At 33.6% G+C, this 288,358-nt stretch overlaps 2 long non-coding RNA genes across 2 annotated transcripts in view; one reads left to right on the top strand and one right to left on the bottom strand.

The window, feature by feature from the left end:
• Positions 1-60,968: 60,968 nt before the first annotated feature.
• On the bottom strand, positions 60,969-161,009 carry LOC139362167 (uncharacterized). Its single transcript, XR_011620523.1, has 3 exons — positions 160,989-161,009; positions 79,276-79,339; positions 60,969-61,027 (listed from the first exon to the last, which is right to left on the bottom strand). It is a non-coding gene; the product is annotated as an uncharacterized lncRNA (long non-coding RNA).
• Positions 161,010-283,848: 122,839 nt separating this feature from the next.
• LOC139362166 (uncharacterized) overlaps positions 283,849-288,358 on the top strand; it is a 15,886-nt gene continuing 11,376 nt past the window's right edge. Inside the window, exon 1 of the long non-coding RNA XR_011620522.1 lies at positions 283,849-283,978. This is a non-coding gene — a long non-coding RNA (uncharacterized lncRNA). The remainder of the gene's footprint in view (positions 283,979-288,358) is intronic.

Below are 288,358 nucleotides of genomic sequence, written 5' to 3'. Positions count from 1 at the left end.
ATCTTTGTAGATCATTGATGCCCTCATTTCCAGAGGAAAAGTGGTCGCTGTATTGGAAAATTATTACTTAAAGTATTACATGTGGATACTTATAACGAAATTATCATTGAAAATGAGGCTTGGGTTAAAAAATAGTCACTCTTAGAATATTTTTGCTAAAATAATGAATATAATACAACCGGTTGCATCTATGTTCACTGGAGAATGTGGGGAAATAAAGTAATAAGCTCAGTGCTTTAATTTTTAAGTTAAAGTATTTGAGTAAGGAACAACAAAAGTCTATGATTGTGCTTAACAGTCATTATTGGCTGTGGCTGCAGGACTGATATTGCTCAAATCCGTAGTTAGAGTGTAATCCTGTGGATGGCTGAGTTACAATACAAATTGAATTTACAACCTTGCTAAGTCTATTATTATAAAATTAGGATATTGGGAAGGAATGGAACCCTGAAAATTGGAATGAGAGTATGTGGCAGATTCTTATCAAATTGGAGATATTAAACTCACAAATTCCTTCTGATTTTCTTGGTCAATAAAACCAGACTTTTTTCCTTTCCTTGAGAGATTTAGTCTGCCATTGTCTAAATAATCATTAAATTCCTTCCATGAGGAAGCTGCCTACTGGAAGGCTTCTAATCATCTTCAGGACCCATCCATATAGGCTTTTACTGCCTCTAATACCTTTCACCAGATTCAAGTGCCAGCATGTCCCAAAGGGAAAAGTAAAACGTGTAACCCATCAGGAGTATTATGTTACCTCAATAAAAATGCGGAGAAATGTTCAGAAACAAATCCTAAGGGTATTGTGTTAGAGTAAAATCAGTTCAGTGTTTAATCAGGTTGAATTCATTGATAGGGATATGCTGATAAGGTATTCTAGGTTTATCATGTTAGCTAGAGTGAATGGGAGTGACTCTCACAGTTTAATATGCTGGAAAAAACCTAGACCCAAAGGTTATCTATATTAAATAAAAGTAAAAATGCTAAATATTTCTTAGCATGTGGTAAAGAAAGTCGCCAGAAGACTGGGGATACTAGAATGTTAGAGTAGATTTATCATGCAATAACCACAAACGATGTCCTTTGGAAAAGTTCAGAGAATACTGCTTTCTAAAGGCTTTGAGATATATATATATATATATATATATATATACACACATATATATATATGTATGTGTGTATATATACATATATGTTTTGAGATATATATAGGTTTGGAGATATTATATATAGGTTTTGAGATACACACACACACACACACACACACACATATATATATATGATTTTTGTTTTTGAGATGGAGTCTGGCTCTGTTGTCCAGGCTTGAGTGCAATGCCATGATCTTAGCCCACTGTAACTTCCACCTCCAAGATTCAAGCAACTCTCCTACCTCAGCCTCCCAAGTAGCTGAGAATACAGATGCCACCACCACATCTGGCTAAATTTTGTATTTTCAATAGAGACAGGGGTTCCTCCATATTGCTCAGGCTGTTCTAGAACTCCCAACCTGAAGTGATCTGCCCACCTAGGCCTCCCAAAGTTCTGGGATTTACAGGCATAAACCACTACTCTTGGTGATGATAAATATATTTCTAAGAAGAATCCAAACATTCTCAAACTCCAAATTATCTCTTCTCTGTAGTCCAAAATTTATTATCTCTTCTCTTTAGTCCAAAAGTTATGGTGCAAAAATTTGCATTTGAACTACCTAACTCCTTAAATTTAATTCAGATGATGGCCCCCTGAGTGGCCAGGGCCAAGAGGTAGCGTGTAATTGTCAAAGATAAAGTAGTTGTAGTTACTTTAATGGATATCACATATACACTATAACCATAATGATTTGCCCTACAGAAATATTTGACATTGACTAACTAATCATGGTGAGCCTAGAATTGAAATAAATGGTCGCCTTACATCTTTCTTGAGTTACATAAATAGAAAAGCTCTTGATCTGGTGAACACAAGTATGAGCAAATTACTACAATAAAGAGTCACAAACCCTCAAAATATTTTCAGATTTAAGGCAATTCACAGCACAGAGATTATTATTATTTTTTAAGCCAGTCTTGCTCTTGTTGCCCTGGTTGGAGGGCAATGCTGTGATCTTTGCTCACTGCAACCTCCGCCTCTCAGATTCAAGAGACTCTCCTATTTCAGCCTCTCAAGTAGCTAGCTGGGATTACAGGCACCCACCACCATGCCCAGCTTTTTTTTTTTTTTTTTTTTTCTATTTTTAGTAGTGATGGGTTTCATTGTGTTGGCCAGGCTGTTCTCAAATTCCTGACCTAGGTGTTCCACTCACTTCTGCCTCCTAAAGTGCTGGGATTACAGGCATGAGCCACCGTACCCGACCAGCACAGAGGTGATCGAATGCAGAGGAGGCTTCCTTCTCTTGAGGAAGTATCATCCGACACTGAAAGAAATTTATAATGTAAGTCCTCCTTCAGCCTTCCCCTAAAATAACCTCACGTTATTCACCAAAATGGCTGTACACTGAAGAAAGAAAATAATCAGAATATTAGAGGTCACCTAATACTGGTTTTAAATTGAGGCCCCAACTATCTCTATAGTGTACTAGTCAGAACAGAAGTTAATGGAAGTCAGTCATTCAAAAGAGTTTTGCTGAGACCAACTCGATCGTGGAGACCCTAACCCAGCTGCACTAGAGAAATTAAAGACACACATACAGAAATATAGAGTGCAGAATGGAAATGGGGGGTTGACAGCCCTCAGAGCTGAAAGCCATGAACAGAGTTTTACCCACGTATTTATCGACAGCAAGCCAGTGATAAGCATTGTTTCTATAGATTATAGACTAACTAAAACAGGAAGCAAAGGGATGAGCTCTGGTTAGTTATCTTCAACAGGAACATGTCCTTAAGGCACAGATCGCTCATGTTATTGTTTGTGGTTCAGGAATGCCTTAAGCGGTTTTCCACCCTGGGTGGGCCAGGTGTTCCTTGCCCTCATTCTGGTAAATGAACAACCTTCAGTGTGGGTGTCATAGCCGTCACGAGCATGTCACAGTGCTGCGAGATTTTGTTTATGGCCACTTTGGGGGTCTGTCTATGGCCAGATTTGGGGGTCTGTTCCCAACATTCCCCCCCCCTTTTTTTTTTACAAGATGTTAAAAGCAAAGGTAGCTTTATCACTGTGAGCTACTTCTTGCAGGAGTTGGGATCCACATCTACAGACTATACAGAGACAAACAACACAGACTAAAAGCAAATTATCATTGCAATCACAGAGTCTCCAAGTGTTTTTATCCGTTTTAATGGGTTACTAGCTGCTAATTTGTCTGCAGCTCCTTTAAGCACTCCAGTTCCTGGCATTAAGGTCAGGTGTGCTTGGGATGTTTTAAAAATTTGTTCTTTTAATTTTGCATTATCCAAAGACAAGTTTGTATAGTGTCTTTCTAGATGTTTTTTTATTCTTTCCCAAATTTTGATCTTGTTAACAGCCATTAATAGTTTCCACAAATCCTTGTTTAGCTCCTAGAATGGGCCATATCATTTGATGTTGATGTGCCACTATATCATCATGTTTCCAGGTAATAGGAACTCTTGTCATGTTTCTTACCACTTCTACCATCTGACCATTTTGTTCAGACCAACTGAATACAGTGTGGTCATGGCACATAACTGAGAGGTTCAATTCAAGCTAAACATTCCCTCAGGAGATCAGCTAATAATGATTCCATTGGAATCGTTGCACGCCACCTCTGCCTGTTCTGCAATGCAATCTTCCCAAACAAGTACATTCATTTTTTTCTGACCAGGTCCAATCCTGTTTACAAATAGGTTTTTGAGGCCAGTATGCCCCAATTATAGGAGAAGATTTATTATGGTAAATACTGAGACTAGAAAGTATTTGTAACTGCATCATAGAATGATTATATCCAGACATTATTGCCAGTTAAGATTGATAGCGAGGGGGTAGGCAACTAGTGACCTTTCCCAAACAGATAGGCAGATGTTCAAATCCTAAAGAAATATCATTAACAGTTCCTTCCTCATGTGGGTGAGATGGGCCTCTATCATCTGTAGGACTGAGCATCCAAGAACTATCATTAGTGTATACCTCCACTGGGGGGTCTAGCCAAGTTACAGGCCATAGAAATAGTGGAAAAGGTAAATATGTCCAATAAGTATAATTGTTCTCTGTGTTAGCCCTTGCTAAAGGAATACTCATGGCAATGGTGATCACCACTATCATAGCTATCATTAAATTACTCACTGTGACTGGTTGTCCCACTTTCATCAGGTTTTCTTCTGCCACCTGTGACAGCTTCATGATCTGTCCCCAGGTAGGTGGTTGTGTTCAATGTGTGTGGCTCATGACAGTTCGGGTCTTCCTCAGCTTTAGTCTCGACATGGCTGCAACTAGGAGATCTTTGGGATCCTCCCAAAACCTCTTCCTGTGTATCCGGCTCACGATAAGTTTTCAGGTGTCTTGATGGTATCCAAATTGGCTGCTGGTTCTGGCCTGGAGAAACACAAGCATAACCTCTTCCCCAAGTTATTATTTTACCTATTTCTCAACTTTTGGTTATCTGATCTTTCCACCAAACCAGTTGTTCTGCTTCTGTTTTCGCAGATGGTTTCTGTAGATGTTGTTCAGCCGTTGATAGTATCTGGCCTTTAGTCAGGCTCAAAAAATGTAAAGTCAGTAATGCATATGTGGTTTCCCATAGTCCCTGTTTCCCCCTTTTTGCTTTTGCAACTGCTGTTTCAGGGAGAGATTCATTTTTTCCACTAAAGTTTGTCCTTGAGAATTATATGGGATACCAGTTATGTGTTTAATATTCCATATAGAGAAAAAAGTAGCTAGAGCTTGGCTAGCATAGCCTGGGACATTGTCCATTTTAATAGAAGCTGGAATGCCCATCACTGCAAAACACTGCAAAACACAGGCAGAAGACTCTCCTGATTGGCATGTATCCCAGACAAATTGAGAAAATGTGTCCACACATACATGTACATAAGCTAGTCCCTCAAACGAGGGAATATGGGTGACATCCATTTGCCACAGGGAATTAGGTTCCAATGCACCATTTGGCAAGCTGGGCATCGCTGGATAATAGCTTTAGTTTCTTGCCAGGTAATGCTGTATCTGTGTTTGAGACCAAAGGCATTAATATGGGTAAAATTGTGCAAGTGTCTAGCTTTAGCTATTGCAGTAGCAACTAGGTGATCAGTCATTTGACTCCTTGCAGTCAAAGGTCCTGGCAGAGGCATATGTGCCCTAATGTGAGTGATGTAAAAAGGATGCATTCTACTCCTAACTGTTGTTTGCAATTGGGTAAATAATGTCATCAGTTGTTCATCTGTATGAAATCACAATTGAGCATTTTCAATTAATTGTGTGGAATGAACCACGTATGAAGAACCAGAAATCACATTAATAGGCATATTAAAAGCAGTCAATACCTCAATTACAGCTACAAACTCCACTTTTTGAGCTGAAGTATAGGGCCTCTAAAAACCTTTACCTTTCAAGCCAGAAGAAGAAGCTCTACCATTACTACACTCATCTGTGAAGACATTTTCAGCACCTTCACTTGTTCTAAATTTAGTTATTTTAAGGATAATCCAATGCGTTAATTTCAAAAATTGAAACAGTTTTGTTTTAGGAAAATGGTTATTGAGAATACCCACAAAGTCAGCTAAATGGGTTTTCCAAGTAAGACTATTTATAAAGGCTTGCTGTATTTATGCCTTCATGAGACGGACAATACTTTTTCCAGGATCATCTCCATGTAATTTAATAATCCAAGTTCTCCCATTTCCTATCATAGTAGTTATTTGATCCAAATAAGGAATTAGAGCCTGTGAATTAGTATGTGGAAGGAAAGTCACTCTAGAAGATCTTGCTCTTGAACAATAACACCAGTAGGTGAATGCTGAGTTGGAAAAAAAAGGCAAATCTAGAGTCTTCTCTAGTTCTATTTACTTGAGCCTTATGCACTTGCTTCTCAATTAGCTGTAACTCTGCTTCAGCCTCCTTTGTTAATTGCTGAGGGCTGTTGACACTAGGATCTCCTCTAAGGATAGAAAATAGATTACTCATGGCATAGGTAGGAATGCCTAGAGCAGGTCATATCCAATTAATGTCCCCTAGTAATTTTTGAAAGTCATTTAATGTTTTCAATTGAACCCTATGTATGGTTACTTTCTGTGGCACTACTGTAGTGTCATATATTAAGGTCCCCAACTAGGAGTACAAAGTAGTAGTCTGAATTTTGTCAGGAGCTATAATTAAACCAGCATGAGAAATCTAATTTTGCAAGTGATAACATTGGAGTAATATTTCTTGAGTGGGGACAGAACAAAGTATATCATCCATATAATGAATAATGCAACATCATGAAAAATTTTTAAGAGTAGATTCAATTACTTGCCCTACATATGTCTGGCAAATTGTTGGACTGTTTAACATGCCTTGTGGCAACACTATCCAGTGAAAATGCTTGGCAGGTTGCAGGTTGTTTACTGCAGGAATTGTAAATGCAAACTGTTCATAGTCCTGCTCAGCTAAGGAGATAGTAAAGAAACAGTCTTTTAAATCTATGACTATTAAAGGCCAATTTTTTGGAATCATAGAAGGAGAAGGCAATCCTGGCTATAATGCCCCCATAGGTTGTATAACTGCATTAATGGCTCTAAGATCTATCAACATTCTCCAATTACCTGATTTTTTCCTTAATAACAAAGACTGGAGAATTCCAAGGGGAAAATGTTGGAGCTATGTGCCCTTTTTCTAATTGTTCGGTAACTAAGTCCTCTAAAGCCTCGAGTTTCTCTTTACTTAGCAGCCATTGTTCTATCCAAATTGGCTTATACTTTAACCATTTTAAAGGTACAGATTCTGGAGTCTTAACAATGGCCACCATCAAAAATGATATCCTAAACCTTGGTGGGAACTTTGTCTTTCCGCTTGAAGTGGTTCCTTCAAACCTTGCAAATTTTTTCCTAGTACCATACTAGGGACATATCCCATTTCACGCATCATATGTGGACTTTGAGAGCTGCATAATTGCTCTGGAATTAGAACTTGTGCTCTTCATTGTTGCAATAAATCTCTTCCCCATATATTTATAGGTACAGAAGTTACAATTGGTTGAATAGTCCAAGGTTGTCTATTGGGTCCTTCACAATGCAAAATGTAACTACTTTGATATACTTCAGGGGCTTTACCAACTCCAGCTATGTTAAATTGAGTGAGTTGAATTGGTCACGTGTATGGCCAGTGCTGTAGAGAAATGACTGGAATGTCTACTCCTGTATCTACCAAACCTTTAAATTACTTCCCCTGAATAGTCATTTCACAGGCAAGATATTTATCAGTAATTTGATTCACTCAGTAATCTGCTTTGTCTTGTTTATTTGTGCTTCCAAATTCTCCTGTTCGTTTAGTTTCACTTTTCGCCATTTCCACATATGGAACAATCAGGAGCTGTGCTATATGCTCTCCTGGCTGTACTTTCCAGGGAACAGAAGTAGATATAACAATTTGAATTTCCCCGTTATAATCTGAACCAATGATTGTTGTATGTACTTGCACTCCTTTTAAATTTAAACTACATCTACCTAGAAGGAATAATACTGTCCCCACTGGCATCATCTGACTGGAGACAGCAACATTCTTTTTTTTTTTTTTTTTTTTTTTTTGAGACGAAGTCTCTCTCTGTCGCCTGGGCTGGAGTGCAGTGGCCGGATCTCAGCTCACTGCAAGCTCCGCCTCCCGGGTTTACGCCATTCTCCTGCCTCAGCCTCCTGAGTAGCTGGGACTACAGGCGCCTGCCACGTCGCCTGACTAGTTTTTTGTATTTTTTAGTAGAGATGGGGTTTCACTATGTTAGCCAGGATGGTCTCGATCTCCTGACCTCGTGATCCACCCACCTTGGCCTCCCAAAGTGCTGGGATTACAGGCTTGACACAGCAACATTCTTTAACAGACCCATTACAAAAGGAGAACCTGGTCCATATTGGTTAATAGCTTGTTTAAATTCTTTGAGTAATTTAAAAGGAAAAGCTCAAATGTAGCTATAATATTTCCCTGTTGATCTGGGGGGGTGTATCCTAACAGGGAACTGCTAAGCCTCCATATCAGCCTCTTTTCTAGCTTGCTGAATTGCTGCTTGAATAGAACTGAGACCGGTTGCTTGCGGAGCTGTCCAAACCGTCACTGGGGCAACTGCTTCTGCCCAGCGTCCTCTGGAAAAGAAAGATCTGGAGGGTCAGCCACTCTTTTTCTTCAAAATAATGAGGGGGTGCCGAAAGGTAGGGATAAACCTCTCCCTACTTTGACGCTTTAGTTTTAGCTGGCAAACAAATCTGCTCTGTCACCTCTTTTATTACTTTGTTATATGGTCCTTCCTCCTCCTCATCAGTATGAAAAGATTCCAAGGTGGAACAAACCAGAGCCCACACTTGTCCCATTGTTACCCTGATGCTTCTGAGCTCCCCTTCTTTCTCACCACAGGGATTGATTAAGAGTACTCTGGTATCCTCCAGCATAGTTCCACATTTTCCAAGCATTGTTCTGGTGATCCTTCGACCAGGGTTGTTCAAGCCCCACTTATGGGCACCACTTGCCAAGACCAGCTCAGTCATGGAGACACTAACCCAGTGGCACCAGAGAAATTAAAGACACACACACACACAGACACACACACAGAGAAATATAGAGTGCAGAGTGGGAATCAGGGGGCTGACAGCCTTCAGAGCTGAAAGTCACAAATAGAGTTTTACCCACATATTTACTGACAGCAAGCCAGTAATAAGCATTGTTTCTATAGATTATAGATTAACTAAAACGGAAAACAAAGGGATGGGCTCTGGCAAGTTATCTTCAGCAGGAACACGTCCTCAAGGCACAAATCACTCATGCTATTGTTTGTGGTTCTGGAATGCCTTAAGTGGTTTTCCATCCTGGGTGGACCAGGTGTCCCTTTCCCTCATTCTGGTAAACCAACAACCTTCAGCATGGGCACCATAGCCATCGTGAACGGGTCACAGTGCTGCAGATATTTTGTTTATGGCCAGTTTTGGGGCCTGTCTATGGCCAGATTTGGGGGCCTGTTCCCAAAAAGTTTGGTTTGGGTCTACCTTCCTGTGAAACCACTAGGAACCTGAAGGAAATCTCTGATTATTTCCTCAGTTTTGTAATTAAAAATATTCATAACTAGTGACTCACATTTCTACAGTGATACCCTGATCCATAGAGTTAAGACTCTATGGATCATAATATGACATACCATATTATGGCAATATGGGTGAATTGGAAGCCATTATAACTACCTCTAACAGCCAAAATAGTCAATCAAATGTAAGACCATGTTACTTAAAAAATTTCAGAGATTGATGCTACCATCACAATGTAGTGGAGGTGAATTCCTTCATATGTTCACTCAACTCACCTTTTTCACCTGTGCAGAAGACAGACGAAATTTAGAAAATGAGAGTGGATTACAGAAAACTTAATTGGTTATACTTATTGCAGCTTATGTTCTAAATGTAGTTGCAGTACTGGACCAAATTAGCACATCTGGCACCTGATGTGTAGGTATTAATCTGACAAATGCTTTTTTCCCCAAAACCTGTTTGTAAAGATCATGAGAAGCAGTTTTCCTTCTTCTAGCTTGTCAGAAATAAATCTTTACTGTACTACTCAGTGGTATGTTAATTATCATATCCTGTGTTAAAGGACCCTTGATTGCTTCTCCATTGCACATGATGTGATACTGAGTCATGAAATTGATGATATGCTGATTTAATGGATCCATTACCATGCCTGGTGGCAATGATTAGTAGACAAAACTGCAATCCTATATTGGTAGAACCACGGAAACCCTCAGCCACTCAAGAATAAAGGATTGTATCACTCTAACAAGAAGATAATTATTTCTAGCTAGAATACAGAATCTGAGGGAAGATGAAATGTTTATTGAAAGTTAAGGATTTGTAACTGTTTGTAAAAATAAAGATTATATAGCTTCTCTTTGTATTTATATCCTTGGATTGCAATGTATAAATCTGTATCTATTTAACAAATATCCCCACCACTTATCCCTACCACTAGCAACAAATGTATGATGGTTAAATATACCATAAATTACTCACTTTTTAAAATATTGAAAATTGCAATGAGATTAATGAGGGTTTTTATTCTGAGAAGCTAAACTTAAAGTAGGATACTAAAATAACTAATACAACTTTGGATATTCTATAATACTTGAAGGAGACATATAGTTTTGTTCCCGGAATATTTTTCTTATGTTAATCTTGAGATTTCAAGAATTATATTAGGCAATAAAGAAGTAAGCTAGGCAATGCAATGACTTTATTATAACAGACTTGTTATTTTTGCCTTGGCCAACCTCCATTTCTTGATTGTCTTATTGAAATTACTTCATTGTTATCCAGTGGAATTTGGTTGTATACATTAAGTTACTCTTTCTCGGCTACAAAATGCAAACATTTTGCTCAACGTTGGTCAATTAGAAGATTTCTCCCCACAATATAAATCTTCAACAAAATGATAAAAGAGACTGAAAATTCAGAAAGTGGCTTTATACTTTATCAGACAGGATCCTATAGTTTCCTGCTTTTGGCCCTTGTGATGCTTTTTTGGTTTTGGCAAAATTTCAAGGTGGGTTTTCGTATTTCCATAGATGTAAACTCTCTGTACTATTTTGCTAAAGATAAGTAAAGTTGAAATCTGTTCCTTGCAACCAAAAGAAGCCTAATTTAAAGAGCATTCTAATAGTTACTTTCCTTTCCTCTTTTTTTTTTAACTATCCTATGTCAGCAAGTGACAGAATCAATTGTAACACCTTTGCCTAATGATGTGAGTTTCTTGTCTATTCTTTGTATTGAATTGTATTGCCTCTGAGATTTAATCTTTACTTTTGGGATATATGTGCATTTTTATACAGACAGAAACATACAAATGAAAGGAAGATTTTGTTTGTGAGTTCTCTTGAGAAGACACTAGAATATGGAAGAAAGGATGAGGGAGCATTTCATTACCTCAAACTGATGGAGAATTCTCTAAGGAGACAACAAGTAATATGTCAAATGTTGGTATGGACTGTTGCAATTCAACTCCTATAATCCCCATGGTGATATTCTTATTTGTGTATTTTAGCGTGGCTAAAGACATTTAGTTCATAGTTGCTAAGAGTTAAATAAAGGAAAATAGGCTAAAAATCAGTCTCTCCTCAGAGAGAAGGGAAGAAATAAAGAAAGAGCAAGGAACATCTTGGCAAAATGTAAAATGTGGAGGTGGGTGCCCAGGGAAAAACTCAGCTTCCCCAAATGAGACAGCAAGAAAACCTGCCAGAAACACACAAGGGAAATATGCCAAGATAACATATTTTCTCCAAGGGAAATAGAGTCTGAGACGAAAAACAAATTGAAATTGGGGAAATAACTGAAAACAAAATCTGAAGCAGTAAGCAGACAAAAGGTAATCAGCATAAGACAGAGGAGATAAAAGATGAGGTTCCATTCATTTGCAGATATTTGTTTTTATCTGAATACATATGATAATTATTTTTCTTCCAAAATAATATTGTTAACAAGAAAAATTTAACTATTCATGCATACAGCTTTATTATCTTATTATATAATGAATTATTGATGGTGAATGTAACAAAGTGTTTACTATTAATCACAAATCTGCATTAGAGTTAAGATTCAGTTAGTAGCAACATAAATTCCCAATAGTGACTAGAATGCTACAATATATTTCTTGTGTAAAGAATATGGTTGCAATATTATGAGTATTATGAGATCAGTTTTTCTGGTTTTTTTTTTTTGTTTTTTGTTTTTGTTTTTGTTTTTTAAGCAAGCCATTCTACTACTTTAAAGGCAAACTATAGAAATAAAAGTATACTTAGAAAAAATGAAACATCTCAAAATTATAATAGCATGGGAAAATTATAATGAGGTCACTTTAATATCTAGCACTTAAAAAATGTAAATTTGTATATAGAATTGCACTACCAAAATAATGACACTAAATTTTGACAAAATATTAAAGCTTAAAAATAATCCCAGAATAATCATCTATGAGTGAAGAGACTACAATGTAAGCAAAACAATAATTGTTCTTATTGATACTTTATAACTGAATAGATAATTTCACCAAAATGTCTTTTATTAAGACAAGGCAGTAATTTCTCATTGTCTTTTTGTGAGATTTGAAGTCATATAAAAGTCATTAAAGTGTTTTGAGAAATAGTTTTTGATAAAGATAATTTTACTATGATTTTCTAAAGAATCTGATGAGTAATCAAACGTTTAAAATGATAACCCAATAACATTCAGAAAGCTATATAGAGGCATTTACTATCTTTTAAGGTACAAGCTAATCAATACTGTAATAAAATCTAGCAATTATATATTTAATTAAAATTAAATTATATTTATTTAAAATATTAAATGGCAACCTCCTATTTTCATATTAACTAGAAAATGAGCAAATGTTTTTCAGCTGCAATTCAAAAATGTTTCTATTATTTTACATTTATGAATAATCATAACTGTTCAAGGAACATGAAGCATTCAAGTATGAACCCATTTTAATAATGTTCAGCCTATTGATTAGATAAACACAGGATTCCTGTTGAAATATATCAAAAGGCAGCCAACCTTTAAAAATTATATTTCTTTTCCAATATATTATCTGAAATGACAAATGTGCTTTTGAAATACTAACATCCTTATGCATTATGATCTAGGTTAGGTCAAGCTGTGTAACAGACAACAAATGTATCTTTGCAACGCCACATTGAAAAATGTGTAAAAAGAAACAAGATAAAAGTTATTCCGGAACTTCTTTTTTTTCCAGTTTCTGGGTCATTTGTTTTCTGTTTGAAAATGTCAGGGGCAAGACAAATATTCATCATTTCTTTTATTTGTTTAGAAAAAATATAATGTTGAAATGCTTTCTTTTTTTTAACAGTTTAATTTATATCACAAGTAGTGGTGGAACATTCCAAAGCTCTTATCATTTTCTACAGCCTTTACATTTCTGGCACTGAACTGAATGTAATTGATGATATACCAGCATTTTCAGGTTAAAAGTTTTAGAAAACAGGTCAGTGCTACAAGCTTTTTTATTCCTATACTATCCTACTTTTTTTCCATACTTACATACCTTCTGTGTTTTTTTTTTAACATAAAGAATATAAAATAAGGTTAACTTAGATTTAAAATAACCTGGATAAAATTAGCTAACTTCTTGTAACATTTATTTTTACTGTACAAGGTATCTTTTTTTGTCATACAAATTGTAACTAACAACTTTACCCATTTTTTTCAACTGAATTGCTTTCCCCAAATTTATGTGTTGAAACCCTAACACCCAAAATCTAATAATGTAACTGTAAGAAGACCAGATTAGGACAGAGAGAGAGAGAGAGACACTAGAAAAGACTACTTGAGAACATAGCTAGAAATCGTCTATCTATTTGCAAGCCAAAGTGAGAGGTCTCAGGAGACCCCAAACCTGCCCAAAACCTTGGTCTAAACATTTAGCCTCCAGAACTGTGAAAAAACAAATGTCTGTTGTTTAAGCCACCCAGATTGTGGTATTTTATCAGCAGCTCTAGCAAACTCATGCACTAATAGAAACTTTTTTTTTTTAATTTTTCCCTTTTAATTTGCTTTCCTCTGCCATGAGAAGAAAGTTATTTCTGTAATGAATCAGGTATTCTCAAGTTTTTTAATTAGATAACATATTGGTTATGTTGGGTATTATTTTTATATAAATCGGAACTATAGGCTATCATATTGAAATAAACCAGAAATGTAATAATAGTACTAGATTTTAACATGGGCAACACAGATTATTTTAAGGTTTAAAGAATCGCTGTCTAACCCAACCAATTTTAGAGAATGATAGGTGTAACAGAGATACGTAGTTTCTTGTTAAATTATCTTCAATTTTATACTTTTAACTTTTTATGATACAGTGATATAGCAAGGTCCCAGAATGGCATAGGGGCAAAAATAATACAACTGAAATACATAAAATAAAATTTTATTTATAGATATCCACTATTATGTTTTATTGTAATTTTATATGAGTACTTTATTTTACAAATTCAATTTATTTATGCTGAATTAGCAATGGCTATGGTGCCATTTAATTGTAGAAAATGAAATTAGAACAATGCATCACTTAATGTCACAAAGGAGGATTGTTGGTAAAAGATTATTCGTTAAAGAGACAGGAGCTCTGAGTCAAAGACTAGGTTCTAATAAGCTGTGTGACCTTGATGAACTCACTTAATCTTATTGGCTTTACTTCTATACAAATGAGGCATTTAGAAAGAATAATTCTAAAATCCATACAGTTTTAATGTTCTGCAGTGGTCAGACATAGAATATTAAGGTTGGATGAAGTATCTTTTATACATAAGTATGTAATTCTATACATTTTAATAAAAGTTGAAGTTTTAAAGCTAGGTGTTTGTGTTGTTTGTATTGTTCAATATTTAAATACATACACTGATGTCATTACTGGATTATCTAATTCATAGACCACAATTTACAGATTAAACATGCAAAGATTTGACCATCACTGTCTTCCAGTACTAGAAGATATAACTGAGGGATTAGCAGCAATGATTGATGGCCATGCCCACACAAGGTTAGAAAGTGGCTAGAGGATGATGGTAATGATAATTAACTTTCTAGGGAAGTATGCTGAACAAAATCATTCTCTATGACAATGCTGGTATACCTGTCACAAGTTAAATGGGATAACATATTTTTCCTAATATGTTAAGGACTATGTGCCATGCTTTGGATTAGATGTTTCATATACAGAAATACGATTCTCTATTTTCAATATGAGGAGACTTTATTTAGTACAGTACATACCTATGTATGTATGCATGAGGGTGTGTACATTTATATATATATATATATATATATATATATAAATAAAACTTATTTTGTAGAAAAGTTTTAGATTCACAGTCAAATTGAGAGAGAAGTACTAAGAGTTCTCATATACTTATTTTCCCCCAACATGCACAGTCTCCGCCACTATCAATCTCCCACCCCAGATTGGTTCATTTGTTAAAATGGATGATCTTCCATTGTCACATCATTATCACTCAAAGTCAATAGTTTATATTGGGATTCACTGTTGGTGCTCAACATTGTATGGGTTTTGTCAAATGTGTAATGGCATGTATTCACCATTATAGTATCAAACTGAATAGTTTCACTGCCCTAAAAATCCTCTGTGCTGCCTATTTATCCCTCTCCTTCTTCTAATCTCTGGCAACCACCGATGTTTTATTGACTTTATAGTTTCGTCTTTTTCAGCAGTTCATATCAGCGGAAATATACAGTGTGTACCCTTTTCATATTGGTCTCTTTCTCTTAATAATGTGCATTAAAGTTTCTTACATGTTTCTTAAGGCTTTATAACTAATTTCTTTCTGACACTAAATGATATTCTATTGTCTGCTGTATTACAGTTTACATATTCATTCACCTACTGAAGGATATCTTGGTTGCTTCCAAGTTTTGGTAATTATGAAGAAAACTGCTATAAACATCTGAGTGTAAATAGCAAAGAGCATGATTGCTGAACCATGTAGTATGTTCAGTTTTGTAAGAAATTGCCAAATTGCTTTTCCAAGTGGCTTTACCATTTTGCACACTCACCAGTAATGAAGGAGAGTTTCTGTTGTCCCACATCTTTGCTGGCATTTGGTGTTGTCAGTGTTTCAGATTTTCACCATTCTAATCGGTGTGTAGTGACATCTCATACATTGAATATGCAATTCTCTAATGCCATATGATGTTGAACATTTTTAATACAATTATGTGCCATTTTTATATCTTCTTTAGTTTTATATCTTCTTCTTCTATTTTCAGGTCTTTTGACCATTTTTAACTTATGCATTGTGAATCAAAGTCTTTTACCACATAGGTTTTTGTAAATATTTTCTCCCAGTTTATGGTTTGTATTCTCATTCTCCTCACACTGTCTTTTTCACAGCAGTAGTTTTTAATGTTAATGAAGTCCAGCTTATCAATTATTTATTTCAGGCATCTTGTCTTTGGTGTTGTGACTAAAAGATCATTTTCATACCCAAGATTATCTATATTTTCTTCTATATTATGTTCAAGCAATTTTATAATTCTATATTTTATATTTACATTTAGAACTATGATCCATTTTGAGTGAATTTTTGTAAAAGATATGAGGTATATGCTTATATTCTTTTTTGTTTGTTTTTTTTTTTTTGCATGCAAATGTTCAGTCGTTTCAGCTTCATATATTGAAACAACTATCTTTTCTCCATTGGATTGGCTTTGCTCCAATGTCAAACAACAATTAACTAAATATTCAGGTGAATCCTCTTCTGAGCTCTTAATTTTGTTCCACTGATTTATTTGTCTGTTCTTTCACTAAAACCACATTGACTTGATTACTGCAGTTTTATAGTGAGTCTTGATGTTATATAATATCAGTCTCCCAATTTTGTTATTTGCCTTCATTATTATGTTAGCCCTTTTTACTCTTTTGCCTCTCTATATAAGCTTTAAAAATCAGCTCATTTATATTCACAAAATAACTTGCTTGGATTTTTATTGTAATCAATATCAGTTTGGGAAGAAGTAACATCTTGACAATATTGAGTGCTTCTACTCATGAACATAATATATTCATCACATTATATTTATTTAGTTATTCTAAATTTCTTTTATCAGTTTTATAGTTTTCTTTCATATATATTTTCTTATACATATTCTATTAGATTTATACCTATTTCATTTTGAGAGGTGCTAATGTAAATGGTATTGTGTTTTTAATTCCAAATTTCTCTTGTTCTTTGGTGATATATGGGAAATGATTTACCTTTTTATATTAACCTTGAATCATGCAAATTTACTATAATTGCTTATTAGTTCTAGGAGATTTTGGTTAATGTTTAAAGATTTTTATGCAAATAATCATATAATCTGCAAACAAAGACAATATATATTTCTTCCTTTCCAATCTGTATATGTTTTATTTCCTTTTCTTGTCTTATTGCATTAGCTAGAACTTCTACTACAGTGTTGGAAAGGAGTGTTGAGAAGACATATTTTTGTCTCATTCCTTATTTTCTAGATTTTTATTTTTTTTAATCTTAGGAATGCTATAAACATACTCCGGGAAACTTTCTGTACCCATATAGATCCAAAATTTTACCTAGAAGCTCAGAGTGCATATGAACATAATAGAACACATCTATATATCTGCAAACAACATATGCTCCACATTAAGAATCCCTGCTCTGGTAGACTATCACTAAATGATATTAAAATGTCTTATTGAGGCTGGATGCAGTAACTCATGCCTATAATTCCAGTACTTGTGAGAGGCCAAGGGGGGCAAATTGTTTGAGCTCAGGAGTTTGAGACCAGTCTGGGCTACATGCTAAAGCCTCATCTCTACAAACAACACAAAAATTAGTCAGGTGCTGTGGCACACATCTGTAATCCCAGCTACATTGGAGGGAGGGAGGATCCCTTGAGCCCGGGAGACTGAAGTTGCAGTCAACAATGATGGTGCCACTGCACTCCAGCCTGGGTGACAGAGTGAGATGCTGTCTCAAAAAAATGAAATGAAATAATTAGTATTTTTAATTAAATATACTTTAATAAAAATTAGAATTAGATTAATATAAGATGTATGTATTTAGTTATTTCAATGATCAAATGTAATACTTAAAGACAAATACAATACAGTACATAGTACTTGGCAGATTACCTGACCCCAAAAATTCCTAACTTTCTAATACTAGAATTGAAAAATAATTAAATAAACTATAGTGTAAAAAGAAAAGATTTTTTAAAAATGATAGTGAAACACCAAAAGCTAAATAGGAAACTGGGCTAAAAACAATTTTTTTTAATAGAGAAGGAAATCAATACAAAACAAGACAAACTTAAATAATGCTTTTCACCTATTAAATTAGCAAAATATTAGTTAAGTTCAGTCTTAGAGAAACTGGAAAGCAGTTACTTTCATAACTTTTGGTAGAAGGGCAAGTAGTTTCAATCAATTTGAAGGGAAATTTGATTTCATTCATGAAAACGAAAACTTCTGCTGAGAGGTTTTAAAAAAGGGCATCCAGTTACTGCTTTTAGGGTATCTAGCATTCACATCGTGATGACCTACAGCAATCTGCAGTAAAATAAACCAAGATTCTTTGGAGAAGTAGCCGTTCTAATGCTGGGTACAAAATATAAGATAAACCTGTAGGATTTTGTAATATCAGAAGACAGATGCTAAAAAATAAATAAATAAAAATGCTTAAGAAATTGTAAGAGTACATCAAAGGATATAGGAGAAAAGCTGAAAGAGTTCTTAAGGACTAAAACTGGAACAATTTGTGGAATTAAATAAATAATGTAATATCAAACAATAACCAGAAGAAAAAAATACTATTTATTGCTTATTCAATTATTTATATTAGTAAAAACTCCATACTCCATGTCCACACAAATATAAATCAACGACTAGATAAATAAATAAGGCCCATACTATTATAAATAATTGAATAAATAAATAAATAAGGTCCATATTAATATAAACAATTGAACAAATAAATGAGTGGTTGGGGGGATACAATTCTTTCTTATAGGAAAATTCCAAATAATTTATGCAGATACTTCTTTCATCAAGAGGTGGAACTTATTCTTGAATACAGGCAAAAAGAAAAATAATTTAGGAAGGAGGAACTTGGCAAAAAGTTGGCCATGTGATAAGCTTAACTTAACCAGTGGTAAACCATGTTGACAGCTTGGCTCCCGATAAGACGTGATGAGAAGATTCTTTCTTTCTGTGATTTTTCTCTCAATAACCCATCATATCCAGTGTGTAAGTGATAAAACCCAGATAGGACCCTCAGGGAGTCATACTCCAGAGCCAGGGGTCTTAAACATGGAACCCCTTCCTTACAGCTAGACTGTAAGAGTTTAATTTAGCTGTGTCCCTATGCCACAAAATATATTCACATCAAGTTATCAAAATTATGTTTTTCACTTATAAAATATTTGTCTTCAGTAGGGTACCCTGAGGCAAGAATTCCCAACAAGTGTGTTCTGTGGGGTATTGTTGAGTGATAAACTCTATAGTGATAAAATCTCAAACCTATAATTTACAGCCATAAATACATTTAATATGCTTAGAATTTAATTTTAACTCCATTGTTTTTACTTCCTGAATGCAAACTTTACATTGTAATGTAAGCCTTAGGAATACCATTCTCACTAGTGGGCATGCTTAAATTAACTATGTATCATGATCTTTCACTCCCAAATCATGGAATTAAATTATTACAGTTTATGTAATTAATATGTAATATTGATTTGTTTACCCCTAGAAAATTGTTTGTAAAGTCATCATAGAGCATAAAATATAGAAGGGCCTCATGATGCTTTTGTTATTAGCATTATTATTGTTATTACCAGCAGTAGTAGCATCTGATACTTAGTTTCTATGAAGAGAAATAGTCGATATTTTTTCTCAAGTGCTACATATATTCATAAATTTATTTATTGACATTTTATTATAACAAGTAGCTAAAATCTACATGTGTTTATTATTTACTTTCATTTAACAAAGAAAAAATGTTTTAAAACAAGTAAATCATTCTATAAATTTTAAACCAGTTATTTTACTAAATATTTTCTGTAGCCTTAGAGATCAAGAAAATTAACCTAGTATTGTATTGCATACATATGTAATATTAATACTTTGTGCGGGTTTTAGAATTTTCATTGTGACTCTCAGAAATATGAATACTTTTAAAATTTTTATGCTACCTGTAAATATCTGTTTTTGGAATATTTAACCACAATATTTTTATTTATTTTATTTTATTTTTTGAGATGGAGTCTCACTCTGTCACACAGACTGGAATGCAGTGGCATGATCTTGGCTCAGTGCAACCCTCATTACCTGGGTTCAAGTGATTCTCCTGCCTCAGCCTCCCGAGTAGCTGGGATTACAGGCACCTGCCACTGCACCTGGCTAATTTTTGTATTTTTAGTAGAGATGGGGTTTCACCATCTTGACCACACTGGTCTTGAACTCCTGACCTAGTGATCCAACCACCTCGCCCTCCCAAAGTGCTGGGATTACAGGCCTGAACCACCGTGCCCAGCCTACAGTAAACATTTCTAAGGACCCAATCATAAAGTGTTTAAAACACTGAAAAACTTATTTTCTGAAGATTTAAATATTTTATATGCAAATATTTTAATTTTTACAGATAATAATAAATATTTCTACTGTTATGAACCACTTTCTAGTAATTTCAAAAAGTTTTCAGTTTCACCAAACAAAAGTGAAAAAATGAATCATAATTAGGCAGTAAAATGTCAATTATCCAAATTTAGATTTGTGAGTCTTAGTAGTTATTGTCCTCATACTAAATGTTTTATGTAAGGAGTGAAAATATCCGGTTGGCCTTGGAAGCTCATTTTTCTTCCCCTTTTACATAGCTTAGTCAGAAACTGATTCAGGTAGAGTAAGTCAGTCTGTGGAGATATATGGACTTTGGCTTATGTCAGCATTACAGGCAAGTAATGTTCTCATAGGGACCTCAGTGTGTAGATATTGATCCTTGACATGTACACTTTCAGGTCATGGACACTGTTCCTGAGTTAGGAGAGTCTTTAATACACTTTTGTTATTGTTATTGCTACTTAGGGAGCTAGGTGATACTTCATTCCACCTAGGCCAACCTGTATATATATAACATTTTGGGGGGGCATGGTTATTTATTATCGATCTGCTAATGTGGTAATCACACACATCTCTAGCTTTCTTGTCTAGGGGAACACCTCTGTTTTGGAACTTTGGCCCTAGAACATGCTCAGAGTATCTATTCCTGCCCTATGCTATGGAATCATGTTTGTAAATATTATGGGGAACAGTATGCACTTTACTACTTCTTTTTGTGACAGTTTATCCCTAATATGCCTATGCTGCATATGCCCCATCTAGCACTACTGGTGTGTTCCTGGGATCTTTTTTTGCAAGTCAGTTGGTGATCAACCTGCAGCAAACATTACAAATCCTGGTGGTACATGTTCTGGGAAACTACAGGGTTTAACTGGAGCACATGTGTGTTAGGAGTTTTTTATAACAGCTGATGCTGAGTGTACAGTAACCCATGAATGGGTAAGCCTACCAAGGAATCCTCTCAGAATCTTCCAAGGGTAAAAAGATGCCTGCCCCACCGCAGTCCCCCAAAGGAGTAAATAACAATAAAAAGCGTTGGTTATTTGAAAGAAAGGTGTATTTTCTTCAACAGAAAAATGCTTTAAAGTCCCTGCATTTTTACTGGATGGAGATAGGATTTCAAGAATTTCAGAGTTAGAGGTGGAAGTGGTTGTGGTAGAAGAACCTGCAAAAATGCATATGTTTTATAAGTCCCAAGAGAATTATACAATTCAAAGAGACAGACAGAACTCCTGAGATGGAGTTGTATTGGCTGCTCAAATGCAAACATGCAAATAGAAAATTCTGGATAATACTGAAATCTGAAGTGACATTCAAAAAACTATGGCAATGTAATGTACAGTAGCAAGGACTAGATTTGGAACATGATACCCCTCTTTCTTAGGAGAGACCCGGAATATTGTGAAATTCATTAGTTTAGATCACTCTTAGATTACTTATGCTGGCTTCTGTGTCTTCTGCCATCTTTTATGTATAATGTGGATGTTTTGGACATTCCAATAATCGGTTAAAGTCATTGCATCCCCAGTTTTTGACTTTTTCAAAACCAGGAAATTGCATTGCCAAGAATGGTTATATCCAGGTACAATTGATCTACTGCCTCTGGCTAGAAGAAGAAAAGTATTTGGTTTACTCACAGAAAAATTAGCAGAGTCAGAGTTACTATGCAATGAATCCTTCAAGGTTAATGGCTCTGACTAGACGCTGGAAATGACTATTCCTAGAGCCTTACTGTGAACGATATAGTCTTAAAGAAAAGGGATCTACTGTTGTTCCCACACGATCTGACATCACAAGAGTAACTATGATGTATCTTTACTGTCATTATTTGCTCTTGGCATGCAGCCTTAGGCATTGCTGATTTTTTTTTTTTTTGTATCATTATGGGAAGAAAACCAAAATCAGTTTGCCTTTCCTGCCTGGCAAAGCATGCCAATGACAGTTCAGATCATTGCTGGATTGGACAAACTCTAGTATAATATGGATTTCTGATGAATGTACAAATATTCTGTTACAACGAGTTTTTGATAAGGACCTCATCATAGTTTGTTTAATATCACAATAAAAGAATACCTGGTGCTGATAATTTATATAAAGTTAAAAGTTTGTTTGGCTTACGCTCCTGCAGGCGGTACAATAAGCATGGCATCAGCATCTGCTTTTGGTGAGCACCTCAGGTTGCTTCCACTTACTGTGAATGACAAAGTGATGTTGGCATGTGCAGAGACGACATGGTGAGAAGGGAAGCAAGAGAGGGGACACAAGAGAAGTGGTGGAGATGCCAGGTTCTTTTTAGCAACCACTTTTTGTAGGAACTAGTAGAGTGAGAACCCATTCACCACCTTCCTGGAACCCTGGGAGGGAACTAATCTATTCTTGAGAGATCCTTGCCCATAACCCAAACATTTCCCATATGGTCCCATTTCCAACACTGGGACCTTATTTCAACATGAGGTTTGGGTGACAAACATTCAAATCATAGCAATCCTCTATGAAAAAATTGCTGCGCCTCAAATGGAAACAAAGTCCAAGGCTACACTATCTAGTGATTACATTGGGAATTAAATGGACTATAATCCCAAGAAATTAAAAAAGATCTACTATTTCTGCATCCATCAAATATATATATATATAAAAGGAGGCCTACCTACTTATTGGGCTATTTGGATATTGAAGGCAGCACATCTTTCACTTGAGGTATTTTACTTCAACTTCCAAAGTCAGTCACACTTGAGTGGGAATGCCTGTCTAAGATGCCTTAAAAGACAGTTTAAACAAAAGTAACACACATTGTCATGTATCCCATCTCTCCTACAGATCCCATTGCATCTATGTTTTTGTACATCTTCTACCATTCTCATACATGACTGGAGCCTTTGGCAAAAATATGCCACCAGCATTCCTTGGTATTAAGAAGTTATGGTTAGTCTGGCTCCTAACAGAGAAAGAATGTCTCACTAAAAAAAGTCTTAAATCTTATACCTAATATTCTCATACTAAAATGGACCCTCCAATTAATGGATACTACCAGCCCCTGAGCTCTTAGTCCTCTCACCCACAAGCAGCTGCTCATTCATTAGATATACATTCTTACTTAGGACATGACACAAACTTCTCACAAGGCTTGGTCCTTATAGTGTGGCTTGCTGGGTGAAACAGCCAGCATTCAAGGTGGCCATGTCCTATAAAATACAGGAATGATCCACCACAGTGATGATGAATTCCTAATGCCTGTGTGTTTGGATGTTCTACACAATAAGCCAAAACTCAAATGTTATTGCTGGACATAGAGCATATCAGTAGAGTACTTATAGAAATCTACCTGTACAGATTGATGAGCCAAAAATAATGGTATCATTCTATGGTCACAGTTTTAGTACTATATTACTAAAGACACATACATATAGAGTGAGAGATTTTAATAAGTATATCATATTTCCTAACTGAATCTTTTATCAGTTGCACATGCCAAAATAAAGCAACCAAATCTTAGGAGAAATAACTGGACTTTCAAAGCCAATTAAATATGTTCGGATATCACCTTTCCTATGGCCCAAATAAACTGTGCTCAAAAACTGCCATAATACTGAAACTTTTCCAAAGAAATAGGGTGCACACGAATAATATTTTTTGATATGATAGGGACCACTGTTACCTCCAAAGTGTTCACTCTATGCCAACCATACCAAATTCTCCAGCTAAACCCCTATGAGATTAGCCGATCCTGTCATTAACCACTTACAAGTTACATGTGCCACATCCTCTCTCCCTCAGCTGTGTGTCTAGGCATCGGAGTCAGATAGTAGGAAACAGGAATTTGAGAAGGTGCTGTATACTTCCCTACATTTTCAAAACAATATACTTTTCTTCAAGACTAGCGTCTTCTCAAGATGGATTGACAGGTCATGAAGTGTCTGCTTTTGACATCAGAAGCTTGGAGGGGAGATCACCACCGCTCAGACCAAGGACATCTGGCCAGACATTTACTTGAACACTGAGCTTGCCTTGGGTCATTCTATACTTCTGTCCTCAAAGATAAATTATAATGTAACTATGGTGCTTCCTGGGTCTTTATCAAATACATCATCCCAGAAAAAAAGGACAAACATTCAAGTTCTTCCAAAAGTGGATGACGTAGTTTCGTTGGTTGGTTATGAACATGCTCTATGCTGGGAAGTGAGTGATTATTTCATTTTCTATTAAACATATGGGTAAATAACCCCAAATAGTGTTTCACAGCTACTTTTAGCAATGTCTCATAGTGTGAATTTCTAGCAAATGTTAATATTTAACTTTCATCTGACCCAGTGGTATGAGATCTCATTGATACCACACTACAAGTTGATATTGGTCATAGCCTATGGAGTCACTTATATGTTATAAGCCCTCAAAGACCATGGAAAGTCTGATAAAATCCAAATATGGACACCCTCGGGTCATTTGTTTTCCCCTTTGAGTAACCAAGTCTAGTAGACAGTGAGCTCACGTGAACTGAAGCCACCCTGCAAGGCTGTTCCCAGTGTCCTTCAGATGCAGAACCTGTTTCCCTATATGCACTCTCCCTAGTATTTCTCAGAAAGCCTAAAAAGCCCTGATTCTGTAATTATTATTTAGAGAAAATAGGTTTTATTTAACACCTATTACTGTAACCCTATGCATACATGGCATGGTGTGTGAGCAGAAGTCATTCTCTCTGAAAATACTCATCTTGAAAAAACTAAAATTTATGTTCAAGCAATAAGCAGTTTTATCCACAGAGAAACTCTCACACGTAATTAAATTATGTTACCTCCAAGGTAAATTAAATTATGTTATGAGTGTTAAATATAATAACATTTAAATTTATACAACGTGTACAGTTTTCAAGTTTACAAGAAGAAACGGCGTATTACTCTCCGCTATTTTATGCTAAAGTTAGTTGGTATCTGGAAGAAGGACTCTATCAAGAGTTTGTAGGCAAAATATTTGAAAATATGTTGGCAATGACCCTAATTTGCAGGTTTCCGGAACAATACTTTTGCCTCCAAAAATAATTTATAAATTAGGGATTTTGAGTACTTTAACAAGTGCAGTTGAAAATTACAGCTACTGTGTTAAATATGCTCTGAGAAATTTTATATATTTAGAGCAAAAGTCAACTTTGAGTTCCAAAGTGCTTTTTATTAACTGAATGCTGTTATAATTTAATTTCTACAGCAGAATTATTTAAACTAGCAGAACTATATCCATGTAGACTTAAGAAAAGTCCTCATTAGAGTGAGGCTTAAGCAATTTTCAGTACAGAAAATGACTTGTGTTCATATTTATTTTGCATTATCATAGTTAATTTCATCATTATATTGTTCAATTAAAGAAAAGACTGATAGAACTATGGAAAAACTTTATCCTTTAAACACAATTTTCAATAATTGACATGGAAAAATTCTAGTTAATGGAAATAAAATGTTTCTGTCAATTAGAGAAAAACAACTTAATATTGTTCCATCATTTGCTACCACCCATGTGTACAAAGCTTCTCATCAATTGAGACTCTCAGAACGTGAAGAGACCATCTTTTAAAGCCTTAATCAGCAGTTGGGTGAGAGTATCGTTAAGCATTATATATTGATATAAAATTATGTTTGTAGTAGTAATATCAACCATCTCATCAACTGATTTAAAAATATTTTATCTTGATGTATATATACAAAATTTAATATTTAATAGATTCCCTAAAATACATATTTATATAATCAGAACAGAACTGTATTACAAAAATGTACAAGACATTTTCACTTTGCATGATATTGTTGCCTGAATTTCTTTATAGTTTAACTAAAGCTGCTACAAAATTACTATTCTTTTCTCTCTGTGTGGATTTTATAAAAATGATCGGAAATCACCAGAAAAATGAAGTTCACTGACACTATGTATTATCATTAATATAATAATCATCATCTTCATCACTGTAACTTTTTCAACTATTCCATTTTCATAAACACATATATAATCAACAATGAGTTACCTCTTAAAACATATTTTGCATGTAATCCTTGACAGTTATTAATAAGCACATATCGAGAAATCCAGGCATAAATACCCTTTACATGTTATTTTGTGACTTTTTAAATATAATATATGTTGATATTTTATGCCCACAATTGTCCTTCTATAAGTAATGTAATGTTAAACCAACAAAAGGTACATTATGTCATATAAATTTATTTAAATTCATATACAATAATTTGTTGTTGAATATTCTGTTTCTAAATATTTCATGTCCAGGATCAGAGGGCATGCTGGTTTTTATGACTCTCAATACAGATTTTAGAGTTACCTTCTGGGCTTTGTATATTTAAATTTACTAGAATAGTCAGGCTCAACATATGGCTTCATGTTCACAGATGTACAATAAATGGCATTTGAAAATTCTATTCTACCTGAAAAATCTTAAAGCATATGCTACTTGCCATTCTAAAGTTAGTATTTCTATGCATTTTCATGTAGCAATGGTTTTTGATAAATAAAACATTTTCCTCTTCCCACAAAAAACTTTTTGTAAGAGAAATTACAAATTGAAGCAGTATCTACATATAACACACATGCTCAAGATTGTGAATGCAAACTGTATTTTAAAACATTCATCTCAGGTTTAAGGTTGTAATCAGAAGTTTCGAAAGCCAGATGCTCTTTCTGTTCAGTAAGAATATAATTGACAGTTAGCCTGGAATCTTGCACTTATGCTAGAATGTTTTTCAAAATCGACATTGATAATGAGGACAAGTGCAACAATACCAATTACCTGGTATTTGTAATATCACTAACAGAAAAATGTAGCAAGACTTTGAAAACATAAAAAAAAATGGATTTACTGGCGAAAATCTTCACTAAGTGGTCTTCACTTAAAAAGATCAATAAGAATCGTAAGTGAGAGTGCATGAAGAAAAGATCCTTGAACCATATCTTTAGGTCAGAATTAACATTATCTCTCTGTGCTGACAAAGATAATTGGAAAGAATATTTTAACCAATAGATCCCTGAAGTCATGTCATTTTCATTTTCTTTAGAAAACACTTAAAAGACAGGTGCATCCACTGAAGACATCTACATGTACTAGAAAGGACCAAATGAGAGCTGTCTGTCATAATGACAGAACATTATTATTGGGAAGACTTCAGTTAAACTTCTAAGAGCTTTTAAAAATTTTTATTCCAATGGAGAAGTAAAGGAATTAATTTCCCAAGGACATTTTCAAAGGATGTTTATAGCAATTATCTTGACCCAAATTTTCTTTTCAATTATTGTAATGAGTTATAATTCATTTACACATCTATATGGTAATTATTTTAAAAATATCATTTTACACTTTTCCAAACGAAAAATAGAACAATGCAAATTAGTTTTATCAAAACTGTTCAAACCATTAGGAGGCTGTTATTCTTAATATCAAAGATTAGTTAAAAATAATCAGTAAATTTGAATCTCTAAAATAATCTAGAATTGCAAATTCCACCAAATTAGTATTACAGATTAAACACATGTAATTTTTAGACAAATCTTTAAGAAATAGAAAATGCCATAGTATTTTATTACTGGTCACATCACCGTACTTAATAGATAAATCCTGTACATAAAGCATGTCAATTATTTTTCCCTGCATCATATTCTTAGCTATCTGTTTAATCTGAAAAATATTTCTATACACTAGTTTAACCATAGGATGTGAATTATTGTTAACTTAATATTGGCTTCTAGGATTTTAACCACTTCATAGCTAGTATTCTCTTAACAAGGTTATCCAAGTTTATCAATTACATATGAAACTTGCTCTAATTGCATAGGTCTTGCCCAAGCCCAACTAACTCAAAAGCTCTAAAAGCACACCATTAGACACTTCATGGATAGCTTTGGCTCTTCATAGATTTATGTGATTTGCATATGTGTTCAGGATAAAAGTGTAGAGGGTGTTGAGGATCTATATAATATTCACACTAAAACTTCAGATTGACAATGTTAATTATTACTAACATGATTCAAATTATTAAAATTATTACTGACATCATCATCAATAAAATATAGTATTTTAAATATAAAGCTTCGTTTCTTTTCCTAAGGGTGCCTTTTTACACAAATACACACATAAACTCTATAAAACAAAGCAAAGAAAAGCAATGCAAAATATGCAGCATTAGTGTAACAAAGATATTCATCTAAACATGATAACTATAAGCCATAATAGCTTCCATAAATAAAAAAAGGCATGCTTATGTCTGATAATGTTTTAGATCTTAATAGCATCTGGGCATAAGTGTTTTAATTTTTTGAAATCATTTTTGATGAGACTATTAAAACTATGCTTAATTTCTAAGTCATAGGGACAATTTAGAGTGCAAGAACAAAATATTAATTTACAAAAAAGGATTTTTGTATAATAAAGATAATTGTGTTGTACAAAAAAAAAGCTTTCTATCATAGGCTTTGCTTTTACAAAAAATGTGAAAATAAGTTTTACAATTTTTATTTGCATTAAAGTTGTAATACATCAGTATTTTATTCTATTACTTCTAGATGCTAATATAAACAAATTCATTAAAAATAACTAGCTCACTTCACCAGCAATATAAAGCATATTTTGAACATAAAGAGTGGCAACTCCATTAGAACAGTTCACTCATGGATGCATACATCGGGGAAAGTCCCAGTTACATTGCCCATCCTGAGGTCTCTGGTTATCCAAGAACTTTATCTACTTCCAAGTAAACTGGAAAATACTTATTAGTGGCAGAATTTTTTAAAAAGTAGAGTTTTCTGAGAAATAACTGGAGAAAACAGAACAGGAGTTTGTATCTGCAACTGACAGGTTTAATTTCATCAAATACATGCTTATCACAAAGCATTGGTAGCACTAACACACTGGTGAAGCTCCATTCTCATGATTTTATATCACTGCCTCAATGAATAGAGAAACCTCCACAATCCATTTATTCAGTAGTAACCATTTTGTTTTATAATATAAAAAGATGGCCGGGCGCGGTGGCTCAAGCCTGTAATCCCAGCACTTTGGGAGGCCGAGGCGGGCGGATCACGAGGTCAGGAGATCGAGACCATCCTGGCTGACACGGTGAAACCCCGTCTCTACTAAAAAAAATACAAAAAACTAGCCGGGCGAGGTGGCGGGCGCCTGTAGTCCCAGCTACTGGGGAGGCTGAGGCAGGAGAATTGCGTGAACCCGGGAGGCGGAGCCTAAAGATTGCACTTCTAAGATGTGAAGATACATTTATATGAGTCCTGTTGATTTATTTAAACTTAAATAAATAATAACTTGAATTTTAGAAATCTTTAGGTGACCAAAATAAATGTCAATTTAAAATATGAATTAGTCATTATAAAAATTATGATGGTAAAAAATATCAAACTTGTTAAGCTTAGTGCGGTACCATGTCTTGCATCTGAATATCAAACATTTGAAAAAAATGTATCATTTTATGAGATAGTAAAAACATTAAGACAACTATCAGCTGCTAAATAATTGATGTACTCACTTTTCTATGTCCATACTTTGTGGCATTTTTCATTTATGCACCGGGGCTTCTGGTTGTTTCACTTGTATATTTTCCTGTTTTTCCACAAGTAACTTTCTCTGCCTAAAATGTATTTTCCATCCTTTAATCTCATACAGAATGCTCCTATTTTTGAAACACGAGCTTGTCTCACCAACTCCATGAAACCTTACCCAACCACTTCAATTCACTTTTTTCCCAAAGGGTTTGGTTTGTTTGTTGTTGTTTTTGAGACAGAGTCTTACTCTGTACCCAGGCTGGAGTGCAGTGGAGTGATCTCAGCTCACTACAGCCTTAACCTCCTGGGCTCAAGCAATCCTCCAACCTCAACCTCTCAAGTAGCTGGAACTACAGGCATGCAACACCATGCCAGCTATTTTTTGAATTTTTTCGTAGATGGGGTTTGGCCATATTGCCCAGGTTGGTCTCCAACCCTTGGTCTCAATCATTCCGCCCGCCTCAGCCTCCCAAAGTGCTGGGATTACAGGCATCAGCCACCGTGCCCTACCTAGTTCCAAACTTTATAATGTGTAATCAATAAGTAATATTTATATCTATTAACAGTGCTGTATTTTCATTCTGCATCATGTATCGTGTGTGTGTATCCTAATATTGATATATTTTTTAATGAATGTTAATTTAGGAAAGTTTAAAGTATGTGTATAAATTGTACTAGGTTGGCTTCTACAGAAGCAATCATCAGCCAGTGTTTTGGGAACACAGTATTTCTTAGGAATCAACATTATGCTAGAGTTGAGCAGCAGGTCATTCCTTAGATAGAGGTTGCCTCTACAAGTATAGCACAAAAAAGTACACAAATGATTACTGTACTAGGCTGAATAGCCTCGATAAAAGACATAATTTCCTGATTTTTTTTTTTTTTTTTTTTTTTTACTTTTTTAGTTGGTTTTGGAATAAGTATCAGTAAGCTTCAAGAAGTGTCAATATGATGACCTCAGTTATACATATATGTTAGGCATGAGATAACTGAACATATTATAGCTCCCACAATTCCTAGTGAAAATCTCCATTTTTGAGTGGGCTGCCAGGCTTAGGGTTATGCAATCAGTGCTGAAGAATGAAAGGTGTTCTCAGCTACCTAGAAAGTTAATCAAATGAGCTAAGCAATACAAATACAGTCATATATGTCCCATCTTATGCTTTCATCTCATATCTGCCAATTAAATCAAAGCGTCAGGACCAATTAAAACAAAGTCAACTCAGAAATGCTGAGGGCAATTACCTGGTTGATACATCCTTAAAATGCTGAAACAGCTCAACAAGAGTGCTAAATAATTCTCAAAGCGGCTAACTAATGTTTTCTTACATATGTTAGGCAACATTAGTAGTGAACATGTAAGACTGAGAATAATACAGAGCAGCCTAAGATTAAATCATTAAAAGGATTAATGAAAAAAATGATTCCTAGTCTTAAATCATATTTTACTATGCAAAAAAAATCAGTAACTATATATATGTACACATATATATACATAGGTATATATAAACATGTGTGTATACATGTACATATATAGTAAGAATTAGTTTTTCTTTTGCTACTCTATTACACCTACAGAGAATATTACTAATCATAAACATACAACTTGATGAATTTTTTTATAAATTAAATATAATTCTTTAACCAAGATGGAGATCAAGAAATGAAAAAACACCAGCACCCCCAAAGTATTGCTCATAGCCTTTTGAGTCACAATCTAAGGATAACTATTTTGAGATTTACCACCATATATGAAATTTATTTTATTATAAAATAATTTGTTTTGAAGTAATTTCAAAGTTTTAGAATAGCCTCAATTACAATGAAAAGGACTGTCATATATTCCTCACTAAGGTTTCCCATTTTGCCATCTTTGCTGTTGCTCCTCATCTTTCCGCTCCCCACAACACCTCTCTCTCATTCTCTCTCTTTCTGTTTGTCTCAAACCTTTGTGACAAGCCACACGTATGCATTTATCATTTTCAGTACCATGTTTCCTGGTCCCAGTATGTACTTCCCCAAAACAAGGATATTCTCCAGTGCAACAACTCTATATTTCCCCAAGATCGTAAGTCAACATTGATATTGCCCAGCTTTTCTTTCCCATAGTTCATTCAAGTATCCAATAAAGTTTCTTTTGATATTTCTGGTCCAAGGTCCCCTTTACAAGCTATTTAATTGTCATTATGGGGTTTGTAGTTTTAAGTTTGTCTCATATGTCTACTTGTTTTTATCTGGAACTCTGATGAATCTTAGTTGACGGAATTTTCTTTCTTTTTCTTTTTTCTTTTTTTGAGACTGAGTCTCGCTCTGTCACCCAGGCTGAAATGCGGTGGATGATCTCAGCTCACTGCAACCACAGCCTCCGCCTCCCGGATTCAAGCGATTCTCCTACCTCAGCCTCCAGAGTATCTCGACAGGCATGCACCACCACGCTTCGCTATTTTTTTTTTTTTTTTTTTTTTTTAATTTTTAGTAGAGATGGGGTTTCGCCATGTTTGCCAGGCTGGTCTCGAACTCCTGACCTCAGGTGATCCGCCAGCTTCAGCCTCCCAAAATGCTGGGATTACAGAGGTAAGCCACGCCACCCAGCTGGGAATTTTCTTTAGAGGATGTATACGTGCTTTAGCTGTTTATTCTGGAACACTACCATTTCAAACGTCTTTTATATTAATTAATCTGTTTGTCAATTCCTGGATGATAAAATAATGAAATTCCTATCACAATCCTCTGTGAGCATAGAACAATGAATTTAAATTTTCATGGATGTTTTCCCCACCCAGAGGTGGAATTCAGGCAGAAGAGTTTCATTCTGATTTCCCTTGTTAGGTAACTGGATCTTTTTTCTAATTGAGGCTTCTCCCTAAGATGTATCATTTTTACAGCCCTGACTTCATGCAAGGATCTCATTTCTAATTCTCTATCTTGAACAGGCCAAGGTCTTATTTGTCTTCCTCCAGCTGTACAAAGCAAAAATTAAATCCTATGCAACACTCTGATTTCTGTTTTCTCTTTAGAGCTGCTTCCTGTGGTTTTCCTCAACAGTATTTTTAGCTCAAACATATAGTAATTATGATGTGCATTGCATCTTAAAAAAAAAAAAAAGAGAGATGGGGCCTTACTATGTTGGCCAGGCTGGTCTCCAACCCCTGTCCTCAAGTGATCCTCTCAAGTAACTTGGATTACATGGCTGATATATGATGCATCTTACCTAGCATTTTACCTATTTCGCAGAAGGGCATTTTTCATACTATAAACACTGTTTTGCTCTCATGTACTGCTTGTTAAATGCAGACTTCCTTTCTTCCACGAAACAGATTAAGAAGGAGGAGGAGGAGGAGGAAGAGGAGGAGGAGGAGGAATCTGCCTATTATATTAATGTTTCCTCTAAAACATTTGTTCTCAAAGTCACTAGCTGCTGTGCATTTAACATGTTCATATTCCTTTTTTTAAAGTTTAAGGTAACAACACAAGACTTAAGTTGTGCTTCAACAAGTCCTCTTATTACGAGCGTTTCACAAGCAGGTCAAACCTTTTTAATACATTTGAAACGTCACATATTAGAACTTAAAAAATGAACAAAAGTCTTTTAAAAGAAATATTTGCCACAGAGAATAAAGTCATTTAGAGCACAAAAGTAAAAAGAACTTTCATAGATAATTTATATTTCATTAAACAACTTGCTCAGAAAGGTATTGAAGGAATAATATATGGATATAAATTCTTCTCTCTGTTCACTAGAAAGTTGCCTGCAGGATATTCTCAATTAATTTCCATTTCTGATGTCCTATAAATGTAAGATGAATTGCTATAAAAATGCAAGACATGCGGGTGAGCCTTTATATACATATATCAGTGATGGATTAAACAAATCTAATATGAAAATAAGACAACCCCTCCAGGCTTAGAATATGCTGAATTGGATTATCCAAGCAATGCTAGAAATATACATGAAAAATAAGAAGTATATCTCAAAGGAAAGAGATTGGAAAGTGTTTTGAAATTTTCTGAACATTGCAAATAAATTCATTTTATACAATTTGTGATGAAGAATTATATCACAATGAAAAATTTTATCAATATACTTAACTTTCAAGAATGACCTTCAAAGAGAAATTATCACTGTTGAGAGAAAGATAAACACTACCCGTACTTTCTTCATTTTTCTACCATAATTCAAAATGCCAAAAATATATTCCCCCACTAGTCATATGTATATGTATAATTTATAAATATGTATATGCCACTTATATTTCCATTGGCTAACAAATTCACAAATATCTCATAAGTATAGTACTCTTCTTTAAGGGCATACATGCATGTGTACCACTATTAAAGTATTTCTATTTCAATTCTAAAAATCAAACATATTTGATTAAAATGGTAATGTAATATCTCCTTGAGTAGTTAGATTGATGGCTGTAAAAGCTGCTTTAAATGGAGAATTTTGGTTTTAAAAGACCAAAGCAGATAAAAAGTAGAACTGAAATATAAAAAAAATGCAGAAATAATTCTCTCTGTTAAAAAATTTATCTTCTGAAATTTATGTGCCCTTTCTTGTCTATCTTCTGTCTCCGATCATTTAAACATTTTCATTGCTCTTTATAACATTTTTCTTCCAATTATGTATACAAAGTACTATTTTAAAATGTTTGCTGAAATTAGGCTTGTATTCATCCCTCTTTATTCTTCTTGTACTCTTTTCTAAGGTCTGGGTGGCTTAAACATAAGGTGGCATCAGCAGATGACTGTCACTTCTTCCTAGCCTCTGGTCGTGTGTTGAACTAGTTATCTTAGTCCACTTTGTGCTAAAATAATAGAATAACAATGACTGGATACGTTTTACTGAACCATGATTTTTTTCTTACAATTCTGGAGGCTGCAGAGTCCAACATCTAACAGCCTGCTTTTAGTGAGGGCTTTCTTGCAACATCATTCCATGGATGAAGACAGAAAAGCAAGAGCACAAGTGCTTGAGAAACAGGAGAAGGCAGCTGGACTAATCCTTCTACAAAATACCAAAATACCCACTTCTGCCACCTTCTAGCCACTCTGGTGATAACAGCATTAGTCTATTTATGAGGCTGGAGCCCTCACGACCTAATCACCTTTTAAAGGTCCTACCTCTCAACACTGTTATATTGGGGATTAAGTTTCCAACCCATAAACTTTAGGAAACACATCCAAATCATGGTGCTTGTCCTGCCTGGTTTTAAGGAGCCATATAAACCCGTGCCTGGCAGCGGCCCATAGGCACTGCTTTAACCTCTAGTTGTGACATACACATGCTGCTATCTTTTCATTCCAATGGCAGACCTTTCTCTATTCAACAACACTCAGTATTTCTTAAAAATGGAGCATGTTGGGGATTGTGAATTCTAGACTGCTTATCTCATGCCATGCTGAGTTTTATAACACTGCCCTTGGATTCATCAAATTGGTTTCTCTCTTATCTTTTGTTAGTGTACTACCTGCATATTACGTTAGTTATTCTTCTGCTCTACTATTACAGAGTTTTTTAAATATACTGAAAATTTCCCTTGCTATGCCCTGTTTACAGAGGCTTAACTCTCTGTTGAGTCTTCTACCAAACTGATGTTGTTCTTCTCATAAAACTTTTCACCTTCTAAAACACTATACAATTGAATAATTTATTGTGATTATTAGGTATTATGTGACTTTCAACAGTTTCATGTGAATTTCAGAAGAGCAGAGATTTTATTTGTGCTGTTCCTAGGCTTCTAAAAAAGTACCTATCACTTAGTAGGCTGTCAATAAATAGATATTGGATTTAAAGATGAGTAAGACATACATACCAAAGGAAAATCCTTTTCCCTTTTCCTGAAGAATTATCCACCCTTACCTTAAAGAATCCTAAGTGGTAAGGATATGTCTTTATCTCATATTCTGCTTCCATTTTAATTTATTTTTATACTGTAATCACTATGTTCTGACTCCCCCAGAATCTTATTATTATGTAAATAAAAACAGAAATGTTCTGTTAAAAAATAGATAGCTTTAGCGAATAACAGTTATGTGGATTTGAGTATCTGGAGCCAAACATATGCTAAGAAATCCACCCACTCAGCCTATTATTTGGCATCCAGGACACACCTGCCCTCCTTTAAAGAACAGCAGGAATCTGGATCCAGCGAGGGGAAATATCTGCACACTTACAATACTAATGTTGTGAAAGGAAATATGGTGGGCTTAAAGCGGCTTAAGTGGTTAAATATTATGCAATGCCATTCCTTACTCTAGTAAATTTTAGTTTTGTCATCTCAAATAGGATATTTACACTCATTCTAATTTTCCAGCATCTTTTTTTTTTGAGAAGTTAAGATCTTGTATATAATTGTAATAAAATGTTGAAATTTAATGTAATGTAAGGATCTTTTTTCAGAATATCCTTCCAGATATACCAAAGTAGCCTAGGAGTCAGAATTTTTTTCTTTCTTTCTTTCTTTTTTTTTTTTTTTTTGAGACGGAGTCTCGCTCTGTCACCCAGGCTGGAGTGCAGTGGCGCGATCTCATCTCACTGCAAGCTCCGCCTCCCGGGTTTACGCCATTCTCCTACCTCAGCCTCCCGAGTAGCTGGGACTACAGGCGCCCGCCACCACGCCCCGCTAGGTTTTTTTTTTTTTTTTTTTTTTTTTTTTGTATTTTTAGTAGAGACGGAGTTTCAACATGTTAGCCCAGATAGTCTCCATCTCCTGACCTCGTGATCCGCCCGCCTCGGCTTCCCAAAGTACTGGGATTACAGGCGTGAGCCACCGCACCCGGCCAGGAATCAGACTCATTTTCATTTTCCTCAAATAGGATTCAAAAATATTTTCCCTCACTTCTACTGTCCACAATACTGAGTAAACTGGCACCATCTGGGGGTGGGATAGATGTACACCTGTGTTTGTTGGAGACTTCCTTTCTTCTACTGCTTCATGCTGTGGCATAAGAATAATTTCCTAGAGAAAAAAGGAATAAAATTCTCTTAGGTCCTTCTTTAATCCAGACTACCAAGTCTCAAAATTTAGTCTACATGAGAATTGCCAGGAGGACTTGGTTAAAACAGAGCCAAAATAATATAAATTATTCTAACATAAAGAAATATGCATTAACATAAAGAAATATGCATGTGTATCTTCATCGCAGCACTATTCATGGAATCAAGCCATGTGCCCATGAACAGTAGACTGGATAAAGAAAATGTGGTACATATATACCATGGAATACTACACAGCCATAAAAAAGAATGAGATCATGTCCTTTGCAGCAACAGAGGTAGAGTTAGAGGCCATAATCCCAAACAAACGGACACAGAAACAGAAAACCAAATGCCACATATGCTTACTTACAAGGCGGAGTTAAACATTGAGAACACATGGACACAAAGAGGAGAACAACAGACACTGGGGCCTACTTGAGGGTGGAGGGTGGGAGATGGGAGAGGACTGAAAAAAACCAAATTGGGTACTATGCTTATTACCCAGGTGACAAAATAATCTGTACACCAAATCACCAAGACACACGTAAATTACCTATAAAACAAACCTGCCCATGTAACCCAAGCTAAAGTTAAAAAATAAAAAAAACAAATAAAAAATAAACAAATAAACAGCTCTTATGCTGTAAAAAATAAATAATTAAATAAAAATTATATAAGAATGTTTTCAAAGAGCTAACAAACAAAAACGGATTGCTGGAACCCATTTAGAGCTTCTGATTCAGTAGTCTGTGAAAGACCCTGATTTTCAATTATTAACAAGTTCCTAGGTCAGGTGGTACATATGCTGCTGGTCCAGATGCCACACTTTGGAAACGATGGTAGGTAATTCAACAGCATATCTTTTTAACTTCTTCTATCAGTTATATGATAAGGCCAAAGGAACCACTACTATGTAGTGCTAAGTAGCACTTACATGAGGCAAAATCTGATTTGTCTCAGACAGACATTTCAGGTTGTCTTACTGCTTAAATTTTTATTACTTTAAAAACTTTCATTATGGTACCTTACTTACTCAAAGACAATCACCTAGTAGAATATCACTTAGTATAATGCCCAACAGTAAACGACTTAATTGTATATTCTTAATGCAATATTTTTATTACAAGAAAGTAGACAAATTTTAATAATGCTGGTTAAATTAATAGTAAATATATTTTAGGTATAATCTAAGTAAAATGTGAGCAATATTATAATTAATAGCATCTATATTGTTTCTATTTTAGATATTAAGAGGTCTTTCTACTCTATTTCAAAAATAATATTGCTGTAAAAGCAATCTTTTGAGTTAGATATTATTTGAGCACTTATTATATACCCACTGCTATTTCTTTACATTTATAAGCACTTGTGTAAATGATGTACTATAATATATTAAAGTTACACTATTTTAAATAAATACCATATTTAGGAATATAAAAATCATAATTGCATATAGTTATTTATCATATTTATATTAAATTATAATTATAGATAAATAAAAAAGCATAAAAACATATATGCTAACTTATAATACTAAACATCAATAAATGTTTTTGTTTCACAACTCTATGTTAAAAAATGATAATTGTAGTCTAATTGTAATAAAATATTAGATATTCATGTAATGTTTTATGGAAGATATCAATCATGAAACTATAATATTTTGGCATAACTTCTTGTTATGGAACTTCATCTGAGATGCATTCACTCTTTTTGCCATAAAGCAAATTTTGCCTTAAGAAATTTTACACTTTCAAATTGCTTGGGAGCTATTAAGAAAGTTGGCCCATAAATTTATCAAAGGTAAACGAATTTAGATTTCAAATTTTACTTCTTAATTAGTTAAGATGTTTCTATTTAGTTACCCTAGAGAAATTTACTAAATGTTTATAGAAAAGGAAGAATAACATAAATGTATATGAAAATTTAGATAAATCCATGTTTATTTTTAAGTTTTGTGGGTACATAGCAGGTGTATATATTTATGGGGTATATTAAATATTTTGATATAGGCATACAATCTGTAATAATCACATCAGGGTAAATTGGGTATCCATAACTTCAAGCATTTATACTTTGTGTTACAAATAATTCTTTCACACTATTTTGATTATTTAAAAATATGCAATTAAATTATATTTGATTGACTATAGTTATTCTGTTGTGGTATCACATACTCAATATTAATCATTCTTTTCATTTTTTTGTACAAATTAACCATCCCCACTTCCTTCTTACCCCCTACTACCCTTCCCAGACTCTGGAAACCATATTCTACTCTCTATCTTTGTGAATTCAATTATTTTAATTATTAGTTCTCACAAATATGTGAGAACATGTGACATTTGTCTTTCAGTGCCTGGCTTATTTCACTTAACATAATGACCTCCAGTTCCATTCATGTTGTTGCAAGTAACAGGATCTCATTCTTTCTTATGGCTGAATAGTAATTCATTGTGTATAAATACCATATTTTCTTTATCCCTTAATATGTTGATGGACACTTAGTTTGCTTCCAAATGCTGATGGACACTTAGGCTGCTTCCAAATCTTTGCTATTTTGAATAGTGCCGCAACTAACATGAGAATGCAGATATCTCTTCAATATCCTAATTTTCTTTCTTTTGAATATATAATTTAATCATCTCCAAGAGCAATGTCATGTGTATCAGATGAAACATCAGGTATTCTAAACATCAAAAAGTAGTTAGCATTGGAATTAAACCTAATTGAATATTCTCTCAATCTTTCTAAAGTAATAGTGAATTTGTAAATTTAAGTAAACCATTTATATTGATTAGTAGAATTATGTTTCACATATACCTTCATATATGTATATGTATATTTCTATATTTTTAATGCTTGTAGCAACGATTGGAAGGTACACAGTGTATATAGGTGGATGTGCAAATATTCCCAATTACCTATGAATATAAGGTTATAAAGAAGAGAGCCTGCAGAGTACAAAACTGTTCTTCTTTTCTTTTGGATGCTCAATCCCCCAAATAACTTTATTTTATCCAAATTATTTGGAGTATTATTTTTCAGTACTCTATATATTGCTTTCCCTTTTTGTTCAGCAATATGATTCTCATATGTTCCATGTTCATGACTTTTTTACTCAACTTTATAATCCCTCATTGCATATCTCCTTCCAAGGCTTGGAAATACATCAACCACTTTTACTGGCATTACTCAGTAATTCAATGGTTCAAAATCTCATGCTTGGTATATATTTGATGCATATTCTTTCCCCTAGACAAAAGTATACATATATTATATATGGTATGTATACATATGTGTGTGTATATATGTTAGGTAGAGTCCAAACACATTTTTACTTTTCATTACATTATGTACCTATACTTTTTAATCATTGCTCAATGGACTCAATTTTTGCTTTTGAATAATTAAATGATATCTATTTAATTTTTACCTTTATTTCAAAATTCAATTTATTGTGAAAAATCATCCACTACAATAAACATTTTTCCATCATCAGTATTCTCTCCAGAATTTTTTTTTAAAGTATTGCTTGCCTAAAAAAGAGCAGTGTTTCTTTGCTGTGAAAAATCATCCACTACAATAAACATTTTTCCATCATCAACATTCTCTCGAGACATTAAAAAAAAAAAAAAGTATTACTTGCCTTAAAAAGAGCAGTGTTTATTTTCTGACAGTGTATTTCAAATTATACATGTTTTGTTTTTAATTTTCCATTTAAAGTAAATTGATAACATGTTCAAAGTACAGGCATTACTATGAAAAATTTAAACACTTTTTTCATGGTGATGTTTTCAAAATTCAATTACATAATTAATGAAAGACTTTTCATAATTAAGTAACTTTAAGTCACTTGAAGCAAAAAAACAATAATTTGTCAAATACATGTGTTTTCCTGTTTTGTGCAAACACATTTTAATACTTCCAGTACTTCATATATAAATGTATTGATACAGGAACTTGAAACGTTTCTTTGCTAATATGAAGAAAATATTTACACAAGAGAATACTTTTTTGTTTGTCATTAAATTTGCAACTAAATTCATCTACTAAAAAGTTTTTATTTCAGGAAACCCACAATATTTGACAAGGCATCAAATATTCTTCACCTCTGCTTTTGAAACTGTGAAGTGTATCGATCCAATCCAATAAGTTCAATGAGAATGTCAGGACTTGTAATACAATTTCTATACCAGTTAGAGTTTGGCCAGAACAATGGAAACACTTCAGGAATCACAAGAAGGAAGGAATTTTATTTTAAGTATTGGTGGTTTACAACTCCATTGGGGGAACTGGGGAAGCAGGAGCCAGAGAGGTGGCTATGAGTGTTTAATAAATCAGTAAGTAGGAATCACAAAAACTAGTGATGATACCAACGACCTTCTGCAGCACCTCAAAGGTTGTCTCTCAGAAGGAAAGTAAAAGGATACTAGGACAATGTGTCACTAACCACCTGTGAAAACCACCAGGACTGAAATAAATAAAAATGGCCCCATGTTGTCTTCCTCCATTCCCATCTCACAAAATGTGTCCCATTAGTAGAAGTGAAAATGAGAACCGAACCTGTAACATGTAATTTCCAGGCTTAGCCTCTGTTACACAGGAAAGACACACAGGGTGAAAAGAGGCCAAGTTGCTAAGACAGAGGCTAGCACTGTCCAAACTTTTGCCTACTCTGCATCAGTATAGCCCTTCTACATTTATAAACTTTTCAGAAATAGTAGTCAAATAGATGCTTCTACCTAACATAACAAGAATATCTCCTGTAAAAATACTGAGGTACTCACCCTTTCTATCTGCAAATAAAAATCCAAAATTTCTTTATTTATTTCTAAAATATATTGTTGTTTTTCAGTTTGGTACTGATATACCTGTGATATCCTATGCAATAAAGAATAAATGATGAGATTAACCACCCAAACCTTACATCATAAAATATAATAGTATAGAAAAATGAAGAAGAAAAGCAGAAATTGGTTAATTATAACAAATTGAGAAAAATATGCACAGCTGCTATGGTCCTCATTTCTTCCACTTTTCATAAGACCATTTATAAATTCTTAAACTACATTTTTCATCCCATTATGCCTGCAATCAACACTTTAAGAAGTTATAGTTTTTCCTTACTTCTTGTATGTTTTACTTATTTCTTTTCCTGTTTTATTTTCAAATGAGGTTACCGGAACATTTTTCTTTTAGGCAATCTTAATATCTACCATAATCCTTTCTTTTCCCCTTTCTTTCTTTCTCTTTCTTTCTTTCTCTTTCTTTCTTTCTTTCTTTCTTTCTTTCTTTCTTTCTTTCTTCCTTCCTTCCTTCCTTCCTTCCTTCCTTCCTTTCTTTCTTTCTTTCTTTCTTTCTTTCTTTCTTTCTTTCTTTCTTTCTTTCTTTCTTTCTTTCTTTCTTTCTCTCTCTCTCTTTCTCTCCTTCCTTCCTTCTTTCTTTCTTTCTTTCTTTCTTTCTTTCTTTCTTTCTTTCTTTCTTTCTTTCTTTCTTTCCTTCTTTCTTTTCTTTCTCTCATTCTTTCTTTCCTTCTTTCTTTCTTATTTTAGGTATTTCAAACCTTTTTTGTTATTTTAGGTTTTGCAAAGATAATGTGCACGCAAACTTTTAACATCTTTTCTTTTCTTTTTTCTTTCTTTCTTTCTCTTACTTTCTTTCTTTTTTCCTTCCTTCCTTCCTTCCTTCCTTCGTTCCTTCCTTCCTTCCTTCCTTCCTTCCATCCTTCCATCCTTCCATCCTTCCTCCTTTCCATCCACTTTCTTTCTTTCTTCATTTTTCCATCCTGTATCTCTCTCTCATTCAAGAACATATGAATACTTTTATATAGAACCTATTTTCAAAAACTTGTGTTCAGTTTTTCTTAAGTATTTTAGCGTTTTGTTATATTAACTTTTAGAGTTTTCTTTTTAAATTAAAATTTAAAATAATTATGGATTCACTAACAGTTCTAGAAGATGGTGCTGTGATTACTGGCTAGCCATATGCAGAAAAATAAAAGTGGACCCCTAATGTATTAGTTCATTCTGACACTGCTATGAATTAGTTCATTCTGACACTGCTATGAATACCCAAGACTGGGTAATTTATAAAGGAAAGAGTTTTAATTGAATCACAGTTCAGCAGGGCTGAGGAGGCTACAGAAAAGGTACAATCATAGCGAATGGGGAAGCAAACATATCCTTCTTCACATGATGGCAGCAAGAAGAAGTGCATGACAACCAGGGGGAAAAGCCCCTTATAAAACCATCAGACCTCATGAGAACTCACTCACTACAAGAACCACATGAAGGGAACTGTCCTCGTTATTCAGTGACCTCCCGCTGAGTACCTCCCATAACATGTGGGGATTATGGGAGCTACAAGTCAAGATGAGATTTGGTGGAAACACAGTCAAATCATATCATTCCACCCCGGCTTCTCCCAAATCTCATGTCCTCACACTTCAAAACAAAATTATGCCTTCCCAACAGTCCCCCAAAGCCTTATTTCATTCCAGCCTTAACACAAAACTCTAAGTCCAAAGTCTCATCTGAGACAAGTCAAGTTTCTTCTGCCTATGACTCTGTAAAATCAAAGGTAAATTATCAAAAGGGGATATAGGTATTGGGTAAATAACACCCATTCCAAATGGGAGAAATTGGCCAACACAAACTGTCTACAGGCCTCATCCATGTCTGAAATTTAAAAGGTCAGTAATTAAACCTTAAGGTTCCAAAATGATCCCCTTTTACTCCGTGTCTCACATCCACGTCACACTGATGCAAGAGGTGGACTCCCACTGCCTTGGGCAGCTCTGCTCCTTTGCAGGGTACAGCCCCCCTCCAACTGCACTCATGGGCTGGTGTTGAGGGTCTGCAACTTTTCCAGGTGCAAGCTGTCATTGGATCTACCATTCTGGGGTCTGGAGGACAATGGCCTTCTTCTTTCTCACAGCTCCACTATGCAGTACTTCGGTGGGGACTCTTTGTAGGGGCTCCAACCCTACATTTCCCTTCTTCACTGCTTTAGCAGAGGTTTTTCAGGAGGTTTCTGCCCCTGAAGCAAACTTCTGTCTGCATATCCAGGCATTTCCATACATTCTCCGAAATCTAGAGGGAGGTTACCAAACCTCAATTCTTGACTTCTGCACACCTGCAGGCTCAATACTACCTGGAAACTGCCAAGGCTAGTTCTTGTACCCTTTGAAGCGATGACCTGAGCTATACCTTGACCCTTGTACACATGGCTAGAGCGACTGGTATGCAGGGCACCAAGTCCCTAGGCTGCATACAGCAGGGGGCCCCTGGGTCCGTCCCACGAAACCATTTTTTCTTCAGAGGCCTCTGGGCCTGTAATGGGAGGGGCTGCTGCAAAGGTCTCTGGAGACATTTTTCCCATTGTCTTGGTGATCAACATTCAGCTCTTTGTACTTATGCAAATTAAATTTATACCGTAGGTTTTTCATGTCATTGTGCCTATAATTAGCACTTTGAAAAGTTATAATTTTTCTTCACTTTCTTTACTAAGTTTTAGTCTTTTTTTGTTTCATATATCAAATGGGGTTAATAGAACATTTTTCTTTTAAGCAATCTTAATATGTCTCATAACCCTGTCTCTCCTTCTCTGTCTTTTTTTTTAATTTAAGTATTGCAAATCTGCTTTTCATATTTTGGGTTTTGCAAAGAAAATGTACATAACACATTTTTAATGTGTTCTTCTTTCTTTATCTTTCCTTTTCTTCTTTATCTCCTTCCTTTCTTCTTCCTTTATCCCTCCCTTTCTCCTTTCCTTCCTCCCATTTTTTTTCTGTCTTTTTTTTTCCCCTCCTCTCTCTCTCTCTCTCTCTCATTCAGGAACATATAAACACATTTTTTTTTTTTTTTTGAGATGGAGTCTTGCTCTGTCTCAAACTCCACTCACTGCAACCTCTGCCTCTCTGCTTCAAGCAATTCTCCTGCCTCAGTCTCCCAAGTGCCTGGGACTACAGGCGCATGCCACCTTGCCCAGTTAATTTTTTGTATTTTAGTAGAGACAGGGTTTCACCATGTTGACCAGTATGGTCTCGATCTCTTGACCTCGTGATCTGCCCACCTTGACCTCCCAAACTACTGAGATTACAGGCGTGAGTCACCACGCCCGATCCATATAAACACTTTTGAGTGGTATTTTTTTCAAAAACTTGTATTTGGGTTTTCTTTAGTATTTTAATCTTTGTTATATTAACTTTATTTGAGATATTTCTTTTTTAATCTACAGTTAAGATACTTGTAGATTCATACACAGATCTAAACAATGGTGCTGAGATAACTAGCTAGTCATATGCAGAAAAATAAAACTGGACCTCTAAGTTTTTCCATATAGAAACGTTAACTGAACATAGACAAAAGATTTTAATGTAAGTCCTAAAACTATGAAAATACTTGAGAAATACCTAGGAAATATGATTCTGGACATGAATTTGGCAAAATTTCATGAGAATTCCCCTAAAGCAATTGCAACAAAAACAAAAACTGGTGTGATCTAATTAAAGAGCTTCTGTAGAGCAAACAAAACTGCCAATGGAGTAGACAGAAAACCTAGAGGATGGGAGAAAATATTCACAAACTCTGCTTGCAACGAAGATTTAATATCCAGAATCTATAATGAACTTAATTCAATAAACAAAATTAAAATAAAATAAAATCATCCCATTACAAAATGGTAAAAGAACATGAACAGACACGTCCCAAAAGAAGACATACATGCAGCCAACAAATATAGGAAAAATGCTCAACATCAATAATCTTTAGAGAAATGCAAATCAAAGTCACTATGAGACACCACCTCATACATACCAGTCAGAAGGATTATTATTAAAAAATCAAAAAACAACAGATATTTGGGAGATTGCAGAGGAAAGGGGGCACTTATACACTTTTAGTGAGAAGGCAAATTAGTTCCGCCACTGTGAAAAACAGTTTGGAGATTTCTCAAAGAAATTAAAACAGAACTATCATTCGACCCAACAACCCCACTGCTAGGTATCTACCTGAAGGAAAATAAATTGTTCTTCCAAAAAGACACATGCACTAGTATGTTTATGGCAGCACTATTCACAAAAGCAAAGACATGGAATTAATCTAGTTGCCAATCAACAATGAGCTGGATATAGAAAACGTGGTACATATGCATCATTAAATGCTAGACAGCCATAAAAAAGAACAGAATCATGTTGTTTGCAGCCACATGAATGCACTTGGAGGCTATTATCCTAACTAAATTATGACAGGAACAGAAAATCGAATGCAGCATGTTATCACTTATAGGTGGGAGCTAAACATTGAATACACATGAACATAAGGATAGGAACAGTCAACAGTAATGACTACTGGAGGGGAGAGGGTAGGAGAGAGGTGAGAAGTGAAAACCTGCCTATCATGTACTATGTTCGCTACCCAGGTGACTGGATGATTTGTATTCCAGACCTCAGCATGACACAATATATCCTTGTAACAAACCTGAACATATACTTCATGAATCTAAAATAAAAGTTAGAGAAAAACATACAGAGAAATTATACGTATACTTTACCCAGTTTCTCCCAATGGAACAACTTTGAAAACTATAGTACAATACCAAACCAGACAATTGATATTGATGACATTCAACAATGTATTCAGATTTTCTAGTTTACTTATTTGTGTTTGTGTATTTATGTGCATGTTTCGCTCAGTGTAATTTTATCTCATGTGTAGATGCATGTACTTAAGACCAAAATCAAAATGCTGAACTATCCCTCCACCACAAAAATCCCTTGTGTTGCCCATTTATTAACATATCTGTCTGTCTCTCACCATACCCATTCTATCCCCATCTATTAATAGCAGCCATTAATCTGTTTTCCATTTCTAAAATTCACCATTTCAAAAATATTGCATAAAAAGAATGATAAAGTTTGTAACATTTGATGCTTAGATTTTGCCCCTTAGCAATATATGTATTGAAGTTGTTTCATCTATCTATAGCTTTTCTATTTATTGCTAAGTAAGAATCCATGGTGTGGATGTACCACCCTTTTGCCATCCACATGTTGAAGGATAGATACCTGGACTGGAAAACCAATTTGGGATTATTATATAGGAGCCTGCTGTGAGCATTCATATGCAGTTTTCAGCATAAACATATGTTTTATTTTTCTGGAATAAATGACCAAGGGTGTAATTACCGGTTTGTATGGGAGTTGAATGTTTAGTTTTATGAGTAGTTGTAGCAATTTAGTTTGCATTTTCTTAATTAAATTTTTTTTGAGAAATTGTAGACTCAAATTCTATGTACAAATATTAAACATTTTCTTTAATAATTATATTATATAATTTATATTTTCCCTAAATGTATGTTAAAGTCACATGTAAATATGTTTTCATCTAATATTATTTTTATTATTTTTAAGGTTTTTTGTATTGTTGCTTTTTTGTCTATTCTCTGCATATAAGTGTGTCTTATTTTGTTTTGCTTTATTCATATTAATCAGTAGTAATTTTGAAATAATATATTTTTGTTTCTACTTATGCCAAATTGTTAAACTTTCAGTGGTATGTATAAATCCTCAACAATATCATAACATGCATATTTGGAATTTGTTTTTCTTCCCTACTCACAGTAATGTTCTAGGATTTATGTTTATTATGTAGTTGTATTAATATAGGGGTGCCAGTTATATTTTAGTCAAAATTATCAGTCATGTAAACTAACTTTTACACTGAGTTTACTCCAGTGCGTATTAAAAAATGTTTTTTTTTCTAATATATTCACTGTTCTTGAATTATTCAGGTAAATGTTGCTTACGTGTGTTAAATTTCTGAATACATGTTTTAACATTTTCATAAATTTTATAGTTACTGAACCCATAGATATATGATAATATATTTTGGCTTCTATATTTGAAATATAACTTATTGGATCTACTTTCTTCAAAGTTTTGTGGTGGTTATCCCATTGTATTATTGTGGACTAATATATAGTTATGAAATAGCCTAAATACAATCCAGATCATTTTAGCTTCAGAATTACTCAATATTTTCATCTGATCCTGAATGCGGAAACAACTATTTCTTTATCCTTAAGTATACATGACATTCAGAGTATTTCTAAGTTTTCTGATTCCACAATAATATTATCTGTAAATCTTGATATTTTGACATTTCATAATTTGCCTTTGTGTCAGAATTAACTTTTACTGGCTCTTCACTTTTTTGTTATAGTTTTTTTTTTTTTTAATTTTTTTATGAGCCACTTATTTTACTTATAAATACAGGAATTCAGTTATCTACAAATGGAAACTCTGTTATCCATACTTGATTTCTGTCTTTTTCACTTTGTTTTCATCTTTTTTATAATTTTCTGTGAATTCTGACTGAAATTCTAAAACCTATTTTCTGAATATTAACCCTGAAATGTATGTGATGTTGGTTCTATTCTGTATCCCTTTTCAATTTTATAATGCATTGGTATTACTTATATGCTAATCTCTATTTGCATTTCACTGTAATATTTTCTGGTCCCCGTACGAACAGTTTGAGTTCTGACTTCTTAATAGAATACATCCTGACATGCTAATCCAGCTGGTATCAGTGAGGTTATTCTAAATTCAGCTGTTTCTTTGAAGGCAGGAGATTTAAAGTGAATGCTTCTCTGTATGAGCTTTCCCGTTTGTAGAGAGTTCTGGATTTCTAGCACAAGGTTGGTTTTTTTAACAAAAAGTTAGCCATACTACGTTTCCTCCTTCATTATTATTGTTGTTGTTGCTCTTGATGATTTGACTAAGATTTTAGGGTGTGAGACTTTTCAAGACTTCATTTATTCGATTATGTAGACATATCTGTTAAGGCATGTATTTACGGGATTTATTATATATTATACGTATATGAAATACAGATTATAATTTGTAGGCAAACATGTTTCCAACATGCAGAAAATGCATAATAAAGGTTAAAATGCTCATATATGTGTAAGTACATGTATTCATTACCTCTGCATACAATTTATAACTTCATAAATTTGTATGCAGAGATAAACTGACTGACTGAAAACGGACAGATTACAAGATCCTTTCGACAGAGTCAATTGATCTGTTTCTAAACATGTAAGCAAATGGTATAGCGTTCTGTTCTTCAAATGTTGAATCTAGAAAACTAAGGGTTATGAAGATGATGGGAGGTAATGCAGAAGAGGAAATAAACAGACCCTGTTGATTTTTAGTAACTCTATGTAATCATTGAAACAGGTGGGATTTTGACTTTTTATAAAGAACAGGTAGAAAGAAAAACACAAGTCCATGCTTCTGTATTCTTTTAAAGCCTGGAGAGATTTTTCTATTTGTATTTTATTATCTACTTGTATTATTGGGGAGAATGTTCCTTTAGTCTTTAAATGGAATGTTAAATGCAGTTTTCCTCAAGAGAGTTGCATCTCATGTTCTTTAGGAGTATCCCGAATAACTTATTTGATAAGGAAAAATATTTTTTCAATGTTTCTTTTATTTCTTCACAAACATGCACTTCAAATTTCAGTTCAGAATGCTCTCCAAAGAATTCAAGTTAGCCATAGTCAATATATGTAAATGTATTTGACAATGTCATCAGAAAAAAAAGCAACAAAATAGCTTTTTCAATTCAGTATTCCAAAGGCTTTCCTTTTTTGGCAGTGAAGTGTTTTAAATATTGCAATATTTTTATTTTTATAGAAGTATTTTTAGACTTGTAAAATCTTTATTCTTTATTCAAGTTTCTTTTTTTCCCCAATCAGGGCAAAGCAAGATGATAGAGTAGTACAATCCAGTGACCATTTCTTCGGAGAAACATCAATTTGAATAACTAGTCACTCACCAAAATACCTTCACAAGACCTAGGGAAACCAGGTGAGAGATCACAGTACCTGAGTGTTGCACAACAATAAGAAACGACACATTGGATAGGGTAGGAAGGACAGTTTTAAATTTTCCACGTCACCACTCCCCTAATGTCAGGATGTACAGCAGAGAGAGATACCATCTACTTGGGGGGAGGAGAGGGAAATGAGCACAAAACTTTGTTGTGAAGCCCAACACTGGGCCCGTGTGAACCCCCAACACCGGGCCCCCCACAGTCAAATCCAGCACCAGGACAACACCCGATGCCCCCACTACTGAGTACATATCCAAAGAAAATAAAATGAGTATATGAAAGGGATGTCTGCACCCCTGTGTTTATTGCAGTGCCATTCACAATAGCAAAGATTCGGAAGCAACCTCAGAGTCCATCAATAGAGATGGATGGAGAAAGAAACTGGCACCCATATGCACTTCATAACATCACAATATACACAGTAAATACATATAATTTTACCTGTCAGTAAAAACATTGATTAAAAATGAATTTCAAAAACAGATTATTTACATAGTCCAGGGCCACTGAAGTCGGTCCCATGGTGGCCTGGGCCTGAGATCCAGTCTGTCACACAAGCCTAAAGCTTGGAGCTGTGTGATCCCATTGGTGCCAGAGAAGATCTAGAGGCTCAGGTTGAGAAAACAGGCCTGAAATATATGCACAATGAAATGTTATTCAGGCATAAAACGATAGAACTTCTGTCATTTGTGACAACATAGATCAATCCAGAGGGCATTAGGTCAGTATTTAGTAAACCTAGCTAATTTTGCTTGCTTGCAGTGAAGATCACTAAGGGAAAGTAATAATCAAAATGTTTATATGGAAATAAAATAGAGTTTCAAATGGTATGATAAAAATGATAATAAATCATATCTTGCCACTCAGTAAGAAATTAAAATAATAGCACATTAATCTGCAAATCTTACTTTTCTATAAGATAGCCTAGTTTCATACTAACATGCATAGTTTTTATGGTAAAAAACTCATAAAGGTGGTAAAAAACTTTACTATAGTTTTTATGGTAAAAAACTCATAAACTTTAGCTCATAATGAGGTTAATGAAAAAGTTCGCTCCATGTAAAATGAAATGATCTGTGTTGACTAATATGTAAAGACTGGGTATTGACTATTATTTAATTTTTAGATTATATTTTCAACAATTCTATTAGGTACTAGTTTCTGCTGTCACTATTATAAATAAAACTTTTAATTTTATATTCTAGGAGTATGACCAGATAGATATTCAGAGAGCTGGTGAGAAAAGAAAAGCATCAAATTTCAGCAACATCAACAAAGCTTGAGTTTATTTGAGGGCATAAGTAAACCACAGCAAATGCCAAACTCTATCTGGTGGCTCAGAGACTTGTGTGTGTTTGTTTCTGTTTTTTTCATCATGTTTTATTTCGATATAATTTCAAAGTTACAGAATAATTGCAAGACCATGGTTAGGTATCATAAATGCTTTGGGTCCATGATGAACAAAACAAGAGACTAAATCAAGCACAAGATAAAGTGCTGCAGTCAAGAGATGTGCGGAACCCAAGATGTATGAGGCTGCTGCCAGCCATACCCTGGCAGAGTAAACACTTTTTGTATTAGTGGAAGGTGTACACTCTAAAATAACAACACAAAGTATTTCATAGTAAATAATAAACCAGTAACATAACTGTTAATTCTCATCATCATGTATGATACACTGTATACTTGTATATGACTCACAGCACCAAAGATTGTTTACCCCAGCTTCATCACAAACATGTGAGTAGTGCCATAAAATTATGTGACAATTTGTGACAGCTATAACATCACTAGGTAATAGGAACTTTTCAGCTCCATTCTCTTTCATGAGACCAGCCTCATATATGTGGTTAGTCATTGACTGAAACATCGTTGTGCACTACATGACTGTATTACAAAAAGTTCTCCTATACCCTTTATCCAGATTCACAGATTATTTACATTTTAACTCAGTTGCTTTATCATTCTATCTTATGTATTTATCAATATTTACATTTATCTGAACTATTAAAAAATTATTATTTATGAACATCGAGTAAGGTGAAGGTAATATGACTGTTTAATGTGAAATACTTCAAGGTGTATTTTCAGAGATATTCATAAATGTAATCACAGAACAATTAAAATCAGCAAATTAATATTTATACAACTCTATTAGCTAATCTACAGTTTATTAAATGAGGTGAAATTTAGGATTAAAAAAGCAACAAGGCTAATAAGTATTTTGTAAGCAGATATTAGATTGTGAATATCTATCAACCAAATATCCAAGTATCTATGATAAGAAAGCATAATTATCTGACAAAATACAAAAAGAAATAAATACACACATAATAATGGTAGAATATTTTAATTCACTTCTCTCAGATAATAAAAAGGTCACCAGAAAAAACAATGACAAAAAGAAAATAGAGAAGAGCTATAAAAATAATAACATAGAGCTTATTACTCCCATATGAATTTTGGATCCTGAAGTTAAAGGATAACTTTCTGTTTAGGATCTATGAAACAGAGTTAAAATTTGGCCAAAAAGAAATTTTAAAACACATGATAAAAATGATTCATATACTATTTTGTCATTATGATGCAAGAAAGAAAATATAATAAGGTCAGAAAATGAAATGCAGAAAAAAAAACTACAAGAAAATCTTTAATAAGCTGATTTTTCTAATTATATACAAATATATTTTTAAAATGCAATCAAACACATTATTTTCCATGAAAATATAATTGCCTAAAATCTATCCTGGAGTTGAGAAATAATATACATGTTGGTGTACACAGAAGAACCAGAAAAACACGATTGTGAATTATTCCCTACAAAATGCTAGTCAGTCTCAGACAGCTTGGTAAAAGTATTCTAACAGAATCATTAAGAACAGAAAATTCCAACACTACTTAAGCCATTTCAAAGCATACAGCAAAATGGAGAATTTTTCAAATATTACTTAATAACTCTATAAAACATTGATGCCAAAAGTGTGACAAAAATTGCACCAAAAATTTACAGACCAGTATCAATTATGAACAGACAAAATTTTAAATAAAATAATAGCAAATAGTATCCAAAAATAATTGCTATGAATGACATATCATTAACATCAGTTTTCTTACTGGAAAGTTAACAACTATAGAGCACATTTGTATAATTTATTATATTTATTCATCTAGAATTAAAATCATATAAATCTCTCTAGATGTGTTAAAACGCTATTTGATAGAATGTAAATCTCTAAGTTGCAATTTCGAGGATAGATTTTTCTCCCTGACATTCACCTCCCCCAAATTCACCATATGCGTTTTTTTGTTTTTTTTTTTTTTTGCCATCATATCTGGTATTGTCACAAAATAGGTCGTTGTAAAATAGTGCAATTTATATTTCACCAATTAAAATTAGAAACAAAATATCTATATTCAATTAACTGCTGAAGGTTTACAACTGATAACCTTGGTGTCTGTGTGTAAACATCAAACATGTTTGCTTATTTGTTCACTTTGATCAAATACAAGATCAGTCAATTTCACTCATGTAAAAATGAACCCATTTAATTGATTTATAATTGTATTTAGAAACTTATTTTTAGGTATTGCTTTGACAGTATTGTGAACTAATGAATGTTTTGGTCAAATTGGTTTAGTTGGTCACGTTTGCATTTGTTTTCAATAGCCAATACTGATTAATCTATTTCTGAGAATTGTTGTAAGTGTAAGTGAGAAATTTGTCTTCATTCCACCTTGATTTTTTAACTTTGTTTGATGCTTGAAGAATGAGGGGTGTTGTACCTGACCCAGTTTGACTATCTAGTAGTCATCCAGGTCAAAATATTTTTCATCTCTCCCTTGGTATCCCATTCTCTCTTAATCCACTCAGAACTTCAATATCCCTCTAATTAGTCCAAATCCATTCACAAACTACAATCATCTTTTAAACTTATCTATAAAAATTTTAAATTAGATCCAGTTTTTTAATAATATGTATCAAACCATTCTATTTGGGGAAGCTCTCATTCATCCTCTTTTTTCTACTGTAAGCCCTGCCTTTGACCATGAAATGAAATTTATCCTTCTTTTGTTCTGAGATTTAATAGACATTACTTTTTTCCTCTTTATTGTATTGGAGATGAAGATCCTATCACATTGTATTTGGATTTGTATTGGTTTATCACCACCTATACAGCCCATGTTTCTAATCTTCTAATTTACTTCCAGCTTTAAAAGAGTCCTTGAAAGGGGATGTGGCGGGGATGGGGGGAGGAAGAGCATTAGGAGAAATACCTAATTTAGATGACGGGTTGATGGGTGTAGCAAACCACAATGGCACATATATGCCTATGTAACAAAACTGCACGTTCTGCACATGTACCCCAGAACTTAAAGTATAATAATTTTTTTTTAAAAAAAGCACTTCACTATGAGGTTAAAATAAGAAGAAAGTATTTTGTATATTTTCTGATGAGACAATATTTCCATAATAAAGCTTTGTCAGTGTGTTTAGAAGTTTTGATATGATTTTTAATAATTTCTGTAACTTACTTGAGAAAATTAAGTACAGTGTTTCAAAAATGTTTTGTTATTTTTCTCCCTTAGAGAATAATAAATACAACTTTGAAAACCAACATCTGGCAGTAACTAGTGATGAAGAATGGTCATTTAGTATGGTAATAAATTCTTCATGAATGATTCTACAGTTAACAGACTTAACATTTGCCATAACAAATATTGTTTTTACTTGAAATGTACTCAATATTGACACTCCTGTCAATAGTATTAATATTATCATATTTCAACTACTCTCTTTTTTTTATTCTTGCTTAATTAAACAACATATATTGAGAGACATATAATTAGAAAACTGCAAAAAATAAGCAAGCACATCTAGTGAGGAATATATCAAAGAGTCTAAGCCAGTTAAATCTTTCTTGAAAGGAAGAATCAAAAGAGGAATTGCACTTTTTTAAGAAAATAGGAACATTCAGGGAGCATACATTTATTCTCACTACCCTTACAACTAGAATTTTTTGGAAGCCTTAGGGTTTTCTGAGGCATGGGACCAGCACAGTCCTTTGGTTTACTGGTTAAAAACTTGACACACAAAGGTTTCATATTTGGGTGCCATCTCATACCTAGCTACATTTTAAAACTAAGCTAGACTTTAAAATAAGATTTTAATACAGATTTCCAATAACTTTTTTGAAATAGTAGTTTTCAGTAACCCATTCATGTTCCCTCTGCATCACGTATGCTCTTGCTCCCCACATGCATCTACCCTGCCGAGTTATATAATCAACTAATTTACAAAATGTAGCCTGTGATCAATATATTTGCTGTACATATGTTTTGGTTAAGCCTTGTAAAACTTAACTAATCTGGGTCTTTATTCTTAAGCAATGAACAAATAAAATTTTATTTATAGTACCTTGCATGCAATGAATCTATATTACAAAGTTAAATTTATGTTCCCAGAAACAACAGAGTAAAATTGTCACTTAATACATTTTTAAATAATAGGTAAACATGGAAAACATGGTTTTTATCATCTTTTACATACAAAATATATGTTTTATAGGCAAAGCATTAAGCATGTGCTATTTCAAAAAGAGATTATAATTAGAGTATAAAAATGTATTTAAAAAATAAATTTAACATATAAAAGATAGGTGTAACCATATTTTTGTCCTTTGCCTGATTCTATGCCACCAAATTGATTACTGAGCTTTGAAAAGAGAAAAAATTTGAGTAGGGATGCTTTGTACATTTTGTTCCTAAGTATTATTTGTCAGTCAATATAATACATCTCAAAATGTAAGACTTAGTATTGGTTTTCTGGGGATCATCTCCACTTAATTCTCTTTTTTTCTAAAGCAATTAGAGGTGTTATAGCAATATTTTGATATCAAATTTGGTTCTAAAAATACTCCTTTTACTGAAATCACAATAAAGATACATAGTAACATATATTTTATTTCTGATTTTTTTCTTACTCTGTTTGCTATTATAGTTTTTCTATAGAAATGTTTTGCTTCTGAAAGCTGAAGCCATACTTCTGCTTCTCTAGATTCCCTGGTAAGTCGAATGGGTAGTCATTGAAATCAAGATTAATTTAGAATGTTTGAAAGGAGTTTCATTCAAATTAACTTAAAAAGAAAATCATGTTACCTTCTAAAATTAGGATTTTCTGTGTTTGAAAACTTAAAAAAATGTTTCCAATATTAGTATGTCATTAAAAATATATTTATCAGCTAGTTGCGGTGGCTCACGCCTGTAATCCCAGCACTTTGGGAGGTCAAGGCGGGCGCAGATCACGAGGTCAGAAAATCGAGACCATCCTGGCTAACACAGTGAAACCCCGTCTCTACTAAACACACAAAAAGTAGCCGGGTGTGGTGGCAGGCGCCTGTAGTCCCAGCTACTTGGGAGGCTGAGGCAAGAGAAAGGCATGAGATATATATATATATATATATATATATATATATATATATATATATATCTTTATCAAGTTGCCATAATATGTTATATATTAGAATGAAGTAACTTCTTATTTTTAAAAAATATCAAATATAGAATATTGCATTTTTCTGTATACTGTCAGATAGTTTGTAGCTTACTAATACTTCCACTTCAAGGTGAGGCTATCTAAATCTGTAATGTCTCAGTTTTCCCTTCTGTAATTGTCTGATGAGGGTGCATATATCAATAAATTATATCTATTCACAGATGTAAATTTCCTGTGCTTTTGATAGCTACCCAGCAACTGAGAGAACCAAAAAAGAACTTGACAGTTAACTCACTTGTATCTTCAACCAAATGGTCTGTCTGTAATCATTAAAGTATTCCTTATAGATTCATTCTATATTTATTTCACCAAAGATAATTAATCCCAGAATAACTCTATGTGCTTTATAGCTATAGCATAAACTGAGTTATTTTGTGTTGTTTGAATATGATGTATATGAAGATAAAATGAATTTAATTTTTATTGATAATATTCTACTTAGTTTATATGGCATAAAATTAAACATGTTAATCACCATTCACTCAAACTAATTTTAAAAATCAAGTAATTCCTGAAAACTTTATATTAGAGGATGTTATAAATTTGGAGTAATATCCTACCATTAACTTAGAAATTCCTCAAATTTGCATTTAAAAAAAAAAGATCACCTCCTTAGAGAAGAAAAAAATCTAGAGAAAACCCCACAAAAGCATAATAACTACTGTCTAGGTAGATTCAACAAAAAGATATTTCCTTTGTGTTACCTGCCAGATTTTTTCTAAACTTGTATTTTTATTCCAGGCTGAATTATCCTTTGAAAATTTTTGTTTATTTCCTTTTCTGAGTAAATTAGGAAGCAAGTCCCCTGGCTTAAAATCTGAAGCAACCTTATCAAACATAGACATTACATTTCTGACTGCCAAAGGGATATCTCAGTGCTTGCATACAAAAACTAAATTTTTGAGAATAAATGAGACAAGAACACAAATATCTCAGATAAATATTTTTCAAAAGCTAAATAACAAAAATCAAATAAATACTCATTTGTTTTTGGAATGTACATCAAAATAAGAGATTAGAGATATTTTGTGTTCCTAAATAGAATCTAATCAGGACCGTCCTGGAATTCATGGCAGTGGTAGCCTGCCTGGGGCAGCCACTGCCAAGACACCTACTGCAGCAAGGGAGGTGCGGCTGGTACGTGCTCCACAGAGCCAAATGGGACCCAGGAGCAGGCAGGAGCCCCCAACCCTCTCGGATGCAGTTTCAGCCCCCCAGGCCACGTCTGTAGACCTGTGCATCTCTGAACCATTGGGGGCCTGGGAAGGTCCCCCCTGCCCCCACAAGCTTGGAGGTGTCTACTCCCACTTCCTGACCTTTCCCTGGTTCCAGTGTGTGTTCCAATTTTGGAGCAAGGTTGAGGGCAAGCATGGGTACTGTCGCAGCCCAGCTTGGTGTGCACGTGCTCAGAGCAGCACTGACACGCCAGCCCCCTGCTGCCTCGACCCCGTCTGGACTCTGGGCATCAACAAGCACAGGAGGGAAGCAAATGGGATGCTGGGGGCAGCCCAGCACTGGCCTGAAGGTGCTCCTCAGCATAAACAGTCTAGGTGCCATAAACAGGAGGAGGACAGGCTTTGGGATGGAAAGTGGTGGATCTCCAGTGAAGCCCTTCTTTCAAGCTGGGAAAGTCCTGAGGCCTGGCACCCAGGCTGCCAGTCCCTCTGACCTGAGTGGGAACTTGGTGCTTTTTCCCAGCCTGCCCATAGCCACCCATGGACCAATCAGAACACACTTCCTCCCCTCTGAAGACCATAAAAACCCCCGAGTCTGCCAGACTCGAGGAGATGACAGGATGAAATGTTTGCAGAGAGGAGCTACCCACCCCAGGTTCTTCTCTCTGCTGAATGCTGAACACTTGTCAGGACACCCTGCTTGTGGAGAGGAGCTACTCAATATGGGTCTCCTCTGAGCTGTTCTGTCACTCAATAAAACTGCTCTTCACCTTGCTCACCATCCAATTGTCTGCATACCTCATTCTTCCTTGACACAGGACAAGAACTTGAGACCTGCTGAATGGTGGAGCTAAAAGAGTGATAGCACAGATGGGGCTGAAATATGCCCCTTGCTCGCCACATTGAAGGTGACAAGAAGGAGAGAAAAGAGGAGAAAAGAGCTGCAGCCCTTCAGGGATCCCAAACCTAGAAGCTCCCTGAGGTAGTACTGTAGTACTGTAGTACCCTCTTTTGGGCTCTGGTGTGTTTAAGTTTCTGGGCAAGCCCAAAACTAGAAGTTCCCCAAGCCAGGCTGTGACACCCTCTTTTGCGTTCCTGGTGTCTCCAAGTTTCCGGGCATCACCATGTTCTCCAGTACTGGCCGTGGAAGCTTCTTGTGGTATGCCTTGTCCAACCGCGGCCTCACAGGTAGCCAGCACCCATGCTGGCTGCCCACGACACCACAACCAGAGTGTCTGGCTGTGCACAGTGGCCAGATACCTTGCTTGCTTTTTCAAAAACCCCTTGCTGCTCTTCTCACCCATGGCAGGCATGAGATTCAGGCTGGTAGCATGTGCCAAATGTAGCCTGCCAGGCTGAGTGGACTCAATGAGCCCAAGGGCCCAAGTATAACTCAGGCAAAGGCACCACTGGCCACAGAGATTTCCAGTCAGAAAAGCATCATCCCAAGAATCCCAAGACAGAATGTTTCAAATAGTTAGCAACTGTCTGTTAAAAGTAAATGTCACAAGATACTTTATATGAAAAACAAATTAGCTACTGGAATGTTGGAAAGAATGGTAAGTTAATGGGATTTTTCCCACACAATACTGTATTTTCCTGAAATCTTAAATTTACCCTTACTACCCTTGGATCCCCAACTCATCAGTATCATTGCTGTAGTATATAAGGATCTCCTACATGTTGGTGATAAGAGAACACCACAAAGTTTCATGCAGTAAGTACTGCTCTTTTTTTTTTTTTTTTTTTTAAATGGCCAGTACACTAATCTTAGCATACCATGGCCTACTGAATTGCTTTCAAAACCCCGAAAATAATACCGGTTTAAATTTACTTTGAAAAACTCAACGATAATGATCAAGTAGTAAAATTAAGATTATATGTAATAACAAAGAAGCTAAAAATAAAATAACCTATCAAGAATTAGTTTCTATTAATTTTTGATAAACATATTTCTAAAATGTAATCATATTAATATTACTTAATGAATAACGAATGTTTTATTTATATATATTGTATATGTAATAGCTATTAGTTTTTTTTTTTTTTTAAATAATAGCTCCCGAAGATTCTATTCACAGAAAAGCAATTTTCTTTGTGGTCTCTATACCAAAAGAAACTTAACCATTTGATGAATGAATGGTATATTGAATTATTTTCCATAAGTGATGTAGAAAACAATTAATGATATGATTCTAAATATCTCACCTGGAATTATCTTGTAATAACTATGCATTGCATCTCAAGGAATTGAGAAATACATATTTTGTAAAATCATGCTTTAAAAATATGACATTAAAACAACACAAATTTGCTTTTCCATATAAACAATTTATACAGGAATAATTAAAAGAACTGGCAAATTTCTGGACCAAGCAAGGCTGTGCAAAAAAATTAGAAAAATCTGGGGTTCTTTTAAGCCAGATTAACATGAACATACTAATGACTGTGTCCTGATTTCTAGAGATGTTATTTTAATCTGAATCCTCAATTTGGATTCTCTTAAGCCAAGGGTGCTGAAATATTTTGTTTAATAGCACAAGCTCTCTAAGAAGACCTCCCAGGTTTATATTCCACATCTTTCACATATTAAGTGTGTGCTTATATACAAGTCACCTAGATTTTCTGTGCCTCATAAAATGGACCAATAAAGTAAGTCCTAATGCAATAATTTAAAATTCAGTCTGAAAACAAATCAACTACATTTATTTAAATGTTTTCTATCTAATATAAGTCAAAACAGTTTTTTGCTCAATGAAGAGGGTGATGCATCCTTGCCGATAAATTTAGCCAAATGAGACAACAGAAGGAAGGAGAACTAAACTTTTCTAGGAAAAATGAAACATACTTTAAATAATATATTTAATCTGCTCTTTCAAAATCTGTTAGATAATGGTAATTTTAATATTAAAATTGTGTATCTCAACTACTATGTACTGATTACTTACTGTGTTAGACTTCACTAAGTACTTTTGTATTATTATACAATATCCTTACAACAAACCAGTTAGATAATTTTTTTTTTTTTTTTTTTTTTTTTTTTTTTTTTTTTTTACATTTTAAGGGTAGAAAACATTGCTTCAAAGAGTTTTCATTCTTTTTGAGGCTAGTTCAATGGTAGGGCATGAATCAAAGATTCCAAACTCTTCATATTTGGATGCAAAGCACCCCACACTAAACACTGTGCTTTTGAAGAAAATCAGGTTAATTGTCTTTCTCAAGGCTGAACAGCTTGACAGTTACAGAGTTGGAGCTAATATACCTCAATCCACATATGGTGCTTAACCGTAGTTTCATAAAACCATAAAATCAATTGATTCTTTTATGTGACTACAAAATGAAATTAAGGAATAAAATATTAAAAGATAATATGTTAATATTATTTAAATATGAGAAAATATTTTTTGATTCATCACTTTCTATTTATATCTACAATTATTTTTACAAAATTAGCCATGTTCCAAGATATGCTTTTGAAATACAAATCCATGAACTATAAAGAATTTGTCATAAAATAATATATTTAAAACATCATTTTCCTTGTTTAAATAAAAACACTTAGTTGGTCTATAATTCCATCAGTCTTCATGTTCTGGTCCTGAGAAAGCAAGACAATTTATTGTTACAAAAGAGATCTGAAGATGGAAGAAAGACGGCAGCGAAGGGATATTATTTCATGCAGCACTTCTTTTATGAGAGAGAAAATACCTTTTCAATCAGCCTCTAGTCTTCCAGGATTGATAATAATGTATCCACCAGCTGTGATCTTTTCTCTGATGCTTTTCAATTCCCTCATTTTTTTAATAAGGCATCTGAACTGTTTTTGCTTTCTCCCTTACATACTATTCTTTTTTATTTAAAATGATTTTAAATTTTACATTTCAGTTATTTTTGATGTTGTTTTATATATGCTATGATGTATTTTTGATAATTTTAATCTATCATCTCTGATTTAGGATAGTGCAACAGACTGAATATCTGTGTTTCCCAAAATATTATGTGTTGAAACCTTAATTCCATGATATGTTGAGGTGGGGCTTTGGGGAGGAAATTAGGTCATGAGGGTAGAGCCCTCATAAATGGAATTAGTGAGTGCCCTTTGCTAAATCTTTGTGCTTAAAAGTGGGTAAAGTTCTTATTTTCTTCATGTGTAGGAGAAGCACTAGATTAAGAACAGCTGTCTGATCTATTGAGCTATTTCTCAATTCATTGTCAAGAATTCTCAACTTTGTGGGTGCTCAATGTTAGACATGTAAAGCTTTCCAAAGGGAAGGGGTAGTAAATCATTCAGCACTGTGATTCCAAGGCAGCCATTCACTCCAATGCTCCGACTCCAGTCTGTTAACCCTGAATCCACATTTTCAGACCAAGTAACCTGAATCTACATGTTCAGCACCAAGTAACTTGCAGAGTATTGTTTTAACTCATTGGTATTACCCTTGCAATAACTCTAATCACTAAAAATGTTTAACAAAATCTTCAATGAATGTATCCCAATATTAATATAAATGATTGGCTTTTCCCAGAAAAATGCAAAATCTTTTTGAAGCAAAACTTCTTTGGATTTGAGCAAGTCTAAAACCTGTTTGAAGGCTGTTCACCAGAAACATAGCCATAAATCAAGCAAATATGAAATTAACAGACATGAACTTGCTGGGGGAGAAAATCTGCAAAGGGCCTGCATGTCCCTGCACATCCTTGAGTGCTCCAGATTGCATGGCTTATATGTTTCCCTATATTGAGCAGTTTGTGTAGCTACACTGACAAATAAATAGGTCAAGGCAAATACAGTACATGACTGCCATGCTTACTTTATGAAGGTGGAAGTTGGTAAAAGTGACTGGGCTGGGTTGTTTGCTGTTTATGAGTGTGTTTCCTGCTTGCTCAAAAAGTCCTAGGCACTTAATCTTGAGTGCCAGGTAAGTAATGCACACCACAGCATTTGCAGGTGCATACTAATTTTAAGTTATGTCACCTGATCAGCTATAGAAATCTATTTATATGAAAGAGAACTGAGGTAGGCAGCCTCAACTAAGCTCTCAGACAATATGCAGATGCAGCCAACACTCTCTTGTTAGCCTGTGAATAAGCCACTTGGAGTGGCTTCTGCACAGTATTACTGATACCAGTTTGACTGTTCCAGCTAACAACACTTGGAGCATAGAAGAGCTGTCCCTTTTGAGCCCTACCAGCTTTCAAATTTCAAGCAAATAAATGATTTTTCTATTAAGACACTAAATATTGGAATTTCTTTTTGCTTTATTTAATTAAATTTTATATAGAGATAAGGACATATTCACATACAATTATAACAATACAGAGATCTCACGTATACTTAACTCAGTTTCCTCCCGTGGTAACAAACTGGTAAAACTGTAGCACTATTACAACCAGTATATCCACAATGATGCAGGCAAAATAGAGAACATTTCCATCATTACAAGAATCCTTTGTGTAGCCCTTTTAGAGCCACATACACCTCCCTCTTTTAACCTCGGTGCTGACTTTTAACAACCACCAACCTCTTCTCCATTTTTAAAATTTTGTCATTTCAAGAATGTTACATAATGAAATCATACAGAATCCAGTCTTTTATAATTGACTTTTTTCATGCAGCATAATTATACGAGCACTTAAACAAGTAGTTCTGTGTATAAATAGTTGGCACCATGTACTGCTGAGTAGTATTTCATGGTGTGGGTCTACCACAGTTTTGGAGGCTAGTCACATTATTTTCTATTTTAGTCTGTTATAAATAAAACTGCTATGAATATATCTGTATAGATTTTGTGGTAAATATAAATTTTCATTTCTCTGGCATGAAGATGCAGGAGTGCAATTCCTGGGTTATATGATAGTTGCATTTTAATTTTACAAGAAACTGGTAAAAAATTTTTAGTCACGTTACAGTCCTGTCACCAACATGAATAATCAGTTTCTCCATATCTTCATAAGATATAATTTGGTTATCATTAGTTATCATGGATAACCTCATTGGTTATCTGTGTTTTCTATTTTTAGGCTTTCTAATAGGTATGTTAAAAGGTGAAATCTCATTGTGTTTGTAATTTGTGTTTCTCTAATGTCTAATTACATTCAACATTTTTTCATGTGGTAAATTGCCATCTGTATGTACTCTTCAGCGAAATACCTTTTCATTTCATGTACTCATTATCTAATTACATGTTTGACTCTAAAGTTTGAGACTCCTTTATATATTCTAGATATAACTATGTATCAGATATGTGGTCTGAAAATATTTTCCATCACTCTGTAGGCTGTACTTCTTTCACCTTAACAGGGTTTTTATGAACCAAAATTATTTCAATGTTGATACATTGAAATGTATGGTTTTTTTCTTTTATAGGTTATGGTTTTGCTGTTAAGAACTTGTCAAATAGTCCTGTGTTCTGAGTATTTTTTTCCAATTCATTAATAAAGTTTGATATCTACGTTTTGTATTTTTTACAAATAATCCATTTTGAATTGGTTTTGTTATAGTTGATTTAAGTTGAGGGTTTTTCTGTTTATTTTTTTCTAGTTATTAGTTTTTCTTCTCTTTTTTTGGCGTTCTCTTGTCATTGTTATTTTGACTTAAGGATGTCCAATTTCTCTAACACCTTTTATTGGAAAGAATACCTTTCTTTCATTGAGTTGCGTTTGCAACTTTGTCAAAAATTTAGTTAAGCATATTCCTGTGCATCTACTTCTGGATTCTCCATTGTGTTACATTGATCTTTGTGTATATACCTCTGATAATACTACAGCATCTTGAGTAATGTAGATGTACTATGAATTTTAAAACTGGGTGAACTGATTTTTTCCACTTTTTTATTATTTTCCAAAATTGTTTTATGTGTTTTAGTTTCTTTGTATTTTTCATTTACACTGAAGAATAATCTTTGTATCTACAAAAAAATCTCGATGGGATTTTGATAGAAACTTTAGTAAAACCAAATTTCACAGTTTTTTTTTAAGTTTTCTTAATGTATGCGTTCTTAATAATCATATCTGTGACTCATTAGGCATATTCAACTGAACTACTTAAATTCTTCTCATCTGTTCTTTTTTCCAATTTTTGGAACACATAGGTCTCCTATCTTCCAAGTTTTATTTATTCCCAGCTATAATCTTGATTTTTTAAAGATATTGTACTATGATGTCTAACAAGTAATTCACATGTTTAGACAAAGTAACTTGAGATAGTGTACCGCGATTAACAAGTTACTTGAAGTATTGTACATAATAATACAATTGTACATCATAGTACAAATAATCAAAACAAAACCTGAAATAAATAAGAGAGTTTAGTGTATATTACACATGCTTTTCAGGTTTTGTATTTGATTATTTTTTCAGTTGAGATATGTAGGTGTTTTTCCTACAAAATTAGTTTTAGTTTTTAATTATAATACATCAAAGTACTTTCAATTAAATGTGCAAAGCTAACATATTAGAAAAGCGTGAAGAAGTTAAAAAAGTACAATTATGTGCTAAAATTTATTATTTCTCTTCAAATATTGGAGAGATCTTGAAGACAAAAGAAGAAAAAGATTTAGAGGTGGTAAATACTACATCCTAAAATTTATATATGCAAATGCATCTTTTTAAATGATCATGATATATAAACAAAATTTATTATATACTTAGAGTAAAAAAGAAACTTTAACACTACTTTTAAATAGAGATTTTTATATGGAAACTAATTTAGATTATTATTGTTTACAAATAAAATTACATAATTCTAAATTGACCCAAATTTTTAAACTCTTTCTAAAAGTAAGATATATTCCAAAACATATTCTGTATAGAAGTGAAAATTAAAAAGAAAATAATAAGCTTTCTAGAACCAATAATAAATAGAACAATACATACAAAAAACATGGTGTACAGAAAAATCCCATCATAAAAAATTTGTAACTTCATAAAATATGTATAATATTTTTATAACTTCTCTATTTAATAATAAATACATAAATAAAATAAATTAGTCCCAAAAAATTAAAAAAACCACAGGAAAATAACTGAATAATCTAGTAAGAGAGACAAATGTAACAGTAAGAGTAATAGAATATAAAATGAATAAAGTTAAAAATAACAAAAGGGTGCATAATAAAACAATAGCAGGAAAACAATTTAAATTTGTTTGCTCTTTGAAAATAATTTTTAAAAGATAAACTGTTCAAGCACTTACTTCAGATAAAGGAAACTGGAAGAGAAACCAAACATCTAAATTTTGTGAGAATAAAAGCTGTAAGAATTATTATTTAATACTTCTTTTCTTATTTTAATAAGAAACATTAAATATTATTTTTTATTTTAATAAGAAAATACAGAAACCTTCAAATCAGGAAGCCTAGCGAAGACTTCATTCTAAAAATTGACTCATACAGGAATAGTATGTTGAAAACACTAATTAGAAGAGAAGATATTGAATGGTGATGAAATATCTACTCTAAAAAATCAACTTGGATAAAATTAGTCAAGCTATTTTAAACCAGATTAATTAATAATTCGAATGTCACTTCACACCAAAGTAAGTGATGGAATTCTCACCAACATTTTATGGAGCTGAGATGAGTCTAAAACCTAACTCCAAGAAATAGTGCATGTAACATAATTAGTACAGACTAATCTCACTTAAGAACATACATGCAAAAAAAATTGTTAAATATATTAATGGCAAATTTTAGCTAAATCATATATATGTGTGTGTGTGTGTGTGTGTATGTATACACACACACCAAATGTGTTTACTATCAAATATCAAGAGGTAGAAATACTATCAATATAATATTTTATCTCAATAGATTCATAGACAGAATTCTTGATACCACCAATAGATAGATAGTAATGCATATTTTTATAAATATAGACTGTATTCTTACATAAACTCTAAGTAAAATGGAATAGATGGAACGTAATTGAATGATTCTGTACTAGTAAATAACTGCATGTAATATTCTGAATATTGAAACAATAAAACAATTTCCAGCAAATCAGAAACTAGGCAGGGCTGCCTACTACTACAATGTGTATTTGAAATTGTTTTGGAATTTCTAAAAACATAAATTGTTGCTTGGGGAAAACAGAAAAGCTATGCTGCAGATAGTATAATCGTATATTCAGGAAACCAAGAGGCTCAAATTAAAAAATATAACTTTTAGAACTAATAAGAAAATTGACTGTGTTTGATATGTAAAATTTAAATTTAAAAATAAATATTAATAGACGCTCTCAATTCTATCTGTAGGAACCTATAAAAGGAAGTGATATAAATTATTCTATTAATAACAGCAGCAGAAATATAATTATAATAACTTTAAGATGAAGTGAATTACTCCATACAAAGAAACTAATAAAATCTTCTTGAATCATGGGCAGAAATATCAGTCTCTATAACTAGAGGTACTGCAGATCATACATAAGAGAGAGGAGGAAGGGGAAAGTCATGAAGTCATGTAATTAAATGACTTAAGCAATTAAATTGCTCATATTTTATATACAAATCTTTAATCTGAAGGTTTAAGTGTGTTGGATGACTTGCTAAATTTCCTTATGGCCATTGCTGTTCACGCTTCTCCTAACAGCAATGAATAAAGATGACAATTTCTGTCACTTGAAGACTACCCACTATAGCTAATGTCATAAGTCAGACACACCACTAAGTTCAGGCACTACACCTCTATGAATCAGACTACTGATTTCATTTATTAATGCTTAATTCTTAGAGGTGATATTGACTGCAATATTAAATTTTGAAAGGATAGATTCAGATATCTCCCTGGACAAATAACAGGATGCTCACTGTTTGGGAGCAAGTTATCTACTACATGTCTTACAACCAAAGCTACGTGTCAATACCCATTCAACTTCTGATAAAGAAAAATCTCAAAGATCCTGGTCCAATGTTTTTCCTGTGTGGAGGTCCCTTCCTTGAGTATCTCCAGGAACATTTTTTTATCTTCAACTGTACATAAGACTTTTTGCAAACAGTAGTAACTATATCTCCAAATTTGTACAAGATATACTCTGTGCAGGCAAAAGCTAAGGCCAAGACTCTTTATGAGTATTAACTAAAAGGCATTCACAAAACCACTAATCCATCTATTCCCTAAAAGTAAGTCCTATATTAAGATGTATCTATTCCTATGGTTTTGTTCTCTAAGATGACACAATATTACTTGATTGATACATCTATGTTTAACATATTAAATACAACACAATAACAATTTTATGAGGATTATATTTTTACAGCAATTTCAGAAATACAGAAAAAATGTGCATATGGTACTATATTTCCATACGCATACTCTTCTACTCACACAGTTACCATTATTATTAACATTTTGTGTTAGTGTGATACATTAGTGTGATAATTTGTACCACTATTACTATATTAACATTAATTAAAGTCCATACCTTACATTAGGGTTTATTCTCTATGCTGTACAATTCTATGCGTTTTGACAAATGTATAACAACATGAAAAGACCATAACAGTATCATACTGACTAGTTTCACTGCCCTAAAAAAACCTGTGCTCCCCCTACATATTGCTCTCTCCTACCCCTTAAACCCTGGTAACCAGTGATATATATTGTACTTTCTCTATAGTGTTAGTTATCCTTTTTAAGGATGTCATATAGCTTTAATCATAGAGTATGGAGCCTTTTTATACTGGCTTCTTTCACTTAGCAACGTGTACTTAAGGTTCCTCCATTTCTTCTCATGGCCTGACAGTTTATTTCTGTTAAACTGTGAACAATACTCCATTTTGGAAATGTTTATCTACTCCCTATTGAAGAATATTTTGGTTACTTTCTGTTTTGGCAATTATGAATATGAACTGCTATAAACATTTACTTGCAGGTTTTTGTACAGATACTAATTTTCAACTTATTTCTGTAAATACCTAGAAATGTGAATGCTGTATTGAAAACTTGTGTTCAGCTTTGTAAGAAACTGTCGGCTGGGCGAGGTGGCTCATGCCTGTAATCCAGCACTTTGGGAGGCTGAGGCGGGCGGATCACGAGGTCAGGAGATCGAGACCATCCTAGCTAACACGGTGAAACCCCATCTCTACTAAAAGTATAAAAAAGTTAGCAGGGCATGGTGACAGGTGCCTGTAGTCTCGGCTACTCAGGAGGCTGAAACAGGAGAATGGCGTGAACCCAGGAGGGGGAGCTTGCAGTAAGCCGAGATCATGACATTCCATTCCAGCCTGGGCAGCAGTGCAAGACTCCGGGAAAAAAAAAAAAAGAAAAGAAAAAGAAAGAAAGAAAGGAGAGAGGGGGGGGGAGAGAGAGAGAGAGAGAGAGAGAGAGAGAGAGAGAGAGAGAGAGAAAGGAAACTGCCAGTCTTCCAAAGTTGTTCAACTTTGCATTCCCACTAACAATGAATGAAAGTCCACATTGCTTCTCACCCAGATTCAGAAAGAATCAACTTGGACAACCACAATAAATAGGAGAAATTCTAGAGCCAGGCCCATGTTTTAGGAAAAAATGAGGATGAAGGAAAGGATAAACAACAGGTACTTCATGATTAAGTCCTGAATTAGGGAAACATCTTTAATTAGACAGTAGAGCATTGCATTTTGGAAATATGATACCCGCTTTAGCAGTAATACTATGGACACAGACAAATAGAATAAAGTTTGCTACAGCAATGACCTGGCACAGAAATGTAAGATGATACTGTAATCATTCCTTGCAATTACTAAGAGTTAAGTATTTTGAGTTTAACAAATAATAATTCCTAGATTTCAGTTAACTTTTGCATTTGACTAGGAAGTTATTATCAATAGATTCAGTAAATAGCCTCTATGAATAGCCCCTGTGAATTATATTTCCCTGCATCATATTACAAGACCCAATAGCATATCTAGTAAAATTCATATACAATCTATTATATACTGCTAGAAATATTTTTAGTAAAATTGATCTTTGATGCCTATAATGAATATTATTAGTTACACAAAGAAAAGAGTATTGCTAAGGTGAGCAACTAATAGTTTATCATTAATCAATAACCTTGTGACTTGAAAAAATAGTTTACCTTCAAAAGAGTGTAAGTATAATCTTTGTTAATAAGAAAAATCAATTTTAAGAAAATATTCAAATTTGTTGCCTTTTTACTAGATTTTATCTACCTTGAATATCTTTTGAGCCAATGATCAATGATTTATTCTTGGATTTGTAATTTCAGTATAAAATCAAATAAACAAGTTTGTTTTATTTGTATTCATTAAGTCAATTTTAACACTATATCAATACTGCTGAATAGCAATTTAATACTACAAATAATAGACTACAATGTTGAAGTCACGGTAGAAAATTAAGGCAGAAGAGTTTAAATTCACAATTGAAAGGAAAATGAGCAAAAGTTTGCAAATCATTAAAGTTTTAATTTCCTTTTAAATTTATCTCAGCTTTAGTCTTATAGATTTCAGTGAGTTTCAATTTAATGTGGTATCTATTGAAGTAATGAGATTTATAGAAGAGCTGTATTATCATTTTTAATAGTTATACTGAAATTATATTCCCTTAAGTGACTGTACCTATCTAAGCATTTAAACGTGAACCAAATGAACTACTTGGTTCTCAGAAGAGATGACAGTTCATAGATCATTTATTACAATTTCAGAGTGGCAAACAGAAGTTAAAATACTTTCAAACCAAGCAATAAGTTGAAAGTCTTGGAAAAGGTTATTAGCTCTGTATATTGGAAAGAGAGCAGAAAAAGAAAGAATGGGGAATTTAACACCATTTTACAAGTAAAATTTTCATTAGTGAGTACAGTAAAGTTTTGTGAAAAAGAAGCATCCACTGATTTGTCTTTGTATTTTATTGAGTATAAATCATATTTAACACTACATCATGAATCTAAACTGAACTGACAAAAGTGTGAAAAATGCTACATTTTCTTAAATTTCAAAATGCATCTGTATTTCTCTGCTTGGTTTCGGACATGAAACTACTGATTTATATACTGGGCAGTACATTAATCATCTCATGGAAACCTCGCAAAATTTGGAGGTTTATTTTTACAATTTTATACATATATATATATATATATATATATATTTTTTTTTTTTTTTGTGATGGTGTCTCACTCTGTCACCCAGGCTAGAGTGCATTGGCGCAATCTCGGCTCACTGCAAGCTCCGCCTTGCAAGTTCATGCCATTCTCCTGCCTCAGCCTCCCAAATAGCTGGGACCACAGGCACCTGCCACCAAGCCCTGCTCATTTTTTTGTATTTTTAGTAGAGATGGTGTTTCCCTGTGTTAGCCAGGATGGTCTCGATCTCCTGACCTCATGATCTGCCCACCTCAGCCTCCCAAAGTGCTGGGATTATAAGCATGAGCCACCATGCCTGACCTTACAATTATATTTTTGGGAATATATTTCTTTTTTTTCTCATCCCCTGTACCTACCTTTCATAAGAGTCATTCTCTCATTTACATCCATCAGTTGTTGTCCAGAAATGCTACTTTTTAAAAAACAGTATTGAATAAATGAAGACAGAAATTTGTGTTGTAAGCTCTGCCTATCAATAGAGGATGATTAATGTGGAATAGAAAATATTAACTATAGAGCGTAAGTAAAGGGTTGTAGAAGTATGTAAGACTGATGATCTCTAACCATCCCTCTAACACCTCCCAGAGCCCCTTGGCCCCTAGCAAAACTTCCTTGTTGAGAAGCTACAACCCTAGTCAAAACCCTCATCACTTCAATGACTTGGACTATTCCTGCAGCATTCAGACTAAACTATTAGCAATATTTTCTTTTTAGTGGTTTTACAGACTGTAATATATGTTTTTAAAGCTGAATATTTTAAGTAATAAATATTCAGATTATCTGATAAAAATGAGATAGAGAGCAACACAATAATAGTGAGAGAGGGGGTTTCACACCAAGGATGCAGGGATGTTTTAATATACACAAGACAATAAATGTGATACATCACATAAACAGAATTAAAAACAAAAATCACATGATCATCTCAAATGATGCAAAAAAAAAAAAGCATTTGACAAAATCCAGCATCTCTTTGTAATAAAACCCTCAGCAAAACTGGCACAGAAGAGACATACCTCAAGGTATCTCTGACAAAACCACAGCCAAAATTATACTGGATGGGAAAAAGTTGAAAGCATTCCCCTGGAGAACTGAGACAAGACAAGGATTCCCGCTTTCACCACTCTATTCAACATAGTACTGGAAGTCTTATCCAGAGAAATCAGACAAGAGAAAAAAAAAAGGCATCCGAATTGATAAAGTGGAGGTCAACCTGTCACTGTTCACCAATGATTGTATATCGAGAAAACCCTAAAGACTCATCCAAAAAGCTTCTAGATCTAACAAATGAATTCATTAAAATCTTGGTACACAAAATTAATGTACACAAATCAGAAGCACTGATATAGTCCAATAACGAAAAAGCTGAGAATAAATTCAGAATTCAATCACTTTTACTACAGCTGCCAAAAATAAAATACTTAGGAATATACCCAACCAAGGAAGTGTGAGATCTCTACAAAGAAAACTACAAAACACTGATGAATTAAATCATAGGTAACACACACAAATGGAAACACATTCTAAGCTTATGGAGGGATAGAATCAATATTGTGAAAATGACCATACTGTCAAAAGCAATCTACAGATTCAATGTAATTTTCATCAAAATACCAACATCATTCTTCACAGAACTAGAAAAATAATCCCAAAATTCTTATGGAACCAAAAATGATCCCACATTGCCAAAGTACAAATAAGTAAAAATAATAAATCTGGAGGCATCTCATTTCCTGAAATACTTTGACTCTGTCCCCACCTAAATCCCATGTCAAATTTTACTTCCCAGTGTTGGAGGTGGGGCCTAGTGGGAAGTCATTGAATCATGGGGACAAACTTCCTCCTTGGTGTTCTTGTAATATAGTTCTTATGAGATCTGGTTCTTTGAAAGTGCGCAAACCTCCTGCTTCACTCTCTCTTCTGCTTCACCACGTTTCAATGGTGCTTTCTTCCCCTACAACTTTGGCTACAATTGCAAGTTTCATAACGCCTCCACAGCCATGCTTCCTGTATCACTTTCCGAACCATGAGACAATTAAACCTCTTTTCTTCATAAATTACTCAGTTTCATGTATGTCTTTATAGCAGTGTGAGAACAATCTAATACAGAAAATTGGTACCAGGAAGAGGGGCATTGATATAAAGACACCTGAAAATGTGGAAATTAATTTGGAACTGGGTAACACACAGAGGTTGGAACAGTTCTACCAGGGCTAAAAAGAAAAGAGAAAGATGAGAAAAAGTTTGGAATTTCCTAGAGACTTGTTGAATGGTTGTGACCAAAATGCTAATAGTGATATGGACACTGAATTCTAGGCTGAGGTAGTCTCAGATGAAGATGAAGAACTTATTAGAAGCTGGAGCAAAGGTCAGACTTGCTATGCTTTAGCAAAGAGACAGCGGCATGGTGCCCCTGCTCTAGAGATCTGTAACTTTGAACTTGAGGGAGATGATTTATGATATATAGCAAAAAAAAAAAAAAAAAAAAAAAAAAAAAAATCTAAGCAGCAAAGCATTCAAGAAGTAGCCTGTCTGCTTCTAAATAACCTATGCTCATTTTCATAAACAAAGACATGACCTGAAACTAGAACTTATATTTTAAAGGGAGGTAGAACATAACAGTTTGGAAAATTTGCAGCTTGACCATACGGAAGAGAAGAAAATCCCATTCTCTGAGAGGAATTCAAGGCTGTAGAAATTTGCATAAGTAAAGAAGAATGGAATGTTAATAGACAAGACAATGAGGAAAATGTCTCCTGATCATTAAAGAGACCTTTGCAGCAGCCCCTTCCATCACAGGCCTTGAGGTCTAGGAGGGAAAACTAGTCTGGGGGGTCAGGCCCAGGGCTTCGCTGCTCTGTGCAGCCTTGGGACATGGCATCCTGCATCTCAGGTACTCAAGCTCCAACTATGGCTTAAAGAGGCCAGGATATATCTTAGGCCACTGTTCCAGAGGGTGTAAGCCATCAGAAGCCTTAGTAGCTTCCACATGGCTTTGAGCCTGCAGGTGCACAGAATGTAAGAGTTGAGGTTTAGGAGAATCTGTCTAGATTTCAGAAGACGTATGTAAATGCTTGGTGGTCCAGACAGAAGTCTGCTACAGTTGTCCCTCCTGGACCATTCCTACTAGGTCAGTGGAGATGGGAAATGTGGAGTTGGAGCCCACACACAGAGTCCCTGTTGGGGTCCTGTCTAGTGAAGCTGTGGGAAGAGGGCCAACATCCTTCAGACCCAAGGATGGTAGATCCACAGACAGCTTTCACCATGTCCCAGGAAAAGCTGCAGGCACTCAATACCAGGCCATGTAGGTAGCTGTGGGGGCTGTACCCTGCAGAGCCACAGGGGTAGAGCAGCCCAAGGACTTGGGAGCTCATCCCTTACATCAGTGTGTCTTGGATGTGAGACATGTAGTCCAAGGTTTTTATTTTGGAGCTTTAAGATTTAATGGCTGCTCTGCTGGGTTTTGGACTTGCATGAGGCCTGTTGCTCCTTTGTTTTGGCTGGTTTCTCTCTTTTGGAATGGGTCTATTTACCCAATAGGGCCTCTACTCTCATTGTATCTAAGAAGTAACTAACTTGTTTTTGATTTTACAGGTTCATAGACAGTGGGTTTTACTTTTTCTCAGATGAGACTTTGGGCTTGGATTTTTGAATTAATGCTTGAATGAGTTAACACTTTGGGGGACTATTGGTAAGGCATGATTGTGCTTTGAAATGTGAGAAGATAGGAGATTCTGGAGAGTCCAGGTACAAAATAATATGGTTTGGTTCTGTGTTCCCACCCAAATCTCATGTTGAATTGTAATTCCCAGTGTTGGAGGAGGGATGTGGTGGGAGGTGATTGAATCACGTGAGCAGACTCTACTTGTTAGTGTTCTCATGAGATTTGGTTGTCTGAAAGTGTGTTGTTTGAAAGCACTTCTCCCTTAACTCTCTCTCTTCCCCTCCTCTGTCAGCTGATCATAGGGAACGCCACATAAATTAAACCTCTCTTCTTTATAAATTACCCAGGCTCAGATATGTCTTTATGGGAGTGTGAGAATGATCTAATACTTTTCTCGACTTCAAACTATACTACCAGGTTGTGTTTACCAAAACTGCATGGTACTATTATAAAAATAGGCATATAGACCAATGGAACAGAATAGAGAACTCAGACATAAAGCCAAATAATTACCACTAACTGATTTTTGACAAAACAAACAAAAGCATAAAATGGAGAAAGGCACAAACCACCATGCCCAGCTAATTTCTGTATTTTTAGTAGAAAAGGGGTTTCTCAGTGTTGGCCAGGCTGCTCTCAAACTCCTGGACTCAAGTGATCCGCCCACCTTGGCCCCCCAAAGTGCTGAAATTACAAGCATGAGCCACTGCGCCTATCCTAAATTTAATTTTGATTGAAATGAGGAGTTCTTCTGCTTTTGTATAGCAAATACTATAATTTCTCAAGCTTATTTTTTCTAATATCTGAAGAACCTGATTTATGAATATTTAGTCATCTTCTACTTTAGAACCAAATTACTATGGGAAATGTCTTTTGGTAGTTAGTTTCTATAGAACTCCAAAACCACTTTCACACTAATGCATATATGTATATTTAAATTTGATTTAATCTTTATACAAGATTTCAAAAATTTAATGTGTGGGATCTAATCATTGTATAAATTGTTTCACATAAATTGTCAACAATTATACAAAGAGAAGTTATAACCTTAATTTATTTGAAAGAAGATGATTTCCATATTTCTATTCCTATCAGCTGATTAACTCTGGAAGTTAACATCGACTATTCTCTCCACATTTCCAAGTCAGCTGCTATAGTTCTCAGTATTTATTTATGTGTGAATTGAAGACTCTGCACTGAATAACATTTGTTTGTCTCAACCTTACTTGTTTTCAAGTCCAATTAACTAATAATTTTTGCAGTATCATTAACTAATTTATTTCACCAAAACTATTTAGTACAATGTAAGTGTAAATAATATTTCTAATGCATTTCTTTCATTAAATCATTTTGAAGCAATTCAACTCATCCATGTTGACTTTTGTCAAAACTTTTCTACATAGGCTTTCTGTATGCTCTCTATAAGCACATCCCTCTATACCTGCTCATCCTTTTAAGTAAACTCATCTTAAACGTCAAGGTTCAAGTTAACATTCATGCTTTCCATTAATCAGGTCTTTTATGAGCATGACAGTCATTTGTTTCTATTAGAAGAACATATAATCATATTTGCATAGTGGTATTCTGTTCTTTCTTTAATTATATGCATTTTTATTTTGCCCTTCTGCATTTTTCCTGGTATAATTTTTGTCCACAAGTCCAGATCTTGCTAATCTTTCAAGGCATAGATTACATACTGCCTTTAATTTCTCACAAGGTAAGGTTAAGTTAGGTGACTTCTCCTTGTAATTGCAAATCATTCTCTGGATATTTCTCTTGTTGCTTTTATAATGTTTTATAATAGTACTATTTTTTGTTGTTTTTGTTGTGTTGAGCCTGCTAATCCATATGCATTAAACAAATGTGTGCCAAATATAGTAATCCGTGAAAATTTCTTGTGTCTCCATAGCAAAGTAAAAACAATATATTCTTGATGAACTAAGATAATATAAAGATACGAGCTCTGGAGTAAGTTAGCTTGTGGCAGAAGTCTGGCTCTGCTACTTACAAAGTGTGTTCACTTGGCAAAATATATAAAACTTTGTTATCTTTATTATCATCTTCAATATGAAAGTTATTATGTTTACCCCAGTTTTGATAAGACTAAGGAATAGTACAAGTAAAATGGCTATCCAGTGTAACAAACTTATAATAACTACAACCTGGGAGAAAATTCGAAATATTTACATCCAATCCAAACTGAATTAATACAGATAAGATAGGAATCTATATGGGAATTATGCAGTATTTTTCAATACAGGGGTGGGAAAAACATAAGAATTTTACAACATGTAACCCCTGAGTATAAAATAAAAGTTGAAATTAATAAATAAAATAAAATGATTTCAAAAATAGTTGTACTTATTCATCAATATGCATCAAATATGGATCATGTTAACAAGATCTGTGTTATATAATAGAAAATGGGGTGGGGGTAGGGGTGGGAAAGAATCATTGAACTCATTAAGGTAACAGTCTTTCCAAGATAGCCATTAAATAATTGTCCAGATTGTTATTTAAATATAGCTATGTTTAATGATACGATGAGAAGGGTACGACTTTAAAATAGATAAAAAATAGATGGTTGGGTCTAGTCAGAGGAGGCCTGGAAATCTTTCCTAGTGCAGCTTAACTTGAGATTTTAAGGCTGATGAGCACTGGCTAGGTGAAAGGAGAGAATGGCCTATGGGTAGTGAAAACAACACAAGGAGACAACACTAACATTTAGATTGCAATTCCACAAGCTTTAGGGGTCCTTTCTGAAAGTTATCTGAATTCTTAGGGATACCTGGGGAACTACAGGGTCTCTCCAGTGGTGGTAGATATGAGCCCCTCTGTGAACCTCTTTTCTTGGAATTCTCACTGACCACCTTGGCCGTGGGTCAACTAGATGTCATAAGGAGCTCTGTATCTTTCTCCTATGGGAGACTCAGTGGTATGTGGCTTCTCTAGGTTCCAGGATGACAGCAACCTTGTGAAGAAGTTATTCCTGTTGGCCTGTACAGAATTTCTTTCACAGGATGTGTGCCAATAAGCAAGAGAATGATGTTGATCAGCTGACATGAGGTACCTCAAATAATGTATATAGACAAAAGTATCATAAAAAAATATTTCTGGCTGGGAACGGTGGCTCACGCCTGTAATCCCTGCACTTTCAGAGGCCAGGGTGGGTGGATCACTTGAGGTCAGGAGTTCGAGACCAGCCTGGCCAACATGATAAAACCCTGTCTCTACTAAAAATACAAAAAATTAGCTGGGTGTGGTGGTGTGTGCCTGTAATCTCAGTTTTTCAGGAGGCTGAGGCAGGAGAATCACTTGAACCTAGGAAGTTGCAGTGAGTTGATATCACACCACTGAACTCCAGCCTGGGCAACAAGAGCAAAATTCTGTCTCACAAAAAAAGAAAAAAAAAAAGAAAGAAAAAAATTTCCCTGGCTTAGCATATCCTAGGGACAGCCCTATGTTTAGGAGGTAGGTAGCTGAACGAATTGGAGGAAGAAAAAACAAGTGGTGCTGTAACAGCAAATTAAAATGATTAATACTATATAAACATATTAGGTGTTGAAAAATATTTACATTCATTTGTCATTTTATTTTTTTCTGGTGGACTAAAGTAACCTTAAATTGATTCAAAGCTTACATTATTCTCACAATAAGTTAAATATAAAATTTTACATAACACTGTAAAAAAAATCTTTATAAGCTTGTAAATCTTTTTAAAAAATATACTGAGATAAGTTTAATTAAACAAAAAGATGTTGTAAAATAAACACTGAAGCTTATTTAAAATGACCAAGAAGGCCTTACTCCTATCCCCTCGGTGTGCGCAAACTTCAGACAAGTTTCTTCACACTAGGTGCCTGACCACCCTTTTCTTAGGGGATTTACTTTAGAAATCTTGTCATTGTAAATTCTTTCTGTCTTTCAGAAATATAAATATCCCAGCTTTTTGCCAGTTTCACAATCTAGGAATGTACTTTTCAAGGACACTTTGAACTTTAAACAACAAAAATAATAGAGCCTCTATCTCAGTTTCTGTAGGAGGGTAGAGGCCTAATATCAGTAGGCACCTGGATTCAAGCTGGAAAACTACCTCCTGTCATGCAGATAATGAGAAAGTTTACTTTTGTATTGGGTAAAGCCAATAAGCAAACAGAGATGGCCAATGATCTCCCTTTCACAGCAGCCTTTAAAATCTCTACTGCCTTTTGTTGATTCAGAGTTGAGTTCAGACTCACTTCTAGTCTCTTTTTTTTGTTGCAATAGCCTTAAGTAAAGTTTCCCTTGCCTATTTAACATTATTCAGTGCAATATTTGCTTTGAAAGAAAGATGGTATTTTTTGAACATTTTTTCAAGTGTTCAATATTGAAAGACCAACGGCAATTTCAATCACCAATGAATATGTGATCACATTTCATTCAGTTAATTTGGCATTTGCCTAGGAAATTTTCTTTTTTAATTTTGAATATTAGTTCAAATTTCAAAGAATTAACATAGTTTATTACTTGTTTATCCTGTTTTCTTATCTGTTTTCCAAAGAAGAGATAGATAAATGCATCCATAAATACACTGATAAACAGATAAGCAATCAATGCACTCTGCTGTTTGTATGAATGTCCATTGTCAGTGTCTGGGGAATAGTGTCTTTTATGGTATACAGTTTAAAATGGTATTTTCCAGAAGTACAAAAGGTGTTGATAATAAATACAAGGCCCCTACTGTCTTTTATTTTTACTTTTTGGTAGCATTTTCCTTTTCCAAAAACATTACCCCTTTATGAATTCATGGTATGTTATTTACTGCTTCTAATTTTACATTTTTTACAGACATTGTTGTGAGTTGAACATGAATATATTTGGAAATAATGTGTGAACACCAGTTGTCAGTTATAAGTTGACCTCAATTTAAGAGGCATATTATTTTTAACTTTAAAATTTCCATGGTGCGATGCTATTTTTAAAGCTTGGGACACTGAGCATTTTTGTGTTTTGATAGCATGTGGCTTAAGATATGAGGGTTTTGTGTTGTTTCCCCTGATTTTTCAGGTTTTTAACTCTTATAATCAAGCATAGAATGTTAATATCAAACAACCTATCCTTACCTCTTTTTTCTTATTCCATAAAATTATATGTCTTTTCTTCACTCCTATCTCCATTCTTCTGAACCTGGATTTCCAAGAAAAAAGGGGAAACTTTGGAGGATTTTTGGGTAGACAAATATTAAAGTTAGTTTCCTAACATACAGACAATTTTATTTGCACATTAAGTAGGATATAACAAGTAGTGGGACTATAATTACATGTTGAATCTCCCGAAGGCATTTATTTTTGTATTTTAAAACTAATTTCTCAAATAGTGGCTATTACAAACATAATTTGGCCAACATAAATTATTTTCACAGAAAGTAATTATTGGCAAATTTTTAAAATTTAAAGATTATATGAAGTATAATTTTTCAACAAAGATTAAAAAGATGAAATATATGTTATGTTTAATTGGGTATTTATTTTTTCTTTTGAAATATTAAAATTAATATAAAACATTAACATTTCTCTATTATCGAGTGTTGAGTTATATTTGCATACCATAAACTATTAGAACAATCTTTATATGCTCATGTGTACGCTGCCAGAGATTATGCCACTTTAGCCGGGAATTGACTGCTGGAGTTAGCTGTTCTCAAGACTTTAAAGATAAATTTATCCAAAGAACTCTGTTGCACATTTCTAAGAGAGCAGTAGAAAGCATTTCATTTGGCTCTAGAGTAAATGCTGTTGTCCAGAACAAAAGGAACACCAGATTACTGCAATGTCTGCTTTCAGGTAATAGAATCTCAACTGATTCTTCAGTGTCAACTGCTATTATTTTATGCCAGATTGCTCAAATTGCCATACCCCTGGCTTTTTCTTTTCATTTTAGACCCAGTTCCAACCTAAGGAGCCAAAGCGTAGGCAAATCAGTGTGAATAATCACTTTCAAAAGTAAAGGAAAACAATTAATACTTTTTAAATTTATTAAATGTGGAAACATAGGGAACTGCCTTAAAAACATAAAAATGTTGATTACTTGGCATGTTAAATAAGCTACATTTCTCAACCTAGGATCCGATCATACTTCATTCAACCTTTGAATGTGTTTTCATTTTAACTATAATTTTATGAACTAGTTTTCATCTTTGAAAAAAATTGACATACTTTCTTGATTATCTGTTTTTAATTTGATAACATATAAATTATTATATGAAAAATTACAGATACAGTCTATTCACGTTAGCATTAAATTGAAGGTGCCATTAATGGTACTAATCATGTAACATCATCAGTGGGAAGGGAAGACAATCAACCTTGTTGTTAAAATCTTCAATCTCAGAATTGTAAGAGATATAAGAGACATCTGAATGGAAAACTTGATAACTAGAGGAAGTTAGCAGTTTTGGTGGAAGTAACATTTTTTTTAAATGCCCAAGTTAAAATTTATTTTGATTTAGAACCAGATTAGAAATCTGATGTATGGAAGGTACTTTTACTTTTGTTAAACAATAGTCATGCATTTTTTTGAAAGGATGAAACATTAAAAGATCCCAGATAAAATATTTAGATGATATATAACTTTTGTTCTGACCTTCTGGAAGACCAACATATTTTCACCTACTCCATGATCTCACATATTCAGAATTAACTGCACAGTATTTTAGTTTTCTCTATATTTGTGATGCAAATTTTGTTGAAATTTCTAAAATTAAAGATTTATACATATTTTCAAGTCTAAAAAATGAGACAGACACATTTAAAAGAGAAAGTCACGTTTTCCATTATGTTAAGCATAACCCTTGCATTAACTGTATACATTTTTAGATAATCAGAGCTACACATATACATAAATCCAAGCAGGAAGATGAAACTTCACTGTTGGTAATCATTATAATGTCCTCTGTATAATTTTATAAAAGTTATATGAGCACTAATGCTGCATATGTTTTCCTTAATCAGCTCTCAACTAATGATCATATTTTCAGGCACTACATTTGGTATTACATGACATTCAATCTGAAAACATAGGCAAACACATAATAGCTTATTGGTATTATTTTATATGGAAAAGTAATATCATTTTTTCCATGTTTTACTGCCACCCTCATATTGTTTGGCTGTGTCCCCACCCAAATCTCATCTTGAATTATAACTCCCATAATTCCCATGTGTCATGGGAGGAAACTGGTGAGGAGTAATTGAATCATGGGGGCACGTTGTTCCTGTGCTGTGCTTGTGATAGGAAATAAGTCTCATGAGATCTGAGAGTTTTATAAAGTGGAGTTCCCCTACACAAGCTCTGTTGACTGCCACCATGCAAAATGTGCCTTTGCTTCTTGTTTCTCTTCCACCATGATTGTGAGGCCTCCTCAGTTATGCTGAACTGTGGGTCCATTAAACCTCTTTCCTTTATAAATTACCCAGTCTCAGGTATGTCTTTATTAGCAGTATGAGAATAGACTAAAACACACCCTATATATAAACTGAAATGCAATTAGAGGACCATGGCAAGTAGTCTTGAGTTTTATCTTATTGAAACATAAAAGGATACAATTCAATTGTTTGACATTCTTTAGTGCCAAATTTTTCTTTTCAGGTATGTAAAGAGAATTAAATATAACTAATATTCTTTGAAATTCCAGTTACTTTAAATAAAAATTAGCATTTATAATCTTTTATCAATTACTTTCAAAATTTCAATATTTGAGAGAAAATCTTGGTTTTCTTTGTTTTAAATGGTAACATTTTATCTGTGCTTGTAATAAAACCTTAAAATAAAAGTATGTAATATTCCAAATAATTTTAATTAAAAACAGTTACCTATGATATATTATTTTATTTTTGTCATATCTTTTGCTTTTTTAAGTAGAGATAGAACAGAATATTACTGTTTGACTTGACTCTGTATTTTGAAGCCATGTGAATCTACATGAGATTATCGAGCTCCATGACATCAGACATAGATTAGAAAGCAAAATCATTTTACTAATTGAATAAGACAGGTGAAGAAACCTATGAAATGTGGTATAATTAATGTGATCTTGTTTGTATTTCTCAAAAACATTAGAATTTGCTCTCAACAGCTTTCACATATTAGCCATGCATATTTTTACACACAGGTTAAAATTTTGATATTTAAAGACATTTAATGAAAGTGTATTAACAACCAGCCATGTCATGATACCTTAGAATATGAGTTGGTTTCTACCTCATCTTTTTTCATATATATTATATATAATACACACACACACACACACATACAGGTTAACATTTTGATATGTCAAAGGCATTTAAATGACAGTGTATTAATGACCAGCAATGTCTTGATTCCTTAGAATATGAGTTGCTTTCTACCTCATCTTTTTCCATGGTAACTAAGCTATTTTTTCCGAGTAATGCTAGTATATTATGGCTATAAACAATGTGACTTTAGGATTGGGAAGGAGATCTGAGGCCACCCTCAGTCAACCACATCCACTCTGTGTCCTGGAACACGACTCAGCTTGCCTCCTCAAGATCTCTTTGATTATTCAATACCCTGAAATGCCTTCCTCACTTATCGGAACTTTTGTAAATCCTTTCCTGATCTTCTTAAACAAATAACAAAGCCAATATATTTATTCTTTCTGAATTCTTAGAGCAGATGTTAACAATTACACATATTTGGAATTTATTTACAACTAGCAGTAATTGTGTGCACATATATTATTATATAACCTCAGCTGAAATGTAAAGTCCTAAGGATGAGAAGCATGGCTTCTATTTCAACACCTATGGAGTTATCCACTACTACGAATTATATAGTATTATCACAAGAAAAAGGCTGTCTGCCTGGCGCAGTGACTCACGCCTGTAATGCCAGCACTTTGGGAGGCCAAGGTAGGTGGATCACGAAGTCAGGAGATCAAGACCGTCCTGGCTAACGCAGTGAAACCCCGTCTCTACTAAAAATACAGAAAATTAGCAGGGCGCCTGTAGTCCCAGCTACTCCAGAGGCTGAGGCAGGACAATGGCTTGAACTCGGGAGGCAGAGCTTGCAGTGGGCGGAGATTGCCCTACTGCACTCCTGCCTGGGCAACAGAGGGAGACTCCGCCTCAAAAAAAAAAAAAAAAAAAAAAAAAAAGTTGTCAATCATTCAGTCTAAAATTTCATTTTGCAAATAATGAAATTAAGAACATAGCTATTAAGTGACTGACTCAAGACACATCACTAATGCAAAAATAATGAGCATTAGCATTATAACCAGAAATCTGGCTCTCACTACAGTGTTTTTTTAAGTGCAAACCGCTGATTGATAGTTTAATAGATATTATAGAATAAACCATTGGCTTGAATTAATTCAGAAGATCTCCTTATCTAATTTTTTGTTATATAATGTGAATATTTCTCAAGGAGGTTGTTCTCTTTAAATTTGGTTTCTATTTTTTCTATTTTATTTAAATTTCTCACTATATATATTTGCATTTAGACAGTTTTGGAACTTGCAGAGCCAAACTTAATAATACTATTTAGTAATATTCACTTTTACTAATTTTTAGAATTTTAGAATTCCCTTGCCTTTCTGAGAATATAAACTTATTCAAGTATATTATTCTCTTACTTTTCTCTTCTTATTTTTCATTTTAATTATTTTTTCTATAATAAAACTATTTTGATTTATGGAGTCAAATTAATGCATGTTTTCCAAATATTAAAATAATTTTTGTAATCATTGGCTCAGTATCTAGTTATTGGATGATTAACCACTTTCTCCCCTATTTTAAATGCTCTTAATTTTTTTTCAATAAATGAATATGCTTTTGATTTTCAGAGTTATTGTATTCTGTTCCAGTGACCTTTACACCTAATATATTTCTACAATTAAAATTGAAAAATAAGGATAACTTACATTTTACTATAAGTTTCAAATTGCACTGTACTAGCATTATGGTCACATATTTGAGTTTAAGAGATTCACAAATTTTATAAATAAGTTGTGATAAATCAGGAAATGTTGTGAAAATTCTCCAATATACAGCTTCTTTAATCTTTCCAAGTAGAAGGGTAGCTACAGAATTTAGAAATTCAACCTTAGAATTATAGACAAAACTTCAGGTAGACAATTTATGATTCTGAGAATTTTTTCTGATAATTATATACATAATCAAGTGAATCTTTAGATAACTGACCTTCCTTACTAACTACTTTCTCCCTCTTCATCTCACAGTCCAAGTGAACAGGGAGAGTCTCTTAGAAAAACTGGATCTAGTGAGGCAAGGCAACTATTCCAGTTTTTCCATTAACCATGTGTTTTAACATTCCGTCTAAGTGGTTAAGATCTCCACGGAAAAAGTTTTACCCATCTGTACTCATGTAAGTACTATCCTATGGTAATATTTCAGCTGTAGCTATTATTCAAAACCCTCACTTCAAATTTAATTCTTCTTACAATAAATCAAGTCCGTTTTTCCACATTTGCCTTTTTCTGGAAGTCAAAGTCAGTAGGTAACCATGTTTTTATCGTTAGCTGAAAGTTACACAAAAGACAATGCTTGCTCATTTACAAAATCATTTTCAAATACTATTTGTGGACATAACACTGTAGAAAATAATTTTTAAAATTCTATATTTATCAATGTTAACTTTGTCTTCCGCATATTATAATAAAAATCTTGAACTTTCTCTGCTTTTCAAAATTGTTAAACCTGTGTCTCTCTAAGTGTACATCCTTATAAAAAATTGCAAAAGCAATAAAAGAGATGCTACTTATTTAATTTCTTATGCTCCTTGTTTAATTTTATATTCAATAACTCACTATTCTTTACTTCATAAAGCAGTAACAATATTTATTTTTATTTCAAAGATGCTTTGAAACTCTGTAGTAAATTGAAAATAAATACAGATTGATTTATTTACAAGGAAGGTTATGTATTAGATATCTCACATATATTAATTAATGTAATAATCAAACTAAATTTATATGTCAATTTCTAGTTAGGAGCTTTTAAAGTCAAAATGGTTTTGGGACTTATCTAGACGCGATGACTATGATTTTAAAAAGTTAAGATCTGAACCAAAGTCGGTCTAGCTCAATCCACTTAACTTTACAATACACCATCGAGTTTTTAGCTTATGCCATTTTTGTCAGTTTAAAATTTTCTTAATTTTACCCATGGATTTTAGACATCAAATGGACTATCATTATCAGATAAATGATTAGAATTAAAATCAAAGGAAATCTGAATGAATAAGTATGGCAAACATTTTCTATTTTTCATAGATATTCTGCCTTGATTTTGAGGAATTTGATTATGCAAATTTTGATATCAATTTTGGCATGATGATAGGTTACTGTTTTTCATTAAAACCTTTTCATGTGGTATAAGTAATAAGATTTTCAGCCCATGGTAGCAGTTGTCCTTGAAACCACTTATATGTAACTTTTATATTTTATTTTTCTAATGGCCTATTCTTATTCATATAGAAAATATGAATTTTCTCTAACCTAAATTAGGATAAGCTTCTCTTTCAGTTAATCCTTAAAACAAAACTGTATTAGGATGTTGGCCTAGAATTTTCTTTATAAACTTAACAGAAATTTTGTTCAGATGTATACTGTTATAAGAGTGAATCTTTTATGTTATATAAATTTTCTGTATATGAAATACTTCATAAAGTAGGTAATTGATGCCTTCTTTGTACATATATTACGTTTGTATTTCAAAATTTAGAGTCCAAACAGGAAAGAAAGGATGAAACAAGAGAGAGATTTTGTGTAAGAACCTTAAAACACACCCTATACATACAACTGTGTTCAGTTGTTTTCCCTCCACACCTTTGTTATTACTTTTAAATCAGTTTAAATAATATGAAAAAATGCCTTGCCATATATTGTTTTGCTTTAAAAAGCTGATATTAAAAAAATAAGAAAATAAGAATTAAGAAAACAAATCTTCATACTTTGTATGGTGTTTACCATTTCAAGAATTTGTCACTTCTTATTTTAGATACAGGTTTCCATCTGGTGTTTTTCTTTTGTTTGCAAGAGTTTATTTATTTTTTATTTTTATTTTTCTATTTTTAACTTCTGCAGTTACATAGTAGGTGCATATATTTATGGGGTACATGAGATATTTTGATACAGGCATGTAATGTGAAATAAACACATCATAGAGAATAGGGTATCCATCCCCTCAAGTATTTGTCCTTTGAGTTACAAACAATTCAATTACACTTTTTAAAGTTGTTTAAAAATGTACAATTAAGTAATTATCAACTATATTTACCCTGTTCTGCTATCAAGTAGTAGGTCTTATTCATTATTTCTATTTTTTTTTTTACCAATTCTTTATTATTTTTTCAGTGGAGATCTACTAGCAATGAAGGATTTCAAATTTTGCATTTCTGAAAAAATATATTTTAACTTTATGTTTGAAAAATATTTTTCTGGGTTAGGTACTATTTTTTTCAGTGTTTTAATATGTTGCTCCATTGTGTTACAACTTGTGTTATTTCTGATGAGAAATCTGCTTTCTGAATGTATAATGTGTTATTTTCTCTTTCTAATTTTTAAATTTTCTGTTTTCATGGTTTGTTGAAAGCAATTTCATCATGATGTGACATAGTATCATTTTATCCAGTTTTTTTTTTTTTTTTTTGAATGGAGGATTCTGGGGTATTGGGGAGCTACTTGAAAATGTGAGTTTACACTTATCAAATTTGAGAAATGTTGGTTATTATATCTTCAATATTTCTTCTCTCCTTTACTCATTTTTTTTGAGAAAACAATGTGATATTGACTGGTTGCAATTATCCTGCCGTTCACTGATATTTTGTTATTTTTAATTGTTTTATCTCTTTTATTTGCATTGTTTCTATTTCTATGTCCTCAAGTTTACTTACCTATTTTTCTACAATGTCTACTCTTCCATAAATCCCACCAGGTGGATTTTTTCAGGCATTGTAATTTTATTCTTCATATTTTTATTTTATATCTTCTATGCTTCTACTTAATAAGTTCAATGATTCATCTAGTTTCTGAATATATATAATACAGTCATATATTTTAATGTCTAGGAATACTTTCATCTAAACAATTTCTTCAAATAGTTTTTATTGATTCACTTTTTATTATGAGGTGATTTTTTACTAGATGCTACTAACTGTAAATTTTACCTTGTTAGATGCAAGATAGCTTTATGTGTGAAAAAATACTACATGTAAAATGCTGTTAAGTTCTTTGGAAACAGTCAAATCTTATGTCTTTATTTTTATGTTTTATTAGGAGAGATTGAATCTGTGTTTAAACAGTATATTTCTTTACTATTTTTCTTCAGGTATTTTGAAAAAGATACATAGTCTTTAAAAAAAGAACATTTTAATACATAATCTCTGGTTACTATTATTACTACCTGTTCATTACTGATTTGGACTCACTGGCTTATCTAAGCATTAACATATTATTTTAAGACAAGGACCATTCAAATGTGGTTTTGAACACTGGTAAATGTTTTTTGTTGTTGTTGTTGTTGTTGTTTTTTAATTTCATTTTTTTAATTTAACTTTGAAGTCCAGGGTTACATATGCAGGCTTTTTTTTTTTACACACAAACTAGTGTCATGGAGGTTTGTTGTACAGATTATCTCATCACACAGGTTTGAAGCCTAGTACTCATTATTTTTCCATATCCTCTCCCTTCTCCCACCCTCCACCTTCCACCCTCCAATAAACCCCAATGTGTGTTGTTTCCCTCAGTATGCCCAGGTATTCTCATTATTTAGCTCCCTTATAAGTGAGAATATGTAGTATTTGGGTTTGTGTTCCTGTGCAAGTTTGCTAAGGATAATGACCTCTAGCTCCATCCATGTTCCTGTAAACAATATCATATCATACATTTTTATGGCTGCATAGTATTCCATGGTGTATATGTAGCACATTTTCTTTATCCAGTCTATCATTGATGGGCATTTGGGTTGGTTCTATGTCTTTTCTATTGTGAACAGTGCTGCAATGAATATATGCATCCATGTGTCTTTATAATACAATGATTTATATTCCCTTGGATATATACCCAGTAATGGGATTGCTGTGTCAAATGGTATTTTTGTTTCTAGGCCTTTGGAGAATTACCACATTGTCTTCCACAATGGTTGAATTAATTTACACTCCCACCAGCAGCGTAAAAGTGTTCCTTTTCTTCTACAACTTTGCCAGCATCTGTTATTTTTTGACTTTTTAATAATACCCATTCTGACTCGTGTGAGATAATTTCTTAGGTAATGCTTTAGACTGGAGCATTTAGTTTGAAGGGAAACCTGCCAATACACATTAAAATAAATAAATACATTGATATATTAATAAATGTTTTAGAATCTATTCTAGGTAAGTGTAATTGTATTAACACAGAAGTGTATATTCTAGGATGTTAATTTAAGATTATTTATAGTAACAAAAAGCTAGAGCCTCCCTAAATATCTGGAGAGTGGGAAATAACAATGATAATCACACTATAGACATACTATGGAGTAATATGTAAGAGATAAGATAATAAGCTAACTAGAGAAATTAACAAATAAGCGATTAGTGTAAAGAGAAGTCTTGCAGAATTATAGGTATGTTATATTGCAATTTATGTTAAATACTTTTTTCCAGGTATTTTTTGTAAAAATACACAGAACATCGATAATTACTTTTTAAAGAACGCTGGGATGTAAATAATACATTTTGAATGAGAGTTTGAATTATTTTGAATGAAAATATATTATGCATTTCTAGTATGGTTAAACATTTTTAAAAGAACTTACAGAATCATATTCTGTATTTTAAGAATTAAACAAAATAATACATTTTTTCTCTATAAACATATTCATAGGTTTAGCCACAAAATGAGAAAGGTGCTTAAGATTTGAATTTTTTCAAGCATGTAACAGATAATTTTATTATTTCTCTACCTAATCAGATCCACCTCATTTTTATTATTATTTAAAGATTCTGTTGATGGTTTATTCCAAATATAAATTCAGCTAGATATAATAATGAACTGGTTGTTCTAAATTTAACTGTTATATAATGTAAATAGTTTAATTTTCTCATTTATCTGGTAACTAAAACTCTACTAACAGTACTTATGTATTAGAGAAATTTGTATTTAGCAAATATTAATAGTACTTGAAATGAAATGATATATACAAAATCTTTAAACTATAAACATGCAGGTAAAAGAATACCTTACTTTTTTTTTGTTTAATTCTTAATTTGTTTATAAAACACATGGAATACATTAGGTGTATTACTTAATATGTCAAAGTCAGCGTTTGCATGTGTTCACATATCCTTTATTATTACTAAAGAACGGAAGTGTCCACCGTGCACCGTGGCTCACGCCCGTAATCCCAGCACTTTGGGAGACCGAGGCAGGCGGGTTACGAGATCAGGAGATCAAGACCATCCTGGTTAACACGGTGAAATCCCATCTCTACTAAAATTACAAAAAAATTAGCCGGGCGTGGTGGCGCGTGCCTGTGATCCCAGCTACCCGGCAGGCTGCGGCAGGAGAATCGCTTGAACACGGGAGGAGGAGGTTGCAATGAGTTGAGATCGCACCACTGTACTCCAGCCTGGGCGACAGAGCGAGACTCCGTCTCAAGAAAAAAAAAAAAAAAAAAGGAAGTGTCACCATGTCACCATGATACAACATCAGGTTCCATACTGAGAATGGGAAAGGGGGTAATAAAAATGCAGTAGGATTTTAAACCAAAGCAGCGTTTCACAATGATTTTGAGTATAAAATCAGATACTGAATTCACATTCAAATCCACCACTGAGTTTGTAGTTTATATTAACGAGTTGTATCTTTCATCTAACATGTTATGATTAAATATTATGGATATAATATCAAACTATTAAATTGTTGCTTACTCTAGGGAGGCAAATAATAATGTCACTTTAAAAAGAACACTTTGTTTGAAAAATTATGTTGAAATAAGTTTCATCAAATTAGCTAGAAAATTTGAGGGTATAAGGGTATACATATCCTTAGACTTGTTCGTAAGTGCAACATTACAGCACAAAATGTAGGGTACATTCAGGGGGTCAGAGCATCTGATGTTGGGCTAAGGAAGACAGAAATATAGAATTTTCACACGTATTATTTTAAAACCAAGATTTTAATTTAATTTTCTATTTCTAGGTAGAAGGTTGCTGTTCATAAACAATATTTCTTAATTTTTTAGGACATAATTTTTCACAGAGTCTCTCTTTTTCCAGAACTAGTGTAATTTAGCTATATATTGCTGAAAGTGTGAGAAAAGGATGTAGTATAAGCACAGAGCATAGGCTAATGTCAGCAATTGTAACATGTACACACACAAGTAAAAACTTTTATTGTTTATGTAATAAACATTTTTAATACCTGCGGCAGACTCATGACTTTCCCCCTGAAGATACTTGTAAGATTTTGAACCTGAATGGGGCTGAATGTTTAAGAGCTAAGGTGGAATATTTTGATGGCAAAATTGAATTTTCCCCTGTTTTTCAGATGCTTGCTTGAGAATCAGAAGCAAAGCAGAGATCACTTTAGTCTACTCAAATGCCAAAACATACCCAACCTAGCTCAATTGCAGACAGAAGTGAAGAAAATAGGCCCTTTATGGAGAAAAGAAACAATTGTCTAGAACTTCCATTATTTTTATGTACACAACTCTGAGGGCAAAATTTTTTAAAAAAAGAAATATTAGATATTTACCTAAGCAAGAACATGTATCTCATATCTAACATATTACAAATAAAATGCAGAAAAAAATCATAATATAAAGTGTTAGGAATGATCCAGATGGCTAGCAAATACAAGAAAAGTATGTGGAATTCATGTAAGTCTGATGAAAGTCTTTAAAAATAATTAAAAAATAGTTGGCACTATTGGGAGTTCACAAGAGAATATGAATATATTAAAAGACTCTTAAAACATACTAACTAATACTTAGAACTTAATGGATGAGTTCAATTAAATATTGAAAATTGGACATGGAATCAGACAGAGGAAGATAAGAAATTAGAAAATGCAGAACCTCAAGTACTGAGAGAAATAAATGAAAAAGAAACAAATTTGGAGCATGCTCAAATGTTCTCATGTTGGTATTAGTGGAATTGTAGGAAAAGAGAATAGACTGTGGGAAAGGAACAATACTCAAAGAAATAATCATCACAAACTTATGAGAAAAAGTCAAGCCACATATTCAGGATGATAAGCAAACCCTAAGAAGAGTAGGTTTAAATACAACCAAATCTAGCCTTATTATAGTAAAACAGATCAAAAGCAAAGATAAGAGTGAATATTAAAAATATCCACAGGGAAAGAAATGGCACATTGCCATTAAATGAACAACAGAACAACAGTAGCACTTGCAATGGGTTTTCAAAATAAGCATAGAAGCCAGACTTCAATGGGATGATCTTTTTAATGTCTTGAAGTAAGTTTATACCCAAGCAAAACTTAGCCTTTATAAATAACAGCAAATAATTTTGGACAACTGAAAACAGACAATGTATAGCCAGATTTGTTTAAAAATGAATACTAAATGGAGTAATTTGATTTCATAAACATAATCTCTGAGAAAAACAGGGATATGGAAAATGAAATGAGAAAATAACAAAGCGTATTTTCTCCAAGCATTTAAAAAGTAATTGTCATAAACACTTTCCAGAAAATAGAACAGTAGGGATAATTTTGCAACTTGTTTTGTAAAGCCAACATAACATTGCAGCCAAAACTTGACAGGAATATTATAAGGAAGAAAAAAAAAATTACAAGGCAATCCTTCAAAAAGCAAACATCTATAAAAAATGTTAGAATTGTGAATTAAAACAAAGATTAAACATCAGGACAAAATTTGGATTTATTCAAGAAACTCAAGGTTCTGTAAACTTTGGAAAGTCAATCAACCTAATTTACTATAACAAAAGATATGCAGAATGATTATTTGCTAAAATTTAAGAACCCGGTCAATGTCATTATTACTAGCATACTGGAAATAAATCATTCTCTTAACCTAATACATTGTCTACAAAAATTTTGGGGAGAACAGTATAATTTGTAGGATTTATTAATATGTTACTAATTCATTAATATGTTTACCACTAAGAACTAGATGTGAACTTGACAAGTGGTATTTCTACTTCTATTCAATAGTATACGGAGGTTCTAGATAGTACAATAAGGAAGGAAAAGAAGCAAAACACGTAAGATTTGACAGAAAGAACTTTTATAGATGACATACTTGTGTAAGTAAAATTCCAATTAATCTACAAATGACTTATTTGAATAGATAAGTACTTTTAGGAAGGTTGATGGATTCAAGGTTACCTATACAATTTATTGTGTTTTTCCATACCATTAACAAGTAAAAATAAACTACTATTTAATGTCAATACATTTTAATAACATCAAAGCATCAAATACCTAAAAATAAATTAAATAAAAATTTGTAAGACCTATACAAAATATTACAAATTATTAATGAAAATAACATAAAGATTAAAAATTAATGGAAGATAAAAAATTAATGAAAGTTAAAAAAAAATGGAAAAAGTAATGAATTATTATAACTATGGATTGCAAATAGTCAATATTATAAAAATGTCAGTGGTCCCTAAGGTGATCCATAAATCCAGGGCATTCGCACCAGATATGTGAAAAACTTTAAAAGTAAAAGAACCATTAATAGACGAAAAAGTGCTCATTGTCAATAGCTGCTTATAGATTGAAGATTTAAATGAGAATGTGATATTAATATATATCTTAAAGCACGAGTAACATGAAAAAATGTTTACTTGTCAACTTACGAAAAAGGTAAAATCTAAAACTCTTCACAGTTCTTATCTGATGGGTGGTACACTAGGGGTTCTCTGGGACTCTAGTATTTTTCTACCTTTTTATTTAGGTATTGGTTACAATCATACATTCACTTTGTAGAAATTTATTGAACTCTTTATTTTTGATTTGTGCAATTTTCTGTGTTGTTTTATACATCAAGAGCTTTTTCAAAAGAGTATTACTATGTGAGACCTAGAGAGAGTGCCACGAAGTAACAATTAAAATTTCAATTTACTAGGAATGTATAAAAAGTGTACCTATATCTACCCAGTAATTCAAGCTAAAATAAAAGTCTCTTAGAAAATAGGATAGAAAATACAATGTATTTTCATAAAGAGTAGTTTTAACATACTTCTTAGGAATCGACAGGTAATAAAACAAAGCAAAAACAATGATGTATTAAACTTTGAACAACATTAGTTAACACTATTGAGCTAATCAATTTGATAAAAGCAGATTATACATTTTTTGCTATTTTTGCAATTATTATCAAATTGTATATCAAATTGCATCTGGTTACACATAACAGCAGGTGATGCCAAGTCATCTTGGGGGATTTATTTTGAAAATCTGACCAAAAAATATTGAGGCCAGGCACGGTGGCTCGCCCTAGTAATCCCAGCATTTTGGGAGGCCTAGATGGGCAGATCATTTGAGGCCAGGTGTTCGAGACCAGCCTGGCCAACATGGTGAAGACCCATCTCTACTACAAATACAAAAAATTAGCCAAGTGTGGTGGTGGGCACCTGTTATCCCAGCTACCCAGGAGACTGAAGCAGGAGAATCTCTTGAACCTGAGAGGTGGAAGTTGCAGTGAGCTGAGATCACTCCAGCCTGAGCGACAGAGATAAATTTTGTCTCAAAAAAAAAAAAAAATTTCTGACCATAAAATATCAAAAAATTTCACAGAATTAGTATCTAGAGTGGCTTATCAAAATACAATTGTCTAAGCTTGAAATAAGAAAAAAATGATTTTTCAAACCACTTAAAAAAGACATCACAAAACTCCTAACAAAGAAGTCATAACAAAAATGAAATATGTATTACTTTAAATGGAAAAGGGTACATATAAAAATGAGTAAAATACCACTAAAATAGAAATTAGAGAGCCTGCAATTACCTGAAATGCTTATATTGAAAGAAGAATATTGAGAATTAACAAGACATACATTTATGTTAAGAAGTTCTGAAGAATAGAGAATGAAACAATGTATGTAAGCATAGAAATATGTACAACAAAGTTACAATGTAAAGTGTTATCAAACCAAAATATGTTTTTTTTGTAAAGACTAATGATAGTTCTAAAATTGACTTTAAAGGGTAAAGAAGGAGAGAGATGGAAGGTAACATTTCAAATGAAAATGTTCTAAATTATAATGAAGATAGACAGTATGGAAAGTGATAGAGGCTAACCAGAAACACCAAGTTTGGTTAAAACTACCTGCCAGATTTGAAAAGGAAAAACATATAGAACTTCAGGGCGGGAATAACTTAGTCTTCAAAACTAAAATTAGATTGATTAACTACCAAAGAAATAGTGACCTAGAAAATAGAGCTGAGGTCCTTAATCAAATTGCTGCAAAGTGAAAGAAATAAAATGTAGAAAAATATTAATAAAAATGTGGACTAGATTGTGAAGGTGTAATATATACTTACTATGATAGCAATAATTGAGATTTCATAGGCTATTAGGCTAAATACAGTAGATAGTATACGAGAAATTTCCAAAATTGCTGTATAAATGGAATGTTATAGATAAATCTTTACTCCTATGTTGAAGGATAAATAACTTTTGAGCAAAATAATAAAAACTAGCAAACAAACAAAAACAACAGAATCCACAGCTGGTTACATTGTACAGAACTTGAAAAGATAAAAAACAAACATGTAAATGTAACCAGTGTTCCAGTTAAATTGTCATTGTAGAATAAGCAGTTTATTCTCAGCAAAAAGAATTTAACATTACCAGATCCCTGCTGAAAAACTAAAGCAGGAGCTTCACAATACAGAAATCTAACTCCAGGAAAAATTGAGATACCAAAAAATTCTACAGAAGAGGAAGGCTAAAACTAAATGTTTAGATAAATATAAATAAAAATCAGTTAAAAGGTTGTTATCTTAAAAGAAATAATAACTAATATATTAGAAATAAATAACATGACAGACTGAAAGGGGATATGAGAATTATAAATCATAGTAGAATTTCAAAGTACTGGAGGAGCATAGACAGGTTGATTGACTTCATGATATTTTTAGTTAAACATACATGTTAAAAATATAAGAAAGAAGATTAAGTATTATATTAAAGTAGTTAACTTCCAGAGTTATAAAACACAGGAAATATTATCTGACAGTAAAAATTAAAAAGTTATCAAAGTAACAAGAAGCAGGAAAGAAGGAAATAAGAGACTATTCCACACCACACACAAAATGACATGATAAGTATTAAAAAAGCCAACAATAACAAATCTAAATGTTCAGTAATCACTATGAATAAATACAGATTTAACTAGTTGATTAAAAGAGGAATTTTCAGATGATAATTTTTAGAATTCCTACTTTTTAATGACACAAACGTGACAGTAAATTAAAAATATAATTAAAAATGATTAACCAATAAAGACAAAATATTAACAAAAAGGAAGCCAGTATAGCTTTAATAGTATGATAATAGACTAAAAATAAATAGATATTGGAGATAAATGGTGCTCTGAAATTACATTAAAAGGAATATTCCAACAGAAAGTTACAACATGAAGTAAAAATGAACAGAATTACAAAGAAAGGGGACAGATCTACAACTGCACTAGAAACTATTTTTGTCAGATACCTATATACAAAACAGGCAAACACACAAAAAAATTGAGTACATAGAATAAATTAGTCCCTTTGTTATTCACAAGAGATGCATTCCAAGACTTCTGGTGTATACTTAAAGCCATGGACAGTACCTAGTGCTATATATACTATGTTTTTGCCTGTATATACATAACTATGATAAAATTTCATTTATAAGTTAGGCATAGTATAAGATTAACAACAAAAACTAATAGCAAACTAGAACAATTTATAGCAATATATTGGCCAGGGCAGGCCTGTAATCTCAGCATTTTGGGAGGCCAAGGCAGGAGGATGTCTTGAGTCCAGGAGTTCAAAACCAGCCTGGGCAACATATAGAAATCCCAGACTCTAACAACAACAACAAAAAAAAGTTAATAAATTAACCAGGCACAGCTGTGCTTGCCTGTATTCTCAGATAGTAGGCAGGCTGAGGTGGCAGGATTGCTTGAGCTAGGAGATCCAGGCTGCAGTGAGTTTTGATCATATCACTACACTTCAGTCTGAGAAAGACCCTGTCTCAAAAAACAAATGAGCTGATATGTTTGGCTCTGTGTTCCCTCCCAAATCTCATCTTGAATTGTAATTCCCGTAATCCCTATGTGTCAACAGCTGTACCAGGGGGAGGCAATTGGATCATGGGGGCGGTTTCCCCCATGCTGTTCACATGATAATGAGTGAGTCTCATGAGGTCTGATGGTTTCATAATCATCTGACATTTCCCCTGCTTGCACTCACTCTGTCCTGCTGCCCTGTGAAGAAGGTGACTGCTGCTCCATTGCCTTCCACCATTATTGTAGGTTTGCTGTAGCCTACCTAGCAATGCAGAACTGTGAGGCAATTAAACCTCTTTTCTTTATAAATTATCCAGTCTTGGGCAATTCTTTACAGCAGGATGAGAATGGACTAATACACAAACAAACCAACCAACGAACAATATATATATTGCAATAAAAGTTATGTGAATGTGGTCTCTCTCCCTTTCTTTTTTGGTCTGCAATTGACTATGGGTAACTGAAACCTTGAAAGCAAACCATAAATAAATGAGAACAACTGTATATGAAGAACATAATAAACAAGTGTAGTCATAGACCTCTGAACCCCCAAATTTCAAGAATTGCACATTCTTGAAAATACGTGTCAAATTCGATTTTAAATGTAAGTTTTACTATATAATAAATTATCTTTTAATTCAGAAAAATCAATTATGATCTTAATCACAAAGAACACAGGATTCAATTTGACATTGAAATGGCTTAGAGAGATGAGAGAAAGTGTGTGATGTTATGGGGTAAAGGCTGATGAAGTGAATATAACTAGAATTTTTATCAGAGAAAGTAAATAAATAGCTATATGGTATAGGTGACATTGGGTGATAGTATGCTTATTAACATAAAAATATCTGAATAATTCTTACTGTATGTTAAGCACCCTCCTAACCAGCTTTCATTTACTAACTCACAGTCTTTACAGTTCTATCAGGTAGGTTTGCCCCATTTACCATGACAAAACTGAGGTACACAGAAAAAAATTAGCCACTCTTAGGTGACACAGCTGGTAAAAAAGGAGACTAGAACTGGAATCCTGGAATTTTGTATCATTACTTAGACCCGGAGTTAGAAGCTGATTTAATGACCAATTACGAAACGTTTTACAAAGGGTAATGTAGGGAAATGAAACTACTTTTTTTTTTTTTTTTTTTTGAGACGGAGTCCTACTCTGTCACCCAGGCTGGAGTGCAGTGGCGCGATCTCGGCTCACTGCAAGCTCCCCCCACCCCGGGTTCATGCCATTCTCCTGCCTAAGCCTCTCGAGTAGTAGCTGGGACTGCCAGGCGCCCGCCACCACGCCCGGGTAATTTTTTCTATTTTTTGGTAGAGACGGGGTTTCACCCTGTTAGCCAGGATGGTCTAGATTTCCTGACCTCGTGATCTGCCCGCCTCGGCCTCCCAAAGTGGTGAGATTACAGGCATGAGCCACCACGCCCTGTCAGAAACTACATTTTATTGTGAATAAATCAAGGTTACATGGTGATTGACTTTAGTGCCGTTTCTTCACTGCAGTTTGTTTGTATTTTTACCTGAAGAAGAAAACATCAAGAATAGGAACTGACCAGGTGTCATAAACAGGTTAGCTCTCAATCTCTGGAAATAATAGGAGTTTGTATTAAGTAGTGTTTTTCCTTTATGTTAGATTAAGTATCCCTACATTGGGAGAGGTAGTCTTCTAGAAGATACATAAAATGTAAAAGTGCTACAGATTTGAAGCATGTATTTTTGACCAAATCTGCTGATAGTTATAGTGCTTTTATGAATATTACAGTCCATAACTAAGCAGAATAGGTAATTTTTATACATGAGGAAGAAATTACAGGTGACAAAAAAAATGAGAATATGCTGGCATAAGCCTAGGAAGATGAGAACCAATGATATATTTGTCCCACAGATGGCTATAAAGTTAAAAATTTCATGGGAAAAGAAGAATCTAAAGCCAAGTCTGAAGTGGTCTATTAATAGAGAAAATAAGAATGCCAACTCTCTCACTATAGCTACTTGAAACACCAATGAATTTAGGTTTTTACAAAATCATTGGGAAACACAGAAAATTGATTATTTCAAAACTTTATTTTTTAAAGAATGCAAAAGCAGAGACAGGTGATGAAAGGGCCAGCATGTCTTAAGTTTTACCACAATAATTAACATTCAGACTTTGTCGTTGTTAAAATGTATATTTGTAAGGCCTACATCCAAACATTCTGATTTCATAGGATCTCAAGCAGCAACTAGAATTCTCTACTGTTCAGCATCAACAGCTGTTTGTATCCTCCAGCTAGTGACACACTTAGACATCGTTCTAGTGAATAAAAGTGCTCAAAGAGAATATACCAAATTGTCATTCATATATTCTTTCACTCAGCTAATATCTGAGTACTTATTTTGTGCCACACTCAATTCTGGGCCCTAAGTACAGAAAAGTGAACAAAAGAAGGGAAAAGATGCCCTTCACTGAGGGAATTCACATTCTAATATATGTGTTTTATCCATCATTTAAGCTGATTTGTTTTATAGTGTATCTGAATGTCTGAAATGCCCAACCTACTTCAATAACTTAGCAAGTGACTGACTCTATGGTTGTTTCAATTGTGCCAGTTACACCTTATTAAAAATAAATTAAAAACTCAATCTAATTAAAATAATAATTTAGCCATCATTATGATGATGATGATTTAGCTCTACAAAGTATAGTTTTATTGTTTGCTTCTGTTGTAATACAAGTGTGAGGACACTGAAATATATGATAGAATAATAATGAAGCCAGGATGATGCAAGGTAGGATACACAGAAGTAGGTGGGACAGAGAAAGCACAAAAATCTTCCACACATTGATTAAACTCTGCTCACTGCTTCAACACTTTTGCTGCAATGTCACGCCAACTTACACTCTAGCTCCGCCTATCAACTAAAAAATAACTCTGAACCATCAGTAATTATTTTCAGGAAACAAAAACAACTCTAGCTATTTGAAACACAAATGCATTTAAGATTGCACAAAATCATCAGAAGAGATGAAAATTTGGTGGATCTCAACAATTGTTCCCACAACTGCACTAACAAACTGTCTGTCCAGGGGAGTCATCTCCACAGGGGATGTGCAAGCCTGGAACTGCTGACTTGGAGAGCCTGTTACAGCAGCCGTGATCCCAAGATCTAGAAGCTGCTGTGTACTGAATTGGCTTTCAGAACCTCAAAACTAATAACAGCACACAAAAACACCACTGCAGAAAACCCCAAAAACTCTAGAACCTGGCTTGCCAGAAAGAAACAACCAAAGTCAAAGGAGGGTGCCAATGACTCACTTAAACCTTCAAAACATTTGCAGGTGTGTCTTATTGGCAAACTCGAATTTGTATCCAAAGCCTATGAGTCTTCAGTGACTATGGGATGTTCATTATACCATATTTGAAATGGATGTTGAGTACCAATTTATCCTGTCCTCAATTATTCCACTGTAGAAAGCAACTTGAAGAAGCTTTTCATTGATAAAACAATTGTTTAACACAAATGGAGAAAAGGAAATATTCCTGGGAATTATTTACTATGCCTCCTATGATGAACAGGCATCACTATTTAGAACTTTTGGCACCCAGCAGATAAGAATTTTTTTTTATTAATTAATTGCTTTCACATTATCATTTCAATGACTGATAGACCTAATCTCCCCTCTGACTGCATTCAGTCGTCTTAGAATATCTAATTAGCATAAATTAATTTCTGATTAGCAGAATGCTATGGGGAAGTTCATGTAACATACACAGTGTGTGTGTATGTTTATTTCCATCAGCCTTGTTTATCAGAATTAGAGAAAGAAATCTGGCAACTTACTTCAAATATATGCCAACTATTTTATAAATATCACAGAAGCTCCAAATCATGTTCTATGAATAGTAAATTTCCTGAATGAAGAAAATTTAAGTGATATTCCTAAAAACACAATTTATCACTATCTTATTATGTGCTTTTCCAAAGTTATCCTAATGACTATACATCAAAATTAATGCATAATTTCCTTAAACTATATAGTGTGAAGTGTATGTCCTGTAGGCAAAAATAATGATTAGATTTAATTATCAAAATAAAAGTTTAGTTATATCTTTTCTTGGTTCCAGCTCTGCAGGTTTTTATGTATATTAAAAATGTGCACATTGGTGTCCTCAGACTATGTTACCATTGTTTACCAATGAAAAAATTAGTTTCAGGTAATTTTTAAAAGATACTTTATAAAAAATAATTAAGTAAAAGAATTTTTGAATTAATGTTAATTATTAATGAGCTTACTAATCAGTGATTTTTCTTACTCAAAACATTTTAATTTGTATCTATGTTAAAAATACTATATTTAACACATGTAAAATGCTTATATCAGTATTTTTGTTATCTGCTTTTATGTTTTCTGCTAAATGTTGTATTCACTTATTGATTTTCTTGAAACTATATAGAAATGTTTCAAAGTTTAAACAAAAGGCTTAAAACCCAAAACTGAATAAAATACTTCCCACCTTTAAAATAATTGAGCCAAATTTGCAGTGAAACAATTTTGTTCGCATTTTCTCTGTTGAATAATATTTTACATCAGGCCTATTTAATTGTATTAAAAATATAATACAGCATTAGAGAACAAATAAATTCTTATGTTCAAACACCAACCCACTTTTCTCTAGTTTTTTTTTTTTTTACATTTTTAAAGGAGTACTCAACATACTGATTAAAATAAAAGGGTTTGAAAATAATGCACTATTATAACTGAAATGTAGTAAATATTTCATTCCATCGAAAACCTAAAGTATGCACAGGTTTTACAGTTGTTAAAACATTGTTTAGTTCAGCAATATTTGAATGTAACCAAACTTGGGAGAAATAATTCCTTAACAAGTTACATAGATAAAGGAGCTCAAAACTGATGTGAAATGAAATCTAATGCAAATTATAGAAAGACCCTGTTTTAAACAAGATAGAAAAACAGAAGCAAAGGGAAGGCAAAACAAAACGAACCCAAAATAGAGGAAAGTTAAGGTTCATACAAGTAGGCCAGGAAAAATGTGATGAGAAGCACAAATGGGGTAGAAAATGTAGACTTGGGAAGTATTGGTCTATGTGTATTATAATCAAATAAAACTTGCTAAAACAAGTATTGCTGTCATAAATATTTAAACAGAGTAAATCGAATAAAGTCTAGATACAGTAAGCATCCCTGTTTTATCCATTATTTTTGTGGCTAATGATTTAATTGCAAAGTAAATTTAGTTTGATAATATAAATTTCAGTTTTACTAATCTAGATTAGGAGCTGTTATAATGTAAATTCTTAATATTAATATTAATATATAGTATTCGATCAATGTTTGAGATTTAATGATGTGAATAATGCCAAAATGTCTGATATGGTTACTTACTCCTTGATTTGATATGAAGTAAATTTTAACAATATGCATTTTCTAGATAATTCATTTTATACTATCCTCCGAGCTATCCACCCTACTTCCACTCTAGCACTGAACTCTTCTCTACTCAAAGTCAAGGTTTTCTTACATAAGCCAGTCATCTGGGAACTGCCATCGACAACCAATCAGACCCAAAACCACAAAGATCACATCTCCTAAATATCTGATATCTTTTTAATGTGATGGTCTCCACTTATACTCCATGCCACATGTCCCCAAAGAATTTGATGTTACACGTCTATTTTTCCTAGACCATCTCGGGGAATTTGTGTTTTGCCAAACATACTTTGGGTGCTGTTGCTCTAAAAGTTTCACTATATTCAATTAGGAAGTAAGCTTTATTTTCCTACTGTCAGTCTTGCAGTGCTTTCTAACTCTATGTTTATAACAAAGATATTTTAAAATATATACATGTAATTACCTTAATAGCACAAACATATTGTGAAGTAGGTTCACCAGGCACAGGTATCCACCCCAGGGAAAGACTCTAAACATCTCTCCAATAACATGCATCACTATCAACTGACTTGCACAAATTCGTTTAAACAGAACACATGCGAATTAAAATAATAAATTTTATTACTCACAGATAGGAAACAAGGGGCAATAAAATTATAGAATTCATGATGATAAACAGTCTCTTGAGGCTGAGAAAAGCTGACAAGGGAGGATGGAGTCTCATCCGTAAGTACCCCACAACATACTGCAGCTGAGGGACTCCAAAAGCATTCCACTCGGGGTTTTATACTCGGGGGTCCGTTGGGCAAGCTGGGCTAAAGCACTGCAGGACATCCTGTTCTAAGAAGGATGAGGATTTTGAGATGTTCTTATCAGTTCCTCCTTATCTCAGGAGGTTTCATTCTCAGCATATTCTACCGTTATTCTGAAATTACAAGTGAGAAAGGGAGGAAGACATGGGTCATCAAGGCCACCTAGGGGCTTATCTTGAATTTATGAAAATCACATGTATGTATATGTGTGTGTGTGTGTGTGTGTGTATTTGGATTTATATATGCCATCTACATAAATACATAAATGGCTCATTTATATATACTATTAATTCATGACAGTTATATTTGCTGGTGTTTAAGCTTTAAAGACATGACAAGGTTTTTATATTGAAAAATAGTGTGTACACTAAGACTACATAAATTTTAAGCCATACATTTTGTAATTCATTGATTTAAAGGCCTAATCTAGGCCAGGAGTGGTGGTTCACGCCTGTAATCCCAGCACTTTGGAAGATTGAGGCGGTGGATCACTTGACAGGAGTTCGAGACCAGCCTGGCCAACATAGTGAAACCCCATCTCCACTAAAAACACACAAATTAGCTGAGTCTGGTGGCAGGTGCATTAATCCCAGCTACTTGGGAGGCTGAGGCAGGAGAATCACTTGAAACCGGGAAGCAGAAGTTGCAGTGAGTTGAGATTGCGCCACTAGACTCCAGCCTGGGTGATAGAGCAAGACTCAGTCTCAAAAAAATAAATGAAATAAAATAAAGGGCTAATATATTCCTATTTAAAAATACAAATTGCAAGTACTTGCTATTGATTGATATAATTCAATCAGAAATCATTAATATTGTATAATTTATAGCCTTAAATGTGTGTGTGGGGTGTGTGTGTATGTGTGTGTGTATGTGTATGCATCCATACTTTAGAAATATATCTTGTATAAATCTACCTGGAAAAGCTTTTTAGCTTTTGAAAAGTTTCATGTAACAAACTGAGCATACATAAATCCAAATGTGCTTATTGCTTTTGTTTTTCTAATAATTTGACTGATTGAACAAGTAAAAATTTTCTTCCAAAATAATTACTAATTATATACTTTTACAATGTTAATTTATTACATTTATTATTTAATTGCATTCTATTCCTTCCAATTATATTGTTGAAAATCACATCTTGGTTTGGGAAAAAGTAATAGACTATTTTGTAGCAGACTACAGGAGGCAATATTACACATTCTCATTTACTACTTAATGCAGTATACTTAATAATTATTAGATTGAAAAATTACAAACCCTGAAAAGGTAACATTAAAAGTATTTCTAAAAGAATAAATATTGGCAAAGAAAAATCTTGTTTTGAGTTAATAGGATGAACACATTTTTTAGCCTCAAAAAGGAAAAAAGTATACAAAATGTGTATTTCTAGTTTATCCTTGAATCTCATAATACAGAGTATTATTGATAGTTTAGTGATCTCTCTCTCGAGTCATCACATTAAGCAATCAAAATAGCATTTGTATTTCATTTTTAAACAAAACACTGTTTTAGATTTTCAGAAGATATTTCACTGACATAGGGGAAATAAAAAGGGTCCAAAGAAAGTGGTTTTTGTTTCTTGGAAGAACTAATTTTTTACCTCTGAGTGAACACAGAGTAGGAGAAAACATTTAATGTTTAAGTGTTGATGTAGACAGGAGATCAAGTGCAGAGACTATAAACTACTAACAATTTCACCTTTATATTTTAAAGTTTTTCAAATATTTCCTGAATAATTTTTTAGTTACTTGGAGTGATTAATTTTTTAATTAGCAAAAATATCTCTCCATAAGGCTAAGAGGAATCATGAGTCAGTAGAGCAATTAAGCATCTATGTATATATACTGTAGTTCTGACAAATGTAGTGAGTCATAAAATGTTCCTTTCCACACACTAAAGAGATAATCGCTCATGCAAAAATATGGCTATCTAATCAATATTTTACATAAACTATAATATGATCTTAAATATCAAGTAAAATAATAGTGTAGTTCTCCTTTTTTCCCCAAAATTTCCTATTATAAGTTTATTATAATTAAACTTTTAAATATTGAAAAATCTTTAAAGAAATTTTTTTTAAATATCTGGAAAGTATATTGCAGATAAAATTACATGCTAAACCTAAGCTTAGTTCTCTCTGAGTATACATTTTGAAAGCTACAAATTTTGTTATTTACCAAAAATATCTCACGTGTTATTTTTATTGTATATTTTAAAATCCTATTTTTCAATTTGAAAAAATAATAGTAATATGTCACTAGTACATGAGATTCTTACTCAGAAATTCACATATAGTATTAAAATAACATAATTCCAGCAATATATACAATTATAAATATTTTCATATGATTATTTAGGCTTTTAAAATGGAATATATTTACATTTTTAAATGTCTGAAATTATTTGTATTTCTTCAATTTGCTTGTTTCACTGTTTCATCTCTTATAGAAACTCTATATCATTAATTTTCTATGTCATTATTTTAAGTAGCTGATTATTATTTTATAGAAATACACTGTGGAAATCAACAAGTTGATTTTCATTCTGTGCGTAGATGCTTTTACTTTAGTAAAGCTGTGCTGAATATCCTTATTCATACATCCTTACTTACCCCTCTAGTTATTTTATTATAAATAGAATGAAGTAAAATTATGAGCACCTGAAGGCTGAATGATTTAGAAATTTTCTATCTATTTTATATCACAAAATTAGGACAGATATGTGTGTGCATATACTTCTATAATAAGTAATGATACTTGCAGAAAACCAATAATATATGCTCTTACTATTACATTGTATCAATTAATTGGGTTACTGCAAAATATTTCACATGAAAGAGATTGTGTCTCTCTTTCACATCATTGAATCCTCAGTGTATATCAATACCGGAATATAATAGGAGAGCAGGCTGGATATCATGGATCCCCTGAGCTCAGGAGTTGGAGACCAACCTGGGCAACACTGCAAAACTCCATCTCTACCAAAAATACAAAAAATTTGCCAGAGGTGGTGGCAAACCCCTGTTGTCCCAGCTACTCGGGAGGCTGAGGTGAGAGTATCATCTGAGCCCAGGAGGTTGAGGCTGCAGTGAGACAAGATTTTGCTACTGCACTCCAACCTTTGGTGACAAAGTGAAACCCCATGTCAAAAAAAAAAAAAAGTAAAAAGTAAATATTAAAAAATAAATAAATAAATAATAGGAAAGTATAGATCATTTGTGAGGCCTATAATGAGTTTAATCTCCTACAAGGTCAGGGATTACCTCATAATTTTTTTGTTTGCTTTATATGGTATATTATTAGACTATGAAGGTATATTGCAGATAAAATTACTTACTAAACTTAAGCTTAGCTCTACCTAAGTATATATTTTGAAAGCTACAAATTTTGTTCTTTATAAAAAAGATATTTTTACATGTTATTTTTATTTCATGTTTTAAAATAATATTTTTCACTTTGCAAAAATAGTATCTGTCTAGTACAAAGATTTTTTACATAGAAATTTACACATAGTATTAAAATAACCATTTGTAATCAATAAAATGAGCTTTTGGTAGTAATTGCTTTTCTATTTTTAACAGATACACTTTTTAGTTAATTATTGATCTACCAACATAAAGGAATATTTTGCTCAATTTTACATGAACTATTTTCTCAAACTTTAGGATATAATTTTGTATTGATTACACAGGTTGAATTTAAAAAAGAATACTTAGGACATCATAGTATGTACTCAAGTATAACTTCAGTAAATGTAATAGGTACAGTCAACGAGACAAAATACATTACAGAGATGTAAAAATTTCCAAGCATAGCCCCAGGGTTCTTGTACAGTGGCAAAGAAATTACTTTGTCTTTTGGACAATTAAGCACTAGAATATGTGCTATATGTCTTAGTTTCAGGGGAGTCCTGGCACAAGTTTACTGAGTGGTGTTATTATATCTCACTAGTCACATTGCTTAACGCCAGTCTGTATAACTTGTTACACTGTGCTTAAACCATCTATCTATACCTCTGTAAACAATATAGATAAGCTAGTAGGAGAAGCCTCAAGGGGAATTTTGAACATTACTAGTATAGTATAAATTCCTCGCTAGGGATTATACCTTTAATACATGAACCAACTGATTAGTTGACAACATTTTCAGATATGTTATAACTAAAATATTAGCATTATTTCTTATTAAGTCAGATTAGATAAGATAACTTAAGTTTATGAACACAACTAAACCTCCTAGCTCTTTCACCCATTCTTTATCTTGAAAGATCCAATGAGGAGAAGTTTGGTTCTGTGAAGGAGTCATATTAACCCTTACTTACTGCCACAGAGCAATTGAGCCTCATTGCTAAGTACAGAGGAAGATGGGAACACACACCTGCCTCAGCAGGTAATCTTGGCCCTTGGTCTGAGTATGGCACACAGTCAATCTCCAATTAAAGACATTTAAAATACAGAGGAAACAGATTTGGACCACATACTCTTTTTTTTTTTTTCTTTTTCAGTCGTACCCATCAGAGAATTCATTCTTCACTAAATATGGAGAAAAAAATCTAGAGTAAATCTTCAGAGTAAATCCTTTAAAGTCAATAAAATAACAGAGAATAGTTTCTCTAACAAAATTGTTTATTAACAAGACTACTTCAAAAATGCAAAAATAAACATCTCTCATTGATTTCTGCTGTGCTATCTTAAATCTAGAAAAAAAATCTATTTCACATACAGTAATGCTGTATGAATATTAGAATGCTAGGTAAAATTGTTCATACTCATTTTTCTTACCTAGTGTTAAATTTTACTCAAGTGTTAAGAGACGGTATTTATCTTGCTATTTATATAAGCTTTTTATATTATTTGTGCTCTAAGAACCATATGTTAGCAATTTGCAATATTTTCTAGTTTCATATAAACTATAATTTGTATCAAAATTAATTGTATGTTCAACTTAGAGTATATTGCAAAGGAAAATGATCTGTAACAAGATGTTGGGTAGTTTCAAGTGAACAGAAAATTAAACTGAATATGCCATGGAATATGATTGATCTTTTATATCTGTGTTTTTCTGATGTGATCTACATGACAAAATGATATTATTTGAGATGAGACCCAACTCTTGTATTTAAACCAATGTCTTAGCGAATTTGCGCTTGTATTACCATGATCTCTTCTACAGTCATTCTCTAGCTTCATTAGTAGTGTAAGAGCTTTATATACAAAATTTGTTTTTGTGCACAGTTCTTAATGGGTATATTTTAAAAATGTATACATAAAAAACAAAATGCCATTATTATTTAGTTCTAAAAGGGCCAGAGAGTTCCAGTCTACTACATCTTATATTTTTATCTACTTCATCATCTCAGGTTTAATTGTTTGAAATAATCAAATGGAGGCACTTTATATAGAGATAGGACAGATCACTGCTCATTTCAAAGTAATAAAACTGTTCCTCTCAACTTTCAATAATTAATGGAAATAATTCTTCTCCTCATAGTGTATGCTTGCTAATTCTAAAAGGAAACTGGTGAAAGCTATCATATTAAGACAGTATTACATTTACTTCCGCCATAACATCAAAACAGATATGCTTATTATCATATACTTGGTAGTAGAGCTAGGGTTTGAAACATGATCTTTTAGCTCCAAAGATATCATTAACCACTATGCTATATCATGTACCAGTGTCTGTAGTGTTAATAGGACAGACAGGTTATCACCTCATCCAACACGTTTAGATATGAAGCCAGTTTACAAACTCCAAAAAGTCATGTTGGCAGAAATCATGTTTCTAGAACACAAAACCTGTTTTTGTCAAATATACAGCAAAGATTTATGTTTTCTAAAAGAAAGTAGCCTGGCTGTAGCTTCCCTCACATACCAGTAGTTGAACTCACTAATTATATTAAGAAATTCTGGCTTTCAAAAGTTATAGTTCTATTATGAAAGCAGTTGCTCATATATGTCATTTTAGACACAAATAGCAAAAGAAATGAACCTAGTTGCATTATGTGTGGGAATTATTATTAATAAGTATATGCTTAACAACAGAGAGCCAGTCAGTCTGGTAAAATGGAATATACGCTCAATAGGAGAGGGGTATGTTTGAAATTAAAATTTGAATATAGATTTGAGAAGAATTTTAAATCACCATAAAATTGGTTTGAAATTTAGAGTAGAAAATCTTTCTGCAAATATATGTATAGCTTGAAACCATAAGTGAATTGTAATTATGTTTGAGAAACTCAGATGATAAGCACCTATCTTTTGACAACAAGGAATGAAATAAATAAAAAGTGTCAGAAAAATTTTTGACACTTTTTATATATAAAGAAAAAGAAAAAAATACAAGGTTTGAATGGATTTGAAATAAAATTGAAGAAAATAGTAGAATGAAATTAAAGTAAGGAATTAATAGAGGAATTAAAATTCAGTTTGGCAGCAGTTTCAGTACCATGGTCATAGATAATTGAGTCATAATTGTGGAAAGTGAACTTAATAGATAGCCACCCCCCCAAAAAAAAAAACTGACAAAGTAAAATATAAGATTAAATACAGCCCTAATCCAAAAAATTGAAATCCAAAGTGCTTCAAAATCTGAACGTTTCTGAGTGATACCATATGTGAAGAATTCCAATCCTGACTTTATATGACAGGTAGCAGTCAAAACGTTCTGTGAACAAAATTATTTAAAATGTTGTTTATAATTCCTTTCAGGAGATATAAAATATAAATAAATGTTGATTTTCAACTTGGGTCTCATTTCCCCAATTTTTTATTATGTATATGCAAATATTCCAAAATTTGAAATCCAAAACACTTTTGGGCCTAAACGTTTTGGATAAGAGATACTAAACCTGTTTATGAATTAAATACTGAAAGACAGAGTGAACAAATAAGAAAAGGTTAACATACAGGTATATAATGTTCCCTGAAGAGTTACAGAAAACATGAAAAGGCAATTATTCATAGATGGGAAGAGCTATCTTCTCTGACATAAATAAATACATGTTGACATAGATTCAGATGAATATAATTCCATTCTAAAGAAAAATTAAAGAATCCAAATTATTAGCATAACTTTTTAACAGCTATAGAAGTCATCAACATCCCAAGCAAGGAAAGACATAAACAAAAAAAGCTTTCTGAAAAAAAAAAAAAATGTCAGGCTGATGACCAAATTCTTCTATGCAATAAGATGTAGCAGTCAATAAAAACATGTTTTTACATGTTTATATAATTACGTGACTTATCAATTTAGTTGTGAGAATACCAAATCATCTCTAAGAGATAAATTATAAAAAAAGTTCATCACCTGTTCAGACAATGAGCACAACTTGTATAGCGGTCCACACTGACTTTTATATTTTTTGTTAAGACTATTTGCAAGTTTTCATATTTTAAATTTTTTGATATGAATGAAGTCTCATCATATCTTCTAAATTTTAATTCTACATTTACAACAAAATAGAGGAAAGTTAATCTATAAATTATATAAACACATTGCTGAATTGACGTTTTAATAAATTTCATTTGACTTGTACCTTAAAAAGTGTTACACAGAAACTAATAAGAAATTATCTTTTGCCCTATAACTTTGTATTTTATTTGTCCTTTCCTATTGTGTTGGCTAGATCTTTCCAAACATTTTTAAATTATACTGGTGATAATGTGAATCTCTAATCGTTTTTAATAAACAGGTATATGTTATTGAAAATAATTTTTTCTCTTATTTTTGTTTTAAACTATTTTTAACCATAAAATGCCATTATTTCTACTTTTCAGAATATTTGTCAAGGTTGTTTTATAAATTTTAAAATTTTAATATACTTGCTTCACTATGTTATTTCTCCCCAATCATCTTGATATTATAATCCATTGCAAAACAAAAATCTAATTATAAAATACAAAAGAGATTCATTTAGAAAAATAATTTTTCAACTTTTATTTTAGGTTCAACAGGTGTATGTGCAGGTTTGTTTGATGGGTAAAAGTTGTCACTGAGGTTTGGTGTACAAAGGATCCTGTCACCTAGGTAGTGAGCATAATACATAATAGGTAGTTTGTCAACCCTCACCCCTCTACCACCTCTCACCTCTAGTACTCCCCAGTGTCTATTGCTCTCATCTTTATGTCCACGTATACTCCATATTTTCCTCTCACTTGTAACTGAAAATATGTAGTCTTTGGTTTTCAGTTCTTACACTAATTTGTGTAGAACAATGGCCTCTACTATATTTATATTGCTGCAAAGGACATAATTTCATTCGTTTTATGGATTTCCTGTATTCCATGATATGCTGTACCATGGTACCACATTTTCTTTATTCAACCCACAATTGATGGACACCAGGGTTGATAGTCCACGTTGTTGCAACTGTGAATAATGCTGCAACAAACATGCAAGTACATGTGACTTTTGGGTAGAATAATTTATTTTCCTTTGGTATACACCTAGTAATGAGATTTCTGGGTTGAATGGTAGTTCTGTTTAATTTCATCGAGAAATCTCCAAACCATTTTTCATAGTTGCTGAAATAATTTACATTCCCATAAAGAGTGTATATGTGTTTCCTATTCTCAGCAACCTTGCCAACATCTGTTATTTTTTGGTCTTTTTAATAATAAATATTCCAACAGATGTTAGATGGTATCTCTGTGACTTTGATTCGCATTTCTCAAGTTATTAGTGATGTTGAGCATTTTTTCATATATTAATTGATCACACAAATGCTATTTTTTTTTTGAGAAGTGTTTATTCATAGTCTTTGCCCATCTTTTTAAATTGGGTTATTTCCTTTTTGTTTGTTGAATTGTTTAAGTTCCTTATAGATTCTGGATATGAGAGCTTTGTCAGATATGAAGCTTTTTAGTTTAATTAGTTCCCAATCGGCAATTTTTGTTATTGCTGCAATTGCTTTTGAGGGCTTAGCCATAAATTCTTTGCCAACACCAATGCTCAGAATGGTATTTCCTGTTTTCTTCTAGATTTTGTATAGTATTAAATGTTACATTTATGTCTTTTTAATCCATCTTGAATTTTTGTATATTGTGAAAGGTAGGGGCCAGATTCATTCTTCTGCACATTGCTCGTCATTTATCCCCAAACCATTTATTAAATAGGGTGTCCTTTCCTCATTGCTTGTTATTGTCAACTTTGTTGAAGATTGGACGGTTATAGGTGTGCGGCTTTATTCCTGGATTCTATATTCTGTTCCATTGATTTATGTGTCTGTTTTTGTAACAGTACTATGCTGTTTTGTTTACTGTAGCCTTGTAGTACAGTTGGAAGTCAGGTAGTGTGACAGTTCCGTCTTTGTACATTTTGCTTAAGATTGCTTCGAATAGTCAATCTCTTTTGTGCTTGCATATGTTTTAGAATATATTCTAATTCGGTGAAAAATGATGTTGGTAGTTTGAGAGAAATGGCTCGAATCTGTACACTGCTTTGGGCAGCATAGCAATTTTACTGATAGTGATTCTTCTGTTTCTTAAGAATGATATATTTTTCCTTTTTTGGGATCACCTATTATTTCTTTCAGCAAGTTATTGTAGTTGTTCTTGTAGAGATCTTTCTCTTCTTTGGTTAAATAAATTACAAGGTATTTTATTATTTTTATGGCTATTGTAAATGGGATTATGTTGTCAATTTTGTTTTCAGTTTGAATATTATTGGTGTATATAAATGCTACTGATTTTTTTCACATTCATTTTGAATCCTGAAACTTTACTGAAGTTGCTTATCAGCTCTATTACTAGTCTTTTGGTGTAGTCTTTGGGGTTTCCTAGGTATAGAATTCTATCATCAGAAAAGAAAGATAATTTGATTTCTTATTATACTATTTGGATGCCTTTTATTTTTCTCTCTTGCCTGATTACTCTGAATAGGACTTCTAGTACTATGCTGAATAGGAGTGGTGAGAGTAGACCTTTTGTCTTCTTCCAGTTATTTTATTTTATTTTATTTTATTTTATCTAGATGGAGTTTTGATCTTGTCACCCAGGCTGGAGTGCAGCAGGTGATCTTGGCTTACTGCAACCTCCGCCTTTTGCATTCAAGTGATTCTCCTGCCTCAGCCTCCCAAGTAGCTGGGATTCCAGGTGCTTGCCAACATGCTCGACTAATTTTTTTTTGTAATTTAGTAGAAACAGGATTTCGCCACATTGTTAAGGCTGGTCTCAAACTCCCGACCTCAGATGATCTACCCACCTCTGTCTCCCAAAGTGCTGGGATTACAGGCATGAGTCACCATGACCAGCCATCTTCCTCCAGGTCTTAAGAGAGATGCTTTTAGCTTTTGCCCATTCAGGATAATGTTGGCTGTGGGTTGTCATAGATGGCTCTTTCTATTTTGAGATATGTTTCTTTGATGCCTATTTTGTGGAGGGTTTTATTATTGGATTTTATCAAAGGCTTTTTTTTTTAATCTTTTGAGATGATCATGTGCGGATTTTCTTGTTTGTTTTCAATTCTGTTTCTGTGATGAATCACATTTATTGATATTCATATGTTGAAGCAGCCCTTCATCCCAGCTAACTGAATATAACAGCACATCAAAAAGATAATACATCATGATCAAGTGGGTTTCATCTAAGAAATGCAGGGATGGTTTAACATATGCAAGTCAATAAATGTAATACATCACATAAACAGAATTAAAGACCAAAACCACATCATCAAATGAAGTCAATGAGAAATTTGGGATTATGTAAAATAACCAAACCTATGAATTCTTGGTATTCCTTAGAGAGAGGAAAAAAAATTAACAACCTATAAAACACATTAAAGGCAATAATTCGTAAAAATTTACTTAACTTTTCTAGAGAGGTAGACATCTAGATACAAGAAATCCAAAGAACATCTGCCAGAAACTACACAAAATGAAACATTACTAAGGCATGCAGTTACCAGACTGTGTAAGGTCAACACTAAAAGAAAAATCTTAAAGGCAGCTAGAGGAAAATGTCAGATCACATGTAAAAGGAACCCCATCAAGCTAACAGAAGACTTCTCAGCAGGAACCCTACAAGCCAGAAGAGACTGGGGGCATGTTTTCAACATTCTCAAAGTAGAGAAACTTAACCAAGAATTTCATACTCTGCCAAATTAAGCTTCACAAGCACCAAAGGAGAGATAAAATAATTTCCAGACAAAGAATCACTAAGAAAATTATCACCAGACTGGCCTTACAAAAGATCCTTTAAGGAAGTTTTATACATGGAGATGAAAGAATAAAATCTGCTAACACAAAGCCACACTTACATACATAACACAGAGACCCTTTAAAGAAATTACATGATAGAAACTACAAAATCACCAACTAACAACTTCACGGTTGGATCAAAACCTCACTTTAATATTAACTTTGAGTGTGAGTGGTCTTAACACCCCACTTATAAAAGGCACAGAATGAATGGCAAATTGGATGAAAAAACAAGACCCATCCATCTGCGCTCTTTGAGAGACCAATCTCACATGTAGCAACACTCATAGACACAAGTCAAAGAGTTGAAGAAAGATCTATCACACAAATGGAAAACAAAAATGATCAGAGGTCAGTATTATTATATCAGATAAATAGACTTTAAATCAACAACAAAAAAAAAGGATAAAGAAGTGTACTACATGATGATAATGGATTCAATATAACAAGATGAGTTAACTATTCTAAATACATACACACCCAACATTGGAGTACCTGGATTCATAAAAAAAGCACTCTTAGACCTATGAAAAGGTTTAGCCACACAATAATTGGGTGAGACTTCAACACCTCTCTGACAGTGTTAGATTATCAGGGTAGAAAACTAACATAGAAATCCTTGACTTAAATTTGACACTTAAAACAATAAGACCTAATAAAAATCTATAGAACACTCTACTTATCAACCACAGAATATACATACTTCTCATCTGCATATGGAACACACTCTAGGAAAAGAAAATTACTTATATTACTAAAATCTAAATTTATTAATTTGTGTTTTGTTGAACTTCTATCATTAAATATTTAATTAGCTAGTATTGTATATAATATTGTTGTATCTAATTAAATTAGAATGTTTTATTTTTCAGAATTCAGAATTCAATTATTATCCTCACTCTCACACTTTATATTCACTCTCCTTATTGCATTATCTGACATTTTCTTCACAAATTTTCTGAAATTTTTCTCTTCACTATCAATAATGATCTCCTTGTTGTTAAATCAAGCAGGGTATGTACCTCTATCTTTACCCTTAGCACCATGTGATGCTACATTCTATTGTTTGTTTGTTTGTTTGTTTTAAGCTCTTACTTAGATTTATAAGATACTAAAGTTTCCTTTAATTCTCTGGCAACTTTTGTTAATATACTTTCCAGGCTTGTCTTCTTATACTAATATGTATCATCTATAAATAGATAACTTAACAATTCCTATTTTCATCACAGATTGTTCTCTTCATCTCCAGACCTATTGATCCTGGACATTTCTAATCTAGCTGAAGATAGATACAATAAATGTAATGTTTTCAAAAATTAAAATCATATAATTTCCCTTGTATTTCACATCTCAGCAAAAGACACCATCCATCAGCAAATACATTTGGCATTTTTCTATATTCCATCTTCTTCCTTACTCCTCTAATTCAATCACTTAAGGAGGTTCTCCTATGCATGGATCCAACAATTATAAATTTTACTTATCACATTCTAGCCAAATAATACCTGTCCCTTAAAAAGGCAGTTTAAATTTTAGTTATTACCTTGTATGAACTATGAAAATTAAATCAGTAACACATTTTGCTGGTATCTATTTAGTCCCCAAAACACTATGTAAATAATAGCTGCATTTCAATATCAATGACTGACATGCCATTTCTTTCTAAGTCTGTTGCTGATTGCTCACTGCCTATCTGTTACTCAGGCCAAATGCAGGCAACAAAGCATGCTGTGTTGCCTCCTTGATTCCCAGTGACAAACCTTCAGGAAAATTAAAACAAAGAATACTCTAAAGAGAGAATTGATCAACAAAGATGAACATTCAGCACAAGTTTTTAAAAATAATACCACTTAAAGTCAAATCAAACCCAATGTAAAGGAAGTTATGCAGTAGTTGTTCACAATGGAAATGTTGATGTTGCACCAGTCTCTGACTAAGAGTCACAGACTCTTAGTGAAGGTGGACTTATGGATAGATAAGAGAAAAATGTAGTAAAAGGGATGAAGATATGCCAGAAGAAATGATGTCCATTAAAAGTTTGCATTAAAGGAATTTTCAGAGATATTTTAAGACAGTGAATGCACAAAGTATAAATTTGGAAGTGGTTCCAAATTTAGAAAGGAATATTAAAATTCTCCAACAAATAAAAAGGTGGTTTGCTTGATATTGTGTAGAAGAGGAAGAAAGCAGGAACTGCCCAAACTACTCTTGATAAGTTTTTAAAAATAAATAATACACTTTAATTCTGAATGTTTCTATTATATAGTATACTATATAAATATTAGTTTTGCATTTTTCCATGTCCCTGTACATTTTTAACTGACAGTATTACTTTTATTGTTTTGACAAAAGTTTTAAAGGTCATGAAGTAATCACACTTCTTCCCATTGATTGTTAAATTGCTACATATGGTTTTAACTTTCATAGTCATTTTTATGATGCTATAAGACTACATAAATCAAGGATAGTGTATATAGTGGATTCTCCTTTCTCAATAGTTCTCTAATCTAGCCACTACAGTCTATCCCATTTCTACTGTAATTTTCAGGACATGATCACCTATGATCTGAAATAGTAAAACAATTTATTGTATTATTTTTTCCTAAATTTTACATTACGCTTTTGAGAAAGCGATTCTTTTTGCAACTTCTGGTATTTAAAATTTCTGTATATTTCTCCATTGCTACCAGGATAAACTTCAAATTACTTAACAGGCCATAAAAACTCTTAATTCCTGGTACCTGGCTTACTCCAATGACATCTATAACCTTTTCAAAATACGTGCTCTAGCCCTACTTAATACCCTCTATTTTCTAACTACATTGTAATCATTTTTTGCCTTAGAGGATTTTTTTATTCATGTATTCCAATAGCATTTGAATGTTATGCCTTAGCAAATTTATTCATCCATTTATTCCAGTATTCTTGCCTTAAAGCATTTATTCAATTATTTTATTCTTGTAGTATGTTCCAAGCATGTAAAAGATAACAAGTATAGAGGTTTTAGTATAATCTAGTGAATGAATCCTAATTCTTACACTGTGGTTTGGAAGTAATTAAACAAATGATCAATATACAATTTTAAACTTATCACAATAAACACACGGTGCTTTGAAAGAGAGTAATTAAGAAACTTTGGGTGGGGTCAGATAAAACTTCTGGGAAATATTGAATGGTATTGAATTTTCAGACTTGTTTTAAGTGCTCGTGAAGGAAGCTGGAAAGAAAGGTAGAAGTTAGCATTTCAAAAGGAGAAAAACATACATGTAAAGGGCTTATGTAGCATGTCGTGTGCAAGATCACATTGTACTTGGAAAATTAAAAGAGTAAAAGATTGGGGAATGGGGACAGAAAATGAAAAATGTAAAGTGATAAATAGCATAGATGTAAAGATGATCCTAGATGTGTGGCAAAACATGGATGCATGCATGGTAATGAAATTCATTCTACAGAAAACTTTGGTAGAGAACCAATATTGGATGGGGGTAGGAATATAAACAAAGGGATTGAGCAATACTCTAATGGATATATTAAGAATGCAGTTAGATTTATACAAATGAAACTCAGAGACCAAGTCTTGACTAGAGATAAAAAAATATGAATATTAGCAATTTGATATAGGTAAATACTGAAGTTCCAGCATATTTGATATTTTATTTAGGGAGCAAATGTGGAAGCTGAGAAAGGGTCTAGTCCCAACCATTAAATTATCCCAATATTTAATGGATAGGTAAGTGAGAGAAACAAAAGTAGATTAAGAAGGTAGATGAGATGCAGTAGAATATAGTAACACAAAATTCTAGAAGAGATAGTATTTAAAAAAAAAAACAGTGAACGTCAGTTTTAAATGCAATTTTGATTTAAAATAAATTTAGGAATGGGAATTACCTTGGCTTTAGTGATACTGAGATTATTGGCCAAAGAATAGAAAAAAAAAAATTGAGGTGGTATGTGTGTGATGCATATTCAAATTTGATTACAGAACAAAGATAGATGGTACAGAAGCAAATTTTGTATTTGTCTTAGCAGAGCAGCAATTCCTCTTTTTCAAAAGAAGGGAGCAAGGAAAAGATAGGTGTATATCACACAGCTTTCGTTGTCTGGTAGAGGAAAGCTGGAGAACATCCTGTATGATGGTTTCTATTCTCTCTCTTATACAGATAATATGCAACAAACTTACTGAGATAAGGAAATTTATAGAAAGATTTGACCAAGGGAAACAATGAATGATGTGGCGTGGAACAGAGGAATTCAACCAGAAGGCCAAACTTTTTGGATAAACCAAATTATACACACATTACAGACACTGGTGCCGAGTATGAGATGAACAATAAGACATTAGACCAATATTCAAAATATTTGATTCAATGCAGGACAATAACATATTACAACAAGAAGGAAAGGGAACATGATGGCATATCTCAATATCATGAATCATGAAAGAGAAAGCATTGATCATGATGATGAATGAAGTTTTAGAAGTGGCAGTGGTGTCTGGGAATGTAGTTAGGAGTATAGTAACCTAACTTTACAACATTCTTTAATGATGTTGGTCCTTGTTCTTCAAACTCCTGAATGCAAATATCAGAGCCTTCCAGTCTGTTAAACAGGGAGTCAGACATATAGTTACTATGAACAGTTTAAATATCCTGTTAGGGACGGACAGTAAATATTTTAATTTAAAAATATGCATGGAGAAATGATCAAATGATTTAGCTTTTCAATAAAATCATAATATGCTTAAGTTACCTATAGTTTCATTGAGGTACACAGTGGAACTAAAGAAATATAATATACATGAGAATTAGGTCTATACAGAAAGTATAAATAGAACCATCAGCACATGAGTTGGTCATAACAAAATTGATAAGAAATTGATGACCTTTTTGTGAGAATTACTTTGTCAAAATACCCACACACTGGAGAGTAAGAGACTATGAATATTTGAGACATAAAATTACCCTTGTGCCTACCTTTCTGTGGACAAGAAGTAAACTGAACAAACTGCTCAACCCTCAAGACAGTCATATTCCCTGACATCTTCATCAAAGTTGTCAGAGAAGATGAGGGCAATGAATCTCCAAGAAGAGCCATGAAGAATAAATAACAGGAGAGCCACATTTAGGGGACCAAATTGAACTGATTTTAAAAAACTCTGTTTCATTGGCAAGAATTTATCTAGTATATAAAGGATGGTCTGAGTTGTTCTTTACATGTTCTTTTCCTATAAATGAGAGAACAGATTAAAAGGAAATTAGAAGGAGGTATGTACATAGAAAGAATCAGGAACATAGGGGAGTCAAATGTAGAAGTGGGCGTTCAGCAACGTTGCCCTAACTCAGTCTTTCTGTGGCTAGAAGACAGCCTATATTCAGTGGAGTGTATGATCCTCTTTCTTAACTTCTAATTACTACCACGTTGTGGATCCCCTTTCTTCTCCTCCTACCTGCTACTTCTTTGAATTAGTTAGATCAGGTGCCTTTCCCTTAATAGCACAGAGTCAGAGCAATCATCCTGATGTGCCCATCTATAGTGATGGCACTGATAATTTAAACTGAAGCTGCACTTTGATTACAGTTGAGTCTAGATAAAATTAAATCAGAATTGCAAAGATATGTATATATAGACATACACATATGTGATTTTTTTAAGGTGATGTATCTAAAACACTCTATTGCTTTCACTATAGCTATGTTTAAAACATTGAATTTGCAGGACATATAGATTAGGATTGAAGAAGTTTTGTAGTGAATAAACTAGAAAATTAATTATTGTCTAGTTTATCACTTTTTTAGAATGCGATTTAGGTCTTTAATATACATAGACGATAAGGAACAGTCCTTAAGGAGCCTCAAGTTTAGATAAAATTTAGGCAGAGATACTGTACAATAGCGGTATGAAGACTTTAGGGCTAAAATAAGTGTTTACGAATCTTACTGTTAAAAAACTTCCTGAGGGTTTTCTGGAAGAAAGAATAACTGAAATGAATAATGAGGGATGGAAAATAATTGTACATATACATATAAATAGGAGTGGAAATAAGGTGGTGTGTGGTGAACATGGGAGGCAAGGTTAAGATTCTAAGACAGTGAATATTAGCTCAGTATAATGCAAAACAAAAATAAAGGTCATAGATGATGGTAGAGAGCTAATTAGAAGTAAGCAAGAAGGGAACTTGCATTATTTACTAGTGTGAGTTTTATTTTGAAGGATTTGGGGGATATTAAGAGATATTATATAGTATACATACTAACCATATTTGTAGTTAAGATATCCATCAGTTTGAGGCCACCCTGGGATGAGTCTTGGGTCCGGAAAGGTGTCTATTTACTTGAGGCAACAATTTCTTCCTGGTACATAGATATGGGTTACATGGTTGATAAGACATAATCTAAAAATCTGGCTAAAGAATAATGTAATTTATGAGAAGGGAAAATTCTGAGTTTAATGTGAAGCTTTGTGTTTTTCTTTAGACTTGATTCAGACTTTTCTTAAAGACTAATTACAACTCCAATTTTAAATACTCATGATAAGCTATTATAAAATGGGAAGTGTGCAGACAATAGCCTCTGGACTAAAAACAAAAAAAATGTACATTTTGCCTAATCTTAAAATATTACTATTGTCAAATTTTCATTTTGAAAGGGGTGATAAGTCTGTTTACTGATTATAGTTAAAAGGCAGAAAAGAACTTATTTTTTAGCTGAAATTATTACATATAAAAGATTCTTCTCAAGTAACATAGCAAGATAAATTTTATTGTTAACTTCTTATGTGCCAGGAAATTTTCTAAACACTTTATCATTATTTACTTCACTGGCTTATAATGTAAAGTTAGATTTTTTTTAACAGTTACATTTTGTTAATCACTAATACTGATTTCTTAAATATAAAAGTAATAAATGTAAATCTTGCTTCATTAAAACAGACTCGTTTGTTGTGAGAACTAGGCATCATACCTACAGTGAACCTAGTAGCCACCAACTGCTTAGGCAGTGATTGGAGACAGTGTTGGTGGGCTTGAGACCACAAAGGAGATTGAGCTCTTGGCAGACAAATAAATGCTTTGGACGTCAAACATGAGTAGTAACAGTAGTGGAGCCAGACCTGGGTATAAATCCCAACAATGAAAAGTAAGTCTGTGACTTGCTGAAGTTACATAGACTGAATCGCTCTGCCTCATTTTTAAACATTGGAAGCATAATACATTTTGGATAACTGGGATGACTAAATATAAGAAAGCATCTAGCATAATTCGTAGCACATTAGATGCTACTGAAAGTTCATTTCATTCCTTCAATTGAATATTTATCTTTAAAAGTATTTCTGTATCTTTTTGTGTTTCTGTGTGTGTGTGTGTGTGTGCATGTGTGTGTGTGCATATGTGTGTGTGTGTATCTGTGCCTTTGATTGTGGTGAGCAGTACTTTTCAGTGCATGTTCTAGATTGGGGGCTTTATATTTCTTTTCCTTTCTTTTTAAATGAACACAGTAAGCAGACACACACACACACACACCCCCCACACACATATATATAATTACATCATATATACACATAAAATATCATTATTCACAAAATAATCTTTCAAGAATTACTTGGGTGATGGCCTCTAATATTTAATTTTCTATCCTAGCCTAGTCTTTTTTACTTTAATTTAAAGATAGCTCTGGTTTCCATACTCTCCAAAATCTTCACTAAATGGATTATACAATCATTAATAATTCACAATGTGCACATTGAAAATACTGTCCTAGAAAGGTCTAGGCAACTTATTCATTCCTCTTTAGTGTACAATGAGAAAAATAAAAATACTCTGGGCAAATGAGGAGCAATGCACCTTTCAGAGGTAAAGAAAGGCTTTGACAGGCCTATCTGAATAGATAATCATAATTGTCTTAAATCCTGTGAAGATACCAGATGCCAGCTAATAGGCTGTTGTCTCTTCATAATTTGACTTCTCTCTGTAAAGTCTCTGAACATAACCAACACAAAGAGAGGTAATGAAACCTGAATTTTAATAAACAGCATTTTTGATGAGACTTGCCTATTGTGACAATTCAGTTTTAGAAAATATATATTTTTTTTTTTTTGTCTAAAAGCACTCATCAACTCTTAATTGAAAAGGAGTATTCAGGCAGCACTGCAAAAATGTAAATAGTTGCCTAATACATTTGCACTTCAAAAACCTTGGTCAAGATCTTGACCAACAAGAAGTAGTGAATTATAACAGATAAGTTTATATGAATTGCTGAAATACGACACGCATCTTTCCCCAAAAAAACTATTGTCTACTTTTATCATAAAATATTGACATATTTTATTCTCCATTAAGATAGTTCAATAAGGCACTTATTGAAAAAAAAAATATATATGTATATAAAATCTTGGGCATTCATGTAAAATAATCTAGAATTTATTTTTAACATTTGGCTTATAAAATTTAAAATGTGTGACAAAAAATTTTCAATCATCTGAAGAATTGTTATTATATATTTAACACTACATACATAATGTATAACCATGGCCCTGAAACAAGCAGAATGTGAAGTTTCCTGCTCGGTAAACTAATTGTGATCAGGGCATAACCTGAAAATTGGACACCAATTGTACCAGAAATATGATCTATTTCAACTTCTGTCTAAATCTTTTGTGATTTTTGGTATTGACTTGACTGAAAAGCATGTATTGAAAATTGTAATGTTTATCTGATGCTAGTTTTTATATTAAAGATTTAGTAAAATTTTAAATTAAAATATGTCTGTGAAACCACTGGAAATAGAATGTGTTTAAAGACAAAAGCCTCAGGGCAAATAATAATAATAATAATCTTTTGTCTGCTTGCCAAATCTTATTACTGTCAAAATTTGAATGGCGTAAGAAGCCCAATTACTCACTTATGATAGATTACAGGATGCAAAGCCAGAAAATTACTTAATTTTTTTACCTTAATTCATTGCATTTAATGATTCCTGTGTGAGAGGAATACAAGATAAAAAAGTATTGCCTACCTGTTATGTCAATCCATTTTCTAAACACTTTACAATTATTTGCTTCACTAGTCAATGGAGTTGAAGTTGATTTTTAAGTAATTATTTTCTTAGTTGCTAAAAATTTGTACTGTTCTACTTATACTTTAAATAATAGAATGTTTTATATTTTTAATAATTAAGCATATAATCTTAAATTTAATATGAGAAGGTATTCAGTAAGTTCTATTTAAATTTCAGGAAAATTACATGACAAGTTACAAAACCAAGCCACCAACTCTTTCTTCATCATGGAGTGTCCTTATTATAGGGTCTATCTTGAGCTGGAGGAAAGAAAATGATAATAATGAACCCCATCTTTTCAGGCTGCCTGAGACCCAGGAGATACATCTTATATTAGACTGTTCTCACGCAGCTAATATAGACATACATGAGACTAGGTAATTTATAAAGGAATGAGGCTTAATTGACTCGTAGTTCCATATGGATAGGGAGGCCTCACAGTCATGGTGGAAGACTAATTAAGAGCAAAGTTACATTGTACATGGCAGCAGGCAAAGAGAGCTGGTGTAGGGAAATACCTTTTATAAAACCATCAGATCTCCTGAGACTTATTCACTATCATGAGAACATCACGGGAAAGACCCATCCCCCATGATTCAATGACCTCTCACGAGGTTTCTCCCACAACATGTGGGAATTATGGGAATTATAATTCCAGATAAGATTTGGTTGCGGACACAGCCAAACCATATCACCTCCTCTTAGTAGAAAAGTTCCTTGAAATACTCTGAGATCATGCCTCTTTCTCTTACTCAACAAAAACCACAGGCGGAGTCATTACTACAAGTATTCAGGGCATACTGAGCTATTTATTTCTGTATTGTTTTCTAATTATGTAAAAAACTTTTTAACTATGAATGTGCTTTTTAAAGGGGACATTTGAATCTTACTCTGTAAATTAAAACATTTTACAAAAGGTAAATAATGCCAATAATTTCTGAATTTGTGAATTTTCATATAAATCATCTTTGGCTGCAGCATAAAATATTTGGTTTGTAAGACTTCCCCACCCTTCACCTCACCAATTCATTCATTTCATATTCTATTAATCTTTTGAGGTTTTCTTGAATCTAATATGGGTATTATGAAGAAGAATTGTTTTGCTTCATTTTGTAAACCTAAAGGTACTGAGACAGGCCTCAATCAATTCAAAAGTTCACTTTGTCAAGGTTAAACACATGCCCAGAAGGAAAAAATATATGAGATCACAAAAATAGTCTGTGATCTGTGCTCTTCTACAAATAAAATGTTTTTTTTTTTATTATTATATTTTATGTTCTAGGGTACATGTGCACAACGTGCAGGTTTGTTACATAAGTATACATGTGCCATGTTGGTGTCCTGCACCCATTAACTCATCATTTACATTAGGTATATCTCCTAATGCTATCCCTACCCCATCTCCCCACCCCACAACAGGCCCTGGTGTGTGATGTTCCCCTTCCTGTGTCCAAGTGTTCTCATTGTTCATTTCCCACCTATGAGTGAGAACATGCGGTGTTTGGTTTTCTGTTCTTGCGATAGTTTGTTGAGGATGATGGTTTACAGCTGCATTCATGTCCCTACATAGGAGCTGATTTTTTGAAAAGATCAACAAAATTGATAGACCACTAGCAAGAGAAATAAAGAAGAAAAGAGAGAAGAATCAAATAGATGCAATAAAAAATGATAAAGGGGATATCACCACCAATCCCACAGAAATACAAACTACCATCAGAGAATACTATAAACACCTCTATGCAAATAAAGTAGAAAATCTAGAAGAAATGGATAAATTCCTGGAAACATACACTCTCCCAAGGCTAAACCAGGAAGAAGTTGAATCTCTGAATAGACCAATAACAGGCTCTGAAATGGAAGCAATAATTAACAGCCTACCAACCAAAAAAAGTCCAGGACCAGATGGATTCACAGCCAAATTCTACCAGAGGTACAAGGAGGAGCTGGTATCATTCCTTCTGAAACTATTTCAATCAATAGAAAAAGAGGGAATCCTCCCCAACTCATTTTATGAGGCCAACATCATCCTGATACCAAAGCCTGGCAGAGACACAACAAAAAAAGAGAATTTTAGACCAATATCCCTGATGAACATCGATGCAAAAATCCTCAATAAAATACTGGCAAACCGAATCCAGCAGCATATCAAAAAGCTTATCCACCATGATCAAGTGGGCTTCATCCCTGGGATTCAAGGCTGGTTCCACATATGCAAATCAATAAATGTAATCCAGCATATAAACAGAACCAAAGACAAAAACCACATGATTATCTCAATAGATGCAGAAGAGGCCTTTGACAAAATTCAACAGTCCTTCATGCTAAAAACTCAATAAATTTGGTATTGATGGAATGTATCTCAAAATAATAAGAGCTATTTATGACAAACCCACAGCCAATATCATACTGAATGGGCAAAAACTGGAAGCATTCCCCTTAAAAACTGGCACAAGACAGGGATGCCCTCTCTCACCACTCCTATTCAACATAGTGTTGGAAGTTCTGGCCAGGGCAATCAGGCAAGAGAAAGAAATAAACGGTATTCAATCAGGAAAAGAAGAAGTCAAATTGTCCCTGTTTGCAGATGACATGATTGTCTATTTTGAAAACTCCACCGTCTCAACCCCAAATCTGCTTAAGCTGATAAGCAACTTTGGCAAAGTCTCAAGATACAAAATCAATGTGTAAAAATCACAAGCATTCTTATACACCAGTAACAGACAAACAAGAGAGCCAAATCATGAATGAACTCCCATTCACAATTGCTTCAAAGAGAATAAAATACCTAGGAATCCAACTTACAAGGGATGTGAAGGACCTCTTCAAGGAGAACTACAAAACACTGCTCAATGAAAAAAAAGAGAACACAAACAAATGGAAGAATATTCCATGCTCATAGATAGGAAGAATCAATATTGTGAAAATGGCCATACTGCCCAAGGTAATTTATAGATTCAATGCCATCCCCATTAAACTACCAATGACTTTCTTCAGAGAATTGGAAAAAAAACACTTTAAACTTCACATGGAACCAAAAAAGAGCCCACATTGCCAAGACAATCCTAAGTCAAAAGTTCAAAGAAAATTTTTAAGGTTTCACTACTTAAAGGGGAAAAGATCGGCTGGAAGGGAAACAGAGAAGATATGGTAATCCACATTTTGCAAAGGAAAAGTTGCTAGTAGGGATGTAGTTAATTCTGTATTCCTTGTCTGGAGCTCAGTAAACTGAAACTTTACATTAACATGAGGTGAGCATAGAGTAGCTACCTGCAGATATATTTACCCTTTTATCTGTAGCTGTCTGCTTAGGAACAAAAGGAAAGGGAGTTTCTTTCATGACTTGGCTTTCAGCTTAATTTGTTTTCCTTTTTGGCATAGAAAATTTGGGTCCCAAGTTTTTATTTTTCTTTTATAATTTATATTCATTCAAAAATATAGCTGTTGTCGTGCCAATGAGATCATTTTATTTTGCCCTTTAGAATTTCTTTAAGCGATTTTCTTATTTACATACCTACTGGCTTATCTTGCTTACTTTCCTTCTAACCATTTCCCTGTTTCATTTATGCTTGATTTTCTAGTACATTTTTGAGAACACCTAAACTGTAGGTTTATAAAATATAAGAAGCCTAATTATGAGAATAACGAAATGGTAGTTACTTTCTCTTTTAAGCTTATTATTTTGTATTTTTAAAATTTTTAATAGAAGGGTATATAACAATGACTCAAAGCCTACAAGTGAGCACAGCAGGATAAACAGCCTTAAAGTCATCACAGAAGTAGAAAAGGTATTGGAATTCTCAATTATTTACGGGGAAAAATATCAAGGATATATGGTGACCTGAGCTTTAAATATAATCAAATATGGGTAACACGTCATATGAAAGAGAGATTAGTTTCTTCCGTGGAAACACAAGAAATTCTTAGATCTTGTAGCAATGTAAACATAGATTCAGTTAACAAATGTATTATTCCATTCTTACACTGCTATAAAGGTACCACCTGAGACTGGGTAATTTATAAAGGAAAAAGGTTGAATTGACTCACAGTTCCACATGGCTTTAGAGGCTTAGGAAACTTACAATTGTGGCAGAAGGTGAAGGAGAAGCAGGCAGATTTTTCACAGGGCAGCAGGAGAGAGAAAGAGAGCAGGGAAATCTGCCACTTATAAAACCATCATATCTTGAGACAACTCACTTACTATCATGAGAATTGCATGGGTGAAACTGCCCCCATGATTCAATCACCTCCCACTAGGTCCCTCCCTCAACACGTGTGGGAATTACAGTTTGGATTACAATTCGAGATGAGATTTGGATGGGGACACAGTCAAACTATATCATATATAGAAATAGAATTATAGACATCTGAAATTTAAATCCACTGATACTAAAATTAATAACTCTCTCTAACATCAAGGTCAATCACTTTGGACAAATATATGACATATTTTCTTTAAAGGAAAGTTGAGATAGATAAAATAGAAGTCCCTCTGTAAATCTTAGATGTTAATCTAGAGAGTTAAAGATTCCTGGTGAAATTGTTTTACTTGACAGATACGAATAGAAAAAGAAAGAACCAAAATGCAGCATACAACTTGAGGTATGAGGGTATGAAAAGTGGAATTTGAATTTTGAGGATTTGTTTACATGCTTACTCAACTCAGGACTACTTTAAATATCAAATAGTGTGCTAGTTCTTTCTTTCTACCTAATATCTTCCAGATTTATTTGGAAATGATGAAACTAAGGAAAATTTTTGTGATGCATTATGTTGTAGGCGTGATCTTACTTACAATGACTTAGGGACCTTTTCTTATGTTCCACATGACAAGGCCCACAACACGGCCCAGATATGCAAGGATGCATAAAGTAATATAAGTCATCTCAGAATAAGCTGAAAATTCTCTAGTGGTCAACAATATGTTCAAACTTTCAATATTTTTATTTCACATATTAACAAATCAAATTTTAAAATAATCATTTAATAATATTAGTTCTATATTGATTCTTATACAAACAACTCTTGGCATACTTTATTTTACAGTATATGTAAGTATGACAGTAATATTTTCCTCACTTTCTCTTCTCTCCTCTGACTTTGAAACACTTTCCTACTAAATAACCTGAAGGAGTTAACCCTACACCCTGAGAGGCTTTCCATATCTGTAGCAAAAGGCTGTTGTTCCTTCAGTGCCACATCTGATTGGAGAACCCACAAGTGTACCGTAGAAGATAGCTTATCATTTCTGCAAGAGCTATTGAAACATGCAACTAAATCCCTGCTTGCAAAAATTGACCATGATGTGTCCCTGAATTCTAGCAGATTAAAAAGAGTGTCTTTTGTAAAATGTATTATAAGCTGGGTTTGAGGTCAGAAACTAGGAAATGGAAGAAAGCAGTAACTCACATTTCAAGAAGAAGCAAATGGTTTTACACTTACAAGTAATATTCCTTTGATTTATAAAAACTATAACGTATAGTAATAATGAAAAAAATTGAATGTGAAAGTAGCAAAAATTTAGTTATCTTAATGTACGACTGAACGCTGGTCTATTGCTTAATGAATATTTAGAAAAAAAGGTGAATTAGAGATAACACATCACAAATGTTTTTAAAATTCAGTTGATAAAAACCAAGTATTTAATGGCACATACAATATTTTAGCATGTTTTGGAAGTGCTAATTTTAACTGCTTCTTTTATTGATTTATTAAATAGAATTATGATTTCTGATCTGCTTGTCTATTTAATACATCAAGTATATTTGTGAGTCCCACAAAGTAGATTCAAAACCTGTCTGTACTTCCTAGCAGGGCACTTCTTCAAAGTCAAAGCAGACAATTGCAAATACAGCTAATTATCTCATAAATACAATATAGCATAGGTCAATCAACTAAAATCAGGTGATTATTCGTATATTAGTAGAGAAAAAATATTTTGCATGCAAGAGATAAATTTTCCAGGCAATTTGTGAAAGTTAATGAAACAAATTGTACCTCATATACATTAACACAACCTGTTCAGCTTTCTCTATAGGAAACAAAAAAGTATTGGTTCATTAATTCATGACTATTTCTTTTTATAAGCAATATAAATCCTACAATTTATCCTTTCAAATCTATGTTTTATTTCTTATTTCTAAAGCTTCTATTATTATAAACATTAGATTAAACTCTTCTATGTGCTGGGGGAAATATTCAATAAGTATATTACATTAGCATGGATAATTACCTCCCCTCACCTAATGTGTTTAGAAGAAAACTGCCATCTTGGAGGCAGAGATGAAGAAAGAAAACTCACTGAAATCAAGATTTAATGGGTGGATAGGAAAAGGAACCATTCTTCTTGCATTCTCACGCTTATGCTATGTAGTAAGTGTTGGTAGTGTAGGAACAACAACAAAAAGGGTATTCTAACATTTTATCCGTATTTAAGCCTAGATTTCATTCAGGTAGGAGAAAATTGTAGTTTGATGGAAGATATTTTTACAAGAAAAAAGCTTATATTTTCCTGAAATAAAATGTCTTCATGCTAATCTATGACACAAACAAACTAACTAACTAACAAAAATACAATGTAAGTGGAAAAGCAGACAGTAAATACTTGGTGGGATAGCCATGAGAGATTTCCAAAGTTCCTCCAACTTTGGAAGTTGGAGTTTGGATGTTTGGGCTAGTACCTCCAACTTTCCTCCAGCATCATAAATATTTTGTTGCTAGCTATGATGCAACCAAAAATGTCGAGCATTTGAAATATGAACATCAAACATTCTTGATAAATTATTTATTATTAGATAAAGGATTCTGGAAAGTTGGCAAATAAAAATGGTTTTTCATTTTTTTTCTCTGAAAATGGAAATCTCTATGCTTCTCCTGAATCAAGTCGTGGTTGGATTTTATGGGGGACAGAGTGTAAATGATGTATTGGGCTTTATTTAGTCATAAAAATAGATTTGATGTGGTTTTTGTACAATATGGACTGTGTAAATACCTGTATGAAGGAAAACAGAGATCAGACACGAGATATCTGGGTCCTCTTGGTAGAATGATTATGTGACCACTTGACTGTGTCTGTTCTTGGCCTTCACAAAGCTATGAAATAAAGGTGAAAAGGTGATTTCAATTTCTTCAATCTCTGAAGCTAAAGATTTGTGGAATGGCAGAAGAAATTATGATGAAAATGTACTATGAAATTCTATAGAGCTACTAAAATAAAAATCCTGACAGTTGAAGTTATTTTTTTTTTATTATACTTTAAGTTCTAGGGTACACATGCACAACATGCAAGTTTGTTACATATGTATACATGTGCCATGTTGGTGCGCTGCATCCATTAACTCATCATTTACATTAGGTATATCTCCTAATGCTATCCCTCCCCCCTCCCCCTACCTCACAACAGGCCCCGGTGTATGATGTTCCCCTTCTTGTGTCCAAGTGTTCTTATTGTTCAATTCCCACCTATGAGTGAGAACATGTGGTGTTCAGTTTTTTGTCCTTGTGATAGTTTGCTGAGAATGATGGTTTCCAGCTTCATCCATGTCCCTACAAAGCACATGAACTCATCCTTTTTAATGGTTGAATAGTATTCCATGGTGTATGTGTGCCACGTTTTCTTAATCCAGTCAAACATTGATGGACATTTAGGGTGGTTCGAGGTCTTTCCTATTGTGAATAGTGCCACAATAAACATACGTGTGCATGTGTCTTTATAGTAGCATGATTTATAATCCTTTGGGTATACACTCAATAATGGGATGGCTGGGTCAAATGGTATTTCTAGTTCTCATGAGGTATCACCACACTGTCTTCCACAATGGTTGAACTAGTTTACCATCCCACCAACAATATAAAAGTGTTCCTATTTCTCCACATCCTCTCCAGCACCTGTTGTTTCCTGACTTTTTAATGATCGTCATTAAAACTGGTGTGAGATTGTATCTCATAATGGTTTTGATTTGCATTTCTCTGATGGCCAGTGATGATGAGCATTTTTCCATGTGTCTGTTGGTTGCATAAATGTTTTCTTTTTCAGAAGTGTCTGTCCATATACTTTGCCCATTTTTTGATGGGGTTGTTTTTTTTTTCTTGTAAATTTGTTTAAGTTATTTGTAGATTCTGGATATTATCCCTCTGTCAGATGGGTAGATTGTAAAAATTTTCTCCCATTCTGTAGGTTGCCTGTTTGCTCTGATGGTAGTTTCTTTTGCTGTGCAGAAGCTCTTTAGTTTAATGAGATCCCATTTGTCAATTTTGGCTTTTGTTGCCATTGTTTTTGGTGTTTTAGTCAAGAAGTCCTTGCCCATGCCTATGTCCTGAATGATATTGCCTAGGTTTTCTTCTAGGGTTTTTATGGTTTTAGGTCTAACATTTGAGTCTTTAATCCACCTTGAATTAATTTTTGTATAAGGTGTAAGGAAGGGATCCAGTTTCAGCTTTCTACATATGGCTAGCCAGTTTTCCCAGCACCATCTATTAAATAGGGAATCCTTTCCCCATTTCTTATTTTTGTCAGGTTTGTCAAAGATCAGATGATTGTAGATGTGTGGTATTATTTCTGAGGGCTCTGTTCTGTTCTATTGGTCTAAATCTCTGTTTCAGTACCAGTACCATGCTGTTTTGGTTACTATAGCCTTGTAGTATAGTTTGAAGTCAGGTAGCGTGATGCCTCCACTTTATTCTTTTTGCTTAGGATTGTCTTGGCAATGTGGGCTCTTTTTTGGTTCCATGTGAACTGTAAAGTAGTTTTTGTTTCCAATTCTGTGAAGAAAATCATTAGTAGCTTGATGGGGATGGCACTGAATCTATAAATTACCTTGGGCAGTATGGCCATTTTCATGATACTAATTCTTCCTATCCATGAACATCGAATGTTTTTCCATTTGTTTGTGTTCTCTTTTATTTCATTGAGCAGTGGTTTGCAGTTTTCCTTGAAGAGGTCCTTCACATCCCTTGTAAGTTGGATTCCTATGTATTTTATTCTCTTTGAAACAATTGTGAATGGGAGTTCACTCATCATTTGGATCTCTGTTTGTCTGTTATTGGTGTAGAGGAATGCTTGTGATTTTTTGACTTAAAGTTATTTTCAGTAGGTATTGATGGCTAAGAAGATAAAATGCAGTGAAGTGTGCTTATTAAAATATTGGTTTGGGAAAACAATAACCTCAATTTTCTTACATATGTATATCTGTGTTTATTCATATTTGTGTACTTTTTTATACTGTACACTCATGAATAAAATGTTGAAAAATGTATTTCAGAATATATTTCAAATATTAACTTTTTTTTTTATGAAGGAGTATGTGAGTGAGTAAGAGCGTTTATAAGAAGAAGAAAGACAACACACGCGGTGGCTTATACCTGTAATCCCAGCACTTTGGGAGACCGAGGTAGGTGTATCACGAGATCAGGAGATCAAGACCATCCTGGCTCATTTGGTGAAACCCTGTCTCTACTAAAAATACAAAAAATTAGATCGGTGTGGTGGCACATGCCTGTAGTCCCACCTACTCTGGAAGCTGAGGCAGGAGAATCGTTTGAACCCGGGAGGCGGAAGTTGCAGTGAGCAGAGATCGCACCACTGCACTCCAGACTGGGGGACAGAGCGAGACGCCGTCTCCAAAAAAAAAAAAAAAAAAAGACAGCACATATCCAGTTAATACAGAAAATTAAAGGAAGGCAATGCAATACAAGTTACAGATTCCTGCACCTATGCAATCCAACTCTTTTGTATGGACGTGAGACGATATTTTTAACATATCCTTCTGGGATTCTTGTGCATAGCAAAGATGTATAAATTGTTCCATATTAAAAAGAGTAGGAAGGAAAAAATTATAATTGTGACTTTAAATCTGCTCCCATTTCTAGGGAACGTGTTCAATTATTTTAGAAAATAAATCAATTTCTTCTCACTGTAATGTTTCGAAACTGAAGACATAATTTGGTTTTCAAAGAAATAAATGAACATACATTTACAGTTTCTTCTGTTCAATTTTGAGATCCAGAAAAAAATGGCGCTTGAAAATATATTTGTACATCTCAACATAAACATATGTTATCTAGATTGTGACTGTAATTTTTCTAATGATTTTTTCTGCTGATAGAATGAAATCTAAGGGTAGATCTACTTATTGAAAATTAATTCATATCCTTGTTTCTACTTATCGTTAATATTTCTGTTGATTTTACAAGAGCATGTAGATGTTTAACTATAATACATACAAAAAACCCAAAAAAATAAAAGTATAATTTTACTTATTTAAATAAAAATATTCTAAGCCCAAATGCCGTCTGTTGTAAGAATTACTATTATCACCATTTGATTGTCTTCCACAAACCCTTTGAGAACACAGGGACATAGGAGTAATGTGAATACTCATTAACAGTTCATTGTATTCAGTACATCAAAAATCCACCTCCATGAGCCTTATAACCTTTTGTTTTCAGCTCTTGAAGCAACCACATTCTTTACTGTCTTAGGAATTCCACAGTTCAAAATTGTCTTTTTTTTTTTTCCTGAAATTTCAGAGGAGCAAATTAATTTTACTATTTCAATGGCAAGCTTATTATTATTATTTTTTCAATGCAAGAGAGCTGGAATGAAGAGAAATTCACTCAATAGTGAGGATAGAAATTCACAAAGTTTCTCTGCAACTAATACTCTAACTTCATAGTGCCCACTGGTCATCCACAATCACCATCTGCAGTAAATTATTCTTTAAAACAATTTTCCTGTCTTGTGAGTTCACTAAATTGATTACAAAAAGAACAAACATTATCATTTCTGTTATAATCCTTTCTTTAATATACATTAAATCTTAGTGTCTAACACCCTCTAGAAAATAACAGCATTGTCTTTCTTACTTATAACCTGTACATTTAGAAACACAGTTTTGGACCACGGGAGATAAGTGCTGCCTAGCATATTTATGCAACCATTTTAGTTTAACCTCTTTCTTATTATACAGAACTTGATGATATAATTCTTAAAATAAGATTAGTACTTTGGCAAAAAAAAAAAAATTCCCAAAATTATACAATTGATTTTTGATTCTACATGCTATTTTTGTGACATAACAATAACTTACAGGGTTCTATTTTTTTCTACACACTTAACCAATATGACTATTTAAATTGAGGAAATGTCTATGCCATAGTGATAATTGTCTAAGTTTCTAAAGATAAATTTAAATGATGCACTGACTTGGTAAGGTATTGTTTCATACACAAAATAATCAACATTTTTTGAAAGAAAATTGGAAATCTCCAGCTACTTACTATGATGATCACTCACCTTTCTTCCTAAGCACTTTCTCTTGAACACAACTGGTAAAAAAGAAAAAAAAAAAAAAACCCTCAGTGAATAGATTAGCTCTTACCTACACATGTAGCCTATAGCATATTTTTAAATTATCCAAAACTGTTAAAAATCTAAAAGAAAAAAAAAAAACTGAAGTGAAGAAATGTTAATTATTAAATAACAATAAGGTGATTTGCCACTAGGGCAATCTCTTTCACTGCACAACAAAACTCTTAAAGTATGTTTAATAAATTTTAAAAATTCATTAGCTTTTTGAAGATACTGGATACTTAGCAAATAATTCTACTTGTCTAAAGAATAACTATAATCTGAAAGAGATATAATCACTTTAAAAGGTCTTTAATTATTGTAGAAATGAGTTCACAAACTGCTGGAAGCCACATAAGAAAGCCATTCAATGTCTTAAGCTGTGCGTATGCTGTCATCAAACAAATGATTATAATATATAATTTTCATTAGGTCCCAGAGGCAACAAAAGATGTGTTGAACATGACATTAAAAACTGATTTTTATCTAAAATATTTTGCAAAATGAATATTTAAGCTACCTAGTTGGGGAAACTAAAATATAATAATAGACTATTAAAACTAAATCTTTATAAATCTCTTCTGAGTTATTCATACATTTGAAATTTATTTCCTATGTTATCTAGGACATTATAATTGAGAACTTACTTAGCCGCATTGCAATTATTTGGTTAGGTGTCAATCTTCTCTAATAAAATACAAGCTATGTTGGAGTAAGACATATGTCCTAATTATTTTTTATATGCAAATAAATTCCTACAAATAGAGGAAAAGGCTGGGGAAAAAAAAGACTAATATTTGCTGAATATAATCTGTTTCTCCAGTGTACTGAACACACAAGATAGTAACTCACTTTATTTTTACAGTACTACTATGCTACAATGTTGTTATCACCATAATATAGAGACATTATGTAATTTGTCCAGTATTATGAAAGGATATACGTTGCACAGAACTTTTTTATTTTTACTTTTTTATAGTTCTGGGTGCCACATTTAAAGTACAAAATTTACAAATTAAGACAGCATCCAGAGAACAATAAAGAGGATGTTTAGTGGTTTGAGAGTGAGAATACATGGCATATGTTTATCCAGAGAATAGGAGGATTGGTGCAATTTGCTATGTTAGAAAGTTAAATCACTTGAAGGACTAGCATGTAGAGGCTGTGTATTTGTTCTCTGATATCTGTGCAGATTGGACTATAATGAGTAAAGATTTAAAAATCAGATATATTTCAAAACCTAAAAGTTGTATTAAAACTAGTAATGTTGTCCATCCATGCAATGCCCTGTTACAGGAAGTATTCTAGTTCCCTTCAGCAGTATTCAAGCAAACTCTAAATGGGCATCTGTAAGACACAGAATAAAATACATATTTCATCAACTGGGAATTGAATTTAATGTTTTATATGGCCCTTTTCAGCCATAACAATTTGTGATTTTATGATAATCATCCAAATCCAAAATAATTACTATTACCACAATGTATTTCAAACTATTGTTCAGAAGCTGAAATTCAGCACAATTATTTATAGGATTATAAATAATTATGAGTTAGAGTAGGGGTCAACAAACTTTTTCTCTAAAAGACTAATAGTACACACATTACGTTTTGCAGGCCATACAGTTTCTGTCACTAGTGCTCAAACTGGCATTGGAAAGGAACCATAGAAAATAGGTAAAGGAATGAGCATAAATAGGCATGGTTGTGCTCTAATAAAACTGCACACTTAAACACAGGCAGCCGACTGGCTTTGGTTCCATGGGCCATATTTTGTTGACTCCTGAGTGAGACAATTGCTGCAGTATGGTGCAAATTCTTCAAAACTTCCTCTTAAGAAACGTTAGTTTAATCTTATCTCTACTATCTAACATCTTGGCTAATCTGGAATGAAATGTTTCTTTATATTTATGTAAGAATATTTCTATCAGAGCATCTCTAAATTTTCTCCAGCACTAACATTTTATGATTGTGGACTAGTATTTATTTATGACAACTTGTTTATATAATTCCATCTCTTTCATCTTCCAACACTCCCTTTATTCACAAATAATGTTTATATATTTCTTAAGCAAATAGATTAACTGCCTCAGATTCAAATAAACAAATAAATTGTAATCTTTGGTCAGAAATAATTCAGAATTTTGAGACACAAGATGTATATGATGGTCACAGCCAGCAAAACTGAACATCTGGAGCAGTAATAAACTGTATGCCAGAAACAATAGGCCATGAGAACAGTGACACATCTTGTTAAACCTACTAAGAGCTTAAAATCTGAGAAATTTGGTATCTGAAATAGAGCATGAAGATGCACAGCTTTTATTGGTCTCATTTTGTCAATGCTGAGTAAGTTAGACTTCTCTTGCACACTTGCAGTTTCCTCTTTGGAACTACAAAATAAGATGGCTGCCCTCCAGGCATTCACTGGCACTATTACTTTTGATGGATTTTTGTTGCCTTGGAGATTTTTGAAAGATACAAGTGTTGAAAGGATTGATTTATACTTGACATAAAGCTAAGGTTTCTAATGTTATTCTGACAGCATTTATGAGCACTATTTTCTTTAATAATGTCTTCATTCATTTGGAAAGAGATCACTATAGTTGCCTGAATTGGTTTCCAGCTCTTGAAACTTGTGAGTATTATAATTTTAAAGTTTTGTTGAGATAGCAAGTAGACTAGCTCTCTCCCCAGTTTTTAAATATGTGTCTGACTGAGTTCCACTTATTTTTCTTTTTATTCTCAGCTTAAATACAGCATTTTCACAGTGTCCTTTCTTGGGTTCCATGGTGTAGTCCACCTGAATGTATTTGTGTATACACGTTTAAGTGTATTTATGTATGTGTTGCATGTTTTGTTTAATAAACATGTTTCTTTCTCTGTGCCTGTTTGGGTGTGTGTATCTTGCACTACACTGTAAGAAAGGTTACATATCTTTTGTCATTGCATGCACAGATTTAGCATACAACTCTTGGTACTTAGCAGGCTCCTAATCAATAATTACTTAACATGCCAAAATATGATTAAATAAATTATAATTGAATAAAGGGAAAAATATGAGATGCAATAACTTCATTTTCATATTGTTTCATGATCACTTTGGAAATAACTTCTACAATTATTTCAGTGTTCTGATTAAATCAAGGGTAAACTTGTGTAATAAACAAAACAGATTTTTTAATGTGTCATTTTATGTTCAAAAAATTAAGAAATAATTTTGGGAATAAGTGTCATTGTAGAGTTTAAAATAATTAGAATTTGGAAGTAGTAATACTAGTTCTGGGCTCCTGGCTTTCTCATTGTAAATGCTGATGGTAATTCCTTATGAAATCGTATTATTGTACATGCCTGCTCTTTGCATATTCCCTTTACATGTGCATGTGTTGGTGAATGCAGGTGTCTGTGCATGTGTGTGTGTGTATTTGCATGTGATGAAATAATTTACTTTGGCACTTTCGATCCACTTTAGTTTTCCATTTCTAATTTTATAGTCCAACCCATCATCAGTGTCTGCCTCTTTAATCCTTATAGGCTCACCCTTGGGAAAACAAGATAAATAACAAGACATGAGAAGACTCGAGATTTGATCTGACACTGAGTTTCTTTTCCTTGATTTTAGGAATCCCATGTAAATTATATAATTATTGCGACAATAGGACTTTGAGAGATAAGAGTTAATTGAGGAAAAATGGCTGCTATAGTGTGAGATGAATGAAAATTTTGGACATAATGCTTCTCAAAGGTAAAGCAAAATCTTATATACAATAACACTGTTTAGATATAGCACACCTAAACCCAAGAGGAATTTTTACAAAAACTATTTGAAGTCTAGGGAGGTAATGACTAAGCCTGATTAAGTCCAATTAACATTTCAAACACCAGGTGATCATTGGGTGATGATGGAGGAAAGGTTAACCTAGAACACCTGACCAGTATGGAGGAGACAAAGGTAAGAGTGATATATAATAAGTATATACCTTCTGTATTTACTGTGTTTAAAAGCATTTCACTTATCTAATATCATGTTCTGCAGTAATTTCCAAGGGCATTATTTTAAAATTACTCTTTTTTAGATTTATATTTTTTAAAAGTAGCAAATGTAACAAAACATGTTCATTGATAAGTGTAACGGTATTTTAAACATTAAGAATAATGCTAGTAGTAGGGTTTTCTCTGTATGCTTCAGAATAATTTTAAAAGCTGATGACATTTGTGCTTTAAAAAATTTCAGTTAGAATAATAAAGAAAAAGAATAGCACACTATTCTAAAGTACTCATTTTAATTATACTGTGGTATTCGGGGGGGACCTTGGAACGTTTATTTAAAGAGTCTGTACATTGTAGATCCATCTTTTTTTCCACTCCTCATGAATGTAATAACAATTTTCTGCATTAAAAAATCAATAGTCAATGTTTTCCAAATAGTGAAGACATTCAAACACAATTAGTGATAACCTAAAAGTATAATCTGAGAAACAAAGAGCAATAAAGGTCATCTAAGCATATAAAAAAGTTCAGTCATCCCTGCTGCTTATGATAGTTCTCATTAGAAAAGCAAAACATCAAGTAAAATGCAACTATTTTAACAAGAATATTTAATATCAGATTTTAATAATCTAAAATGTCTATTATCATTTAGAGAGAGTTACGGGGAAGATACAACACGCCACATTTCCACTATTTCTGAAATCTACTAAAAATTACATTAAATGTGGGGGCAAAAAGCCAAAAAAAGGATCATCCAAGCACATCAAGGTAACTATTGAAAATTATAGATAAAGCATTTACACAAATGTCTGTAATATTCTGATCATTTTATAAATTTTATTCAAATTTAGAAATATCTTAACAGCTACCCAATTGCCAGTCATAGGTAAATGGCATACCTAATATGAGAGTTTTTTGGACTATATAAATATTGCACACATATACATGTAGCAATGAAGTTTATATTGCTACTTTGAGGTACAGTATGTTCTATATATATATATACCAGAGTAATATTCCAAATGTGTCATTTTTTTTTAAAACCTGATGTTCATTGCTGTCAAGTTTTTACTGTGGAATTTTAAAACTTTTGTTTTTCTCATCCTAAATCACTTCAAGTTGCTGCTTTTATTACTCTTTATATAAGAACATATAAGATAATTGCTATGGCCTATCTCAAATTTTACTCATTCTATGAACATTTATTGAGTTCTTAAACTCAATAAACTAGGTATTGTGCTAGATTTTGGAGGAAAACTTATAAACAAGACATGTCTTTGACCTTGAGGATTCTACAGTCTGAGAGGGTGAAAAAGATATATATCTTTATACCTAAATTTATATATATATAGTCATTTATGACTCTGTATACATAAATGTGTTGTGTGTATACACACATATATAACAGAAATACAACAATCAGGCAATATAAATGCATATATAATTTAAACAAATAGTCTGTACATAAACTTTAATTTATACCAGAAATTTAAATAAGCTATGCTACTTAATAACTTGCACTATATAGAAAAGGTTATGAATAAATATAAAGTACATTTTCTAACATATGATTGTATAACTTTGAAAAGTAAAATCATTGTCAAAACTGAGTATTTTCCAAAAGGTTAAATAGATTGTACTGCCACTGAATTAAAGCTGTTGAAGGCTCTTAAAGGTCACCTTTCTGTATGCTTTTACTTGTTTACTAGTCACATTATTTATCAGAGAACTATAAGATATGCTTCACAGATTGGCAAAAACATTAAAGTATATATGGACAAGATAGTATATGTGATTTAATATTAAGATTAATATTCTTGAATTCTAATTTTCGCATCAGTAAATGATAAAATAAGGACTGGCATCAACAAAAATTATATTTATAAAATATATATTTTAAGCTAGGGTTGAATGAAGTTATCTCACCTTACATATGCCTACACACACAACTGTACACTTTGTCATCTTCTAAAAGAAATGCTCAAGGGCCAAATAGGAAGTTTCTAAAGTTTACCATTGTGACCTGTTGCTTCCCTTTTTCTTTTTCTTTTTCTTTTTTCTTTTTTTTTTTTTTTTTGAGAAGGAATTTCACTCTTGTTGCCCAGGCTAGAGTGCAACGGCATCATCTCAGCTCAATGCAACTTCCACCTCCCAGGTTCAAGCGATTCTCCTACCTCAGTCTCACGAGTGGCTGGGATTACAGGCATCCACCACCACGACCAGCTAATTTTTTTTGTATTTTTAGTAGAGATGGGGTTTCACTGTGTTGGTCAGGCTGGTCTCGAACTCCCAACCTCAGGTGATCCACTCACTTTGGCCTCCCAAAGTGCTGGCATTACAAGCATGAGCCACCGTGCCCAGCCCTCTTGCCTCCCTTTTAATGCCACTTATCTCCTGGTAAACTTTTCCACCTTCTAGTCCTAAATTAGTGGTGCATTTTATTAACTGATCTATGCTTTATATTTTATTTTTTAAAGAATTTATAGTAAAGTGACTACTTTTAAAAATTGTGAAGACTTAGAGCAAAGGATATAAAATGTAATTAGGTTCCATTATGAATTAGTAAGAAATTTGGGAGATTAGGAAGAATTGCATAACCCTTCATTAATCATACCATGTGTGAAATTTCTTCCTTTCATTTCTCATTATTTAGGAGAATTAGTTATTTTTTATTAGAGCAATAGAATAGGTTTCTGAAACATATTGGATGTATAATAAAAATGTGTTTAATGAGTGAATTAGTAAAATTATTAACAATTCTATCTTTAAACATCACTGGATGACTCCGACATTCGAACAAAGGCCAAATCGTTCTTAATTCATTAAGTAAACCAATAATTTAGACACTTTCCTAAACTTGAAGATTGGCTTAGAAAAAAAATGATCTATGACCTCATGTTGCTCTTAAAATAAATCTACATCAGAATAGATATGTTGGCAAAATAAGTGATTATAATGTCCCCAAATATTTTATCCTGAAAATGCTTTATGAGGAGCATTTATTTATTTATTTTCAGTAGGGTCATATAATTATTTATTTATTTATCAACATATATTTTAGAATCAGGAGGTACGTGTTTAGATTTGTTACCTGGGTATATTGTGTGATGCTGAGATTTGGGGTATGAATAATTTTGCCACTGAGGAACTGAGCATAGTACCCTTTAGTTAGTTGTTCAACACTTCCCCCTCATCCTCCCTCCCTAACTCTGGTAGTCCCCAGTTTCTATCATAGCCATCTTTATGTCCCTGAGTACCCAAAGTTTAGTTCCCACTTACAAGTGAAAACATGCAGCATTTCTGTTCCCGCTTTAATTCTCCCAAGATAACCGTCTTCAGTTGCATCTATTTTGCTGCAAAGGACATGATTTTGTTCTCATTTAGGGCTGCATATACAGCATTCCATAGTGCATATGTGCCACCTTTTCTTTATCCAATCCACCGTTGATGGGCACCTAGGTTGATTCCATGTCTTTCCTATTGTGAATAGAGTTGTAATGAACACGAGAGTGCATGTGTCTTCTTGGTAGAATGTTTGGTTTTCTTTTGGGTATATACCAGATAATGAGATTGTTGGGTTGAATGGTAGTTCTAAGTTCTTTAAGAAATCTTCAAAGTGCTGCTTTCCATACTGGCTGACCTAGTTTACATTCCTGCCAGTAGTGTATAGCATTTCCTTCCTCTATAGCCTAGCTAGCATCCATTGTTTTTAAAATTTCTAATAACAGCCATTCTGACTGGTATGAAATGGTATCTCATTGTGGTTTTGATTTGCATTTCTCTGATGATTAGTGATGTTGGAGTATGTGACAATATTGTATCTTCCTGTCTCTTTGAGTTAGGAGAATATGGAGAAAATCACTTATACAAGTGGAGATTCTTCGTGACTTTTCAAAACTGTTCCTTGTGTGTACTCTCTCAATTCTTCAGTTTCTCCCCTCTCATAAACATATATAATATATGCCATATATATCATGTATATATAATATGTATAATATATATGTAATAAACACACACAAACACTCATGCAAAATACTCAACAATGACTGTTACTTGATGGTAGAAAAATGAGAAGAATGAATGCTGTGTAAAGGTGGCAAAATATTTTGCTTTTATTCTTTTAAAAGGACCTATGATAAAAACAAATATTCTTTAAAATTAATATAGATTATTTAAGGTTCACAACCTGGATTTCCGAAAAATATCTTGATTATATGACTCATATTCAGTCTGTAAGTGCTAGAGTTTCTTAAAATAAACCTGTTTGAAATGGTTGGTGTACTTCACTTGAACAAAACTCCTGAGTCAACTTTATTCATACTACTGATTTTTAAAATAATTTCCATTAATTGTGATCATTTTATTTCCTCATTCATGACCACATTTATTTTTTGACATGATGCTCACAGGCTTGCTAATCTAAATATGTTTTTTTCTTCAAATATATTGCAAACTCATGCTATATATAATAAACATTGTTAAAGGGAGAAACCATTAAAGTAGAAGAAAATGTAAAATTATTCTATTTATGGCTAAATATGAGTAAATATATTAAGCTTTTGGATCAATATAAGCCTACATTTTATTCATAACTATATAAATATCTCACTAATATTCAGTTATAACATGAACATGAAGTAAGGGTAAGCATATGGGATATGGAATTCAAAACGAGGCCTATTTTGTTTTTTTTTTAGAGCAGCCAGTGCATTCACAATGAACCCTGACAAAATGAGATACTTAAATGCTTAGATGTCATGGTGTTCATCATCAAGAAGACTTACAGTAATGGACTATTTAATTACATAAGAAATTCTACCTTTTTATACACAATTCTCAATTGAATTCAATAAACATTTATCAGTTGCCTGTTACTCTCATTAAATATTTTAATTTCTTTTAGTGCCTTAGTTTGATTGGGTTTCCTCTTAAGAAGCCTCTGAGACAAAATTTTGCTTAAAGGAAATTTATGAGGCAGCTTTCTAGAAGGAACCAGTAAGGTGATGGGAATGTGGTAAGGACAAAGAAAACAGTCAAGCAAGTGTGGGAGATCAAACATCACAAAGAGAATGACTTTGGCTCAATTCCACAGGGAATCTCTGAAGGCAATTTGGGTAATATCTGAAATTATCTCAATCGGTTACAAAGGAAGCAGAGTGTTAATAGCTCCCCACCTCTCAGTCAGTCATTGATTACATTCTACCCATTGAATAAATATATTCCTAGATACTCCACTTATTCACAAGCACAGAAAAGGCATCCTTTAACTGATGGTTGGTAATGAAAACATGCTGAGAGTTAGCACCTAACACAAATAGAAAAGAGCTCCGAGGGCATATGCCTGGAGCACTGGTGTGTTTTGAATATAGTTTAAGTTGTGTGAAATATAATTTTAGCATTCAAGGAGCTTAAAAGCTGATGGGGAAAGTACATAAAACCACAGGTGCTTGGAACAAATATTTCTCCACAAGGTTAAATGAAACCTGCCTTGAGATCCAGTCACACCTAGTTAGGAGGAAATTAAATTTCTGCAAGTAGTGTTAAACCCTTCCCACCACAGTGCCTTGTGTTGGTTATGAGGAACTTACATATTTCTCAGTTTATAAGAAATGGTTCCTGATGGTTGGTGTACTGATTGTAATGCTATTAGTGCTATGCTTATTGTCATGCCATGTCAAGCTACATCATTTACTGTATCCTGTGCAAATAAAAGTATAGAACCCTTTGTTCAAAATGCAGGAAACTGTATTGTTAAAGTACTTAAAATTAAACTTTTTCTTCCCACCATCTTTTTCTTAACTTCTCATGGTGTTTTTTTTTTTAATTTGCTATTTAATGTTCTAAAAAAGAAAAATTAAAATTTTAAATTTTTATCATGAATTTTACCATTTATCTTTATATGTATAGTGAAATGCCAGTTTTAAATGCAAATATAAGAGCGTTTAACTCATATATGGAATCACTGAAATTACACAATTTATATTTCAGAGACAGTGCATCCATATGTATTTTGGTCTGACCAGAAGAATAAAAACACTGCACAAAACTAAACTGTTTATATTTCACTTCTTGAGACATGTAAATTCTACCTAGAATTTCTATACTCTATTACTGAAGAATAAAGAATGAAAGTTAAAAAAAAAAAGATCTTTCTTCTTTCCTTCTTCATTTTTATCTTAAGAGGTTGACTAATACCCAAAGTTACATAGTTTTAAAAGTATGTGAGCAGTTTTCCTGGTTGTTTCATAGAACACTATTGACTTATTTCTATATATAAATAAATTTCTGATTTGAAAAAACAAACGTGATCTCCAAGGGCTGTCAATGACTTATTTACTGAGTCATAGACATAGCAGTTTGCCTTAAAGTCATTTTGAGCCTGATTTAAACTCCCCCATTCGTGGGTCCATAGGAAATCTGTGTTCCTGTGGTCTCACAAATGCTATATGTGAATGGGGTGCAAGGAACATGCTCCATTGTTTTGTCAGACTTCATTCACAAAACACAAGGTCAAAGATAAAATTATTGAGAATTCAAGACAATATGACTGCTTTCAAACAAGCGTGGTGCCCTTCTGAGGGCTGATCCTCTGCAAGTGTATAGGATGTACACTCATGAAGCTGGCCCTGTATACAGGCCTTCTCGCCCATTGACTGTGGTTGCTTTGAGGTTTAATTCTAGGCTTACATATAAGAGTACTGGTCTTATTTGAGGGACAAAACATGTTGTGTCTGCTTCCTTGTGTGCACGTAATAGCTGTTCTCCATGAAGACCCTTCCAAGTCTTTGGTTCTCTTATATGAATGCGAAAGTTTCTGGACATTTTTACACATGATCTGCAAAATCCTCTCTATATTGCAATCTTATAAGAAATTCTTCAGACTTCCTCCCCTCAGGATTAACTCTCCTTTCCACACCTAAGCATTGTCATAAATCTGTCAACATTTTTAGTCCACTGTACTACTTAAATCATCTCAGATTTACCCAACCAAAAGTAAAAGGTAATTGGAGAACTGGCCTCTGGTTTCTAGGAAATTCTGTCTCTGCTCCTGCAAAGCAGATGTCCCGAAGGAAAGAGAAACAAAGTACCAGTTACATTGTTAGGATCAGGATGACGAGAAAAACCTATATTAGATATAGTAGAATAAAATTTAATTTCCCAGTGAACAGTTAAACTGCATAACATCACCAGATAAATAAGGAATTTTGACACTGTGACTAAGAAGGAAAGATGAAACAGTGATCAAATGAATATAATTCAAGAATATAAAATAGCTATAGGATTCAAAAAATAAAAATAAAAAGAATGAAAAGATGTATCAGTTTAATTGTAATAAACATTCATGAACCATTTTTTTAAACACTACAAACGAAAGCAATATAGATTCAATGAAAAAAATAATATACTGGCTTTAATTTTTATACTGAAGAACAAAGAGTTTACTTTAGCTAACCTTGTAATGATCATCATGTCATCGTTATATACATGACAATCATTATAAATATGACAAAACATCTCTTTTTAATGTCAGTAACATCCAAATAAGTGCAATTTATCAATTATTCTTCCTTTCAGTAGCCTAATGCAGTTATGACTTTGCACATTCATTTAAGGAATGTTGTACAAAACTTCATGAAAATAAAGTTTTCATTTTAGATGGGCAGATGTAAGAAATATATTAAAATAATTTGATAACCAGTAGCCATTATTCTTTTACATTGAATGTGGGAAAACTATAACCAAAATTTATTTTCCATTTTTGATAGTTAAATATGGTTAGAGTTAAGGTTGTTTGTGAGCATCTGTTCAACGTGAATAGCTATATAATCCAGGTTCTTTTATTAGAAACTATTTTTTAAATAAGGAATTACTGTTTTCACAGAATAACACACTTACACTAGTTTAGGTGGTTCATAAGTTTTTTTTTCCTAGTAAATTTTCTGAAATGAAATTTGATTCCCTTTAAAAAAACGCTCATTTGTAATCTCATGTTTTCTTTAATAGAAATTGAGTTTATGTTGTTCTTTTTCTACAAGAGTCTACATATTCTCAAGATAATATTTACTTATGAGAGGAATTTTTAGGGAAAGGTGAAGGGTAAGAATATCTTTGCAAAATTTGTCCAAACAAGTTGAGAAATGAAAGTAAAAAGCAAACGACCTTGTTGTTCAAGAATAAAAAGAAAAGCCAGAAAAAGTAAAATGCAGTTTTAAATATCTTTTCAAATTATAAAAATATATAATTTTTATGCCTATCTATAAAATACCTACATGAAAAGTATGCAAAACCAGAAGGCCAAAATTATCTTATGCAACTTATCAACATGTTGAACTTCAAATTTCTATCAATTTAATATTTATGATTGAAACGAAATAAAATAATACTAAGCATTCAGAGTCTGTAAGGTATCATGAAAATTATTTTATGTTTCATAATATTGTATTAAATCTTCATGGAAATAATATGACAGACTCTGATATTCTTGTTTGTTTTATGAATGATGAAGTTTAGTGTCACAGAGTCTAAGCACTTTCTAAAGGGCACATGGCAAAGCAGTAGTGGATCTAAGGTTCAAAGAGTAGTCTGTATAAGAAACATTCTCTAAAGGCCAAATAAACACCAGCAGCTTTAGCTTTACCATGTTCATATTAATAGGCCATAGTAATTATATTTAACTATACAAACCTCTCTTTGTTTTAAGAGCATCCTTTATAGAATTAAAAATAAAATTTCCTTTGACCAATTGAAATTTGAAGCCAATCATTCAATTATCTAACATTATAACTAGACCTTCTTGAAGAGGTTATTTCAACTTTATAAGGTGAGGATTATATATTTCAAGCAAAGTATTAGTTATAGTTGGCATGTACCATGGTATAGTTTTCCTTCGGACAGTCTTGAGATTATACCAGTCACCACAGTGTAATTGTTAATGCTACCTTTTTTTTTCTCTCCAAAATATACTGGTTTTAATGACAAATTATAAAATACCCTAGTTATGTGCAAAGATTAAATTGTGTAAAACAAAGAAACCCAAAAAATCAAAAAAGTTGAAAATGCTTACACCAGAGGGTAAAATGTAAAACATCCGAATGCAATACTGAATCTCATGCGAATCAAGCCAATAACATGTTACAACAATAACATTAATAAAACTGTAACTATAATGAAACTGAATTCTATTGATTTGACCCAACAAAATGAAAGAAACAAAAAAAAACAAAATGTGTGACTTTCAGGATAGTTCATTTCCTACTCTTGTAGTGATGCTCCTAAGCTATGAAACAAAATGAAAACCTTAAAAATGTGTTGCTAAACAAAGCAAGAAACTTTGTCTAGCATGTTAATTGGTAGAAATTAAAATAAATATATAATGAATATATAGGACAAAATAAATGTAAAAAAATAATAGCTTATTGGTATATGAAAACTGTCTTTTTTGCCTTTTTTTTTATTTAACAAAGTTGCTGTCAGTTTATCTTCATTAAAATTTTTCTTTGTAAAGGTTTTCTAAAAGACACTGATTTTCAAAAATGACTCTCCAGCATCCTTCACCTGGGTACTTACCTGTCGAGTGTTCAACACAGCAATTATTGCTCCAGTCAAATTTTCCTGCCCTTATGTTTTCTAATATTTCCTGTTTCCACTCATATATTAATAGTTTTTATCACACTCACATAAAATTCCCTGTTGGTTTCTTTTTTTTATTTGCCATTTTTACTAAACTATAAGTTCCTTAATGGAAGAGATGGTGCTTAGTATGGAAGAGTCATGCAATTAATTCGTGTTGAATGGACACATGCACACATACCCCTTAGTTTAATTGATGACAAAGAATGGAAATTTATCTTCTAGACCACATATTTACCACACAGTATTATTCACTGAGAGAATATGATATAGCCTAAAAAACGTCTGAGTACATGTAAAATTTAGCAATCCAGATATAATTTGTTAGTGTTTCTATCGTTTTAATTGTAAGAGAGGCATCAAAATAAAGAACTTATTTAAAAGATTGATTTACTTATTTATACATCCAGGTCAATACATACTTGCCATACATGCTTTAATTACTAAATTTGTATTATCTCTAACCAATTAAATGGTTAAATACAAATCCACTAAATGAAGGTGCATGTGAGTCAATCTACCACTATTTAAAAAAAATGTATAAGCAGATTTCCTAGAAAATCTAACTCCTTTTGGAAAACTCTAAATTAATAGATAAAAAAACACTGATTTTTAAAACTACAATACTGATTTAAGCATATTTAGAATTTCCATGTGACCAAGGTCAGCCTTGTGTGAGCACTCCCCAGTCAGGAGATTTCTTAAGCCTAAACTTGAATTAATCTAGTAACTCCTAGAATCAACCGTTACATCTTTGTGTAGATTTGGGTTGTATGTGTGTTAGGGAACATTAGAGAATATCAGTAGATGAATTTTGAGGATATTCAGAATATTTGCAACTCTAGGACATATAAGGAAAATAATTCGCAGTGTTTCTGAAAACCAGGTGATTATCACAAAAGTGGGTCATAATAGTCTCTACTGAAGTACAGTTTATAAGGTTTATCACATTAATGTTGGATAATGCAAATGCAGTACTTTAACAAGATACTATTTTTTGAATGTAGAGCCTTCACTAAATATTTTTAATTTGATTAACCTGTTGTTTTATAATTTAAATTCTAATGAATACTCAAATATTTATAAAAGCTTTTTAAAATGTTTCTCCACAGGAAAAATATAGACATCAAATTGTTTAGTAACACGCACAAAAATATTTGGGTAGTATAATTTACATTATTTACCTTGTTCCTAACTACTCTGTAATTTTCTTTATCTTCTACTGTGTCTTACACAGTGCATAAACATCAGTAATAATCTGTGTTTGGTTATCTGCTTTATATGTGGATCCTTCATATTCTTTTAATTTCTGGCAATACTCCACAATCTACACTTCATCTATGGATAAATCCCAAGACATTGAAATTAAACCTTGCCCTTCAGCTTCGCTGCATACTAATAAGTAACTTTGAGCAAAATGGAAATGTTCTTTCTGTACAGGCAACGTAGTCCTCTTTTAAATGTAAGTTTGAATAGTTAGTTTTATTTTTTTCTTTCATTCTGAACAGCAGGATTGGCTATGGTTTCTGAGTCTTTTGGATTTTGTCTCAATTATATCTCTAACATTGCTCCTTCCAAGTCTGTATCATCAATTATGGCAAAACATCTTTGAAAATAAGCTCACTGATTGAGCCAAATTCAAAGAGACATTCAGTAACACATTCACATTTGTTTAATAACCTCATCCTCATCTCTAATCCATGAGTTTAATTAAACTCTGTGCTTTTATTTCCAGGTATACATTTTCAATGTTATCTTCGTGAATTCAAACCAAGGTTCTGTCCCAGTAACATAACTAGAAGAATTATAAGCAAAAGCAATGAGTCAGTGCAAACCATGGAATACAGATTTCGGAGTCTTGTATTAGATATTCCCCCAGAATGAATTGTACAAAGCTTTTTCTCATTTATACCATTTAATTGAAAGTATTATGGGAAAAAAATGGCAAGAGTTGTGTCTCTGACAAGAATATTGAAATACAAATTTATTAACTGAAGACCTGTATGTTAAACTTCAGTTAGCAGAAAACTAAGATAAATTAAATAGAGAAAAATATTTGATATGAAACAGAACATTGGAACATATGTAAATTTAGCACTCTCTGTGTATATCTACATTTTCCCCCACCTATCACATTTGTCATTGTTTCATTGTTAAGTGTATAAAGGCACAATGAAAAGAAACAAAATGTCATAGGCTACTTAACACATTGCTTTCAGATACTACAGAGAACTGTAAATCTGACTAAACAAATGAACCCCGTAAGTTGGCTATACTTTGGTGATTTCATCCTCACAATTCAAGATGGAAGGTTCTCAGGAAGCCTCAGACTTCCCCAGTCAGGAGATTTCTCAATAAACTCCAGTCTCCTTCAGCTTGCATTCAGATAATTTGTTACGGCTAATCAGTTTGCAAGCATTTTTTTTTGTTGTTTTTTTTCTCTCAACTTCAGACTGGTTAATTTTCAGGGACATTTACCACAGGTTTTGATGAACCTAGTATGGTTACAATTGATTCTTCTCATGAATGCAGTTCTCTTGTGGGATCAAGATTTAATTCCTACTCGCAGATACTAAAGCACACAGGGAATTGGTGTGATGTCAATTATAATCAAGTTTCAATTGGAGAAAAAAAAATCAGTTTTTTTCTCTCTTTCCTTTTTTTTTTTTTTTTTTTTTTTTACTTTTTTGCAATAATGATAAGAAAACTTACATATGCTTTTAAGTGTGGCTTAAATCTATATACACGTCAGACATCTTGTTTAGTTGGTACAGTATTTCTTTGTTTCTTCTCATTTCCTAAACTTCTTTTCTGGTTTTGGTTTATAAATTTTCTTTTCCCTTTTACTAGAATAGCATTTCTAGTTTTCAGGCAGAACTCTGCCTGAGCACTTCAGAACTGTAGATGTACTAGTGATTTGACATTTATTCTGAAATTTTTTTATTTTGTATTTCAAAATCTCACTTTTTTTTTTTTTTTTTTTTTTTTTTTTTGAAACGGAGTCTCGCCCTGTCGCCCTGGCTGGAGTGCAGTGGTGCGATCTCGGCTCACTGCAAGCTCCGCCTCCCGGGTTCACGCCATTCTCCTGCCTCAGCTTCCTGAGTAGATGGGACTACAGGCGCCCGCCACCGCGCCCGGCTAATTTTTTGTATTTTTAGTAGAGACGGGATTTCACCGTGGTCTCGATCTCCTGACCTTGTGATCCGCCCGCCTCGGCCTCCTAAAGTGCTGGGATTACAGGCGTGAGCCACCGCGCCCGGTCTAAAATCTCACTTCTTTACCTCTTATCTAACTATCAGCACCAAAAAGCTATTTCTTTCCCAGGCATTTCTTCCCCAATGTTTTCTTTCATTTTTAGGATCTATTACTTTGGAATTAAAGTTGCAATTCTACTTACTTTATCCACCTACAGTATAGTAATGAACTAACTCTAATCAAATGAATAAATATATAAGTAAATAAGAATAAACCTACTAAGTTTACAAAGAAACCAGTTGCCATAAAGGTCATGCATCCATACTGCATATATTTTAATCAGATTACTTAGATACCTGAAATTTCACAAATATTAATCAGGGTTTAACACAGGAAATGGAACAAGAGTGGTTTTAAACAGAAAGTGATTTTATTATTAGAAAAAACTATAGCGGGAGATAGAGAAACTGACTCTGAGCTAGGCATTCCTGAGTTACTCTCAGCATGTGGTGGAACTCATTCAATTCTGCAACACGAGACACCCATGAAATACAGATAACAAACAACATCTTAGTTGAGATATAACACTCAGGAAGCCGGAGTCAGAAAAATGCTGCCATTGTTCCTGCTTACAATGGAGCTGTCATCACGACTGCAACTGGCTCTCTCAATAATGGAGAAAGTCAGAAGAGAGTTACTGTGTGTTGACTTAAAGAAAAAAAAAAAAATACAAAAACAAAGATCAAAGCAATGTATCCACAGCTTGGTCTGGTGCCTGCAATTGTCTGAACTTGACCCTTATCCACAGCGCTATCTTTAAGAGAGTCACAGAAATGTGCAGAGTCAGGTCATTCTATTATAGAAAGGCTCATGAGAACATGTGACATAAGGCCAAGTGCTTAATTATCTCATCCTATCTAATATTTAAAAGGAAGATTACTTACATTACTTAGTAGAAGATAAAGAATAATGATTCATTTAAGTAATGTAACAAAGGATTCCTTAAAAACATGAAATCTCTAAGTTCAAAGGTAATGTGAAATATTAAAAAGGGAAACATAGACCTACTCATCACATTAATTTTAATATTATCATTCCATGACAACTTTATAAAATAGTATTTGCGAAATCAAGGCAGTCAAGGAAACTGCAACCGATTCCTATGTTTCGGGTCAAAGGGGGACTTCATTACTCAGGGATAAGACATTGCAACATAGATTTTTAAAAGATGATGCTTTTGTTAATGTTAAGTGTTAGGAGCAGTTCTCTAGATCCTTGAAGGAATTGGAAGAAAAAAAAAAACTGTTTAAAAAAGGGCTTGCTTTCGAAAGAAAAACAAAATCCTTTAAGCCACCTACTAATTCAATGGTTATCAATAGACAGTTAATGTTGGAGATTCATCATGACAGCCATAGCACTTTGCAGATTTTGAATGAGTGGGCTGGCATTAAGTAAATATTTGATTAATAAATGAATACCATTTTAAATGACTGATTAAACCAACAAGATAAAACTAAATTACATTTGCTTTACTATATAATGAGTCAGAAAAGTGTGTCATAAGTTTTTGGAAGATTTCTAATAGAATTGTTATAATGAAAGTTTCAGTTAGTTGCTGGGAGAATTGCAATCATCTGACAATTCATGTTTGTGAAATAGCCCATTTGCCAATGATACCAGATAAAGAAAGCAGAATTACTATATTAATTTCAGACAAATATGCTCAACTTAATAAAAAACGCTGACAGTTGTTCTGCTTTTTCTGTTTTAGTATCAAGGCTTTACACTGTTCACTCTGTTTCTCTTGTAATACTGGAAGTTAAAATAAATATGGTATTAATACGGAAGCTATCTGTCACCTTAATAGTATATGATTAAATAAATACAACAGACACTGAATTTGACATTATTTAAAATATGTCATCCCTGAGATGATAACTTCCAACTAAGTATTTTGTCATTTCTGTAGTCCTGAAATGTAATATACCCTAAACATCACATGTTACTGCCAAATCCTCTGCTAGAAATAATATATAATTTCAAGTTTATTTTTTATACAATAAACCTTTATAGAAATGTCCTAAATATAATTAAATATTTTCAAACAACTATTCTCCATTTTCAAACAACTATTCTCTATTTTCAAATAACTATTCTCTAGAAAGTTCTATTCTCTAGAATTTTCAAACAACTATTCACTAGAACTATTCTCTATAAATTATTATAATTTTAGTTATATGATTTGTAATTTTTAAGGTATTGTAAAGAATAATATACTTGAATTTTATATTTATATACTTGTTTGACATTCATGAAGATGTATTAGGTTGCTGCAAATGTAGTCGCAGTTTTTGTCATTACTTTTAACAGCAAAAACTGCCATTATGTTTGCACCAGCCTGAGACCTTAAGTGAAACCTAGAACCTAGCTTTGGGCTTTACATCTAATTTATACTACAATTCAATAAATATGCCATGCAAGTTAATCACATTCTCTTATTAGTGAGTTGATTTAATACTTACAGATGTGACATATATATATTTCATCTTAATTAAATATATAACATTAATTTCGGTATTATATATTATATATTACACATACAATTTTAATTACCAAAATATATGACATCAGGGAAGGAAATGATAAGCATATTAAGAATATATTAGAGAATAAAAAACAAGAACAAGAAAGAAATAGGTCTACTCCCAGTGTGTGCTCATGGATACAATAGTAAAATACATGATATCCAATTTATAAAAATAAAACTAGATCTCAGAGTTTACAGCTCTGAAATTCAATGTATTACACAGTGTATTTATTATTATATATGATTTAAAATCTCAGTATGTGTTATTATTTTGTTGACATAGATATAACAGATACATTTATTTACTAGATATACTCGTTTAACACATTTTTAATCTTTAACTGATAAGATATTTTTATTTTGACTAGCCTGAGCAACATAGTGAGATCCTGTGTCTTCGAAAAATTTTTTTAAAGGACATATTTTTATATACTTCATAGCTATTCATTGTAAAAGTAATTTTCTCCTTGTCAAATGTATAATGATAAATGCCTAATTACAGTCTATCTGTGCTGGTTGTAAGTAGGAAAACTATTTTGAAAACAACTATTGTTAGATAAGTAGACTCATTGCCTAACTTATACATGATCAGTACCTATACTAATCCTTCCTTTCTAAATATTACTCATTTTCATTTTCTGAAACACCTGTTTCCTATGGTGCTCAGTGTTTTTGAAGTTTTCTTCCCCCACTGGAGAGCATCAGTTCTATCAGATGCACTCACAGAAGGATTTGCTGAGCATTTGCTGCTTAAATAAATGGTCCTCTGTTAGAGCCTGTTGTTTTCTTAAGATATTTCCCATACATTTCCAATTAATCCCCTTTACCTTCAATTGGCCAAAGCTGGTTTCTGTGGCTTGCAAGAAAGTTAATTAACTGATTCCACTGATAGTTAGAAAAATGGATTGAGAACAAGTTCTATAATCTTTATCAATTTTAAATGATCATGTACTTTTGTAGCTTATTTCACTGATGATAGGTGCACTTTGAAGTTGTAAAAGTAAATCAAAAAGTGATCAGGTTTTCTACTGATATTAACATTATCTTTACACCATTTTCAAAATAAAGATAAATTATTCACATGATGACATTTTACAGCATTTCATGATAATTCTGATATATGACTTTGGTGAATATTGTGTATACAAAAATAGATTTCATAGAAATACAAATAATTAAAGTTATTCTTTGGAGGGTTATCGACATTGCTCTCGTATAAGCAAAATTTAGTCATAGGTGTAGTGTTAAATTGACCTTTTTTATATATTTGTGAATATTATATTTGTTCTACTTATCCTTTGATTGTACAGTATTCTAAAAAAAATTATTTCAAGTAGATGTAAAAATTCCATTCAAAGAAGTACACGGAATCTTACTTTTGACCATTAGGTAACCTTTTAATGTATTCCTTTAATGCTGTTTTCTCTCTTGGGCTTTCCAGTTTAACTTTATACTCATATCAGTACAATGCCGTATGTAGGAGCTTTCATATCTTTGTTCTATGACATAACCGTCATGCAATTTTTGGCAAGTTGCTTAATCTCACTAAGCCTCGGTTGCTTCGTGTGTGTGTGTGTGTGTGTGTGTGTGTGTGTGTGTGTGTGTATAAAATATCCATTTCTAATTTTTGATGATAAAATTAGAAAATTTATCTAAAATGCTTAGACAATTTATCCACAATGTGACTGATGCAAATTAAGAATTCAATAGTTAGTTCTCCTAGGTAGAATTTTTAGTTGATGCCAACTGATATAGTAAGTGATGTATTTAAATGAATGAAAACAGAGCTAACTGAGAATGGATTGGAATAATTATCTGGTTATCTGGGGTGAGGTAAAATATATTTTGAGTGCTCAAATCTTTTAAAAATCTCTCTCTAAAGTGATTGAAAAGATAGTAAAGATTATTTACTACATTGGAAAATCTGCCTAAGAAAATTTTTTTTTTTTTCCTTAACCATCTATGTGACTTTTTACAGGACAATTTGCCTGAATTGTCTTCAGGAGATACAAGAACTGAGTCTAATTTGTGCCATATTTTTAAATAGCAAATGTAGTCATGATGGTACAATAAGTAATCAATTCACAAAACTCTTTCCAATCAGAGTTTGATTTTTTTCTCATATGATTGAATTGCTTTACAAATAAAATTTAGGAATTTAATAGCATTTTTTGGTATAATATAAAAGTAATTTTAAAAATAAAAATATCTAATTATTATACTATGTGCTAGATTTTTACAAAATTATCAAGTAGGAGATATTACATTGGCTATCTTTATAATTTTATATATAACATTAATTATTTGATACAAATCCCATGGTAAAAGAACAAAAATGTTAAGGTTTTCAAAGTTTCTGTTGTCATCTTTGAATAAAAACAAATAAACAAACAAAAGCAAATTCCATGAACCCAAAAAGAACTAAGAATAAGAGATGTATAATTTTGAATCTATGGTTACTTTTTGGTTACCATTGCCATGCATGATACAAATAGTTCAGTTTGAAGAAAAGAGAAACACACTTGGCCCTCAGTTGCTTGCAACCAAATTCCTTTGTACAGGTGTTTCTGCTTCATTTTCTGTCATTTCATTTTACAGTTGATCACATATAATTTTATATATATCTTCAGATTCTTTAAAAATTTAACTAGACTCAAAGCACAAAATGTTTATAACTATGTAACTTTACATATGCTAATTTGTTTTTCTCACAATATTTCACTTGGAAAATGTAGTCTTTTCTTCTTTCACTTTATGTTTTAAATTATGCAAAGTAAGTATGTGACTAAAACCCAGAGCAAAACTCTTCCTAAGTGATTGTTACAAGATAAAAATGGACTAAGTGGGCATGTAGGAAAAGTTGAGTGCACTTTAAGAGTTAGTCATTAATTTAAACACATTAATTTTATCTGCAGGAAGAAATACTAATGCATTGGTGTACAAAATGCTGTACATAATAAAAAGCTAACAAAGGGTATCCATTCACCATTAAAGTAATTTCACACCTAGTCTATTATGTAATGTGCTATGAAAATACCTCTTTGCTTCAAGATATTATTATATTAGGTTGCACGTACAAATTGAGTTTGCCTCTCTGAAATGAAGATTGCAAGCATAGTAATAATCAAATACCTGGACTTGATCGATGAATTCATTCTTTCTTTCCATGTTTAGAAAAATTATTGTTTCTGTAGCAACCCAATTATAAGAAAGTAAATAGAGGAAAAGAGATAAAACTATTTGTTAGCCATACATCTCTATATTCGATGGGAGGGTAGAATAAAATGCATGGCAATTTCAGTGCATTGACCTTCTTTCCCAGATATTTACTTTTAGCAATTTCTGGCAGGAATGTCAAACAAGAATATTCTTTTTTATTTTTATTTTTTCAGACACAGACAAACTCTCACCCAGGCAGGCGTGTAATGGCACAATCTCAGCTCACTGCAACCTCTGCCTCCCGAGTTCAAGTGATTCTCCTGCCTCAGCCTCCCGAGTAGGTGGGATTACAGGTGTACATCACCACGCCCAGATAATTTTTGCATTTTTAGTAGAGAAGGGATTTCACCACATTGGCCAGGCTGATCTCGAACTCCTGATCTCTGGTGATCCTCCTACCTCCGCCTCCCAAAGTGCTGGGATTACAGGCGTGATCCACTGCACCCAGCCAAGAATACTCGTTAGTAAAAACATCATCTTACACTGATCACATGCACTTTGACACTGAATGATAATGAAGAAACTGATAATCACATTTGAATAAAATATATATTTCAAAAAAGAAAACGGTTAAGTAAAATAATAGAAGCTTCACAAAGTACCTAAAATGCTTAATTTTGTATGTCAGAATTTGTATGTCAACCATTTGAATTTTATTCACCTGGCATGATTATTCAAAGCTTCCACCAATTCTGTTAAGTCACACTAAGGAAGCAAAAAAAAAAAAAAAAAAATTTTTTTTGACCAAGAGAAGATCCTCAATTTCCACTTTTATTTTTATTGATTTTTTTGTCAGTGTTCTATGTGGATTAGATTGGATTAACTGGGGATTTAAAAACTGATGTGTAGTGTTGCAATCCCTTGGTTAGCAATTTTTTTTTTCTTTTTTTTTTTTCTTTTTTTTTTTTTTTACATATCCATAGTTTACTGTCATAAGGGGAAAAAAAGAGGAAATAAAAGGAAGAAAAAAAATCCCTCTAGGATTTTTGAAGAAAAGCTGATGACTATAAAACAATTTAAACTCTACTAGATACTACTTCAAGGTAAGCCACAGTACTTAAATTTACGGTTTTTATATATATATATATATCATATATATCATATATATGTGTGTGTGTATGTATATATACACACACTCATATATATCATATATATGTGTGTGTGTATGTATATATACACACACACATATATACATTTTTTTGTATATATGTATATATACACACACACATATATACATTTTTTTGAGACTTTTTTTGTATATATGTATATATACACACACACATATATACATTTTTTTTTTTGAGACAGAGTCTTGCTCTGTCACCCAGGCTGGAGTGCAGTGGCACAATCTCTTGGCTCACTGCAACCTCCACCTCCCAGGATCAAGTGATTCTCCTGCCTCAGTCCCCCCTCAGTAGCTGGGATTACAGGCATGTGCCACCATGCCCGGCTAATTTCTGTATTTTTTAGAGTAGTCTGGCTTTCAACATGTTGGCCAAGCTGGTCTACAACTCCTGGCCTCAAGTGATACACAGCTTCTTCCTCCTAAAGTGCTAGGGTTACAAGCGTGAGCCACCTCACCAGGCCAAATTTAAGATTTTTATAAAGCATTAACTGTACAGTTTTATGGGAAAAAGTATTAATAAATATACCGTAATTTGTAGATGAATTTATGTCTGCAAAATCTTTCTTGTGTATATGTCTATGATTCCTTAATAATTAGGTTTGTAAACAAAACCTGTGAGAAAAAAATTAATTTTAGGTAGAATATAATTGTTTTATCTATATTCAGATACTGTGTTGATTATTTTTATTGATTACTGTTTATTTGTATTTGTTGATTATTTAATTTGGTAATGGTAAATATGATACTTGATAGCAGGCTCATTATATCATGAAAAATTATAACTTTTAATTTTAATGATATTTTAGTATAATAGTACAAAATGTTTCATAATATTGGGCTCATACTGACTCCCAGTACAACCATGCAAATTATTGATAACAATATGCAGATACTTAAAATCAACTTTCAAAATTACTAAAGTATGTAACAAAATGAACTAAATGATAATATTTTTACTTTAAAAAGTAGAAGTATGTTTCTGAATCTAAAACTTTTCAATTCATATTTCTGATTTCATTTGGAAAACATTAGGAAATAACATTTATTTTGATAATATTTAACATATATATTAAATAGAAAAAAGTAAGCACAACTATTTAAAGATAATAAATCAGTAATGTCCAACAACCTAGATGAGGCCTCTAATTATTTTTTTATTAAAATAACATGGAGTAATATTGGGCTAGGTAATTCTGACAACAAACCTGTAAAGCCAAAAAGAAAATCTGCCACAATATATCTATTTACTGATATTCATTCAACATATCAAAGACCTAATGAAAGGATAAAACAAAAGGATTCTGGGACAAAGATTTAGGGGGATGATGGAAATATGGCAGTTAACCAAGCATTTTGGAGCCTCAGGTTCCTTAAATCAGTCTGCTAATTCTCAGAGATATCTGTTAAGGATAATAAGGAGAAAAAGGTCTTTGAAAGAGTCATAAGCCTAACAACACAAAAATTGCAGATCAGGTTATGTCAAGGTAGGTCCTTGTAAATCTGTCTTATTTTAGATTTGGACTTTTGGAGTCTACACTCAGAAATCAACTCTTCCTATAATTAAAATAGTTCTTAAAGGAAATTAAGTTTAACTTTTAATCCCCTTAATTTAAGATAATCCCAGAGACAAAATATAAATCCTTATTTTGAAAAAAAATGTATATTATCCTAAGCTTCTCATTATTTCTACATTTTCTTAAATATAGTTTCAGTCGTTCAACGAAATAAATCAGGCAACTATACAATGATCCAAACCAAGAGTTAAAAGAGGAAACAGAAATAAATCCATAGAAGTTTCTAAAAATTTGACTTTTTAAATGCAAACTCTAAAAGAAGGCTCACAAACCACGAAGTAATAAAAATGCAATAACAAGGCATATCAGAGTAAAACTGCTGAAAAGTAAAAATATTGAAAAAATCTCATAAGTAACCAGGAATAAAGATGAATTACACTCATGGGAGCAACAATTATATCAGCCTCCACACAAATAACAGAAATAAAATAAATATGGGAAAGAGAAGACAGTGGAAGGATGCATTCAAAGTGTAAAGAAAAAGTTATCAACCCAGCCAAAATATTTTATAACACAAGTGAAATAAAGTCAGCTTTAGAGAAACAAAAATTTTAGAATTTGTCACCAATTGGCACACAGAAAAGGAAACAGGGAATTGTATTTTTCAGAAAGAAAGAATAATGTCCAGACGATAGCACAGAAATGTAGAAAGACATTTGAAGAGTGTAAATCTAAGAGAATGTTAACCTTGTAAAATAAGAGATTCGTGAATGCATGTGTTAGAATATAAAGCACTAAAATAATTGCATATAATTTAGGCTTTAGAGAAAATGGAATTTTTAAAAATCTATTAAAGACTTTATGTTATCTAAGAAGAAGACAAAAGAGCAAAGTAATATTAGGATTTTCTTAGCCAACAAATTATGACGTAGTCTGTACACTACCACTGAAAAACATTAGACATACAGACACATGTATACCACAAAACTGCCAAGCTAATTATAGAAGGAACATAGAATAATAAAGCATATCAATCCATCAAAAAGACAGAGGAAAATAAACATTGAATAAGTACTGCAAATAAGTCACCATACAATAAGTTAGTATACTCAAACTAATATAGGTTAGAAATCAGGCTAAGTGTAAATTAACTAACTGCTCAAATATAAAGAAAAATAATTGACAGATTGTTAAAAACTATGTGCTATGTATAAGAAAACCTGTATAAAATGTAAAGACGAAGAATGTTTAGAAGTTGAATGATAGACCAAGATATGTCAGGAATAATAGACAACCTCTGAGATGGCCAACAATGATTCTCACCTCCTGTTCACTCACATGTGTAGGACAGAATTATACTATCATATTTAATATTGTTGACCTGTGTTACCTGTAGAATTTTGAGGCAATGCCAGTGTTTCATAGTCTATATTATAAAATATATTGTGATTTTTACATTGTGCTCTTTTGGATTGCTTACTCTGGAGGAAGGCAGCCTTCATGTCACGAACATCCAAGTAACCTGGAGAGAGGAAAATTGAGAAGAAATTAACACTGCAGGCCAAGATTCAGCACACTAATTCTAACCATGTTGAGAGTCAATTTTGAAACTCATTCTCTAGCCACTGTCAAACCTTCAGATAACTGTAGCCCCAACTAATATCTTGATTCCAAACTCTTGAGAGATGCTGAAGTTGGAAAAGTCCAGCTAAGCTGCTCACTCACACAAATTGTGAGAAATAATAAGTGGTTATTGCTTTTTTTAAGCCACTTAGTTTTGGGATGTATTGTTACACAGCAACAGATAAATGATTTACCATGTAAAAAAACAGTAACAACCTACAATGAAACGATAAGTACATCTATATTGATAGCCAATAAAAGTCTTTTAGCCAAAAACCATTACTAGAGATACATAAGGGCATGCCATAATAATTACAGGATCTATTCACCAAGAATATATAAAAATTCTAAATATCTGTGCTCACAATAATAGAGTTTATTGGTAAAGCAAAGGGATAACTGCCTCTCAATCCAATAAAGCTACATATTCACAACTAAACATTACCTGCAAAATGCCTACATATTTAAAAAATAATATACAATAAGAGATCTGAGAGACCAAAATAGACATTCCTTTATCAACTAAGATGGACCCTAAGGTTAAATAAACAAGTTACCTATGAGTAGAAGGTTCAGGATAGCTAGCATGGAAACTTCCTAAGTTCCTAGGGCTACAAGAAAAAACACAATGTTGGATAAATTTCGTAACCATTGGAGCTATCAGGCAAATTATCAGACCCCTCATAACTCTGATTTACAGCTCAGACCACTACAACTCTGACTGCACAAAGGACCAGTCTTTCAAACCTTATTTTTTGTTTTTTATAAGCAACGGAAGACCTTAAGCCAGTTTCAGCCAGTTTGTAGGGGCTGCACACAAACTGTCTTTATGTCCTATAGTTCACTATCCAAAACAAAGAAAAATTCCACCTTACTTCAATGCAAACACCCTGCTCCAAAGTGAACATGAAACATATGTTACATATATGTTTACCCATTGTGTATGTGCTGGGCTCTCACAAATATGCACAGATTTTTCCCTAAGCCTGATGAATATGTATGATTCTCCTTTATAATATGGACCCTGTAAGGCATAAAACCCAACGCCCTTCCCCTCTTCAAAGAAAGAGCACCTTCAATCCATGCTGGAGACTCTCTGTTCCTGATTTTCAAACTGATTATCATCAATAAAACTATCTATTATTTAACCACACTGGCGGTATTTTGGATGACAAATATATACTGTATATGTAATATAAGTAATATATAAATAATACTATATTATTGGCCAGTGACAAAAACACTCTAGAAATTAGATTATATTTTTGAGTGTGTGATATGGGAAATACTACAAATCAAAACAGTATTAAGTAATTAAAGCCATTTTCAGAGAGAACTACATAGTCCTAAATATATTATACACCTAGAAAAAGAGACCAAAACTTGAGGGTATATTTAAAGAAGGCAGAAAAATAACACCTAATTAAGCCTACAGATAGTAGAAAAAAAATAATAAACATAAAAAGTAAAATTAATAAAATAAAAGCATAAAATATATATTATCAAAGAACAAATTGGTACTCTATAAAATGATAAAATTTTAACTCTTTGGTAATACTACTGAAAATTAAAAATTAAGGTGCAATAATTATTGACACAATAAATAATAGGTAGGTCATTACTATAATCCTGTGGACAATCAATAGGCAATAAATTAATACTATGAAAAGCATAGTATCAAAATAAGAACTTTTAGATTTCATAGAGAAATTACTAGAAAAATACATCCTAAAAAACTAAATGTAAATACAGTATCTGAATATTCTATTACTATTTAAAAATCAGAAATATATATATATATTTTTTTTTTCTCTTTTGAGATGGACTCTCACTCTTCCGCCCAGGCTGGAGTGCAGTGGTGCAATCTCGGCTCGCTGCAACCTACACCTTCTTGGTTCAAGCGATTCTTCTGCCTTAGCCTCCTGAGCAGCTGAGATTACAGGTGTGTGCCACCATACCCGGCTAATATTTTGATATTTTTAGTAGAGATGGGGTGGTTTCAACATGTTGGTCATGCTGGTTTCAAACTCCTGAACTTGTGATCCACCCGTCTTGGCCTCCCAAGGTGCTGGGAGTACAGGCGTGAGCCACCATGCCGACCTAGAAACCTTAAACAAAACCATTTCTACAATCAAAACTACAGGCACTGATGGCTTCACCAGACAATTGTAACAGTAGTCTATTTAGAGGAATGATTTCAAAACACAAAAATGTTTTGAGAAAATGGAAAGAGTGAAAACATCAACAGCTCACTTCTGTGATACCAAAAGCCAAAAAGAATATTAGAAGAAAGGGTAGTGCAAATCAACGTTCAAAACTTTAAAGCAATTAGCAAATGGAAATTATTTTATTGGGCAGTAAGAAACTAATTTCCTCAATTTTATTTCTGCAAATATTGGCATTACCTATCACCTAGTTCTTTTTTATTCAGTTTAGAATTATTTTTGGAAGTTAAAACTTTTTTTTTTTTAATGCCAGTCAACTCTATGAGCTGAAAGTTCTGACTGCATTTTTTTTCTAAGACTTGCCACTTTCTCTATGAGTATTTAGGCTCTTGTGATTGGTCTAACAGATTGGTCAACAGTAATCTAGATAATGCCATGAAAGTATTTTATAGATGTGATAAACATTTATAATCATTTGCCTTTAAGTAAAATAGGTCAACCTTTCTAATATACATAAGCCACATCCAATCAACTGAAAAACTAAAGTGTAAAAGCAGATCATCTGCAGCAGAAATTCTGCTTTGAAATTGTAGTCCTTACAAACTTTAGACTCAATACTAAAACGGTAACTCTTGTCGGAGTTTCCAGTCCGCTAGCCTGCCCTAGGCATTTCATACTTGTCACCTGGCACAATCTCATAAGCCAATTCCTTAAAATCTATCTAACTTTATCTATCTATCTATCTATCTATCTATCTATCTATCTATCTATCTATCCATTTATAATCTATCTAATCTGCCATATTATACTTATATATCCTCATATTATCTATATTCATATCTGTGTCATACTGGTTGTGTTTCTCTGGAGAAATATGAATTGATACAGATACGTTGGGGTTACCAGTTTCTTTGTGTCCACGGCTTTAATCTTTCTAGAAGCCTTCTGACAAGCTAAAAGAATCTAGAACAGTTCCTTATCCTTTCAGAATTCTTAAATTTTGAATGATAATCACATGCGTATTGGAAGTCCCCCAGTTTCAGTCTATCTCCTTCCTACGAGTGTATTATCATGGTCATGCCCTTGATTTGGAGAAAAACAGTTTAATTATCCAAGCCTTGGAATTTGTAAACTGTCTCTTCCACTTTAGTTCGATTTGCATATCAGCTCATTCTATTTTGAGCACATCTCTTTCTTGTGTTCCTCAGTGATGCAGCTAAGAGTAACTAAGAAACATCGTCAATACTTTGCCTTGAAATCACCTTGCTCAATTTTAGAAATCCCTCAGATATATTTTCTGAATTACAAGCCACTGCCTTTCCTATGAGAGTTTCCTTTTGACCTGCTGCCATTCTAACATACTGCTATGTATTTTAGATTTAAGCTCTGGGTACCAATATCTATATAATTCAGTTTTGTCATAATAGTACCATGTAAAAAGTCATCCTAAATTTCACTAGCTTATGACAAAACGTTTATCCCCATGAGGGTTCTTAAGTGCAGGTGACTACAGTTTAGCATATTTAGTAGTTAGATGGCTGTGTTTTAGGTTGCAGTTGTTTTTGCTTTCTTCAGAGCTGAAGAATTAAGTTCACATCTGCTCTATTTTTTACTTACATTTAAAGGGAAGCAGTTACTGAAGCATGATATTCCCATGACACCAGAATTGTAAGAACAAACAAAACTGTGCAAATATCTTTAAACCTTCTCAAATCACAACTGGTTATATTATAGTGGACTATTCAAATCCCTTTGCCAAGTGAACATCAACCAGCAGACAAGTATAGTCGGCCCATAGTGTGAGGGGATGAGAAGGGAGTCATAACTAACCCATGTCACAGAGAAAAATTTGTTATAACTCTGCATTTTACCTGGAGTGTATTTTTATAAGTAGAGTCAAGTAATTTTTTTCCTTGTTCAGGTACATGTTCTCAATTGCTATCAGCAGTTACTGTACCAGAAGAGTAACTCTCGGCCTTTACTCCTCCAATTAAACACCGCCAGGAGGTTGTCCATGATGCCAACAACAGCTCTGACAAATGGTGAAATCACTATAAATCTTATGTTGAAAGTTTTAAGCAGGTAAACATTAAATGAAAAAGACAATAGCAATTGAAGGCAATATCTGATGTGCTCTGAAGTAACTATTCCTGATAAATTAATGTTGTGCAATTATCAATGGTGTTAGGATGGAAAGTCCAATGTAAATTATTATAGTGAAGTTTATAAAATGTTTGGAACTTGAGAAAAGGGAAACATTGTTTATTGAGATCCATGGGGAGTGAAGAGTTTGTTTAATATTGGAAGCAGAGCCAAATCATTTCAAAGATTTGAAAGATCATTTCAATGATCAAATGATTTAAAAAAAATCATTTCAATGATTTGTTTAACATTGGAAGCACAGCCAAATCATTTCAAACTTTAATGTAATGTAACGATTAAATACTTATTATATACCTGGTTTTTAAATAGGGGTCACAATTTCATATTCTTGAAGGAAACATTTTTATAACTTAAAAAATATTGGATATATATATGTATACATATGTGTGTGTGTGCATATATATATGTATATAATATTTTTAAGTCTGTAAATTGTTTGGGAATGAAAGTAGCCAAACTAAACCTTTTGCCTAAGAAGACCAATGAACTCAGTTTGCCTGGGACTGAGGAATTTCCCAGGATTTGGGACTTGCAGTGTTGAAGTAAGAGCAATCTCAGGAAAACTGAGAGAGTTGGCCACCCTGTTTGTGTCCTCTGCAAAGACCAGGCTTCTGATATAGCAGTTGCTGTGCTGAGTGATCAAGATTTAAGAATTAATCTTATATATTCTCTGCAAATAACTGAAATCTAGGAAGAAAACTACAGGTGTATTGCTAACTGCAACAACGTGTGAATTTAGTGCTGCAAGCTAAGGTGGGAAATGAAATCTAGTGATGCTTTTCTAATACTTTACAGGGAAATACACATTTGAGATTTGTTTTGTGAAACAATTGGGAATTTATAAAGTAAGCACATTGCGTAAGTATGTCTTGGGCAAAGAGATTAGAAAGAAACAAAAAATAGACTTTTTAGAAGGCTCTCCCTGCCAAGTTATGAACTATAGACCAGATACAAAAAATTGCAAAGGATTGATTACATTTTCACAAAAAAATGCCAACATTTTTCAGAATTTTATTTTCTGTAGTTTTCATCTTTTTAAAAAATAATTCAGCTTGCCTGATCACTTGCTACCAAGTGAAGTTTTGACCAAAATATTTAATTTTATAATAACCCACAATCTCAAGATATAGGTTATTATTTTCATTTCTGAGACTGTGTCTTGTTCTGTCACCCAGACTTGAGTACAGTGGTTCCATTTGGCTAACTGCAGCCTCAAATTCCTGAGCCAAGTGATTCTCCTACTTCAGCCTCCTGAGCACTTTCCATTAGTCTTGGCTAATTAAAAAAAAAAAAAAAAAAAATTGTAAAGATGGGGTCTTGCTATGTTGTTCAGGCTCAAACCTCTGGCCTTAAGCAATGCTTCCACCTTAACCTCTCAAATTGTTGAAATAACAGACCTGAGCCCCCACAGCTAGCCAAGATATGAAATAGTCTTTTAAAATTTATCTTTTGTTCTATTTGATAAATGTAAAATTTCATATTTGTAGTTTCATAACTAGTGCATATATTTAATGCTATTGCCACCACAAACATTCCATTTGAATGAAATTTAGAACTTACTCACAGTCAGATATAATATATGGAAAACTAAATTTCTATTTGAAGTAAAATTTGAAACTGGAAAGAATGTTAAAGGTTCAAATAATGTGAATAATACATGAGCAGTGTGGGTGACATGATTTTACGTATATTTTGCAAAATGCATTTTAATTAAAAACGATTAATTTATGGGATTTACTTCCAACTAAGTATTTTAGGATTTAATAAAAATTGCTATTTCAATGTTTTCCACCCAACCTGTTTTGTAGTTGTTATAAGATAATTCACTTCAGGTAATTTCTGAAGAAAAGGAAGAAGCTATAAAGTATGGATAATGTATCAATTTTGTTCTACTATATAGATTATAATAAATTTTTATATAGCGAGAAGAAGAGTATATTATATTGATTTGTCCATCTAATTAATATACAGTCCGAACATCTTTAAATAAGGTTTTAAGGTTTTCTGGAAGTTTTGTTTCATCATAAGGAAAGTTTAAAACTCACTGTAAACCATATATTAGGTTAATTCGATTTTAGGTTTTATAACTCTTACTCAAACTGGCTAAAATCCAAGGAAAATTTATTGGTTTACATAACTGTAAAGGTTTATCAACTGAAAAGGTGTGTTCTAACATTGGATATGAATGGATCCAGATGTAGGATGAAATCAGAACGGTTTCCCTTTACTCTCTCCAACTTTCAGCCCTGCTTTGCTCTGAAGTGGTTTCATTTTGAAACAACCCCTCTTCAGGTTATGACTACCAAGAGTTCCAGCTTAGTAACGCCAGAAGAAAACATTTTCTTTCCAATATTAACATGTTCAGCCAAGAACAATCACTGTGACCAAGGGAACCTTGAATCAGTTCACACTCCATGTATTGATTGTAGAAGAATGTGTTCTCCCTAAAAGAAAACTGAAAAAAGTGTAACAAGAAGAAATATAAATTTGTAGGCAGCAGGAAAGACCGTTTTTTTTTTTTTATGCATTGATATTTAGTTTATTCTGCCTAAGGGCAAATTTCTACAATAAACAGATTTCGTCTTTTAAAAAAGTAACACAAATATCATGCAAATAAAACATGCGATTGTATCAAAAATGGTTTCAAATTTCAAAATGTGGGTTTTCTAAATAATAAAAACAAATCAACACACCCACACAATGATTTATTATACTAGTTATAGCAAAACAGTCTTCAGACTACCCTATGCACAAGTATTGCATTGACGTTGTTTTTCTTATTGACATCAGCATGAAACAATATGCAGCAAAACCAAACAAGAAAGAAAACAAAACAAAATCCTACATTAACCTATATATTTGACATTTTGAAGAAAAAGGTATTAAAAATGGGTTGAGTTGCTATGCTTACATAGCAAGTGACTGCTGTTACTTTGAAAGTGGGCTACTCCATACTAGATATGTCTAAGGACATCAACTCTTCCCTTATAAATACATTTAAGTACTTTTCTATTTAAAACCCAAATTAATTCAATCTATTAATGGCTGAAAAAGTACATAAAACTGATATACTCTTTATCAAATATCTATTGAATTTTCTTATTCAACTCTACCTACGATTACCATTTAGACTTTTAAGAGTAAATCCTTTAAAATGTACCGTCATATTAACACTAAATATTAGTTCAATGACAATTTTCAATTTGGTACAACTTAGAACATTTACTAAAAAGCCTATGCTTGAAGTAAAGTGGAATTGCACCAAATTAAAAGACCAGTCTATTAATTTAATTTTACCAATATTGATCAATAAAAAACCTTATAAAGTTTTATATATTCCCATATATACTAATTTATGAAACATGGATAGCTAGTTGTTTTTAATTTTGAATAGCCTTCATATACTGAACAGTTTATAAAAATGTGAAAATGTACTTAAAAAAATCCACTAAATGTTGTTGAACCATTCTTCTGAAATGATGTGCCACATAACTAATATTGAGTAGATATAAGGAAGTAATGATTCATGGATCCAAAACATTGGCAGATATGATAAAATAAATCACTGATGCAAATATGAATCCTGAATCTGTCATGCAATAGTTGCTTATTGAATATTTGTCAACTCGTGAATCTAGAGCCAAGAAATAAAAATAATTAAATGATCATTTTATAGACAAAGAATTTTAGAATTCATACTGCATGAAGAAGGGCATAAGTGCCTTCACTAGACCAAATATCTATAGCTAATATCTTTAGCACTTAGTATCTGCCAGGCACAGTTCTAAGTACCTCACATGTATTAAAGTCTTGAATCTTCACAACAATCCTGTTAGGCATATGCTATCATTACCTTCAATTTAACACTTGAAGAACTAAGGCACTAAGAGCTTGAGTATCTATTTCAAGGTCACCAGTTAGGTAAGAGGCATGACTTAGACACAGGTAGTGGGGCTGAGAGTCCACACCCTTCATCATCAAGGTATAATACAGTAAGCTAAATAGGAGAAACATTTTGTAAAGTTCGAACATCAAATATAAACACATAACCTAACCAAAAAATAGCAGCTGGTATTTATATTGGCAAACAAAAAGTATGTTCACTCAATGAATTAGCAAATAGTATATATGTAATAATTTTAACTTTATTTTACTATTAATAACTATAGTTTTGTCATTAAAATGCCTGAAATTAAAAAAAAATCATTTTCTATGTTTCTAGTGGTCATTCTGCTGTCACTCATAAATTACAATGGGTTGGAATTTAAAATATTATCTATTTCTAGGGGTTATAATAAATTGGATTCGACTTTCATACTAGAGAGCCAAAAGATTGGATAAAACTCTCTGCAGAAACCAATTGAGCCAAGTGAACTGTGTGTGTGCGTGTGTGTGTGTATTACAGAAGTATTAACAATTACACATAGGTCAATCCAATTCTGGATATCACAGACCTTGAGGTACCCTTCAGCCTTCGTTTTATCAAAATAAAGGAACACATACTTTAGGAACATGTCTGAGGAAGCTCCAAATGCTGGAGTAAGCTGTGCCATCTGTGTGGAGTAAGCATCTTCATTCAGTTCCAAGAATATTCCTGCTTACATTTGTCTGAATATTAATGACATCAAACTGTGACATGTCCCTTGTTGGAACTGATTTCATAGCATTTCTCATTTGAACAAATATCATGATAAGGGTACATTTTAACCATTCTTTCATAGTTCCTGGCACATAACATTAAGAAGGGCATTGAAGCATAACTATTTTGATATTCTGCTGATATGGAAAATGCTAAAAATCTTAATAAGCAAGATACATGACATGTAACAATTAATTAGGCTGAAAGAACATGTCAGATTTCTAGTGACATTACCTGAAGCTTAAAGTTTTTGTGAAAAAAGACATTAAAGCAAAAGTCATTGTCCATTCTATCTCAGAGCCTTGTAAGCGAACATATCAGCTCTACATATTTTCTATATTTTGTTTCTAAATAAAAGTTTTAAATAACATCGATTTCATAATTTTTCCCTAGTTAATCAATGTACATATATAGAACATATCTTTAAAGATCATCCACATTCCTTCTTCTATATATAGCAATTGTCTTTCTTATATTTCCTTTTCTATTAACAGATTTATATTATGAAGAGAATACCAAATAATGTTATTTTGCTCTTATAGCTTCCATAAGCTTCTGAACAATTAAAAATCTCTACTCATTACATGATACAAAAATTTCTGCCCTGCAAATGACTATTTTTTACAGAAACACTACCAGCGAGAAACATATGTTTGAAGGTTTCATATACATTTATCAATATCAGTGGGGTTAAAACGCTTGAATCTTGTAGGTTTGGTGTAAAAACTGTATTCTAACCTCATACACCCTTAAATAATCCTTAACATATAGGCAATAACCTTGTTACATTACTAATTCCCATATGCTTGCTTTAGAAAATAATGATAAATTCCTCAGGAATTACACTTTTATGCATTTCTATTTTGAAAAGTATGTAATTGATATAGGTAAGGTATTCTTGTTTTAGCAAAATGACTAATAGCTGAGAAAAAAAAGTTACATATTCATTAATATATTTGAATTCCTAAAAGAATATTTCAGTATGGCCGGGCACAAGTACACACAATATTTTTGTGATGCCGTAATTTTCTAATAGCTACATTTAAAGCCTAAAAAGTTAAACTCATGCTAATAGATAAGTCAACAAAATTATATTTCTATAAGCATATAAAAAGCAAATCTATATAAATAACATATTTTCTATCAGAAAAATAGGTTTATTGGATTTTTAAAAATAAATTACCAGAGGTTTATAGACAAATGAATAAAACCTGACAATATTAGATCCAGTAATAAAACATTTAACAAGAAAGAAAAGCTATTACCTGGATCACCTCACTCTTCCCTAGTCATTCCTCTATTAAATTTTTAAAGAGCCTTTACAAATTTCCAAGTTTCTTGTTGTTTTAAAAATGTATTGACAACTTTAAAACGAAACAACTCTCTCCAACTACCTTCCCTGTGAGCAATCTTCTTAGATCTCACCTTCTGTTAAGAGCTAAACTTTTGATTCAAGGTTAACTCATAATTAACATTAACTATTTTTCTACTTCCTTCCCAGTTTCCTTCAACATATTTGTACTCCCGTAAGCCACCAAGCCAACTCTAGATAAATTTACCCAAATTTATTGAGCAAAATAAATATCTCTACCTCATTAAACAATGATTATCTGTTAATCCCAACTATTTTTGTTTTCTAAGCAATTTGACAGACTATATTCATTACTTTTTTCTTTAAGACATCCTTCAGCTTTTGTGATAATACAATGTATTTGTTGTCTATGCTGTAAAACAAACTACCACAAATTTAGCAGCTTAAGGCAATATATATCTGTATCTATGCATCTATATAATCTATATATTTTTTTTGTCTCACAGTTTCTATAGGTCAGGAATCTGGTAGAATCCAGATCCTCCCCAGAGGATATTAAAATGTTGCAATCAATCAAGGTGTCGGCCAGGCTGTGCCATCATTTGGAGCTCAGGTTTCTTTATGAAGCTCTACATAAACTTTATAGTTGTTGGTCTAACATTTCTTTCTAGCTGTAACAGCCCTTAGTTCCTACAGAGCAGCCCTTCTCCATAAGCAATTAACTAAATTACTACTTGCTTCTTTGAGGCCATCAGTAAAGCATTTTCCTTTGAAATAATTAACCTGATTAGGTAAAGGCTACTAAGGATAATCTCTCTTTCGACTAACATAGCATTAACTAATTAGGAGCCTCTATTCCATGTGAAAGATCCCTTCCATATTGGTGTGTGAGCAGGTGCCATCTATTACTTCTGCCAAATAACCCAGCTTAATTCCAGGAGTAACAGCAGAGCAGAAGTCATAGAGGTCAGCTAAGATTCTGCCTATCACATCTAGCTTCCCAGTTTTTACTAAACCTCTCTAGGCATTCTTCCTCAATCTGATTTGACAACTTACCCTGTAATCATTAAATATTCAAGTTTCTGCTAAAGTCCTAGGGTCCATTCTACTCAACTCAAAACTCAAATTCTTCCCATTCTCATGCATGCCCTTGGAATTGTTTACTCTTCAAACGTAAAATGCTCACAGATTCTATAGAAATTAAAATAAATATAAGGAAACATTAACAAAATTATGCCAACCCATTGCATAACTTAGATGAACACATTCTTAAAAAGATATAAACCAGTAAAACAAAAAAACCCGTGTATATATATATATATATATAGTCATTTATTTCACAAATATTGTGTGTGTGTGTGTGTGTGTGTGTATAATGTATTTGGAAACTTAGAACATTAAATATAAAATTGATTTTTTCAGCAATCTAAATTCCACGAAGAATAAATTCTAAATAATGTGTTTTTCTTCAAACATTACCTTAAATATTTTCTAACAGCTCCCTTTCAAAACCCTTAATTTTATATCTTTAAAATGTTTCTGTGATTTCTGGTCACTTTTAGTTATTAAGCCTCAATTGAATTTAGATATAAAATCTTATACTTGTTTGAATCTTATTTTACCCTCTCTCCAAGAGTAGGCTTAAATTTCAGCCCCACAGATCTGAGGTTGAAATAGTGATTGGCCTCTTCTTTCATTCTTCATTTCTAACATCTTGAAATGGAGTGTGAGAAGGAAGTTTGGCTAAAAAAACATCTCTTTGCTTTTCCACTTATAGGTCTGACTCTGTTGGCATTATGAGGCTGAACAAGGTCAGTGGGCAGAGAGAGGCAGCTGTAAGTGGCCCATTGTTATATATGAATGAAGTAAAATGTCTAACTTGCTTTGCTTCTACCTATTGCCATCTTCTGTCTGCCAATGTGGTGAGTGTGGTTGCCTTGGCTTATTATTTATCCTGGCTCTTTCATCCATTAAGAATACTCTGGGACTTAATACCTTTCCTTAAGAGCTACTTACCTGAAGCTCACCCAACAGCCTCATGGCAGTTGCTTCCTCATGAGGTGTGGCAGTCATTACTGAGGTCATCCCAGTGCTCTTTAAGGGCTACACGAAATTGAGATGGATTTCAATCAGTTCTCTCCTTGGTAATGATACACAAATTTCCCTTATTTCCTATCGGCTGTGTAAAGGCCTCTGTGATCTTCAGAAATCCTATAACACAGAGATAGCATTCTCTCTTTCTTCATAAACCACAAAATCTGAGGGATGAACTCCAGATTCTCTCAATAACTCCCACAATGCACTCTGCTCTAAGGAAAGAAAAGAACAGAACGATCTAGTTTAAGAGTTCAAGATTTCAGCTTAAGAGTAAGATATCAGGTGTATTAGTCAAGGTTCTCTAAAGGGACATAACTAATAGGACAGATAGATATATGAAGGGGAATTTATTAGGAGAACTGACTCACACAATCACAAGGTGAGGTCTCACAATAGGCCATCTACAAGCTGAGGAGCCAGGAAGCCAGTCTGAGTTCCAAAATTTCAAAAGTAGGGAAGTCTGCAGTGCAGCCTTCAGCCTGTGACTGAAGGTCTGAGAGCCCCTGACAAATCACTGCTGTGAGTCCAAGAGTCCAAAACCTGAAGAACTTGGAGTCTGTGTTCCAGGGCAGGAAGCATCCGGCACAGGGGATGGAGGCCAGAAGACTCAGCCAGCCTAGTCCTTCCAGGTTCCTCTGCCTGCTTTTCTCCTAGCTGTGCTGGCAGCTGATTAGATGGTGCCTACCCAGATTGAGGGTGGGTCTGCCTCTCTCAGTCCACTGACTCAAATGTTAATCTCCTTTGACAACACCCTCACAGACACAGACCAAGACCATGACTTGTATCCTTCAATCCAATCAGGTTAACACTCAGTATTAACCATCACACCAGTCATTGCCAATCTCCAGGAATGCTGTGCTTAGATTTCTACTCATTGTGCCAGAAGTGGGAGTGAAATATAAGAAATTATATTCTATGCCACAAAACAGGAGGGCAAAATATTCTCCCCAATGACTTTCATCTCTTTCGCACAATCATCTCCCTGTTTTGATTATGGATGTTATGAAAGATAGGTGTTTACCAGCAAGCCCTGTCTGTCTTCATCCTTGTGGCTCTTCAGGGCAGGAGAGTCTTGGTACAAATTCTGGCATCTCTTCAAAATCCTATACTGTTGAATCGGTTATGGTCCCTGATATGCTTTGACTCTGTGTCCCCACCCAAATCTCACATTGTAGCTCCCACGATTCCCATGTGCTGTAGGAGGGAGCCCAGAGGAGATGATTGAATCATGGGGGGCAGGTTTTTCCCATGCCGTTCTCATGATCGTGAATGGGTCTCACGAGATCTAATGGTTTTAAAAACAGGAGTCTCCCTGCACAAGTTCTCTCTTTGTCTGCCACCATCCATTTGTAGGATGTGACTTTCTCCTCCTTGCCTTCCGCCATGATTGTGAGGCCTCTCCAGCCATGTGGAACTGTAAGTCCAATAAACCTCTTTCTTTTGTAAATTGCCCAGTCTAGGGTATGTCTTTATTACGCAGCATGAAACCGGACTAATACAGTCCCTGTACCCATGGTAGAACAGTAAAAGTTCTATTCAAGAGTCAGATATATATTTATTGTATAAAATAATCATTACAAAAAGTCCTATAAATTCAGTATTACAAACAATTCTCCTTTATGCTCCCATTATATAGATGAGATTTATAAAAGCTAAGTAAGCTGCCTAAGTAGTTGCACAGTATCTAAATCTATTTGGCTCCCAAATCAAACTATAAGCCACTCTGTTAAACAGAAAAATGTACAAAAGAATATGCAAATTGCCAACACATATTCGTAATACAGCAAGCTTACTGACAGAGAAATACAATTTTAAACAAGGAGATGCATTTTCATCTATATACTTAAAAGATGTTTTATAATAAAAAAAATCCAGTGTTAGGCATTATACTCATAAACAAGAATGCCTATAAAATATTCGGAGCATTGTAAATTACTAAATTTCCTTTGAAAATGACTTAATGTTTATCAGAAGTCTATAATAGATTGTCTTATTTTTATCTAGTAATTATGCTGCATGTAATATTTTAGATAACATTTTGAAAAGATATAGCATTACATAGACATTTACTGTAGCATGTATAATAATGAAAAACAGATTTCAATAATATTAATTAAACAAATTACAAAATGTCCTATTAAAATAATATTATAGCAACTAAAAACAATACTTATAATTTATTTTACATTAGGTGAAAATTGCTTGTTTTTATGGTTGTAAGATAATATCAAGGCATAGCATACATTTTCTCATATTATGTAAAAATTTAAAAACCAAATGACAGAAATTTAACATAGCAGCCATATTTGCTTCTGGAAAAGGGATTACATGTTTTTCTTCATTTAATTTTGTGTACTTTTCCACATATGCTCTAAAATGTGTACGTTTCTTTTTTGTAAGAATGTAGAAAATGTTTAATAAATATGTAACAAACCTGCACGTTATGCACATGTACCCTAGAACTTAAAGTATAATAATAATAAAAAAAAATTAAAAAAAGAATATAGAAAATATATTAAATAGCATAGATTGTGAAAAAGCAGTTACTACTTCACTACTCAGGCTAAAAGTAAGAAAGACTGTTAGACTGACACAGAAGTTTTGCAGAAGCTAAAGGCATTAGAAAAGAAAATTACCCACATAACATTTTAACGACAATCATGAGAAACATCAAGTTTTTTTTCTCTTATGTCTTATTCTCTTCTTTCATCTTAAAAGCAAATTCAAAGTGAAACTATTACTTATTTAGAACAAAAAAGTCTAAAAAATTCTGCAGTTTATATGATTAGACTAATTGTTGCAGTAAGTAAAAACAAGACAATGTTTATTTTAGTGCATGAGGTATATGCTAAACGAGACTGGTGTGGTTTGGATGTTTTGTGTCCTCCAAATCTCATGTTTAGATGTGACCCCCAATGTTGAAGATGGACCTAGTGGGAGATACTTAGGTCACAGGGGTAGATCCCTCATGAATGGGCTTTTTGTTGCTGTTGTAGTAATGAGTGAGTCCTCACTATATGAGTTCCTGTTCTGTTTGTTTAAAAGGAGCCTGGCACCTCCTCCGTCTCTCTTGCTTCTTCTCTTACCATGTGATATACTGGCTCCCCTTCTTTCTTCCCCCATGATTGGAAGCTTACTGAGGCCCTCGCCAGAGGCAGATGCCAGCATCACGTTGCTAGTACAACCATGCAAAGCCGTGAACCAAATAAACCACGTGTCGTTATAAATTATTCAACTCAGGAATTCCTTTACAGCAATGCAAACAGACTAATACAAAGACAATCACTGATTTTTTATTGTGGGTATTATTCTGTGATAAGTAGAGTCTCCCAATGTGTCTATTTTGTTGAAAGGAATTACTTGTTATTTTTAACTATTATTTCAAGCAATCTTGGTTAACATTCTGTAAGTTATTTTAAAGACATAAAATTTATTTTTTAATTCTTAAGATGTGTTTTATTATTTCTACTTTATATATTTTGTTCTTTAAGTGCTTTGTTTTCTCAGCCTAGAAATCTTACTTCAAAGAATTCTGAAACATTTACCAGTTTGGAAGGATGTGTTTGTTTTATACACTTTCTTTCATATTTTTCCACCCTGATTTTTGTCAGTGGACTCTCAGACTTTCTTAGATTGATCTTCTACCAAAGTATTAGAGTTTTAAATTATTTTTAGCCAGATTAATAGATTTTAAATTTTGTAAGATGTTTTTACTCCCAGGTGTGCTCATCTATGTTGCTGGTACTGGTATTTTACATAACAGCTTTTACTTGTCTCAAGGACATGATCTTCTCTCCAATTTTCGAAAAAAAATATTTCCTTTAAATATTGTCTTCTGTTGTACTGTTAGTTCTCTTATACTAGCTCTATTTTCTTATTTCTTGAGTTTGGTGCCTCTTTATCATAGTGTTCATTTACTTTAAAATTTTAATTTTTCTATTGTCTATTGTGTTTGCATTTAATAAAGTATTTAGCTACCTACCCATTTAGTAACAGGGATTGACTACTTTATGTACCATCAGATACTACTAGGAATGGCCATTAAAGTTTCTGTGTCATGGTAATATACTACAGTGAAGCGGGAATTGGTAAAACCAGATGAAAACAAGTCTTCAAATAAACTTCCAACTTTACTTTTATATGTACATTAAATAAACAGCCTGATGAGCTAGTCAGTTACAGGCAATGTTGCTACTTTGAGAGGGTAATTGTTCATATTATTGTAGATTTCCGGTTTGTATATATTTATTTTATGTTTCTTCTAGCCTTTCTCCATTTTCATGGCCTCTGGGATAGATTGTTCTCATTTTTTTAAGTTGTAGAGTCTTTTCATTTATGGGCTAGTCAACTGGAGGCGTTGTTCTGCCATTTTAAGTCAAGGCCAATGTTTCTTGTTCTTGCCTAAGGAAAGGATTGTTGTTGACTACTGGTAGGTACAATTTATTTTCTCCCAAGTTATATCATCAACAGAGCTATTCTACTTTTTGACCTTACAGCTTGTTAAACCCATTGGGTTTTGTTGCTAATCAAATTATTTCTGCTTTCAGTCTTTCAAAATTTTTTCATAATTTCTTATCTAATATGTATGTTCTCTTGAATTATGAATTATTTTTAAGTACACATGGCCTTCATTTCTATGCATATGTGGTCAGAAAAGGAGGCTGTAGGGGAGGCAGGTATTATACCTAATCTTCCATCCTGACACAATGCCCTTTCCTAGGATACTTTGTTTTGTACCCCTTTGGTCATGTAAGATGTGGCAGGTTTATTAGGTATGAGTTAAAAACAATATAATCAAGTAATATGCTAAAACTCACATTTTCCTTCCCGGCAAAAAGCAACCAGTGTCTCCCATACAGAAAAAGGTAAACCCAGGAAAGCTCTCATACCACAAAATGAATCCTATGTACACTAAAATAGGCTGAAGGGTTAGATAACGACCTCTATCCCATTTTTGTTTGAGTCTGAATATTTATGTCCTGTTATCTCATCATTGGCAGTCCCAGCTTTAAAATTTTCTTCTACTAGAGTCTCTTTAGAAAGAAATTCTAGTAGGAGAAATTTATGTGGAGTACAGAGTAGACAACCAGACACGCAGCATCCCAATTTCTCAGTGGTTGTGTAAATGTGTCTCTCATGTATGACCCCCTATAACATATGCACTTGTCTTTTTTCACTGATTGGTAACTTATTGGTATTAGGCTCAAATTTTTGCTGCCTCAAATTATGTCCTTCAGTTTCCAGCACTGTGGCCAGTCAATAACTGTGGAGTCTGAGTTTATACTTTACTTTCATACTAACAAGTTAACCAGCCCACATTTTATGGATGCAGACAGAAGACATGAGGATCCTGAGTACAGACCAAAAACTTCATCACTTATCCATGGAAGGCTGCATGAGCTTCTTGCTCAATTTGGTTTTCCATGGGATTTCTATGGGGATGATGCAGGTGGACCTAGAAGAATGCTATTGAAATAGTGGCTTTGTGCCCCAGCTGAAGAAATGTAAGTTTAAGAAACCACAATTTTTCATAATGTTTACAACCACACCTTACTTTTTTCCTCAAAGAGAGACACTGTCTCTGTTACATAGGACACAAACAAAACTGCCCTCTGTTCTAAAGGGAGACACGTTTTCTAGCTTCCAAGGATTCTTGCTTTACAAACATCCTTGAAATGACAGTCCAGAACAAAAGTTGTCAGTGCATCATGAATCTGAGTGTAAGATATGCAGAAATGAGAGAGGAACAGAGAGAATTGCCTTTCAACATTGCAACCCAAAACTTCAAGGTTTATATAAATGAAGGAATAAGGAATTTAATCATTGCTTATACTTAATGACATTTATAAAATTTTATTTAAATATATATCTGTGTGGTTTAGCTTATTTGGAAAATTTCCACAAATATGTATGTTATTTAAGAGCACAGAAAAAATTGGCACTTTATATATCTGAATAATTAGCATATTTATAATAATTTTAGACATGTTATATGAAGGATTTCTTAGCACAAAACTGTCTAATATTATTCATCTCTATTAATGATATAAACCTTAAACATAGTTATTTTTCATTTAATTAGACATGAGCTGTAAAATCAATGCTACATCCATATGTGAAAATTACATAGGGAGTGCATTTTTCAATAAGCAATTAAATAATTACTGTTTATTGAAATTATATGAGTAAACTACAAATGGTGACATGTATAATATATAAAAACTAAATTAATGGTAAAAAGGATACATTTCCGAAGTACATTTGGTTGATCTGTCCTCATGTGGATGCTGGTATATGTACGTGTTTGTATGTATGCATGCATGTATGTACTATGTAAATATCTTCCAGTTAAGTCTAACTCATTTCACTTGATGACTGGGAAGTAATCTCTTTCCTCAGTAAGTCTATTACTGAAGGTCTGAGGCTACTGTAAGTCATATTCCGTCTTGTTAGCACTATCAAGCCTGATGGTCCCTTTTAGCTGATATGACACAAGGAGTACTCAGCTGAAGCGAAGATATTCACTACCAACTTCAATAATATCCTTCCTTTGATCCCAGGTCTGGACTATATATCCCATAATTTGTGCCACATAATCACTCTCTTCTTGCTATAGAAACCCCATTGCAGGACCATTGATTTTTATAACTCAGCTATATTTTGTATGTGTCACTGGGAAACCACTGGGAGATTCTAGGTCCTTTTGTTTTATACTAGAATGGATTCATCTGAGATATTAAAGGAAATGCTCTTTCTAGTCCTTAAATGACAAATCAACAACTTATTATGTTTCTTCTACATAAAGTTGGTCTACCGTAAGCTTCCTTTGATGTTCAATTGTATCACCTGGGAATTTCCCTTCCATTTTCCTACATGTTTCAAACCACTCAACACAGAGGATGGGAATATTGATATTGATGACTCTCCTTTCTCTGCACTGCTCTTTTAGTCCTCCTCTAGAAGAAAAGCTAAATTCTGATAATTTTAAAATTATTTTGGATTATTTGGAAATCTTGTTGTTTAACATTGTTGAATTAGCAGTATTACTCCTTGGCATGGAGGACAACCACTTATAACAGTGATCACAGGTGTAGTGGTTCATGCCTGTAATCCCAACACTTTGGGAGGCCGAAGTGGGCAGATCACCTGAGTTCGAGACCAGCCTGGCCAACATGAAGAAACTCTGTCTCTACTAAGAGTACAAAATTAGCTGGGCATGGTGGCACATGCCTGTAATCCCAGCTACTCGAGAGGCTGAGGCAGGAGAATCGCTTGAATCCGGGAGGCGGAGGTTGCAGTGAGCCGAGATTGCGCCATTGGACTCCAGCCTGGGCAACAAGAGCAAAACTCTGTCAAAAAAAAAAGAAAAAGAAGTTTGAGTCTCAAAGTTGATTTCCTGAGTCCATAGAGAGTCAAGGGTCTTAGAATTTAGGTTTAGTTATATAAAAAGAGCAAAGTGTGAAGGTTTGAGTGAAAAGGTTAACATCAACCATGATGTGGGAAAGAGAAGAGAGATGCAGACAAAAATTCTTGATTTGAAAGAACTTAGAATTTAAAGCCTTTCTTCTAAAGGATTGAAAGAGTGTTCTAGAGAAAAGGTCAGTTATCCATATTTCCATTCTTTGTGTGTAGTGGATTGAAACAGGACAGGGGAAGGAAAAATTCCAGATGATACAGTTTGAATATCAAAGGAAAAGGAAAAGTATGTTCTGCCTCCTCATTAAGAATCTGGGACATCAGCTTACAGTGTTTGATAGACAAATAGAGGAGAAACAGAGTAAAGTTGTTGATTTTTCATTAAAGGACAAGAAAGAGCATTTAATATCTCAGATGCATTCGTTTGAGTAAAAAACAAAAGACCTAGAATTTCCCAGCAGTTCCCCAGTCATACATAAAATTACAATTTTAAAACTTTATATTAACTTATCATATAAGACTTAATAATGGTGGCTTCTTTTATAAGTCATATATTTGCATTTCATCATAAATTTATATTACCTAAGAAAGCAACGCAGACAAACAAGGAGAAAATTTACTTTATTTTGCTGAGTTTTAGATTTGATTTTTTTTTTTTTTTTTTTTTTTTAAGACAGGGTCTTTCTCTGTTGCCTAGGCTGGAGTGCAGTGGGGTGATCACAGCTCACTGCAGCCTCAACCTCCTGGGCTCAAGCAATTCTCCCATCTCAGCCTCCTGAATAGCTGAGACTATGGGTGTGCACCACCATGCCCAGCTAATATTTTTTTCATTATTATTTGTAGAGATAAGGTCTTGCTATGTTGCCCAGGCTGATCTCGAGTTCCTGTGCCCAAGCAATCCTCCTGCCTTGGCCTCCTAAAGTGCTGGGATCACAGACATGAGCCACTGTGTCTGGCCTAGAGTTGAACCTTTTGAAAAGGGAACTTACAAATCTTTGTACATAATACAAAGTTATTAAAATTCCATAAAATATCCTTATTATGTAGTGACTCATCAGTGTTGTTAAGAATTATTAAAATAATATACTCAGCATTAAATATATTTATAATATACTGAATAAAAATATATTTTAACATAATATACTGAATATAAATTATGTCTATGATATTAATAATATAAAAAGGTGTCTATACCCCACCTACTTAGAAGGCTGTTATATGGAATAAGTGCAATGTGCTTTAGTACATCTTTCTAACACCTCCATGCACTGGGCCAGGTGATTCACTGAAAATGGTGAGCATTGACAGCATTATTCTATCATTATACAAGTTTAACTTTTTGCCATTAAAATGGAATAAATTTACTTGTTTATTATAATGAACAGGATCTCCTTTAGTTAATATCCCAGTGAAAATACTGGAGAATAATTGTATAATATAATCAGAAATTGAACTAAAAACAACCCATATTCCTCAACTTTCTTATGCAGAGATTTGGGTAAAGAAAATTGTTTTTTAAAGGAAAATTTTTAAACAGCCTTTCTTTGAAATTTGTTGCATTTGAAACAAGACACTATAATAGTTTAAAAACTCATTTGGTCATGAGTTGAAATGTGTCGTTGACTACTTTACTCTGGAAAAACTATCTGTAAAAATTTTGTTTGTTCTTCAGTGTATATGTATATTGTTTGCTCACCCTCCTAATACACTGAATGCTATTTAAGTAGCAAAAATATGCTATTAAGAATGGTCTTTCATCATTAAAAAAAAATCCAACTGTAGTGATTGTTACCATAGAACATACTTAAAGCAATGAAATGGAAGAGAAAATATATCTTTTACATATACTATTCAATAGTAGCATTCAAAAATGTTTGTGGCTTAGCAATTTAAGTTTCTCCATTAAATGACTTATCGAAAAACTTTATATTTAGTTTGATGTCCTCTTTAAAGAGGAGTTTTTTCTTTAATAAAATACTGGAATAATAACATAAAAGTTTCACTCACATTTCCCAGTAGCTGGGAATGCTTTAATTGGAGCATTGTTTTTTGAAATGGATTTACACATAGAACTACTTTATGAGCTTGATGTGATATTTTATCATTGTCTCCATTATATATGACACATTTCATATAATACATGTATAATATATATAAAAATTTGTAAAGAGCAACGTGTAAAACACTGTATTGGCTTACTTAATAATTTTAATATAAGAATGCTGAACAAAAATACTCTCAAGTTTTGCCTACTTAAGATGACTCAATTAGAAATGCAAATTATAATTTATACAAAATTGAACACATCCATTAACATATTTAAATATTTTATTGCACAAATATAATTAAAACTAAATTAAATCCTCTTATATATATCTTGAGTTAATAACTTCCACTGGTAAATGATTTTTAAGTTTTTTCTTATATTCTACACATTCAAAAAAGGTTAAAATTACAAATGCACATCTAAATAAATTATCTAAAAGTGAACACCTGTATACTACTATTTCAAAATACATCATTGCCATCATCACAGAAGTTCCCTTTATGCCAACTCAGTTGGGTCTGAGTGGTCAAAGTTAGTATCCTGAACTTTCAAGAAGAGGGTCCCTGGACTTTACACAATGGGAGCTGAAAGCCCAAAACTCCTCACTACATAACTAAAGTTGAACTGGAAATGGACCAGCTGTCACAGAGACTAAAATATAGTTTCAAATCACTTCAATCTTTAAGCTGAGATAAAGGTATATATATAGTATGAATTTTCTTGAATCACTTTTCGTTACTGAAAATGCAAAATTGGCCAAATTGTTTTCCTAATGACGTAAACCCTAATCAATATATTCAAAATAAGTATTATCTTTTAATTAAACTATATTTCATCTTTGTCTACAATCCAAAAAGAATAACAAATGTCCTAAATGCCCATCAACAAAGAAATGCTATAAATAATGCTTTGATTAAAATTTATAATACTACAAAAATAATCTCTAAAACAAGTTGTATCTATATTCCACAGCTGAAAGACTTCCCATAATGTATTATTAAGTAAGAAAAGTAAGTTGCAGAGTGATGTATCTATAGGTTCTCAATGCATTGCTTGTACTTCAAAATCTGTCCTGTGAGTTGTTGAATTTTTTTCAATAATGCAATTTGCTGTAAACTCATTTGCTGGTAACTGTAGCCTGAACTGATGTAAGGTTCTTCATACCATCTGTTTACTAGGTGCAAAATTTCATACACTGCACTGCAGACATATTGATGTGTTGGATAAAGGGGCACTGCACAAGTCCTACCGATATACTTGTATCACATCACTCTTCCTAAGTCTAAATAAAATCCTTAATTCTGAAACATATCCAGTGGCAAGGTTTTCAGATATGTGACTGCGGACATGGGGAGGGGGGAGGGGGGAGGGGGGAGGGATTGCATTGGGAGTTATACCTGATGTAAATGACGAGTTGATGGGTGCTGACGAGTTGATGGGTGCAGCACGCCAACATGGCACAAGTATACATATGTAACAAACCTGCACGTTATCCACATGTACCCTAGAATTTAAAGTATTAAAAAAAAAAAAGAAACATGGCTCTATTTTCAGAAAATAACCAACAATCCAATAAATATATTTCAAATTTTTTGTACAGATATGAAAATAGGTAATTCTATAAATACATGTATACCATACTATTACATTATTTGCTTCAGAAGAAGTGGGAGTAGCTATATTTAAAGTTTAACGTTCTAATTTATATATCTTACATGATTTCATTAAAGATGATGTTGAAATTCTGTAACTTCAATGCTTGAAAGAACAACTTATATGACAACCATTTTCCTTACCATGTACTTAATTCACATGAACAGAATCTTTGCTTCCATGAGGCATGAAAGGTCCACTACATTTTATGCTCTACCTCTGCCTTCCTTGAAAACTTCTTGGGCTCTTTCATCCTTCAGTAAATTCTCACTGGCTTCATTTCTTCCTAGCCTCAACCAGCCACCATATTTCTGAGTCCACTCCCCTCTCATCAGAAACCTGTCTTCTTAGCTCATTTTCCATATATGTCTGTTGTTTATTTTTCAAACTTCCTATTAATTTGTAATGTTAGTAATTTAATTTTTCCTATTTTAAGCCTCACTCACCCATCTAATCCTTGAAGTGCCATAGTTTTATATTGAAAAGGAAACATAAATATGTCTGGTACTGTACTTCCCCTGAGATATTTTTATAACTGCATCAAACTTAAAAAAATAAAATGCATATATGTTGAATAAGAAATAAATATAATACATCAAAAAAGCACATATCTGACCTCATTGCACCATGGCAAAAATTAAGATGAGTGTTAATATTAGAACACAGCAATAACAATTACACAAGAAAAATGCAGTTAAAGTTCACAGAATACTGCTTATACTACTTTGATACACAGTCATGATTTACTTAATGAGAGGAATATGTTCTGTGAAATACATCAAATGATTTCATCATTGTTCAAACATCATAAAGGGTATAAACGTAGATGGTATGGCCTACCACACACCCTGGCTATAAGGTATAGCCTATTGCTCTTAGTCTGTAAAAATCTGTGCAGCATGTTACATAGGCAATTGTAACACAATTAAAGATTTGTGTATTTAAACATAGAAAAAGTACAGATAGAATACAGTATTACACTCCTACAGGACCACTATCCTAATGTGGTTTGTTGTCGAACAAAATGTTGTTATTTTGTGTGTGACTGTATTTCAACTATATGTAACTAATTTACATATTTATATACTTGTATATCCACATATGTAATTTAAATATACATAATCTCACAAATATCTGTATAGGAAATATTCAAACAGTATTTAGTTTTATTATTCAATAATCGTGTTTATTTTTACAAATTGGGAGTCTAGAAAATTCAGTTTTAGAATATGAGATTGGCCACATTTGCATATTTGCTTCATGATTATTTTATATTTTACATATGAATTTTATTAAATATATTACATTTATCAACATGTATACACACACACACACACACACACATATATATGAACTCTATTTTAATGTTTCAGGTTACTGAAATTTTGGGGGTGAGTATATTAAATTTCCCAACCTTTATGGAAGATGACTTTTAAAACTAGATAAAACCCACTGGAGTGTCTATGTTTATGGTAATAACTATGATGTATTTATTGTGGAAAGAAAATCAGCTGATAAAAGTTAATAGAGAGACAGGCTTTCATTAGACTTTGACTTCAATCTGTGGCAAGGTACGTAACTCCTAGAATTCAAGAATTCACTTATTTAAATTAAGTGAATAAATCATGTTTCAACGTCAACGGATTTTTTTTTCTGATTATTTAAATTTCTGGTTTATTCAGTTGCTGTTCTCTTTTATTTGTGTAGATAAACTTTTATTATTCTATGATTCCTTTTTTGAATATTAAATGTAGGATTACATAGCTAGATAATGTCCTGGAAATATATTTTAGAAAACCATTCACTTTTGGAATCAGATTAGCTGTTACTTTGTTCCATTTAAATAAACTGTATTTTTATAAATTTATGTTAGTATTTATTTTCAGCTTTTGTATTAAACATCGAAGCAACCACTAGGCTTAAACCATAAAGATATCTCTTGGAATATTTAGTATAATTTTGTTTATGAAAATCATCTAAATGTTTTATTTTTAGGTCATGAAGGCCAGATTGAAGCAATCTTTGGCAGTTTTACATAACTCGTAAATGGATTCATTCTGTCCTACGATTAGACAGATTTACCTATAGCAGCCAAGCCATCTAATGAAACACCTGTGGACTGAAAAATAGAATATATACAGTCCATGCTTAGTGTGTGTGTGTGTGTGTATATGTTATATATATAATATATACGTATGAGAGTTGTATTTAAATTTCCTAAACTACGGGATTTATCTTTTTAATTGAGTGACAACCTGGACCAGAATGTATTTATTTGTCCTATTTATGATAACTGCTTAGAGAAGCATTAGTATGCAGCTTTTGTGACTTGTGTTTAGAAATGTTATGCTTATGAACTAAGTGACAGTATCAATTGTCACACACAGTGACCATATATCAAGGAATTACACTAGCATTAGGTAGAACAGCAGGTCCATTTGTTCAAATGCTCACTGAACATATGAGTGATTTTCTCTAACAAGGTCTCCAGGGAACCAGCTTGCATCCATCACTGCCTGCATTCTAACTGGAAGATAACTATTTTAAACTCTTGCTAAAATACGTGATGTTTTAGGATTGAAAGAAAGTATATGTCAGGAGCCAGAGAGAAATATACTGTCGAAGTATACCAGAGAAATTCAAACAGAAACCAGTAACTGCTTATGTAATCAAATTTTCATTTTTGTTCTTGTATTTTATATGTTATAATTATATGTGACAAAAAATAAAAAAAAAAAACATAACACTTCACAAGATTATTCTACCATAAAATTAAACACTTTTGGTTTCCCTAAAATGTTTTCACACAGCAACAATTTTAAGGTCCAAATGAATATAAAACACAAACACATTTTATATATATGCAATACAATATGCTAGCATTTTGCTGAATTCATTATTTATTCTATAATTAATTTCCTTCTTTCATAAGGCTTATATTCTAGTAAAGAAGAAAGCCCTTACTTGGCGAATATCATACCAGATACACCCTAAGGTGAACCCTAATGACTCATGTTTTTGTAAAACACCCTCCCTTTAAATATATGTGGTTGCTGTGACTTGTTTCTAACGAACAGAATATGGCAAAATTAATGAGTGGTCATTCCCTTAATTAGGTTGTGTTACATGAAACTCCATGTTAGCACTCTAGAACAAAACAGATTCTCCTTGCTGGCTTTACAAAAGCAAACTGCCATGTGATGAGCTAACTCTGGAGAAGGTGGTGAAGACTACAGAATACAAGATTATGGTCTACGTCTAGAACCTGAGGGTAGGTCCAGTCATAGCCTACAAGGACCAGATAACCAGAGGACCCAGTTAAACTAGAGTTGAACTCTTGACTCATGGAAATGCTGAGATAGCAAATGTACTTTTTTTCAAAGCCACTGAGTTTTTAGTAGTTTGATTTGCAGCACAAAAATATTTAACATTATATATATTTATTCATTCAGGATTAATTTTAGTGCATTTTCTTGTATATGTTTTCTATTTGTGAATATATATGTATATGTACATATTCACAAATAAAAAACATTTTTTTCTAAACAAAATCTAAGGTTGATAAAGTAAGGGTTTACTTACTCTGGGTCAAACTCTCATATAACTATCAGACCAGATATTAACATAACTTAATTGATTATTTAATTCAGAAATATTTATTGTTTGCTTACAAAGTACTTGAGATACTGTGGAAAGCAGGAGAAATACTCTTTGCCTTCAAGGAGCTTTTATTTTAATTGGGAAAATGTAAAGTTAATAAATATAAATTGCTAGACATCACATACTCTACATGGAATCATATTTTAAAACAAAATTCTCTAAGTAGTTTAGATACTTTTAGGTTTTTAAAATGGAGTGGCAAAGAAAAACAAACAAACAAAAAGTTCCTCAAACAAGTTTAACAACACAATAAGATATATGCAGTACATGAAACTGGTTCAGAAATAAAATTGTATGGCATATTATTATTCACTCTTGTTATAAAAATATGGGAACCTGAATCAGACAATTTCCTTGATAATATATTGCCTTTGCTTTTATTTAAATACTAATTATAATGGAGTGGGCCAGGAGTTCACAGGTCTGTGTCTCAGGAGGTATGGAGAGCAAGAGACTAGATTAAAAAATATAAGATATCGATTAAATACATATCTTAGCAATATGGTAGCCAACTCGACTGTTTCAAGGCATAGAGAATGAAAGCTGTCTGAGCATGTGGTTATAATATAATGTTACAGAATAGCACTATTCTGTTAAGTAGGATTCTTCTGAATAGAGGTCATAAGATTGGTCTTCATTCCTTCAGTTCTATGACTATCAGAATATTTCAAATTCAGATTTTCAAAGACTGATGGTCTTTGAAAATATAAGCTATAAGGCCTGGCGCGTTGGCTCATGCGCACTTTGGGAGGCCAAGCACTTTGGGAGGCCAAGGCGGGGGGATCACCAGGTCAGGAAATTGAGACCATCCTAGCTAACACGGTGAAACTCCTTCTCTACTAAAAATACAGAAAATTAGCCGGGCGCAGTGGCGGGCGCCTATAGTCCCAGCTCATCGGGAGACTGAGGCAGAAGAATGGCGTGAACCCAGGAGGCGGAGCTTGCAGTGAGCCCGGATCGCGCCACTGCACTCCGGCCTGGGCGACAAAGACTCCGTCTCAAAAAAAAAAAAAAAAAAAAAAAAAAAAAAAAAAAAAAAAAAGTATAAGCAATACTACCACCACCATAACCTAAAGAAAAGCCTTTTAGGGAGTTTATACGGTATGAATAATTCACTTTTAAAAATAATGCCATAGTAGCACCAACCATTCTTAATGCTTTAGTTTTTATCAACATGTGACTGAAACTTAAAACGAAACATAAATATTAATATGCTTTTTAAAATTGTTACCTAGCGCTCTCCTTTTATTTAAACATTTAAAGATATATATGAGGTTTTTAAAATAGGATTTTTTTGACATATTTGGTATATGAAAGCAAAATATATAGTAAAAAATATTCTAATTAGCAAATCAGTGTATTGTTCTTTCTTATAGATTTGAATTTATTTTCAAAATCTGTCCTTTAACATTTATAATAATTTGAATACCTACAATTTTATTGGATGCACAACCATACAAATTTTACAGGAGAAATTATACACACAGGAGAAATATATTCATATTTATCACTGCATACAAATTTTCTAATACATCTTGCACTCTCCTTGTCTTTGAAAATAAAGAAATGGGTGAATTACAATTATTATAGTAACTACTTTCCTGATATTTATATGCTGAATTCTGAATCAATGACAAGACCCAAATTGGTTAGCTTACATTATGTGCAGAAGTATGAAATGAAAAATCTGCAGCATAATTACTGGCAGTTGAATAATGAATAATTTGTGCATGTTCAAACAAGTCCGTTAATGTGACACATAAATTCATGAACATTTATGAGCAATTAATTTTCTGAAAGTTAGTGGAACTGGTACCTTATATTAGCTTCCTTAAAGTAAAGCTATTTATATGCCCTGACCAAGTTAACTACTCCTGTGTTTATAACTTTGATTTTTCTAACAAATATGATTTTTATCATTTCTAATAAACACCTTAAAATTCTATCACAGGTTAGACTTTATAAAATTTCAATCACATGTGAATATCTAAGAGTTTTTAAAGAGTTCTTAGCTCCTTCCTTTTAGCAAACATGTCAAAACCTTTATATGAAAAGTGGGTTTTTTTTGAAAACGAAAGATTAATCTCACTTCAAAAGCAATCTGAGTTTTAATACCAAATCTTCAAATGTGTAGAAAAAATATTTTAAACGTTGTTTTTTTTACTTACATAGTTTTAGCAAAGTTACTTCTCCTATAGTATGAAATACATGGGACATACCACAAGATTTTCTGCTTCATTTTGTTTTGTTTTTGAGAGGGAGTCTCAGTCTATCACACAGGTTGGAGTGAAGTGGTGCGATCTCAGCTCACTGCAACCTCTGCCTCCCCAGTTCAAGCAATTCTCCTGTTTCAGCCTCCAAGTAGCTGGGACTACAGGTGCACACTACCATGCCTGGCTAATTTTTATATTTTTCGTAGAGATGGGGTTTCACCATATTGGTCTAAATGTCAAGTTTGAAATCAGAAAAGGTCTTAGTTGAAAAAAAAATCAATATATCATTAAGAGCATCACTATTTGGTCAAATCTACTTAAATACTTATTTCAGAATGAATGGATGTGTCCCCTATTTTGTTCTGTAAACACAAGCACGCACACACACGCACACACATACGTGCTTATATACAGGTAAAATACAGATAATTTTTATGAGTTCAAACTTATTGGAGTGAAAAGAAGGGGATAGTAGGGACAAGAGGTGAAATCTAGAACATGGAATAACTATATAATGCATATCAATGTTCCCTATTAAATTTGACATTTAATAATTTAACTTCGGAAATGAGAAGAGAGTCACTTTGGAGCAGGAATTAACATATTACTGAAAATTCCTGAAAAAAATATTTCATTTATATTTCATTTCATTTGTAATTCTTGTTTGTGGGCTACGTAGGTGGCTGGATGGATTGAGCATGAAAGGACACAACAAGAAAGGCAGGCAATACTGTGAATCACAAAAACATGAAGACATAAATTTGGTTGGTTTAAGAGGCAGATAAGACATCATGACTAGAAGAGAATGTTTTTCTACATGAATTATAGAAGAAAATGGGATTACATCAATCAGGCAGGATAATTTGTTAAGAACTCTTGATGTCAAAAATAATAACCATAAGAACAATAAAGCTGGCCCTTGTTCTGTGTTGATGCCATATAGAGCAAAGATTTTTGAACCAATACTCAATACATATATAACTAATAAGAGAAATAACATTTGATGATTTGGGAAAGATGATTGCAGTATTGAGGTAATCAGGGTATAAAGAAAGTTTATAGTATTGTGGCATTGATCACAAAAGCAGAAGATAATGTAAAATCTAATTCAGATAATGAAACAGACAAACAGTAAAAGAAAATCAAAAGAAATGAAAGTTTAATACAAATAAAATGGGATCCAAGAAGAAAAGCATTTTGTGGCAGATATATAAAAGTAAGTAAAAATGCAATGTGTTTATTTATAAACATACATTTTATTCAACAATTGTGTAAAACTAGATTTTCTAGCACTATTTGTACTCATCTAATGTTTCAGACTGTTTCTTTCTCAATATAGGAGGAAACAGATGAAAAATAGTACCTTAGAAAATCTCAAGTCCAACGTTCTCAATATTAATATCAATATCAAAGCAAGTTTTATTGGAAAGAAAGAGTAACATGGTTATAATTGTGTGTGTATATATGTTCATATATATATATATATATGTTCATATACACACACACACACAAGATATTAGGCATCTCTCAAAGTAATGCTCATGGTGGAATACCCTCACAAAATAAAAGCACTTTAAGAGTATATTGGTCTTAAAAAAAAAAAAAAAAAAAAAAAAAGAGTACATTGGTCTTACCTATACTGAGGAATAGAAAAAAATATATATACTAAAACGATTAAAAGTCTACTTCAGTGCTTAAAAATAGGAACTCAAAAACAACAGAGAATTCTCTGCAGTTTGTCAATTCAGCCTCTATAAACGAACATGGTCTCTTGGAGGGCATGATGACTTTCTCAGTTATAAAAAACACGTACTGAGGTAATAGACTGGGTAGATTTGTCCATCCCATCTAGCTTATATCCTAAAAACTTCCAACACATGCTGAATAACAATGTCATCAATCTTGCTGCTAAGGGCTACTGAATACTGCTGTATATCATATCAACAGAAAGACAGCAGAACAGGTGGCTGTCGAACTAGCAATATTTAGTGAGCAACAGGAACATAAATTCCCAGTAGGAAATTGTAGACATAAAAGTTGGTAAAGTTAATTAAAGTCATATATATTTGCATTTAATATATGTATAAATATGTACATATATGTTTCAACACACAAACACGTGCCATATGGTTATGTTTATTCTATCTTATGTTATATAACACTAAATAATGCAAACTTAGTTGGAAGATTTTTATCGAGATTATGAATATAATTCTAAACTGTATATGAATATTCACACTGGAAAGATTTTTCATATCTCATTCATAATAGTTTGATCTTAAAATCATCATGTAAATGTCATATAAACCATAGACATGTCTTACAATCATCAGTTATTTTGTAAATATTTTACTACACCCTCTGGGGAATACAAATTAGATGTCATTAACATTTATTAGCTACAGTAATGTGATTACATACTATAAATGACAGAATGCTCTACATAGATAACATAACTTACAATAGTTGAAGAATGTAAAATTAATCAAGTGGCTTTAAAATATCTTCTTTCCCAAAAGACAATAATTTTTTTTAAATTGCCACCAGCTGAAGTAAACACTCTGCTTTTAAATACTCAAGATTACAATCTTAGGAGCATCTATAGGAACTGCTTTTCTTATTTTATTTTATTTTATTTTATTTTACTTTTATTTTATTTTATTTTAGTTTAGTTTTTGAGAAGGAGTCTCGCTCTGTCGCCCAGGCTGGAGTGCGGTGGCGCGATCTCGGCTCATTGAAAGCTCCGCCTCCCGGGTTCACGCCATTCTCCTGCCTCAGCCTCCTGAGTAGCTAAGACTACAAGCGCCCGCCACCACGCCCGGCTAACTTTTTTCTTTTCTTTTTTTTTTTTTAGTAGAGGTGGGGTTTCACCGTGTTAGCTAGGATGTTCTCAATCTCCCGACCTCGTGATTCACCTGCCTCGGCTTCCCCCTTTTCTTAGAGTCAATTTTCTATATAATGTAATATAATCACTTCAGTGATAGCTCATGATATTCATAGATTCCACCTACACTCAAAACTGAGGTGACTTTACAAGGTTCAGATTCATTGTGGGATTATTTTAGAATCATTCATATCTCAATCACCTTTAGCTACATGTTTCAACATTGTAAGATGTATGTAATTGGGTGTGTGTCCACCGAATGAGAGTTTACATCCATAGATAATTTAGAATGCAGATAATGTATGCCTTGATAAATAGGCTTTGTGTGAAATAAGTGTGTTCTCTACCTGTATCTAAACTTTTACAACAAAGTCCCATGCTGCATGAGACAAGGCCATTTGAGTCATGACATTTTAAGCATTTTTCTAGCTCAATCATTGGAATACATTTTATGATTTATCTTTAATATATTAACCCATTTATTATTGCTGCGGTATGGGAGTTACAGAGACTTCCCCTGCACATCCATCCTTTTATTTTTCAAGATTCATATAATACGCTTATGTTGTTTTTAATAATAAAAACTAAAATATCGATTACAGTTTATAGAAACTTTTTTGAGTAAATCACTGTTCTGTAATTGTGTGGCCCTCCCATATACACTCCCTGATTAATCCTTAGCAAGCTCATATGGTAGTGTATTCTTTGCCTTGGCCGCTACTGAGAGCTCAACAATTTAACATCTGTTGCTGTAATTGGTTTTTATAAACATGGAAGATAATTGACACTTTTGCCAAAATTAATTTAAAAAATTTTAGAGGAGGCTATAATAGCCTGTAAAGATAAAACAAAGAAACATGATTATTTGGTGAGTTAGGGAGGAGAATTTCCTCTCATTTTATCAAGATATATTTATTACAACCATCATTTTGAAAAAATGTATTTTTAAATATTTTTACATTCGTTAAAAGCCTATCAGAAAAAAAAACTCATATTTAAAGAAAACTTAACTAATATTTGTTTATCTAATTCTTAAGGATTTTAGTTTAACATTTTTGAACTAAATTATCTTCTAAATACTACCAGACATCTTCTATTTATAATTGATTTACAATTATTGACCCTCCGTTCATTTCCTCACTCTAAACACACCCTATAATTTAAAATATATCCTTTAAACGTTTTAGACATGATAACTCTCTCTACTTTTTGTATGATGTAAAGCCAGAAAATAGTACCGTACACTTTTCTCCAACACTCTACCTTAGTGAAAAGTGAAATGAACATGGCAGAATGCCGGAAATGTCAGAACACGGAAGAGAGCAGAAAAATGATATCAAATAACAGTGAATAGTAAATTAAGAGGAAAGAAAGGTTATCATTTTGCAATAAAGATGGTCTGTGAATTTGAAAGTTTCTTATTTTCGATAAAATATTACAATAACCAGCCATTCACAACCTGAAAGAAATAAAAGATATTGCAAAACAATTTATATTCAAAAGCAAAAGTCTTAACAAGCCTTGCAGATACAAAATATGCTTTGTTTATTTTAGCCAGTAAATATCGGAGCTTCTATACCTGCCACAATGAAACGTATAAATATGTTATTTTTATTCACATGCACACACACAAACACACATGCATGTATGCTAATAGTGTTTCGTTTAAGATTCTTATTGTCCCCACTGTAAAATGTGTCATTGCTTGAAAATTATAATGTTTTGTTAAACTACACAATTCATACTTATTTGCTGTTAAAATAAAAGATACCCTAATTAATAGTATATATAAAAATTATTTTTATTTACAAACTAAAATTGTATATATTTATGATGTACAACACAATGTTTTATGTATACATTGTGAATAGCTAAATCAAGAAAATTTACACTTACATTTTCTCACATACTTATCATTTCTTATGGTGAAGACCCTGAAAATCTACTCTCATAGCCATTTTCTAGTATACAAGATATTGCTGTTAACTATAGTCACTATGCTGTACAGTACATCTTCTGAACTTATTCCTTCTATCTAAATAATATTTTGTATCTTTTGACCAATCTTCCTACTCCCCAGACTCTGGTAACTACTATTCTACACCCTGCTTCTGATTTGAACATTTTTAGGTTCTATTCATAGATGAGATGGTGCTGTATTTGTGTTTATGTGCCTGACTTATGTTACCTCACATAGTGTTCTCTAAGTTGTCATAAAGAGAGGATTGTTTTCCTACGGCTGAATAGTATTTCCTCATGTGTATACAGCACATTTTCTTTATCCATTTATCTGTTGACGGACACTTAGGTTAATTCCATATCTTGGCTGTTGTGAATAGTGCTGCAATAAATACAAGAGTGCAGATATCTCTTCAACGTATTGGTTTTATTTCCTTTGTAAATCTTTTGAAGAAACTTCATGTTGGTTTCTATAGTGGCTATAACTGTTTGCATTCCCATGAATATTATGTAAGAGTTTATTTTTCTTCATATCCTCACCAACACTTGTTATTTTTTGTCTTTTAGTAATAACCATTCTAAAATAAATCAAAGATTTAAACCTAAGACCTGAAATTGTAAAATTACTAGCAGGAAACACTAGGGAAAACTCCATGGCATTGGTTTAGGCAATGATTTTCTGAACAGGAACACAAAGGCACAGGCAGCAAAAGCAAAAATAGACAAATGAGATGACATTAAATAAAATGTTTCTGCACAGCCAGGGAAACATTCAGTAAAGTGAAAAGACAGCCTACAGAATGGGAGAACCATACATCTGATATTTGCAAACTATATGCCTGAAAAAGAGTTAATATCCAAAAATATAAGAATTTAAACAACTCAATAGCAAGAAAACAACCTGATATAAAAATGAGCAAAGGATCTGAATAGACGTTTCTCAGCAGAAGACACAAAAAAGGCAACAAGTATATGTGAAAAATGCTCAACATCACTAATCATTAGGGGAATGCAAATTAAAACCATAAAGACATATTACTTCACACCTGTTAGAATGGCTATTGAATATATTTTAAATGAGCTACAATAAGAACAACTGCAATAACAGAACATTTCATATTGTTTTTCTTGTTTTATTTTGACAAATACATCATATTTGTAAATGCAAATCAATTTTTAGAATGCAGTAGGTCTTGGAAAAAAATGATCTCACTTTTCAAGGAATGTTTGTCTAGACATGATAAAAATTATTGTCTACTGTGGCCAGGCATGGTAGCTTATGCCTGTGATCCCAGCACTTTGGGAGACCGACGTGGGTGGATCACCTGAAGTCAGGAGTTTAAGACCAGTCTGGCCAACATGGTGAAACCCTGTCTCTACTAAAAATACAAAATTAGCAGGGCATGGTAACAGTACCTGTAATCCCAGCTACTCGGGAGACTGAGGCAGGAGAATTGATTGAACCCAGAAAGCAGAGGTTGCAGGGAGCCAACATCACACCACTGCACCCCAGCCTGGGCAATAAGAGAGGAACTGTCTCAAAAAAAAAATAATACTGTCTATTATTGCTTTTTTAAAATCCCAATTCATAAAAGTGGGAAGAGAGTCCTTTAAATCTGATTACAATTAAACCAACATCTACAATAATATGTCTGTGGGCAGGTGGGTAGTTGAAGTGTGTGTGTGTGTGTGTGTGTGTGTGTGTGTGTGTGTGTATGCTTTATTTCCTAATTAGGTAAATGATTTAACATTTTTAATAACAAAGGAATTTTAACAAATAAAGAGTAAATAAAGGAAAGCTACTGTTGTTTTGAAGGAAACTGTTATAAAGAAAAAAACACACCTTTTTTTTGTTTGTTTGTTTATCAGAGAGCCTATTAACTCTTTAACGTTCTCAGAATTGGTTTTTTTTTTTTTTTTTTTTTTTTTTTTTTGACTTGCCTCTTTTCATTCCTGGAAGGAAAACTGGCTAAGGCTATCTAAGTGTTTAAACTGTGATCGCTATTAATGCTGAGTTCCACAAGTTTACCATCACCATGTAAATTTGCTTAACTACTGCTGAGACTTATTTGCCTTGGATTTGTGGAGAACAGTGCACATGCTTCATTATGTGAAGTAAATACACTGCAAAATATAGAATTGCTGCTTCCATGGAGTTTAGATAATAAAACAGATAATATATCATAACTTTCATGTTCCTGGTTAAGAACAAAAATCACTTTTCAGTTAAAATTTAGGCGAGAAGTTGGATTCTCCTATACTAGGAATGCTCATAGTCTTTATTCAGGATGTGGAAAATCCAGAAACAAAAAGGAGATGTTGTTATATAGCCAAGCTGTTCCTAACAAAATAGATTCTAAAGCTCAAATAGTAAAAGCTTAAATCATGTATTATCAGAAGAGAGAAATACTTTTTGATTATTGTTCTACTTTCGGAAATTGTAATATATTTTTAATGTAAGAAAAATAGGTGTTTTGTCTCGAGGAAACAAAAATCAGAACAGGATGTGACAGATGAAAATAGCACGGAATGCCTTGGAGGAAAGGAGCCAAGCATGCACAGTGAAAAGACACGTACAGGCTGTGCTAGTGCAGAACCATTCTAATAGTTCTCTGTTAGCAAGGTATTGGAAATCAATATCAGAGGCACATTATATATTATTTACTGTCATTTTGTATAACTATGCTTAGCTACTTGATGAAATGTGTATATAGGTTTACCTTCAATTTTGACCCTTGCTTGTCCTATGCCACAGAACCCTATGTTTAAGTGCCAAATTAACATCTCTGCTTAAAGGCCCAATATGTCTCTCACACAGAACAGTTTCAAACAAAACTTGTAATTTTCTTGGTTATAAAGACCTACTTTCATTGAACCTAAAACCAAGGTAATAATGCCATGCTAAGTGTATATAATGGCAACCCGCTGACCAATCTCTTTTCTTCTTTATGCTTGACCCTGGTGCCCACCAACTTGCTAAAGTTATTCTTGAATCCATCATTATCTGAAGTGATTTTATCTCTTTACATAATGGTTATATCACATATATTCCCTTGTGAGTCCTGCGTTCTATCATATATCCTGCTTATTTCACTGCAGCCTTTTTTTCTTGCAATGCATTTTGATTGCTTGAAGAGTTTTCTTTCATAATGATAACAGAAGTTATTGCAAAAACAGTGCTGACATTGAAAAAAAGAAAAAAAAAAGAAATTCACACTGATGTATGACAGAATGCAGGTTTTACTGTGGCTTTACCTACCCTGAAGAATATGGTTAAAGAAACAGAGGATGAGAATATGCAATTGATTAAGCATCGGTAGAGTCCTTTGTTCACTGACAATCACAACAAAGACTGGCCAACACATATAAGAATGGTAAATGAGAAACAGCAAGGGAACTCAAGAGATCTGAAGAGAACTGAAGAGAAAGGAGGACCATATCTTTATCAGTCTGATAGGTGAGTAAATCACACTACTTATTTGAAAGGAAAAAAAAAAAATATTGTATAATACAAATGCATTGTTAAGGAAATTGTGACAGTAAGATTAAAAAGTAAACAATAAAGTATCATGGAGATCACACTGCTGGCAGAGCCATCTCTAGGATTGAGGAAAAAACACAGAAGAAGCTGAAATTATTAAATAAAAGGCCTGTGGAGGTTGGCTTTAACTTCTCAGGAAGAGGCACTGTTTATCTGGAGGTGTTGTACTGATCAGGAAGTAGGGGCCCTTTGAGACTGAGATGTCATCTCAGAAAGAACACTGAATCTGGTTCTGCAAGTAGTAGAAAGATTGACAACTGTAGTCTCTTGCCGCTGTGGGAAGGACATGCTTCTTCTGGAGTGATGTGTGGCAGGTGTGGCACTCAGAGAAACGGCAAGCAGAAATAGGACCAATAGGAGGTCAACAGGAAGGGGCAGGTCTTTTTCTTATAACTCCTTATTTGCAGCTTTCCTTTATCACTGCCTACTAGCAAAGCCTAACAGAGCAGCTGGCAAAGGAGAAAAGTCTATTTCAGAGGAGCAGACCCAGCATCATAAAACAGGGTATAGAAGGGCGGACTTGAAGCAGGAAAACAATAGATTCTAATGGTGCAGCATCTGTTAAGGGATCCTGCATAATTCTAGTTCATTTCAAGCTTCCATTTTTGCCTCTCATATCTGTTTCATGCTAAATGTGTAGGTAACCACATAAATGATTTCCTGGTTGTTTTTTATGACCTGTAGAGTTCATGCCACATGAACTCATTAATTCTTTGAAGAAGCGGAAAAGTTAAAAATAAATAACGTGACTTATAGCACTGGACAAATAGAATAGAAAGATAAAAATTGGAGATAATATATTGCTAAAGACTTAATTCTTCACAGTTATGGTTCCTAATAAGGTAAGATAGCACATTAAGTTATTTTTCAGGGCTCCTTTTTTTCCCACTTGATGTAATTGGATTCAATTAGGACAATGTTTATTTATTTATACATTTGGACAAAGTTTATTTACTTAATTTTGTGCTTTATGCAATTTCCCGATTTTCTACACCAAACAACTATGTATTACTTTTATAAATAGGAAAAAAAGTACAAAAAAGAAAAAAGCTGTAAGATCAATAATAGAGGAAAATATTTAAAATGGATATAAAAACAGTTGTTATGTATAATATTTTTAGACCATATAAATAAATAAAAATCTCAACATTAAAAAAAGTGCAAAAAACATTAAGCAAGTTACAGAACACAAATGACTAATCGAAAAACTGATTCAATCTCAGGAGTAATCAAGGAAGTAAAAACACAATAAAAGGATGTACTAGTGCTCATCCTTCCATTCATTTTTTCTTGAGCCTACATATTTTATAACAAGTCCTGGGTGTTCTACTAATAATGATAGCAGCAGGAGATGGACAAATTCCTGGGCAGACAGGGTCAGGTTCCTGGTGCAACCCAACCTTCAATCCAAAGACAGTTTAAAGGCTGAAAACTGAGATTCCAGTTCCAGGTAGAGTCCACAATGGAAGTGAGAACTTCTTCAATGCCTTTTAGTCAATCAAATGGTGCTTTTCCCAGGCCCGCCTATGGGCCCATTGGCATACTGTCCCCCATTCTGAGCCCATAAAAACCTGGATTCAGTCACACGTTGGGCTACCAACCTCAGGTCCTCTCTCACTGTCGAGAGCTTTTCTATCACTCAGTAAAAATCTTCCTTGTCTTTTTCACGATCCAGTGTCTGTGTAACCTCATTCTTGGTCATGGAACAAGAGCCTGGAACTTGCCAAATGACAAGTGCAAAAAAGCTATAACACTGTAATCCTCTCTCCCACTCACTGAGCAACAGGAGAGAAAAAGCTGCTGGGAGCCACACATTCCCATTCATAAGACTACAGTAGTGAAGAGCTGTGACCCTTCTTGGGGCCCAGACCTCAGGACTTCCACAGTCAGAGCTGTAACACGCCCCCAATTGCCAAGTTGCAAGTGGCAGAAATGAACAAGTTATAACACAAACTAGCTGTAATATGCCCCCCATTTGCCATGATGAGGGTGGTGGGAACGAGGGAGAGCTGAGACATTTTTGGGGGACTCAAACCTTGGGTCACCCCAGGCAAGAGCCATATCATCCCTTAGGGCTCCACAGTTGCTGTCATCTGTTTTTGAGCACCACCACTTTCCCCATATCTAAATGATAGCACCAAAAGTGAAAACTGCCCATAGCACTCTTGGCTCAGCAAGGGGCTGAGTGTGGATTCCCTGTGCACGAGCAGGATCTGGGCTGGTAGCCTGAGCCGACCACAGCCTCACTGGGCTGAGTGGGTGGAGCGAGCCCAGTGGTGAGCCCAGAGCTGAGAAAAGCCCTAGCAGGGGTGCCACAGCCACAATTTCCAGCTAGCGAAGCAGCACCAAAAGGATCCCATGTAAATATGTGTGTGTGTGTATGTATATGTGTTCGTATATATGCATACTGTATCTACACATATGTACCTCTTCATACATATATCCTACACATACATACCTATTTTCATATAATACAGAAAATATATGTATTATAAATATATATAGGGGAACTTTTAAACAAAACTCTTTCTTTAAAAATTTCCTTTTCCCTGACATTTTGACCCTTTAGATTTGACTTTCTTGGTAGCTCTGAACTCAAGTTTTAACTGCCAAACCTAGTGAGTCACCTTTATGAAAAATATTTTGTCTTTTTTGTTTGTTTGTTTATTTGTTTGTTTGAGATGGAGTCTCTCTCTGTTGCCCAGGCTGGAGTGCAGTGGCGTGTGTCTTTTATATTTTTGTTACTTATTAAATGTAGAACTTTCTTATTCAATTTAAGGTCATGGCTAAGATATATTTTATTATGTATTTAATTAAATTATCCTTAGTTACAACTCTTAAATATTTTTAATTATTTTATTAAGGATGTTGATATTGTAATATGTAACCATAAATTAATATTTTGATCTATTTTTCTGATTTCTTGTAGTAAAATTGTAATTTATAAGTTAACCTAAACTTCTCATACAAAATTCTGATATTTTCCATAATTGCATCATTATAATGCAGTTTACTGCATGGTTTTTAGACCTGAATATCTGGTATAGAATTCTAGGTTTTCCTTTATTTGCTGTGCAATATCGGGAAAATATTTTAATCTCCTGGTGACTCAGTTTTCTCACTTGTGAAATAATGATGCGATTATAATTAATAGTAGTATATTTCCATCACAAATTTGTCATAATTATTAAATGAGTAATGTTAAGTGTTCTACATAGCATTGCTTGACACAAAGCAATCACTCCATGAATATTAGGTTTTATTATTATTAAACTGGAATTTGTGTGTTAATTGGTAAAATATAATTCTCTCTCTATATATATATTATATATGGTTTCAAATCACTGTCTTCTTAAGTTAATTAAACAGAAATTATCAGATAATTAATGGTCTACCAGTAATTACATTTTTTTTTCCCTACCACTCAGATCTCTAGTCTGAACTTTGATTTTTCCTTCCTAAAGCTGCTTCTTTGAAGGCCACCTGCAACCCTCTTCATCCAGATGTGATAAACTGCCATCTACACTAATCTACTTGCACATAAGATTGATGATTTTGTTCTGCAGTTTTCACTTTGCATTCAGTTTCTCCCCTACACTTCTATGATATATGTTGAGATAAGGGCCTATCTCCATACTATTTCCCTTTTGACAGGTAAATTGACAAGTAGAGAAGGGCAGAGTGGATCACCAGGGACAAAACCTTCTCTTGTGAGATTAACTCATTGACAGAAAATGTTTTTATGATAGTGTCCCTGGAACAAATGTTTCCTTTTTCGGAGACAGACCTCAAATCCGAATGCATTATCTTGAAATAAGTTTATCATAGATCTGAAGTATCATTTTCTTTATCTAACTTATAAAACACTTTTGCATTTTCTTAATTGGTCTGTCCTTAGGCAGTGTGAGGACAGTGGCTTCTGGCAGGGTCTTTGAGATAAAACAGTGTAAGGTTTTTTTTGACAGTCTAGCTAGAATTGTTTTCAATATCATTTCAATTCCTTATTTTACTTTCCAATTAAAACATCTTATTCTAATATTTTACTATGTAGTCTATGATTGACATTGTTGACTTATTTAGTGTCCTTGCATTTTTGGGTTCACACTAGTCTTCTATAAAATTATACCTTCAATCTAAATATAATTCACTCCAAGGATATAATTTTAGAATTACAACGTTATTTTAAAAGTTAGTGAGTCTTCTCTACATTGAACAATGTCTAACGTATACTAGATTCAATATTCAAGTGTAGTAGTCTACATTTAAAATGTGGCCCAATAGAGCAAAACATCACAGCGCTGGTCAAGCTTATCTATTTATGCCATTGCCCAATCTTCTGTTTTGTTTTGTTTTCTCTCATGTAATTTACATCCTGATTTATATCACGTCCTCTGACTGTTCAGTTTTAGTAGTTCACCTAAGGAAGACCCCATACTCTGAACTGTTCTAGGCTATTTCACTTGATATTTATCCCCATCCCACCCCCATTCTCAAATTTCCACCAGTCGATTTCAGTATACACTATCTGTGTTTGTTCCATTTCCTAAGGACTGGGTAGTAAGTTCAAAAAAATTAATGACATAATCCACACAGCTGGGTTGATGAACAATTCCTAACACTTTTTGCCATGACAAGGCCTTACTTGTTGTTTGAATGGATGAAAGTGGGCACCTTCAAAATCTATCAACCTACTATATGTAGTATGTGAATAAAAGTAAGAAAATGTATATAATATTATGTGAGCAAATAGATAAATAGTAACTTTCTTAAACAAAGCCACAATAGTCATGGTAACTGGAAGTGGTATGGACTTATGTATTTGACAGCTTTGACTTTTGACAAATTTGTGATTGTGCATAGTGTTGTTTCTATATTACAATATCCTTGCTGTATAAACTTTTTCAACTATAACTTTTTAAATCTCTACTTTCAACTAGCTGGCCTTTCACATTTGTTTGGAACTATCATTAGATTTCACAATATAAATACATTTCTGCTAGCATTAATTCTATAAACCAAAGTAGATAATGGCACTATTGTCACATGAGATACTCTTATTTTCACACTTACTTATTTTTTTTAACATTTATTTTTTTCTTCCATGGGAATTTTTTTTAACTCAATTAAAAAAATTTGTGGGTACATACTAGGTGTATACATTTATGGGGTACATAAGATGTTTTGATACTATTTTCACTTTTAAACAGCAACATCCTGTTTCTGTCTTTGTGATTTCAGATGGGAAGCTCATATTTAAAGACTGGGACTCAATCCACAGTCTTAAAACCCTTCACCATATCTTCACTTACACCTCAGTAATACAATTCCTTTTTCATTATGTATTTTGAAATGCTTCTGATGCAGGATTTTTTTCTCGACTCCTTCTTTGGACCTATGACAGGGTGCCCTGTTTACTCAGCCAGTCGCACCCAACCTCTTGAGGGAGGGAGCATGTGAGCAAGCGAGTGCGGAATCCAGCCTGCTGCTTTGGGTGCCTTAAGGAGCAGGCTTCATGTAGGTCCCACAGCCACACCGAGCATGGGCAAATGAGTGTGGGATCCAGCCAGCAGTTTTGGGCACCGGCAGAAGCAGGCTCCATGTGGGCCCCATGGAGGTGCCCAGGTGGGGGTGCCTGTGACCCCCGAAGCACCAGAGAGCGTGTTACAATGCTCTTTTAGCCCTGCCGTCCATGGACAGCAGTGCATTATCAACTCAATGGGCCCCTTGCCTCATCGTGTGGGACAGCTGCCCTCCATCAGTGAGAGCAAAGGGCCAGTGTGACAGCCTTTTTGGGTAAACACACTTGGTGGGCCCCGGGCTCTTGTCTGGCATCCAAGAAGAATAAGGTTGCATGGACACTTGAAGGATGGTGGAGGCAGGGAATTGTATTTAGTGATGGAAATGGCTCTCAGCGGAGGTGGAAGCTGAAGAGTAAGAGGCACAGTCACGTCATTTCCCCTGAAGTCTGGCCGTCCCTGGCCAGCTCTTCTCCGAAGTTAAGCCATCTCCCTTCTAAAGCCTAGTCATCCCTCCAAAATCCAGTCATCTCTCTCCAGTCAAGCTGCTTCTTGCGAACGATAGAGTCTCAGGTATTTATAGGCACAGGATAGGGGCGGGTGGACTGTAGGTAGTTTTGGAAAAGGCAACATTCAGTCGGTAAAAAGACATTATTCAGGAAGAAGCAATCAGGAGAGAGCAGGCAAACAAGGATTGAAGTTTTACTTCTGGCTGCAGGTTTCAGGCTTTTCAGCTCAAAGGTGGGGTTTTGCTGGAGACCAGGCCCTGTCTGCCTAGAATTTCTCTGCCTCTTGCTTCTATCACTCCCAGAGCACTACAATATGAATTCACATATGTGATATAAAGTATACTTCGTCATACAATCTGAGAACACACTTTGTGAAATTTACACCATCTTGTCTCAGCATACACCACTTATATACTATATATTTTTTTGTTTTCGGAAATTTCCTTCCGTTAATTTACATGGGGGATGAAAGCAGGCAATGGGAAACTACATTAGTAGTTACTCATAGAGAATGAGTTCTCATAAATTCCCTGCCTCAGAGAAAAGGAAACATAAGATTACCAATGGGGGAAACGGAGTTAAGAAACAATATCACCTTTGTAGAATTCCTTTCCTGCTACTCCCTAACCATTTTCATTTGCTTGTTCTCTGTAATTGCTTTTCCTATTCTTTGAACCTTAAGCTAGAATCAACTTATTTTATTTAAGTGATTTTCATTCCTTGGTTAAAGAGTGATATTTAACATTACTTTTAATCGTTTCGAAGATAATAATTTTCCATCTGCTGTTTCAAGTATCTTGTTTTTAAATTTGAATTTTAAATTTTACTTTCAATATAGATGTTTAAATATAAAATTCTGTTTTTGTTTGGGGGTTATAAGGGTTTCATCAATCTGTTGCTTATTGTCTGTTTCTAACTTTAGATATTTATCAACCATTATCTATTCAAATATTGCTTTTTACCTCCACTCCTCTTTTCTCTACTTCAGACACCAAAGATATACTAAATATGCTACCAGGAATTTTGCATTGGAATGGATTCTTTAATGAAGGAAATTAACAGATCCAGGTCTCTGGACCGGCAATCTCAGTTCTTGTGATAGTAAGCAAAGAATCGCAGACTAACACCAAATTGTAAGCTCAAAGCAAAGTTTGTTGAAGCACAATAATACACTCTCAGAGGGAGAGCAGACCGATTTCTGCGAAGTGAAATCAGCACCGTTTTACAGAGCTGAAAGTGCTTTCACGCAGTTTGTCGTGGGGAGTCGAGGTTTAGGCTCTGAGTGACAGGATGATGTTAGTTGATTGTCAGTTTATAGTTGTATAAAATGCACATTTTAAAACTATAATTCATTAAGAAAAGCCCTCTTTGGGGCAGAACCACATGTAAATTTTTTTTATAATGAAGGCGTAATGAGCTTAGGCTTAACTCAAAGATACAGTTTTAGGTTACTGAGCATGTTTCATTTTAGGACATCTCCACCTGTGCCCTAGTTTCTTCTTCTACCAGCTGTGCTGGCCACAGACTTTACCAAAAACTCCATCCATAAAGGTGGAAATAGGAGGGTCTTAGGGCTAAACTTCAGCAGGCCAGGGGCTGTCTTAGTGACAGCCTTTCTGTTTTCCTTTCTCATCCCCTCCCAGCTGCTAATGCCCACCTACCTACCTAACAACTGTATCTGTTTTTCATACTTTCTTTTGTATTATATATCCTGCTTTGTCTGATTCACTCTGAATATTTTCTTCTAACATACATTTCAAATCACTAATTCTCTCTTAACCTGTTCAATCTGCCATTAACCCATTGTTCAGAATTTTACTTTATTCACTGTATCTTAACTTTGAAATATCTATTTGTTTATATTTATAGTTTTCAGTTTTAATGTGAAATTTTGAATATCATATTTCACCTCAAGTGTTGTAAACTTATTAAAATCTGTGCCTGGTAATGCTGTTACATGAATATCCTTTGGCCCTGGCTCTATTGTCTATTGCTACTTGTTTTGTAATTATGTGATTTTATTCTCAGTCATGACTAATTAGCTTTGTTGAATTCTGAATTTAAATGTGATACATTTCATATATTTAAGATTATGTCTGCTTCTGTTCTTTAACGTGTTATTTTTGCCCCATGAAGACTGCTGTTTAGATACTCAGCTTCCAAAAAATTTCTTCTGCGCAGTCAGCAGCAAGGGTACAGGGGCTCTAAATACTAGCCTCACCTCTCTAATTTTTCTTCTGTTTTTAAAGGTTTGTTTTGTTATTCATTTTTTCTTCACTGCATTATGTTTAGATTTTTTTTTTAATTTTAAAGAATTGATTTTAGAAATAGATTTAATGTCAATGTCACCTTGATTTATAAAAAATTAGAATTTTAGGATTCAGCATATCTATTAAGACTTTAGAGTCCATAGAATTATACGAACTACTTCTTTATTATGTTTCCATTTATATTTAAAACTTTGTGCATAATTGGAGCAGAATTGTACTGGAGGGAGCAAAATCAGTATAAAAACAAATAAAAATGAGTATGTATTTGTGGTTTAGACTGCTTGAAAATGGAAAATTTAATAGTGATATTAACTTCTCATTCTTTTATGACATTTTGCTATTTTGTTTGATTAGGGATGAAAATAAATTGGTGTATTTGTTAAAACCTATCAGAGTTATACCGTGACCTTCATGAGGCTGCTAGAATGAAGATTAAAACTCTCTGATGAAACAGTATTTTGTTTCTTGGAAAACTTACTAAAACCAAAAAGGATAAACATCTGATTTAAAATGTGAAAAATCTCTAAAATATAAAGGCCTATGATAATTTAAATTATATTTTTGATGTTAACAATTATAAACACCTAGTTAATCAAATTATTTCTTCCAGATTTTATAAATTTAGAAGATACTAAAATAAAATGTAGATGATTTGAAGGGAAATATAATATAGGTAACATCAAGTAATTAAAATATAAAATAAAATGAAACAGATTAAGGCTATTATTTGGAAAGTGGACAAATTAATTGCAATTCTGTTTCCTTTAATGAAATGTAAATGATTATTAAATTAATCTTTAATCCCAAAGTTCTAAAGAATATTGTCTCTGCAGTATACTTAATATTAGTGGTTCTCATTGTAAGCTCTTGCCCATTCCAACATGATGGCAATGCCAATTTGTGAGCATAAATAAATTAGAGCCAATCATGAGATAAATAGTATAATGAATGTGACATAAAGACTGAGATGAAGCTTACTGATCACATCATTTAGCAATTGCTAATGAGGAGACCATCATGCCAATTTATCCCCCATATCATATAATTCAACTGAAGGATCTTAAGCAAATCAAAAGCTATAATGATTATCTGAAGAAGAACCATACCCATGTCAAAATGCTTAGCTTATCTTAAGAACTGTGGTTTGAGAACGAAAAGTGACCCTGTAGTTATAGATGTTGGTGACAAAATAATATCATGTAAAGCTAGTTTGAGAGCTTAAAGGGAATCTGGAATAATGTGAATTCAATTTATCTTTTCGTTCCATAGTCATGAATCTCTGTAGGTGATATTTTGACATATATATAGTATTTATAAGATTATCCCTCTTAAAATCTTGGCTACACAATGTTATTGAGTAGTTCTTGTAAATATTCTGCCAAACTTAGTAACTATGAGATATTCTTAAACATTTTCAGGAGAAAAATTATGTATTCTCTCCTCTAACTTGATACACGAAGATCAAAAGCATGTTTATTTATACGTGCCTTTAAAGTTATTAAAACTTAGAAAGTAAATCAAGTACATATTTAAAGCTTTTCATCTATATCGCAGAAAAATACTATGGTTTTATTTTGCTATTAATTGCTATTGATGGAGAAATTAGTATTGCAATATATACTCTGAATTAGCATAAGCACAGAAATAATTTTTATAAGAGGCCATGGGAGTAAGTTGAAATTTTCACTACATTTACACTAATTATATCCATGGAATTCATATTTTACACTTTTGAAAAATAAACAAGTAGCAGTAAACATTTAAGCTTTTAGACCTTAGAATATTAAATGTACCTTTTCCATCTCTATTTTTGCAATAATGATCTGTAATAGGTAGATAGATAGGCATGAGCGGGACAGGAGGGAGCTCTCCTCCAACCCACCAGAAATGTCGGGTTATGGTTCAGCAATTATCGAAAAAGTGATAATTTGGCAGCCATGGAGAGACAATCTCCTGATAGCCCACACCTGTTAACATTAAAAGTGTTAATTGAATGCAGACCCCATGGAGAAGTAGCTTCTTGGGCATGCGTGTTAAGAGACAAAATGGCCACGCATGACATTCCAGGGGCACAGGCCACCGTAAAAGGGAAAAAAGCCTCAGATGGGCATGTGTATAACTCCCTAAATACACTGTCCTGCTCATTTTCCAAGGATAAGGAGAGCACCTGCATACAGAAAGCCCACCATAAGGGAAGAATCATGGGAAAGAGGCGAACCTATAAAGTCCTGGGATCAAAATCAAAGACCCTTTTTTCTCTCTTTGGCCTTCAGGCACCCACTTGGATCTCTTACAATCATTCTTTCCTTTTTCTTTTCTTTTTTTTTTTTTCTTTCCTGTTCTAAAGCCTTTTTAAAAAGCTCCCACTCCTGCTCTGAAACTTGCCTCGGTCTCTTTTTCTGCTTTATGCCCCTCAGTTGAATTCTTTCGTCTGAGGAAGCAAGGACGAAAGTTACTATGGACCTGGTAGGGATACGCTGCCAGTAACTTGGATCTCTATCACCGGTAACAAGTCTATTACACAAACAGTATGGGTGAATTTATGTGTCGGTTTACTTAAAAATGTCTGGTTAAACCTAAATGATGTTAAATTATATCTTAATTGAAATATTTTTTGTGGAATCAACATTCAGACATATTTGTGTTGATGGAAATAGTTTAATTTTTGAAATTCTAAAATAAAAAGTAGAAAATTAGTATCTACTTTTTGAACTACAATTTCAGATATTTTTAAAACTAGTTTAATGATATGTTTATACTGGAGGTTAATTGTTTTCCAAATGTAATGTAGAGGGTTTTAAAATGATGAATACAAATTGCATGTACTTATGATATACAACAGAATGTTTTGAAACATGTACACATTGTGAAATGGCTACAACAAGCTAATTAACACATGCATTACCTCACATATTTATCTGTGGTATGAACACTTAAAATCTACTCTTAGGAATTTTCTGGTACACAATACATTTATATTAACGATTTTTTACTATGCTTCACAATAGATCTGATTGTTTCCTTTCTTGTCTGACTGACATTTTATATCCTTTGACCAACATCTCCACAATCTCCCCACCTGACAATCAGTGTCACCAGCCCCTGGGAATCAGCATTCTGCTCTCTACTTCAGGTTTGACTTTGAGATTCCATATAAAGGTTTGATCATGCAGTTTTTGTCTTTTTGTGCTTGGTTTATTTTACTTAACAGTGTCCACCAAGTTTGTCAATGTTGTCACAAATAACAGGATTTTCTACTTTTTCACAACTAAATAGTACATAGGAGCTTTAAGCATAAGATTCTCTTCAAATTTATACTGTATACACTGAGGTTTATAGCAATAAAATATTGAAAATTCTGTAGCTCTTTTGTAGAAAATAAATGTTATGTTTGTATTTAGTCACATATTCTACATTTTCATTTTGGTACTTTTCAACATATTTTTAGAAGGAAAAAAGGTATATATACATTTTAAACTGCATTTTTCTATAAATGTGTCTCCTCTAGAAATGTGGTTATGATACAAAACCAAATGACACGTAGAAGAAAACAATATTGATCATAGAATGAGATTTAAAAATAATACTAATATTAAAATAGAAAACATAAAAAGAGGATCAAATGGGTAATACAATGTATCTAAGAATATTAAAAGAGTCAAACTGGGCAAATCAAAAAAGATAAATCAGAATTGATCAGCATTTTATAATTAATTGATGCTATTTTCAAAATAGTAGAGATAGTGGTTGAAAATATACTTAACTTTCATTGAACACTGCAACATGTTGTATGAATGCAAATTATCATTTATCCTAAGAAAATAAAACATTAAAAACAGTAATTATATTCATATATAGTATACATTATGTACATGCATTACATTATATGAGCATTATATGTGGGTATATTTGTGTATATGTGTGTATCTGAGGATGTCTGTTTATGAATGAATATGTGGAGAGAAAGTGAGAGTTAATAGCTATTATCTCAATATACTGAACTAGATAGAAGAGAAAGCTAATGTTTAAAACCCACTTCATAAAAGTGCTTTACCCTATTTACATAAGTTCTTCTGCAAATTTCACTGGTAAGTTCTTCCCTGAAACATTACTGAAAAGGGCCACTATAGAATTCTAAGTAAAGTTCAGTTTTTTTTTTTTTAATTTCCTGATTCAAAATCCATTAATTTCCTTTTTACTCTGTGGGTTCTGCTGACCTTTATAATAATGTGAAAAGTATACCAATAATGAAGGGTAAAGATAAAAATGAGGTTCTAGCCTAGAAAGAAATTCAACCATAATTTTTCTCAAGTAAAATCAGCTCTCAGGATTTAGGTGCCCATTAAATGCTTTTAAGTGATAGTGTAACTCATCTCAATGAAAATACATTTGCATTGAGTGTTTTTTAAATCACTTTGCCATGACTTTAATTAAATTCAAATAAATCTGTAAACAAAAATTTATGTGTGTTTTATTTACTTGTTTATTTACTTATGCAATTCACATTAACATATTATAGGACTGTTTAAAAAAATATTTTTGGCAACCATATGTAGGTGAGGAAACTAAGAACCAAAACAATCTAATGTATGTTCTAACGATTTCACCATGATATGATAATCAATCTTCAAATCGCTATCTTAAATCACTCAATCACTTTTCCCAAGGACGATGATTCCTAAGCTTTTGGTTTTCATCATCACACTTTGTGTTTTATTGTGATTTATCTCTGTCTGAATACAACTCATCAATCTAAAGTTAACATATGCAAATTAAAGAGATTTAATTGCTGAATTCAAAAATCACAATGGAACTCAAAGGGAAACTTACTGATAATAGGTTAACATTTAAAAAGCTGCTTCTATGTGTTAGGTATATTTATACATTATATTTTAATAATAACAATTATATTGAGTATTTTATTATTTTCCAAAAGAAGAGATGGAGGCTCAGAAAAAAAAAAAAAAAAAAAAAAAAAAAATTACCTAAGGTCACACAAACAGTAGGTAATATAAAGAGTCAAATTCATGTCTATTTGACCTCAAAATCTTTTCTTTGAACTAAACCATAGTAGTAGCTAAAACATTATAGAAATATGATATCCCATCAATCAGACTTGATGCAAAACTTTATTTGATTAAAAGAAGTTGAATGGAAAAAATTCACACATGATGGCCATCCTAATGTTAGATCTAAATGATGAAACTCACTTTTGCTTTTTTATGTGTGAACTATTTAGAACCATTGGCTGAAAATAAATGTACCTTTAAAATGGAAACATAATTTTAAAAATATTCTTTAAAAACCTACAGGTAGGTAGTAATTGTATAAGTCTAAACTCCTGCTCTTTTCTTGATAATAAGAATTTCCTTAAATTTCTCTACCCTTATAAACAAGTCTGTTTTTTCAGTCATGGTCTGTGGAATTTAGTGTAATAGATGCTATTATTTTAACTTTATCCTTAAATATTTCATTCATTGTGGTAAGGAAATAAATTTTGCTGCATATGCAGCAGCAGATCACTAATGAAAATTAACATTTAAAAAATAATCTCGAATTTACCTCTGTGATATAGCTGCTTTAGAATAACTTAACAAATTACTTTAGGGAAGGAATATGAGTTTGCCCATAATTAGATTTGACCTATTTACCAAATGACAGCGTACTTTCAAATTTTCTGGCTTCATGGGATTTTGCTTTATTATCACATTGGATGAACTATTATGAGACTTACTGCTGAGAACCAAAGTAGACTACATTTGGATCTGTAAGTTGTACCAGCAACATCATGCTACTTATCCTAAAGCTATCTTAGATCAGGGAGAAGAAGTTGCAATGTGCACTGAGGGTTTGGTGAAGCTAATTTTTCCATTCTTTATTATTTTATTTCAGTGGGAAATTGTTTATGTTTTATTATAGAAGTTCTTGAAAACATGTTTTGCAAATTTAAGTTGGGTCATCTAAAAATATATTAATGGTTACTTGTTGTTTTATTTTATTTTTTTATTTTTAATAAGCCAATCAGTCAGAGTATAGATAATCATGTATGAGAGCACACACTCTTAAGTGTTTTCCTCAGTTCAGAAATTGGGATCTAATACTTTTTAATTAAATAGACCTGGCAACTTAAATGGTCTCCTTATGCCTATATAGACAAATTATTTCTTTAATCTTGGAAGTCTGGAAGTTCCAGATATTTAAAAACCCTGCATATAGGTAATAATATAAATAATTACTATCTACATATAAGTAATATTTTTTTAAAAAATGGTATAATGATAGAACAGACTTCTAAGAACTGTTAAGACAACTAACTTATATTCCATATGTAAATTACTTAATTCTATGATTTACCAAAATTTATATTCATAGTAATGGATGGTATAATTATTGTGTAAATTATTTAACTTGAGAGATAGTTAATATTATTGTCAGACTGATTGAAAGTTTGCTTAAGAATTATTTGTGCATGCATTTTCTATGAGTCAGAAAATAGTGCTAAACCAATCGAATTAAAAGCAAATAAGATTCAATATCTAACTTTTTAAATATCAGATTTTCATAGTTAAAATAGAAAGTAACTGAAAAATTTCAATAAAGTTTATATATATTTTGAAGGAGGTAATTTTAAGGTATTACGTGGACACATAACAAGATAGCTGTACTCCAACTTGTATGGACAGATTTGTCAGGCCTCTGAGCCCAAGCTAAATCATCATATCCCCTGTGACCTGCACGTATATATCCAGATGGCCTGAAGCAACTGAAGATCCACAGAAGTGAAAATAGCCAGGTCCTGCCTTAACTGATGACATTCCATTATGATTTATTCCTGCCCCACCCTAACTGATCAATTGACTGTGTGACAATACACCCTCCCCGCCCTTGCGTTAATATACTTTGTGATATTCCTCCTCCCTTGTGAATGTACTTTGTATAATACACCCTCCCCACCCCAAGAAGGTACTTTGTAATATTCTCCCCACCCTTGAGAATGTACTTTGTAAGAAGATCTACTCCTTGACTGCAAAAAAAAAAAATTGCTCCTAACTCCACCGCCCATCCCAAACCCATAAGAACTAATGATAATCCCACCACCCTTTGCTGACTCTCCTGTTAGGACTCAGCCGTCCTGCACCCAGGTGATTAAAAAGCTTTATTGTTCACACAAACCTTGTTTGGTGGTCTCTTCACACGAACACACATGACAAGATTAAAAAAGTCTGTAAACTCCCAATAGCAGATAATAATTGAGTTGAATCCTGAAAAAAGTGTAAGAGCTAGGCAAACAAATAATAAAGAGCAAAAACATGCTGAATATAATCAGAGGCCCTCTAAAACCTTAAGAAAGGGATAATGATGAGAACATTGAACAACATGGAGGAATTCCAATTCTGTTGTGTAACTTAGGAAGTGAAAATAAACTAGCCTGGATTATAAAATCAAGCACTAAATTAAGGAATTTGGGGATATTTTATCTTTGGAGATTGAAATTTACACCAATAACTTAAAGAATATTTAGATAAAAATGATGTAATCGGACTATTTTATAGAAATATTTTTAATCTCACTTTAAATAATAGATTAAAATGACAGAAAGCAAGAGCAGGCAGCCATTAAGATATTGTAAGAAATATGGAAGAAAAAGGTGGATGAGCTGAACCTGTAAAATGGTTGATGGATTGTTGGTATATGAATAGTAATATTAGACTTAAAATGATATTACTTCTAAATAGTAATAATATTAAGATATGTGAACTGATGTCAAAGGCATTGAGGGATTTCACCAGTCACATATCTAATGTTTCTCCCAGGATCTCAGAAGGGGTAAAGACAGGTGTTTTCTTCCCTGTGGTATTCAATGCAATCATTCAAGAAGACCAGTCAACTTGAATTCTGAAACTGAGACGGATTTTCTTGACTTTATTGGGGCTTGTCAGGGAGAATCACAAAGAAGTACCCTTAGAAGGGCTACCCTATCTATTGGTGTGTGGACCTAAGAGAGCATCATAATTCTGATGAATCCTGAAGATTGAAGAGGAACTAAGCTTGTGTACTGAATTGCTGCTAGTTCACATATTTGAAACTAAACCACTTCTCCTTGGCTTGTGTCCAGTTAGGCCTATGGAAAGAGGTGGCTAAGGTCAGAGTTTGCAAAGCTATTTCACACAGACTTAGAAGAGTAAAAATAATGTATTATCTACCATTGTTTATTGACTACTGCCTCAAAAAGCCCAGCCTGATATGTATAAATATAGGAAATGGCATTTATTTTAATATTTGAAATTAACAATGAAAATCATACAATGACACCACAGAATTCAAAGCCAATACATTAATTCAGAAAAAAAAAATAAGGTTTTCTTTTTACAACTGTAGAAGAAATGTAATGATCAGCTGAGTAAGGTGGTCTTGATGCATCAGTAATTATTATAAGAAAATCATTAAGTAAAGAAGTTGCTATTATCTCTGGTATGGAAATAATTAGACTGAGAGCACCCAATCTCATCCCACTCATGAATCTACAGTACCATTCACATTCTCACTCTTTCCTGAGTCAATGGAACCATGATAGAAGAGAACTATTTTTTGATACTGACTGAAATTTGAGTTGCTGCAGTTTCTTATTATAAGTAGGTAGAATTTATTTGTGTGTGTATGTGTGTGTGTGTGTTGTGTGTGAAAAAAGAGAGAATGAAAGTCTGTTTATAGGGCCTACATAGAAAGATATGTGAAATTGATAACCGAGTTTATAAGAAAAGAGAGTTTCTGTGTGAGATATTTTCCTTCAGAAAGTTCAAGTCCTCAGTTATTTTTAACCTGGAACAGAACTAAAACATGAGAAGGTTAAATATGTATTCTCCAAGAAAGATGATTCCTTTGTGGAGACAACTATCTGATGATAGACTGCGGGGTGAATTCAGCATGCCCTTGGATACGGATTAAGTAATGCACTTAGCAGCAGAATCAACAAGAATGCAGGCACATGGTCTCCAGGTCTTTGTTATCTCCCCGAGTGGCCTGGTAATGCATGGACAATCTCTTGGACATACAGTGGGGTTTCCATCTCTGTGGATGGATACTTGTTTTTGTGTTACTTTTGCTTCATATGGGACAGGAATAAAAACAATCCCTGCAGAAGAAAAAAAAAAATAGACTTCTTGGGTACCAGAAGTCAAGAAGTCTAAATACCAGGTATATGCAAAAGGTTCCTGAAAAACAGGTGCCTGTCGTCTGGGAACATTGAGTCTATGGATAGTGACAATTTCTGTAGCCAGAGATGTGAGTTCTTCAAACCTGTGAAAGATTAGGCTGTAGTCCCTTCCTAAAGAGAAGAAGTAAATCTCTGATTGTGCAAGTAACCCAGAATAAGCTCAAAGGAATTTTTGGAAAATTTTCCTGTCATACTAGGGTGTTGCTACTTCTGATATTCCTATAAGATTGTTTCTATAAGAACCACATGAGTTTTCCAAAAGAAGAACTATATATACCTTTTGATATTATACACTTCAAATCAGGATTAATGTACCTCATAGTGTTGTTCTGGAAAATGCAACACTAAATGTAAATTCCTTCTCAAATCTGTGAAAGAGCAGAACAAAAGGCAGTTATTTTAAGTTTGTATGGTCTTTTAGAAACCTACACCTGTTTTCTCTCTCCAACTTTTACAATGTAGTATAGAAGTTAATGCTAATACATTTCAATAACGGAAAGAGGGAGATGATCCAACTCTGAAATGTCATTAGAATGCTGAAGGCTTTTGTCTGTTAGTTACACAATTGGATGGTGCTCTTGCCCTTGATGCTTATTAAGAATATTTATTATAAACTAATTTGTAAAATTTATATTTTGTAAGAATAAAGCATCTATGTAATTTGTGATGCATTTATATAGTGATAGAATGTGTATTATAATCAAATATAGAGTCATAGTTCTGCAATGTGTAACATTGGCTTGACAGCAAGAGACACTCACCTTGCTATAATTTCTTTTGTGGTCATTAATTTTCTTATCTTTAAATCAAGACTAATACAAGATTAATTGTTTGCAATGTGGTTGTCCAAAATTCAACGAGAAAGTTTTTGAAAAATTGGTTTTTATGTTCCAAACTCAGAAGTCCTGAGCCATCATTTCTGGTGGACAAACATGGAAATATGTTATTTTTATGAATATATTCCATGGAGTCTGAATGTTTAAGTTTTGAAATGACTAAATGAGAAGATCATTAAAGATATTCCCATTTCCAAACAAGTGGGAATTAATCTGCTTTTTTTTTCTGCAGACCATAAAAATCACATAGCTAGCTTTTTTCTACCAACACTAGAGACATTTGTTCAAATGCAATTATACCCAGAATCTTACATTATTAAACATATATCAGGAGATCTTTTTAGTTAAAGGGAGACTTAGTGGAGACCTTGTTCTATTATCAATTTGCTCCTCTAATGCACTCACAGAGCAATAGACACATTTTTTTTGATAACCTAGGACTCCACAAAGCTCAACTTCAAATAACTTTCCTACTGTTTATTCTACTTTCACAAATATATCCATAAAGGTGGTTAGTAATACGATCAGAGTTATGTGATGTCTGATTCTTTATTCTTTCCACCGAACCAGATCAAAAAGTTTCATTGCATATTAATATTAATCATTAATATTAACCCTAAACTATCTGGAGAATGACAAAACACACTCAATATAGCATGCATACATTTATAAAGTAAGAGACAGGTAAAAACAGATTAGACTAATGAAAGAATGATTTATTTTTAATTCTAGAGAAAAAATTAAAAAGCATGTCCACTCTTTACTCTTGCTTGTGTTACTTTCATATCTACGTATTTTTTACATTGGTGCTTTTGTGTCCCGAATTGGTGGGTTCTTGGTCTCACTGACTTCAAGAACGAAGCCGCGCATCCTCATGGTGAGTGTTACAGTTTTTTAAAGATAGTATGTCCGGTGTTTGCTCCTTCTCATGTCAGACCTTTTCAGAGTTCCTTCCTGCTGGTGGTTTCGTGGTCTCGCTGACTTCAGGAGTGAAGCTGCAGACCTTCACGTTGAGTGGTACAGCTCTTAAAGGCAGTAAGTCTTAAGTCGTTGATTCCTTCTGATGGGTTCTTCGTCTGCTGGCTTCAGCAATGAAGCTGCAGACCTTCCCGGTGAGTGTTACAGCTCATAAAGGTAGTTCCGACCCAAAGACTTAACAGTAGCAAGATTTATTGCAAAGAGAGAAAAAACAAACCTTCCACAGCATGCAAGGGCACCAGACCCGGTTGCCACTGCAGCCTCGGGTAGCCTGCTTTTATTCCCTTATCTGACCCCACTCACAACCTGCTAATTGGTCCATTTTATAGAGAGCTGATTGATCTTTTTTGACGGAGTGCTGATTGGTGCGTTTACAATCATTTAGCTAGACACAAAAGTTCTCCAAGTCCCCACTAGATTAACTAGACACAGAGCACTGATTGGTGCATTTACAAACCTTGAGCTAGACACAGAGTGCTGATTGGTGCATTTACAATCCTTTAGCTACACACAAAAGTTCTCCAAGTCCCCACTAGATTAGCTAGACACAGAGAACTGATTCGGGTGTTTACAAACCTTGAGCTAGACACAAAGTGCTGATTGGTGCATTTACAATCCTTTAGCTAGACAGAAAGTGCTGATTGGTGCATTTACAAATCTTTAGCTAGACATAAAAGTTCTCCAAGTCCTCACCTGACTCAGGAGCCCAGCTGGCTTTGCGTAGTGGATCCTGCCCTGGGACACGGGCAGAGCTGCTCACCAGTCCCATACCGTGTGCCGGCATTCCTCAGCCCTTGGGCAGTGGATGGGACCGGGCACCACAGAGCAGGGGGCGGTGCCCATTGGGGAGGCTCGGGTCACATGGGAGCCCCTGGGGGTGGGGAGGGGGCAGGGCTCAGGCATGGTGGACTGCTGGTCCCAAGCCCTGCCCCCGGGAGAGGTGGCTGAGGCCCAGCAAGAATTCCAGCACGGTGCAGGCAGGCCTGCAGTGCTGGGGGACCTGGATCACCCTTCACAGCTGCTGGCCTGGGTGCCAAGCCCCTCACTGCCCAGGGCCAGCGGCACTGGCTGGCCACTTGGAGTGTGGGGCCCACCAAGCCCACACCCACCTGGAACTCACGCTGGCCCACCAACGCTGAGCGTAACTCCAGTTCCCACCCAGGCCTCTCCCTCCACACCTGCCTGCAAGCAGAGAGAGCTGGCTCCAGCCTCGGCCAGCCCAGAGAGGGGCTCCCACAGTGCAATGGCAGGCTGAAGGGCTCCTCAAGCATGGCCAGAGTGGGCCCCAAGGCCAAGGAGGCCCCAGGAGCGAGTGAGGACTGCCAGTATGCTGTCACCTGTCACTTTTAAACATTTAGGTTTCTTAATAGATCACAGATAATACATTAGATTTAATGTGTAAGATACATGAACCTGTACCTTAATATTTTCTATTTTCATGATGAACTCATTATATACACAACTCACATCATGCTCCAGTATTCTTTCTCATTTTTAATTTATTTTCATGGTTTTGGCATAATATCTGGCTGGAAGAAAAAAGCCAAATATATATATATCTATAGCTACTTTAAAAAGACAAGATAGAATTATTTAGTGATATAATTGTCTATATCAGTAGAGAAATCCTCTATATTTTTCATGTAGTATGAGAAATAATTTATTTCTTACTGAAATGTATCATAAAAGTAGAAAAGATTTGACTCTCAGCTTTGAAAAATTCCTCATTATATGGAAGAGAATTAAATATTCAAAGAATAGAAAGATAAGTCCAAAAATGGTCTGGAAATTATTAAAATTATTAATTGAAAGATTATCACTGTTGAAAAGCTACCTTTTAAAAGAATGTTTGACTGAATTAACAATTTCCAAACTTGGTATTGTAAAGTTTACAAAGACCAGAAATTGACTGATGACCTTCAATCTGGTGATATAGTTTATTCTCAGTCACATAAAACCTGAAACCCAATAACTTCTAATCTGAAAAGTAATAAGATATCCCTTTGAGTTAAATTAGAATACAAGCAGCAGAGTGATTTTATTATAAGAAGACTTCCTTTTTTTCAAATATTTTATGGTTGATATAACATATCAAAATATTTTGTTTGATATAACAAATATTTTATGTTTGATATAACAGGCAGTATTCCATTTTAGTCATTTAGTGAAAAGTTTCTCAATGGAATAATTTATATGTTATGTGAAAACAAAATATATAAACAAGTATTTTCCCCTTTCCTGTGGCGGTGTCATAGGGAAAGGTACTCACATGACACTGAACTGCGAGCAATACATCTAAATATTATTCTTAAACCAACTTCAGTAAGATAACTTTGAATTCTGTTTATGATTAATAATAAATATCTAAGATATGCTTGATATAATAGTCTTAAATAACATAACTTGTTTGTTCTGCCAGGTGCAGTATCTCACACCTGTAATCCCAGACTTTGGGAGGCCAAGGCGGGTGGATTGCTTGAGGTCAGGAGTTCAAGACCAGCCTGACCAACATGGTGGAACCCTGCCTCTACTAAAAATACAAAAAATTAGCCGGTGTGGTGGTGGGTGCCTATAATCTCAGCTACAAGGCACGAGAATCGCTTGAACCTGGGAGGAAGAAGTTGCAGTGAGCCAGTATTGCGGCACTGCACTTCAGCCTAGGTGACAGAGGTAGACTCTGTCTCAAAAACAAACACACAACAGCAACAAATAAAATAACTTCTTTGTTCTGGTAGTCATTTTTATGGGGAAAAAAAAAAAAAAAAACAAGTAAAAATTCAAGGATGGCCAAGAGAATTTGACATTGATTTCTAGCCTACTTAAACTAAGAAAACAAGACAGAATTCCTTGTTCATTGTATTACTTGAACAAAGCCACTATCATACTTTTTAAGATGATAAATATCATCTAACTGATCCTTCCCTTCCAAGTGGGTACTGAGGGAATAACCAAAAATAACCCAGAAAAAATACTATAGTCGTCTATTCAATTTGACATTGTTCAAGCAATGACAATTTCACTGCTCAGGTGTCCATCTCTTGGTGACACACAGGCAGAGCTGTCAAATTCTAGTTAAACTTATACCACTTGTTTTGCCTTAAAACTTTTTAGTTGGGGTTTTTCTTTTGTGGATGATACAGTTTATATGTTTAATCTTTCAGTGTTATTGTCCCCTTTACAGGAAATCTGGCTCTAGTCCCCAAGGGCTGAAATTGGAAGTTCTCTGCTAGGAGTCTGTCTGTGCCTCTTATTGTCCCTTATCAAATAGCCCATCTCAGTGCCTTCCTTTGCCCTCCTAATTATTGTCCATCTAGGTTATTCTATGATCAGCTTCCTGGATCCTCACTTAATTATGAAAGACATATTTTTCAAGGTACTGGATGCTACCAGTGACAGAATTCAACCATTATCCTCCTTAAGCTTTGCCTTGACTGGAGAGAAACCTCTAGTACAAGTTCATGTTCCCTTCTTGGGGCAGCCCGAATTCAGTAACCAATGGATTTCAAGGAATTAGAAAATGAATGTGTATAAAGTCTACAACCACATGCCCTACTTCTAGACAACCTTCAAAGGTTATTCCAGCTTCACTGCTCTATTTTAGATCAGTTGCAGCCTTCACTGACACAGCATTGAATAATTTATTTTTCTCACCAATCCAGTTTCCTTCTCTTCAGACATTGATTCAAAAAGCATTCTCTAATAAACATTCTAAATCCTAATGTCTTAGAATTTACTTCCAAATGAACCCAACCTGAGACACTCTCTAAGATCCAAAAGGCAGTATATTTTGCCCCTCTGTTGTGTGGTGTAATCCTGGTGTCTAGAGAACTGATTATAAATATGTAGAGTGTTCTATCTGCACCAATGTAGTCTGGAGGCTCTTATATCAACCGAGTCACTGGGGTATGTGTAAAAACAAATCCCCTCAATAAATGTGGGATAAAATAATGTGGAACCATATCTCTCAAAATACAATAAGGTCAGAGATTATATATAAATTTCAACTCTTTGCAATATTTTGCCATCAATTTTTGCATTAAGTAGCATGTTAAACACTTTTTTTTCCAATAGAATTCTCATATGCAAAAAAAAACCAAAAAACAAAAAACAAACAAACAAACAAACAAAAAAACCTAGTGCAAGGAATGTTTCTCATACATCTTTAACTATAAATATTTTTGTTCGGATATGTATATGATCTAATTAATGAGAAACTGAGACTTTTGCTGGCTAACTTTGTAAAGGAGATGTAAAGCACAGTTAAAAATACAAGCTGGAGTTTATCTTGGAAAGTTTTAAGAGAAGGAGATGAAGGTGGGGAACAGTGGCTAGTAGTGACAAGTTTTTTGGGATGTTCTGTAAACCAACTATTTGTTTTTATATACTGGATTCCAACACAGTAACTGTAGGTGAGGGAAAGTTACTTCATCTCTCTGGGCTTTACACTTCTTATTTGTAAATGAGTTATAATAGTATCTACCTCATATGGTTATTGTGGAAATTAAGAATATATATTCAGACAGGGTGCAGTGGTTCATGCCTATAATCCCAGCACTTTAAGAGGTCGAAGCAGGAGGATTGCTTGAGGCCAGAAGTTCAAGACGAGCCTGGGCAACAAGGTGAGACCCTGTCTCAATAAAAAATTTAAAAGAAAAAATTATCTGGGTGTGGTGGCACATACCTGTAGATCTAACTACTCAGGAGACTGAGGAAGGAGTTTTGCTTTAGGTGACAGAGCAAGACCCTATCTGTATCAGAAAAAAAAAAAAAATGTACTTTCAAAAATTTTAGATGAATCCTAGACTAAGTTGATTGACTTGGTAGGTATGGCTATACTTTTTAAAGAAGCATTTTTATTCTTGTAGAAGATTATATAATCCTTTTACTGAGTATTTTACCAAAAACGTTGGTGAAGACTAACCAGTGAGACAGACGATTGCTCACCTAGGAAGCATTTATGCATGCCATAGGAAACCCAGCATTTTTTTCTGCTGCCTTTCCTACTTCCCACAGAGTTCCCATTATGTGTGAATTTTATTTTAAATCAGTCAAGATTGAGTCTCTTTGAGAATGATAAGGGTGGTTCCTAAACCTGTATTTTAAATTCTTAATATATTCCCTTATTAGGCAATCCTTCCTCAAAAACATTCGCTTAGTAGAACTAGATTTCAGAAGACAATCCATAAATAGATTATAACATTCCCCACATCACAGGCTCAACATTGGGGGCTTTCAGATTTCAAATGAGATGTGCCTGGGTTCAGTGAGTTAAGTGTTTTAAAACTGTCAGTAATTAAAAAAAAAATTCTGTCACTCTAAACCTAGGGGCTACGAATAAAGAAATAAATGCAAGCTAGGTGTTAGTTGTTATAAGTATAAATGACTTTAAATTGTCTGTTTGTATTAGCATGGTTTGCTGTTGTATGCTTCAGATACAAGTATTAAGTTACTTGTATGCTTTTTCCCATTGTGCATTAATATCTTTAACCAAAAGAACTATCACTTTATAAGTCCTATTATCTGTTTCTTCTCCTGCATCCAGACTTATCATATAGTATTTTTGGAACTATGAATTAGTATTTCTAAAACATTATTATCTGCTGCAGAAACTTGTTTGGTGCACTGTTGTTAAATCCATAATAAATAATGATTTATATTGTTTTCTTGGAAGCCAAAATTACTAAACTAGCTCACTTCAGTAATAAAGATAGCCACAAAGTTATCTTCCATCTTTCAGATTTTTTTTTTTTTTAATACAAAATGACCTTTCTCCTCCTACTTCAAAAGTTGAAATCTAATTCCCTTCCCTTGGCAGGCGTTGTGATGTTTTTGACCAATAGAGTGGAGCATAAGTAATAGTATGATTTAGGCAGAGCTAAGTCAGAGAGAAAGCTACTGCTTCTTCTGTCCGGTTCTCTAAGGATGCTTGCTTTGGGGAAAGCTGGCTGCCATGTGGGAAGTCTGACCCCATGGAGAACAGCATGCTGGATATGCCACATACAGCAGTCATTAGCCATGATCAACTGCCAGCCATGAGAGTAAACCGTGTTAGATATTGAGTGTCTGTTGTACCTTCCGATGACCAGAGCCCTTGCTGAGCCCATTCTGAATTCCTGACACACAAAATCATGGGCAATATAAAATGATTTTTTAAACATAAAGTTTTTGAGGTTATTTGCTATACATAAATAATAACCAGATCAGCCTCACTGTCAGATAGCCTTCTAGTAGTAGATTTTTCTTTGAAATTTCTTAAACATAATGTAATCTAATATAATATTACTATCACCACCCCAAGTTTGCTCTATTTTGGCAAATATTGTTAATTCAGGGGCAAATTTCAAAAATTAACATTGAGTTGTCAGATCACCAATGTATTTAAAGTTAACATATAGGCTTGGCACCACTGTTCCTGAGTAAATGAATAAGCCATGATCCCTGAGCCGCTATTGGCACTACAGGCTGTGATCAAAAGCTTGCTGGTTAAAAGATTTAGAACTAGCCATGATTAACATTGCAGAAAGGCTTGACAATACTGCCTACAACATGCTCTAAGACTCCAAGTATATTTAGTTTCCTAAACTTTATAGGTTATGCAAGTGATAGAAGGCAAGAATCCAAATTGAGCTCAACCTCTGCTATGAAATCACTGTTTCATCTAATTTACTGAGGTGCTGTACAATTGACACCTGTCAAGTAACGATTTTTACATTGGTTCCTTAGGGCACTCCAGCAACCTAAGGAACCACCTGTCATATTTTTCAGTACCTCCCTGTGACAGAGTTTGACTGCCTACATAGACCAGAATTTCCAAACAGTTCATAAACCCAGTCACTATTTTCTTCAGCTGAGAAAGATGTTTTATAATCTACAGGTATATTATTTTTGCAGTTTCCCTTTTGTACTATATAATCATGAAGGTACAGCAATTTTGGATCTTGTCTTTGTGTCATTAATTAGTAGTACCTTAATACATTTTGTTTAATAATTAATTTTAAACTTTTCATTTAAATGTGAGATTTAGTAACTCTTCTCAGTGAACCCTTCTTTTAAACAATCTGACCATGGAACAAGAACTGCTTACTATTACTAGGGAGGGTTGTCAAGCCCTAAGAAGAAACCACAGATCTTCTGAGGAGGCCTCTGCAGAGGCCAGTAAATTAGGATAAAGGAAAGGAGATTCCAGTTGCACAAAGAAAACTTACCAAAGACATCTTTCAAAAGCAGAAACAATTTATTGCTTTAAGCAATTTATGTGCTGAAGGTCGGTACTGCCTTTTGATAGGCAAGGCTCTGAAGACAGCCCATAGTTCAGTGAAACCAGGTGACTACTTGGGCTTGTCTCCAGGTCACTTCCAATGGTGAGGGGACACCATGCTACAGGCAAAACCTCACAAAGGGCTGCAGGTTGTGTTCTCCAGAGTTTGTTACAGGACCAACAGGTTCGTATGCCCACTGCACATTAACACACCAATTAAACTGAGACAGGAGGGTTTGCAGCAGAGAAAGATAAATTGTCCTTAGCACTGAAACACATGTGCACTATTGTTGATACTTATAATGATCTGTGTTTAATCTATATACAGATGTCTTGGAAAAGCTATGACCATGGGAACTTTCACTCAAACTAGAAGCTGATACTCTGAGGGAAGTCCAGTGTTGGCTGGGCTTTTCTAATCTGAACTAGAATTGTGGAAGTCAGAACTAGCAAATTTATTTTCTCATAGCAAACAATGCCAAATATTGGTGATTTTTTTAAAAAAATGATTTTGTCTTAATCACTCAAAGTACACTGTGGATTCAAGGTCCTCCGTGTGATGACTCAGCACTGATCCTCCATATTAAAATGTTTTTTCAGCATTGTTGACATAAAGGAAGAAAGTCAGTGAAGAGATGGGAACTGATGCTTACACTTGGAAGAGACACATATCACTCCAGCATATATTTCGTTGTCCAGGGCAAGTTATATTGTCATATTTAACCAAGTGTCTTTGGTTGCAGGGGTAGTTTCATCTTCTCATGTTCTTGGAAATAGGATGGAACTGGATATTAATGAATGTGAATAGTGGTTCTTACTCTGTGGTTTTTGCCAAAGAGTAAGCAAAACAAAAGGAAGTCTCCTGGGTTTTACATAGCTTTTTCCTAGTCTCCATAATAAATAAATAATAATAAAAGAGAGTATATGTATATATATACACACACACTATATATATAGTAGATACATATATAGTATATATATAGTACATATATATAGTGTGTGTGTATATATAGTAGAGGTTCCATATACTATATATATATATATATATATATATATGGATACCTAGATAGTAGAGATATATATATATAGGTAAAAAACCTCAAGATTGAGGTTCCACTTATATATATTATATCCAGAGCTCTTTGTAGATTTCATAATTAATTTACTCTCAGTCTTTGTATATCAATCAATTCTAGGAACTGCTTTCAATGCTTTATTGGGATTAGGTTCCTATTTGACCTAAACCAGAACACTCAGTATTTGTTTATTACCAGTATTGTGTAATGGTTAAATGCAGGGCTCAGGACTCAAACTACATGGTTTGGAATCCTGGATCTGAAACTTCTACATGACAAAGGCAAACTTTTTCATCAGTAAAATACAGTGTTCTTGTGAAAATTAAATGAGTTAATACATGTAAGTTCCTTAAGAATATTAAATATTAAATAAATATTGGCTATTACTATGATTATCGTGTTTCCTCTTAGAACAAAGATAAGTATTTTCATCTTTATATTGGTAGCACAGAGTAGAAATATTAACACATAAAATAAGTTTAATAAATTTGTAGTAAATAAATACATAAAATAATAGATATACTATGTCCTTAATAAAGAGCCTGTAATTAGCCCACTTTCTGATGCTAGGCAGCAGTGTAAGTTGAGGAAAACTGAGTTTCTGTTCCATTGTTCCTCCATTTTATGAATCAAGTAATTTCTTGAAAATGTAAATCACACTGATATATAAATGGAAGAAGGTAATTGATTGTTTTTGCTTTAACAAGATGTAGAGTAGATTTAAAATTTTTATTTTATTTTAAAAACCACATTATATTTTGATAGATACAAAGTTATCTGGGTCTTCTCAAAAGGAGATAAATAAATATAAAGCATTAAAATTGCTTCAGTTTGGAAGGGAGTTGTGATGGTCATTGTGATGCATTAGGAGTAGACAATATGTGAGAAAGGCTGATGTGTTTTAGTATTAACAAAAAATGTTATGATTAGCTTTGGGTGTTCATAAGCTGCTAAGCTTAGGAAAAATTAGAGAAGGAAAGAGAACATGGCTGAAGCTGCATGTTATGAACTGAACAAGATCCAGTCTTCTTAGCTGCTTATGACCAGGGATACGGCTCTCCACAGAGACCTGGGAAAGAGATGTCTGAAGCAAGCACAATGGCATTACCTCTGGCAAGAGATTACATAAGCCATTACGACACCAGAGTTTGCAGTTGACCAAAACCAGCTATCAGTCAGTGATGAATGTTTTGCTGCTCCACTACTGCAGAAGACACTACAAATCAGTTCTCATGGTATCTATTTGAGTCTGAAACTCAAGACCTCAAGCAACTGTAACCAAAGAATAACTGAGATCATTAGTGCACATAGAGTTGGGGAAGAGGACAGTGGACACAATATCTACAACTCAAGATTTCCAGCTTAATCCAAAGTAATGAATTAGAGAAAGGTGGGAAAGGAAATCGAAAGGGAATAGGCTTTTGCAGGGCCAGAAAATATTTTCTCCAGAACTAAAATTATGCCATGTATTATTATGTACATATAAGACTGATCTTATTGAAAAACACAGTAAGACAATAATAAAATTAACATTGTTTAGCTTCTTTAATTTTAACTTTTCTTCTCAAGAAATATTGTACATTACTGGGCATGGTGGCTCAGACCTTTAATTCCAACACTTTGGGAGTCCAAGGCAGGAGGATCACATGAGTCCAGGAGTTCAACACCACCCTGGGTATTGAACTTAAGAATATAAATAAATTTATTTAAAGAAATTAAGTATAGTATAATAAACTCAACTTTGACAGAATACAATGCTATTGCTTTTAAATTTATATTCTTATGTGATAGGTAATGATTATAAAGAAGGTGTTAAATATTTTTCACATGTTCAAAAACTTGAGATTATTTTAGGCTATTGTGCAGTGCTTTGGTAATGGTTAATGGTTATTGATGTTAATATGCTATTATGTAGTCATTATAAATATTAAATATGATATATATAGACATTGTTCTATATAAATTATTTTTTACTTCCATTATATGATATCACTGAAAGAACTGCTATGTCATCTAATATTTCTTAAATTTGTTTTAGTTTAAATACAAATGTGTTTCAATTATAAGCTAAGAATAGTACTTTCTACTAATAAAAAGCAAATGATGTACATCACCATTTTTGTATCTCTAGTAAAACAAAACAAAACAAAGCCCCACTACACTATATTAGTTCATTCATTACAGCTGTAGAGTTTATATTTTCCCTTAATCATAATATAGGAAATAATCATTTTGCTACCTTCTAATACTACATCTGTTTGAAAAAGATTGTGCTGTAATTTAGTGTACTATTTTCCCTGGACAAACTCCAATTCAAGTAAATTTCCAACTGCTAGCATAATGATTTTCTGACAACTTGCTCAATAGGAGTGCAGTTTCTACTAATAAACAAATATCACCTACATATAAGAAAAACACCGTTAAATGGAAAATACAATAAGCTTGGATTATCATTATTTGTTTCCACATACTTGCTTTATGTTTAAAAATGTATATTACCTAATTACTCCTAATTCAAAACTTTTAGTTTAAGTTGAAGAGTGCTTTCTGTTGCTAAGTCATCATTTGAGCCATAATATATAGATGGTAAACTAAGTGTAGGGGCTTATTGTCTGGTTCTGGCCCCATAACAAACTGTCCGTGTAACCTTTGACAAGATTCTTAACTTTGTCCCTTAATTTCCTTATTCGCTTCTGTAAAAATCTCATAAACAGTATGTAAAAATAGAAATTGGAAAGGGCCTTGAAAATGAGAATGTAATGTATTATGATTTCCATGGATTTAGATATGGCATTGGGCAAAATTTATCACCTCTTCAATGAAGCATTTTCTGACTTGCTAAGAAGGAGCTAATTACTCTCTCTCTGTGCTTTATAAAAACATTTATCTTATCATATAATTAAGCTACCTCTCCCCCCCACCACCATACACACACTTCATTGGACTGTCCTCAAGAATTGTGGCTGTATGCCCAGCATACTCTCTAGAAAAGAACATGAAGAGGGGAGGGAAATGGAGGAAAAATGAAGATGGCGTTTCTCAGAAAATTGGAAATCTTTTTTTCTTTTTCTATTAATAGCTTTCAAAATCATTTGAAAAAATAAACAAATATGTATAACAAAACACATTAAAACAACTGAGTAATGGGTTCGGTATTCACACAAATTAGCACTGACTGTCAATTATTTTAGCTGTCAATTAATTGTAGATTGGCCGATGTTCTTTTTTCCAGAGACACATACGTATCTTTCTCCTGCTTACATGATTGATCCTGTTCTATTTTTAAGCTTTATGCCATTGTTGTAGTATTTTTCTGTGTTTAATACCTTTCATAAAATAGTCTCTTTAAAAAATACCACTTCTGTTAAGAATATGCAAGTAACACACCACCAAATATTATGGAAATATTAACTCTTAAAGGAAGAAAGAAAAAGTTTCCTTCTTTCCATATGTAGATCTAACTTTAAATATTTTTTATTTATATTTAGCCTATATTTATATTGCTACCATCCCCAAATAGACCACTTCAACATCAACATTTATTGGTCAAATTGTTATAAAGATATTTTCTTTCTTTCTTTGTGTCTTTTTTTTTTTTTTTTTTTTTTGGGATGGGGTCTCACTCTGTCGCCCAAGCTGGAGTGCAGTAGAGTGATCTCGGTTCACTGCAAGTTCCCTCCTCTGGGTTCACGCCATTGTCCTTACTCAGCTGGAACTACAGGCGCCTGCCACCATGCCCGGCTAATTTTTTGTATTTTTTTTTAGTAGAGGCGGGGTTTCACAGTGTAGCCAGGATGGTCTGGATCTCCTGACCTCAAGATCCGCCCACTTCAGCCTCCCGAAGTACTGGGATTACAGGCTTGAGCCACCACGCCCGGTTAATTTTGTTTTTGTATTTTTAGTAGAGAGGAGTTTTCATTGTGTTAGCCAGAATGGTCTTAATGTGCTGACCTCGTGATCCGTCCACCTGGAGGTCTGGGATTACAGGTCTGAGCCACTGTGCCAGGCCTTAAAAAGATATTTTCTAAGGTATGCATTTTAAAACTATTGTGGGGTAAATATCGTGAATGAGTTTGTTAGTATCCCACATAAATTCTTGCAGGTTTTTTTGTTCGTTTGTTTGTTTTTTTTGTTTGTTTGTTTTTTTGTTTTTTGTTTTTCTCAGATCATTCGTTTTTTTTTCCATACTTGAAAATCATAAAATGCATGTAGTATTCAATTAACCCTTTTGTATGTGTTGATGCTGAGAATGGGGTTAACACACAATTTTTAGTGTAGATCTGTAAGTTAAGATCAATTTTAGTTCTTTTCTCTATATTACATTGGCTGTCAAAGGGTATTCTGTGAATGGGGGTGGGATGAAGTGCAAAGAGCATTCATTTTAATAGATTTGTTCCAAATGTTCTCTTTCTCGAGGAAATAAACTTCATTTTTCATATGTCTATGTGAGTGTTCCAGAATTGCAAATGGGAGTAAGTCAGGTAGCTTACTCCTGATTGTTTTGATATATCCACTTTTTCTTAATGCCCCTTGGCCACCATATATCAGTGCCCTGTTATTCATTTTGTTGATAAATTTTATCTCACACAGAGCTTCATTTAAATTGCAAATGAATGGGGATGTATAAGTGCAGGGGCTTGAGTTGTTTTCAAAATCAGGCAAAAATTTGCAGTATGAGCCTTTTTAGATGCAGAATAGTTACAAAAGTATTGGCTTTGATATCTAAAGGGATAAAGACATTATTTACATATTTTCATTCCTCAAATATTTATGAATTCTTCAACATGGAGCAGTACAGAGTTTGGCATTTCAACTAATCTTAGAACATTAGACCTAGTAGAGATTTAGAGGTCATTTGTTCAATAGCTTAATGTGTTTGAACAATGTGATATTTTCTGCGCTTCATAAGCAGAGATTTTATCTTTTAAAACTTTACATAAAATTGATATTGTTATTAATTCTTGTAAATAGCTAAACCCTTTAACAGTTGTTTAAAAGCAACATATTTTACATAAAAGAATAAATAATTCAAAAATGAATAGCTTGGGTTTAAATTTTCACCCTGTCCCTCCCTGATTATGAGAAATAACAAAAACAATTCAAATCTCTCGGTCTCAGTCTTCTCAATTGTATAATGACAGTAACGGATCCTTATATAATTCAAAAAGACAGATAAAAAATGTTAGCATAGCTCACTGGTTTCTCTATAGACCAGGTCCACGGAGTTCTTCACTGTGTCATACCAGAAGTTTTAGTAATTAATTATTAAAATTAGAAACCTCTAAAGTAAAAGTTGTTTACAATGATAAAGATATTTGGTTGCAGAACCATATTTTATCATCTATCTTCTGTGTCTATCTTCTACATGATATAAGGCATGTATTGTGTAAACAATCATTGTCCAAATATGACATATGGTAATTTATAAGGATGTCATTATTTGATTTTGCCCAAACAGGTTAGAAGTACTATGAAATCCATGTATCTTAATCTGTATAATATGAATGGTATTACATCAGCAATAAATTCCTTCAGTTTAAAATTAAAAATTGGAAAATTAACATTGAAGAAATTGTTGATCTCAAGCAACACAGAAACTGGCCTGGATGTGTGAAACTCAAGGATAATTAATACCAGTGAGAACATATTCTTCAACTGCACTCAGTTCTAAAGCATGCCAAGTGATAACCACTAACATATGTAAAGGACTATGTTCCTGAAACGGGCAGATGAGCATTTTTCACCCTGTCTTCAGTTACCTGTTGCGGAGGCAAAGTTGTGAACACCGAACAATATTTAGGGTCTCTTTTCATCCACCAATAGCCACTGGAGGAAAAGAAGGTCTACATTGAAACATTGACCTCAGAAACTATTTCTTGAAAGCAACCTGAATTTGATTAGATATGTTTGTAGAGCAATTTGTGTCCCACAGCTTTCAACAATCAGCAAGCAATTTCTGAAGATTATCAACTGGTTATGATCAGGTTAAAAAAAAAAAAAAAAAGTCAAAGTAAGCATCCCAGGGTGACTGGGAATGTCCATACCTGCACTTGTTGAGGAGCAACACTGGAGGCTTAACCTACAGGAGCTCGGGGCTAAAAATAGGCCTCACTAAAATAATCCAGTCAGTCACTAAAAAATAAGCAACTAATATCTGGTACCTTGGATGAACAGTGTCAAGGGTTTCAACAATATGTTCTCTAAAATGTCCAAAAAAAAAAAAAAAAAACCCACACATAAAAAAGCAAGAAACTGTGACCTGTATACCAAGAATAAAGCAAAGTAGTTTCTCCTTATCTTCGGGTGATATGCTCCAAGACCCCCAGTGGATTTCTGAAACTATGGACAGTACAGACAAAATTGCTATCAGTCAAAACATGTTTCTGTTCATGTCCTCCACCTACAAATGTAATTGCTTTTTTCATCTTAACTAAGCACTTATTATGCCTTGTTACCATAACTTTTGCAGTTTAACATGGAACAGCAAAACTAGAATGAATTTATTTTTCCTTCTTTACTTTAATGGGTAGGAAATTTCTTCTTACCACAGATCTTAGCAACCTCAGCATATATTTTTTCTTTCTTTAAATATGGGACTTTCACCTTTTCCCTAAGGGAAACACTATACAGATTCTTTTTTGGCATATCCAAATTGCTGGCATCACTACTTTGGCCCTCTGTGACCACTATTAAGTAAAATAAGGGAAATTTGTACATGAACATTGTGATACTACAACAGTCCATCTGATAACCAAGATACCTTCTGAGTGACCAATGAGTGGGGAGTATATAACCATAAATAAATGGAACAAAGGAATAATTAACGTTCTCATGTTCTAGGATGAATGACGTGAGTTACTGTGAGATGGTGTAAGATTGTATCAAGTTACTTAGAACAAAACTCAATTGAAAGATTATGAGTCGTTTATTTCATAAATAAACAGTAAAATTTTCTATTTGGTATTTTTGGACTACAGTTTACTATGGGTAAGTGAAACCATGGAAAGCAACACCGCAGATCAGGGGTAATTAGCATAGGCAACAGGAATAGCCTATAACAGTGACCATGTATCAGAATTAACACACAAAGACTTTAACGTAGCCACTGTTCCAATAGTTTTAAAAAATGATGAATAAAGAAATAAAGGCCAGGCGTGGTGGCTCACACCTGTAATCCCAGCACTTTGAGAGACCAAGGTGGGTGGATCACCTGAGGTCAGGAGTTTGAGACCAGCCTGGCCAACATGGCAAAACCCTGTCTCAAAAATTAGCCAGGTATGGTGGCATGTGCCTGTAATCCCAGCTTCTAGGGGGGGCTGAGGCAGGAGGGTAGCTTGAACCTGGGAGGCAGAGGTTTCAGCGAGCCAAGATCCTACCACCGCACACCAGCCTGGGTGACACAGCCCTGGTTTAAAAAAAAAAAAGAAAAAAGAAAGAAAAGAAATAAAGCAGAGTATGAGGACAATGCCACGTAAAATTTGAAATAACAGTAAAGAGATAAAACTTATAAAAAAGAAACAAATGGAAATTCTGAAGTTAAAAATCATAACTGAAATGAAAAAAATCACTGGAGGTGTTCAACAGTAGATTTGAACTGACTGAAGAAAGAAGTAGCAAATTTAAAGATAGATTGAGAGAGTTACACAATCTAAGGAAGAAGGAGGAGAAAAAAGAATATTTTTATAAAAAATAAACACAGAGTCAGAGAAATATAAAACAGCAGTGAACACACCAACATGTGCATAAGGGATTAACAGACAAAGAGGAGAGAAAAGAGAAAATCAAAGACATATTGTCAATCTTTTAAATTTAGAGAAAAACATTAATTTATACATCCAGGAAACTGAATAAATTCCAAGTAGGATTAAACACAGAGATACACAAAGAGACACATCATTACCCAAAATGCTGAAAGCCAAGGACAAGGAGAAATATTGACAGCAACAAAAGAGAAACTATTCCTCATTACAAAGATTTTCAATTCTGTCAACAACTGATTTATCAGCAGAAGCATGGAGGCCAGAGGACAGTAGGAAAATATATTTAAAATAATAAAAGAAAAAAAAACAGCTAGGAATACAAATCCAGCATAGATATCTTTCAAAAATGAAGTTAAAATGAAGACTATCTTAGATAAACAAAAAATGAGATTATTGTTAGCAGACTTAACCATAAGAAATACTAAAAGACAATTCTTCAGACTGCTAGAAATGGACTCCAAATGGTAATTTGAATATATATGCAAAAACAAACTTTGCTAAAATAATTATATAGTTATACATATTTCTTCTCCTTTATTATCTCAGCCAATTTAAAAAGTAATCATATAAAACGGTACATAAATAATGTACTCTTGAACCTGTAAAATATATTTGTCAGTAACAGCACAAAAGAGGTGGGGCAGAGCAAAGCTATATTCACCTAAGAAAATAACTTGAGATGGTTATCCAAATCTACAAAACAAATAGAGCTAACCAGAAATGATACAATGGAAGGTTAATATAGCAATAGCTATAAATGTATAAAAGCTTTCCTTTGTTTTCTCATTTCTTTAAATGTCATAAACTCATATAAAATAGTAATTATAACAGTGTATTGTTGAGTTTGTAAGACTTAGATATGTATAACAATAATAACACACAAAAAAGAGAGACATGGAATAAAGGTATATAGGAGTACCATGTCTATATGTCATTGGAATAAAATTTCAGTAAACCTGAAGCTGATTCTGATGAATTTAGATGTATGTGTTTAGCCCTACAACAACCACAGAAGAAATAACTAAAGAAAAAAAATGACTATATCAAAATGATATCTTGGAAAATATTCACTTAGTGTAAAAGATAGTAATTGAGAATAAACAGAAGAAAAAAATGAAATCATACATATGGAAAACAAAAGTAAAATGAGAGACATTTTAGCTTCAACTATATAGATAATAATGCATGCTATTAACATGTACACATTCAAAAGGCAGAAACTGTCAAATGTATAAAATATATGATTAAACTATATGCTTTCTACAAGAGACACACCTTAACTTCACATAGAATTACATGAAAGTATAAAGATCAAAGAAGATGCATTATGCAATCAGCAACCATAAGAAAGCTGGAGTAGCTATACTAGTATCAGACAAAATACTTATCTAAAAAGTTACTAGAGATAGAGTTACATTTTATAATATTAAAATGTCATTCCATCAGAAAAATATAACAGTTATAAATACGTATGCACCTAACAACAGACAATTAAAATACAGTGAGCAAAACTGACAAAAATGAAGAGAGAAATATACAACTCAACAAAACTAGTTGAAGATTCAATACCCCAATTTCGGTAATAGATAAACTAATAAGCTGAAGATCAACAAGAGAACAGAAGACTTGAAAAGCAAACTGAACCTAGCAGTCATCTACAAAACATTCCACCCAACAATAACAAAATATGCATTCTTCTCAAATCACATGGCGCATTCTCCGCAATAGACCATATATTGTCACATAAAATGAACCTCAATAAATTTAAAAGAATGAAAATAATGCAAACTATGTTCTCTTATTACAATGTAATGAAATTGTGAACCTTTAACAAAAGAAATATGAGAAACTAAAAATATGTGAAAATCAACACATTCTTAATAAGTTAAAGAAAAAATAAAAAGAGAAATTAGAAAATACTTTGCAGATGAATAAAAATTATGAGATAATATACTAAAATTTAGAAAGCAGAAAAATCCATGATTAAAACAAAATTTATACTTGTAAATGCCTATTGAAAAAAAAAATCTCAAATTAATAATTTAACTTTCCACCTGAAGATAATGGATAAAGAAAAGCAAGCTAATCATGACACAAACAAAGGGAAGGAAGTATTAAATTCCATGTGAAAACTGATGAAATAGAGAATAGAATAGAGTAAAAATCGGAAAAAAAAAATCAATAAAGTTAAAGGCATTCTTTAAAAAGATCAACAATTATCAACCTTTGCTCTATTAACTAATAAGAAAAGATAAGAATCAAATTACTAGTGAAATGGGAAAATCTCCCTTACCTCTCTCACAGGGCATGTGATGGAGGTGTGGCTCACTTCTTCCATGCCCCACAGCTCAAACCTCTAGGGGGAGCACGCAGATGGGCAAGTTGTGGGGCTCTGATCCCACGGCAGAGTCTAGAGGTAAATGTTTACAACTGAAGCTTTAGTGGGTGTATGTTACAGTAACCTCTTTCCATTTAGCTATCCATAGGCGGCTTGTGTTAGTCAGCTCAGTTAGACCCCCTGTCTTACCCCAAGGACAGAGGGCTTTCTGTATCCCAGGGTTTCTGGCCTCAGTGTACCAGAAGAATTGAATCACACGTGGGCTTGGAGAATGAGTGCAAGTTTTTATTAAGTGAAAGTAGCTCTCAACAGATGGGGGAACTAGAAATGAGATGGAGTGGGAAGGTGGTTTTCCACTGGAGTCAGAAGGCTCAGCAGCTGGGCTCCTCTCCAACTGCTCCAGCCGTACTCCACTTTGTTCCTTCAGTGGACGGCCTGATAGCTTGCTGGCATCGGTCAGTGTGCTCTTACAACATCTTGCCACTTGTATCTTCTTCCACTGGTGTGGTCCTCTGGATGTTCAGCTGCTTGTGTCTCTACCCACTACAGTCTTGGGGTTTTGATAAGCACAGAATAGGGGAGTGATGGGCCAGGGTGATCTTGGAAAATACAACAGTGAACCCTGAAAACAGAAATGCCTGTCCTCACCTAGGTCCATGGTCACAGGCCCAAGGGTGGAGCCCTTGCCAGGGACCTGCCCTTCTCTACCCAACACTTCCCTGTCCCCTTCCATATCACTAGTATCAAAAATGAAAGAGGGCACGTTACTGTTGCTACTTCAAAAACAAAATGGATGATAAAAGAATGGTATGAACAACAGCATGCCAATGAACTAGATGACACAGACAAAATGGGAAAACTTTTAGAAAAGCAAAAATCAAAACTGATTTAAGAAGAATTACATTATTTGAATAGATAAGTAAAAATACTAAGTTGGTTATTTAAAAACTATTCACAAAGAAAATACCAAACCCAGATGGCTTAATTTCTAAATTCTAACAAACATTTAAATAATTAATAATAGTCATTTGTAAATTGTAAACTCTTCTAGAAATAAAAGAGAGGAAAGATTTCTCAACTCTATGATGCTAATTTATTTTGATACAAAAGCAAACAAATACAGTATATCAAGAGATATCTTCAAAACAACTATCTCTTATGAATATGACACAAAGTCCTCAAGAAAATGCTAGCAAATAGAATTCATCAATGTATTAAAATAATTATACATTGTAATCATTTTGAATTTATCCAACAGATGCAAGGTTACCACAACATCTGAAAATTAGTTAATTAAATATACTCTATCAACAGATAGAAAATCAATCACATGATAATTTCAACAGATGCAGAAAAAAGATTTTACAAAATCCAATATCTTTGCATGGTGAAAGCATTTAACAAACTGGGAATAGATGGAAACTTTCTCAGTCTTATAAAGAACATTTACTTACTCAATAAATTTAACAGCTAAATTATACTTAATGGTGAAAAACTAGTTGCTTTTCTCCATCAGAAATAAAATTAAGGTATCCGCAGTTGCCACTCTTACTCAACAAACTATTGGAGATTCTAGAGAGGGGAATTAGAAAAGAAATATAAGTAAAAGCTTCTAGATTGTAAAGGAAGAAGTAAGCTATCTATATTCACAGATGACAATATTTTGAAAATAGAAAATTCTATGGGATTCAGTAAACATTTTTAGAAGTAATAAACAAGCTCAGCAAGTTTGCAAGATGTAAGATAAATATGCAAAAATCAATATTATTTCTACACATTAGCAATGAACAATCTGAATATGAAATTAAGAATGCAATTTTGTATATAATAGCATCAAAAATAAAATATGTATAAAGAAATTTAACAAAAAAGTGCAAAACTTACAACCTTAACATTTAAAACTTTATTAAATAACTTAAAGATCTACATAAATGGAAAAACAATCCATATTCATGGACTGATTATTAGAATGACAAATATTATCCAAACTGATGTATATCAATGCAAATTCTATCAGAGTCCTAGCTGAATTCTTTGTGGAAATTTATAAATTCATTCTCAAATTCATATGGAAGTGTAAGGGACCCAAAATTGCCAGAAATAAAATTTTAAAAATGAACAAAGTTAAATGACTCACACATATCTATGTCAAAATTTCCTAGACAGTAACAGTAATCCAGGCAGTTTGTACTGACGTAAGAATGAATATAAAGAACAATAGAACAGAACTGAAAGTCCGGAAATAAACTAATGTGTCTATAGTCAATTGATTTTCAATAATAGTATTGAGACAATTCATGAGGAAAAGTAAATTTTTCAACAAATGGGTATAAGACATCTGGGTGACCACATGACAAAAATGAATTTGCACCCTTGCCTCATATCATATTAAAACAAATAAACAAACAAACAAAATAGACAATGGGTAAAGATGTACATGTCAGAGCAAGTTTGAAAGTTTTTAGAATAGTTATATGAATAATCTTTGTGACCTGAGATTTAGCAATTCACTGTTACATATCACCAAAAATCTATAAGTAACCAAAGGAAAAAAAAAAAAGAATCAGTGAGACTACACCAAAATTATAAACTTTTGTGCTTCAAAAGATATCTCAAAACTAAGGTGGGGCAGGGGGTGGAGTAAAATGACAGAATAGCAATGTTCCTCCCAGTAGGAATACCAAAATGAACAACTCTTTACGCAAAAAAAAAAAAAAAAAAAAAAATATATATATATATATATATATATATATATATATAAAACCATCATAAGAACAAAAAATCCGGTGAGTGATCACCCTACCTGCTCTTAACATCATATTAAAGAAACAAACACTGAAGAGGTTAGAATACACAGTCTTGATTTGCCTCCATCACCCATTTCCCATCCCCCAGCAGCAGACTTGTGTCATGGAGAAAGAATCTGTGTACTTGGGGGAGGGAAAGTATAGTAATTGTTGGACATTCACACTGGAACTCAGTGCTGCCTAACACTGCAGAAACAAACACAGGACAGAACTTAGCTTGTTCCCACATAGGGAACATTTAGATCAGCCCTAGTTGGAAGTAAATTGTCTATTCCAGCAGTCAGAACCTGAGTTCTGGCAAGCCCACCACCATGGCTAAAGTATTCTTGGGTCCTAAATAAAGTAGAAAGGTATTCTAGGATACAAGGACAAGTCCTGTTAACTGTGCTGGTCTCGAAACCAGTGGTTTGGGTTGCACCCAACAAAATGAGACATTAGTAAGGGCAGCAAAGTGTTTGTATTACACTTCCCCAACCACAGGCAACACAGCCTATAGCCCTTGAAGAAACTCATTTCCTCTGCTTGAAGAGAGGAGACGGGAGAGTAAATAAGACTTTTTCTTGCAACTTGAATACCACCTCAGCCACAGTAGAATAGGGTACCAGAGTCCTGAAGCGTCCATTCCAGGCCCTAGTTCGCAATAACATTTTTAGACACATCCTGAGCGAGAAGGGATACAACTGCCTGGACAGGAAAAACTCAGTCCTGGCAGACTTTACCACCTGCTGATTAAAGAGCCCATGGGCTCCAAATGATCAGCTGTGGTAGCCAGACAGTTCTTGCTGAGGATCTTGGGTGAGACTCAGAGCCATGCTGGCTCCAGGTGTGACCCAGCACATTCCCAGTTGTGGTGGTTATGGGGAGAGACCCATTTCTGCTTGAATAAAAGAGAGGGAAGAGTAAAGAGAACTTAATATTTCAGTTTGGGTACCAGCTTAGTCACAGTGGGGTAGAGCACCAAACAAGATCCTGGGGTCCCTGATTCTAGGCCTTGGATATTGGAAGGCATTTATGGACTTTCCCTGGGCTAGAAGGAACTCCACTGACCTCATGGGAGAGAAGCAGGGCTGGCAGCATTCACTGAAAGCTAAGTGAAGAGCCTTTGGGCCTTGAATGGACATTGGCAGTAGCCAGACAATATTCATCACAGGCCTGGGGCAGTGACAACCATGGGGAGAAAACTCTTTTGCTTGAGGAAAGGGGAAGAAAGAGTGAGAAGGTCTTTGCCTTGTGGTCTGGGTGACAGCTCAGCCCCAGTAAAACAGAGCACTTGGTAGATTGCTAAGGTTCAAAACCCCAGGCCCTGGCTTCCAGATGGCATCCCTAGGCCCAAAGGGAACCAGGGACAACACATCACCCTGAAGGGAAAGACATAAGCCTAGCTTGATTTGGCATCTGCTGATTGTCGAGCCCTTGTGCCTTGAATAAATATATGCAGTAACCAGGCAGTGGTTACCGCAAGCTTTGGGTGAGACCCATTGCTGTGCTGTTCTTGAGTCTGAACCAGCACTGTTCCAATGACAGTGGCCACAGGGGTTTGTGCATCACCTCTCCCCCAGCTCCAGGCAGCTCAGAAGATGACCATTTGTCTGGGGGAAAAGTAAAGGAAGATAACAAGGGTCTCTGCCTGATAATTCAGGGAATTCTTCTGGATCTTACCAAAGACCGCCAAATCAGTACTTCTACCAGTCCGCAAAAGTCATAGGAATACTGGGTTTGGGGTTGCTCTTAAAGCAAATATTGCTGCAGTGACCAAAATCTTAGATCACAACACCCAAGTTCCTTTAAATGCAAAGAAGGACAGGTACAAACAAGCCCAGACCGCGAAGACTACAATAAATGCCTAATTCTTCAGTGCTCAGACACAGATGAACAACCATGAATATCAAGATCATCTAGGAAATCATGACTGCACCAAACAAGCTAAATAAGGCACCAGTGACCAATACCAGAGATAGAAGGCCTTTTAGACAGAGGATCCAAAATAGCTGTTTTTAAGGAAACTCAATGAAATCCAAGATAATACAGAGAAGGAATTCAGAATCCTGTCAATTTATCAAAAGATTCAAATAATCAAAAAGATTCAAGCAGAATATCTGGAGCTGAGAAACACAGTCAAGATACTGATTAATGCCTCAGAGTCTCTTAATAGTAGAAGTGACCAAGCAGAAGAAAGAAATTGTGAACTTGGAGACAAACTTTTGAAAATATAGTCAGAGGAGACATAAGAAAAAACAATTAATAAATGAACACACCCACACGACATAGGAAATAGCCTCAAAAGGGCAAATCTAAGAGTTATTGGCCTTAAAGAGGAGGTAGACAGAGTGACTTGGGTAGAAAGTTTATTCAAAGACATAATAACTTAGAACTTCCCAAATCTAGTGAAAGGGGTGTGTGTGTGTGTGTATGTGTGTGTGTGTGTATGTGTGTGTGTGTATATATATATATATTCAAGTACAAGAAGATTATAGAACACCCATCAGATCTAAACCAAATAAGACTACCTCAAGAAATTTTAATCAAGCTCACAAGTCAAGGATAAAGAAATGATTCTGAACACAGCAGAAGAAAAGAAAGAAATAATATACAAAGCAACTACAACATGTCTGGCAGCAGACTTCTCAGTGAAAAACTTTTGTATTAGTCCATTTTCACACTACTATAAAGATACTAACAAAGACTGGCTAATTTATAAACAGAAGAGGTTTAATTGACTCACTGTTCCACATGGCTGGGGAGGGCTCAGGGAATTTACAATTATGGCAGAAGGTAAAGAAGCAGCAAGGCACATCTTGCATGGCAGCAGGAGAGAGAGAAAGTGAGGATGTGCCACAATTAAAACCATCAGCTCTCATGAGAACTCCCTTTCTATCAGGGAACAGCATGAGATAAATCACCTCCATGATCCAATCACCTTCTACCCGGTCACTCCCTCGACATGTGGGAGAACGAAGGACAAAAAACATATAATCATTTTAACTGATGCTGAAAAAAGCATTTGATAAAATTCAACCTCCCTTTATGATGAAAACTCTCAAAAAGACGGATATGGAAAGAACATATCTCAACACAATAAAAGTCACATATGACAGACCCAAAGTTAGTTTCATACTGAATGGGAAAATACTGAAAGCCTTTCTCCTAAGATCTTAAGATCTGACACAAGACAAGCATACTCACTTTAACCACTGTCATTCAACATAATACTGGACTTAGCTAGAGCAATCAGACAAGAGGAAGAAATAAAAGGCATCTAAATTGGAAAAGAAGAAGTCAAATTCTGCCTGTTTTCAGATGATATGGTCTTATATTTGGAAAAAAACTAAGAACTCCACGAAAAAAAAAAAAAAAAAAAAGAAAAAAAAAAGAAGAAAAAAAAGATTAGAACCAGTAAACCAATTCATTAAAGTTGCTGGGAACAAAATCAACTATGAAAATCAGTAGCGTTTCTATATGCCAACCACAAATTATCGGAAAAAGGAATCCAAAAGTAATTGCATTTACAATAGCTAAAGATAAGTTGAAATATCAACGAATAAATTTAACCAAAGAAGTAAAAGATCTGTACAACATAAACCATAAAATATCGATGCAAGAAATTGAAGAATGCACAAAATAATGGAATGATAGTCTACATTTATGAAGTGGAAGAGTCTATATTTGTTAAATATTCATATTACCCAAAGCAATGTACAAATTCAACGCAATTCAAAACAAAATATCAATGATATTCTTTAGAGACATAGAAAAAGTAATACTAAAATTGACAAGGAACCACAAAAGACTGAGAATAGACAAAACCATCCTGAGCAAAAAGAAAAAAAACAGAGGAATCACATTTCTTGACTTCAAATTATACTGCAGAGCTCTAGTAAACTAAACAACATGGTACTGGCACAAAAACAAACAAATAGACCAATGAAACAGAATAGAGAACCCGGAAATACATTTACACAACTGCAGTAAACTTTTTTCTGACAAAGATGCCAAGAACATACATTGTGAAAAGTACAGTCTCTCTAATAAATGATGCTGGGAAAACTGAATACCCATATGTAGAATAATGAAACTAGACCCATATCTCTTACCAGATAAAATAAAATCAAAATTAATAAAAAAATCAAATCAAAATTAATTAAAGTCTTAAGTCTGAGACCTCAAACTATGAAATTATTAAAAGTAAACATTGTGGAAATTGCCCAGAACATTGAACTGGGCAAAGATTTCTTGAGTAATACCTCACAAGTACAGACAACCAAAGCTAACATGAACAAATAGAATCAAATCAAGTTAAAAAGCTTCTGCACAGCAAAGAAAACAATCAACGAAGTGTAGAGACAACCCACAGAACGGGAGAAATTATTTGCAAACCATCTGTCAATCAAGGGATTAATAACAATAATAATAACTCAAATAACTCAATAAAAAAATCTAGTAATCAGATTAAAACATGAGCAAAAGATCTGAATAGACATTTCTCAAAGGAAGACATACAAATAGCAAAAAAGCTTTATGAAAAGGTGTTCAACATCATTGATTACCAGAAAAATGCAAATCAAAACTATAAGGTATCATTTCACCCCAGTTAGAATAGATTTTATTCAAAAGATAGGCAATGATACATTTTGGCAAGGATGTGAAGAAAAGGAAACCCTTGTACACTGTTGATGGGAATGTAAATTAGCATAACCCCTATGGGTAACAGTTTGGAGGTTCCTCAAAAAACTAAAAATAGAATTGCCATATGATACAGCAATCCCCACTACTAGGTAGATACCCAAAAGAAAAATCAATATATTGAAGAGGTACCTGCACTCCCATGTTTATTGTAGGACTATTCACAACGGCCAAGATTTGGAAGCAACCTAAGTGTGTCCATCCACAGATGAATTAATAAAGAAAATGTGGTATATATACACAATGGTGTAGTATTCAGCCATAAAACAGAATGAGATTCTGTCATTTGCAACAACATAGAACTTAAGGTCATTATATTAAGTGAAATACAGCAGTCACAGAAAGAAAACCGAACATAGTATCACGTATTTGTGGATGCTGAAAAAATTAAAACAATTGAACTAATGAAGACAGAGAGTAGACGGATGTTTACTAGAGGCTAGGAAGGGTAATGAGCGGGAGGGAGATGGTTAATGGTTATAAAAATATGGTTAGATTGAATTAATAAGATCTAATATTTGATATTACAACAGGGTGATTACAGTCAACCACAGTTATTGTATATTTTTAAATAACTACAGGAGTATAAATGGATTATTTGTAACACAAAGAAAGGATAAATGCTTGATGTGTTGGATACTCCATTTACCCTGATGTGATTGTTATGCATCATTTTTCTTATCAAAATAGCTCATGTACATCATAAATATGTACATATACTTTGTACCCACAAAAATTAAAAATGGAAATAAAAAAGTCAAAAATAATTTAAAGACAACTTATAGAATTGGAGAAAAATCTGTAAACCATTTATCTGATAGGAACTAAAATATAGATATTATGCTGTGTGTGTGTGTGTGTGTGTGTGTGTGTGTATCTCACATACACACATACCAGACTCAGTAATTTTAAAAAACAATAAAAAATGAACAAGGATCTGAATAGAAATTACTTAAAGGGAGATATACAAATGGACACCACATTAAACGATGCTTGGAATCATTAATTATCAAGGAAGTTCAAATGAAAATTATAATGACATACTGCTTCTTACCCATTTAGAAGGCTAGATTCAGAATGTCTGATATACAATAATAAGTGTTAGCAAATTTGTGGACATATCAGAACACCTATGTGTTGCTGATGGGAATGTAAAATTGTGCAGCCACTTTAAAAACAGTCTGGCAGTTACAAAAATGGTTAAATAATTATTATTTACCCTACCAATTCTGCATATATACATATGCAGAATTTACATATATATGTAAATATACATATTTATATATATTTGAGTAATACCTCACTACATTTATGAAGTGGAAGTGTCTATATTTGTTAAATATTCATATTACCCAAAGCAATATATATATTCATATATAATGTACATATTATATATTACATACATATCACATATCATATATGCAATATTACATACACATCACATATCATATATGCGATACTATATTACATACACATCACATATATGTGATATTATATTACATTCACATCACATATCATATATGTTATATTATATATTACATATACATATCACATATGATATATTACATACATATCATATATCACATATGTGATATCATATTACATACATATCACATATCATATATGTGATATCATATTACATACCATATATGTGATAGCATATTACATACATATCACATACGTGATATCATATTACATACATATCACGTATGTGATATCACATATTGCATACATATCACATACCACATATGTGATATCACATATTGCATACATATCACATACATGTGATATCACATATTGCATACATATCACATACCACTTATGTGATATCACATATTGCATACATATCACATACCACATATGTGATATCATATATTGCATACATATCACACGTCATATGTGATATTTTATATTACATATATCACATATCATATATGTGATATTATATATTGCATTATATATTATGTATTATATATTACATATATTGCATTATATATCATGTATTATATATTGCATATATATCACATTATATATCATATAATATATATTGCATATATATCACATTACATATCATGTATCATATATTGCATATATATCACATTACATATCATGTATCATATATTACATATATATCACATATATTATGTATCATACATTACATATAGATCGCATTATATATTATGTATCATATATTACATATATATCACATAATATATATTACATATATTACATATATGTAAATAAATACATATATTTACATATATATATATAGATATACACCCAAATAGAAATGAAAATATGTCCACATGAAAACCTCCACAGAAATGTTTATGGTAGCATTCTTCATAATATCCAAAAAGTGAAAGCACACAAATCTTCATCAGCTGATGAATGAACAAACATGATGAATGGATTAAAAAATGTGATTTATCAATACAATGGAATATTATGCAGCCATATAAAAGTAATGAAATACTAACACATACTATGCCATGGATGAATCTTGAAAACATTATGCTAATTGAAAAAGCAATCACAAAACCTGTTATATAATCCCGTTTATATGAAATGTCCAGAATAAGCAAATCTGTAGAGACATTAATATTTTGGTGACTTAGATCTAAGGTGGATAGTGGAATGGGTGATAGCTGAAGTATTAGGTTTTGTTTGGAGGTGATCAAAATATTCTAAAATTCATTTGGTTCAGCCTATCTGTGAATGGTTGAATACGTGTAGTTGAACAGATCTGTGAATACACTAAAAATCATTGAATTGTAGACTTTAAATGAGTCAATTGTATGTATATGAATTATATCAATAAAACTGTTCATGAATAAATTACTATTCTTTATTATATATATATTTATAAATGTAATTTAAGCTTCACAAATCATGCTATAATTGCAGACCTGGTAAGAAGGATATGAAGCCATAGAACTTATGTTCCAAATTCCCATAGATAGCATATGCTAGATCCAGGATTAGAAAACAAATCTACTACTTACTTCAAAATCAGGATTTTTTTTTTTCTGCTTGATTGTATTTATATAGATATATAATTTCTACAGAAGGAAGGATATATATCCTACTTTTTATAATTATGGAGTTTTATGCCTAGAGAGGCAATTTTAAAGTCAATATTGATTCCCTTTTCTAGGTTAGTACAAAAATTTTTAAAGTAATCCTTGGGAAGAATATTTCAAGATATGAAAAGACCTAATAAAATTTTTATTATCTTATATTCTCTATTCAATATAAGATAGAGGTATTACCAACAGTTTTTCAGTTCTGTGCTTGTGTCACTCTTGCCTGTTGCTCATGAAATAAATTATTAAAGAGATGATTTCAAGAGTCTGAGTTGTTTATATTATCTTATATTTTGAGTTAGTGGATACAGAAGTAACTTTTTTTCCTTTGTTTTGAGCTTGGTCGTTTGCCTCTTTCAAACCAGGTAAATGAATGGAAGAGGGGAGACATTCTTATCCATTTTTCCTCTTTTTATCCTTTTCACTTTTTCAGACGTGAATGGTAGTTCCATGATGAGATAACTGTACTGCATAATTAGAAGCAGCATTAATGGGCCGGGCGTGGTGGCTCACGCCTGTACTCCCAGCACTTTGGGAGGCTGAGGGCAGATCACAAGGTCAGAAGATCAAGATCATCCTGGCTAACACAGTGAAACGCTGTCTCTACTAAAAATACAAAAAATTAGCCAGGCATGGTGGCAGGTGCCTGTAGTCCCAGCTACTCAGGAGGCTGAGGCAGGAGAGTGGTGTGAACCCGGGAGGCAGAGCTTCCAGTGAGCCTAGATCTCGTCACTGCACTCCAGACTGGGCGACAGAGCGAGACTCTGTCTCAAAAAAAAAAAAAAAAAAAAAGAAGAAGAAGCAACACTAATGTTTTCTCTCAATGTTTGCCATTACTTTTTAATTATAATGTGGAAGCACTAGAGCAATTCTCACAAGAAATGTAGTCATTATTCATACTTCTTTTTTTGAATTTTTCACTGTCTCCTGGGCTGGAATGCAGTGGCGCGATCTCAGCTCACTGCAACCTCTGCCTCTCAGGTTTATGAAATGCCTGAGCTAATTTTTTGTATTTTTAGTAGAGACGGGGTTTCACTATGTTTGACAGGCTGTTCTCAAATGCCTGACCTCATGATCCTCAGGCCTTGGTCTCCTAAAGTGCTGGGATTACATGCATGAGCCACCGTGCCTGGCCTACCCATACTATTACATCTTTCACAATTTTTGGTAAAAATGTAAAATTTATCAGAATAGTACATCTTAATGCTTATTATAAAAAAAAAAAAAAAAAAAAAAAAAGTCTTTAGAATTATCTTCAAACCAGCCAGGGATGGTGGCTCTTGACTATTATGCAAGCTCTTCGGGAGGCCGAGGTGGGTGGATCACTTGAGGTCAGGGGTTTGAGACCTACCTGGCCAACATGGTGAAACTCCGTCTATACTAAAAATACAAAAAATTAGCCAGGTGTGGTGGTGCACGCCTGTAATCCCTCCTACTAAGGAAGCTGAGGCAGGAGAATCAGTCGAACCCTGGAGGCGGAGTTAGCTATGAGCCGAGATGGCACCACTGCACTCCAACCTGGGTGACAGAGTGAGACTCTGTCTCAAAAAAATAAAATAAAATAAAATAAATAAAAATAAAATAAAATAAAATAAAATAAAATAAAAATTCTTTAACTCTCACTAGTCAATTTTCCATTACTCCAATCCATTATTAATATTTTAATACTAAAATTTCCATTTGATTAACTTGTGACTGGATCCTGCCTGATGAAATATTAAGTTATCAGTATCTTACAATCACAAATATTTGTTTCTTTCTTCTGCTACGTGTGCAATGTTGGTCAATAGTACCTCTCTGCTCTACAGCTTTCCATATGAGAACTAAGGCTAAAATTGCCACTTAGTCTAAACACAAATGGTCATCGTGTCATTATTTAAAAAGTGGAAAAGCACAAAGTGATTATTTAAGTTTCTGCCTAGATTTACTTATTATTAATTTTGCTCATAATTTGTTGTCCTAAACAAGTCATAGGTCTAAAACTAACGTCAACAGATTAGTTAAGTATAATCTTCCCTAGGGTAAACAATGAATATTTAAAAAACAGTGATATGATTCACCACAATGAGAAAAATATATAATATGTTAGAAAATAATAACTGTTAAGAGGAACTATAGAACAAGTTGTTGTTTAGGATGTGTGTGTGAGAAGTGCAATTTGTAATATGTCCATCACAAAACTTTTCACACAAGGTAACATTTTCAGTAAATACTTAAGGACAAAGAAACAGGTCTCCGGATATCTAGCGGAAGGGACAAAGTATTCAAAGCACAGAGAATAGCAACATACTTAGTGGGTTTGGAGAACAATAAGGTGACAGCTATGACAACAGCACAGTGAGAAAGCCTGTAGCAAGAATTGATGTGAGAGAAACAAAGCATAACTGGAGGAAGGTTCTCCAGGGCTTGATAGATTATAGCAATGACATGGTCTTTTACTAGAAAGGAAAGAGCAGCCATTGAAGGGTTCTGAGGTGAGAAATGCCATGATTTGACTTTAGATTTTGTTTTGTTTTTTAATTATTGACTACTGTGATAAGAGGAACACAAGTCAAAAACACAAAGACCTGTTTTGAAGGCCCTTTATAATCAATACAGGAGAGAGAACAGTGTTTCCTGGAAGAGGCACTCTCCAATGGGGAATAACTGAATTGACTACCAAGAATACAAGTTCGGAGTTATATTTCCTTATTTTCCCGAAATAATTTATGAAACGTCCTAATTTCTCCACTTTTCAGTTTTTCTTGCCGGTAAATCTTGGCTCATTTATAAGTGTTATGCAGGTTTATCTTTATTTTTCCCTATTGGAAAACACTACAGTAAATATTGACAGCTCATTACTCTGATATTGTGAAATCAAAATCATGCAGACCAATCAGAACAAATACATGGTTTCTATACACTTCCAACAATACAAGAAACAGAATGAAACAAAATTAACCTCAGTTTTTTTTTTTTTGTAAGTATTACATTTTCTAATAACCTATGCCCTAAGATGTGCTAATATAATTATCCTACAGAAGAGGACATAATTTTGTTGACACAAAACATATCCCTTTGTGATCAAATGTCAAATGTATGAGTGTTACCTCTTAGGATTTTAGTGTTGGCATGTTGGTAAGATTGCAGACTATGAAAGCTATATGAATGTTCATTATTATTATTATTATTATTCTCTTTTTAATTATACTTTAAGTTCTAGGGTACATGTGCACAACGTGCAGGTTTGTTACATATGTATATATGTGCCATGTTGGTTTGCTGCACACATTAACTCGTCATTTACATTAGTTGTATCTCCTAATGCTATCCCTCCCCCTTTCCCCCACCCCACAACAGGCCCCAGTGTATGATGTTCCCTTTCCTGTGTCCAAGTGATCTCATTGTTCAATTCCCACCTATGAGTGAGAACATGCAGTGTTTGGTTTTTTGTCCTTGCCATAGTTTGCTGAGAATGATGGTTTCCACCTTCATCCATGTCCCTACAAAGGACATGAGCTCATCCTTTTTTATGGCTGCATAGTATTCATGGTGTATATATTTGTATATATTCATGGTTACTTAATCCAGTCTATCATTGATGGACATTTGGGTTGGTTTCAAGTCTCTGCTATTGTGAACAGTGCCACAATAAAACTAGTTCTACATCCTGGAGGAATCACCACACTGTCTTCCACAATGGTTGAACTAGTTTACAGTCCCACCAACAGTGTAAAAGTGTTTCTATTTCTCCACAGCCTCTCCAGCACCTGTTGTTTCTTAACTTTTTAATGATCACTATTCTAACTGATGTGAGATGGTATCTCATTGTGGGTTGATTTGCATTTCTCTGATGGCCAGTGATGATGAGCATTTTTTTTCATGTGTCTGTTGGCTGCATAAATGTCTTCTTTTGAGAAGTGTCTTCATATTCTTCACTCACTTTTTGATGAGGTTGTTTGTTTTTCTCTTTTAAATTTGTTTGAGTTCTTTGTAGATTCTGGATATTAGCCCTTTGTCAGATGAGTAGATTGCAAAAATTTTCTCCCATTTCTGTAGGTTGCCTGTTCACTCTGATGGTAGTTTCTTTTGTTGTGCAGAAGCTCTGTAGTTTAATTAGATCCCATTTGTCAATTTTGGCTTTTGTTGCCATCGCTTTTGGTGTTTTAGATATGAAGTCTTTGACCATGCCTATGACCTGAATGGTATTGCCTAGGTTTTCTTCTAAGTTTTTTATGGTTTTAGGTCTAGCATTTAAATCTTTAATCCATTTTGAATTAATTTTTAAATAAGGTGTAAGGAAGGGATCCAGTTTCAGCTTTCTACATATGGCTAGCCAGTTTTCCCAGCACCATTTATTAAATAGGGAATCCTTTCCCCATTTCTTGTTTTTCTCAAATTTGTCAAACGTCAGATGGTAGTAGATGTGTGGTATTATTTCTGAGGGCTCTGTTCTGTTCCATTGTTCTATATCTCTGTTTTATTAGCAGTACCATGCTGTTTTGGTTACTGTAGCCTTGTAGTATAGTTTGAAATCAGGTAGTGTGATGCCTCCAGCTTTGTTCTTTTGACTTAGGATTGTCTTGGCAATGCGTGCTCTTTTTTGGTTCCATATGAACTGTAAAGTAGTTTTTCCAATGCCGTGAAGAAAGCCATTAATAGCTTGATGGGGATGGCATTGAATCTATAAATTACCTTGGGCAGTATGGCCATTTTCACGATATTGATTCTACCTATCCGTGAGCATGGAATGTTCTTCCATTTGTTTGTGTCCTCTTTTATTTTGTTGAGCAGTGGTTTGTAGTTCTCCTTGAAGAACTACATCCCTTGTAAGTTAGATTCCTAGGTATTTGATTATCTTTGAAGCAATTGTGAATGTGAGTTCACTCATGATTTGTCTCTCTGTCTGTTATTGGTGTATAGGAATGCTTGTGATTTTTGCACATTGATTTTTTATCCTGAGACTTTGCTGAAGTTGCTTATCAGCTTAAGGAGATTTGGGGCTCAGATGATGGGGTTTTCTAAATATACAATCATGTCATCTGCAAACAGGGAAAATTTGACTTCCTCTTTTCCTAATTGAATACCCTTTATTTCTTTCTCCTGCCTGATTGCCCTGACCAGAACTTCCAACACTATGTTGAATAGGAGTGGTGAGAGAGGGCATCCCTGTCTTGTGCCAGTTTTCAAAGGAAATGCTTCCAGCTTTTGCCCATTCAATATGATATTAGCTGTGGATATTTCATAAATAGCTCTTATTATTTTGAGGTATGCCCCAGCAATACCTAATGTATTGAGAGTTTTTAGCATGAAGGGCTGTTGAATTTTGTCAAAGACCTTTTCTGCATCTATTCAGATAATCATGTGTTTTTTGTCTTTGGTTCTGTTTATATGCTGGATTACATTTATTGATTTGCGTATGTTGAATCAGCATTGCATCCCAGGGAAGAAGACCACTTGATCATGGTGGATAAGTTTTGTGACGTGCTCCTGGATCTGGTTTGCCAGTATTTTATTGAGGATTTTTGCATCAATGTTCATCAGGGATATTGGCCTAAAATTCTCTTTTTTTCCCCAGTGTTTTATTGAGGATTTTTGCATCGATGTTCATCAGGGCTATTGGCCTAAAATTCTCCTTTTTTGTGTGTGTGTCTCTGTCAGGCTTTAGTATCAGGATGATGTTGGCCTCATAAAATGAGTTAGGGAGGATTCCCTCTTTTTTTATTGATTGGAATAGTTTCAGAAGGAATGGTACCAGCTCCTCCTTGTACCTCTGGTAGAAATTCGGCTGTGAATCCGTCTTTCCCTGGCCTTTTTTTTTTTGGTTGGTAGGCTATTAATTATTGCCTCAATTTCAGAGCCTGCTATTGGTCTATTCAGGGATTCAACTTCTACCTGGTTCAGTCTTGAGAGGGTGTATGTATCCAGGAATTTATCTATTTCTTCTAGATTTTCTACTTCATTTCCCTAGTGGTGTTTATAGTATTTTCTGATGGTAATTTGTATTTCTGTGGGATCAGTGGTGATATCCACTTTATCATTTTTTATTGCATCTATTTGATTCTTCTCTCTTTTCTTATTAGTCTTGCTAGTGGTCTATCAATTTTGTTGATCTTTTCAAAAAACCAGCTCCTGGATTCATTGATTTTTTGAAGGTTTTTTTGGGTCTCTATCTCCTTCAGTTCTGCTCTGATCTTAGTTATTTCTTGCCTTCTGCTAGCTTTTCAATGTGTTTGCTCTTGTTTCTCTAGTTCTTTTAATTGTGATGTTAGGGTGTCAAGTTTAGAGCTTTCCAGCTTTCTCTTGTGGGCATTTAGTACTCTAAATTTCCCTCTACACACTGCTTTAAATGTGTCCCAGAGATTCTGGTATGTTGTATCTTTGTTCTCATTGGTTTCAAAGAACATCTTTATTTCTGCCTTCATTTCGTTACATATCCAGTAGTCATTCAGGAGCAGGTTGTTCAGTTTCCATGTAGTTGAGCAGTTTTGAGTGAGTTTCTTAATCCTGAGTTCAGGTTTGATAGAACTGTGGTCTGAGAGACGGTTTGTTATAATTTCTGTTTTTTACATTTGCTGAGGAGTGCTTTACTTCCAATTATGTGGTCCATTTTGGAATAAGTGTGGATGTGGTGCTGAGAAGAATGTATATTCTGTTGATTTGGGGTGGAGAGTTCTGTAGATGCCTATTAAGTCTGCTTGGTGCAGAGCTGAGTTCAATTCCTGGATATCTTTGTTAACTTTCTCTCTCGCTGATCTGTCCAATGTTGACAGTGGGGTGTTAAAGTTTCCCATTATTATTGTGTGGGAGTCTAAGTCTCTTTGTAGGTCTCTAAGGACTTGCTTTATGAATCTGGGTGCTCCTGTATTGGGTGCATATATATTTAGGATAGTTAGCTCTTCTTGTTGAACTGATCGCTTTACCATTATGTAATGGCCTTCTTTGTCCATTTTGATCTTTGTTGGTTTAAAGTCTGTTTTATCAGAGACTAGCATTGCAGCCCCTGCCTTTTTTTATTTTCCATTTGCTTGGTAGATCTTCCTCCATCCCTTTATTTGAGCCTATGTGTATCTCTGCACGTGAGATGGGTCTCTTGAATACAGCACACTGATGGGTCTTGACTCTCTAGTCTGTGTCTTTTAATTGGAGAATTTAGCTCATTTATATTTAAGGTTAATATTGTTATATGTGAATTTGATCCTGTCAGTATGATGTTAGGTGATTATTTTGCTAGTTAGTTGATGCAGTTTCTTCCTAGCATTGATGGTCTTTATAATTTGGCATGTTTTTGCAGTGGCTGGTACCAGTTGTTCCTTTCCATGTTTAATGCTACCTTCAAGAGGTCTTGTAGGGCAGGCTGGTGGTGACAAAATCTCTCAGTATTTGCTTGTTTGTAAGGGATTTTATTTCTCCTTCAATTATGAAGCTTACTTTGGCTAGATATGAAATTATGTGTTGAAAATTCTTTTCTTTAAGAATGTTGAATATTGGCCGCAACTCTCTTCTTGCTTATAGAGTTTCTGCCGAGAGATCCCCTGTTAGTCTGATGAGCTTCCCTTTGTTGGTAACCTGACCTTTCTCTCTGGCTGCCCTTAACCTTTTTTTCCTTCATTTCAACATCAGTGAATCTGACAATTATGTGTCTTGGAGTTTCTCTTCTTGAGGAATATCTTTGTGGTGTTCTCTGTATTTCCTGAATTTGAATGTTGGCCTGCCTTGCTAGGTTGGGGAAGTTCTCCCAGATAATATCCTGCAGAGTGTTTTCCAACTTGCTTCCATTATCCCTGTCACTTTCAGGTACACCAATCAGACGTAGATGTGCTCTTTTCACATAGTCCCATATTTCTTGGAGGCTTTGTTCGTTTCTTTTTCCTCTTTTTTCTCTAAATTTATTTTCTTGCTTCACTCCATTCATTTGATCTTCAATCACTGATACCCTTTCTTCCAGTTGATCGAATCGGCTATTGAAGCTTGTGCATTTGTCACGTAGTTCTCGTGTCATGGTTTTCAACTCCATCAGGTCATTTAAGGACTTCTCTACACTGGTTATTCTATGTAGCCATTTGTCTACTGTTTTCTTCAAGGTTTTTAGCTTCTTCACAATGGGTTCGAACTTCCTCCTTTAGCTTGGAGAAGTTTGATCATCTGAAGCCTTCTTCTCTCAACTCATCAAAGTCATTCTCCATCCAGCTTTGTTCCCTTGCTGGCAAGGAGCTGCGTTCCTTTGGAGGGGGAGAGACGTTCTGATTTTTATAATTTTCAGCTTTTCTGCTCCGCTTTTTTCCTATCTTTGTGGTTTTATCTACCTTTGGTCTTTGATGATGGTGATGTACAGATGAGGTTTTGGTGTGGATGTCCTTTCTGTTTGTTAATTTTCCTTCTAACAGTCAGGACCCTCAGCTGCAGGTCTTCTGGATTTTGCTGGAGGTCCACTCCAGACCCTGTTTGCCTGCATATCAGCAGTGGAGGCTGCAGAACAGTGAATGTTGCTGAACAGCCAATGGTGCTGCCTGATCTTTCCTCTGGAAGCTTTGTCTCAGAGGGGTACCCGGCTGTGTGAGGTGTCAGTCTGCCCCTATTGGAGGGTGCCTCCCAGTTAGGCTACTCGGGGGTCAGGGACCCACTTGGGGAGGCAGTCTGTTGGTTCTCAGATCTCAAACTCTGCTGAGAGAACCACTGTTCTCTTCAAAGCTGTCAGACAGGGACATCTGCAGAGGTTTCTGCTGCCTTTGGTTCGGCTATGCCCTGCCCCCAGAAGTGGAGTCTACAGAGGCAGACATGCCTCCTTGAGCTGTGTGGGGCTCCACCCAGTTCGAGCTTCCAGGCCACTTTGTTTACCTACTCAAGCCTCAGCAATGGCGGGCACCCCTCCCCCAGCCTCCCTCCTGCCTTGCAGTTGGATCTCAGACTGCTGTGTTGTCAATGAGCGAGGCTCCGTGGGCGTGGGACCCTTGGAGCCTGGTGCTGGACATAATCTCCTGGTGTGCTGTTTGCTAAGACCATTGGTAAAGCATGGTATTAGGGTGGGAGTGACCTGATTTTCCAGGTGTCATCTGTCATAGCTTCCCTTGGCTAGGAAAGGGGATTTCCTGATCCCTTGCGCTTCCCAGGTGAAGTGATGCCTCACCCTGCTTTGGCTCTCACTGGGTGGGCTGCACCCACTGTCCTGCCCCCACTGTCTGACAAGTTCCAGTGAGATGAACCTGATACTTCAGTTGTAAACGCAGAAATCACCTGTCTTCTGCGTCGCTCATGCTGTGAGCTATAGACTGGAGCTGTTCCTATTCAGCCATCTTGGAATCCATTATTATTTTTAATTATTATTACACATAGAGCATTTAAATAATGTTTTCTTCAAAATCATCATAATTGTCCTTGTATTTGCTTTTATTGTTAAAATGATGAACAGGGATCAGAAATGGCAGGAATCAAAAACTGATGGAAGAGAGGGAATGTATTTTTAGGTGGTTTGGTTTTTTTAAATCAATCATGCTCTTAAAAAATTACAAAAGTGAAACCATATTAATCTAGAATAGTAAATTTCAATTAGCATTGTAAAACAACTTGAGAACAAAGAAAATTATTTCTATGATAAATGTTTTGAGTTCCCTTGAATACTTCAGGTATGTTGCCATTCAACATAGCATATGAATTATTTTCTTCCAATGTTTTTAATGTTGTTTTCACCCAAAGAGTCTTGATGAATACAACAGCTCATTGTGATTTTTTATAAATCCCTATCCGTCTTCTCAGAAGACACCTGTGACCTTCCTCTAGGATTCACTGACCTCGGGAATTCGTAATTTGCTAAACTGTGTCTCGCTATTCACCTGAGCATAAGAGACTAGATCTGGAAAATATAAATAAAATATAATACCAATCTTAAAATGCTACCATCTTAAAATGAGTTCTCATATTTTTTATTAAGAATCATTAAAATATTATATTATCTATATATACATTATCCTAGTTTATATATATTTATCCATTATGGACTGTAATAGCCTTCTTGCCCTAATCTAAATCATTATTTTTTTTGTTTACAATGTATATGACATTTAATATTCTAGCTACCACTTAATATTTACTATAATTTCATTAAGAAATACAAATTTTTAGTTTTTATATTAAGTCAGATTTAATGTTTTAATGCTTTTTCCTCTTTGAAATGTTATTTCATCATTTGGTAGTTTTTCTAATACCACTTTTGTTATTCTAATATAATATTTTTTTAATCTTACCTTTTGTGTAAGAGTTTAAGTATACTGAGTATAAGAAAAACATGCCTGAAGAAAAATTATCTCTGTAGTACACAGGATATTGTCTAATATGTAGCAGGTCCTCATTTTATAGTTGATAAATGAAATTATTCAAAAACAACCCCTTAGGGATATATCTCTATAATTATTTTTCTATAATCATGTTTTCACAGCTAAATTTTGCCACCACTTACATTTTGGCTCTTCAAATAGAATTACTAGTAAAATCCCTATGTATCTGGACATCACTCTATCTTAGAAGTGGATATGCCAGGATTCCTAGCCCAGTACAGGTTGAAAATAAGACTTCTGGGCTTTTAATTAGTTGAGTTTATTTTATCAGACTGGGAAATTGGTGAGTCTTTTTAATCTGAGATTCATTTTGTACTTTTAAAATTATTTTAATTATTGCAAAGTATCCAGGCACAATATGGCAGTCATTTATAAATAAATAAATTAATTAAATTAAATTAAATACAAGATCATTATCATTATGTGTAATGTACTAATTATACAGAGCTTTATTCAGGCCAAATTTGATCACTGTGATTTTTCATTGCTATTTTCCTGGTTTTAAAAGCCAGGCACTATTACAACCAATTTTTTTAAACCTTATGAGTGGCTCCTTTTATTTTGTCCCTTTTCTCTGTTACATGGAAAGAAACAAAATTACACTGTGAACAAAGTCCTTTTTTTTTCTTTTATTTTGAGATAATTAGGAGGTCTCCTTGTTTGTCTTTGAATATAAAATGTATAATTCAAAATATTTATGTGAAAAGTGAATGTCTGGTATTACGACATCTGATTTTGCATGCTAAAAGACAGTTTGTGTGTAGTATTATTTTGTCTGTGTGTGTGTCTATGTGTGTATGTGTGTATATATATATATACACACACACATATACACAAACATACCTATAGTCATGTTAAGTATAAGGAATACAATTGTAAGAACATCAAAAGTTTAAAAGAAGGAGAAAAATATAGAGTCTTAAAGATGGAAGTAACTAACTAGATGAGTGAGCCTAGAGTAAACAAATGGCTTTGCAATGGATTATTTTGGAAGATCCAACAAGAATTAATAGTAGAAACTTAAGTTTTCAAAGTGTATTCACTATGAGTTTATACAAACTTTATATGATAGCCTCAAAAATGTTTCACCTTTATAAAATGAACTAATATAAATAATTGTTACCCATTAGCACTTAATATGTAACAGTTTTGACATTTGTTGATATACATGTACATTGATCCCTTGGTATCTGCAGGGAGTTGATTCGAGGATCCACCCATGGATATCAAAATCCACTGATGCTACAGTCCCATATATAAAATGGAATCATGTTTACATATAACCCATGCACATCCTCCAGTATACAGTGGGCCCTCTATCCATGTGTTACTTATCTGTGAATTCAATCAATTACTGATCAAAAATATTTGGAATAATTTCATTTGTACTGAATATGTACAGAGTGTTTTTCTTGCCAGGTTTCTCTAAATAATACAGTATAACAACTATTTACATATCATTTACATTATGTTAGGTATTATAAGTAATATAAAGATGATTTAAAATGCACAAGAGGGTGTGCATAGGTTATATGCATATACTATACCATTTTAAATAAGACTTGGGTATCCATGAATTTTGGTATCTCAGGGAGGACCTGGAAACCATCTCTCACAGATACTGATGGACAGACTTCTCTACTTTAAATTGTCTCTAGGTTACTTATACTACCTACTAAAATGTAAATGCTATGTAAATAGTAGTTATACTATATTTGTATTTTTATTGCAATTTTTGTTTTATTTTCAATCTGATGGTGGTTGAATCCATAAATGTGGAATCCGTGGATATAAAGGGTGTACTGCACTGTCATCGAAATCTCACAAAAACCCTGTGGGTAGGCATTAGTATCATAGTTAGAGGAAAGAAAGCAGGAATATCTACAGTTTAATGCAGATTTTCAAGGTAACTCTGAGCTTGTCAGAGTCTAGGTTTGATCACACCTACCTGACTTACAAAACCTTATCTCTTTCTATGAAGTTACATAAATAGAGAAAAATACAGATTTTAGGGCTGAAAGTTTAAACATCAATTTTGTTTAATAACATTTGGCTAACACCAGTGAGAAAAAAGTTAGGATTAGTTCATAGAACTTTGAGTACAAAATTAATGAGTGACCCTTGCTTTTTAAAGCACATCTGTACCTAAGTCTTACAACATGAGTGCTATAAGATGTTACCAGAGACTAAATATAGATAACCAACTAGTAATAACAAAAGAGCAACCGGATAGTCCAAATATATTTAGAATGTTTTCAAGGACACACAGTAATAGTTCACACTACTCTCAAAATAATGCCTCTTGAACCAAATGGAAAGAAGGCTTTTTATCCATAGGAAACAATACTATCAGTGAAAAGTACAGCATAGATAATTTTGAAAGGCAAATATTCCAAAAAAGTATTTTTCCAGTTATTTATTCTAGCATTTATTCAGCAGCCCAAGTATCCTTCCTGTGTGTATAGTACAATTTTAAAAAAGTTTAATACATAACCTTTTTTTTTTTTTTTACTGTTTAATCTTACTTGTAGGGGTTATTGGCATTTAATTTATTAAAATCTTAAAGAGTTTTTCTTCTAAATGTGTGGGTAGTGTTTATAACTAAAAAAAAAGATAACAAAAAAAGTGAATGATAAATTTGACTGTATTTAAGTACTGTTATATTGCTTAAATAAAATCTGTATTAAGTACAGATGTTGATCTTTTTTTGAAAGATAAGGCCTACTAGCGTTCATTAGCCAATGATAACTGCAAACATGTATATGTATATGCATCTCTACTTTGCAATCAATTTTTTTTTTTTTTTTGGAGAGGGGGGTCTAAAGTAGATGGGTGGGTCAATGAGAAATAAGCTTCCATTTTTGACTATAGACGTCGAACCCTTGACAGAGATGGGTGTTAAAACATGTACTAGGTTAGCCCTGCTGCAGGGATCCAGGCCATCAGACTGCAGTGCATAGTGAGGCCCGCCGAAACACCCACTGCTACCAGTTTTAGGTGCTAAGCGCTATTATTGAATGTACCTTTGGGATATTGTCCTCGAGGGGGAATAAGGATGGAATGGGGAACTGTTCTGCATTACTTTGAATTTCCTGGAACTATTGACTAATGTAGTTCAATACATGGGATTTATTTTATCTACCCAAAATTTTAGAGAACTTTAATTGTAACAGAACTTTGCTGATAAAGAAGATTAAGAATACTTTGTCTAGTACATTTATTCAATGGTATGTATTGAGTACTGCTATGTGCTCGTTGCTGAGGATGCAGTTGTCAAAAAAGACAAACGTTTGCCCTTGTCAAGTTTACAGTCAAGATGTGGAGACAAGCTAGGTATATGCATATATATATATGTGAATGCACATTTTGAAACAGATGTGTAAGAAATGTGTTAAGGAAAAGAACAGCATTCTATAAGAAAGAACACCAGAAGTTATATTTAAACAGGGGTCTAAGAAGTCTGGATTTAAATTCCTTAAATACTGTTATGACTGCTGAATGAAGAGGACTCCTAAGGAGGCAAGGCTGACAGTGGGAACAAACCACAGAACTAATTTAGAAGTTTAGGCAAGGGATGAGCATCATTTGAATTTGTGTAGCCACAGACAATGAAAGTAGACAGAAGTGGATGAATAAGCTATTACCAATGTTGTGCCAAAGAGGCCAAACAATGAATTTAACGACAAGGGCTGAATTTTTATCTTACACTTTATACAATACTAAGTAAACACCAAAAGCCTGTGTACCTAGAGCCACTTAAAGTCATGTGAATGTTCTATATCACTACATAGAATAAGCTATACTCCGTCTTGACTACAGTTTGACTAAGGATCACTTAGAAAATTTTTTCCAGTTTTATAAAAATATAATTGATAAATAAAAATTATATATCATTAGGGTGTAAAACACAATGTCTTCATATATTTATGCACTGTAAAATGATTACCATGATCAAGCTAATTGACACACCCATTACATGACGTTATAATCATTGTGTGTGTACATGTGTTACTGTGGCGAGTACATGAGATCTACTCTCACCAAACTTTAAATACACAATTAAAGCTGCATCCCCAGGGTTAGATATAAACTCTTAATAATTTATTACTGATATACAAACCTTACCTCTCTAAACAAATCTCTTTTTAAAATCTATCCTTTCCACTTAACATTTAGCAAATATGTATTAAGCACCCCCAAATTATCAAACACTATGCTAAATGCTAGAAACCAATGATGGCAGAATGCATCCAAACTTTATCTTCGTGTATCTTTCTCAGCTTAATAATAAAAACAGAGAAATATACAATAAAATAAATGTAATGTGCCTTGTTATTACTTAATCTGTAATACTTGGTGAAGTAACATATTTTAGGATGATACAGGAAAGATGACGGGAGACTAGGCATGCAGAAGGTATGGCTAGTGCTGGGCATGGTGGCTCACACCTGTAATCCCAGCACTTTGGGATGACGAGAAGGGTGGAACACTAGAAGTCAGGAGTTTGAGACTAGCCTGGCCAACATCGTGAAACCCCGTCTCTACTAAAAATACAAAAATTAGCTGGGCGTGGTGGCTGTAATTCCAGCTACTGGGAGGCTGAGGCAGGAGAATTGCTTGAATCCAGGAGGCAGAGGCTGCAGTGATTCGAGATCTCACCATTGTATCACTCCAGCCTGGGTGACAGGGCAAGACTCCATCTCAAAAGAAAAAAAAAAAAAGAAGGCATGGCAAGAATGTATAAGGTTGAGGGGAAGTGTGAAAACAAAATTGAGTGATAGTTTTCTGTGAAGAGAGAATACAACTAGACGTATTTTAGGTGGACTGATAAACGTCCACTTAAAGATTACTAAAATTGGAAGAATTTTAATAATGTCTGCAGCAAAATATCATTAGGAATAGTAGGTTGTTGGTAGTAAGATGGAGATTTTAAGTAGTAAAATTGTTAGTAGGTAAAGTCCAGTTTATTAAAAGCCACATAAACCACAATAAAGGGTTTGGAATTAATCCAAAGTGAAAAAGAATACAACTGAAATATTCTAGAGTGAAATACTAGTGCTTGTATTTCAGAAGTATAAGTAGGGCATAATGAAGATAACAGACAGTAGAGGATCAAAGCTGGAAGCAGAGGAACCTGCAAAGCGGATATTGAAATTGATATGAAAAACAGAGTGTGGCTTACGTGTTAGGGTGTACTAAAGTGGATGATGTTTAAAAACATTTAAGCTAAAATCAACAACCCTTTGTGATGGTTTGGATGCCTAGTTTGTTTGAATTTGAAGAGGAAAGAAAAAATTCCCAACAAAATGTACTCCATCATTTTTTGTCATCCACTCTGTAATGAAGATATATGAAAGCACGTCGGGGTCTGTCCTGCAGACCCCAGCTGCAGGACGGTACTCAGACGCCAATATGCAGTGAAAAAACAGGCTAGGGGGCCAGGCTGCAGGCCAAAAGAATTGCAGAGCTGCAGCCCTGACTTGCTGTCCATGCTGGCATTTATTCAGCACACATTAAATGACAAAGAGTTTGAGTCAACACCACTAGAGGGTGTTAACCTGGTCGCCCTCCCCCTGAGAAAGCCATCCTGCCTGCAAATGATCAAAGGTTAGTTTTAGGACCACATGAGTAAACAAGTTATTTAGAGAAACTCTCTTACATTCCTTTGTACCTACTTTAAGTTATTTACTTAAGGTAAGAGGTTTAGGCAGCCTTCAGCCAGATCTATTACTGAAGTTAAGCAACCCACCCCCCAGCTTTCCAAGAAGGTTTGTGTCTGTTTCTTATAACTACTTTTAAAATTTTTCCACCAGTCTGCCTGAACTCCCATAAAAATAGACTTGACTTCCTAGGGAGAAATAACAAGAAGCTAATCAATATATATTAAATTAAGTGTGTTTTATAATACCCCCCAGCATATGAAAGGCCAACATCTAGGCAAAATTAGAACCTCACTCGCTACAACACAGTATTCTTTTCAGTATACATGCTGTAGTCTGAATGCATTCCCCCAAAAATTCATACGTTGAAATCCTAATTCCCAAGGTAATGGTATTAGGAAGTGAGAAGTTTGAAGGTTATTAGCTGATAGGATTAGTATCGTTATAAAAGAGGCCTGAGAAATCTTTTTCCTTTCCACGATGTGAAGTTACAGTGAGAAGACAACAGTCTATCAGGAAGCTGACCATCAGCAGACACCAAATTTGCCTGATCTTGGACTAACTAGCTTCCAGAACTGAAAGAAATCAGTTTCTGTTGCTTAAAAGCTACCCAGTATATATTATTTTGTAACAGCAGCCCAAATAGACTAAAAATCTAACCCTGACCCTACCAAGTGCTAACTGGCTATGTTTCAATGCACAAGTCAGAAAATAGGTTTCCTTCATATAGAAAATGGTAATTAGCAACAGATATGATATTTATAAGAAGTTAATACAAAAGGGGAAAAATATCAAAAAATTAAGGGTAAAATTAACTGCAATGAAAACTGAAGATGAATGCTAAATTGCAGTTTTGAGTACTGGACTAATTATGCAAATTATAATGAGCAGTTTACAAAAGCCAAATATATTCAACTACAAAAATAAATTCAATAGTAAATAGGTCAATATTATTAATGTATCATGTTTCCAAGTTCATGAAGTGACAAGGGTAAAAAGTTGAGGCTAAATCATATTAAATTCTACATATTCATAAAGGAATTTCAAAACATAAAATTGTTTCTTCACTGAATAAAGGAATTTCAAAACATAAAATTGTTTCTTTACTGAGTACAGTGAAAGCACTAAAAGGTCAATATATTAACTCATTAATTTACTAAAACAGAGTTGGAGATTGAGCACATAAAATCTTTAAAATATGTAATGACAAACAAATTATTGACAAACAAATAATCAAACTTAGTTTCTAATTTCCTCTCCTGAATATATGAAAACTAGGGTTTCACAGGCAAGTGCAGGACAAAACAGAGTTGCAGAAGGGAAATTATCTAAGAAGCATGGAAAAGTTTGTATAGAACATCTTGAGTGGCGAGAAAAAATAATCTAAAATTAATACCATTAGGTAGAGCCAACAAATTCAAATCCTGCTGGAGGAAACTCCAAAGCAATGACATGCTTGAAATTCAATATGTGGCAAACATCCATATTTCATTTAAAAATCTTTTGCAGTACAAGTAGGTGTTAGAAAGAATAAAAATGATTGTGCTATGGACTGAATGTTTGTGTCTCCCTAAAATTCATATGCTGAAACGCTGATCTCCAATGTGATGATATTTAAAGGTGGGTAATTAAATTTAGATTAGGTCATGATGTGGGGCCCTAATTATGGGATTAATGCCTTTATGAAAAGAGGAAGTTGTGCAAGATGTCTCTACACATACCATCTGAAGTTACAAAGAGGAGGCAGCCCTCTGTAAATGATAAGCAGGCTTTCACTAGACACAAGACACGCATGCATCTTGATCTTGGCCCTAGTCTCCAGAACTATGAGAAATAAGTATTTATTGCTTAACTCATCCTGTCTGTGATATTCCAACTAACTAAGACAGATTGTAAGATATATTTTTTGACCTTAGAAGCGCTAAGTTTCGAGAAGAAACGTATATTTACAGTAAGTAACTTTTTTTATTATTATTATACTTTAAGTTCTAGGGTACATGTGCATAACGTGCAGGTTTGTTACATATGTATACTTGTGCCATGTTGGTGTGCAAGTAACTTTGAAGAGAGAAGACTGGGTAGCATCAATGGATTGAATGTGGAATCACTTAGTCTCACCTTCAGCCTTCACATGTGCTTGCATCTATTCTGAAGAGGTTAATTATTATCCTATGCCTAAAGTTTCACTCTTCTATTCATAAAGAAGACTTCTTGATTGCAGTCAGCATCTGGCCTAGCATTCTGCTTTTAATTCATTGTTGGGGCATTTATTATATGATATTGATATGGATGAGGTCAAAGTTATAATCCAAAGTAATAGTTTTCTTAATCTATTAATAGTTCTGATGTATGAGCCAAAGTAAAATGCTATGAAGTGTGTTTTTAGGTTCATTATGTACTTGAAAACAATTAAAATGTGCCAATGTAATTGTAACGGCATGGCAAAAATTAGTTAATATTTTTCAACTCTAGATTGATATTTTATTTAGCAACAGATATGGTATTTATAAGAAGTTAATACAAAAGAGGAAACCTCTAGATTCAAATTCATATCAAGCTGATAGAAATAAAATTTTTTTGTTGCCAAGACAATAGATAAAAATAAGTCTTAAATAGTAGTTAATAAAATTTGGTGTTAATTTATAATTAATTCACAGTATAATTAGTTTTCTCAAAGAGGCCATAGTCTCATTACAAATTTGACTTTACATTAATTTCATTAAAATGTAAAAGTTTTTACATTTCATTTTTTTTTTTTTTGAGGTGGAAAATTATCTTTATACTCTGGAACTCCATGAAATAATACTATAATATAAATTGTGAGAATTCTCTATGCAAATTAAATGTTCACTGTAAATAATACACTAAGGTGTCACTACACAATAACTCCAAATTTTATACATAATTAATCATTCAGAAAGGAAGTTGTGTAATGTAATGTAAAAGTAGTTCATAATATCCACAATGTAGGCAAAATTGTATATTTCGTCTCATTTCTTTCTTCTTCCTAGAAAAAAAGAAAAAGTGAGCTCTGGTAGTGGATTTGCAGCTTACTATGTTTCATTTATTGTATGTAAAATTCAAAATTTGGCAAAATATCTGCACAAGATCTACTGAAGCCATAACACGGAGATATTATTTACAGGAAACAAACAAAACAAACAGAAAATGAATAATTTCATCAAGAGTAAGTTTTGATGAGAAAAAAACTCAAGTAATTGACTTTGCTAAATTAATTGAGGACATTATACATAATTCACTTTTTTTAAATACTTGTAAATTATTTGAGATGTCAGTGATGAAATATCATTTTTATCACAAAGTTAAGCAATTATTTATCCGTGATTTATTTAGCGACTCCTTTGTTTCCCACTTTTTTAAAATGCCTGATCTGACAGAAGTTGAGTGTGTATTTATTTACTTTTGAGCTGCATACTTTCTTTCACTGATGCATTAATCTAGTCCTGTGTGAATAAACTAATCTCTCCATTACTGTCACGTTAGAATTAGAACCTGTGTTTTTTATGTGTTAGGCAAGTCCATCTTACTGCCAACTCATGCTTTGTCAATATTGTCTTAGATTCTTGGTTCTTTCAATGTCCACTTCAATTTTTTGTTCAACAAATAGTGCAGGGAAAGAAAGTTATTGTCATTTAGATTTGATTGTTAACTAATTTGTTATCTCATTAAAGTGTCAGGAAAATCCCCAAATGGAAAGTAAATTGCACCAATCTGAAAACAGTTTCTATTCTATTCTAACAAAATTGTCAAGTCAGTTCAAGTGGACAATAATGTGATAATGCCTAAGAGTGCTGGGGTACTGCAGGCACATAAAGACCAATATTTAACACAATAAAGCTTTCTTTGAAGTCAAAGTGTTTCTATTCAGAAGAAACTCTTTGAAGGAAAATACAAGTTGAATTGGACAGGGATATTTAGGGAAGAGGATGCTCACTTAAACACAGGGGAAAGAAGGACAGGGACAGAAGGTCGTTCAAAAAATGTGATTTCTTCCCCTATTGCTTTGTGAACCTGAGAGTAAAGATAGATCTAGGGCCATTATTCTTACTGTCTCCTAAAAGTACAAGGAAACTCATTGCTCTTGAGAATGAATATAATAAGCAATAGAAAAGGGTTACAATCAAATCCCCTTAAAATCTTTTAGAGAATTAACAGATAATAGGAGCAAAATTTGAACCTTACTAATGAGGAAGATATTCAAGAAAAACATAGCCAAAACATAAAGATATAAAGTACAATCTAATATTTTAAAAAGAAGTAAAAGTTCTATGAAATATGTAGCAGTTTTGATCAAACAAAATAAATTAGAATATTCTAGAAATGCATAAATTGGTCATTTGCATCATCATAGTCTCAACTCTACCTGAGATACTTCAATCTTTAAATTTGGGGCAATACTAATGAACTAACAAAGGAAATTGAGATGGAGTGGACAAAAATTTGGGAAAACCAGATGAAAGTAATTTCTAGAATCCAAGAAAAGAAAGTGTTCAAAGATAGAAAAGAGATTAACTTAAATTCCATCAAAATATAAGAAAAATGAAGATAATGAAGTAACCAAGGTTTTTAGCAACAGGATTAATGACATTGAGAAGCACAGTTTAGTGGAGTGGTGGACATGAAAATCTAATTAGAATGAATTCAAGAGAGACAAAGAGGAAATAAATTAAGGAGCATGATTACAGGGAAATCTTTCTCGGACATTTTCTTCGGAGAATTAAAAAAAATAGATGGCCTATGAATAAATGAGATCATAAGGTTTATTTATTTAAGAATGGGAGAAAAATAGGAGTATTTATTTATAAGATGGTAAAATTTGTATTCTGAAGGCAATGATTCAATAAAAGAGAAAAATGGTGATGTAAGAGAGTGAAATGTAAAAGCCCCTGGAGAAATGTTTTTGAGCAATTATTAAGAATATGACCTTGTGAACAGCTGTTAGGATTGGCCTTAGCCAGGAACATTGACTACTTATACATTTTGAACAGCAGGAAAGGTTAGAGAATTTGGAAATAGAAATGGTTTGATATAGTGATACAAATTAATCTAAACTATCCTCTGACTTTCTTTTATTTTCTCTATGAAGTAGCAAGTGAAGATGGGAGTTGGGAGTGTGAATTGCGGAGGAAGTGTCAAAGGAAAAAGAGAAATGATAGAGGACAAATATGAAATAATTGCTTGGACCTCTAGAAGAATAGAGAAGCTTAAGGCTGTCTAGGATGTGTAGCTATAGATCCACTCTTTCAGGAATGTCTTGGAAAACTTATTTTAACCCCAAAATGCCACATTTCAGAGAGAGGGATGGATCCCTCTAAGGCATTACTGTCAGATAGAAATAAAACAAGACTATATCTACATCTATTTCTACTTTTGGAAAATCCTCCTTTTCCCAATAAATGCCAACATCTGCCAAGATCCAGCTAAATTATGTTAAATTCTCAGGCAGAATTAGGTTCCCTTCCAAATCAGTCTCATATTACTTTGCAGTGATTTCAAAATTGATATTTATTACATCAAATAAAAACATTTAAAGTGGTTAACCAACTTGATTCTTCTCTCTAACTCACAAAAACTTTATAGTAAGAGTTCAGTATATTCATTCTTTATATCCAGACTCCAGTACAATGCCTGGCACATAGCAGGCATACATCAAATACTGTTGAATAAACTAATGAAGAATGGAATGTGTTTATTTCACTTAGAATATATGAAAGCTGGGATGTTAAATGACCTTTGGAAGTTCCTGGTAGCCATAAGATTTTGCATTTATATTTTGTAGACTAATATTCAGAGTAGATTTCAAACTGTTTTTGAAATGGGTTGATAGCTCATTTTGTGGGTTGTTTTGAATATTGCTCCAGCAGGCAGAATACATTAGCATTAATCTTAGAAAGGAAGTGGCAGCATATCTATTTCTATAATTCCAATGCAAGTAATCAGTTTGTTGGGGGAAATAACAAGCTAAGACTTCAAACAAACTTAACTTGAACTGCCTAACCTTTTGTTTAGTTGAAAAATTTCCTAGAAAAAAGATTTGTTGCTTCCTGCTTAGGGGTTTTGCTCTGAAAAAGAAATACTTCGCTAATTCTTGCATTTACTAGTGTGCATTATCTATTTCAAGGCCAAATTCAGAAGCAAATTTCCTCAATACAGAGAGAGAGGAGGAGAAGAATTTTATTTTCATTATGCAACTGAGGTCCTTTCCATTTGCAAAATAAGATACTTTTGTCTGCTAGTCATTTATTGTTTATACATTTTTGATGACCCCTGTTGGGATCTAAAATTTTTACCCACACATATTTAATTCATTTTCTTCAGAAAACCACTATAACTTTATTCTCCAGAGGACCAGACCACAGTCAGTTCCTGTAAAAAGCCTATTTGTATTACTCCTTTACTCTGATGCAAGTGTAAAAAACAGAGATGTATACTCTTAACCCAGGGGCAAAAATATGTTTAACATGTGCCATTTGATTTATACCAGGTCCTTACTGATAAATCTATTCACTAGTATACCATATATTCATCTATATCTTTGCTCAAATTTTCAGTAACAAAAATATTTTTATTATTTTCAATATGATATTGAAAATATCTATGTCTACCTGTATACATAGACATACATACTGTATATGTATGTCTACCTGTTCAAAGGGTCATACTCATAAACAGGGGGTACATAATTCTCTATTGTAATTATTATTAAGTTCATTACATATAGTATAAAAGGGAGTGCTTATAAAAACAATCCAGTGATAATTATTCTGTGAAAGAGAATATATTAATCATTTCAATATATCTACTTAGAAACATAAAAGTAATTTAAATGTATCATTTCTAATACTTAATTGCTTTTGTAATAGAAATGTAGCACAAAGCCAAAAATAACACACACATGCTTACTTGGAGATATGTTTATCTGTATTCTTAGATATTCATTACCATAAACATAAGAGGTGTATCTCCACTTTAAGAAGGCAGAGATAGGGGTTGTCAGTAGTTAATAGGATTTTTGTTAGTTTCTCTTAAAGATTATCCATTAGTCTCATATAATTTTCCTGTACAATATTAATATACAGAACTTTAAATTCATTGAAACTAACAAATAAAACCTTATTGGAATAGTCATAAGGGTAATGCTATCTTTAGAAAGAAGAAATAATTTGTGGAAGGTGTATCTGGGAAACACATGATACAGATATCTAACAGTTTTTTTTAAATTATCCTGTTTGTTATTTTTTAATTTTAATTTTAATTTTTTATAATACTTTAAGTTCTGGAGTACATATGTAGAACGTGCAGTTTTGTTACATAGGTATACACGTGTCATGGTGGTTTGCTACAACCATTAACCCATCACCTAAGGTATTAGGTATTTCTCCTAGTGCTATCCATCCCCTAGACCCCCCACCCTCCGACAGACCCTGGTGTGCGATGTTCTGCTCCCTGTGTCCATGTGTCCTCACTGTTCAACTCCCACTTATGAGTGAGAACATCCAGTGCTTTGTTTTCTATTCTTGTGTTAGTTTGCTGACAATGATGGTTTCCAGCTTCGTTCTTGTCCCTGCAAAAGACATGAATTCATCCTTTTTAATGGCTGCATAGTATTCCACGGTGTATATGTGCCACATTCTATTTATCCAGTCTTTCATTGATGGACATTTGGGTTGGTTCCAAGTCTTTCTTATTGCAAACAGTTCCACAATAAATATACATGTGCATGTCTCTTTACACTAGAATGGCTTATAATCCTTTGGGTATATATCCAGTAATGGAATTGCTGGGTCAAATGCTATTTCTAGATCCTTAAGGAATTGCCACACTGTCTTCCACAACGGTTGAACTAATTTACACTCCCACCAACAGTGTAAAAGCATTACTATTTCTCCACATCCTCTCCAGCATCTGTTGTTTCCTGACTTTTTAATGATTGCCACTCTATCTGGCATGAGATGGTATCTCATTGTGGTTTTGATTTGCATTTCTCTAATGACCAGTAATGATGAGTATTTTTTCATATGTTCATTGGCTGCATAAATGTCTTCTTTCAACAAGTGTCTATTTATATCCTTTGCCTACTTTTTGATGGGGTTGTTTTTTTCTTGTAAATTTGTTTACATTCTTTGTAGATTCTGGATATTAGCCCTTTGTCAGATGGATATATTGCAAAAATTTTCTCCCAGTTGCCTCTTCACTCTGAAGATAATTTCTTTTGCTGTGCAGAAGCTCTTTAGTTTAATTAGATCCCATTTGTCAATTTTAGCTTTCATTGCATCTGTTTTGGTGTTTTATACATGAAGTCTTTCCCCATGCCTATATTAAGAATGGTATTACCTAGGTTTTCTTCTAGAATTTTTATGATTTTAGGTGTTACATTTAAGTCTTTAATCCATCTTGAGTTAATTTTTGTATAAGGGGTAAGGAAGGGGTCCAGTTTCAGTTTTCTGCATATGGCTAGCCAGTTTTCCCAACACCACTTCTTAAATAGGGAATCCTTTCCCCAATGTTTGTTTGTGTCAGGTTTGTCAAAGGTCAGATGGTTGTAGATGTGTGGTGTTATTTCTAAGGCCTCTGTTCTGTTTCATTGGTCTATATATCTTTTCTGGTACCAGTACCATAATGTTTTGGTTACTGTCACCTTGTAGTATAGTTTCAAGTCAGGTAGTGTGATGTCTCCAGCTTTATTCTTTTTGCTTAGGATTGACTGGGCTATGCAGGCTTTTTTTGGTTCCATATGCAGTTTAAAGTAGTTTTTCCAAATTCCATGAAGAAAGTCAATGGTAGCTTGATGGGGATATGTCCTGCTTATTATAACCACACTTCAAAATTTCAAACAATTGTTTAAGAATGCCTCTAGCAGACAAACAAAATGGACTCCCCGTGGCTAGCTAAGGCTCTCAAAGTTAAACAGAATAAGGTGGACACTTGTGAAGGAGAAGTCACCTACTGCATGTTCTTGGAAAGATGTAAAACTGTCACAGGACCTCTCATTCTACAATCAGGTCAAACTGGTTAATGTGGTTGGAAATTTCCCAAGTGACCACCAACAGACCACCTGGCAACAACTGAATGATCATCTGAAATCAGCCAATTAAAAGAGAGTGGTGCAGAAATACAAACTACCATCAGAGAATACTATAAACACCTCTATGCAAATAAACTGGAAAATCTAGAAGAAATGGATAATTTCCTGGACACTTACACTCTTCCAAGACTAAACCAGGAAGAAGTTGAATCCCTGAATAGAACAATAGCAGGCTCTGAAATTGAGGCAATAATTAATAGCCTACCAACCAAAAAAAGTCCAGGACCAGATGGATTCACAGCTGAATTCTACCAGAGGTACAAGGAGGAGTTGGTACCATTCCTTCTGAAATTATTCCAATCAATAGAAAAAGAGGGAATCCTCCCTAACTCATTTTATGAGGCCAACATCATCCTGATACCAAAGCCTGGCAGAGACACAACAAAAAAAGAGAATTTTAGACCAATATCCCTGATGAACATCGATGCAAAAATCCTCAATAAAATACTGGCAAACCGGATTCAGCAACACATCCAAAAGCTTATCCACCATGATCAAGTGGGCTTCATCCCTGGGATGCAAGGCTGGTTCAACATTCGCAAATCAATAAACATAATCCAGCATATAAACAGAACCAAAGACAAGAACCACATGATTATCTCAATAGATGCAGAAAAGGCTTTTGACAAAATTCAACAGCCCTTCATGCTAAAAACGCTCAATAAATTCGGTATTGATGGAACGTACCTCAAAATAATAAGAGCTATTTATGACAAACCCACAGCCAATATCATACTGAATGGGCAAAAACTGGAAAAATTCCCTTTGAAAACTGGCACAAGACAGGGATGCCCTCTCTCACCACTCCTATTCAACATAGTGTTGGAAGTTCTGGCTAGGGCAATTAGGCAAGAGAAAGAAATCAAGGGTATTCAGTTAGGAAAAGAAGAAGTCAAATTGTCCCTGTTTGCAGATGACATGGTTGTATATTTAGAAACCCCCATTGTCTCAGCCCAAAATCTCCTTAAGCTGATAAGCAACTGCAGCAAAGTCTCAGGATACAAAATTAATGTGCAAAAATCACAAGCATTCTTATACACCAGTAACAGACAAACAGAGAGCCAAATCAGGAATGAACTTCCATTTACAATTGCTTCAAAGAGAATCAAATACCTAGGAATTCAACTTACAAGGGATGTCAAGGACCTCTTCAAGGAGAACTACAAACCACTGCTCAGTGAAATAAAAGAGGAAACAAACAAATGGAAGAACATACCATGCTCATGGATAGGAAGAATCAGTATCGTGAAAATGGCCATACTGCCCAAGGTAATTTATAGATTCAATGCCATCCCCATCAAGCTACCAATGAGTTTCTTCACAGAATTGGAAAAAACTGCTTTAAAGTTCATATGGAACCAAAAAAGAGCCCACATCTCCAAGACAATCCTAAGTCAAAAGAACAAAGCTGGAGGCATCACGCTACCTGACTTCAAACTATACTACAAGGCTACAGTAACCAAAACAGCATGGTACTGGTACCAAAACAGAGATGGAACAGAACAGAGTCCTCAGAAATAATACCACACATCTACAGTCATCTGATCTTTGACAAACCTGAGAGAAACAAGAAATGGGGAAAGGATTCCCTATTTAATAAATGGTGCTGGGAAAATTGGCTAGCCATAAGTAGAAAGCTGAAACTGGATCCTTTCCTTACTCCTTATACGAAAATTAATTCAAGATGGATTAGAGACTTAAATGTTAGACCTAATACCATAAAAATCCTAGAGGAAAACCTAGGTAGTACCATTCAGGACATAGGCATGGGCAAAGACTTCATGTCTAAAACACCAAAAGCAACAGCAGCAAAAGCCAAAATTGACAAATGGGATCTCATTAAACTAAAGAGCTTCTGCACAGCAAAAGAAACTACCATCAGAGTGAACAGGCAACCTACAGAATGGGAGAAAATTTTTGCAATCTACTCATCTGACAAAGGGCTAATATCCAGAACCTACAAAGAACTCAAACAAATTTACAAGAAAAAAACAAACAACCCCATCAAAAAGTGGGCAAAGGATATGAACAGACATTTCTCAAAAGAAGACATTCATACAGCCAACAGACACATGAAAAAATGCTCATCATCACTGGCCATCAGTGAAATGCAAATCAAAACCACAATGAGATACCATCTCACACCAGTTAGAATGGCGATCATTAAAAAGTCAGGAAACAACAGGTGCTGGAGAGGATGTGGAGAAATAGGAACACTTTTACACTGTTGGTGGGATTGTAAACTAGTTCAACCATTATGGAAAACAGTATGGCAATTCCTCAAGGATCTAGAACTAGATGTACCATATGACCCAGCCATCCCATTACTGGGTATATACCCAAAGGATTATAAATTATGCTGCTATAAAGACACATGCACACGTATGTTTATTGCAGCACTATTCACAATAGCAAAGACTTGGAATCAACCCAAATGTCCATCAGTGACAGATTGGATTAAGAAAATGTGGCACATATACACCATGGAATACTATGCAGCCATATAAAAGGATGAGTTTGTGTCCTTTGTAGGGACATGGATGCAGCTGGAAACCATCATTCTTAGCAAACTATCACAAGAACAGAAAACCAAACACTGCATGTTCTCACTCATAGGTGGGAACTGAACAATGAGATCACTTGTACTCAGGAAGGGGAACATCACACACAGGGGCCTATCATGGGGAGGGGGGAGGGGGAAGGGATTGCATTGGGAGTTATACCTGATGTAAATGACGAGTTGATGGGTGCAGCACACCAACATGGCACAAGTATACATATGTAACAAACCTGCACGTTATGCACATGTACCCTACAACTTAAAGTATAATAATAATAAATAAATTAAAAAAAAAAAAAAAGAGGGTGGTGATTTTAGGCTTAAAGATGATCCAATCAAAACTATTCCTCGTTCTCCTGACTCTCCTCTCCTGTCCTGCACTTTGTACCTTTATGATCTCTAACTCTACAACCTCTCATTGAAGCACATTTTTTGTTTGCAATGAAGTCTTGGTCTCGCCAATCTGCAGATTCATCTTTTTAATAAAAAAATAAAGCTCTTTTTTTTTCTACACAGATCTCAGTATCTTCTTAATATAATGAAAATATTTTTATCTGCCACCACCCTCATCATTTAGCCTACCATTGAAAAAATGTGTATTATCAATGTCATGTTATTTTATCTTTACACAGGTTCTATTTATCTATGTCCTGGCCCTTTTCAATAGTATTCCATATGCCAAAATCTATCCCAGCTTAAAAGACCTTATCTAAATATTGAATGGCTTATCATCACTCTTTACATTTTTTCTAATGTTCATGACATCACATACTTTTTGGTTTGATTGTTTGAAATCCCTTTCAAACTTTCTTTTTGATCACTCTTTTCCTTTTTTTTTAATGGCTAAATAGTATTTTGTTATATATATATATGTGTGTGTGTGTGTGTGTCTCTATATGTGTGTGTGTGTGTGTGTGTATAAAATATTTTATCCATCCATCTGTTGATAGACATTTAGGCTGATTCTATATCTTGGCTATGTGAAGAGGCTATAATAAATATGAGGGTATAGGTGGCTCTTTCATATACTGATTTTCCTTCCTTTAAATAAATACCAAGCAGTGAAAATGTTTGGTCATATGGTAGTTCTATTTTGTAGTATTTTGAGAAACCTCCATACTGTTTTCCACAATGGCTCTAATAATTTACATCCCCACCAGCAGTGTAAGAGTCCCCTTTTCTCCACATACTCACCAGCAACTGGTTTTTTTGTTTTTTTTGTTTGTTTGTTTCTGATAACCATCTTGTAAGATACTTTGTTGTTGTTTTGATTTGCCTGTCCGTGATTATAAGTGATATTGAGCATTTTTTTTTTTCTGTATACTTTTTGATCATTTGTATGCCTTTTTTTGTGAGATTTCTATTTGGAATCTTTGCCCATTTGTATCAGATTTTTTAAAATGTTGAGTTTGATATAATCAATTGGTCTATATTGGAGTTTATTTCTTGACAGTGTTTTTTTTTGTTGTTTTTTTGTTTTTGTTTTTGTTTTTATGTCTTACCCATAAAATCTTTGCCTAGACTAATATCTCAAAGCATTTCTCTTTGGTTCACTTCTAGAACTTTTGTAGTTGTAGGTCTTATGCTTAATTTTTTTATCCATTTTGAATTGATGTTTGTATATGGTGAGAGAGCAGCATCTAGTATTATTCTGCATAGTAATATCCATTTTATTTCAGCAACATTCATTGAATACACTGTCTTATGTGCAATTTTCTTGACACCTTCATCAGAAAATATGGATATCTTTAGCTATAGTATTCTGTTACATTGGTCTGTTTGTTTTTATACAAATACCATACTGTTTAAGTTACTATAGGTTTATAGTACATTTTAAAGTCAGGTAGTGTGATGCTTTCAGCTTTGTTCTTTTTGCTCAGCATTTCTTTGACTATTCAATATTCGATGTGGATGTGGTTTCACATATATTTCAGTATTATTTTTTTATATTTTTGTGAATAATATCATTGATATTTTTCTAGAGATTTCATTGAGTAATATGTTCATTGTAACAATATTCATTATGTTCATTGTAACAATATTAATTATTCCAATCTATAAGCATAAAGTGTCTTCCTATTTTTCTGTGTCCTTTTCAAATTATTTCATCAGCATTTTCTAATTTCTGTTGTAGAGATATTTGATCTCCTTGGTTAAATTTGTTTCTAGACATTTTAGTTCTATTTTTGTTACTGCTGTACATAGGATTGCTTTCTTGGTTTCTTTTTCAGGCACTTTTTTGTTGTTATATAGAAATATTACTAATTTTTATAAGTTGATTTGATATCCTGAAACATTTCAGAATTCATTAGTTCTAACAGTATTTGGTAGAATCTTTAGGTTTTCTACACATAAGATCATGCCATCTGCAAAGATGAACAACTTGACTTTATATTTTCCAATTTGAATGAAATTTATCATTTTCTCTTGTCAAATTGCTCTGGCTAGGACTTCTAGTACTATGTTAAATAAGAGTAGTAAAAATGGGCATTCGTATCCCATTCAAGTTCTTAGATCAAAGTCTTTCAGCTTTTCCCCATTTAGTATGATGGTACCCATGGGTTTGACATCTATGAACTTTATGTACTGAGGTATGCTCCTTCTATACCAAATTTATGAAGATTTTTCATCAGGAAGAATGTTAACATTTATTAAACGCTTTTTCTGCATTTATTGAGATGATCAAGCAATAAAATTTCTATCCTTTATTCTGTTGATTTGATGTGTAACTTGTATTGATTTGTGTATGTAGAACCATCTTTGTTTCCCTGAAATAAATCCCATTTGATTATAGTGTATTATCTTTTTGATGTGCTATTGGACTTTGTTTGCTAGTATTTTGTTGAATTTTTTTTTTTTTTTTTTTTTTTTTGCACCTATGTTCATCAGGAATATGGGAATGTAGTAGGGTTTTTTTTTTTTTTAACGTGTCCTTTTTTGTTTTCATTTTTTAAACTTTTATTTGAGGTTCAGGAGTTCACATGCAGGTTTGTTATGTAGGTTATATATAACACGAGGGTTTGGTGTACAGATGATTTCATCACTCAGGTAATAAGGCAAGAACCCAATAGGTTTTCAATCCTCACCTTCTCCCACTCTGTACACTCAAATAGGCCCTGGTGTATGTTTTTCTCTCTTTTTTTTTTTTTTTCCATGTGTATTCAGTTTAGCACCCACTTATGAGTGAGAACATGTGGTATTTGATTTTCCATTCCTGTGCAAATTTGCCTAGAATAATGGCCTCCAGCTCCATCCATGTTGCTGCAAAAGACATGATCTCATAGTTTTTTATGGTTGTGTAGTATTCCATGGTATATGTATATGTGTGTGTCTATGTGTGTGTGTGTGTGTATGTGTGTGTGTGTGTGTGTGTGTGTATATATATATATTTATCTCACACATTTTCTTAATCCAGCCTACTATTGATGGGCAATTAAGTTGATTCCATATCTTTGCTATTGAGACATGGGGTTCATTTGACTTTTGCTTGTTAATTTGTTTAACTTTCTTATATATTCTGGATATTAGACCATTGTCAGATGCACAGTTTGTAAATATTTTCTTCTATGCTGCAAGTTGTCTGATCATTCTGTTGATAGTTTCTTTAATTATGCAGACACTCTTTAGTTTAATTAGGTCTTATTTATTAATTTTTATTTTTAGTGCCATTGCTTTGGCTTCTTCATCATGATATCTTTTCCAGGGCTTATGTCCAGGATGATATTTTCTAGATTTTCTTCTAAAAGTTTTATAGTTTTAGGTTTTATATTAAATCTTTAACACATCTTGAGATGATTTTTCTATATAGTGTAAAGAAAGGGGTCCAGTTTTAATCATCTGCATATGGCTAGCCAGTTATCCCAGCACCATTCATTGAATAAGGTGTCCTTTCCCCATTGCTTGGTTTTGAAAACTTTGTCAAAGATAAAATGGATGTAAATGTATGGCTTTATTTCATTGTGGTCTCTTCTACTCCTTTGGTCTATAAGTCTGTTTTTGTGTCAGTATTATATTGTTTTGGTTAAATTATCCTTCTAATACAGTTTGAAGTTGGGTATGATTTCTCTAGCTTTGTTCTTTTTGCTTAGGATTGGCTTGAGAATTGGGGATCCTTTTTCCCTATATAAAAATATTAAAATAGTAAACAAATTCTGTGAAGAGTATCTTTGGTAGTTTTATAGGAATAGCATGGAATTTGTAAACAGCTTAGAGAAGTACGGTCATATGAAAAATACTGATTCTTTCTATCCATGAGCATGGGATGTTTTTTTCATATGTTTTTGCCATCTCTGACTTCTTTCAGCAGAGTTTGTAATTCTTGTTGTAGAGATCCTTTATGTCTCTGGGTAGTTGTATGTCTAGGTATTTTATTCTTTTTGTGGCTATTGTGAATGGGACTCCATTCTTGATTTGGCACTCAGCTTTAATATTGTTGGTGTATAGAACTACTACTGATTTTGGCACATTGAAAATGTAACCTGAAACTTTGTGGAAGTGGTTTATCAGATTGGGAAGCTTCTGTGTAGAGACTATGTAGTTTTCTAGATATAGAATGGCATCTTCTTCAAACAGAAATAGCTTGACTTCCTCTATTCCTATTTTGATGCCCTTTATGTCTTTCTCTTGATTAATTACTCTGGCAAGGACTTTCAGTACTATGTTGAAAAGGGGTGGTGAGAGACAGTACCTTCATCTTGTTTCCATTCCCAAGAGGAATGTTTCCAGCCTTTGCCTATTCAGCGTGATGGTGGCTGTGTGTTTGCCATAGATGGTTCTTATTATTTTCAGGTAGGTACCTCTGATGCCTTGTTTTTTGAGGATTTTTAACATGAAAAGATGTTGAATTTTATCAAAAGACTTTTCTGCAACTATTGAGATGATCATGTGGTTTTTACTTTTAGTTCTGAATCCAATTTATTGATTTGCATATGTTGACCCAATCTTGCATCTCAGAAATAAAGCCTAGTTGACTGTACTTTTTGATGTGCTGCTGGATTTGGTTTGCTAGTATTTTATTGTGGATCTTTGCATCTATAATCATCAAAGATATTGCCTTGAAGTTTTCTTTTTTTGTTCTGTCTCTGACAGGCTTTAGTGTTAGGATGATGCTGGCATCATACAATGAGTTAGGGGGGCAGTATCTCCTCCTTGATTATTGAAATACTTAAATACTTTCGGTAGGAATGGCTTCATCTTTTTTATATATATAGTTCCAGCATGTGTGTGTGTGTATATCTATATCTATATCTATATCTATATCTATATCTATCTATATCTATCTATCTATCTATCTATCTATCTATCTATCTATCTATCTATCTAGAGAGAGAGAGAGAGAGTTAGAATTCATCTGTGAATCTATCTAGTCCTGTTTTTTTTGTTTGTTTGTTTGTTTTTTTTTTTTTTTGGTTGGTAGGATTTTTATTCCTGATTCGATTTAGGAACTTCTTGGTCTGTCAAGGGATTTAATTTTTTCCTGGTTCCAGCTCGGGGGTATGTTTCCTGGAATTTATCCATTTCTTCTGTGTTTTCTAGTTTGTTTTCACAGAGGTGTGTATAGTAGTCTCTGTTTTTTGTTTTTGTTTTAAATACCTGCGTGGTCAAAGGTAATGTCCCTTTTGGTATTTCTGATTGTGGTAATTTGATCTTTTTTCTTTATTAGTTTAGTTAGTCATCTATCAATGATGACTAACTAAATAATTTTATTATTTCAAATAAACAATTATTGGACTCATTTATCCTTTGCATGTTTATTCATACATCAGTTTCCTTCAATTTAGCTCTGATTTTGGTTATTTCTTGTCTCCTGCTAATTTGGGGATGGGAGTTGCTCTTGTTTCTATAGTTCCTCTTGATGTAATGTTAGGTTCCCAGTTTTAGATTTTTCTAACTTTTTGTTTATTGCTATAAACTTCCCTCTTAATACTACTTTAGCTATGTTTCTGAGATTTAATATATTAAATCTTTGTTCTCATTAGTTTCAAAGAATTTCATGATCTCTGCCTTAATTTCATTGTTTATCCAAATGTCATTCAGACTGTTTAATTTCCACATAATTGTATCATTTTGAATGACTTTCTTAATATTAGTTTTTATTTTTATTGTGCTGCAGTGTGAGACTGTGTTTGGTCTAGTTTTAGATTTTTTTAAATTTGATGAGAATTGTTTCATGGTTGATTGTAGGTGAATTTTAGATTATGTGTTATATGCCGATGAGAAGAATATATATTCCATGGTTTTGGGTGAAAAGTTCTGTAGATATCTGTTAGGACAATTTGGTCAAGTGTTGAGCTCAAGTTCCAAATAATCTAACTTTGTTAGTTATATAGCTAATTTTTGTTAGTCTTATGCCTTTATGATCTGTCTAATGTTGTCAATGGGGTGTTGAAATTTTCCACTATTATTGTTTGCTTATATAACTTTCTTCTTAAGTATATAAAAACTTGATCTATGAATGAATCTGGTTATTACTGTGTTGGGTACATACATATTTAGGATATGTGGGTCTTCTTGTTGAATTGAACTCTTTACCATTATGTAAATCCTTTCTTTGTCCTTTTTTACTACTGTTGGTTTAAAGTCTATTTTGCCTGAAATTACTAGAAGAGCAACGCATGCCTTTTTCTGTTTTCTTGGTAAATTTTTCTATTTCACTTTACTTGGAGCCTATGCTTGTCATTGTGTGTGAGATGGCTCTCTTGAAGCCAGCATATGGTTGAGTCTTTCTTCTTTATCCACCTTGTCATTTTGTACCTTTTAATTAGGATATTTAGCTCATTATTTTTATGTGAAGATTTAATTGTGTAATTGTATTGTTAGGTGTTTATTATGCAGACTTGATTGTGTGGCTGCTTTATAGTGCCAATGTTCTAAGCACTTAAGTGTGTTTTTATGGTGGCCAATAAGGGTCTTTCCTTTCCACATTTAGCACTCCTTTAAGGACTTCTTGTAAATCAGGCCTAATGGTAACAAATTCCCTTAGCATTTTGCTTGAAAAGGATCTTATTTCTCCTTTGTTTATTAAGTTAGTTTGGCTAGTTATGAAATTCTTAGTTGGAATTTCTTTTCTTAAGAATGCTGAATATAGGCACCCAATTTCTTCTGGCTTGTAGGGTTTCTGCTAAAATGTCTGCTGTTTGCCTGATGTGGTTTATTTTTACATAACCTGCCCCTTTTCTGTAGCTACGTTTAACATATATTCTTTCATTTAGACCTTGAAGAATGTGATGACTGTGTACCTTTGGAATGATTGTCTTATACAGTATCTCACAAGGTTTCTTTGCATTTATTCAGTTTGAATATTGACCTTTCTAATGAGATTGGGACAATTTACATGGACAATATCTTCAAATCTGTTTTCCAAGTTGCTTGCTTTCTCTCCCTCTCTTTCAGGGACACCAATGAATTATAGATTTGATTTCTTTAACTAAACTCACTCATCCCATATTTTTCAGAGGCTTTGTATATTTGTCTTTATTATTTTTCTTCATTTTATCTGATTGAATTATTTAAGAGGTCCAGTCTTTGAGCCTTGAGATTCTTTCCTCAGCCGAGTCCATTCTGCTGTTAATACTCGGAATTGGATTTAAAAAAAATTTTTTTTTTTTTGAAACGGAGTCTCGCTCTGTCGCCCAAGCTGGAGTGCAGTGGCCAGATCTCAGCTCACTGCAAGCTCCGCCGCCCGAGTTTACACCATTCTCCTGCCTCAGCCTCCCGAGTAGCTGGGACTACAGGCGCCTGCCACCTCGCCCGGCTAGTTTTTTGTATTTTTTAGTAGAGACGGGGTTTCACCGTGTTAGCCAGGATGGTCTTGATCTCCTGACCTCGTGATCCGCCCGTCTCGGCCTCCCAAAGTGCTGGGATTACAGGCTTGAGCCACCGCGCCCGGCTGGATTTTAAAATTTTGAAGTAATTTTTTCAGCCCAATCAGATCAATTTGCTTCTCTCTTAAAATGTTGTTTCATCTCCTGCATCATTGTATTGTATTCATTAGATTTCTTGAATTTGGTTTCAACTTCCTTCTGAATCTTGATGATCTTTGTTTCTAGCTGTAATCTGAATTCTATTTCTGTCATTTCAGCCTGGTGAGGAACCTTTGCTGGAGAATTACTGCAGTCATTTGGAGCTGAGCTCTGACTTTTTGAGTTTCCAGAATTCTTCCACTGGTTCTTTCTAATCTGTGAAGGCTGGTGTTCCTTCAATGTTTTAAAGTTGCTATCCCTTCAATGGGATTTTTGCTTTTACATTCTTTGATGCCTTTTAAGGTTTGTGGTATAGATGGATTCAGCAAACTGGTTTCATTTCCAGAAAATTTTAGGGGACAAGCACTCAGCTTGCTACTCGTGGGCTGTGTGCTCTAACTTGAGGTGGGGGTAGGGTGGTGATACTTGGCCTCCGTCTTTTTTCTCTGGCCCCTTGAGTTTAGGAATATGCTGTGCTGGGGGGCTCATGGTGTTCCTGGTACACTGGCCACAGCATTCCAATAAGTGGTGCCAACCAAAATGTTTTTGTTTTGTTTTGTTTTGTTTTTTGTTTTGTTTTGTTTTTTGAGGCAGTGGCAATGGGATCTTTGCTTGCTTCCTTGTGCCAGCAGCTGCAGCAACATGAACAGTCGCACATGTGTCACATGTGTCAGCTGGGGTGGGGTCCTGGCAAGGGTGAGGCTGCAGTGTTCCTGTGCACACTTACACCAGTGACAGTGGTGTGGAAGGGATAGGGCACTGGCTGGGCCAGGGTTGCCAGTGTCCATGCTTGCACTCATACCTGCACTGGCAGCAGCAGTGGCAGGGTGCTGGCAGGCATAGGGCTTCCACCCTCTGTGCATGTGTTTATACCAGCAGCAGTGGAAGCCCATAGAGTACCAGGTTGCCAGCATCTGTGGACAGCTTTACACTGGCAGCAGTGGCAGTATGGCATGTGGTAAGGATGCAACAGCGTGTGCATGTTGGTTCCAGCAATGGCATTGTGACTGGGTGTCCATGCATCATCATGGGGACTCTGGTGTCAGGAAGTGTGCTCACACACATGCTAGCAGGGGAGTGGAGACAAGGTCCACCTGTACGTGTGCCATCAAAGCTTTGGAGGGGTAGCCATGGGCAAGTTCATGCCTGCACTGTGAGGGAGACTGCATTGGGGTAAGTTTGCAGGTAAACTGATGTGTGTCAGTGGGGATCACTCTCCTGAAGCTCTTAGACAGTAAGGTGTGGTCTCTGCCAATGAAGCTTCTATGATGAGGTCCCCCAGGAAGCACTCTCACTGGGCATCCAAGGATGAACTGCAAGCAGATATGGCCAGGCTGGGGCCCTGAGAGAAGCCAACAGACAGGGAGGTGCTCAAAACAGAAAGACTCATTCTCACAGTCAAGATCACCTTGCTCTGTCCAGTTCCAATAGTCACTCCAAGGCTAAAGTCTCCTATAGGAACAATCTAAGGCTTGAGGTTTGGGCATCCCCGGCTGTACTCCAATACAGATGTTCCCACACCAAATCCTGTGGGCTCTGCTGAGGGTGGAGTCCTGCCCTTACCACCTTTCTAAACAGCTCTCCCTGCCAACTTAAGTGTCCGGGGAGGTCATGGTGTCTCCTGCTGCCAAGATTTCCAAAGTCCATATCAGAAATGGGCCCTTCCTCACCTGTTCAACTCACCCATTTTCCAGGAATCTCTTGGGTCCAGGAACTTGTCTCATTGCTTATAGCCCCATGCAGGTTTCCCAACTTCCTCCCCAATCAGCCTAACATCTGCATCCTCCCTGTGTCTACTCTTGATTCCTTCCCTTCAAAGATCTGCTTGAAGTGTGCAAGTCTTCCCAATGTACTGTTCTCTCAGTGGCAGATATTACTAGTGACTGCATCTAGTGAGCCATTTTATCTTCTGGTTTTGATTTCAGGTACAGGTTGGCCTCATAGAATAAATTAGGAAGAATATTTTTCTTATCAAGTTTTTGGACTATTTGAGAAGAATTGTTAATTCTTTCTTTTTTGGGATGGTTTTCATTACTGATTTAAAGTTGGTACTCATTATTAGTCTGTTCACGTTTTCTAATTCTTCTTGGTTCAAGATGGGTGGGTTATATGTGTCCAGCAACTAATCCATTTCCTCCCAGTTTTCTAATTTGTGGCCATATAATTGTTCATAATAGTTTCTAATAAACCTTTGTCTTTTTATGGTATCAGCTATAATATCTTCTTTCTCATTTGTAACATTGTTTGTGTCTTCTCTCTTTATTTCTTAGACTGTCTTACAGTTTGTTGATTTTGCTTATCTTTTTAAGAAGCAACATTTTATTAAGAGCTAAATGCACTTTCACAAAGCTGGCTATATATCACTAAGAGTTTGGTTATAGTTTTTAAATAGTTGAATTTTTCATTAAAAACAAAAACAACTCTATAAGAAAAAATAGCTCAAAATATTTATCAAAATATGTAAATATAAATATATATATAAACATATATTATATATGCAGGTGTGTGCTTCATGCATATATGCATATATGCATATACACACATATTTCTTTAAATTCATCCAATCTAAAACGTATCTAATTTACTGGTATTATGTCAAAATTTCCTGATATATCATTGTTGAACACATAAATGCTTTCTTGGTTTGGGTTTAGTTTTATTTTATTTCATAATTTATAAATAAAAAATTTTCATCATGGATATATCATCTCCTGTATTTAGAACATATCCAGCACTTCTCAGTTGTGTTAACCGAGGTATAATTTTGTTTGCTAAAAATTGCAGGACAACTTGACCTCCAAATCATGCTAGCTGCATTTTGTCAGTGGACTTTATATGGAATACTTTTGCTGCATTAGATGGAAGACTTATGTTAAGTTCCAATGAATATCATGTAATTGAGTTTCAACCAAGGTAGTTGCTAGAATATAAATTAAAATGGAGGTAATCACATACTTAAATTTATAGTGTGTTTATTAATTTAAAATAATTCACATTAATGGCTGAGCTTTTACAAACACTTTGAAGAGTTTATTTTAAGAATGTAGTGTTTCAGATCTGTTTTAAAGGCACAAGACATTTTGAGCATGCTCATGAACCAGGTTGACAAAATACAAGTATGATTGTTAAGTCATATAATTTCAAATTTTCCTAATTTTGGTAAACAACTAAACTGAAAGGATGTAAAAACTGTCCAAAGTAATGTCTAAATAACCAGATGAACTTCAGTAAAATAAAGAAGAGTGCTTCAGTTTATAGAAGCCTTCACACATCTGAGACCAGACTTCTCAATAATCCCTTATTAAATTTTGTAAACTTGTATAGTTTGGGAGGAAATAACATGTTCAGATAGGGATACACAGTATTTTTTGCAAATCTGCTCACCAACTAAATGACAAAATCTATAGCATCTTGAGGTTTATGTTTGTGTTCTGCTAGGTGCATATTTGTGCATATTTGTGTGGGTATATATATGCATGTGTGTTTTTTGTGTCTGTTATGCATGCATGTATGTGTATATGCATAAGCTTTTAAGATTTATGCAAACACAAATAACTCAAAATAATACAAACATCAAAATAAAGTTATGTTTGCACTAAATGCTCTTGCTTAGAGATTTCAAAACTATCTTGTGTCCACCTCATTATGCACAATTAGAGTATCAACTCAGCCACCTAATAAATATTTCATAGCTTTAAGAACCAAAATTCAGTAAAACAATACTAATCATGGAAAGATATCTATTTTTTACATTGACATCATAGAAGTAAGTACTTATAGATACTAGTACAGATACCATCAGGGTTGGAATATTTATTTCCATTAAGAATATACCTTCAAAACAAAATTAAACTAATTGACAATTCAAAGCTTTAAGAGGAAAAAAGTGGGGCCATGAAATCAGAGATATTCTCTTCTCCTCTTTTCCATTTCCAGTTACCTTCACCAACACTAACTCTGACTCTCCTGTCCACAGGCCATGAAGACATAGATCTCTCTCTCTCTCTCTGTTTCTCTCTGCATATCTATCTATCTATCTATCTATCTATCTATCTATCTATCTATATCTATACACTCACATATAGATACAAATCATCTCGATATTATATATCTGCATTACTCCATCTTTTATATAATACTATTAATATATCAAAATGTGTGAACAAGTGGTTTAATAAATCATATTTAAAATTTGCAATGTTCCTGATTTTGCTTGGTTTGAGAATACGGTAATAAGCTTTTGGTTTTCTTCGAGCTGTTCAGGAAGAGCTATGTATTTGTAATAACAAATTTTGTCTTCTCAACCTCTACCCTCTATAAAGATGAGTCATTAAAATACCTCATAGTCAATAAGCATTGGAGTGAGGGGGATAAGGGCAAAAAACTGTGATCGAAGAGAGATATCATAATATTTGAGATAAAGAACTAAATATGCATGCTATTATTCATGATTCACTTTATTTCTTCTGCCCATAACAGATTTCATATTTGTTTACACTTTAATCTGAGGAATAAATTGAAAATGGAATAGAATATTGAAATATATTTATCAAATATATATTGCATAATTTACCTAAATACTTGTTTCTTTTATGCCAAATCAAAGCAAAATACAGAGCTACCATGATAATAGGTTATCTTATATTTTATTGATAATTTAAGGCAAACACTCAAGATTTTCTGATTTTTAGTGATACCAATAGTCCTTAAACTAATAAGGAAATGTACTCTGTTATCAGTGTGCTCGGGGTAATGATTCATAGTACAGGTTATATACCATCTACTCGTCTTTCGTATTAGCTTGTATATTATCTATACCATATACTGTTCTTTATATTAACTCTTTCTCAAATCAATTTCACTATTTTTTTTTTGTCCCAGAACAGCCCCCGTAGTTGTTCTGCAGGAAGTAAGAAGAAAATATATTTTTAAACTTCCTTTAACCACCAGGAAAAGTAGAAAGAAAGCAATATTACAGAAAAAAAAAGAATTTCTTAATTTACTTATTTCTTAAATACATATAAAAAAATTAAGAGAATATGTGCTCAATGAAGGCAGGTGATTTTGCTTTTCATGACCACATAGGAAAACTAAGGCTTCCTTCTGTGTGTAGTCTACAAACCAGGAAAATCTCTGCAAATGTAGCCAAGAAGTCCTAACTTAAAATTATCCCATCCTTCTAATGGATAATTTTAAGTTAGGACTTTAAAAAGATTTCAGGTTGCTTGCAGTTAATATATGAACAAAAACAACAACGTAAACGATAAAAAGTTACCAATTATTAAGTATAATGTACAATAAACTATATTTTATGAATCTTGTGTTAACTGTGTTTTAATTTTATTTATTTATTTATTTATTTATTTATTTATTTATTTATTTATTTATTTTGAGACAGAGCCTCACCTTGTCTCCCAGGCTGGAGTGCAGTGGAGTGATCTTGGCTCACTGCAACCTCTGCCTCCTGGGTTCAGGCAATTCTCCTGCCTCAGCCTCCAGAGAAGCTGGGATTACAGGCACCCGCCACCACGCCTGGGTAATTTTTGTACTTTT

The sequence above is a fragment of the Macaca nemestrina genome, chromosome 3 (genome assembly GCF_043159975.1).
Source record: "Macaca nemestrina isolate mMacNem1 chromosome 3, mMacNem.hap1, whole genome shotgun sequence".
NCBI lineage: Eukaryota > Metazoa > Chordata > Mammalia > Primates > Cercopithecidae > Macaca > Macaca nemestrina.
Note: the sequence above shows the minus strand (reverse complement) of the source record. Positions and strands in the feature narration are given on the sequence as shown.